The sequence below is a fragment of the Cryptomeria japonica genome, chromosome 2, assembly GCF_030272615.1.
Source record: "Cryptomeria japonica chromosome 2, Sugi_1.0, whole genome shotgun sequence".
NCBI lineage: Eukaryota > Viridiplantae > Streptophyta > Pinopsida > Cupressales > Cupressaceae > Cryptomeria > Cryptomeria japonica.
In genome coordinates, this window is record NC_081406.1 from 352,737,656 (window position 1) to 353,026,013 (window position 288,358).

The window sequence follows — 288,358 nt, forward strand, 5'->3', positions numbered from 1 at the left end:
TGATAAGTCCAAGTCTAGAACTTTGCATATTGTATCTTTCTGCAAAGGTCTCACTCTGATGGGTAATATCACAATTCCTTTAGAGGAACGCTCTTCTTCATCATATTCTTTGATGGTGATCTTTTTTCGGGGATCAACTGCATCTTTTGAATAACCTAGAGCATGGACAAGACTCAATGAGCAAATATTTAAGCCAGAAGTTGGCATTATACACTCAGATGAGAATGGTTGATGTTTTCATTGATGGCAACCAACTGGTAACATGGTTCACAGGTTACACCGGCAACAAACATCATCTACCAGCATCGGCAGGCACTACAAGTCTATTCTCACCGTAATTCAACCTACACTGGCAGAAGATCTTACTAGCACTCCTAGCCGACATGGAAATTATATTGTTTTGTATTGTAATATTATTTGTATAGCCGGCATGATGTATTGTAAAGACTCATATGTGTATGAGATCTTATAGGTCATTTTGATATGTAACTAGGTAATGAATGCAAGCGATATATGAGAGCGAATAACTGTATATGCATTATGATGTAATTATTTTATGAGCGAATAAGAGCAGAGCAGAGTGAACAAAAGGTTTATGGAAGAGGTATCTGACAAAGCTTAAACCGGTACTAAATCTAGTATTGCAGATGCTATTTTAAGTAGTAGATTGTCATTGGATTTAACCATCCAATTGTAGTCAGTGGGACTCCATTTTTGTTGTGAGCAGTGAGCTCTAGGTTGTTGGCCTTCCTGCATGTGCAGGCCCCTATTGTATAAGTAATATTTATTCATATTGGCCAGTGAGTAAATATTGTGGGTCACAAATCCCACCGAGGTTTTTCCTCTACCGGGTTTCCTTGCCAATTATATCTATGTTATGGTGTGCATTGATGGTTATACTTTGTTTTCTCTTTACTGCATTATTATTTGCTTACCGGTATATTAATTTAGGTTATAAAGTTGCAAACAAGTTTAAATATTTTGTTTACCGGTTACACACTGATTCACCCCCTCCCCCTCTCAATGTCTTTGGGACTGATCAAGTATCTAACAATTGGTATCAGAGCATAGTCCTCTATTTGCAGAAGCCTAATAGCTTGAGGAAGATTCTGAAACTGGTACCGATGGAAAGTTTGAGACAACAGTTGGAAGGAGCTCTTGAAGATTTTGATGCAGAAAAATTGAAGAATATCAAACTGGAAGATGAACTCAGAATTGCTCGGGAATTCATCAAAGCACTTCAATATAACCTGGTTATAGCAAAGAATAAGAAAAAAGAATTACATGTGCAATTGCAAAATCAAGATGATGAAGAAAAGGAAACTCTCAGAGATATTGCAAAGAAATTGAGACAAGAGAACAGTAACATGAAGAATGAGATACAATATTTAACCATGAGACTATGAAGGGATATTGAAGATAGAAAAAGGAATGAGGAAGATTTGGCCAGAAGACTTAATGAAAGATCAGAATAAATCTCAAAGGCTTAGTTATGAAAATGATATGCTTAAAACTAATTTGATTCACATGCAACATGACAAAGAGGAAATTTTGAGACAAGTTAGCACTTTGGAAAGTGAGTTGGTCACTGCAAATGAGTACAAATACAAATTCAAGAAAAGTTCAAATAATCTTGATGATATGCTGAAAAGTCAGAAACTTGATGGAGAAACAGCTGGACTTGGATTTGATCATGGAGAAAATTTTGGGACTACAAACAATCATGACCACAACAAACCGGTAAGGTAACTTAATGCTTATAAATTTAATGGGAAATGTTTTAATTGCAACAAATCTGGTCATAGAGCAAATTAGTGCAGATTTAGGAATAATCAGAATACAAACTTAACCACCGGTCAATGTTTCACATGCAATAAAAATGGTCATAACTCAAAAAATTGCAGAATGAATGTGAAATTCTATGTTTGTGGTAGATTTAGACATTTATCTAATCAATGTAGAACTCAAACCGGTCAAGGTTATGGAAAGGCTATTCAAAGAAACAATGTAACTTGTTATGCATGTAACAAGATTGGCCATATTGCAAAATTTTGTAGAAGTAAGACTATACTGACGAACAATAAAGGATCTAATAACAAAGGCAAAGAAAAGGTGATTGAAATCAAGCAAGAATTTTCTAAACAATGGATTAGGAAGAGAGATCAGAGAAGTGATGAATTTGTCTCTGCACCGACAGAACAGGGTAATCCTGCACCGACAGGAGATTCTTCATCTAACTAAAGAATAATCCTTAGGGGTAAGGCAACAAATTGAAAATCATGCATTTACCCTCGGTTGGTGGTAAGAAGTTATATTTCTTCTTTACCGGTGGATATGTGAAGTTTTCACTTCACCGGCGAAGCATTTATTGCAGTTGTAAGTTAATTTTTGGTTATAAAGGTTAGGTAACTTCTCATTTCAATTCACCAAGCATACAAGCATTCGAAGAGAGCAAAATTGAGCAAAGGTACTCTAAAGGCGAAGCAGCAAAGGTCTTTCAGAGCATTCAAGGATTTCCCAGTTAAAAGGTATTTATCTTTTGCAATGGCATCTTCATCTTCTGTTCCCAAATTCGTAGCAAACCTGACCATTGTGGAGAACATAAATGACCTAGACCCATTTTTAAGATCATTCCTAAGATAGCAAAATTGGATGACTCTATTGGTGCATTTTCTAGAATCCTGAAGGGAGTCACATTTGTTGAAGACCCTAGGGCATACATACATTGTTACATAGAAAGCTTAGGGTCCAAATATTTGATGAACATGTACATGAATGTAATCACTGACAAGAATGGGGTAGTGAAATTGGAACACAAGGTAGTTGAGGATTTAGGTTTCATTGATATCCTCCATATGCTAGAATTCTCAGATGAAGTCATCTGCTATGTCCTTAGCAAGGTTCACGGTGAATTTATGTGTTTGGACATAGTATTTAAGATTACAAAGGAAGCTATTAGGGTTGTTACTGGTTTTTCCTCCACCGGTTCTAAACCTGACAAGAAGAAGAAAATCCCTAACAAAGAGGTTATGAGATTAACTGGAGCTACATTTGACAACCGGTCACTTAGGGTTAATGATATAAAGGATAAAAATGTTAAATTTTCTAGCATGGTCATTGGCTATAAAGTTGGTCATACTAATAGGTTGAATTTTGTATCTAGTTCTTGCATTCATAGTGCACATGAGATGATATTAAACAATGCTAAAATTGATATTTGTGAATGGTTAAAGGATGAACTGTTAGAGAATTTGCACAAAATCAAAGGTGATAAGAAAGGAACCTTCAAATTTGGAAGTCTGATAGTGTGTTTAATGCTTTACTTTTCAAAAGAGATTCCCGGTATAGGACATAAGGATTTTGCCTATGATACTTCAATTGGAAAATAGATAAAGGAGGCAATTACCAGTATGGGATATGATGGTGATAAGTTGGTGAAAGACTATTTCAAGAATTTCCAAGCCAAAATGAGACAAAGGAAAGGATTCCCCAAAGAATTATGGATAAATATGATAAACAGATATGCTTTGTAGTGAAAAGAGATGAAATCTGGATGGAGGCAGTTAGACCCAAAACTGTCTAGATTACTAAAATGGGATATGAGGTGGATTCTCACACCTTAGATTCATATGCTAAAACACTCCTAGATGCTCCACCGGAACCAATAGAGGAAATATTTGTTAATGCTGAAACCATTGAAAATGGTGTTGCTATGATGAAGCAGAGGAAGAAAAGAGATAAATTTATGAAAGATGCTTCCAAGATGGTAAAGGATATTACAGAAGGATTGATGAATCTTGGTGGTATTGCTGGTAGTGTGAATGTAAGTTAATCAAAGCAGAAACTGATAGATCACATTCCCCTGTGGCTACTTCATCTGATTTTGATAGTGACAGGGCAGCTCAATTCAAGAGAGTGGACAGGAAGAAAAGAAAACCCTCACTGGAACCTACTCCATCTCCCAAGAAGTCAAGGACATAGAGAAAGAAACAACAAGTTGTAAGAGAGCCCACTGGTTTGAAGAAGAAAATGACTCCAAAGAAGAAACCAAAACCTAAGGCACCAGATACTCTTACATCGGAAGAGTTGATCAATGAAATCACCCAAGATGGTAACCTTGGTAATGTAAATAAATTCTATCATTCTTTCAACGATTCGAATAAGGATACTATAGAAGAAAGTATTATTTTATATCTTGATATCTATAAGAAAGTTCTTATTGAAGTTATAGATGATCTACCAAATGATTTATACTTAAGATTAGAGGCTAAGAGAATGTTTGTAATGGAGTTAGACAAGAAATTAAAGGCAGAAGGTCTACTTGTTGTGCATCCTATTAATTCCAAGTAGGAAATTGATGATTTAATATCAAAGGCAAATAGAATGGTTTTTGTGAGTGGGATCTTTGTACATGAGACAGCGAATAAGTGGGATATATTTTTTGTTGAAAGGGAGAAGAAAGAAGAGAAGGATAGATAGAAAATGGACAAGTCATTTACCAAAGTATATCAGAAAGATAAAGGTAAAGGGAAAATTGGAAGTGTACCTAATATCACGGTCAAGGATAACCTTCCTCCACTGGCATAGGACACCCCACCAATAACTACAGAGGCACCGACACAAACTGATAATCAATCAGAAGAAAAGGAAGAGGAAATGACAAAAGATGACACTAATACAGAGCCTGACATTATTTTTACTATGAGTGTGGACACTCAGGACTTTAATATTGTATTGGATAAGGAAACTACAGAGGTAAAGAAAGTTGAAACTACAAATATTGAGATCTCTGAGTCATTGGTCAACATTGTTGACTCTCAACAGAATATCGAGATACCAGCTGAAGTTAAGAAATCAGAATCCATCCCTGATGATACTCAACTTAACACTGAAATACCGGCAGAAGCACAAGCAGAAGAAGTAGCTGAAAAGGGACATGAACATAGTGTAGTTGAACCGACAGTTAGCAAGGCAGTCGGTAAGGATGATAGTAAGGATGAAAACAAAGTTGAAAAACAAAGTGAGCATAAGGAAGAAACAGTGAATAAAGAAGAGGTTAAAGATGGAAACAAGATAGCAGAAGTAGTTAAGGAATCCAGAGATGAGAAGAAACCAACTGCAGAACCTCACACTCTGCCTAGCAATTCCACCATGGATTACAAACCTACTAATGTGATAGATGTAGTTTTAGATTCCATAAAGAAGATCATTGAATGCAACGCCTTAGCATTTAAGGCCATTGACGATACTTTACCTATTTTGAAATTGATTGCACCGGATTGTAAGATAGATCACATTTCTGGATCTTTAGGTAAATTGGACACATTGTCCAAATTCATTGCTTCAAATATTCTAACTATAGATAAAATTAATGAAGATACTGTTAAGGAAAGGGTGAATAAGGAGAAAGGTGAATTGTTTGATAATACTATTAAGGACTATACATAGCATATTGATTCTTTATTACCGGTACTTAATTCCATTATTTTGGAATATAAAGAATTGTATAAGGAAGCATGCAATCCTCACCACCTAACAGAGGATATTGATGTGGAGATAAGGAAAACATAAAAGGAGATTGATGATATAGCAGTTAACATGATAGGTTCTTCGAAACTTACTTCAGTTTTGGATCAAGAAATGGCAGTTTTTGAAGAAAAGATTGAAAAATTAGAAAAGGAAAAAGCAAGGATAAGAATGAAGGCTTGGGAGATGAAAAATAAACTTGGTCCTAGATTGGACAACCATCTAACATAGGGGATTGAGCTGTCTAAAGAAACCATTCAAGGAGAAAGATCATCGGAGAACCATATGCATTATCTGACCGGGATGATCAGACAGACTGAAATCATTATTTCTAATAGTAGTAAATTTATGCAAAGTCTTAATCTAATTTTAGCAGATATCTTTCAGATTGTACATAACCGGTTATAGGCTATGAGGTAGAATTTTGAATTCTTTGATCCTTTTTGACATCCTTTGTCATTGATGTCAAAGGGGGAGTAGTGTGGGAGAAAAATGTATAGAAGGGATCATTTTCCCAAGGAGAGAACTCTTATTCTTGGATCAGTTTTGGACTTCATTTTAGGATATCATCTTTTGGATTTTTCTCATGAGTGTTGCCATCAATGCCAAAGGGGGAGATTTTTGGCATTATACACTTAGATGAGAATAGTTGATGTTGTCATTGATGGCAACCAACTGGTAACATGGTTCACAGGTTACACCAGCAACAAACATCATCTACCGGCACCGGCAAGCACTACAAGGCTATTCTCACCGGCATCCAACCTACACTGACAGAAGATCTTATCGGCACTCCTAGCTGACATGGAAATTATATTGTTTTGTATTGTAATATTATTTATATCTCTAACATGATGTATTGTAAAGACTCATATATGTATGAGATCTTGTAGGTCATTTTGATATGTAATTAGGTAATGAATGCAAGTGGTATATGAGAGCGAATAACTTATATGCATTATGATGTAATTATTTTATGAGTAAATAAGAGAAGAGAAGAGTGAAGCAAGGTTTATGGAAGAGGTATCTGACAGAGCTTAAACCGGTACTGAATCTAGCATTGCAGATGCTATTTTGACTAGTAAATTGTCATTGGATTTAACCATCCAATTGTAGTCAGTGGGACTCCTTTTTTTCTGTTAAGCAGTGAGCTCTAGGTTGTTGGCCTTCCTACATGTGCAGGCCCCTATTGTATAAGTAATATTTATTCATATTGTCGAGTGAGTAAATATTGTGGGTCACAAATCCCACCGAGGTTTTTCCTCTACCTAGTTTCCTTGCCAAAAATATCTATGTTATTGTGTGCATTGATGGTTATACTTTTGTTTCTCTTTACTGCATTATTATTTGCTTACTGATATATTAATTTAGGTTATAAAGTTGCAAACAAGTTTAAATATTTTGTTTACCAGTTAGACACTGATTCACCCCCCCCCCTCTTAATGTCTTCGGGACTGATCAATTATCTAACACCGGCTCCACCATCTATTAGGACACGTTTAACACGTGTCTTGTGAATGAGGAATTCAATATGCAAGGGAGTGTCATGGGGATGTTGCAAGGACATGTCATCTTCATTGGTAAATGATAAGCAGTGAGGGGTTGTGAGGTGTCCCACCATGGTTTTGAATTGATCTATATCAAAATCTTCGGATATTGTTGTATCGACTAATGCTCTTTCTAGAATTTCTTTGTGTGCAGGTGAGAAATTTAAAAGTTTTAAGATGGATATTTGTGCGGGTGTTTTATGTAATTGATCCACTAGACTGTATTGTTTGGTAGTGGATGAGGTGTTTGTTGTAGAACCCGGCAATACCACTTTGCCTTTGCTTCGTGTGATAACATGAGTGTGTTATTGATGTTGTTGCTCTTTAACCACAATCACATTTACCACATTGTCATATGCATGAGCATAGTTTACCTTTTCTTTACCTTTACCATTCTACCATATTGATGATTCACCCTTCTCATAGTTAGGAAGCGGAGTTTTGAAAGTTGTGTGAGATTCATTTGTTGTATGTCCATCCATAGTTATCACTCCATTATCAATCAAATCTTGGATGACATGTTTTAAACGTTGACAAGCACATGTTGCGTGTCCTTTGTTTCGATGGAAATCACAATAATGGTTGTCATTCCACCAAGCAGGTTTTACCTTGGGTTCAAAGTTTCTTTCTTCTAGTAAAGTAATCAATTTGTTTGTGAGAAGCATTTTTAATGTGGATCCAAGGGGTTCACCAATGTTTGTAAATTTCCTTCGAAATAAATTTTTGATAGTTTCTTTTTGGTGATTATTGTTTTGCTGAGCCGCTGTTGAGTGGTTGGATAAATTAAAAACCGGTTGTTTTGGTTTCACATTGTTGTTATCCACTATCCCATCGTTGACGACATTACGATTTCTATTCCAAAACTTTGTCTTATCATTGTTGTTGTTGTTAGTTTTGTTAGGAGGGTGAACTCCTTCTTTGTATATTTTCAACTCACCCTTCTTTATCATGGCTTCCTCCATTTTGATTCCATTATCAATCATCTTTCCAAAACTTTGATGTCCTTGCATTTTTATATGATAACTCATTTGATCATTTAGGTTGTCAATGAATATGTCATTTTTTTCATATTCTGGAACTGTACAAGGATATCGTGAAGCTAACCCTCCATATCTATAAAAATGTTATGAAAGGTTCTCCACTCTTTAGTTTGGAATTACATAGGTCTATCATTGTTACTTCATGTTGTATGTTGTAAGAGTATTGTGAAAAAAACTTATCCACCCGTTCTGAGAATGATCTGATTCCAGGTGGAAGTTTGGAGAACCATTCCATAGCTAGTCCAGTTAAGCTTTTTGGAAATAATCTCATCAAGTAGGTATCCTCATGTCCAAAATCCATAATCATTGTGCAAAATTCTCATAAATGATCTTGGGCGTCAATGCTTCCATCATATTTTTCGTATCTAGGAGTTTCAAAACCAATAGGAAATGGTATCATGTTTAGATTTATGTCGAATGGATAAGAACAGATTTCTTGAAGTGAGTATCTTCTAACATTTCCTCTCTGTATATCTTGAATTTGTGTTTGCAGTGTTTGTATTTGTTTTGTGAGATTTGTGATAGGATTATCAACATGATTTGTTCTTGTATAACAATTATTTTTCATTCTAGGAGGATCTTGATCTCTTCTTGTATCATCTCTACCCCTTCTTGTATCCTCATTGGATTGAACATTATTTAGAATTTCTACGTCATCCCTTTTGGGAATGTAAGTTTCCTCATTGGTTCTGGTGTTGCTAGGAATTGTCATGTCATTAATTTTGAGACAAAAAATATCCTCATATTGTTCGTTATTAAGGGGGGGTCACTTCTCTTTTGTGTCAATTTGTTCACATCAAAATATTGGGGGAGTGTAGCACCATATTTTGCTAACATTAGGAAATATTTTTTTTTTCTCCCTCCAATATTTTCTTCATAAATTTATCGAATTGAGGATCTTTTTTGATGTCTCTGACATGTTGTTCTATTATTTCCTCTTCAACTTGTATTTCATCTTCGTTTTCCATTTTTCTATTATCTTCAGTTATTTCAAACGTTTCTATTTTTGTTTCTGCAATCTTTCATCTCAGATCCTTGGTTAAAACTTGCATACACATGTTTTGAATTTTTTGCGAGAGTTAAATCTTGAATAATGTGTCGCAATAAGTGATCAATTGTTGAGAAAATGATCTTTTCAAGTATTTGTTTGTTTGCAAGTTTTTTGATCTTAGTTTTGGAGTATGAACTTTCTGATTTTTTATATGTCCAAGTTCAATAGGAATGATATATCCTATGATAAAGAATGAGGTTATTATGATCAAGCGTTGTAGTTTCATGATAAAGGATGATAGATCCTGATGATAAAATATGTTTGAACGATCAGTTTATCAAATAAAATGTGATGTGGCACTTTAAGGTGTTAGATCTTTAAAATTGTTTGAGGTGAATACTTGAGAACCTTTAGCGTGTCTAGTCTTGAATTTGTTTTGACAAAAAATAACCTGATTGAATGACCCAAGAAGATGACCTAGTCTCTATGTTTGACTGTCTGAGAAATGGGTTGTTTTTGTTTTCTGGTTTTGGTGTAGTTTACCAGAAACACTGACAAAATGACCAGGACCTCTGCTATACTAACTAGAAACACTGACAAACTTACCAGAAATGCTGCTATACTGACCAGAAACACTGACAAACTTACCAGAAATGTTGTTTTGCAATGTAGTGACTCTAAAGTTCAAAATAAAGATGTATATACTCAGCAAATTAAGTGTTTGAACTTAGGAGATTACAATTTTGACCCAACTTTATGATTTTCAGACTCAGAGAACTGATATTTAGACCTAACAAGTACCAACTAGGAGATCTAATGCTGCAACATGAGCAATTTGGCATTCAACTCAAAAGAGTTGTTGATTAGACCAAGGGAGCTTACCTTTAGACCAAGAGAGCTACTATTTAGACTAAGAACTCTGTTGTTTAGACTAGGAACTCTATTGTTTAGACCAAAAACTCTTTTGTTTAGACCAAAAACTCTGATGTGCTCAACCTTGGAGAGTTAATGTTGAAATATGAGAAAGTTAACATTCATACCAACAGAGCTGACGTTTGGACTGAAAGTGCGACTTTCTGGACAATAGGTGCGACTGTTTGGACTGAAAGAGCTACTATTGGACTGTGAATGCGACTGTTTGGACCAACAGAGTTATTGTTTGGACCGTAAATGCGACTGTTTGGAATATGAATTTGACTGTTTGGACTGTGAATGCGATTGATTAGACTATAGGTGCGACTTTTTGGACCAACAGAGCTAATGTTTGGACTGAAAGAGCTAATTTGTTATGAAACTTGTGAATTTGATAATGTGAAGTTTGAGTTTGCAATTTTTGTTGTTTTTCAATGGATGATATCTTGACTTGACTTACAAACACAAAAATAAGATTGTATTTTTGTCCCAAAGGACACATAAAGTGTATGTTCAAGAATCTTTAAAGAAATCCCAAGTTTTCATGGGTTTTGAACAATTGAAAACACATCAATCAGTTATTGTTTGGACCATAAATGCAACTGTTTGGAATATGAATTTGACTGTTTGGACTGTGAATGCGATTGATTGGACTATAGGTGCGACTTTTTGGACCAACAGAGCTAATGTTTGGACTGAAAGAGCTAATTTGTTATGAAACTTGTGAATTTGATAATGTGAAGTTTGAGTTTGCAATTTTTGTTGTATTTCAATGGATGATATCTTGACTTGACTTACAAACACAAAAATAAGATTGTATTTTTGTCCCAAAGGACACATAAAGTGTATGTTCAAGAATCTTTAAAGAAATCCCAAGTTTTCATGGGTTTTGAACAATTGAAAACACATCAATCAGTCTATCCTAAGGAGATTGGCTTCATTATTAATTCTTAGCCCACAACTTGGTACCCTGTCAGCTCACACATCGTTGTCACTCCCTAAAGGGCACCCATGTATTTGCCTTTGCGAGAGCTAGTGGAGTCCCATTATGAGCCTAGCAATAAGGTCTCAAAAGGGGAGCTCGCACATACACTCAAGAGGGACATATGGTGAGTATCTTAAGGAGAGATTATTTCCCTTCCATGCACTAAGAATTTAATAATGTTCGAAGGTAAACCAGGTAGCTTCTAATTTTAATTGGAACTAGTAAGGGATCTATTTGACGTGTCGGGGTATAAACTCAATTAAGAGGTCTCCCAACCTTGAAAACTAAGGTTTTATATACCCGAAGGTACGGAGGAGAGCTATTCCCGAGCAGAGTCGTTGACTTGATTTTCATCAAATCACATTTATTTTATAGTGGGTTGGAGTACTTGGCATTAGCCATTCCCACTTGGGTCATTCCCCTCTAACCGGCCTTAATGGCTTTGGCCTTATAGGCTCCTCTAGAGGGCAGACCCGCTAAAGATATGCACTATTGAAAGCAGAAGATGAGTCTGGATTTCTAATCACCTAAGAAAGGTGAGAGCATACTCACCTATCATCAAAACACATAAGACATTTCTGTGTTAGATTCAATGACAGTCCCAAAGACATTGAGAGGGGGGGTGAATCAATGTCTAACCGGTTAGCATAATATTTAAACTTATTTATAACTTTGCATCCAAAAACAGTGTACTGGTAAATAAGAATTATTGTAATAAACAAAAATAATAGAGATGGCATAGAAACACACCATAACACAAGATGTTTAATGAGGAAACCCAGTGTGGGAAAAACCTTGGTGGGATTTGTGACCCACAATATTTACTCACTGGCCAATGAATAAATACTACTTACAATAAGGGGCATGCACATGTAGGGAGGCCAATAGCCTAGAGGTCACTACCCAATGAAGAGTCACACTAACTCCAAAATGGATTATCAAATCCAATACAATGTACTACTCAAAAAAGTATCTTTAATGCTAGGTTCAATACTGGTTTAAGCTCAGATAGATACCTTATCCAAAAACCTTTGCTATCACTAAACAGTTATTCTCTACCATACATATTATCTCCTCTCTACTCTTTCATATTAAAATGACCTATAAGATCTCATACATATATGAGTCTTTTACAATATACCATGTCGGATTATAAAAGATAATTAAATTTACAAAATAATTCATATAAACAAAACTTTATCCCATGTCGGCTGGAGTGCCAGTATGCTTTGTTGCCGATGTAGTCTGAATGTCGGTGTAGTGCTTGTCGGTGTCGGTGTCTGCCGGTGTATGAAGTTTTTGATGATGGGCATGTAGAAACCAATTGTCAGTGAGTTTTTAGTTGGTTGCCATCAATGACAACATCAACTATTCTCATAAGAGTGTAGAATGCCAACAATCTCCCCCTTTGGCATTGATGGAAACACTCATGAGAAAAATCAAAAGTGTTATCCAAAACTGAAATCCAAAAAGATGTGCTCCCCCTAAGCAAGTGATCTCCTCTGTACATGCATTTTTCTCACCACTACTCCCCCTTTGACATCAATGACAAAGGATGTCATAAATAATCAAAAGCGTACAAAAATGCTACCTCAAATTTTATAACCAGTTGGTTACTATCTGAAAGATGTCTGCCAAAATCATATTCAAACTCTGCATAAATTTTTTACTATCAGTAAGAGTTGCCTCAGTCTGCTGGGTCATACCAATGAGATAGTACATTTTCTGCTCCGGTGATCGTTCTCCTTGAACTATTGCCTTAGATAATTCAACTCTTTGAGTAATCAAATTATCTAGCCTCGAACCAAGTTTATCCTTTTGTTCTCGGGCATTAGACCTTATTCTTGCCTTCTCTTTCTCAATTTTTTATAACTTCTCCTCAAAAACTAATATAAGTCTAGATGAACCTATTATATTATCCGCAATGTCATCAATCTCTTTTTGTGTCTTTTTTATCTCCTTATCAATGTCCTCAGTCAAATAGTGAGGTTTACATGCTTCCCTATATAACTCCTTATACTCCAAAATTGTAGAATTGAGTACCGATAAAAGTGTATCCACATGATCGGTACATTTCTTTATGGTGTTATCAAAGAATGTGTTTTTCTCTTTTTCAACTCTCTCCTTTATGGTATCCTCGTTTATCTTATCTATGGTTATTACATTATCAGTAATGAATTTGGACAATGTGTCCAATTTCCCTAAAGAACCATTAATGTGATATATCTTACAATTTGGTGCAATCATCTTTAGAATAGGTAATGTGTTATCAATTGCCTTAAATGATAAGGCATTGCAATTAGTAATCCTTTTAATTGAATCCAAAAGTACCTCTATGATATTAGTGGGTATGAATTCACCTGTAGATGTGCTTGGTTCTATTGTGTTTTTCTTCTCAACAGATGTCTAACCAATCACCTTCAATATATCCTCTTTACTTCCATTAGATGCAAACACTTTCCTTTTATTTTTTTCTGGTGGATATGTATGTGTCTGCACCTCTACCTTTAATGGTTTCTCAGTTTTATTAGGCTTCTCTGCAACTGTCAGTGTTACAGACTCAACATGAACCTCTACCTCAGATTGTTTCTCTATCACTACCAGTTTCACAGATTCTGGTGGCCCTGTGCTAGTTGTCTTGTCCTTAGTTTGTTTCTCAATCTCTGGTTGCTCCGTTTGAGCTAATATCTCAGTTTCTTGAGAATCAACTGTTTGTGCCAGTTTTTCTGAAATCTTGTTGTACTCAACACTATCTGTCTTAATCTCTGTAGATTCTTTGTCCACAACAATGTTTATATCTTGAGTATCCACATTCATTGTAAAAAGTATCCCCAACTTAGGGTTAGTATCATCATGTGTTAAACCTTCAGTAGCTATATCTGGTGGATTAGTTGTATGAACCGATGATGAAGGTGCTAATGGAGGGGTGTTTAGGGTTGGTGGAGGGATGTTATTTGTTATCTTTATAGAGGGTACACCACCTACTTTACTTTTTCCCTTGTCCTTTTGATATACCTTGAATGTCTTTTCCATTTTTGGTCTGCTTCTTTCCTCTTGATTTTCCTTCTCTACAAAGAATATGTCCCATTTATCTACAGTTTCATCTGCAATTTCTTTAACCCTTCCACCCATCAGGCTCACTTACCAGTGTCCACTAACAAATACTGACTAGTTAGCTTTAGAAATAATCTCATCTATCTCTTCTTTAGAATCTACCAGATGTACAGCCAAGAGTGCTTCAACTTGCAACTTCTTGTCCAGTTCCATTATAGATAGCCTTTTGGCTTCCAATCTCATGTATAAATCATTTGGTAACTCATCAATTACTTCTATCAATATTTTCTTGTAGATATCTAAATGCAAAACAATGCTTTCTTCAATTGTGTTTTTTTCAGAATCATTGGAATAATTATACCATTTATTTACATTAGACAGATTACCTTCCTCTGTAATCTCATTTAATAAATCATCTAGTGTCGGGGTAACCGGTGTCTATTTCTTCTTAGGTGTAATCTTCTTCTTTGGTTCCCTAACTACCTGTTGTTTCTTCCTTAGTGTTATGGTTTTCTTAGGTGAAGGAGAGGGTATCGGTGAGGGTTTTCTCTTCCTTTCTACTCTTTTAAACCCATCAGCCTTACCACTATCAGTATCGGAGGATGTTACAACCGATGCAACATGTGCTTTAGGTTGTAGTCCTTCAAGCTCACTGGCTGATGTACCACTGATATTCATGACATTTTCTTTGATTGCTTTGACCTTCTTAGAGGCATCTCTGATAAAATTTTCTCTTCTCTTTGTTCTTTTTTGCATAGATACATTGCTCTCTATAGTTTCTACACTACCAAATAATTTCTTAGATGGCTCCCTTGGTGCATCAAGTAGAGCTTTAGCATATATTTCAAAAATAGATAGGTCTACCTCATAATCCATCTCAGTAACCCAAATAGTTCTAGGGCTTACTGCTTCCATCCAAGTTTCATCTCGCTTAATGACAAAATAGATTTCCTTGTCATACTTGTCAATTATGCTCTGTGGTAGTCTCTCTCTTTCTCTCATCTTATATTGAAATGTTTTGAAGTAGTATGTGATGTTCTTAACACTACCAGTGCCCATACCAGTGAAAGCTTCTTGTATCTGTTTTCCTACCGGGATGTCATAACCAACATCTTTGTGACCTATGTCAGGTATCTCCTTGGTAAAGTACAACATTACCTTTCTTGTCTCCCTTAATCTTCTTCAAGTTATCAACTAGTTCGTATTTAAGCCATTCACACACATCAATCTTAGCATTATTGTTCACCATCTCATATGCACTGTGAATACATAGGCTAGAAACAGAATTGAGTCTATTTGCTTGAGTTGATTTGTATCCTAGTACCATACTCACATATCTTATATTTATATCCTTAACATCATTCACTCTAAGTGACCTATTATCAGATGTGGCTCCGGTTAAATCCATAACTCCGCTGTTAGATATCTTCTTGGTTTTATCAGGCCTACTACCAGTTGAAGGTAAACCAGTAAATGCCTTAATTGCATCCTTGGTTATCTTGCAAACTGACTCTAACCACATGAATTCTCCATGGACTCTGCTCAATACAAGTCTGACAACTTCCTTTGTAAATTCGGATATGTTCAGAATCTCTACAAAACATAAATATTCCATAATCTTATGTTTAGGTTTAATCACTCCATTTTCATCAGTAATAACCTCATTGAATATTTTCTTCAAATCCTCAATCCCTAGGTTTTCTATGTTACAATGTATGTAGATTCTAGGGTCTTCTACAAATGCTACACCTTTCGGTATTTTCAAAAGAGCTCCTACAGAATCATCCTATTTTGCAATCTCAAGGATAATCTTAAATACGGGTGTAGGGTGTTTGACGTTTTCCACAATAATAGGTTTTCCAATAAATTCTGGAACAGAAGATGAGGAAGCCATTTCAAAGATAAATACCTCTTAACCGAAATTCCGAATGCCTGAAAATCAGTTTGTAGCTTCGCCTTAAAATGCCCTTGCTCAGTTTCACGCTCTTTGATTGTTTGAATGCTCAGTGAGTTCAAAATGAAGGTTTCCTGGTGCTTTATAGCCAAAAAGGTTCTTTAAAACTACATTAAATGCTCATCGGTTAAGTGAAAACTTAACACATCTACCAATAAAGAATAAATGTATCTTCTCACCATCAACCGAGGGTAGAATGCATGATTTTCAACTTGATGCAATACCCCCTAAGGATTATTCCCCAATTAGATGAAGAATATCCTGCCGGTGGAGGATTACTCTATTCTACCGGTGCAGAGATAGTTTCATCAAATTTTTTATCACTCTTCTTAATCCATTGTTTTGAAAATTCTTTCTTTACTTCATCTACCTTTTCTTTGCCCTTCAAACTAGATCCTTTATTGTTCCCCGGTGCATTCTTGCTTCTATAGAATTTTGCAATATGTCCAATCTTGTTGCATGCATAACAAGTTACATTATTCCTCTGAATAGCTTTACCATATCCTTGACCGGTTTGTGATCTGCATTGATTAGATAAATGCCCAAATCTTTCACAAACATAGAATTTCACATTCATCCTGCAATTTTTCTAAATTATGACCAACTTTGTTGCATTTGGAACATTGACTGGTGGGTGAGTTTATATTCCGATTGTTTCTAAATGTACATTGATTTTCTTTGTGACCATACTTTTTGCAATTGAAAGATATCCCTTTAAATTTATAAGCATTAGGTTCTCTTACTAGTTTGTTCTGATCTTGATTGTTTGCAGTACTGGAACTTTCTGCATGTTCAAATCCAAGTCCATTTGTATCTCCATCAGGTCTATGTCTTTTAAGCATGTCACCGAGTTCTTCTGAACTTTTCTTGAATTTGTCTTTGTGTTTATTTGCAGTAGCCAACTCATTTTCCAAAATTCCAACTTGTCTCACAAGGTCAGCTTTGTCATGTTGCATGTGAATCAAATATGTCTTTAATATATCATTTTCATGACCAAGTCTCAAATTTTCATTTCCAGCATCACTAAGTCTCCTAGTCAAATCTTCTTCATTCTTCTTCCTATCTTCAATATCCTTACATAACCTCATAGTCATATCTTGCATTTCATTCTTCATATTATTGTCTTCTTGTATCAACTTATTTGCAATGTCTCTAAGAGTTCCCTTTTCATCATCATCATTCTGCATCTTCTCATGAAGTTCCTATCTTTTATTTTGTGCTATAACTAGGTTCTCCTGAAGTCCTTTAATGAATTCCTTAGCAGTCCTCAGATCATCTTCAAGTTTGATATTCTTCAATTTTTTTGCATCAAAATCTTCAAGAGCTCCTTCCAACTATTTTCTTAAGTTCTCCATTTGTACCGATGTCAGAATCTTTCTTGAGTTGTTAGGCTTTTGCAAATAGAGGACCAAACTCTGATACCAATTGTTAGATTCAATGACAGTCCCAAAAACACTAAGAGGGGGGGGGGGGGGGGTGGATTAGTGTCTAATTAGTTAGAATAATATCTAAACTTATTTAGAACTTTGCATCCCAAAACAGTGTACCAGTAAATAAGAACTATTGCAATAAACAGAAATAATAGAGACAACATAGAAACACACCATAACACAAGATGTTTAATGAGGAAACCCGGTGTGGGAAAAACCTTGATGGGATTTGTGACCCACAATATTTACTCACTGTCCAATGAATAAATATGACTTACAATAAGGGGCCTGCACATGCAGGGAGGCCAACAGCCTAGAGCTCACTACTCAATGAAGAGTCACACTGACTACAAAATGGATTAGCAAATCCAATACAATGTACTGCTCAAAATAGCATCTCTAATGTTAGTTTCAGTACCAGTTTAAGCTCAGATAGATACATTATCCAAAACCTTCACTGTCACTAAATAGTTATTCTCTACCATACATATTATCTCCTCTCTATTCTTTCATATCAAAATGACCTATAATATCTCATACATATCTGAGTCTTTTACAATATACCATGTCATCTTAGAAAAGATAATTACATTTATAAAATAATTCATATAAACAAAACTTTATCCCATGTTGGCTGTAGTGCCGGTATACTTTGTTGCCGATGTAGTTTGAATGTCGGTGTAGTGCCTGTCGATGTTGATGTCTGCCGGTGTATGAATTTTGTGATGTCGGGCATGTAGAAACCAATTGTCGGTGAGTTTCCAGTTGCTTGCCATCAATGACAACATCAACTATCCTCATAAAAGTGTAGAATGCCAACATTTTGTTCATTTCCACTGTAATTAGTCTATATGCCTAATTTAACAAGAATAAGTGCAAAATCCCGCGGCTGCAAAAAAAGTTAGTAGTTTATATTGCATTCTTTGATGGCAATATATTTTATGACTCCGGTCTTTCATAGCAAAATAAGTACTTGCAAAACCAATAATCTGCAAATTAGGTTCAGGGAAATGACAATCTAGAAGCATAAATAAGGAATGCAACATACAATATTTGCAAATTCAATAAAAATTTGAAAACGCCATCAAATTGACCAAGAACACCATCATCTGTGCCAAGAATGCTACCAAATGGACCCAAAACACTACTCTGCACACCAGAAACGCTACTCTGCGCACCAAAAACATTGTTCTGCATACCAAAAACGTTGTCAAACAGACTGAAAACACTGACAAATGTACCAAAAATGCCACAATAGATACCAAAAATGTTGAAGTACAGACTGAAAGCGCTAAAGGACAGAAAAATGTGAAAAACAGAGTTGAGAAGTCTCCCGAAAACACTATTTGAGGTGTCAAAACACTACAAAAGAGGCCAAGAACGCGATTCGGGAGCCCAAGAGAGCTAATCTACACACCGAAAGAGCTAATCAACTTGTCAATAAAATTTATTGCAAGCAAACTTGTTAAAGATCAAAGGGGCTAGGCCCCACAGTGGGCGCCAATTAATGTGATGCTAAAAATATGGTAAATAGAAAGGCATACACATATAATGAGACAATAAAAACATAATGGAAAGCTTAATTGAAAACTAAGTTTAAGATGCAAACCATAAACCTTCCTTGAAATGTCCCATTTTCTTCTATTCTTGAGGACCTTGAAGGTTTTGAATTGATTGGCTCTCAACGGAGCAATGACCTCCAAAGTGGCAACTCAAGAATTGAGTAGCTACTTGATCATGATTGATTATGCAAATGATATTAAATGCAATGCTATGATTAATCCAAAATGCTAATGAAAATTCTCTATAGTAATGATGCTAAAGCTATGAATGCAAGGGATCCTTATTGCTCCAAAATGGGGGATATTTATAGGAATTCCAAGGCCAAAGTTGAGGTGGCAGGAATCGATGGTCCAGATCTGATCTGAAGATATCAAGGACCAAGATTGAGGAAGTTGGAGAAGAGGTTGGAGGAAGAGACACTTGTCATCTCTGTGGTGACAAGTGTCAAGAAGCCTTGCTCATGAGAGGGCAAGTGTCCAAGGGAGGAGACATGTGGAAAAAGTGCCATGTGTCTCAAGGGGAAAATATCCACACCATGGGAGGTTAGGATAAGGAGGTTAGAGTGTGAAAGATAGAATAGGGTTAGCTAAACCCAGGGTTAGGTGGAATGGGTTAGGTTAGGTGGTTAAACGTTAGGAGCCATGTGCTCATTTGAATTTAGAAATTCAAATAATTGGAAAATGATAATTAATCTCAACAAACTTGAGTTTGTTAATCTTAATTAAGGATTAGAAGAATTGATTTATATGGGGGGACATTAATTAATTTAGAATTAATTAATCCAAGGGGAATATGAAATGAACTATATAAATAAATCATGTAGATTTATTTACTAGTAGATGAATAGAGAAATTAATCAAATTGCTTGTGATTTCAATTAATTGGGAAGGAGAATTAATCAAATAACTGTGTATTTATTAACCATCTTCAAACCATTTTTTAGGTGTATACAATTTGCAATCCCAAAAATAATTTCATTTCACCAACCATAGATATTTCAAACTCATTTTGCATGTCATCGGCAAACTTCTTGCACAAACTATCATCTCCACCAAAAATAATATCATCAACAAATACCTCAACAATTAAAATGTTATCATGATCAATCTTGAAATATAGACTAGTATACCTATATTCTCAAAAAAATATAGGTAAAATAATGTCGAGAGATATCACATAGTTGTCTTGCATGTTTATTAGTTGTCAAGAAGGACATGCAGTTGAATAATATTGCACTCTATCACTCTCATTAAAGATGTAATGGTTTCATATACTTACAGACAAGTGGTAATGATTCTATTTTATTCAAAATAATAAAATAATACTTATAGAGAAACTAAAACAAGCATGCATTTACCTGTCATATACACGTCAAATTTATTCAAAACTAATTTTTTGTTTACAAATATTTGTATGTCATTTTAGATGTCTCTCGGCATAATTACTGTAGACATATAAAAATGCCCATATTCCTAAATGAATATTTAATGTTCATTTTATTCTCATTCCTCTATTTAATTAAGTAAATTATTCAATTTATTTAGTTAAATTCACTTAAGCCCTTTATGTCATTTAATTGAATAAATCATTTTATTTAATTAGAACCCTTCTCTCTACTTTTACTTTTAATTAAATTCACATTTAATTAAATAGTTTACCCCAATTAAATAAATCTAATTTATTTAAATCTCCAACTTGAAACCAAATTGAAATAAAGCAATTTATTTTAATTAATTCTATTTTCCCTCACCCACTTGCATTTTCCTACATCTCTCACTTGCCTCCTAACCCTATTCCTAATTTCTTCTAGAATCCATCTAATCCTAATAAATTAACCCCAAACCCATCCATTATCCCCTTTCCCTAAATTTGAGGAGGTCACTTCTCAAATTTGGAGTAAAGTCTTCAAAAGGCATTAAAGCCTTTATCCATTCAACAAGCTAACTTGTTGAATGCCCCCAAATTTGGAAGGACTCTTACAAATTTGTCCCCAAAGTCTTCAAACCATTAATGGTTAACTAACCCTTAGTGGCATGGTTAGAGACTTTTTGACTAACTTAACCTCCATCTAACCCAAGGGTCTCATCAAGCATTTATTGCTTTGACCATGGTTATTCCTTTAACCTTTGCACAAGAGTTTACCCCTTGGGTAAAAGCTTTATCCAATGGATAACCCTAACCTAACCTTAACCCTTACCTCCTAGGGTAACCATGAGGTCTTCTCAAGCATTTAATTCTTCTTACATCTCCTCTCAACCATCCTTATGTTGACAATTGTCACCATTTCATTGGTGAAAATTGAAAACATGGATTGACAACTTTCAAACTTGACCCTTGATTAACTCTTTCAATCCTGACCATCCATTGCCCTATTTTCACTATAAATAGAGCTCGTATTCCTCCATTTTAAGGATCCATGCAAGCTTTAGTATCTCATTTATGCTCAATTTTATTAACACATCTAGCTTCTCTTTGTTATAGGAATAAATCTAATAAACATTTTAGACTATTTCCTTTATCATTAGCTTAACTCATAAACTAGTATATCATGTTAGGATAGTATTGCTACTAATCTTGTCATCTTATAATCTAGTTCATTGCATTTGTAGAATCATGCATAGATAGGATGTATTTTCATAACTAAATCAATCATAAGCATCCCTCATTCTTGCATTTGTCATCCCTAAGCCACTTTGCTCAGTGATCTGAGAGCAAAGGCATTGGCTTAAGGGACCTTGTGAGATAGAGAACCATGGAACCATCCTTGGGAAGTTGAGTCATTCTTCATGACTCCATAACTTGCACCAAGAAGTCCTGTGGGTGTGTGGATAAGCCTCTTTGAGCTTTAATTTTCACATTTTAAGTTTCATCATCCCGCTTTTCCCGCATACATTTCTGGCGCCCACCGTGGGGTACTACCCCATTAATCAAATCAATTTTCAAAAATAAACACTTTTGCAAGTACACGGGAAACAGGAATTAGCACGTAGGGAACATCCCTTAGCGCATTTGGTGGATATTTTAGTGCATCCAGTGCACTGTTTAGCATGTGGGGTCTATTCTCTAGCGTGTGCGGTCTTTACCTTAGCACATCGTCCCCACTAATACTTTCTTGTAGGTCTCAGCGCGGGAGAAAAACAAAGTAGTGCAACTGAAACACATTTTAGCGTGTCGGGCCTTTTCGATAGCACATCCGGATTACCTTGTAGCATGTAAAGTTTGTTCTATAGCGCATCACAGACACAGGCAAAACAACTATAACCAAATTTTTTTAAAAAAAAATTAGACTTGTTGAAGTCCACAGGTTTTCTAACAATTTTACTTGGTATTTTGCAGGGTTCTAACAAATTTCTTGCAGATAGGAGCTTAATTTTAGGATCATTAAATAGTTTAAATTTTTACTAACCTATTTCAGTTAGTTAAGATATAAAATTCCTTTTTGATTCTTGTTAAAATTGAACTCACTTTTGTTTGGACTTTAAAAGAACCACAAAACAAAATTTTCCTTGCTTTCCTAAGAGAGAAAATTTTCAAATTGGATTTTAAAAAGAACAAATCAAATTTTTTCAAGTTTTGCAAACAAATGGATTAAAAAGAACTTCACTATCCTTTGGTGTATAAAAGGATCCATTGTAGGTTTTAGCAAGGAAAAGAATCACAAAGTCCCAAAAGTCTTTTGTTTTGCAATTAAAGAGGGAAGATCTTCCCCTTTTGCTCGATTTCTTTTGTTGATGAAACATCGTGTTCATTTTGTTGACCAAGTTCTTCTTTTCAGATTAGAAAATCATTGCCTTGAAAAGTTCAAAAGAACACCATGTTTTCATGGAGCAACATCTCCATCTAGGATTAGCAAATCATTGCTTTGAAGGGCTAAAAAGAACTTGTGTGTTTTGTCTCGAAAGTGGAAGGTATATGCTCTCCTCTTAATTGGGTGATCAAAAAGCCAAACCACTCTTAAAGCTTTCTTTAATTCAAGCAATAAATCCTTTAGTAGGTCTACCTTCCCGAGGGGTTGAAAAACTCTTAAAGCCATTTTTGGCCGATGTGAAGGGAACGACCTAAGTGGGAAACAACTTTGAAGCCAAGTGTTCCAACCCACTATAATCAAAAGTGAGAAGTGACGAAAGTCCTTTTCAATGGTTGCGCACAGCGATTAGCCTTCCCCCAGTATCCTTGAAATACGTAAAGCCTTTATTCTAAAGGTTGGGAAGCCTCCTAAGGGAGTTTATCACTGACGACCGAACAGGAAGCTTGATTATGAACCTTAGCATAGAAACTTTGAGCCGAGTCAGTAAACAGACATTTGCAATATCATAGTGCAAGGGTGGGGAAGAATCCACCCCCAAGATTGCTCACCATATATCTCCCAAGATAACTACTCAATTGTGAAGCAATTCACTTTGGGTTAATTTCTGGCAAAAGGCAAAAAAATGGGTGCCCCCTAGGGGGTGACACGGTTGTTTGAGTTGACAGAATATCGAGACTAGTGGGCTATGATATTGCTTATGACCCTTGAATAAAGTGTCTAGTTGAAATGCATGTTGTATCTAAACCTGTTGAAACATTGGGGATTTGAACACATCCTTGCAAAACATACACTTATTCTTTAGATTAAGAAAAATGGTTGTCTCTTTGTTGTTGTGCTTTCATTCGTTATTTCAGAAAATCATCTATCAGCACTAAAAACTCAAGGCAAAGTTCCAAAATTGCAGAAAAACAACCAAGTCAATATATTTCAGGGCAATTTAGCGCATAAGAGCAACTTCTTAGTGCATAGGAACCATATTTTAGCGCATTAAACCTTCTCTTTAGCATGTTAGGTCTTAACAGTAGTGCTTCACCTGGATCTAAAAACAAGTAGTGATCGTTAGCGCATCTTGAAAATAGTTTAGCCCATTGAAGCACCAGTTTAGCACGTAGAAATCAAACTTTAGCACGTAGGGTTTAACTGTTATCACATAGGAGGCCCATATTAGCGCATGGCCTTTTAAACCAAAGTTGAACCAAAGCTGAGCAAAATTAACCAGTTAGCGCGTATCATGGGGCAACGTAGTGCATAGAGTCTTTTCTCTAGTGCATAGAGAAGTTTTCATAGTGCATTGCATCTTTGTTTCAACGCGTAGTCAAAAACAAAAAAATAGGGGGCAAAACAGAGGTCAATTTGGAAAATTTTGACAACAATTTCGGAAGCTTCCCTTCATCAGCCTAAACTTCATCAATCAAAAAACCAAAAACAGAGTATCAAAAGCTATTTCTAAAAGCAAGTTTCCATCAAGCAAAGTTGCCTAAAATCTGAAACTAGTCGCAAGATAAACATATCTATCCTATCAAAATCAGGAAACATCATCACAAGTAGCAATCAGATCCTTTAAATCAAACGGATTTTTATCCCAAAACACACTTGTTTAAAAAACTCTGAGTTGTCAAATCGAGTTTCCATATCGGGAAAGCTTGTATTCCATATCATTTGATGCACTTTGTCGTGAGGGGGCATCTAAACCTTCACTTTGATAAAGTAAAACTTGAGTTTCCAAAACAAGCTAAACTAAATCCAAAACAAATCAAAGGAAACCATTGATCGCTTGTGCATGACTAATCCTCATATTCTGAGAAGAAGGAATATTTATCATAACACTAAGTTGAAGAAACAACAACCAAGTTCTTTGAAACTTGCCAAAAGAAATAAATTTTTATACATCAATCGTCAACTCTTCAAATCTCATCGCACATTCCTTCGTCATATACAATTGTATCTTCAAAACAAAACAAACTAATTTGACAAGGAACCCTTGAGGAGTAGGGCATTCTGTCAAAAATCAGCATTCAGTCAACACATAAATCAAGGAGGGAAGATCAATTCGACCTTCTTTCCCGAAGAGTGCATCACTTATAACATACCCCGATTTGAACCACCAACACCTAAGCAAAACATTGAAGAATAGTTCATTCCCTTTGTCACAGAGAGCTTCTACTAGATGCTCGTCGTTACTCGCCGTCAACGAAACAAACAAAGTGAAATACAACCAGAAACCAACATGAATCAATGATTATCAAATCTTTTCAAGCATCCAAATCTAGAGGACACCAAAATTTCTGAAGAACTTCTTCAAGAATGTCAAGAGAGCGCTTCGTTTCAAAAACTTGTGGAATGACTCATGGAGAATGACAAGGGAAAATACCTACTCATGCTCACAAGAAAAGGGGTTAAACTTCCTGAAGACTTTGACATGGACATTTTTAAAACAAGATCTTAACATTACGAATATCAAGAATGACAACGAGAGGAAGAGGCACGTGACCCTGAGAAAGATATTCCTGAACAAAATCTACCAGAGCAAAATATACCTGAGAAAAACATCCCCGAGCAAAACATACCGTTCCATACACCATTTTAGCCTAGAGTTAATGCAAGGAATAATTCTTCCCTCGGAAAAATAATGCACCTTTGATTGCTCTTACTCAACAAATGCAAATGTTACAAAGACAAATGCAAGACATGCAACAAGGTACAACAGTACGGTACTCCTTAATTGAAATTTGTCCTTATTTGTTTGACAGAAGATTGAACATGGTACCTTTTCCTCCAAACTCAGATGTTCCCAAATTTGACAAATATGATGGGAAAAGTGATCCCCATGATCATGTTCAAGAATTTTGCACAATGAGTCTTGAATTCGCTCATGATGATACCTGTTTGATGAGGTTATTCCCAAGAAGCTTGGGAGGACAAACAATGGAATGGTTATCCAAAATCACACCTCCCATCAGATCATTCGATGAACTAGTCAACAAATTCATAACTCAATATTCCTATAACATTCAACATGCTATCACCATGTTAGACGTCTGTAAAACCAAACAGAAAAACAATGAAACATTCATGGTCTTCCTTCAACGATGGCGGCGTATGGTTTCGAGATATCCACGTGATGTACCTGAAAAAGAAAAGATGGAAATTTTCATCGACAACTTGAATAGTGAGATGAGTTACAGACTCAAACTCCAATGCATACCATCTTTTGCTAAATTGATTGATAATGGCATCCAAGTAGAAGAAGCATGTGTCAAAAAGGGAACGTTGAAATTTTTCAAAGAAGGAACAAGTTCATCCAATTACAACAACCAAAACAACAACAACTTAGACAAATCCATATTCTGGACTAGAAACAAAAACAATGGAAATGAAGGAGGAACTGAATCAAATGATCCAAAATCAAAGCAACTCGTGCTCACATTATCAGGTAATCCTCAAGTTACAAAGAATCCCAAAAGTGCTAACCCAAGCACTAACGCTTATGCACCAAATACCAATCAAGTTCAACTCAACACAAACAACACCAACAATACCCAAAACAATAACACCAATAGCGGACCTAATCCAAACTCATAGGGTAACACAAACAACTTTCCGAAATGCATTTATACACCACTAGGGCAATCACTGGAGTCGGCATTCAGAGAACTCCTGGCAAACAAAATTATCTCTTTACCCGCAATCAGAAACTTTGAACCACAAATCAAACCACCCTGGTAGAATGACTCACACTTTTGTGATTTTCATTGCAACAAAGGTCATCAAACAAATGATTGCATGAGGCTGAAAAACATTGTTCAAGACATGATCGATAGAGGTGATTTAACGGTCGATGGTCTCAAAATAAATGGTGACCACGGAGCTTTCAAAAATCCTCTTCCAAACTACAACAAGGATTGAGCTTCAACCTCAAACGATACACATGGAGCTCGTATCAATCACATATACAATAACACCATCAATCACATATCAGCTGAGGACAATCAAGTCAATGTAATCACAATCAAAGACAGGCGTGAACATGAATCCATCAATGTAACAACCAGAGCTCAAAAATATGTCTTGAAGGGACATATGTCAACAACAAACACCATACCCAAAATTTAATATGATCTAGTTAGTCAACTACCCAAAAATCCTGCTCAAATATCTATACTTGAGTTGTTGAAACTTTTGCCAAAACACAAAGACATATTGGAACAAGCCTTACTCGAAACAAATGTACCTCAAGATCTGGATGCTGACAAATTCCAAGCCATGGTGGCTCATATGACAGGACCTCATAACCTCACTTTTTCTGAGCATGATAATATCTCGTTGAGCCATCCACATAATACTCCACTCCATATTGAAGTCATGGTCTATAAACACCAAGTTAAATGAGTATTAATAGATGGAGGAGCTGGACTTAATATTTGTACCTTAAAACTTATCCATGCATTAGGCTTCTCGGAGGAGTCTATTGATCCACACAAAAAGATCACTATAAAGGCATATGATGATGAAGAAAGATTATCTAAAGGAACGGTGGTGTTGCCAATTCAGGTAGGACCAATATGAAAGGATACTATGTGTCAAGTCTTAGACATAGACCTCACATACAATATCCTATTGGGTCGACCTTGGATACATGAAATGCAAGCGCTACCTTCCACATATCACCAATGTGTTAAATTCCCTTACAATGGGTAGGAGGTTTCTATATCAGCTGATCATAATCCATTTCAGCATTGTAATGCTATGGGGGCAGCCCAAGACAGCTTGGTTCCACATAATAGAGAGAAACAAAATTCATTAGCACAATATCTTCAACAAGAAAAGACTAAATCATTACCTAGAGATTTCAAGCAGAAAATGAAGATCAAAAAACAAGGCATGGGAGAATACTCTTTGGAACCCATGTGTTTGGCCAACTTACCAACATCACCTAGATCTCATGGATTACCTACAGCATCAATACATCAAGCAACTCAACCCATCACCAAGTTTGATGGCACATTCATTCAACTCGGCACTCTAGCACATGAATCCGAGGAAAAGGATATCCTTAGTTGGCTATACAAAGATGAGGAAGAAGACAGAGCAGCTACTATGGAAGTAGCTATACCCACACACCTATATGGAAAAGGCTACTTAATCATGCAGCAAATGGGATACAATGGCAAAGGACCTATTGGTAAGTGTCAAGAAGGCGTCACAGAACCATTGGATCCGCCTTCACAATTTAGTAAAGACAAAAAAGGATTGGGCTTTGAACTCACTCTACTACCAAAGAGGACACCACGCAAATATCAAAAACCCCAGTGGAAAGCAAAGAAGAAATACACAGAAGACTCCTGGCAGGAGGCACTGTTTGAGTCAGCTAAGACAATACATAAAGAACGTGAACATCAAGAATGAGAGCAATGTCAAAAGCAGCCTATCAATCAAAAGAAGGAAGCATCTACTGTAGAAGCACATCATATTCAAGAACCAATATCCAACAAAGAAGAATCACCTCCGGATTACATCATTCCTCCTCGAGGAGAGACAGTATATGAACAAATGCAAAGAGTGGAAGCAGGATCTGACACAGAATCAGAGAAAACTATCAAACTTGTCTAAATTATCAAAGACCTATTCTCACCCTACAACATACCAGTTCACAGCACTACTAGAATCTGGGATAATACCTCTGAGACTGATTCCAATGAATATGAATGGGGTAGTTGTTCTAATATTACTAAAGATATTTGTGCAAATAACAATAATACACCCATCTCTCAAGAAGAATGCGGCACAAAATCTAGACCACTTGAATTTGGTCCACAAAATACCTATAACGCCAAGGAAAATGAGCAGCAACATTATGCGCAATTCTATACGGAAGATGGTACCATCGAAGACCTCGACGAAATCCTTAACTTCTTTAACACCCCGGCCAATCATGATGATACTTCCATCCTGACACTTACAGCAATCGAACTTGATCCACCTAACAACTCCTTACCACTTGTCTTTCTTGACCTCATAGACTGGGACGAACCTGAAACTCATGATATACCAATTTTCCCAAATGAAAAATCCATTATCCATTACTTATGTACCGTTAACCTGGAGACAGACTCTACCAGTGAACAAAGTAATGATTTCTGCAATCAGGGGAGTGCCAAGTCTCCCAGTCACAAAAATGAACAAATTAAAAGATCTACTGCTGAAAACCAGTCAATGGCAGCAATAGATCACACAAAAGTAAAAATAAAGGATGCATCTGAGGGTGAAAACCTTTTTAAGGCACCTAAGGATGGGAGACTTGACACTCTTCCTGAGCATTATCCCGAGTGGTCACCCATATTGATTGAGCCCACTCAATTAATCAGCATTGGTACTACAGAAGCAGCCAAGACTATGCACCTTGTAGAATCTCTAACGGAGGCAGAAAGATCACAATTTATCAAAAAATTTAAAGAAAAGCAAATCAACTTTGCTTGGTCATATGCAGATATGCCCAGGATTGATCCACAATTAATCATGCATCACTTGTCCATTGCTCCAAGAGCTAAGCCAGCCAAGAAAAAACTAAGAAATATGAATCCACATGTCGCACTCATGGTTAAAGCTGAATTGAAGAAACTATTAGACATTGGATTTATTCGACCTATCGACTATGCTGAATGGATTTCCAACATTGTACCAGTATCAAAACCAAATTGCAGTATCAGAATCTGCACTGATTTCAGAGATGTCAACAAAGCCTGTCCAAAGGATGACTTTCCTTTGCCCAATATCGACATAATTGTAGACCCCACAGCAGGCCATGCAATGCTATCACTAATGGATAGTTTTTCAGGCTATAATCAAATCAAGATAGCCCCAGAGGATGAAGATAGAATAGCATTTACCTTTCCATGGGGAACGTACTATTGGAATGTCATGCCTTTTGTCTTAAAGAATGCAGGAGCAACTTATCAATGAGCAATGACAACAATCTTTCATGACATGATGCATGCCTTCATGGAAGACTATGTAAATGATTTACTAGCTAAATCCTTCGCCAGAGCAGAACATCTAAGCATCTTAGAAAATATTTTTGATAGATTGGAAAAATTCCAAGTCAGGCTCAACCCTAAGAAGTGTGTCTTTGGGGTTACATCAGGCAAATTACTAGGCTACATAGTTTCAGCTAAAGGAATTGAAGTGGATCCAGCAAAGGTATAGGCCATTATGGAGATGCCACCACCAAAGAACATCAGCCAACTTAGATCTCTACAAGGATGACTCCAATCAATCAGGCGATTCATCACTCAACTAGCAGATAAAAGTCTCCCGTTCAATCATTTGCTACATAAAAATGTACCATTTAGATGGGAAGCCAAATGTGCAGAATCCTTCTATCAAATCAAGCAGTATCTAATGAACCCATGAGTTCTAGTACCGCCAATAGCAGGGAAGCCACTCATTCTCTACATTTCAACAACAGACATATCACTGGGGACATTGTTAGCACAAGAAGATCAACAGGGCAAAGAGCGAGCTATCTATTATATCAAAAGGACATTAAATGGATATGAACTCAACTATACATTCATTGAGACAGTTTGTCTAACAGTAGTATTTGCCTCTCAAAAAATTTGACACTACATGCTAGCTCACACAATTAAGATGGTTGCAAAAATTGATCCCCTCAAATATTTACTCAGTAAAGCAGCTCTTATAGGCATATTGGCTAAGCGGGTCATGATCCTCAGTGAATTTAATATCCACTTCACAGAACGACGAGCTATCAAAGGACAAGCAATTGCAGATCAACTAGCAAAAGCACCACTACCTGGAAAACAAACTATGGAGATCGAATTTCCAGACAGAGACGTTCTTGCTATCTCCACCAAACAATGGACCTTATATTTTGATGGATCCTACATGCAACATGGCTCAGGTGTTGGCATTTTGTTCATCACTCCTGAAGGACACACTATACCAAGATCATATAGGCTTATGTCTCCATGCACCAATAACATTGCTGAATATGAGGCATTGGTTATAGGCATCAAAATGGTCATAGAATGGAGGATCACAAAATTAAAAGTCTATGAAGATTCACAACTAGTCATCAATCAAATCAACAATGACTTTCAAACAAAGGACGACAAGCTGCTACCCTACAAGCGAATGGTGGATAATTTTAAACAATATTTTGTACACATCACCTTCGAGCAAATACCAAGATTGGATAATAGAGTAGTTGATGCCATGGCTACTATCGCTTCACTACTGCAAATTCTAGAGCAACAAAATAGTTATGAGTTTTTGGTAGAGCAAATGTTCTCCCCAGCCTATGACCATTCGGAATCCCATGTTAGCTATACCTTGACTGGTTCCGACTCTCCATTATATGGACCCATCTATGACTATCTTAAGAACAATATCCTACCCATTGACCTGTCCCAAAACCAAAAACACAACTTTATCTGGCAAGCCACCTGTTATACTCTTACTACTGATACTTTGTACCGGTGAGGTCTAGATGGTACTCTTCTTCGTTGTCTTGATCATAATGAATTTGACTCCGCTTTACATGAGCTTCACGAAGGTATCTATGGCACACATTCAAGTGGTACTACTCTTGCTAAAAAGCTTCTACGAATGGGATATTACTGGCCAACAATGGAAAAAGACTCATATCACTTTGTAAAGAAGTATCCTAAATGCCAAATCCATGGTAATCTTATACATGTACCAACACAGGAACTGCAGCCATTCACAACATCCTGGCCCTTCTGTCAGTGGGGACTAGATTTGGTCAGCACAATTCATCCATCATAGTCAAATGGACACAAGTTCATTATAACTACAACGGAATACTTTACCAAATGGATAGAAGCAGTCCCCATGACCACAGTGACTGGGAAACAAATTGCCTCTTTTATCCTTAATTATCTGATCTGCCAATATGGCATTCCAAGCTCCATCATCACAGATAATGGACAACCTTTCAAAAACCAAGATGTGTGAGAACAATGTGAAAAATTCAAAATCCAACATCATTTTTCTACACCTTACTACCCACAGGGGAATGGTCAGGCAGAAGCATCCAACAAAACAATATTGAAAATCCTAAAGAAAATAGTAAATGATGCAGGCAAAGATTGGCATATACAACTCAATCCAGCACTTTGGGCCTATAGAACTAGCATCTGCACACCTAAAAAAGCTACACCATATTCATTGGTATATGGATCAGAAGCAATTTTACCCTTGGAGGTAGAAATTCCATCTCTCAGAGTCTCTTTGAAAGGCTTAATCCCAGATGAAGAGTATCGAGTTAACCGACTGCAAGAGCTCGAGTTTCTAGATGAAAGACGTCAACGTGCCTACACTCATCTCAAAGCATATCAGCAACGTGTGTGCAAGAGCTACAACCATAAGGTCATTCCCAAAAATTTTAAAATTGGTGACCTAGTACTCAAGGAAAATCCTAGGAATCAGCAGGATCAGGAAAAGAAAGGGAAATTTGAACCTAATTGGTTAGGTCCCTATGTCATCATATCAGCCTATGGATCAGGCACCTATCAGCTAACAACTTCAAAAAGAGATGTACTCGATGAACCACCTAACAACATTCATCTGAAGAAATACTACACTTAAGTAATCTAATGCACGGAAAAGTCAAAAAAATCAAAAAAACAAAATCAAGAAAAAGGTAAATAAAAAGGTACAATAAAAGCAACTAGTGAAAACTTGGCAACAGGCACTATTGTGAGAGGACAACTCCTCTATCTATATCCATACCATTATATCCGCAACAACATTTTTATCACAATATCCATCCAGGCCATACTTAGCGTAGACACTATCCTGGTTTATTTGCATATCCTTTCACTGCATCTAACCATGGTTTGGTAATCACTATACATATCCACATTAAGAAGTACACTTGACTAGGGGTAGTAATCAAAGCTTGCAACATGTTCGAAACGTCAAAACTTGTCGCAAACTCAGAACTTCATAGCCAGCAAACAAACACTCGCACAATCGCAAAGCAAAACATTGATCGCTTAATAGGATTCACAAATATGATGGATGATTTTCTGAAATATCAAATGTTGCATCTTGCATAAAGTTTTGACTATTTTTGCACTCAAACTTTTTGAATTGTTGGATCCTCTAAAATTTTCTCAACAATGCTTCAAAGCTAGAGAACATCATGGGGGACTCCAATATTTTCTTTGTTTTTTTGTCTGTGAGGCGATCATCTGTACTATGTCAATACTTGTCTTGAGACATGATTCACAGCATATCACTGAAGACATGATTCCACTTTATGCATCCTGGTTTAATTATACCTTGACGCTTGTGCTATCTTGCAAAATAAAAAATCATATAAATTTTTCTCAGGTCATTATGGTTCAATTATACAATTATGCTTGTATAAATTTTCAACATATCCCAAAATTAATCAATGCTCAATGATGATACATACAAAGAAAGCAAACAAGATGTGGCTATACAGGGATGACGAATGCAGAATGAGGATGCTCAAAATCAAGTAGTTGCATATCATTTTACAAGTAGTTTCATATCATTTTACAATTCGTTGCATATCATTTTCCAAGTAGTTGCATATCATTTTACAATTAGTTGCATATCATTTTACAATTAGTTGCATATCATTATCATACATCTCATTTTCAGGATACATCTCACAGCATATAATCATCATATATCTCATTTTCAAGATACATCTCACAACATATCATTATCATACATCTCATTTTCAGGATACATCTCACAGCATATAATCATCATATATCTCATTTTCAAGATACATCTCACAACATATCATTATCATACATCTCATTTTCAAGATACATCTCACAGCATATCTTTATCACACATCTCATTTTCAAGATACATCTCACAACATCCTGCATTATCACATCATATTCATCACATATTACATCACATAAATCTATCTAAGCATTGCATCATCGTAGAATAGTCAAAATCATATAGAAAGCATAATCCATAACACATCACATGAGGATCAAAGAAAATGGTGTCATATATATATATCAAAGAATGATCAATACACAAAATATGTCATGTATGTGCCAATACAACAAAATGATCAAAATACAATGGAGACAACGTCTCTAAGGTATGAATATCTCCTGAAGGTGACGGTATCACTACAAATGTCCCAACACCTGGATCTCCAGGTGGATCCTATCTAGGAGGCCTTGTCATGCCTCTTCTCTCCGTCCTCGACCCAGTCTCTCTGGATCGACTAGATATCGACTGTGTAAAACTTTGCACTCGACGCTCCCTGGGCACCGCATCCTCATAATGTCTCCTATAGTACTCCGCCTCCTTGGCTCTCAAAGCCAGCTCTCTCAAGGTGTCTCTCATCGGACCACCTATTGCAGCTCTCTGCAAACTCGCTGCGAGCTCCTCTGCTTGACCCCGCCGCTCTATCTTAGTATCACACTCTATGGTCAGCTGAGTAATCTGATGTTGATGCGCTAGCAACTATGTCTGCAAGTGCTACACTGACAACTGCAATGATCTAATCTACGCATCCCCCACATGTATCGGAATCTGCATCTGCAAGGGTACCTGTGAAGGGGTACCCCCTATCCCTCTACCTGTCCTTAGTGCAAGTGGAGGTAAAACATCTGACCTCCTCCTCTAGGCTGGTCATCGCACATCATCATACCCTCCCACTGTCGCTATCACCTCCCCAACCCTCTCCTCACCCCCAGCTCTGATAGCCAAACCTCCTCTCCCTTTATCCATCATAGCTCGCCGCGCAGCTCTCTCCGCCCATATCCCCCTATCACCACCATCTCCTCCCCTGTCTCCTCTCCTCCCCTGATCCCATCTCGCTCTATCTCCTCGCCGACCTTGGCCACCTCCTCTGCCATCTCCGCCATCATCTCCTCCTCCATCACCACCCCTCTCATCTACCTCCTCATCATCATTAAAATTTGGAATCATCTTAGCTGGATCCGATATCCTGGCCACCGCACGCACTGCAAAGAGTGCTGCAAACTCGTCAGTCATCCCTGCATCCACTATCTCAGGGGCATAATCCCAAATCTAACCAGTTGCATGAAAGAACTCCTCCACTGTCGTCGTGCTATCAATCGTATGTCCCCAATCGGGAATATCCTATCTCCATCAAGCATAAAAACATGCTCCATGTGGAATCCCCTGTTGTCGATCATACTGCCGCAGCACCCAGCTATGCAGAAACCTCTCAATAACAAAGGGCGTTCGCCCTATCAAATATCTGGTCATGTAAACATAGGGTATCTCTGTCCCATACCTCACAACATGTATATGGTCGTTAGATGACCATATTGATATCATCCAGCACTCTCCTCCAATGCTCTAGTTTGCCTAGCTTACGCTGGACAACTATCCCTTTGTATCGATATGCATATGCACACCCAACAGGCCTATCTCTGTCTGCCAATGGCCTAGCTGCGGGAATATGCTTCCACACCCATACCTGTAGCAATGTCACTCCAGCTCATAAACTGCCATAACCTAGGTATACCACCTGATGTAAATCCCTGTATAAGTGAGCCAGCATAGCCAACCCCCATGCAAATCGGTGACCCTACATCACCATATCCTCCAGAACCAATCCCCACCCCACTTCTAGTCCCTTCAACCTATGGTCAGGACATAAGAAACCACCTATGAATCCTGCCAGAACTGATGGTAGAGGCACGTAATCCAAATTTAAAAACTCTTGCCAGGGGATCTCATACCCGCAAATAGTATCATCCTGAAAGATCTGGTGAAGTGCCTCAGTCCCACCCTCCTCGGTCTGCTCATAGGGAAGCAATGCACCTACCACAGGAATCTGTAGAATCTGGTAACAATCCTCAGGCGTCACTGTAATCTCGCCTGTCACCAAATGGAAGGTGTTCATGTCACTGTGCCACCTCTCCGCCAATGCAGTCAATAAACCCCAGTTCACAATAAACCGAGGCATATCTAACAATGAGGTCAGGCCACACCTCTCAATAATGTCTCTATCTGCCTATGTCAATCATGGTATCAAGGACCATGGTCTCGGAAATCGCTCACGCGACTGAACCACTCCAAGACGCTCCTGTCAAAAGGAGAAACAAGTCCAATATCAGTTTCCTCCTCACAACATAGATACCAAAATCAAATTCATATCAAAACTTGAAACTTTGAAAATGTAATCAAGTTCCACATCATATCAATCCATTTTCATATCTAATCATATCAGCTTGAAACACAACTCAAGTTTCACATCCATATCAACTTGTAAAACAACTCAAGTTCCACAATCAAATCAACTTGTAACACAACTCAAGTTTCACATCCATATCAGCTTGTAAAACAACTCAAGTTCCACAATCAATACAGCTTGTAAAACAACTCAAGCTCCACATTCATATCCAAAACCACATCATATCAAATTTGCATCAAATTTATATCAACTTGAAAAATCGCAAACCAAATCAAGTTTTATCAGAACTCATATTGGACAAACTTATCAAAACAATGACAGCAGACACGCAGACTGACAATTTGCACCTATCCCAGCAAAACTGGCAAAAACTTACCTATCTTTCTTCATCCAAAATCCTACTTTACCCAAAAATTTCCGCTTATGCGCTAAACTGCTTATCATGTGCTACCCTGTCCTTGCCAAGCGCTACCCAATCTACCCTATGCGCTAGCCGAAACCTATGCACTACCCTTTTCTTCCAAAGTGCCACCTAACCTACCCCAAGCACTAAAACTACCCTATGCGCTATTCTATCCTACTCTTGCACTGCATATTTATCCCTATGTGCTAGGTCATACCTATGCGCTATCTAGACCTACCCATGCAACCCTAGAAACCCTATGCGCTAGGTATCTCCTATGTGCTACCCATTTTACCCTCTGCGCTACCCTGTGACCCCGGTGCGCTAAACTAATCATGCGCACTATCTTAACCTAGCGATGCGCTACCCTACACCTTTCGAACGCTACCCTAATTCTTTAAAACCTACATGCTACGAAATTTATCGTATGCGCTACGCTTTGACCCCGACGTGCTAAAACGTAAAATCCGTGTGACAAAATCAAAAACATGATCAAAAATGACAAAATAAAAAATCCAAAAGGGGTCAAAAGGGTTGACTTACTGGTGCTCCATACGCCGCAGGCCTCCGATACCTCTGAATGCGCTCGAATCGATGAGAAGAATATGAAATTGGCATGTTGACTTCTCTCCAAAAATCACTTTCTCCAAAGTCAACAAGCACAAATGAGACAAAAGAAATCACTTTTTCCCTTTATATAGGGTAAATCAAAATTAAGGTTACATAGAGGGATGCGTAAAATTGCTCGCAGTATCTCCTACAACGCTACCAAATGGCAATATCGGGAGATGAATCAAATTACCACATTCAACATAGACGAAATTGTACAATGCAATGAAATTAATCAAATTTATCTAAATCAAATAAAATTTTCAAAAAATTTGATTCATCTCCCGAGGGCGCATTATCAACATCATTATCAACATCGTTTATCAAATCTGGGGCATGACATGAACATCTCAACAAGACATCACACTGATCACAACCAAATCATGACGACGCATCATTTTCTTTGAATCAACATGTGCACACACGTCACTTCAAAGAGGGGCAAAATGTAGAAGTATAAAAATGACCATATTCCTAAATGAATATTTAATGTTCATTTTATTCTCATTCCTCTATTTAATTAAGTAAATTATTTAGTTTATTTAGTTAAATTCACTTAAGCCCTTTATGTCATTTAATTGAATAAATCATTTTATTTAATTAGAACCCTTCTCTCTACTTTTAATTAAATTCACATTTAATTAAATAGTTTACCCCAATTAAATAAATCTAATTTATTTAAATCTCCAACTTGCAACCAAATTGAAATAAAGCAGTTTATTTTAATTAATTCTATTTTCCCTCACCCACTTGCATTTTCCTACATCTCCCACTTGCCTCCTAACCCTATTCCTAATTTCTTCTAGAATCCATCTAATCCTAATCAATTAACCCCAAACCCATCCATTATCCCCTTTCCCTAAATTTGACGAGGTCACTTCTCAAATTTGGAGTAAAGTCTTCAAAAGGCATTAAAGCCTTTATCCATTCAACAAGCTAACTTGTTGAATGCCCCCAAATTTGGAAGGACTCTTACAAATTTGTCCCCAAAGTCTTCAAACCATTAATGGTTAACTAACCCTTAGTGGCATGGTTAGAGACTTTTTGACTAACTTAACCTCCATCTAACCCAAGGGTCTCATCAAGCATTTATTGCTTTGACCATGGTTATTCCTTTAACCTTTGCACAAGAGTTTACCCCTTGGGTAAAAGCTTTATCCAATGGATAACCCTAACCTAACCTTAACCCTTACCTCCTAGGGTAACCATGAGGTCTTCTCAAGCATTTAATGCTTCTTACATCTCCTCTCAACCATCCTTATGTTGACAATTGTCACCATTTCATTGGTGAAAATTGAAAACATGGATTGACAACTTTCAAACTTGACCCTTGATTAACTCTTTCAATCCTGACCATCCATTGCCCTATTTTCACTATAAATAGAGCTCTCATTCCTCCATTTTAAGGATCCATGCAAGCTTTAGTATCTCATTTATGCTCAATTTTATTAACACATCTAGCTTCTCTTGGTTATAGGAATAAATCTAATAAACATTTTAGACTATTTCCTTTATCATTAGCTTAACTCATAAACTAGTATTTCATGTTAGGATAGCATTGCTACTAATCTTGTCATCTTATAATCTAGTTCATTGCATTTGTAGAATCATGCATAGATAGGATGTATTTTCATAACTAAATCAATCATAAGCATCCCTCGTTCTTGCATTTGTCATCACTAAGACACTTTGCTCAGTGATCTGAGAGCAAAGGCATTGGCTTGAGAGACCTTGTGAGATAGAGAACCATGGAACCATCCTTGGGAATTTGAGTCATTCTTCATGACTCCATAACTTGCACCAAGAAGTCTTATGGGTGTGTGTACAAGCCTCTTTGAGCTTTAATTTTCACATTTTAAGTTTCATCGTCCCGCTTTTCCCACATACAATTACTATTAGCAGTATCTTTATTGAGTTCAAGCTCCATCAAATACCTATCCAATCTAGCATGCCATGCTCTTGAGGATTTCTTGAGTCCATACAGTGCTTTCTTCAATCTACAAACCATATCTTCGTGATCTTTCAACTGAAATCCATCTGGTTGCTCAATATAGACTTCTTCTTCCAAATCACCATTAAGTAAGGCTGACTTGACATCCATCTGATAAACTTTGAAATCTTTGTAAGAAACATAAGTATGAAATAATCTAACAACTTCAATTCTTGCCACCGAAGCAAAAGTCTCCTCAAAGTCAGTTCCTTCCATCTAAGAGTATCCCTTACAAACAATTCTATCTTTATTCCTAACCAATTCACCTTCCTCATTCAATTTGTTCCAAATGACCCATTTAGTTCCAATCACATTCTTATCCTTAGGTCTGGGAACAAGAATCCATGTATTATTTTTTTTAATCTAGTCCAATTCTTCTTCCATTGCTTTAACCCAATTTTTATCTTTATATGCTTCATCAACATCCTTAGGTTCAGTCTTAGAAATCAACCAATACTCTTCAACAATTCTTTGTCTAGTCATCACACCTTTATTATTATCACCTATGATTTGATTTTTTGAATGATTCAATCTTACATACCTGGGAGTCTTGGAATTTTCTTGATTTTCAAACTCTTGAGCTCTTACTTCTGCATTAGCACTTGTACCTTCTCCTTCATTCTCAGGCTTTTTTGGAACAATCTGAATTTGATTTTGGGTTTGCACTTGCTTTCCTTTATCTAAACTGACATCCTGATCATCTAAATCATATCCACAAAATCTAATCTAGCTCACATTGCTTTCATCAACTTTCACATTAGCACTCTCAACTATCTTTCTCAATATCTTATTATAACATTGGTAGGCCTTGCTCTTAGTAGAATAACCAAGAAAGATTCTTTCATCACATCTAGCATCAAACTTCCCTAAATCTTCATCTCTTTTGATATAGAATTTACTTCCAAAAATTCTAAACTATCTAACTATAGGAACATGACCAAACCATAGCTCATAAGGAGTCTTACCAGTATCACCTTTGATATACACCTGGTTAAGAGTATATACAGCAATACTCACAACTTCTCTCCAATAGATATGCATAACTTTTCCTTCAATCATTATGGTTCGGGTAGCTTCCTGAATTGTCATGTTCTTCCTCTCCACAACACCATTTTGCTGAGGGGTTCTAGGCGCAGATTAATTGTCTCTTCACTCCATGCTCTTCAAAAAATGCATTGAACTCACTAGAAGTGAATTCACCACCTCTGTCAGATATCAAAATCTTCATCTTCAATCTAGTCTCAGTCTCAACCATAGCTTTGAAAATCTTGAACTTCTCCAATGCTTCAGATTTCTCCCTTAAGAAAGTAACCCACATTATCCTTGAATAGTCATTAATCAAAAACATGAAATACCTATGTCCCTGCAAGCTTCTAACTCTAGAAGGACCACACAAATTAGTATGCACAAGATCCAATAATCCATTAGAATAATATTATTTTCTTTTGAAAGTAACTCTTGTCTGCTTCATTGATTGAAATTCCTTACATACTAGATTAGTAGGCCTTACCAACATAGGGAGATCCCTTACTAATTGATTAGAACTGATCTTAACCGTACAATCAAAATTCACATGGCACAACCTTCTATGTCTGTTAACCCAGTTTTTGAACTTGGAAATTTTAAAAAAAAAAAAAAAATTCACTTCCCCAAGTCGTAGCTTTGTTATTGAAAAATCTCATGACTTTAGTCTTTATGTTCTCTTAAGTCTGTAATTTTGAACCTTATGATTGAACCCCACAGTTCAAGGTTCAAGGTTCAAAGGTTCAACACGCACGAGAATGTAAAGGCAAAGTGATTAATAAAGCATATTGTGGGTGAAGTCTGTAATTTTGAAACTTCTAGTTGAACCCCACAGTTCAAGGCTCAACGGTTCATTCTGCAACAGTCAAATTCTACATACATATCTGTCAGTCCAAAAATGCATCCAAAAAAATTAAGAATTTTAAAATCTAAAGACAACCCACCTGATATATTGGTCTTAAGTATTCCCAGATTTAATTTATGACCATAAGAGCCCATATGATATATTATTTTCTCAATGAAGCAATTTAAAACATTTTTTAAAATGTTTTAAATCAGTTGAAGCATCAATTCCACGGGAAGGTGAAAGGTTAAAAAGAAATATTTTTGTAATCAATAATGTTTTCCAAGAATCGGTTATGTTAACTAAAAGTCTCCTTGAAAAAGAAGGAGCGTATATATGTAATGAAAATAAAAAGCTAAGTGGGGCTCTTTCCTTTTTTTTTGCTGGAAACTTACGTCACAACAAGGAGAGATTTCTAATTTTCTATTGTAAAAGGGGAAAAGAAGAATGTATTTTTTTGTTTTTGGGCATAATCATGTACAGGAATAAGATGATCTTTGAGTCATTCTATTTGCATTCTGAGAACGAAGAAATATATTTCAGATCTGTGTGTTTGTGTGTATTTCTTTTGACTATAATTTGTCATGTGAGTCATTCCAGTTATCTTTATAATGCTTTCTTCTGCGTTCCAATTATGAATATGTTTCTTGCAGAGACTTTGATTTCTCATTCATTCATACGTCTGAAAGCAAATTATTTAATCCTTTCCCTCTTTATTGTGGGTATCTGGGCAACGATCTTTGTGTCTTTTACTCCAGTGGCCTCTGGTTTATAAATATGTTGTTCACATTTGTGTCATGGCTATGAGCAGATGTTAGTTGCCTTTATTGCTTTCTGGTTAAAAGCATATTCAAAAAACATACATTTTATCCAATGAAGGTAGTTGTACCTTCATATCAAAATTTAGAGAGCACTTGCGATTGCCATTATAGGTGACTCAAATGTTGGTTCTTTTTGTCTTTCAATTTGGGCATTTGTGAGTCATTTTTGAAAGATATTTAAGAAGGACAAATCTGTTAACCAACAAATTTTTGGCGACTCTATTGGGGAAATCGAAATCAAAACATCAATCCTTTCTTTCCTCAAGTTTTAAAGACATCTCTATGTGCAAGGAGATTGGTGACTCTATTGAATCATTATGCAAAATCAAAAAGTTAGAAGAAATGGGAGAATACCCAACCCTACTATCACACAAATTCTTGAAATGGATGATAAGGTGTTGCATGACTTTTAGGATCGCTGCAAAGAAAGTATTATTGAAGCTGTAAAAAAAATAAAAGTATGGAAGATAACCATGTATCTGCACTCTTATGGATGAGCCTATGCGCTAGGTTTCACAAGCTGAAAGAGCTGGAAGAAAGAACATGTTTGTTGCACACACATGAAGAGAGAATATCCCATCTTAAAGAGGAATTAAGACTTGATGATGAGGATGCTCCAGCTATTTAATTTTCTTTTCATTCTTGCAACTTTCCAATCTTGAGTGAGCAAGAAGTCCAAGGAATGGAGATTCATCCTCATAAAGATCTAACACCATTAAGCAAGAATGATGTGAGCCTGGATGATAAAGATTCATTGAAATCTTTCTCTTCTCCAAGAACAGAAAGTTTCAGCTTTGAAATCATTAGAAGGAAACTTGTCCCAGAAAATTTTAGAGATAAAAGTTTTTCAGATTAACACACAACCAGAATATGAAGCTTTCAATTTTATGGGAGAAAGTGGTAAAAATGATTCTTCGTAAGTTTTTAATGAATGTATTCTGGATTCATTTTATTTTGAAGATGCAATAACATTGTTTGAAGGTTGTTTATCTAATGGGACTTGTTTAGAAATAAAACAAAATCTTGCTCTATTGAAGATTTTTTTGAAAATGTGAGAGAAATAGAAGATTTTGAAATGAATATAGAGAAAGAAAGCAGTCAAGATGTTAAAGCATTGCAATTTCCAGAATTCCCGGAGGTTTTGGAAGACATTTATTTTTTTGAAGAGGAAATCATATCTCAGTTCTTGTCATCCATTGAAGGAGAAGACTCTTCTATAGTAAGTTCAGGTATTGATGCATTTCATGGTTTCATTTTGGATAAAGAGTTTTCAGAGCTGATTGTAGTAAAGAAAGATGATTTTCCTTTGATTAACAAAGATCCTATGCTTGATGAAGTTATCATATATCGCAATCTTGATATGGACGCTGAGAATTCTTTTAGAGGTGATGGTTTTAACGAGAGAAATGTTAAAAATAATGTAGTCGTCCCTTCAAAAATCTCTAAATGTTATTATTTGCAATCAAAAATAGAAAAATGCTTGAATAGTACCATGCAAGGAGTTCAAGGAAATTCAAAAATTTATGATGAAAGGTGGCTTTTTGAAGATGAGCACATATACGGGTTTTTCTTGCACACCATTAATTTGAAATTCAATAGTGAAGCAGTCACTAGGTGGTCATGGTTCTTGATTATCTGTCATGGCTACAATTCATTATTCTGAAAAGGCACATATTTCTCCCAGCCTGTTAATGGGTTCGCATGACCAGTTTCTAGTAGGCTTGAAGTATGGTCTTATTCATGTGTACATACTCAAGAAAATTTGGTTGTGGTTAGTTTAGTCTCTTTTTCAGCTTGGTTAGTTTTGGCTTGTTAGTTTTCAGTTCTCGCCCTGTTCCCCTCCACCCCTCTACAAAGCAATGCCCTTTATTTCTGCGATTTCTTTGACTTTATTTCCCAATGGATAAGGCATTAGTCTCACCCAGAGATGTTCAGGACTCTCTTCATCCTTGCAGTCCTCATCCCCCTTCAGAGCTTGTTATTAACTCGGTTTTTGAACTTGGAAATTTATAATTAAAAAAAAAAAAAAAAGTTTTCAATTTCCCAAGTCGTAGCTTTGTTATTGAAAAATCTCATGACTTTAGTCTTTATGTTCTTCTAAGTCTATAATTTTGAACCTTCTAATTGAACCCTGCAGTTCAAGGTTCAAGGTTAAAAGGTTCAACGTGCACGAGAATGTAAAGGCAAAGTGATTAATAAAGCATACTGTAAGCAAAGTTTGTAATTTTTAAACTTCTGATTGAACCCCATTGTTCAAGGTTCAACGATTCATTTTGCAACAGTCAAAGTCTGCATACATATTTGTCAGTCCGAAAATGCATCTGAAAAAGTTATGAATTTTTAAAATCTAAAGACAACCCACCTGATATTTTGGTCTTAAGTATTCCCAGATTTAATTTTATGACCATAAGATCCCATATGATATTATTTTCTCAATGCAACAATTTAAAACATCAATTGGAAAGCAGCAATTCCACAAGAAGGTGAAAGGTTAAAAAGAAATATTTTTGTAATCAATAATCTTTTCCAAGACTCAGTTATGTTAACTGAAAGTCTCCTCGAAAAAGGAGGATATATATGTAATGAAAAGAAAAAGCTAAGTGGGGCTCTTTCCTTTTTTTTGCTAGAAACTTACGTTTCAGCAATGAGAGATTTCTTATTTTCTATTGTAAAAGGGGAAAAGAAGAATGTATTTTTTTGTTTTTGGGCATAATCGTTGTACATGAATAAGATGATCTTTGAGTCATTCTATTTGTATTCTGAGAAAGAAATATATTTCAAACATGTGTGTTTGTGTGTATTTCTTTTGACTATAATTTGGCCTATAAGTCATTCGAGTTATTCTAATAATGATTTCTTGTGCATTCCAATTATGTGTATGTTTGTTGCAGAGACTTTGATTTCTCATTCATTCATACGTTTGAAAGCAAATTATTTAATCTTTTCCCTCTTTGTTGTGGGTATCTGGGCAAGGATCTTTGTGTCTTTTACTCCAGTAGACTCTTGTTTATAAATTTGTTGTTCACATTTGTGTCATGGCTATGAGCAGATGTCAGTTGCCTTTATTGCTTTCCAATTAAAATCATATTCAGAAACCATACGTTTTATCCAACAAAGGGAGTTGTACCTTCATATAAAAATTTAGAGGGCACTTGCAATTTCCATTACAAGTGACTCAATTGTTGGTTCTTTTTGTCTTTCAATTTGGGTATTTGTGAGTCATTTTTCAAAGATATTTAAGAAGGACAAATCTGTTAACCAATAATGACATAACCAACTTTCATCAATCTGAGCAATCAAACAACTTTTACCACCAGGGTCCAACATTCAAGTGAAATATATTACCTTTAGTCTTTGTCCCTAATGCAATCTCAATTTTGAAACCACCTAAGACTTTACACTTTCCATTCTTGAATTGTAAATCATATCTCTTGTCATTCATCTGTGCAACACTCAAAAGATTATGCTTTAGACCTTATACATATTGTTGGGAAAATGGTGTTTTACACCTTGCATAATAATGTTTCATTGTTATATTATTTTATTATTGTGTGAGGTGGACATGGAATTATATTGTAATATCATATTGTATTGTTGCACCTAGGACGTGCAACATGTAGAGATTCCCTTGGAATATTCTTGTAGCCATTTGATGAGTTGTATTGACACATTGGTATTATTATATTGTATTTATTTAATATTGGGGAATGTGATTGTGATGAAGTACCCAATATTAAATGTGGGTCAAGGGTAGGTAGGAAAAATATTATATTTTATTGTCGCATGGTTTTGGGCACATGGTTTTGATGTAATACCACTTGGTGGTTTTGTGGGAGCTTGTGTTTATAAAAGTACCACAAGAGTAGTTGTTTGGGTTGGTCAGTTAGCCAGGTTAGCATTTGTGAAGGAGGAAGCATGGCATGGGATGTGTGGATTCATGCTTGTTCACATGGAGTTCTTGTTGATGGCTTGTTATGGTTGGGTTTTAGAAGCTTTCCATAGTTGTATTGTAATGGATGCATTGTTGATAATACATGGTGGATGATTCTTTTGGAGGTTGGGTTTTTACCTCATGAGGGTTTTTCCAGGGTATATCTTGTGTCACATTTTCATGGGTATGTTGTCTATTGTTTGCATGTGGATTCTATGTGTTGATTTGATTTAAATCTAAAATGGGTTATGTGTAAATTGTCATAAAGTTGGTTGTAAGTTTCCTTACACATACAAGACATCATCAATATTGTGCTTACTATCAAGGGAAATGGAACCTCTACCATGACTTATACCATCTTTATCATAACCAAATCTTACTACACCACCATCATACTTTTCCATACTCACAAACTTACTCTTATCACCTATCATATGATGAGAGCAGCCACTGTCAATGGCTCATTCATCTTTCTCTTCAACTTTAGCAGCCAAAGCTTTCTCCTCATTAATGCAGCTAGTAGAATCAGTAGGCACTTGATCATCTTCGTTGATAGCAATAAATGCCCATTCATCTCCTGAATTTCCTTTATCAGATCAACTTTTTTCACACCATCATCAGTAGCATAATAATTGTTTTTCTTATATTTAGGCTTGTATTGCTTGAATGGCCTCTTAGGAACTCTTTTCAGACACCTTGAAGAAAAATGTCCTATCTTATTACATGAAAAACATTTCAGTAATTTTCCTTCATACTTATTGGCACCTTTAGGAGATCTTTTGGGAATAAGGGCTTCAAGCTCCACAAGTTATTTTTCTTCTTCTACAAGTTCTCTCATCTCCTTCTCATATCTGGACACCCTTGTAGAACTTTCTCCCAGATCATATTTTTGTTTCCCGAAAATAGTAGCTTTGAATAAAAATTCTAACTTAGGAAGAGATTCACCAAATTTACTCAACTCAAAGGCAACAAGATTGCCAATTAGCATGTCTCTAGTCACATTAGTCGTCGTTTGAATCTCCTCAATAGCAGAACCTTTATGTTTGTAAGTAGGAGGCAAGGATCTTAGCACTTTAGCTACAATCTCTAATTCTTCCAATACTCCACTGACACATCTGATATTACAAAATCTCATTCACTTTCTGCATAAAAGAGTTAATATTCTCATCTTTTCCCATTCTCAACATCTCATACTTTCCCTTTAGGCTCTGCAACTTAGCAACTTTCACATGGTTGGCACCTTCATACAAAGTCTCTAGCTTCTTCCAAATCTCATGAGTAATTTACAAATCCATAACATTAGTCATCTCAGAATCAGTCAAGGCACTCAACAATTCTTCCTTAGCTCTAATATTGTATTCAGCTTCCTTTATCTCATCCAGAGTTGTAGGACCATTTGGAGGAACATTTTACACATTCTTAGTAGTCCTCCAATAATCTTCACCGATGCATCTCAAGTGATACTCCATCTGATTTTTCCAAACAGATTAGTTTGTTCCATCAAATCTCGAACTATCCTTCTTGGAAGCATAGGTTTCCATCCCAGATCACCTCAAGTTGTCAAGCTTCTTTCAGAGGATCTATCTCTAATACCAATTGTTGGCAACAAGGCAGAAAACTAAGAGGGGGATGAATCAATTTTCTCAAAAACTATACTTAACTCAAATAAAATTTCAGATCTGATAATTAACAGTGAAAGTATAAATCAAAACCACATCAATAGCACACATAACACCAAGATTTTTGATGTGGAAAACCCAGTTAAGGGAAAAACTATGGTGGGAACCTACCCACAATATGATGATACCCTATTAGAAGTATATGAAATATTACAATAGGGAATGCACATGCATTTAGACACGCTGTCTAGAGCTCATTGCTCAAAAACAACAATGTAATAAGGGTTGCAACCCTGGGGAAGACTCGCTATCTTAAAAAAACATTTTGATTACATCTGGAAGATCATGAACTGGTAGAATAGCATCTCCTCATGCCTGGTTACAGTTCCACTTAGGCACATATACTACTCTTTCACACTTCTTCACACTTCTTCACACTACTTCACTTCTTCTAAAAGATCCAAACAATATTCACACACATAGACACCTCTCTCACATGATTATTATATTTATTACATATCATGAACCTATATTTCAAGGTTGGCTCAACACACATCACAAATTATAAAGATATAACCATACATGCTATGATGTTACATGCAGACCAAAACAATGTTGGCTAAGACATATCATGGACCTAAATCAACACCTTAAACCTGAAACACCTCCAATAATTATGCCTCGAACATCCACAACACGCTACAATCATCATGTCAACCAAGAACATGAAGAACACCACCGAATCATGTAAAATCATCAATAACGTGCACAACAATCAATGCGTACCACCAACACAAATAGGACATGATCTACAAACATCCACAAGCATCATGAATCACCATAAAAACAACCGCAACATCACCACTTACTAGAATCTCCATCACCATTATACCGAACTTCAAGAACACTAACTGAACTGACTGACAAACTGAAAGATACACTTGCAAACCTCTAAATCATAAACCATCTAAATTGAGGACATAATAGAACATCCCAAACGCTGCCTGTTGTTCATAAAAAATGATTAACCCAAGTTCACCTGCAATCCTTCTATGAAATGGCCAATTTCAGTCTATGAAACACATCAGGGCTTGGACAACATAACATAGGACCCTAATTGATCCTCCTGCACTTCAAGTTCTGCTAGACCTAGGGGGACACCCTTTTGATGTACTGAATCAAACTCATTTACCCACATATGACAGCATCAATAAAGCAGATAGATCTCACAAGCTCAACAAATTAGAAACACATTCAGATTGGCTAGATCTTGTACAAATAATGGATGAAACGGAGCTTGGAAAGAATAGAACACAAACCCCTAAACATAAAGGGAAATAGATTTATCTTTAAATTTGAATCTGAAACTATCCCCAAATTTGCAAGACCAGTGCCTTGTTCATTGGGCAACAGAGTCACACACAGAACTGAAAATGTGCATCCTAGTCACAAATTGGTTCTCCTTAAACAATATTCCTGCATTAATACCCTATACTAATGCATTACTCAATTTATTCACAAAATTATCAGATCTGGGACACATTCCATTATTCATGACTGATTACAGAGTTTAAAACCTTCATTGAAGGATACCTATAAAGAATCACACAATCTCCTTGAAATTGACAAATTTCATCCTCCTCAAGGATTCAATTCATAATAATGAAATACATACACAGAGATAATATTGTGGGAAATTTACTCATGCTCGACACAAGTAAGATTTGCAACTAGAAAAACAATCTGTCATCCTGCATTGTAACCTCTATACCCTGAAAAGATCCATAGAATTTTACAAGTTTGGGTCAAGAAATTCAGAAATGGAAGCCATGAAAACTGGCGCACTTCCTCCAAAATTCTGGAACCCTTACAATTGAGAAGAATTGAGAATAAGGAGAGGGAAAAATATCAGAAGTCATCAAAATTTGCCAAGTGTCCCTTCTTCCCTAACTAAAAAATATTTCCTTTCTCCTTCCCATGAAAACTGCTCTCAAAATATCCCAAATTTGTTAAAATTAGTTGCATTATTCGATTCCTTATTTCGAGAGCTTTCCGGCAGTATATAATACTTGATATTTCGGGCAAACATTAGCCTCTGAGTGAATTAATCCACTTTATGCAGGCCATCATTTAAACTTTTGATTTTTTTTATATAGTTGAAACTATATATTTAACTTTGATTTTTCACTCTTTTTTGGTCTGATGCCCTACCACGTGGTAGCTTGTGATTCGTTGATGGGATCCATTAGGAATCACTTGGGATGATACCTCATCCTTCTGCCACGTGTCCGCCTCATCACCGCCATTGGACTGCTTGCTTGTATGCCACCTCATCACCACCTCAGCGACACATCAGTGGGACTCGCGAGCTAGACCTCCCACCTATACGCCATGTCATCTTTCACCATTTTGCAATGGCTAACAGACGTGCATCTTCGGGTGACGAAATCGCGCCAGCCATTGGATCCTGCTGAACCTGCATGCTCTTTAACTCTTCGCCATTTTGCGAAACTTAATCGGCGAGCATCTTTGCTTCACGAAATCGCGTGCACCGTCGATCTTCATGGAACATCCTTGATCTTTAGTCTTTTTTCTGTTTCACGATACTTAACTCTCGCACATTTTTACCCCATGAAACAATGCGCGTTGTCGGATCTCCTACAACTTGCTCACTGGTCAAGTTGCCCTTTCTCTGCAAAACTCACCTCGAGAACCGTGCCTGCATGGGGTCCACTTGGTCATCTCGGGAAGCGCATTTGCGCGTGTGGAGTCCGCTTGGTTTCCCAACCAACACCATCCATCAAAATCCTTTAAGCTTTGACATTATACTTGTGTGGAGTGTTTGTTTTAAATACAAAAAAATCCGTCGCCCAGCGAATGTGGGATAATGTGTTTTCCTGGGATTGCAATTTCTGAGCTTTGCCCCTGGGTTTTAATGGATGCCGACAACTGCCAATGACATTTTCTTCAAGATTTCAATACCTTTCTTGCCAAACCTTATGTGAAGGAGGGATCGTGGAGCTGGTTCAACCTGCCATAAGCATTTGGCTGAAGTTTTAAAACATTTCCCACTTGTATTAGAAAATTTCTTTGCTCTTTTCAATCTCCTCCAGCATGCCATATGTGGACCTACCAGTTGCAATTTGTTTAAATTTTAACACCTTGCTTTATACCAAATGCAGAGGAGGGAGGACTGGCATTTTTCCTACGAACTGCATTTGATTGGAACTTCTATTTGATCCTTGCCATTCCACGCAGGAGGGAAAGAAATTGTTATGGCTGAAAGTTTCTTGTGGTTCCTAAACTCCACTCCACGTGAAGGGAGGATGCTAGCAAGGGAGATCCATGCCACATTCACCACACAGAGGAAAACAGTGGTAATTGCATTTGCAGGTTTCTTTTAACCTTGCCCTTCCACATGTCACACAGGGAGGAGCTGCTAATGCATTGCTTAGAAGTTTTAATGTGGCTTCTTCAACTCCATGTTCCACGCAGGAGGAGTTTAGTGCATGTTTATCATGGCCAATTGCATTTAGTTTTACACCTCCCCACTCTCCATGCAAGGGCTTCATGCCAGCCAATGTGCATTTGCTTGAAAGTCTCCTTGACATTTGACTCACCTGTCATTGCATTTGATTTGGTTTATTAAATGTTGCCCTCCAAACTCCACGCAGGGGTTGAAATTCTGTTAATTTCATTTGCTTGAGAGTTTCTAATTTAACCCTCCCCACTCTCCACTCATGGGCAGAGGAAGAGGCACGCAAGGGAGGCTGCATTCACCATTTACATTTGTTTGAAATTTTAGTGGCCTCCAGCAGCATCTTTGACCATGTAGACCAACACCACTCCACGCAGGTTATGCACCTGCTAATTGCATTGCTTGGAAGTTTCCAATTGTCTGTTGGTAACATGTGGGGCTTGGAATGACTGGCATTTCACCTTGCTTTGAAATTTAATGTCCCCACAACCATCACGTAGGGAGGAGGATGTTGGAGATTAATGGATAACATCGTTTGTATTTGGTTTGAAAGCTTCTGCTGCCTTCCAAACACCACTTCAAATGCTTAAAATCAGATTATGTTGCCCACACCTCAAGGGATATATCTCATTAAACTCCATCAAATGGATCCATTAATGATGGTGTGACAACAATTGTGTATGCTCCATCTCCACAGTACTGTAGCCATGAAGGTGTGCATTGTTCTTGATAAGATAATATGAATGCCTTTAATAGCCTTTATGATTGATATGCATGCCAATACCATGCAAAAGAACTATAGATTCCATCAATTCAATATCATTCTCATTTATTGATAACCCTGCCGAACTAAAGCAATCTTGACCATCTTTCTTGCATCTTTGTAAGCCTTCCAGAAGCTCCTTGATGTTAAAATCCTCTAATTTGCCACATTCAAATTTGCATTTGGTGTTGGAGTCTCTCTACTCTCTCACTGTCCAACTGGCGAACTGCAATCGAGCTAGCAATTGACATATATATTGTCGTGAAATTAAGACCATTTCGCCATAAAATTAATGCACAGGCACGAGCCAAGTCGGGCCCCAAAGTGGGTCTGGCTAAAAAAATATTTATTTTCATGCAACTGACCTTCGAAATGCTTCAAGAACCTTAAACATACCTCTGGAATCAATCGGCACCATTTTTGGATCATCAAACTAAGTTTTGCAACTTTCAAGCACTTGCGCCACATTTTCGTATTTAATCACAAAGACATAATTTTCCAACTAGTCAAAACACCTTTCTAGACCTCGCCATTTGACAGGCGTGTACTCTGATATATAAACATGAACTCTACCAAACGGTTTTTCAAGATGAATCCCGAGTGAAGAGATATTAATTGTCAAAAATGACCAACTGGCTTTGTCGGCACTGCGGACCTGATGAAGTCAATGCGTAGGCCATGATGCCTTTCTTAAAAATATCAAACGACCTTCGTAGACCCTCAAATTTGAGGCATAGGTACCTTGAAGTACATATCAAATCTTTGAATACTCATTTTGACCAAATGTCTAACTGAGTGCAAATGGTGCGCTCATGAAAATAGCTACTTTAATTGATGTGGCAATGAAAGTATGGATCACTAAAAAAGATGGTTCAAGAAACCCTTTTGAAAACCGATCAAACGGATTAGCAGGAGCTTGAAATTTGAAACATAGCTTGTCATTTATACCAGTAATAGCCCAGAACAAACATTCTATCATGACATTCACTGAGGCAACTTTTACACTTATGCAAAACAGGGCTCTGACTAGGTCCTGAAACAGGGACTTGTCAAACCATACAAACTGCAAACAGATCGAGCTTGGTAAACTGAGCAAATGCATTCATGAAGAATTGAAATTTTGCAAAGAGGCACACTTTTATGCATAAAATTCAATCCATTTTGAATTTCACCATGACTATCAACAGGCCAAAAGATATAATCACTCAAAGTAGGCTACTTGGTAAAATCTGCATTTGCACCTAAAATGCACTTTCAGCTCACCCCTTGAAACGGGTACCTAATAAATTGATCCAAACTGAAATCTTAAAGTTGCACATCACTGCATAGGCCAAATGAAAGGTGTAGGACATGCTTCCCAAGCCTTACCCCTTGAAAATCAACTGGCTCCATTTTACCCTCTCTCTAACTAAGCCACCTGAATGAGATTAGGTGCCTTTCTAAAAATGCAATATCAAAATTTTGAAATGGGGCTCAAAACTTGACTCAAATTTAATGAGTCCCAACACTGCCAAATCCACAAACCAATATATTGCAACACGGAGCAATGCAGGCAAAATCCAGAACACTCGTCAACACCAAACAACTGAAAAACCAACCGCAATATCGGACTTCATAACTCGATCAAATCACCATGCGAACCTCTATAACTTCAACTAAATCAACTAGAGATACTTATCTCACAACCCTTTAATCCACAACAATTACTCTGCAACACACTGGCCAAACCAACTTACTTTATCTGACTGCAATACCAGAACACACAAAGGAATATGTTGACAACAATGACAACACGTCACTCAAACACATAGTTGCACATTATCCCAATAGGGGTAACTTCATCATGGAAGATCCTCCTTACAAGGCCATCCACAACCCCCTAGAGAAAAATAGGTACAAGGATCCCTACACACAAATCTTGTTTGTAAAACCCCCCTCAAGTGCAAATACAAATGGAACACAACCACAATCACAAGGAAGAGCACCCAAATCCACCCACCAACCACTTCAAACAACCACCCCAATACGATCACCAAAACTCTTGAGCAGCAATACACATTGACAATGCCCTCCAATGCACCTAACATACTCAACTTACTCTACATACCAACCACAACCCTACCCCTCACCATATTTGAACATCCACGTGAGAAAGAATCAAGCAATGAGGCTAGGGCCTCTTGCCCCTAGTCTGCACAATACACAAAACCTACTACATCTCCATTCCCTCCATCAAATTAATTTGCATTCATTAACAGAGGCTTTTATTGGTATTATTAGATAGTATTTGATTCGATTTATTTTTATTTTATCAACTTTTTTTATTTCCTCGTTCATCAATTCCCTCACTTTCAAATTTAATGAAAAAAGACTAGATAATAAATCATGCACTAGAATTTAGAGCTAGTGATCTACTTCAACAAATCATGGAAATTTTATTTGTAATAAACATTACGCATTTTGCAATGATATCACTCAATAAGAAAATAATAGAAAAACAAAAAATTAATTGAAAAACAAAAATTAAAAAAGTGATAGAAATAAGTATTTAAATTTTTGTTTGAAATTATTTGTTGAATTCACATATAAAATATCACAACCCATTAGTTTGCACCATCCTTATATTCTTGATTGCTTTCTCCCTATCATTGAAACAAATTGAAAAATGTTAAAAAATATTTTGAGTGTCACAATTTGGCCAAAAGGTTGCACACACTATTATGGAATCACCTTGGAGGATACTTTTTGTATACACCTAAAAATGGTCTGAAGATAGTTAATTAAATAAGCAGTTATTTGATTAATCCCCCTTCCCAATTAATTGAATTCACAAGAAATTTGATTAATTTCTCTATTAATCTACTAGTAAATAAATCTACATGATTTATTTACATAGTTCATTTCATATCCCCCTTTGATTAATTAATTCTAAATTAATGAATTCCCCACATTTTAGTCAATTCTTCTAATCCCTAATTATAATTAAGAAACTCAAGTTTGTTGAGATTAATTACCATTTTCCAATTATTTGAATTTCTAAATTAAAATGAGCACATGGCTCCTAACTTTTAACCACATAACCTAACCATCCCCTAACCTAACCCATTATATCTAATCCTAGGGTCTAACTAACCCTATCCTATCTTGCACATCCTAACCTCTGTATCCTAACCTCTTATGGTGTGGATATTCTTCCCTTGATACACATGGCACTTTTGCCACATGTCTCCTCCCTTGGACACTTGCCCTCTCATGAGCAAGGCTGCTTGACACTTATCACCACAGAGATGACAAGTGTCCCTTCCTCCAACCTCTTCTCCAAATTCCTCAATCTTGACCATTGATATCTTCAGATCAAATTTGGACTGTCGATTCCTGCCACCTCATCTTTGGCCTTGGAATTCCTATAAATATCCCCTATTTTGGAGCAATAAGGATCCCTTGCATTCACAATTTTAGCATCATTACTATAGGCATTTTCATTTCAATCATCTAGTAATTAGCATTTTGGATTAATCGTAGCATGTTAATCTAGTTTCTTAGATCATGCATTTCATATCATTTGCATAATCAATCATGATCAAGTAGCTACTCAACTTTTGAGTTGCCACTTTGGAGGCCATTGCTCCACTAAGAGAATCAATCCAACACCTTCAAGGTCCTCAAGAATAGATGAAAATGGGACATTTCAAGGGAGGCTTATGATTTGCATCTTTAATTTAGTTTTCAATTAAGCTTTCCATTATGTTTTATTGTCTCATTATATGTGTATGCTTGCTTCTATTTACCACATTTTTAGCATCACACTTTCCATTAAGAGAATACACTTATGTCACATCACCACATTCACTAGAATGGCAGAGGATGAGTATGGAACAAAAGAAATAAAATAAAGCCCGAGTCATGGCATTTACACCAACAATCTAGCAAGGATACAAATCTTAACAATGAGGAATGGTGCAAGTTAAAGAAAGACAAAGACATCACATCTAGTGAAGTATGGAACCCTTGTCATTTCCCTTTCATATTCACTTGAAGGCATGGGTGTACCTCCTCTTGGGTTTCTAATTCATAGGTCAAAGACAAGTACATTACATAGGATGACATGTGAATAGAGACCTCCATAAAACATGATTTTGGTAAAACATAATGGGAGAGGGCATCAAGGTGTAAAGAAGAGAAGAGGAAAGAAAAACTATGAAAGGGAAGGAGGAAAGAGAAAGCTCAAAGGGGGGAAAAAGAAGGAGACATGTGGGAGAAGGAAGTAGAATCTATGTGGGAGAGGGAAGAGCTATTCCCTGTATGGAAGTGATAGCCAAGGATAAGTGTGGGAAGAAAATGGCATAATAAGGAGGATGAAAACATGACTTGGCGTAAAAGTACAAATCTAGACAATCTAAAAAACCATTTTCTACCTCAGGACATGAGTAGTAGAGCTTGATAGGAGGACCAAATAATTTAGAAAGACTATAGAATGAGAGAAAGGAATGAACATTCATAAAAGCATAGATAAGAGAGGAATTTCGTAATTCAAGGTTATCACTCATGTTCATTTTGGGTTCCCTATTGCTATTATATAAATATACAAAATCATTGGAGAACTCTAAATCAATTTTTACTTCCTTGTGGATAGCTTTTATATGTTCAACAAACTCCTCTACCTCCACACTTCTCTTATCCTATGATTTGTCATTCCTTAAGTTTGGTTATTCCTCTAAGATGTAATCTAGTGATGATCTCAAATGGTGTCTTTTTGCTACTCCATTTCACTAAGTAGTTGAATGCAAACTCTTCTTATGGCAAGATTGTGTCCTAACTCCTAGTTTTGTCTCCTACCAAGCATCTAAACAAATTCTCCAAGCTTATGTTCACTACCTTTATCTATCCATTGATTTGTGGTTGAAATTTCAAACTAAATTTCAAGTTTGGCTACATCTTCTTTCATAGTGTCCTTCAAACGTATCCAATAAACTTGGTATCCTGATCTAAAACAATGTTTTTTGGTACTTCATGCATGCTCACCACTTCTTAGAAGAATGGGTCCACAGTATGAACTACATCACGAGTCTTCTTGCAATTAATGAAATGTGTCATCTTAGAGAATTAATCCATCTCTACAAATATGGTATCATGTCCTTTTTGGGGTTCTCAATAATTGCAATATAAAGTCCATGTTGATATCCTCCCAAGGTCTTTCCATCATCAAAAGAGGTTGATACAATTCGTTATTTTGGCTAGCCCCTTAAGCTACATGTCAAGTCCTACAATCTTGAACATACCTCCAAAAATCCTTATATATTTGTGGCCAAAATAAACCTTCGCTCACCAAGGCTATGGTTTTGTTAATACAAAAATGTCCTACCAATCCTTCTGAGTGTTTCTCTTTGATCAAGTTATCCCTCATTAAGCTCCTAAGAATACACAACTAGTTTCCTTTGAACAACTTGTCATCCTAGATGAAGTAATCCAACCATTTTCTCTTGTCCATCACTACTAGCTCTCTACTTATTGTCCACGCTTCTACAAAAATCTAGATTAATTACACACAAATGTTTCATCTCATCAAATCCCTTTATATCCACCCTCATTTACATCATCAAATTTCTCCTTCTACAAAACATATACACAACCTAAATTGGTTTCCCACTTTGATGCTTGAGGATAAATCTATAACTCTACATGAACTCCAGATTTCCACTAAAGTAGGCAATTGGTATTCTTTCTTGGATCAAGACTAATCCAATAGCACTGTCACTGGCATCACTATCCACTTGAAAGACTTTGTTAAAATTTTGGTAAGGTTAATACCAGTTGCTCCATCATTTTTTGTTTTAATAGTTCAAATTTTATGCACTCTAGACATCCACTTGAACTCCTTTTAGTCTCCCCTCATTGCCTCCATAATGGGTGCACAAATGGTGCTAAATTTTTTTAAGAATTTCTTGTAGAAACTTGCCAAACCATGAAAATATCTTACCTCTGCAATGTTTGTCAACACAGGCCATTCCACAGTTTCCCTCACCTTCTCCAAATCTATCTTCAACCCTTCCACAGAGACCACAAATCCTAAATAAATGAGTCATGCCTTCATGAAATTACATCTCTTCATGTTGATCAACAACTTCTCTTCCCTCAAATGTTGAAACACTTGTCTAATATGTCGCATGTGCTCTTTCCTTGTCTTTCTAAAAATTAGGATTTCATCTAAATAAACAATGAGAAACTTACCTAAGAACTCCTTCAATACTTCATTCATCAATGCTCGGTACATTAGTAAGTCCAAAAGACATGATTGACCACTAATACAATCCTTTATTGATCTTGCATGCAGTCTTCCACTTATCACCCTCCCAAATTTCAATCTGATGGCATCCTCTTTTGAGATAAATTTTGGTGTAGAATATTGCATCGCTTAAACAGTCTATTATGTCACCAATCCTTGGAAAATGAAACCAATACTTAATTGTGATCTTGTTCATGGCTCTTGAGTTAGTACACATCCTCCATTCTCCATCCTTCTTTGGTTCTAAGACAATAGGTACTGCTCATGGGCTCAAGCTCTCCCAAATCAATCTCTTCTCCAATAACTTGTGTACTTATCTACTTAGCACTACATTCTATGCTAGTGTCATTTGGTACATTTCTTTGTTAGGAAAACTCATTCCCAATACAAGTTCTATGTGATGGCTAATACTTCAGACTAGTGGCAGACCTTCCAAAACATTTTTTGACTTGGTAATATTTTAGTAGCTCCACAACCTCTCTCTATGGTACCTCCACTCCCCGCATGCTAGTTCTTATAGTATCCTTATTGTTGTATTTCTTAGGAATGAGCGCAAAACAAGTTTTATCATGCTTCAATCCATCCAAGAACTTCCTCTCATCCACCAAGAAGATCCTCACAATGTTGCATACTACCTCATATTATTCTTCTAGAGGAATCAAGATATGCTTCTTCCCCTTTATGGTTATCATGTAAGTATTCTTCCTTCCTTCATGTATGGCCATTCTATATACTGCTAAGGTCTCCCCATAAACAAATGATAACCATCCATTGACATGATATCACACAATACTTTGTCCTTGTATGAACCAATGTGAAAACTGACCAAGCATTTTTCACTTACCAATATTTTATGGTCATCTTTTATTAGGTAAATCTAGTATAGGTTTGGGTGCTTAATCCTCTCCAAGTGCAACTTCTTCACCATCTCTTTGGAGACCAAATTGTCTATACTTTCTCTATCAATGATAACCTTACAACAATTACCCATCAATGTGCACTTGGACTAAAATAGTCTCTTCCTCTGTGCCAGTTCATCTCTGACTTCCTTCTATAATAGTGGTCTCCTCATGATAAAAAATCCACCCTTTTTTCAGATATCTTGCAGACCTAAATGATCTGTCTAGTTCTTCCTAGCATAGGCATTCCTAGCTCTGGAATCTCTCAACTTCCTTCTTCTTTCTTGGCGGCATTTAAAGGAATGATACCCCATTTCTCTACACTTATAATAGGTTCCCTATAATGGCCCTCAATCAGATCTTTTGTCGTTCCTCTCATACCCTCGTAACATTGATAGTTTTCTCTTTCCCTCTAGTCGCAATATGAATATTCCCTAGGTCCTTTTTTCTCCCTCCAGAAAGGACTCATTCCTCTACTTTTCTCAATGCAAGGTATCCTCTTTATGTGTCATGTCCATCTTTTTGGATCTCTTTGATTCTTATTCCCTAGCATCCACTCTACCCTTATGGATAGCTTTTTTTTAACCTTTAGTTCAAATTGGTAGGCTTCCTCCATGGTAGTCATCTAGACAAGGCTTAGTTCCTCTTGAATCTTGGCTTTGAGACCATTGATGTATCACACCATATTACCTCTTTTGGATTCACAACATCCAATCCCAATGATCATCTTGTGGAACTCCTCAATGTAATCTTTCATTGTTTTCTCTCTTTTCTGCAAGTTTTAGAGCTTCCTCAATAGTTATAGCTCATAAGTTGGGGATTAATTTCCCCTTTAGTTTCATCACCATCCTGTCACATTTCATGGTCCACTCCTCCCTCCAGTTTGTATTTAACTACACTTCCTTCCACCAGATGGCATCATGTCCCTTCAACTTTGTTTTGGTGAACCTCACTTGCTATGGATCTTCAATTTTCTCAAACTCGAAGTACTCTTCCATCTCATTGATCAAATCAATCAACTCCTTTGGATTTACACTTCCAACATAACCAGGGATATTTATCCTTGACTTCTGCCAAATCCTAGCAATCACCTTCATCATTTTGATTTGGTCTAACTCCTCTTCTTCTTGGCTTTCCTCGTCCTACTCTTATGCCCTCGGCTCCCCATCATCACTCTCCTCTTCAAATCTCAATTTTATTCCTTTCCTCCAATCTTCTTCAATAAATCTAGTTGATTCTTCATGATGCTCACAATTTCCATCATTTTGTCTACTCTTGTGACATTTTCCATTATCGATGTCCTTCTTGGCAACATCTCTCCCTCTGAACTAGGTGTGACCACATCAATTTGGTGATCTGGCTCAAGGTTGCAATGCCTCACTTCAAGGATCAATTGGCAACACTTGTAGCCTACCTTCAATCAATGAATTGTCCACACTAAATATCTTGTGGAACGTACACCTCCATAGGAATCAAATATCATGCAAATACCACTTGATGCAATCAAGGTTGGAGGATCCAGAATGGACTGTCCATCCCTGTAGCGAAACACACAAGAAATTGAATGCAAATGAAATAGAAGCTTTCATTGATGAATGCAAAAATATTACATACATGCAAGCCTTAACATGATCACTACATTTGGCCAATTGGCCCCACATGTTGGCACATAGGCCACCATGAACTTATTATAGATAAAATACTAAACATTAGTCTTCCAGATGTACCTTATCCTAACTACTTCCTAGCTACTGTTAATGATTTCTCATGAATCTTGAAGTGATTAAATATATGATCCCAACTCTAGAAGTCTTTCATGTTAGCCTCCCAATTCCAATTGTTTATGTAACATGTGCAATGTCTCTAAGAGCTTGAAGAGGATCTAAACATTAATGTTGATAGGTGCGGACCTATCTAAATGGTGTTTGGCTCCATTTTTGCACCATGACACACTCCACATGCTCCACAAAGATTGGATAGATCCCACACACTTCTGGCATTAGGTCTGGTTTGAGATCCTCTAAAACACTCCTCTGTCATCTAGTGCAATTATTTCTATTTGAAAATTAGATCTACCCTCTTATATTTCTATATGAACTCTTATAGGTTCCATCTCTAGTTATTTGTCTTATTTTGGAGTAATATTTCCTTAAAAATTATACAATGATTGAATTATATTTTTGTGCTTCTAGTTCCACAACTAATACCTTTTAATTCTAATATTATATCTCATAACTATACATTCTATTGATTCATATTCTAGCTCGGTCTTTCCTTTTCTGGGGAATATGCATATAAATATGACAACTAGAAACTCTTAAATTTTAAAGTGGGTGTTTCTTATCATTGCTTGTTGCATGTGGAGTTTTATCAAACACTACTAAGGTGAGTGGCCTATCAATAAGATACTAAACAATCTTTATTTATTTTTCCAATATTTTTATATCCAAGCCTACAAAACTAAGCATGTTTGAAGGTTTATCCATCAAAGTTATATTCATTATTTAACAACTCCATTTTTCTATGGTGTATAGGGAACACTATTTTTCCTTTTTGTTCCACAATGCTTGCATAACTACTTGAATGTACATTATTACTTTTCAAAACAAAAAATCTTTTATATCCAATTTATTGATCTTTTTAAATTGTTTTATTAAAATATACTCAAGATTTTCTTAAGAACCCATCTTTAAAGGTGATATACTATATATTTTATTATAAATAGAACTTTTTCTAGTCCAAAAACATCACTATACACTAAATATGAAATTTCATCTAATCTATAACACTACTAGGAAAATTTATAGAATTTTGCTATCCAAATACACGCTATTCATAAAATCCAAATTGGAAATGTTAATAAAAAATTTATTTAGCTTAATCTTTGGTTTTATAATCTCAAAGAACTTTCTCTCTAATACGTTCCATCTGTTGACTCCACAAAATTGTCTTTTTTGGAGGAAATGTAGGAGCCTAATATATAATGTTATTTATTTTAGGAAAATTAGAGGTTTTACATCCACTACTTATAGTGCTTATATCAATTTTCAATAATATTTTTAAATATCTATTCCTTTTGCTAATATCATACCATAAATCATTTTTTCAACCATCTTTATTGAATAGAACGTGTACACCTACATCATTCATTTTACTTATTGAAATTGGATTTATTTTCAAAACTTGGAATGTGTGAAACAAAGGAAGGTTTATAATTATTTCATATTTTAGCCTTAACTTCACTTTTATTGACCTATAATCTTATATCTCAAATCATATCTTCATAATATTTTATCTCCATTAATTTTTCATATTGACTAAACCACTATTTATGATGCCATATGAAAAGAGACACATAGATTCATCAACGATTCATCATGGAATTAATATTGAAGTGGCCAAAAATATATCCCTAAATATTTAGTCAAGTTATTCAGTTCCATAGATAAATAATATTTATATATCTTACCCTTGTCAACCTTTTCCAATTATAATCCCTCTTATAGTGCCTTTCTTTACTATAATTATAACACTTTATTTGTTTTTTTTTCAATATTAGATTCACCTCTAGATTTCAATATATTATCACCTAACCTTTTATCTCCTAAATTATATATATTTATTTAATAGGAATGACCTCTTCCAACAAATCAATCTTTCAATTAATAATCCTCTATGTATTTTCTTTTCATTTCTTCTAATAACTAGGATGGTACTACAACCTTACACTTTAATCTCGAAATATTAGTGATCTTTATTACTAAATTATTTCAATAGTCTAAAGAAAAAATACACTTATATTCAACATCATTTTTATGCAAGAGCATCTAGGTGATATGCAATCCTGAATCACTAAAAAAAAATTAGGTAATTTCAATAATCTATTTTAAATAACGATTTACAACCAACAACCATCTTTTGTGAGTAATTTAACCAGTTCCTAAGTCTAATTTTTACCTCAAGATTCCATTTCATCCTTCATGGACTCCTCCCAAGACTTTTTAAATTTGATCTAAGAAATTTCTCAATAGTTTTAGGATCTTCATTAGTAATAGATAAATATTATAAAGTAGATGGACAATGAAAATCATGATCTTTATACTTTTTTAAGTTTTCTTCTCACTTGACCTAATGTCCTCAATGATTAATATTTCAATTTTGTATCTACCAAATATATATCCTTTGCTTTTTCATTTGTTGGTTCCACATTATCCAAAACCTACTCATTCTATAATTCATGCTATGCAGTTATTTATATTTCAAACTTAGATCTACTCTCTTCTATTTATATATGGACTCTTTTAGGTTCTATCTCTAGCTATTTTTCTTATTTTGGACCCATCTTTCCTTATCGAAAAAAAAAATTGATGATTGTTGTGCTTCTAATTAAGCAACTTAAATCCTTTATCTAATATTATATCCCATAAATATATATTTTATTGATTTATAATCTAATTAGTTCTTTCTTTCTTTGGGAATATACATATAAATATCACAACATAAACCTTTAAATTTTAAAGTTAGTGTTTCTTACCATTCCTTGCTTCATGTAGAGTTTTATCAAACACTACTAAGGTGAGTGACCTATCCATAAGATACTAAACAATTTTTATTACTCTTTTTTCAAAAATTGATATCCAAGACTACAAAATTAAGCATGTTTCAAGCTTTATCCATCAAAGTTATATTCATTATTTTACCAAATCTATTTTGCTATGGTGTATAGGGAGCGCTATTTTTCCTTTTTATTCCACATTACTTGAATCACTACTTGAATGCATTTAAAAAGTATTTTCCATCATTATTACTTCTCAAAAACAAAAAATCTTTTATTTTCTATTTAATTTATTAATCGTTTTAATTTATTTTAGAAAAATATTTAGGTTTTGCTTGAGAAGACATCTTTAAAGGTAATATACTACATACTCTTTCTTAGAGAAAAATCTTTTCTAATCCAAAAATATCATTATGCACTTAATATAAAATTCCATCTAATCTTGAGCACTCCTAGAAAAATTCATAGGATTTTACTTTCCAAATACACCATGCTCATATAAACCAAATTTTAAATGTTAATAAAAAAAATTCTTTAACTATACCTTTGGTTTTTAAATCTCAAAGAGTTTTTTCTCCAATACGTTTCATTGTTGATTCCCCAACATTGTCTTTTATGCAGGAAGTGTAGAAACCCAATATACAATGTTATTACTTATGCATGTCACCTAATATACATTGTGATTACTTATGTATGTCCAAAGACTCAAATATGTATATTGTCAATGGGCCCTTAGTCAACTGGTGAAGTTCAATGGCTACAAATGAGTCCACCAGGGATTAAGTCTTGTTGAGTGCAAGGCTCTAACATCATAAGGGATGAGGTTTGGATCGTGCCCCGGGCGAATTTGGCAGAATGGATATCCCTCAGTCCTTGGCTCTTAGCCAAAGAGGTTCAGCCTATTGGCTCGTGCCCCTGTATCAGGTGGCAAAAAATACTTTGTGAAGGCCCTTGCTAGGCTGGCAGCTCGCAAGCTTCATGCCCTTGCTGGGCTATCATGCTCGCAGGTCTAGACCTCCATCAAATATATATATTATATTTTTTTTACTTTTTGCATGCTTACCTTCATATTTCCTTTAATGCACTTCAATGTACAACACATGCTTCAAAAAAAAAAAAGGTCCAAGGAAAAATAACAAGTCAATATGTATTTCCAATATAGTTTATAAGAAGCCAACTAGTCTTATCCATTTTTTATTTTATTTTTATTTTTTTGCTTTCACAATAATAGTTTTACAATTAAAAGTATCCAATGTTAGCATTAGAGGATTGTCCATTAAGAATTCATATAAATGAGGATCTTTACTTATATTTAAATAGATTGACTCTCATAAAACATTAAAAATTGCAATAAATTATATTATTTGTTATGTGGTTTATTTTGGATGCTAGCTTGGTTCATAACAATATAAACAAGTGTTGCAATGTAGCGTAGTTCCTATCATATTTGACAAGATAGTTTTGTTGGGATGTTCTTCTAGGTAATAAACTTTTTTGAGGCAATGCAAATTGTATGTAGATTTATGTAAATAATTGAATGAAAACAATCTAAATGAATTGTGCAATAACAAAGAATAATATTTATATGTATAGTGTTACATAATATATATATATTAAAACAAAATATAAAAATTCGTCAATGTACAAAATTAAAATATTAATGTGTAGCAATAACACCTAACTATGATTAAAACACTCATTATTCAAGGGTTTCAAGGATGGTGGAGCGAAAAGGAGCGAGAATCCCAAATTTCAAATTGGGGAATGGCGGATTTCCTGGGGAAGGCGGATTTCTTGGGGAAGGCGGTCTCTCTGGTATCGGAACTAGCAAACAAGTAGGAGGACAGGCATCTCAAGGGTCAAAAGAGGACAAGGAAACAGTCAAACCTCGGGAGGATAAAGATTCGAAATCTGGGGACCCACACGACAAAGGTAAAGGTAAAAAATGGTCTTCGCTCTTTGGAGTGAAACTGCTGGCTAAATCTAAGCTCCCAGAAGTTACAAATATCTCAGATCCACTGGTTGCTATCTCTGTTCCGGATAAAGTGGTAGATATGACTGTAGCAGGTTTATCCATGACATTAGTGAGACGATTTTCTGGCTTTAGGCCTAACATCGATGATCTTAGGAATTTCATAAGGAGAAAATGGCTTGTTAAAGGTCAAGTGGATGTGGCAGCGCTGCCTAGGGGGTTTTTTCCCTTCGCTTTTAACTCTGAAGAAGACATGAATAAGGCTCTCTGTGAAGGCCCATGGATGCTTGGCAAGTCATCCTTGGCTCTTCAAAAATGGGCCTCGAACCTCGCCCTTGATGAGTCCTTCTTCGTTTCCGTGCCAGTTTGGACACGCCTCCTGGGTCTCCCGCTAGAATATTGGAACGAGGAAGTATTCAAGGGTATTGCGAAATCCTTTGGAGAACTTATGTCGATTGATCCGATGACGGCGGCTAAATCAAGGTTAGTCTTTGCTTGCATCTGTATAAATGTTAATCAAATGATGGATATGCCTCAATCAGTAGAAATCATATCTAAACTTGGAAAATGGACCCAAGCTATTGAATATGAATCACTTTCGTTTGCCTGTTTTCATTGCAAAAAATCGTGGCAAGGCAAAATCATGTCCGCTTAAGAAGAGCAAGGAAAGCAAGACTGATAGCAATATTAAGAACAAAAAGATTTGGCAAACGATTGATAAAAAAGGAGACCCATCAGCTAAGTGTGACCAAAATAAGGATGTTACAGAATTAGTTAATGAAGTCAAGAAGGCTGGGAATAGCAATAATGAAAAACAAGATTGTGTCTGCTCTAATAACCAACCAGAGAATTCTATAGAAGTAGAGCAAGGAACCGAGTTGAAAAATAAAAATAACCCAGAGGACCAGGAGGATCTATCAATCAGGAAAAGGAAGAATCTGTTCTAGCCTCTTCATTCTCAAAATCGGCCAAGGAAAACTTCAATGAAGCTCAAGACCCTTCTGACATCGATTCCTTATTGCTTTTAACCAATGGAAGCCCAAAGCCTCATCTTTGTAAAACCCCTTCTCAAAGTGTGGTAATGGATATTCTGGAAGGGAATCTCCAGATTCTTGGTCCGAGAGAAGGAAAAATGAACAAGGAGGAAGTCAATGGAGGGATCTCAACTAGAAGCAGGAATAAGAAAAAGGCAGATTTTGGAAGTCAGAACAAAATGCAAGGAAGGCCATCCCTAAAACATCAAAGGGAAGAGGAAAGCTGGAAGAACCGTGCTGATGGAACACAGTGTTCCATTGAGTCAACCCTATCCCCGGTTAAAGTATGAAGATAATATCTTGGAATATCAGAGGGCTGAACGCCCCTCATAAGCAGGATGTGTTACGAAACATCATTAGAGATCATAAACCGGATGTGGTCCTCGTTCAGGAAACCAAGATGTCTAAGGAAAAAGTTGAAAAGATTAGAATTTTCGAGGAAAATGGTGTCATAGGTTCTAACTCGGAGGGAGCTTCTGGAGGAACTGCGATTTTTTGGAACCAAAAAACTATAAAAGGTAGGGAAATCATCTCTGCTTTTAATAGGAACTCAGTTCAGTTTGAGCATATTAAGGACAACTTTGTTTGGGTGTTATCTAATGTCTACACGCCTAACACCAAAACCAGGAGAGTTAAATATTGGAGAAGCCTTGCAGACGACAGACTCAAGTTTGCTGATCAAAACTGGATTATTATGGGAGATTTCAATACTCTGCTCAAAGAGGAAGAGAAAATGGGAGGTCTCCCTTTACAACTTGATGGGAAACAAGACCTTATGGATTTCATAAATGATCAAGCTCTCATTGATGTGGATCTCTAGGGCATTAATTACACCTGGACCAATAGAAGAACCGGAGCTGACCTGATTCAAGTAAAGTTAGATAGAACTTTAATTTCTCCTAATTGGTTAACCAAGTTTAGTTGTTCCCTTGCTTCTGTTATCAAAATTGGGTCAGACCATTACCCCATCTCCTTTACTGCCAACTCTCTTTCGGCCAAGAGAAACTTCCCTTTCAAATTTGAAAAAGCGTGGCTTTCCCATCCTTCTCTAGAAGCTCGTATTGCTGAATGGTGGAATTCTGAAGTGGAGGGTAAGGCTCTTTTTAGAATAGCCAAAAAGCTCAATATCCTAAAGGCCAAAATTAAAATCTGGAACAAAGAGATTTTTGGGGATATATTCAAGAGCAACATTCAAGTCAAAATTGAAATAAAGGATGTTCAGGATAGAATCCAAGAGGATGGGCTGTGTGAAGATCTTAGGATGGCCGAAAATGTTCTTTTGTCTAAATACCACACCATTATCTCCAATGAAGAGACGTTTTGGAGACAAAGATCCAAAGCCTTGTTCTTGAAGGAAGGTGATAAAAATACTCGGTTTTTTCACTTAACCACTCTCAAGCATAGGGCGGCTAATAGAATATCCAGACTATCCTGCAATAAAAACATCCTAACAGAGGATAATGATATAAGGAAGGAATCTCTTGAGCATTTTAGCACCCTGCTGGGAGAAGTGGATAAATTGGATATTAGCAATCAAAACACCCTATTACAAGCTATTCCTTCTATCCTGACTGAAGTTGATAACAACCTTTTATCTTGTATTCCCTCTAATCAGGAAATCAAAGAGGCAGTGTTCTCTTTTCAAGGTGATAAATCCCTTGGACCGAACGGTTTTCCAATGGTTTTCTTCCAAAAATTTTGGCACATCGTGGAGGCTGACATCTGCAATGGTGTTAAAGAATTCTTTGGCTCTAAAAGGCTCCTTAAGGAACTGTATGCTACCTTCATTGTCCTTATCCCGAAAATCCCAGGTGCTGATTCTCTCAACAAGTTTAGACCCATTAGCCTGTGTAACTCTGTGTACAAGATTTTATCCAAGGTTCTGACTTCCAGGTTGTTGGATTTTCTTCCAAAAATAATCTTTGTCCAGTAGAATGGCTTTGTCCCAGGTAGACAGATTCTGGATTCCATTATATCAGTTCATGAAAATATCCACTCCCTGAAAGTGGCGAATAACCAGGGATTCTTCCTGAAGTTAGACATGGCTAAAGCTTTTGATAGAGTGAACTGGCAGTTTCTTCTTAGAATTATGAAAATGTTTGGTTTTGGTGGCAAAGTTATTCAGCTCTGTTCTCAACTTATGGAAACTTCCTCATCTGCTGTTATAGTCAATGGTTCCCCATCTAGTTTCTTGAAAAGCTCTAGAGGTCTTAGACAGGGGGACCCCATATCCCCTATCCTGTTTACTATTCTAGTAGAATGCTTGGGTAGAAAACGTGGAAGATGGCAATCTTAGGGGTCTGAAACCTTCTTCTTCCAATGTTGTTTGTTCTCATGAACAATTTGTTGATGATTCTATTACCATGGGGGAAGCTACCATCTTGGAAGCTAAAAATATGAAGAATATCCTGAATACTTATGAATCTGCCTCTGGTCAAAAAATCAACTGGGATAAAAGTTCTCTGCTCTTCATCAATACCCCGGTCCAAAGGCAACTAAGGATTGGAAGAATTCTTGGCTGCACAATTTCTGAGCTTCCCTCTACTTATCTGGGGCTTCCTCTGTGTCTCAAGCCCGAGGATTTCGTTTGGAATAAGCTGATAGACAGACTTAACTCGAAACTTGTTGGTTGGAAAGGGGCTGTCCTTAGTCAAGCGGGCAAAATTACTCTGCTTAAAGCCACTCTCCAAAATCTTCATGTTTATGCTCTCAGCTTGTTCAAAATCCCCACAAAGTTTGCGGAAGCCATTGAAAGAATCCAAAAACAGTTTCTTTGGTTGGGAGTGGAAGTCAAAAATAGAATTCCCCTTATTGCCTGGAATAAAATTTGTTCCCCTAAGGCCTCTGGTGGGTTGGGCTTAAGGAATATCGGTACTATGAATAAAGCATTATGAGCCAAACAAATATGGAGATTGAAAGGAGAGGAAAGAGAATACAACTCAATTTGGAAAAACAAATATCTCTATATGCAACCTTCTGAGGAAGAATTCCTCGATAACTCTTTCATTGTTGAAGGTTTGGCTATATGAAATGTTGTTCAATCTGCTAAAAGTTGGGCTGCTGCTGGTCAAACTTGGAACCTTGGGGATGGGAGGAGAATAAGATTTTGGGAAGATAGATGGATTTTGGACAAACCCCTGGAGGAAGTTCCAATCCTTAAAGATTGGAAAGACTGGTTCAAAAGCAGGTTTGGTGAGCTGGTCAGAGATTACTGGAGAAATGGGAACTGGATTGATTTCAGCGAGCAGTGTCTGGGGCTCAAGTTCCTTCAGATTGTTCTTTCTGCTAAAATCCCTATTGACAACAAAGATGACAGATTGATATGGAGGGAAACCCCGGATGGGAAATATTCTGTTTCCTCAGCCATGGCTATTCATAATGATTCTATGGAAGAAATTCCTATCTGGGCTAAAGTTTGGAACAAGAAGTTAGTTCCTTAGGTTAATATCTTCTTTTGGATTTTCATCCAAAATAAGGTTTTAACCCTGGATAACCTTCAAAAGAGAGGTTTTGTTTTTCCTAATAGGTGTTCTCTTTGTTGCAGGGAAGAAGAGACGGCTTGCCATATTCTCAATCAGTGCACTTTTAGTTAGGATATCTGGAAAATCATCTTAAGCAGGTGGAACCTGAGTTGGGTTTTTCCAAACTCCCTAGGGGATTCCTGGCAGCAATGGCACTGCCCTAATTCTAATCCTAAAATTGTGGAGACTTGGAGACTCACTCTATCGATTGTTATCTAGAATATCTAGAAAGAGCGTAACAATAAGATTTTCAGGGATAAAAGGGCTATTCCTGAAGTGGTGGCAGATAAAATTTATAGGAGTATATTTGAATGCCTCTATGACACTTATTATGGACCAGCTGCTAAAGATGACTTCAAAGACAGGTGGAACCTCTCCACCACTACTACTAGCAAGGAGAAAGGAAGAGAAGGTCTCGTTTGGTGTTTTCCTCCTTAGGGGTGGATTAAGGCTAACTTTGATGGGGCCTCAAAGGGGAATCCGAGTAAAGTCGGATACGGGGGCATTGTCAGGAATTTTGCTGGAAGTTGTTTAAAGGCGGTGGCTGGTCCTTAGGGGAATCAAACTAGTCGTTTTTCCGAAGCCTCAGCTACCCTGAACACCTTAATTATAGCCAAAAGTCTTAATTATGATAAATTATGGCTCGAGAGAGATTCACTTAATATTATTAAGTGTCTCAAGAGGGAGTTGGAGCTATCTTAGCCAATTGAAAATATTATCATGAAAGCTAGGGAGATCATTGCAAGTTTTAAAGAAATTATTATTCAACATGCCTTTAAAGAGCAAAATAGTGTGGCAAACTGTCTAGCGAATATAGGAGTTTATTCTGACTCCCAATCAATTTGGCACAGGGAAGATCTCAATTTAAACATGAAAGAGCTCCTTAGAAAGGACCGTCATATGGGGAGAGAAGGACAGTATAATCATGACAGGGAATATGAATAATTTATGCCTTGATGGAAAGGTCATCATTACTTGGCAAAGCAGCAGATCCCCAACAATCTTTAATAACTTGTCACACGCTTTGTGGGTTTCCCGGTTCAAAATCTTGAGGAACTTTGGGAAAGAAGGGCTTAGTTTGCAGAGAAATAGAGTAGATAGTCTGAATCCGAAGATGGGAGGAGACATAAGGAGGGAGGAACCAGACAATACGTTGACTTGGAAAGCGATGCCGAAAGTGTGGGCGAAACTGGAAAAGGGTTCTCTCACAAGCTTCATGGAGAAGCTCGTGGACTATGATAAAGGTAGGGTAAACCTCGCTGTTTCCAAGATTTCCGAAAATTGGTCTAATGGCTCCTTTAAAATCTATGGAGTTAAGTTCAAGTTGGACGCTGGGCTCATAGCTACAGTGACTGGTATGCCCCACACTAGGCTTGATTTCTTTCGAGACCTTAATGTCTCCAACAATGCGGTCAATATGTTCCTGCGGAAAGAGAAAGAGAGGGGTTAGAATCGGCAAAGCCACTGGGGGCTACTACAAAGCTGCTAATATTAAGAAAATATGGGGATGGGTTCTGAATGCAATTATGGAATACATCACGGTTGAGGGTCGATTCTCCAAGGCCCACACCTACCACTTCGTTCTCTTAAACCATTTCAAACATGGAAAAAAGGTATCTCTGCCCTACTACCTTTTTAGGTCCCTTTCCAGGTCCCTCAATAAACACAGTAAAAATTCTTCTAGCTCGATTTTCCATTGTGGGCTTTTGCTACTCATCTATGAGCATTGTAAAACCCTCGCCCTGTTGGAAAACAAGAGGATATCCGCCTCTCCGGGTAAGAGAAAGATGGAGGGAGGAGACTCCAGCAAGGAGAAGGCGTCCTCTAGCAAAAAAAGAAAAAGTGCCCCTGGGATGGAAACAGAGGAAATTGATAAGGAATGCAACGAAATGGGGACTGATGACTCCAATGGCGAAGACAGCTGGAACGATGAGGAGCTGGGTAATGAGGAAGAAAGTGGTGATAATGAGCCTGGTAATGAAAGCCCTATCCTCAGTGATCGCCCTGGTAAAGACAACAGCCATCCTATGGAAGATGTGGATTTCAAGGATAATGAGGAAACTGATGTGAATTCCGAAAGGGAAATGAACAAAGATTCTGAGAAGGACCTGACTAAGGACAAGGTTAGTGAGGATAAAGAAAGTACGGATAAAGGGTTACTCTTGGATAACCTCAAGAAACTCATTGAGGCGAGAATGGATTATGACAGATGGACTTACGAGCTCCTGAAGAACCTGGAAAAAAAGGGGAAAAACATGGATGAGAAGAGGAAGGATGATAACAGAGACTAGATAAATTGGAAGCAGAATATGGAGGATAAGATTAAATCACTGGAAGAAGAGAGAGAGGCAATGAAAAATATGATGGGCGTTATCCCGAGTATCCTATCTACTGTCACTAAAAACTTGGAGGATATTGCTAAGGTCTTTGATCATACCAGCTCTCCTAAACCGATAGTGGAACTTGACTTGGATGAAGAGACTATCCAGACTGGTAGTGGTGAAGTTACTCTGGTTGGTGCCGCTGCGAAGAGAACCGGGGCTAGTGTCAAGAAAGTTGTGGCTGCTTCTACAAAGGATCTCCCTAATCTAAGGGATAACATCAAAGAGTTGCATGAAATTAGCAACACCCTGACGAATGCCCTGGAAAAAATCAACTAGTTTCTCTCTTGAAGTTCAACTGGTTTGCTGGCTTTGTGGGGTTTTTTCTGGTTTTCTTTAGTTTTCTGCTGGCTTACTAATGGTCTGTTCCTTTTTGTATCTCTTTGCTTTTGTTGTTTAAGTTCTGATTGTAAAGGGTTTCAGGGCCCCTTCAAAACCTGCTTTTACCTTAATCAAAAACACCTAACTATGATTTTTTTTTAACTCTCAAACTAAGTATTGTAACAAAAAAATTCCATTTAAAAAATAATTGTAAACCCTACATTCTCGACTACATCAAATAAGGTTGATGAGCTACGAATCAAATCCATCACTAGACATGCCATGCAAGGCATTCACATAAGAGATAATCCCAAGCTACAAAGAACACCAAACTCCTAGGGTTTCGAACTTGGGTCCTCCAATGGATATCGTTTTTTCTTTATGTAGTAAAAGGAATATCTCCATTGTAAATTTCCAACTTCTAACTTTCGAGCAAATTTTAATCCTCAACCATCAAAATGCCAAATAACAAAAATAAAAGAGAGTTTTTGATTCACGGATTTTATTCACTACTTACAATTAGCCTCCTTTATAATATTATTAGATTAATCCTTTAATATTTTTATAATTGATTGCCCAGGTTGCACAGCTTCTATTGCACTGATGATCCACGAATGTACCAAAGATGATGGTTAATAAATAATAAAAAATATTATAAAACTGTTTTACGAATACTAGTTCTGTAAAGTTGCAGACGTCATTAATTTTCTACCTCATTAATTTTCTACCTGAAAATTTATGTGTTCTCTTGTCTTGATTTTGGAAATATATGTGAGTCTACAAAGCCAATAATAGATGGACAAAATATCTTGCACTAAAATATTAGATAAAAAATGTGCAACTTTCTCATAGCACATAGTGAAATAAAAATTTATGTAGCAAATTTTGGCAATTTGATTGGTTTAAGTGTTTTCTTCAACTATATTTATATAGGTTAATTCTCCTAAAACATTAGAAACTGCAATATATACAATTAAATAAGTGTTTTCTTCAACTATATTCTCCTAAAACATTAGAAACTGCAATATATACAATTTGTTAGTTATGATTTATTTTGCATGCTCCTTGTTTATTTGCTATTTTGTAAACATATGTTTCAAACAAGATTATAAACAGCTATCAACTCGTCTTGACTTTTGGAGCATTCCAATCATTATTTGTCCTCTCAAATGAATGGGGTGATGGTAAAATTGTAAACCTTCAATAATTATGCTAAGGATACGTAAAACTAACAAGTGATTTTGATAATCGCATAAGAATTTATGAGGTTGAGGTGGTTGATTCACAAATGAATTATCTTCCCCAAGATTGGAAACATTAAATTAATAAGATCTTGATTAATAATAATAATAATATATGCCCAAAAGGACAATCACTTCCATGTCACTATTGCAACACGAATTTCCTTGAGATCTTAAAATAAGAATAAAATATATTATCTTTCCATTTTGTCATCATCATCTTTATACCAACATTTGGGAAAACACTTGGCTTCTTTTTGTCACATATTTCAATTTCCAAAAACAAATTGGAAACTGCTAGCACAAGCATCTATATATTGGGCTTCATAGATGCAATTACACCACCAAAATATAGGTGTTACAATGCTCCACTTTTATTCAATTAATCATTCAGAAGCAATCAAAGAAGTTTTAGATCTCCAGTTACTTCATCAACAATGTCACAGGGCCCTGCAAGCACACATTCAAACTTGTTACAAAAGCTCTAGTTCCTCAAAACACATTTCCTTATATGCCATAACAATAGAGAACTATAATCAGCATATAAAAAATTGAACGCCTTTAAAAAATCGCCAACATAAATATAACTACTTAATCAAAGCTTTATGAAATTTTATTATAGTCATTTCAGCCAAAATTTGTTCCATTAAATGATCTATGAGGGAATGAAACACGGATGCCAAGTGGCCCAACATGTTCCATTAAATGATCTATGAGGGAATGAAACACGGATGCCAAGTGGCCCAACATATATACTTAAAATAAATAGACCAATATAAGATATCAAATGCAATCAAAATCATATAAATCATCTTTCACCTATGAATTTGTGAATGTTTTCTCATCAATAATTGAGAAACAAGTTACCTTCTACATAAAATAATAATGAACTCACAAATATATTTGGCCTAAAATTCCGAAGGAGAAGGTATATTGTGAACAAATTTGATTTTTTTTTTTAAAACTTGCCCGCATTCGTCGAAATTCCAACGATAATTCAATATATGTTTTCGGCAGAGAAGGAATTGGCAACGACATTTGTGTTTTTTACAAAAAGTGCCCGCATTTGTCAAAATTCCGACGACAACGGGCATTACTTTAAAAAAATTAAAAAAATAAAAACCAAGACATTTCAAATTGTTGTCGCACACAAAGTTCCACGAGTGTGATCTTTTTCAAATCCTAATATTATTTCTATCCCGTCACCCTCTAGAGGATCCACCTGACCTGGCCCCACCCAAACCAAGTTCCATTCTTCGCACTTTTCAAGAATGTATTTCTATTCACTATCTTGCAGTTTCCCTCGTGAATTTTCAATTATAGTGCAGAGTTCTTCACGAAGGACACCACCACATCGTCTAGAGTCTATGCTTCAATTTTTTTCTTTGATCCCATGGAGGCCAATAGTCCTTTGTCTGAGGAAGTACTTCCTGAATAGTCATGGGGGGGAGAGGTAATGCTTGAAATCGCCCTTCTATTGGGAGATTGTGTACATAACCACTTGGTCTTCTGAAAGCTGAAAATTACTTCGAGTCCGCCAACTCTGGTTCTACACTACAGAAATTTTCGGATATTGCCTTCCAAATATCCTTCGATGCAAAAGCATCATTCTCATAATAGAAAAAGGTGCTCCTTGCATGAACACATTGATTTCCTCCAAGTGTGGCACAATAGGTTTCGCAGGAACTCCAAAACCAGTTAGTCCCTCTGGACATAAATTAGAGACGTCACATCACACACTCCAAACATTGTTTGTTTGTATTGCATACTCTCTATGTATTTATCACCCTTTAACACTTTCCTTTGCTTTTCTCCAATTGCTCTCTTCTAGGCAGTTGATGAGCTTGTTTCCATGTCATTCAAGATAATGCATGCTTGCTTTCTTTTACGAAATTTACTTGCACATGAGTCTTCAGCTTGTATGTTCTGCTTCCGTACAGATATAAATTTTAATTCGCGCTCAGATGATAATTAAATAAAATAAGCATTTGTAAAGAAAATATTTAGTCATTCGATGTTACATATTATCTGACGGAAAGATCCTCGACAATTCTTGGAGAAAGGAAACATCATTGATAATCCTTTTTTTCAAATAACACTGAATCAAATAAATAATAAATGTTTTATGCAATTTTTAAAAGTAGAACTCGTTCAATGCTTATATGCACCGATGGCAAAGCCGTCCAACCCACATCATCTCTCACCGTCGGAATTCCGACAACTAAAGAAACATCCGACAAGGATGTTGTATATCCGACGTCACTTCCATGTCGGACAGTCGTCGAGGAGCAAACATAGCATTCGTCGGAATTCCAACGGTAATCCGCCGAAAGTTGTGGTCAGGGGAGCAAATATAGCCGTCGTCGGAGGAGTTCATAACGTCGTCGGACGTCCAACGCAAATGGCATCGTTGAGAAGACCGACGATGAGTTTTCGACGGTAAAATTGGTCGGAAGTCCGACGTGGTGTCGTCAGAATTCCGACAATTAGCCGTCGGAAATTAGGCCCAAATGTACTAGTGACTATTGCACTCTAAATAAAACTTAATAACAAACAACCAATCCATTCTAAAACGAAAATTAGCAACGATCAAGATAAGATATTGTATGCACCCAAACTCTTATCAGTCCAATTTCACCTATTAATTTCTGAATGTTTATTCATCAAAACTAAAAAATGGGTTCACTTCTACACTATGAATGATGAACAACTATTCCATTTTAAATAAAACTAAATAATTCTACAAGATCTAAGAATTTGCCATGTGAGTATAATAATAAAGGTCAATTCAAATTTCCAAGGTTTGAGGACTTGGTGAGTGCTTAGCAAGACTCGCCCAACTCACAAGTCTTCACAACGGCTGAAATGAGTTAACAAGGACTCCCAAACCAAGTCTGGCCAAGTACTCGGCTGCATAGTTTTAGGACTCGAACTCAGACTTAACTTAGCAGTCCAAAATTTTGACTCAAACTCAAGACTCGGCACAGACTCGGCACAGACTCGGCCAAAATAAACCATTGTAATTACACCAAAAAAGAAAAAAATAATGCATATTACAACATTTTACATCCTACTCTTCCTTGGTCTAGTGAAAACTTGAGGAGAAGTTCTAATAATCACATTTGAATCTTTAATATTGATAGTATGAAACTTCATCATTGCTCAATGATATATTGATAGTGATAAAATTAGTTGTCTAAGTTCTTGACTTTGGTCTCAACTCCCAGACCCTCTCATTGTAATCAAATTTCTTATATGACAAGAGATTCCTATAACTAGTGGGGTTTTGGGAATAGCAACCCTAAAGGGTTTGACAGGCAACAATGATAAGCAAAAATGAAAAAAAAAAAAAAGGCATTTTTAGGGCAAAATTATGACTTTTTACTAATTTCCCACTTTTTTGACCCAACACCCTTTTATTTGTGTGCCCGAGTTCTCTTGAGTTAAAAAATGAAAAAAAAAAAATTGAAGTTTTTTCAATTAAAACTCGACCTAGGCACATCTGACAACAAATTGAGAGTCTGAGCTCAAGACTCATGAGTCTAAGCCTGAGACTCGGCCAGTTTTTGCCCAAGACTAGGCTGAGTACTCGGCCAAACTCGCTAGGACTCGACTCGCAAATCCTAGGCAACTCAGCAAGTCGACTCAACCAGCCTCAAGACTCATGAGTCCTACCAAGTACTCGTCAAGTCCTCGATCTATTCTCAGTCAAGCCCTGCTCCAAGACTCCCAAATCTTAGGCTTGGACTCCCAATTCCTAAGCCTAAACTCTTTTGGCCCCTAAACACAACAGACATAGCAACTAAAAATTACAAATTTTAAGAGTTTGAGGGTCATATGAGAGATGGAATGTTTGAATCATGACAAATTGATAGTCAAATTAGACTTTATGCTCTCTAATGCATTGATTTCTTCTTTTGTGTATTTATGAGGTTTTTTTTTTCACAGAGTCTGTGCCAAGTCTCGAGTCCGAGTCAAAATTTTGGGCTTGCCCAAGTCTGACTTCTCAACCTTTGATAATACTATTTTCCATAGTTGAAAAAATGTGCAAAATCTTGTCAAACTAGCAAATGGACAAGGCCTGTGTCTAACAAAAAAAAATCAATAGATAGAATAAAAGAATCTATCCCCCAAAAATTATCGTTTTCATCATTTTTTGCATCAATGTTCTCAAGCATTTGAGTTGTTCAACATATTGGAGCATTGAACATTGTTTGTAGACATTTGAAAAAGATTAAATGTCATCAAGTTGAAAAAGTCTTGAGTTTGGTCGTATCATTTGAAAAAGATTAAATGTCATCAAGTGTAAAGGTTAATAAGGTGTTTGGTTTATATTCAAGGTCATAAATCATGTTATTCCTCTTCTAAAAGGGAGCCTCAACATATAAATAAAGCTCTAAAATGCTATAGTCTTGTCAAAAAGGGTCCTTTGAAGACAATTAAAAATATATAAAATGCAGAGAAAAAGCAGTTTTAGGCCTCATAGGTGTCATTTTGACATGTGAAAATGTCCTTTGTAGATATGGATACATTCAAGGAGCCGTTTGGAGCTATAACGACATAGTTTGAAGTAGTTTTGGGGGTCTTTAACGGCCTATTTCAGTTCAATCCGACCCCAACACTTTTTCAACTTCAAAACAAACAAAACACATGCCCTATTACCATGGAAGGAGGTTGCAACGGTCAAGGAGAGAATCTAGGACAGTTTGAAGACTTTTCCAAGTGGCTGAGAGCATCTAATCTAGGAGGAGGTTGAAGATTTCTTCAAACAGTTGAGAAAAATTAGGGGGCAGTTTGAGACTTTTTCCAAGGCATTTCCAAGCATCTAGGAGCTGATTAAAGAGCCTAATCAATACGAAAACAGTTGGGAAGAACTTTTCTTCATTACAACCACTTTTTGGAGCTGATTTGAAGGCTAAAAATAGCAACAAACTATTAGACACAATATGCCACTGAGAGGGGGCGTGAATCAATGGTTTCCAATTTCTTCCATTTTGATACTAAGAATGATTACCGGTTAACACTCTAAATCTAAGTTAACCTACCGATAAGATAAAGAGAGATTACACAATGTAATCACACATAAAGGCACATCTCATAACACTAGTATATACGAGGAAAACCCAAGATGGGAAAAACCTCGGTGAGAAATGTTGTTGGAGTCTACTGCTCCAATCCAGCCTCACAATGAGAATTTGATTACAATGTTTAGGGCACTAACCCAAGGAGCACCAACATCTAGGAGCTGATTAAAGAGCCTAATCAATAGGAAAACAGTTGGGAAGGACTTTTCTTCATTAAAACCGCATTTTGGAGCTGATTTGAAGGCTAAAAAATAGCAACAAACTATTAGACACAATATGCCACTGAGGGGGGGTGAATCAGTGGTTTCCAATTTCTTCCATTTTGACACTAAGAATGATTACCGGTTAACACTCTAAATCTAAGTTAACCTATAGGTAAAATAAAGAGAGATTACACAATGCAATCACACACAAGGGCAAATCTCATAACACCAGTATATACGAGGAAAACCCAAGATGGGAAAAACCTCAGTGAGAAATGTTGTTGGAGTCTACTGCTCCAATCCAGCCTCACAATGAGAATTTGATTACAATGTTTAGGGCACTAACCCAAGGAGCACCAACCCCTGATTTAGGGCACCAACCCAAGGAGCACCGAGCTCCCACTCAATGATCTTCAATGAACATAATCAATTACAAAAGTAATAGCCTTGTTACAAATGTACTTTGTAACTCTTCTGCAAATCTCTTCATCGGATCCTCTATCCAATTCATTGTCGGTTCTCTGCTCACCTTCTTACTGCGGCAACCTAATCTCTTGCTGCAACCCACTCTCTGTTGCACCTTGCTTTCTGCTACACCCTTGTCGGTTCTCCCTCTTCTCCTTCTCTATCGGTTCTTTGTTCTCACTGTCACACTGCTGCTTTCCACCACTGGTCTTAATGAATTAGTCAAATGTCTACCATCTGATTCCAGTCAGTTCTCAACTTGCCTTCTCTGCAATCTTCTATGACTCTTCTCTGCCAGTTTTGTCACCACCAGTATACTCCTCTCTCAAACTCAATCGCAGACTCCCAGTTGCCTCACTGTTGTCAGTTGAACTCTTCAACCCTGTTCTCTCTTACACTTAGTCTCTTCTACTTCTTCTCGTTGAGCACTTGACTAATTTCACTTCTTCAGCAGCAACTTCATTGATTTAGACTTGCTTATTTATAAATAAGTCTTCCCGCCAAAAACCAATTCAAACTTCAGGCGATTAGGGTTTCTTCTTCAACCTCGAGGCAAACTAAATCCAATCAGATCTCATCAGATCCGATCGCCTTGATTGATGAACTGCAACACATTAATCAACCCCGCCACTGTCGTGCCTTCCAGAACACGCCATCCATATTTAGCAATCTGCTTTTAACCTGTCAGCTGATCTCTTGGTCAATCACCAAGAATGGTTTCGTGGTTTCCCTCACCTACCTCGATCTGGTCAATCAGTTTGTCCTGAATCTCTGTTGTCCATTTGACCTCGAGCCACAAACCTCGGCTACACATCCCATGAATCACGCAATCGACATAAATGTCGACCTACCACCATCTACCTTGCCGACAGACACTTCACCAACTCACCACGCCGACCAGTGCATGCATGCTTACCACTTCAACTCCATGTGGCATTGCTATCGGCATCCACCTCGGTAAAGACATCTATGTCGGCTAGACTTGGTCACCTGCAATCAACACACAACCGGTCCTTCATTTCTGTCGGTTCTCTAACCCTGCCAGTATCTCTCACTTTGTTGATTAACCATCATGTCACATGCCTATCCATAGCATGCCTAACTTCATCAGACTAGAGCTCTTCACTTGTCACTTCGTCAGCTTTATCGGTGACCATACTTACCGGTTAACCACCTTGATGACACCATGTCATCAACCTTCAACTGTTTCCATCTGAGGCATCTGCATACCGGTTGCACTCACTATCTGCAACTGCTCAACCTTGCCATCTTCTTCATTTGAATGGTTCATCTCTTAACCGGTTTGTCAAGGTAACAAACTCATTTGTCTAAGTGGCAAACCCCTCACTCTTCAACTGTCCCAGTACCTCATTATGCTTTCTATGTCGGTCCAGTGCATATCTTTGATTTCATGCACTTGAGGTATCTTTATGATTCACTGGTAGATTCGGTGTGAGCCTTCAATCACCTGTCGGTGGGAGTGGATCCTTGTCATCTACATCCTGTATTACACCAATGTGGCTTCCCTGTTTGAGCAGCATATCTTCAAATAACCCCATATAATCCTGTTGAGCACACTCTTTGTCAGCCTTCTCTTATTTCTGTGATATCTTCTTCTTCCAGTGACTGCATCTTTATCCGGTGGGAGTCTTGCTAATTGACATCCACACAACATACCGGTGGCCTGCACATACTTCTCTTTCGGTGTTGATGTGATTTAGATAACATTCCCCCTCTTCATCACAATCAACCGACCAACATCTTTCTCTCTTACAGATGTCAACATTTACCGATTGTTATATCATACTGGTCTCTTGTCCATATCTTCAACACAAGTCAAACACTAACTTGTGTACCGGTGACTCCAATGGCCATTATGCTAGTTGCCATTCTCTCCTTTACCGGTGACCTGCTAAGCTAGGTGACAACAAAGACATCTCATCCGGTAGGCATCAATGACAGTACTGCACATACATCTCTCATACCGGTTGCCATCCTATACCGGTTGACATCAAGGCATTTGATCAACTGGTTATGCTCCACAATTGCACCATTCTTGAATAACTTGTACTCATTCCTTACTTTACTAAGTTCTTCGAGTGCACTTACAAGTTCTCCTTCAAGATCAACTTCTGCTACATCTTCTTCACCTTCACTATCACTGCCCAACACATTTTGTCGATAAGAGCGATCTGCATGATCATTCTCAGATGTGTGCCTCTCATCTTTTGATTCTTTAGCCATGAAAAGGTGAGTTTCTTCTTCATCATTGTTGTGGCTGCAAACAGATCCGCCTTCATCATCTGCAGATGCATGAGTTGCATTTCTCATTTTTTCTTCACAAATTGGTTCTACAATGGTAGGCTCATTTCCATAGAGCTTCTTCAATCCGTCCCATAGGATTTTTGTCGATCTGCATTTGTCCACTTGTGAGGAGACATCATCTAATAGCCCATAGAGTATAGCCTTCATTGCTACAACATTACACCGGTTTCTTCTTTCTGCATCTGAATCAATGGGAGCACTGACTTTACTAGAGCAGCCATTTACAACAGACATCCAGACATCATACCCTAAAGAGGATAAGTAGACTTCCATTCTACACCTCCAAATGGAATAGTTTGAACCATCAAATACCTGAGTTGGGATTGACACTAAACAGACCATTGTGTCCTTAAGACAGAATCTACCCAAGCTGGAGAAAGCTTATCAATCGGGAACCTATGCTCTGATACCAATTGTTAGACACTATATGCCACTGAGAGGGGGGATGAATCAGTGGTTTCCAATTTCTTCCCTTTAAACACTAAGAATCATTACCGGTTAACACTTTAAAGCTAAATTAACCTACCGGTAAGATAAAGAGAGATTACACAATGCAATCACACACAAGGGCACATCTCATAACACCAGTATATACGAGGAAAACTCAAGATGGGAAAAACCTTTGTGAGAAATGTTGTTGGAGTCTACTGCTCCAATCCAACCTCACAATGAGAATCTGATTACAATGTTTAGGGCACCAACCCCTGCACCGAGCTCCAACTCAGTGATCTTCAATGAACATAATCAATTACAAAAGTAATAGCCATGTTACAAATGAACTTTGTAACTCTTCTGCAAATCTCTTCACCCAATCCTCTATCCAATTCACTGTCGATTCTCTACTCATCTTCTTACTGCATCAACCTTATCTCCTGTTGTAACCCACTCTCTGCTGCACCTTGCTTTTTGCTACACCCTTGACGTTTCTCCCCCTTCTCCTTCTCTGTCGGTTCTCTATTCTCACTATCATACTGCTGCTTTCCACCACCGGTCTTGATGACTTAGTCAGATGTCTACCATCTGATTCCTGCCGGTTCTCAGCTTGCCTTCTCTGCAATCTTCTACGACTCTTCTCTGCCAATTCTGTCACCACCAGTATACTCCTCTCTCAGACTCAATGGTAGACTACCGGCTGACTCACTATTGCCGGTTGAACTCTTCAACCATGTTCTCACTTACACTCAGTCTCTTCTACTTCTTTTCGTTGAGCACTTGACTAATTTCACTTCTTCAGCAACAACACCACTCTCTCATTTAGCAGCAGCACTTTCAACGATTTAGACTTGCATATTTATAAACAAGTCTTCCCGCCAAAAAACAATTCAAACTTCAAGCGGTTAGGGTTTTTTCATCGACCTCGAGGAAAACTAAATCCAATCAGATCTCATCAGATCCGATCGCCTTGATTGATGAACTGCAACACATTAGTCACCCCACCACTGTCGTGCCTTCCAGAACACGCCATCCATATTTAGCAATCTACTTTTAACCTATCAGCTGATCTCTTGGTCAATCACCAAGAATGGTTTCGCGGTTTTCCTCACCTACCTTGATCTGGTCAATCAGTCTGTCCTGAATCTCTGTTGTCCATTTGACCTCGAGCCACAAACCTCCGCTACACATCCCATGAATCACGCAATCGACATAAATATCGGCCTGCCACCATCTACCTTGCCGATAGACACTTCACCAACTCACCACACCGACCAGTGCATGCATGCTTACCACTTCAACTCCATGTGGCATTGCTATCGGTATCCACCTCAGCAAAGACATCTATGTCGGCTAGACTTGGTCACCTACAATCAACACACAATAGGTCCTTCGTTTCTGTCGGTTCTCTAACCCTGCCGGTATCTCTCACTTTGCCAGTTAACCATCATGTCTGCACTTTGCTGCTCTGTCGGTGGAACACCTTAGCCGGTCACCAGACATGCCTATCTACAACATGCCTAACTTCATCAGACAAGAGCTCTTCACTTGTCACTTCGTCAGCTTTACCGGTGAACATACTTACCGGTTAACCACCTTGATGACACCATGTCATCAACCTTCAACTGTTTCCATCTGAGGCATCTGCATACCGGTTGCACTCACTATCTGCAACTACTCAACCTTGCCATCTTCTTCATTTGACCGATTCATCTCTTAACCAGTTTGTCAAGGTGACAGACTCATTTGTCTAAGTGACAAACCCCTCACTCTTCAACTGTCCCAGTACCTCATTATGCCTTCTTTGTCGGTCCAGTGCATATCTTTGATTTCATGCACTTGAGGTATCTTTGTGATTCACTGGTAGATCCGATGTGAGCCTTCAATGACCTACCGGTGGGAGTGGATCCTTGCCATCTGCATCCTGCGTTACACCAATGTGGCTTCCTTGTTTGAGCAGCATATCTTCAAATAACCACATATAATCTTGTTGAGCACACTCTCTATCAACCTTCTCTTCTTTATGTGATATCTTCTTCTTACAATGACTGCATCTTTATCCGGTGAGAGTCCTACTGATTGACATCCACACAACATACCAGTGGCCTGCACATACTTCTCTTCCGGTGTTGATGTGATTTAGATAACATTCCCCCTCTTCATCACAATCAACCAACCAGCATCTTGCTCTCTTACAGATGTCATCATTTACCGGTTGTTATATCATAACAATCTCCTGTCCATATCTTCAACACAAGTCAAACACTAACTTGTGTACTGGTGACTCCAATGGCCATTATGCTAACTGACATTCTCTCGTTTACCGGTAACCTGCTAAGCTAGGTGACAACAAAGACATCTCATCCAGTATGCATCAATGACAATACTGCACATACATCTCTCATACCAGTTGCCATCCTATATCGGTTGACATCAATGACAACAGAGTGCCAACACAAACAACTTGGACGCCCAAGGGGGATTGACCAATCAAAATCAATGCAGCACATGTCCTTGTTGTCATTTATTTCTCAGCATATGTTCTTTTGTTGTAGTAAGTTGTTGCAACTATAAAGCTCAGCCTTAGGCTTCATTTTTAAGTTAGTTGTTGCTGCTCTAGGCTTGTATTGTAACCTGAAACAGGTTCTTTCTTGCCTATTTTGTATTGTAACTCATATTCATATATGTATAGCTGTTGTTAGCACCTTTTTGATTAATAAAGCAAGTGATTACCTTCTCTAATCTGTATTTCGTGTGCAACATGGATGAATGATGTTTTTCTAGTGATTCATATGTCAATCCTTGAATGTCTTTCTTCCTGTAGTACCTTCTTGTAGAAATAACATGTTTTATACAGGTTATAGTTTGTGTTATGGCTTTCATCATTTCTTAGTTGTGAAAACTCCCTCTTTTCCTTCTATGAAGTTCGAAATATTAACCTTGCTATGAAACGATGATGTATAAACATGTGGAGCTTGAGTTGTGTGAGATAAATCTTGTTTTTGAGATAGATTGTGTGTTAAAACAGCAAGTATAGAGTTTGAAAACTAATTTGGTGCAACACCACTAGTCGTAGGTTTCATTTTATGCAATTTCTCTTCCCTTTTCCCTGCAATCAAGTAGTTTAGGTGATAGTTCCAAGAAGAACCAGCTTTCTTTGCAGATTCACTCCAAGTTTTGGGCAACCCACAAGCCCAGGAGTGTTTCCATGTTTCAATAGATTGCTGAACTCTAAGTTTAGCAAGGTGCAAATCTCATTGACAACACTAATATAAATGAAAAATGAGACACTAGTAAAGAGGTTGTCCAGCTTATCCATAACAACATACACGACAAACTATTCAATAAACATTAACAAATTGAACAAGAGACAAAGAAGCCTTTTATGCCTAAAGTGATTGAGTAGGGGAAATGATAACACAACACACTTAAAGCATCCTTCTAAAGTAATCTACTTATCAAATAGAAACTCACATTGTCCCAAGGAGTAGGCAAAGACTCCCAAAGGTAACATGTCAAATATCTAACTAATTTTTCCTTCCCACAAAGGAAAGCCTTTATATCCTCCTTTTTCTTTGATTTGATCGCTTTATGAGTTTTCAAACCTTTTGTAGATAACCTCGTGCCCACTACAATGCCTTCTTCAAAGACCTCAAAGCTGATGCCTCTTACTGTGACCTTCCTAACCTTCCAAGACATTGCAAATTCCCTTAAAAGCAAAAAGTCAAATCCATTTATGCATTCCATGAGAGAGGCAAGGCCACCCCTATGAATGATATGCCAAATTGTAGCCTACTTCTCAACCTCCTCACAAGAGGAAGGTTCAAGTTGTAGTCATTCCCCACACATAATAGCAACCCACTTCTCTATCACTACACTAATCTCCCTATTCTCAAGCTTCCACACAGCCAAGAAAAGAAAATTAAGTCTCCAAAAGAGGCTCAAGAAAATGTAATTCTTGATCAACACATTGGAGGAAATAATCATACTAAAAAAATTACGGCATGTAAAAGGGATTGATCAAATCCACAACGGAGTCACTGTTAAATCACTTACTGAATTTTCACCAAATTTTGCACTTTTCCATATTGGACAATTTGAAAAACAGTTGGCATGAACAGGGAATGAAAGGGTTTGCATATTTATGTGTGGCTGATTGTACAAGTTTCAGATAACATTCATAATGCTTTGATATACATTCTTGTAAAAGAAAAGATGCAATAGTTTGATTGACAAACAACAACTAAACTAAAATTAATATGCAGCTGTTATAACTGTGATATTTTCTCTTCCATAAATCTGTTACACAAAAGAACAAGTTGACCTTGTCTGCAGATTGATATTCAGAGCAGTAAGACATAAAACAACAGTTAAAAAACCAACCTCAAACTGCTAGCACAAGTTTTGTTTGTTATCACTTGATACCGGAGGTCTGAAACATGAGAGAACAGCAATGAAATGGTTCACAGGTCTGCACCAGGCTTGAAAACTCAGCTTCCAGCTACTATAAGTGCTCAAAAATCCTCACGTTTCCCAGTTGAAAGCCTCACTCTGCCCTCTAACTCCAAAAGCCACCTCTGTCACTGTTTTGATGGATCAAAATGTTCACAACCTGCTCTTTTCTCACACCAACACCTTCAACGGTTTCAGAACCAGCAAATAGACATTGCTACACCCGATAAATAGTGTCTCCACCTCTGCCAACCCCACACCAAACCTTAGAAATCAACCCAGCACCTTACAAGGCCCACGCAAAGCTATTGCATGCATTTGGCAGCCATATTGAAGACAATCGCCCAGATATGTTTATCCATCGCCTAGTTTTGAGTAACATTGGCATCCAAAATAATTTGTCCAATTGCCCACACAAGACACTAACTCAATCACCCAAATTGGCATAGCTAGTTCCAACGCCCAACAACAAACGATATTGATCTTTTCATGGCATCCACAATCTTCTTTGCTATCTTCCAAACCTTCAAACCTCAGGAATTTGCCCTAATACAAGACTTCACATATTTCAGTAACCTTCAATCATTGAATCCAAGTGTGCAACCTGCATCATCCCACCTGCAACCAACTAGGGTGGATCTTCCACCACCAAAACTGATTTCCCTTAGGGCCTTCATTCTAGGGTTTTGCAGCTTTTGCTCCACAAGAAGCTCCAAAATCCACAGGGGAGAAAATAAAAACCAAACATGTAGAAATGAGCTTCCAAACTCCTTTTTATATATTCCCTCCAAACATTCCCTAAGGACTTTTCAAATTCCCACTATAAGATACTTCATTAAAGTGCATTAATTAATTGACTTTTAATATTTCTTTTAATTTTCAATTAAGTCAATTTTTAAATTGATTAAAATAAAGTTATCCCTAAAATGTCACTTTATTGGACAACTTCAAAAAATTAATTTGATTTAATTTATTCCCTTATATTCCAACATTATCCTTCAGGAATGAAATAAGCTAAACAGTCACCTTGGAAGGGGACATTACAGTCGCAAGAAAAATCAATCCCTTGTATCTAAAACTATCCCTAGGAAATATAATTATCCGTACGAGCCAAATAAGACTACCAAAAGCCTAGAAATGTCTACAATCCATAATAAACGTAAAAATCATAATGAAGCTTCAATTCTGATACCATCAACAACATCTAAGGGTAGTCTCCACATTTCTTCAATGCCTCAGCCCATCTAAACCAGCACCTATATTGGCCATCTAGTCTGCAATATTATTTCCTTCTTTAAAGATATGTTGAATTCTAACCCCAAATAAAGATTACAAAAGTTCAATGCAGTCCTTGATGATATTACTAATATTCCAAGAAGAAGACGAATGAGCCTTGAGATGATTGGTGTCACTGAGAGAATTGCCTTTAATGATCAAATGAAAGACATTAAGATCTTCGACAAGTTGAATACCCCAAAATGTAATCAGGGCCTCCTCCACATGATTGGATTGGATATCCAAGCTCCCCATAAAGGCCACTATCAAACTCCAATTGTTATCCTTGATAAAAGGAATTGGATTTTTTTTTCCCAGATCCATCATAGTTCAGTTTACCCAATTAACTTCAGGCCACCCATTTAGTAGATTTCATCCTAATGAGCTTGAGATCAACATGAGTATGAGTGTAGAAAGCAATCCCCCAATTACCAACAAACCTTAATTATACAAAGGGGGACTAACAGATTTCTTAATTTTGGTCATAAAAGATTTACCCAAATAGTGTAAAAAATCCTCACACTCACCACCTCTCCACTCCTCTTTATTTCTTTGAAAATTCTAACATTCCTTTCCAATTATAAACCCCTTAAAAATGAAGTAAGGTCAAATACCAAATCTAATGGCAAGGTCTAGGATAAAATTAAAGAAAAATGCAATTGAGTTCGAACTTTCTAAGGAAATTAGAAAGATCAAAGCAAAAAAGGTGATAAACCAATTTCGAATTGGCTTCACACAAAAACACCCATGAGAGATCATAAAATCTAATAAAATCTATTTTAGCCAGATTGTCCCCCAAAAGGATTTTGTTTTGGTACACAACCAATGTTCCATAGGTACACATTCCCCCACCCCAAATTCCCCACGTTTTCGAGACAGGTTCGTCCCTAGGGCATAGGGACTTGGAGGGAATGCCCCCCTGTCGTCCCACCACCACCACTAAGGTTCTGGGGATGATTCTAAGACATCCCCCTCTTAAGAGGTATATTTCCAAGATGTACCCTTTTTGGGGTACCTCGAGCATTAGGATGTCCACAAGATGTCTAGAGGACTCCAAAGATCCCTCGAATTTCCCACAGATTCTCAAGCATCCCCTATGATGCACGACATGAAAAGTTTTTTTTTAATCAAAGATGAGAAGTTTGTGCCCCAAGCCCTAACCCTAACGAAATATGGGCCCCACTCAAACCCAAACACACACACAAAAAATTACAAATAGGCATCTAAGCCTCATTCCAACTCACCCCAAACTTTCAATAGCAAAATTGGAGGTTGCAACAGCAAGTTGTAACAATGAAGTGAAGGCATTAAAATTGAGGAAGAGCAAGAGAAAGTGCCAGAGGAAGAGTGACGCCAATTCACCATTGAATCAAAGGATTCAAAGCATTATTCAAGCCTCCAAGTAGGTTTCCATCCTTCCTTCATGACTTTTTTGTCATTGTTCAATTTAAATTTTAGTTGACAAATTTAGCAATTAACTTAGAGGTTTACATTGTGTAAATTTCAATTTTAAATTTTAAATTCATTATTTTAGTTTTGAAAAAGAATAATGATCAAATTTTAAATTTTCTAGTTTTATAGCAGCAAGTTGAAATATTTTTTTTATTTTTAAATGTTCAAGTTTCTCATTTTGTCAAATAAGAATTATAACTTTTGTGCATCTTCTGCTTCTATGCTTCATCCAACGTAAAGGAAAAAAAAAGTGAAATCTTTGTGTGACAAAAGTCAAGAGCAAGGATTCCTATTTGTATATCCTCTACTTCTCTTCGTGCAACCCGAAGTAAGAAAGAAAGAAAAAATCCTTTAGCTTTAATCCTTTGCATTAGGCATAGTCTGAATTTTAATTTCAAAAAGATAAACTCATGAATTTTATATCATTTATTCTAGTGTCACTATGAGTATGAGCTCTCACAACGTGAGTGAGGATGAGGTTGAGCCTCACGAGGCTCAAGCAGTTGAAATCAAATCCAATTACACACTTGATCAAAGTATAGAAGCCGAGAGAGGTGAAGCCACTAGTTCCATTGGGAGTGCAACTGTTACTTGCCCTTCCAAAATATTGCTAAGTGTCCTTTTGATCTTAAATCCCCACTAAAACAATTTGCAACGAAATTAAAAACAAACCTTAGGGCATCTGGGGGTACTAGGTTATGGAAGTGCCACTTTTGTAAACTTGAATTTCTAGGCAACATTTCTAGAGTTAATGCCCACCTCCTTCATATCTAAGGCAAATATGTAGTAGTATCTAAGAAGTTAGCACAAAAACTCACATATAGGGCTGAGATAAATTAGTTAATGGAATGGTGGTGAAGAAAATACACCTACATCTACTTCTTTCCCACTAAGGGTGAGGATTCATCAATAACAGGGTTCTAGTTCTACTACTTTGCAAAGGCCAGTTGCACATATTCCAGTTTCTTCTAGTTTAGGGGTAGCAGAGGCTAAAGGGAAACACAAGGTGACAAGATGCTCCAAACCCACAAGCAAACTTATTTAATGTGGATTGAAAGATGAGGTAAATGATGCCATTGACAAAATTTTCCTTGCCAATGGCATTGCATTACATATGGCTCACTCTCCTTATTATAAAAGGATGTGGCAAAAATGGCAAGGGCTGGCCCATCATATATGCCACTAGGAGAAACTGAATTGAGGAACACAACCTTGGACAAAAACTATTCCAAGATTAATATGTTAATGGAGAAAATGAAGGAAGCCTATGTCACAAATGGATGCAGCATAGTAATGGATAGGTGGACGGACATTAGGCATCATCTACTCATCAATATCATGGTTACATGTACAAAGGATCCTTATTTTCTTAGGGTTGTTGATTCTTCAGGCACTTTTAACTCATTTAAGTATGGTGTGGTTAATTTCAAGAGTAATTGAGTAATAGTTTATTAAATGGAAGATTGGTTTCGGATTTAATTCTGATATATTGCTGTTTCAGTTTTGATATTATTGTAAGAACTAAAATGTGTGTTGTGATTTGAATGATTTCCTTTGTTATGTTATTAAATTTAGCATTTCCTCTATTCTCATTCATTTATTCTTCAACTTTCCTTAAATAATCCCTAGTAAATTTATGTTTTCATTTAGATTTAGGAAGGATTTGCAATCTTCTATATACTTTACAAGAACACCTGGTCAAACGCCAACGTTCTGGGATTTTAAACAGTATTGAGTGTGCCAAAGAGTGCAGTAGCAGAAGGTGAGGGCAAACAGAAGAAGAGACTCATGCAAGCAAGAGAAATGGCAGCTTAGGCACATAGGAACAACCATCAAGCTACGCAGAGTGGTAATCTAAAGCAGAAGGGTTAGAAATTAAGTTGTAATTATAATATATCAACACTAGTGTCTTGATATTCATGTAAATTCTCTAACAGTTTGTAATTAGAAACCCTATACTTCATGTTTATATTCTCTTCAAGACATGTAATTGACTAAGGAAAAATTTATAAGAGTCTGAAAACAGGTGGAAATTTAATGGAGAGGCCCTGGGAAATAGGATAGAGGCCCAAGAAGGATTTTCTGCTTTCCATGTTCATAAATACAAAATAGAAATACAGATTCATGCCCAACAGAACTATCTTCATTCTTACATAAAAGGCTTGGTCATGAACAAACCCCTCACTGAAACAACAATACACAGAGATGAGAGCAGTCATGAAAGAACTAACTGCCACAATACAAGTAACGAGTTCAGTCATAACTGAAACCATACTTAACACAACAAAAAATCAAGCAAATCATACACATTTAAAGTTGGGTTGATTGGCATTCCAACTCTTGAGTTGTTTTACACTTAAGAGGCTTCTGTGTTGATTTTTTATTTCTTTTCAATAAGTAAGAATCTATCTAGAGTTGAATTCTTACCTGCAACCACTAGAAGGTGTAATAGCAGAGACCAAGAGACAACTGAATGCAAGACAAAGAAGATTGGTGCTTGTTTCACTTTCAATCAATCAGCATGTGAACTTGTAACCTTGTGTTTCTCAGTGATAAAGGATTGGATGCACAACCTCACCAGAGTTATTTCATTATTTTCCCTATTCATGTTCAGTTCTCCCTTTCCTTCATGAATTCTTTCAATATGGACAGTTCTATGAATGTATGTGCATGAGACATGGCACTAAACTTCGCCAAATAATATAAATTAGTCAAACACTAAGTAAAATTTGTGCTCTGGATTAAACATCAACACAATGAGGCTAACCGAAGATCATTCATGTGTAGGAGCTGATTTTAACAGAATACAATACAAATGTCCCCATGTTAGAGGTGCATACACTGCATCTAGAAAGGGATGGGTGAGGTTATTTGTTGCAATACTATTTACTGGGGAATGATAAAGAGCTCTTGGGTCACCCATGAGCCATCATCTAGAGTAGAGAAAATGAAACAAAATAAAAAACACTCATTCTTAGAAACTCTTACCTTCTGCAGAATGAAGTAGCTCCTTCAACATGGTGGAGCAAAATAGGATACAATCACCATAGTGCAAGAGAACCTAATTGCATGATGGAGGATGTATGCTTAGTGGGTCTAAGACTCTAAAGCATAGCCAATTTAACATTGTCCTATTTCCATAGATTGCTAGTTCTTTTATTACTTAGAGGAACGATATCACTTAAATTGTAATAACAACCCTCAAATTTTAAACCAGATTTTTGCAACTTTCACAAGTTATGAAACACAACAATTCATCAAACAGTTTGCATGTAGTCTTATTTTGACACAATATCATCTCAGTTATAACAGAAAATAATTCTTTGATTCTCAACTACTTTTCTTGACCTGCTTGAGGTGTTTGACCTACTTGACATGCTTGAGGTGCTTTGAGTGCCTGACCTGCTTGACATGTTTGAAATGCTTGCTAATCGGCTGTCAACTAGTCGAACATTCACTCTAGAGGTACAATCAACAATATATTCCAAAACACTAATCAGCAACAATTCAAAGACTTCAAATTTTTGTTTGACTCCTCCATCAGCAAGTACGGCTCCCCAAGGTGAAGTTTGGCAGCATTATGTAAGTGGCAGTCCTTTTTGAAAGCAATCAATCTTCAAAACAGCAACAAAAACACCGAAATATCCTACCTGAGTGGTACGGTACTCTTTGTTGATTTATAGTAGCAAAAACATTTTCAAGAGCCACGCCATCCTTAAATCTGCTTTGTTCCTCTTTGATGACCCACGTTTCTTCCAAGCCAGAAGTAGCCTGTAAAGGGTTGCGCTACCTTATTAGGCTCCTTAATTTCTAAATACTGGGTGAGGAGGCTGCTTTCATTTATAGCAGCACAAACATTTTAAAGAGCCACGCCATCCTTAAATCTGCTTTGTTCCTCTTTGATGACCCACGTTTCTTCCAAGCCAGAAGTAACCTTTAAAGGGTTGCGGTACCTTATTAGGCTCCTTAATTTCTCAAGACTGGGTGAGCAGCCTTTTCCAATCCTAAATGAATCAGGAGGCTGCTTTCATTTAACCCGATAGCTCCGAATTGGCGATGCTTCTTGCTTTTGAGTTTATTCACTCCTTTATAATATCTGCAATCTTTTCTTTTCCTTTTCCATGGACTGGCAGCTGAATAGAATCCTAACCACATAGAATCTTTTTCCAAAATATTAAGGAGCCTGGTTAAGCAAAACAAATGATTTCAAACACAGCCTATGGGTTGAGAGAACATTTGAAGGCCTTGGAACACTTTTGTTAGGAGGTCGGCATGCAAGTGAACACTACCAAAACCAAGTCATGATTTTTTAATTAAATAGAAACGAGACACAAATTACCTTTCCTTTTTAAGGCATCCTGTTGAGACTAATAAAAGAATACAAATATCTTGGGATTGACTTCCACTTAAGCTCAACTAGGAGACTTGTAGAACGAAAAGGATACATGAGGATGGAAAGGCTCCTACTTAATTCAAAATAGGTACAAAAAAGCTGAACTTTGGGTCTAGAAAACCAAGAAAACCCTTTTTGGTTTGTTGGTCACGCCGGTTGCCCTTTACGGTTGTGAAGTGTGGGGAAGAATTATATCAAACTACAGTTTGAGATAGTTAGAAAGCATCCAGAAGCATCTAATCAAAAGCAATGTCAAAGTCAAAACCACAGTTCCTTATGAAATTCTTTTGGCTCAAGTAGCAACTTTTCTATTGGAGACTTCAACAATTACTTGGTTGCTAAGTTATTTAAAGAAGGTTCAAAATATAGATAACCATCATTGGCCCAAAATTGTTGTGGAGGTACTAGATCGTAGGAAGAAAATTCGGATGAAGCAGAACAATAATTGGCCGAGCAAGTGGGACATCAATTTGCATGAATACCCTAACACCAAAGAAGATATTGGAGAAATAAAATAATGTGGTAGAAAAATTTAGGACTGCCATGTGGACAAAACAGATTGAACAGAAAAAGGCATACTACATCAAAAAGTTTAACCCAACTTTAGACCATGGTGAAAAAGAATATTTAGGGCGGGATCGCATCATCTTAGATGTGAGATCGGTAGGTGGAACATACCCAAGAAAGCCTAGGAAGAGAGAACTTGCATATTCTGCAATACGAGAGCAGCGAGACAGAAAGGCACTGTTGGACATTGTTGCTACTAGGATATGTTGTTGTTATTGATGTCAACATATTCCTGTGATTTATTGCTCCGGTGGTTGCAGATTGGTTTATTGGGATCACGGTTCGATATATGGAGTATTTCTAGAATCATTATATCTTTTTGTATTAGTTTCAGTGATCCGGAAGCTTAATTGATCATAACAAGTGATTCGGTTTGCAGTTTGGTTTTTCTTATTAGTGCTTTGCAGAGTTCAGTATTTCCTCCGATATATTCCGGTGTGATCAGATCTTGAGTTGAGTTTTTGGAAGATTGTTTGGGATGTTTTTGTGTATCTTCATTTCAGATGGATCGTGATTTGGTGCTCTGCAAGTTATCTTTCCTTGTGACAATTGTTGTTGTTTCAGTGTTCTTGAGTTTCAAATGTTGATCGATGAAGATTTGATAAGTGGTGTTGGTGCAGTTGTTATAGATGATTCTAACGTACTTGTTGGTGTTTCCTAATTATGTCTTATTTGTTTTCATGGTCCCCATTGATCCTTGAGCGCGATTTTGATGATTTTGCTAAACCGGTGATATTCTTCGTGTTATGCGGTATTCTTGGTGGTGTAGCATGTTGCGGTTGACCTTGGCATGATTTGTGGTGGTGTTGCGTATTCGAGCATTTGATTTAGGTCCATGTTATATCATGTATATCATTATATTGGTCTAATGGTCGATCTTTGTATCATGTGATGTAATTGTGAGTTGACGGTTTGGCCAACCTTGTAGTCAAGGTTGATGAATTGTATAAATAGGTGGTATAGTCATGTCAGTTTGTGATCGGTGGTGTGTTTGCATTATCAAAGAGTAGTGTATGTGCAAACAAAAGAATTCATCTTTCAGTGTGGTGTATTGAGCAGAGATTGGTGTAGAGTAGACAAATGTGCTTAACCGAAACTGTCATCAGGCATTAGCAGATGCTATTCTTGCAATTCATTCCTTTCGGATTGTAGTCCAAATCTTGTTGTAGGTTAGTGAGACTTCCCTGAGGGTTGTAGCCTTCCGGGTTATTGTATCTTGAGCAGTGAGCTCTAGGCAGTGACCCTGAATGCAGGTGCATTCCCCATTGTAATTATTTTACATACTATTGCAGAGTATCATCTTATTGTGGGTAGGTTCCCAACATGGTTTTTCCCTTAACCGGGTTTTCCATGTCAAAAACTTGGTGTTGCGTGTTATGCTATCAATTTGCTTATCTTTGTTGTTACTGAAGTTAATCAGATTTTCTTTTGAGGTTAAGTTTGTTGTTCCGGTGAAAACTGACAACAATTGGTATCAGAGCCAGATCCTCTGAACGTAGCTTGACTGCTTGAGGGGATTCGGGATGCCAACTAGAGGTGTTATCTTTAAGGAGAGTCCAAGATTCGATGGAAATAACTATGCTATATGGAAGAACCAGATGGAGGTGCACTTGAGATGTCTTCGAGAAAATTACTATAAGATTACAAAGGATGCCTATTTTGTTCCTCAGAATGGACCGATTACTGTTGTTGAGATCAAGGATGCTGAAAATAACATTATAGCTAAGGAAGCATTGTTGTGTGCCCTGACTGATTCTGAGATGACTAATGTAATGGGACTTCAAACTACACATGAGATCTGGGAGAAGCTTGAGACCCTATATAAAGGAGATAAACAAGTCAAAGTTGCTAAGTTGCAGAGTTTGAAAGGGAAGTATGAGATGTTGAAGATGGGAGAAGATGAGAACATAAACTCCTTTATGGCTAAGGTGAATGAAATTTTCCTAGGTATCAGATGTGTCGGTGGAACCCTTGAAGAAGATGAAATTGTTGCTAAGGTGTTGAGATCATTGCCTCCTACTTACAAACATAAGGTAGCCGCTATTGATGAGATCCGGAGTGTGACTACCGTGACAAGAGATATGTTGGTTGGAAAGATTGTTGTATTTGAACTGAGCGAATTTGGTGAATCACATGGAAAGTCTGAGACTACATTTAGAGCATCTGTATCCGGAAAGCAGAAGTATGATCTTGATGAATGCAAAGTATCCAGATATGAGAGAGAGAGAGAGACGAGAGATAGAAGAGCAAGAAAGAGAATTGGATGAGCTTGAAGCATTGATTGCCCGAAGATTGCCTAAGGGCGCTAGTAAGTATGATGGAAAATTGCCTCTGAAATGTTTCTCTTACAATAAGATAGGACATTTTGCTTCTAGATGCCCGGAGAGAATGTCTAAGTATGATAGGCATGACAAATATGATAAGCATGATAGGAATGATAGATATGAGAAGCATGAGAAGTATGATAAACCTTACCAGTCTAACCGGAAGTATAAGCACCAGAAGAATTGTTATTATGTTGTTGATGAAGGTGTTACAGATGAAGAATCAAAAGGAGATGAAATTGTGTTTATTGTTATTAAAGAAGATGGACCGGTGCCTGTTGATTCCACAAGCTGCACTATTGAAGAGAAAGCTTTAGATGCTAAAGTTGAAGAGAAAGATGAATGGGTGATTGACAATGGTTGTTCACATCATATGACCGGTGATAAAAGCAAATTTGTGAATATGGAGAGGTATGATGGTGGAATAGTAAGATTTGGAGATGACAAACCTTGTGTAATCCGTGGTAGAGGTTCTATTTCCTTTAATGGTAAGCATAACACTGATGATGTCTTGTATGTTGAAGGTTTGAAGCATAATCTCATAAGTGTTGGACAGATGGTTGACAAAGGTTATGATTTGCAATTCAAGAATGGAAAATGCAAGATCCTAAATGACTCCGGTATAGAGATTGCATCTGGAACTAAGACTGAAGGTAATATCTTTCATTTGAATGCTGGTGAGAAAAGTTGTTTGATTGCTCAGATTGATGAAAGTTGGTTGTGGCATAGGAGAATGTGTTATGTTAATTTTGATTCAATGATTAAGATTAGTTCCACTCAAGCTGTTAGAGATTTGCCTAAGATTGTTAAGCTTGCTAATCTGGTATGTAAAGAATGTCAAATGGGAAAACAAACAAGAATTTCTTTCAAAAGTAAGCAATATACATCTAATGGATTGCTAGATCTTGTGCACACTGACCTATGTGGACCTACAAGTATAAGAAGTGCGCAGGGTGACAAATATTTCATGTTCTTGATTGATGATTATTCCAGGATGATGTGGGTTGCCTTTTTGAGGGAAAAATCAGAAGCATTGGACAAATTCAAGATATTCAAAGCAAAGGTTGAGACTTGTTGGTGTCTGTTTTATCATATACCAAACATTAGAATAGGATACCCGAAGGCATTCTACCCTCTCCTGAAAAATCACTACTGATTCCAAGGTCTATATGTGCGAACAAGCGATTTTCGTGGAATAGCTTCTTGGGTAGTGTATGCTGAAATTTCAAGGGGGACTCACGTTGACAAGTATCTTGAACTGTTGAACTTAGATGGGTTTAGCAATTTTAGGCTCTTCTTCTTTTTTGGGGGATTTTCTGGGATCTAGACTTTCAAAAGAAAGGGAAAAAGAGATAGGGTTGAGAAGGCTAATTTAAACCTACGAACTCTGGAGACGGTATCAACTGGGTGCTCTCGAGAAACCAAACCTTGCTTCGGCACACTAGGGACAACTACACAAGGCCGGTGCAATCTTCAATGGGTTGTGCTTATGATCGAGATGTTGGGATGCACAGGGGATGGACTCAGACTAACTTTGCACGGTGAGATGGAAATCATCCGTACACCAAAAGTATGAGCAGAGATACACCATCAATTGACACTTATCAAATCCTTCATTCAAATTAACAACAATGAAAGCAAATCTAAGTTAATTTTAACTAAGTGTTGAGGCAATTGAAACCATGCAAATCATTCAAATAATAGAGATTACAAAGCAGCGCACATGCAATATATTATCTGGAAATGACCTTAAGCAACAATACATCAAAAAAACCCCACACTCTCCAAATGAGGGGAGGCAACCTTATATAGTTCTCAAAAAATAAATGAATGGCAGAGATCAAACAACGATTAAGGGCCAAGATTGAAATTCCTAAACCCTAATTAGGGTTTCTCGAAATATCACTAGTTCAAACAAATGGAAGAGTGACAAGTGGCGCAGCTGCTAATTTCACTGAGGTGAGTGGCCACTTTCCTCTTTCAAAGATTCAACGTATCTGGACACAATGAGCTTGACCTCCTCCATGGTGACACTTGGCAAACCGCCAATCTGGAAGTCGATGAGGTACACATCATCGGCACATGTGGCAAGGATGCCTTCCCACTCCACTGCTTGGGTGAGGAAGTTGTCATCGATGGAGAGGAAGTTTGCAATCTTTGAAAGATCGCCTTTGTCAATCATCCCTGAATCTTGGAAGAAGCTCGCCTGAATCCTGGCTCTCAGGTTCTCTGCTTGTAAATGCTTCTCCCTTAGGCTTTCCTTCTTCCAGATCTCTGACACCACACAGAGTACCTTGCCCAGGATCTCTCTAACACTTGCCTCTGTCTCAAAACACTTGGTCTCGGATTTCTTCAGAACCTCAATCCGAGTGACCAGAGTATAGTACCACGTGCCGAAGTCGTACCTGTCTCCTGTTTGTATGATGCCTACATCCACTAAGCTCCTCTTTGACATGCCTCGGATAACCTTCAGATGAAGGAGTATTTCATTCTGAATTTCATCCACCTCCTCCCAATTGGATGCTAGATCCTGGATACGATCAATCAACAGAGAAGTTGCCTCATGTGCCGATACTAAGTTTTCCACCAGGGTGTCAGCACGCACTGAAGTGTCTGAAATCCATTCCTTTTCTTGAGTGTACGAGCCCTTCATATCATCATAGTCCTTCATTGATCCCTGCTAAAGAGGCTGTGGTGGAGTAGCCGGGACTTCGCAGTTGAGCGGGCTGGTAAGATGGAGAACATACTTCTTCCACTGTTGGTTCTCTTCTTCCACTTTCTTCCTCTTTTCCTTTTCATGAGCCAGCCTCGTCTTTAGAACATTGCGATGACATTGTCCCTAGTCTTCCCTTCTTTGGGCACCGCTATCTGGACTGTCCTGAATCCGACACTGTCTCTCTGAATCAGGGAAAACTTCCTAGCGGGTTTGGGCGGTTTAGCTATAGCGGGTTCATTCACCTTCTCCAGGAATGTTGCAATGACCTCGGTTGAGTGGGCCTCCTTGGGAACCTTGGCCTTTATCCTTGCTCTCAGCCAATCCGGAATGGTTGATTGTTCTACAATGTTCCGATCGAACTCATCATCTACCTCTCCTGGGTTCGCTGGTATGCCATCCAAGAAGATTGTAGGTGCTTCAATTTGCTCCCTATCTGGACTTCGGAAGACCTTTTCCACTACTTCCTCAACTGGCTAGGAAAGCACTCTTACTTCATCATCAATCACACAGATGTTCATCTCTTGCTCCCCAGTTGCACTTTGATCAGGCGCAATGGAAGCAGCACTTAGGATGGAGTGACTTTCGCTGGATTCTCTTCTCACCTACAGCCCTTTTCCCTGTGACCTTTGTGGAGCTTCCACCCAACTCCTTCCTCTTTCGAGACCCAACACTTTCTGGATTTCGAGCATCACCAGCAGAGGTACAAGGATTGACGGACAGAGTATCATCTACTCCCATTAATTCATAAGTCAAAGTCACACCTTTGGCCTTCAACTATTTTGTCTTTTCAGACGCCCACCACCTTGAGTACTCAACCACCGACCTCATGAGGTCTGCTAGATCTGATTTCTCTCCCTCTGTCCAATCTATTAAGACTAAGGGTTCATTCTTCATCTTTTCAAAGCCTGGTTGCTGAAGTTCTAGGCTTTCTTCTACCTGATCGGCAACTCTGAATACTTCTGTTGCTCTCACCATACTCAAAGGAATTCTTGACCAGAATCTCTTCCTGATCTAGAAGCTATCGGCTGCATTAGCCCAGTAGTCTTCTAGATCCAGTCTGTGCTCAAACGTTGTCCCTTCGATCTTCTTTATCCTATGGAATGGATCGAAATCTTTTCTTGCCTTGTACTGATAGAAGGGATACCAGGTCAGCTCCTTCTCCGCGGTTGCAGCAGCTTGTGATGATGGACATGTTTCCAGCCCATTACCAATTGTGAGTGAGGACGTTCCTGCCTTCTTCTGCTTATCCCTTTGAATCGCTATATACTCCTCCAATTGTCTTACAACCTCGAGCAACACCACTCGGTTGGTAGGGTAAGCTGGAAGCTTGTATGGAGGCCCGGAGAATCCCTGAATTCGGAGGTAAGTGAATTTTGGATATTGTATGTACCAACACCCGAACCGACCAATGAAGTCCATAGACTCCTGAGAGAGCCTCTGGTGCAAGCCACCTTGAAGTGTTTGGGTGATGTGCATCAGGAAGGTATTGTTCACTCTTTTAAAATGGAATTTCTCCTCCATGTGGAGTTGGGGATAGCAATCGTACACTGGAAACTGGTTCTCCTTGTTCCCAACTTCTCCTCTGCAAGTGAGACCTTTGTACCTATAGGTCCTAGCCAGGGAATAAAACAAGTAAGAACTCATGAAGAAAGTCCTATTCGTCTCCAGGTTCCTTAGCTGGCTGTCTAGGTTGTTGCTGATCATCCGGGCCCAGTCTATCATTTTTACTCCATTGATTATTTCATTAATGAAATAATACATCCAGGGTTCGAATGGAGCTCCCTGAGGATTCCCTATTATTCTATTGAGCAGGACAATCATGTCCCCAATGTCCTCCTTGAAGTATGCTCGTACTAGGCTCTTTCTCTGGAGTTTGGAGGCGCCCTTCCTCGGCTTGTCTAGCCAGGAGTGGTTAACTATGGCATCATATTCTTCTAGGTGGTCGTGGTATAGACTGTCAACTTCGTCCTTCGTCATATATACTGTGTTGTGGTACTCGGGGATCCTGAAGGCCTCTCTGATGGCCTCATCACTAACATTCGCTAACACTCTTCCATCAGGTGCAACAATATCCTTACTGATGGGGTTGTAGTGTTTGGCACATTCGACCACTAGTTCATTGCACTGCATGGTGGGGAGGAAGCGAGCAACGTGCACGATACCACTCTTCATCATTTTTCGCGCAATGGTGGTAGGCACAAGGTTGTCTAGACCAAACATTCGCTTCTTAAACTCCCTCAGATTGATGTGTCCGAGGTTGGTGTCACTGATGTTCTTCCACTTGGAAGTCATCCTCGACTCTGGAGGAGCATCTTTGTCTACTTGGAATTTCATAATGTCTAGGGCCTGCAGGCAAACAATGGAAATTTTAAAGTTAGAAAATGATTTGCAAAGTTTTGAAAATAACGGGGCTGCGAAATGGCTAAATGTTGGAAAATTTTCCATTTTTTATTCTCGTACTTAGCCATAAAAATCGAATTTTCACCTTAAAACCCTCAGTCTTAAGGCTGGTTTTGGTTACCACCAAGTGTCAAAACTTTCAAAAAACTTCAAACTTAGCCAAAAAAAAATGATTTTCTTCCTCCAAAATTTTCAAAAAAATCATTTATTAAATTCTGGAAAATATTCAGAAAATTCACAATTTTAATTTCACTTCTGACTTGGATAGAAGTAAGGCTAGAATTTTCTCCAAAATATTCAGAAAATTCAGAAAAGTTCGGATGATTCTTCCTCGTACTAGTTGCCTTTCTCCAGAAATCTGTGAACCTTCTACCAAAAAATATTATCCCACTTCCAGCAATATCTAGAATTTTCTCCAGATGATCTTCAAACTGACATACTTTACTAAGCTCTCCTTAGTAACTTTAAACTTCTTGGTGTAATAATGAAGTTGATAATGAAGTATTTGTAGACAAGGTTAAATCTTCAAGCAAAACCCCTAAAATCTTCCAACTCATACTTCTAATTCTTAAAAAAAACTTTCCATTTTGATTTAAGTATGAAGATATTCATCAATTCTCCAATATTCACTTTCAAAAAAAACTTTCCATTTTGAATTAATATCTCAATAATTTTCCAATATTCTCTTTTTCCAAAAAAACCTTTCCATTTTGGATTTATTTTGAGGATTTTTAGATATTTCTTCATTTTGGAGTTAATTTTGAAATCCCAGTGGATTTTGTGACATCACTAGCATCTTCGTTTGACTTTTCAATGTGTAGGTGGATTTTTGAATTTTATCTCCATCTTCTTCAAATTTTGGCAGGCTTTGGATACCTCTCCAAGGTATGGTGGACTTTGGTGGTATCTCCTACATGGCCTCTCTAGCCTTGGCGGACTTTGGCCTTTGCTCCTACATGGCCTCCTTCTTGGTGAAAATTTGGCTAAGGCAGAGGGCGGACTTTGGTGGTATCTCCTACATGGCCTCTCTAGCCTTGGCGGACTTTGGCCTTTGCTCCTACATGGCCTCCTTCTTGGTGAAAATTTGGCTAAGGCATGGGGCGGACTTTGGAGAGTGCTCCACCTTGGCCTAGGCGGACTTCAAGCAACATCCTTCTTGGGCGGACTTTGGAGTGAGGACCTTCATGGCCTCCTTTACCTTTGGCAGACTTGGGACTTGGCACTCATGTGATCTCCCAAAGGCATGGCGGACTTCAGGCAAGGCTCCTTCATGACCCTTCTAACCTTGGCGGACTTTGGCCTTTGCTCCTACATGGCCTCCTTCTTGGTGAAAATTTGGCTAAGGCATGGGGCGGACTTTGGAGAGTGCTCCACCTTGGGCGGACTTTGGTGTTAGCTCCTTCATGGCCTCCTAAGGTGTGGCGGACTTTAAGGGTAGCTCCTCCATCACTTGGGCGAACTTTAGGCATCCCTCCTCTTGCTTGGGCAAACTTTGGTGGTGTCCCCTACATGGCTCCCTAACCTATGGCGGACTTTGGTGGAGGCTCCTTCATCTTGACCCTCCTAACCTTGGCGGACTTCAGACTTGGCTCTTCTATCTCTCTACATGCTTGGGCGGACTTTGAAGGTGTCTCCCACATGACCTACAAGACAGTGGCGGACTTTGGAGAGTACTCCCACATGGCCTCCCAATCTTGGGCGGACTTTGGTGGTTGCTCCATGCAAGGCGGTCTTCAACACATCCCCTCACGGGCGGACTTTAGAGTGCTCGCCATCATGGTCTCTTCATTTGTACCTGCAAAACCCTTCGTTACCCAGACTTAGAAGAATTTTTAGAGAAATTTCAAAATTTCACAGTTTAATCTAATTTAACCAGATTAACTTGAAATTTGAAATCCATGCTTAGGTGGATCATCTGAAGCAGCAAAAAACCTAAAATCTAGGGATTTAGCTTTTTTAGGTCGAAACTTGGAATTTTCGAGTTCCGGTCGAAGCTAGTCAGTGGTGCAAGTGTAAACCCTAGGTTTGCATCCCGAAAAAGCAAAAAGCCTAAAATCTAGGGATTTAGCTTTTTTAGGTCAAAACTTGGAATTTTCGAGTTCCAGTCGACGCTGGTCAGTGGTGCAAGTGTAAACCCTAGGTTTGCATCCCGAAAAAGCAAAAAGCAGGCATCCCTAAAAAATAGGGAAAACTTCCTAAAAATAGCCATACCGGGGATTGGGCTGAAAATACCAAAAACAAAACTTCCTAAAAAATAGGAAAAAGCAAAAAAGCAAACTTTCTAAAAATAGAAAGTTGTCCAAATTCGTCCAAATCGATTGCAATCTTCGTCCTTTGGCCTTTCTAAGCACTCTGGTGGTGTTCACACTTCGGAATCACATAACTTGCAAAAACTAACTTTCAATCGTCAGGGCCTGAAATGCTCTGAACTGGACAAGGCTTGGTGAAACTGCAACAAAAGGTCACAAGACACTAACAAAACCCTAGAAAGCAGGAAAATCAGAGGGTCCCCATTTGCAATGGGGCGATGTGTGGAAAAGGTCACAACAAGACTGAGACAGAATTGAAGGTGAAATGTCTGAGATCTAACAGAGGAGGAGAATTTTGTTAATTTTGTTCTGGTAAGTTTGACTCATTCTGTGAGAAGCAAGGGATTAGAAGACAATTATCTGCTCCTAGAACCCCACAGTAGAATGGAGTTGTTGAAAGGAAGAACAAAACAATCTCGGATGCTGCAAGGACTATGTTGATTGAAGGGAATGTTTCAAAGATCTACTGGAGAGAAGTTGTTAGCACTATTGTTTACACATTCAACTGAGTACATATAAAAGGTGATACCGGTAAGACTACTTATGAGCTATGGTTTGGTCATGTTCCTACTGTGAGATATTTCAAAATTTTTGGAAGCAAGTGTTATATCAAGAGAGATGAAGATATAGGAAAGTTTGATGCAAGAAGTGATGAAGGAGTCTTCTTGGGATATTCAACAAAGGGCAAAGCCTACCGGTGCTACAATAAGATACTAAGAAAGATGGTGGAAAGTGCAAATGTGAAGGTTGATGAGAACTGTGGAAAAGAAATCAGAGCATGCGGATATGATGATGATCAGAATGTTGTTTTAACACAAATTCAGGCTAAGGAATTGAAGCAGAATGATCCGGTAGAGACTACTAACCCGGATATTGTTGTTGCTGGTGGAGAGGTGCAGGAACCTGAAAATCAAAATAATCAGAAGACTTTGAGGTACGTAAGATTGAATCATTTTGAAAATCAAATCATTGGTGATAAAAATAAAGGTGTAATGACTAGAAGAAGGCTATCTGTTGAAGAGGTATGTTTGATTTCTAAAATTGAACCTAAAGATGTGGTTGAGGGTTGCAAAAATGAAAATTGGTTGAAGGCCATGGAAGAAGAATTGAATCAGATTGAAGAGAATATCACATGGGAACTTGTGCCTAGACCTAAAGACAAGAATGTGATTGGTACTAAATGGATATTCAAGAACAAATTGAATGAAGCCGGTGAAGTTGTCAAAAATAAAGCAAGACTGGTATGCAAAGGATATTCACAAAAGGAAGGGATTGATTATGAGGAGACTTTTGCTCCGGTAGTCAGACTTGAAGTTGTTAGACTATTGCTTGCATATGCTGCGTATAAGGATTTCAAGGTATATCAAATGGATGTCAAGTCAGCCTTTTTGATTGGTGATCTTGAAGAAGAAGTCTACATTGAGCAATCTGGTGGATTTTCATTATCAAATGATGGAGACATGGTATGCAAACTGAAGAAAGCTCTTTATGGATTGAAACAAGCCCCTAGAGCTTGGTATGCTAGATCGGATAAGTATTTGTTGAAATTAGGATTTAATAAAAGTACTGTTGACAGCAATCTATATTTCAAGATTGAGAATGATAACATCTTAATTGTTGAAGTTTTTGTTTATGACATTATTTTTAAAGGAGATGATAACTTGAATATGAAGTTTGTCGGTGATATGCAGAAAGAATTTGAGATGTCTATGATAAGAGAGATGAAATTTTTCTTAGGTTTGCAGATTGCATAGACTAGAATAGGTATTTTTATATCTCAAGCTAAATATGTAAAGGAATTGTTGAAGAAGCTTGGGTTAGAAGATTCTAAACCTGTTGGAACTCCTATGGTGACTGGTTGCAAATTATCTAAAAATGATGAATCTCCGAAAGCTAATCAGACCTTATACAGATCTATGGTTGGTGGACTGCTATACTTGACTCAGACTAGACCTAACATTATGCATGATGTGTGCATGGCTGCCAAATATCAAGCTGATCCAAAAGAGAGTCATGTCACTATTGTAAAGAGGATATTCAGATACCTAAGAGGAACTATGGATTATGGTTTGTGTTATCCAAGGAATGATGATTTCATGATGTGTACTTACATTGATGCTGATTGGGTTGGTGATGTCGATGACCGAAAGAGTACCTCCGATGGTGCATTCTTTTTGGGTAAGAAATTGGTTTCATGGGCAAGTAAGAAACAAGATTCAGTTTCCTTATCTACTGTTGAAGCTGAATACATTGTTGCTGCTAGTAACTGCACTCAGGTAGTTTGGATGAAACAAATGTTGAAGGATATCAAAGTTATCTATGATGAGCCTATTGTCATATATTGTGATAATTCCAGTGCTATTAATATGTCAAAGAACTCGGTGCAACATTCAAAGACTAAACATGTATCAATCAAGTAACATTTTTTGAGAGAAAAAGTCAGTGAAGAGGAAGTAAAGCTAGAGTATGTGTCTACAAAGGAACAAATTGCTGATATTTTCACTAAGTCTTTGCCTGCAGATACATTTGTCTATTTGAGAGACAAGTTAGGGGTATCTACCCCTCCTGATGGGAACTAGATGCATTGAGTTGCATCAATCTCGTGGACCTCATAGTCTTATCTTCTTGTCCGGATTGATGAGTTTATGTTGCTCCTCTGGTGGAATAGTCTGTTTGTGCTTCAGTTGTGCTGATTTGTTTATCTAAGGGGGAGAGTAAGTTTGGTTTTCTATTTTGAGAACTTTTGTCATTGATGTCCAAGGGGGAGAGAAAGCATTTGAAAAATTGTTTTATCTGCTTGATCTTAGGGGGAGTTTGTTGGAGATGTTTTCTTTCTTTGCATTGATTGTTTTTCACATCCATATGTTGCCATCAATGCCAAGGGGGAGATTGTTGGACATTGTTGCTGCTAGGATATGTTGTTGTCATTGATGTCAACATATTCATGTGATTTATTGCTTCGGTGGTTGCAAATTGGTTTATTGAAATCATGGTTCGGTATATGGAGTATTTCTAGTATCATTATATCTTTAGGTATTGGTTTCAGTGATCCGGAAGCTTAATTGATCATATCATGTGATCCGGTTTGTAGTTTGGTTTTTCTGATCACTGCTTTGTAGAGTTCGGTATTTCCTCCAGTATATTCCGGTGTGATCAGATCTTGAGTTGAGTTTTTGCAAGATTGTTTGGGATGTTCTTGTGTATCTTCAGTTCAGATAGATCGTGATTTGGTGCTCAGCAAGTTATCTTTCCTTGTGACAATTGTTGTTCTTTGAGTGTTCTTGAGTTTCAGATGTTGATCAATGAAGATTTGATTAGTGGTGTTGGTGCAGCTGTTACAGATGATTCTAACATGCTTGCTGGTGTTTCCTAATTGTGTCCTATTTGTTTTGATGGTCCGCATTGATCCTTGTGCGCGATTTTGATGATTTTGCTAAACCGGTGATATTCTTCGTGTTATGTAGTATTCTTGGTGGTGTAGCGTGTTGTGGTTGACCTTGGCATGATTTACGGTGGTGTTGCGTGTTCGAGCATTTGATTTAGGTCCATGTTATATCATGTATATCATTATATTGGTCCGGTGGTTGATCTTTGTATCGTGTGATGTAATTGTGAGTTGAGAGTTTGGCCGACCTTGTAGTCAAGGTTGATGAATTGTATAAATAGGTGGATAGACATGTAAATTTGTGATCAGTGGTGTGTCTGCATTATTAGAGAGTGGTGTATGTGCGAACAAAGGAATTCATCTTTCGGTGTGGTGTATTGAGCAGAGATTGGTGTAAAGCAAACATATGTGCTTAACCGGAACTGTCATCAGGCATTAGCAAATGCTATTCTTGCAATTCATTCCTTCCGGATTGTAGTCTGAATCTTGTTGTAAGTCAGTGAGACTTCCCTGAGGGTTGTAGCCTTTTGGGTTATTGTATCTTGAGCAATGAGCTCTAAGCAGTGAGCTTGAATGCAAATGCATTCCCCATTATAATTATTTTCACATACTATTGCAGAGTATCATCTTATTGTGGGTAGGTTCCCACCGTGGTTTTTCCCTTAACCAGGTTTTCCACGTCAAAATCTTGGTGTTGTGTGTTATGCTATCAATTTTCTTATCTTTGTTGTTATTGCAGTTAATCAGACTTGCTTTTGAGGTTAAGTTTGTTGTTCCCGTAAAAACTGATTCACCCCCCCCCCCCTCAGTTTTCCTTCATTGTTGTTGCCAACAGGCACTTCATCATGGATTGCACATCTTATCAAGATATATACTCAGTATGAAAACAGTTTGAGGGTTGGCAACATGCACCATTTATTCAATGAAGCTAGGGTTAACCAAACTGCTAGCTTCCTAGTCAAGATACATAGTGGGAGGTCCAACATCGAAAGGAGTTTGAAGATAACTAAAGGTTGTAATTCTCAATCCCTTAGATTGTTCGCTCTCGTGGATGCAATTAAATCATTCACTCATTCTTAATGAATTCACATGCCTACCAAACTTGATACGGCAACCTTATGGAGTAGCCGCCAGACAAATAGCATATGGAACCCATGATTGAAGTGCTTCATTCCATCTCAACAGATATAAAATAATTGAGTTCACAAAATATAATATTTGAAACTCAAACCTTATTAAATTTACCTTGCAACAATGAATTTCAAATCTAGAAATATTTGATATTTCTTTTCACACAAAATATTAATAAACCTTTGCAAATATGTTACAAAAATAAAACCAACAAAACCTTCATCACAAATGTGAAATTTGGATGATTCCAACTACAAATCAACTAGGGTAGATCTTTCACTACCGAAACCAATCTTAGCCATAGGGGTTTCCATCCCAAGGCTGGAAAGTTGAACAACAGCTCAAACTCCCATTAAGGGTTTCACCAAAGATGAATAATCTAGAATGAATGAAAATAAGCCTCTTCAACCCTTTTATAACTTTTCTAGAGAACTTTCCAACAATTCAATTTTAAAATCACTTTTAAATAAATAAACATTTTTTGCTCCATAAAAACTGACTTTATTTAATTATTTGCTTTTATGGCACTAAAGTCACTTTTAAATTCACCTTACAAATAATTAATTTAAGTTGTCTTTTAATTTATGCTTTTTTGAAAACTTAACAATTACTTATTTAACCATTAAATTATTTCCCGTACACGCCACTGAAGATACGGAAAATACAAAGAAGGTCCAGAAGTGAAATCTGAAGGATCCAACTTGCTAAAAAATAGATACTTTCCAAAAATAAAATTTTCCTCAAAAAATTGGAGTGCACCAAAAATGACAAAACCACTCTTGAAAAGCATCAATGGACTCAACATGATCCCTAGAACTCAATGTCGATAATTGAAATCCAATCTAATAAGGATGTCACTCTTCAAGAAAGTTGGAGTTCGCTAAGAATTCTGGAAAGGCCAAAAAGGGAACATTACATAAATCTTCATCTATTGTACTCACTAGAAACACATGACAATGAGAGATTAAACAAGATAATTTCCTTGCATGGTGACCTTTATTCTTATGCTCAATATACTTTAGAGTACACACAAGAACCAATAACATTTGGTATGGGCTTGAATGATGCTAAATACTGCAATGAAAATTAATACAGACATGGAGGCAAGCATGGTTGAGCTGCTGAGGTGCATCTTTGATGGTACTAAATACAATGACAGAGACAACAGAATTCATACTTATGAAGCCCAAGCACCACTGTATAACATACAGGAAAGGATCAAGAATGAATTATTTGATCTTGGTTATCAACATAATTATTTTTGCATCACTGAGTCTACCATAAATTAGTGATAGCATGGTGCTGATGAATCACTATCTTTTGATTCTGTGTTTAGATAAGAATAGCAATGACTGATGTGTTTCTGCATCTTTTAGTTTCATGTTTATGTGTTTATGAGAAAAAACTATTCAATACATGAATGTTAGTTCATAAAATGTTTACATGATAAATTTTAATTAGGTTCCCCTTGTGTTACATGTTATGTATTTACTTCCCTCAATGTCTCCTCTTGTTGCTAGCCATACCCATATACTCACACCATTATGGTCCCCTTTGCCCTATCCTTCATTCCACCCACAAGAATTCGGGGATATTCCTATGTACCACCAAGTCACATTTTGGGGGATGGAGTAACACAGAAATGCAAAAAGAGGAAATCTCGAGGTACCCCATTAACCCTAAAAATGATATTTCAATAGCCAAATAGGACAGAGATCAGAAAGGTTGGAAGAGGAATCAATGAGAGGACTAAGGGGTGCGGATGTATCCCCAAGAAACATAGGGCTATTGTCTTGATTTGCCAAAAAAATCTTCCTATTCTCGAGCATGCTTGGTTAATGGAGCCTCTTTGCATATCTCCAGCCTAGATGAATTTAGAAACTTAATAACAGAACATACAAACTTCTCAAACATGCAAAAGAGCTCTTTAGCATAGGCATAAAAGTTGTCTTGTTTCAAAATATAGTGGTTGCTGTTTCCACTCCCCAATTTCATGCATAGAACGTTGCAAATGGAAAATAATACAGAGAAAATGTTATCCATTCAACACATAAACTGAGAATGCTACCTATTCAACACATAAACTGAGAATGCTACCTATTCAACATATAAATCATGTGAATCGGATAAATGACCAATATACTTTTATATATCAATAACTGTGCACCAATATTCCATATTTCCACAAGAAAATCTCAGCGAATGAACATAAGTGAGAGAAGGATTAAGGATAAACATAAGCTCAAATAAAGAGGCGATAAGCAACTTATTAGAAATGTTTGGAATGAGAACCTATGAGATAATACTAGGCTTATGCAACAAAAGTTGAAACCTTACCAAGAATCGCCATTACAGTTCTTGAATCTGTAAGAAAAAGCAAATGAAAATTTTATTGGAACTTATAATATCTAGTTATCAACAATCAAAATTAATTATTTCGCACCTCATATAGATAAGCATGAAATATTTGCAATAGACCAAATGAGAAACATTCAAATACAATACACCAAAAACAACCAACAAATATGTGTTCACAAGCCTATTTCAGTTACTTATTTCCATGGACCTAACACCCTCATTGTGATAACCAATTCCTAATTTCAATTCATTCATGTGTTATTTCATAAAAAAATACCACTTGCCAGGAACATTATAATAGTATACAAATGTAGGTATTAAAGTAACATACTGGGAGCGATTTGTGTTTTGCCGGCATCAATTGTAATATGTGTAGGTAACTTCAATGTCTTTGCTCGATTCTGTTTCAAATCACAGGCCACATATTTCTCATGAATAAAATGCATGAAGCATAACACCACTAGAAGCATAAAAATTGTTTTGAATGGAACAATGAAACGTCGTGTTACCGAAAAACAGTGGCAATTGCCATGTTTCATTCATCCTTTCTTTAATCTATTTAACTAAATGGATTTTCCCAAGCCATGGAGAGCACTAAAATAGTTTTCTGGCCCTTCTAGCCTTTCATTACAGAAGATGCCAAAGCATGTATCCATTCATAATTGTTGATCTGCTTAGCCATTACATAGCTACCATTAAATACGTCAGTGTATAATAGTTAATGAATTTCTAAATAATCACACTTATACAATTTAGAGGTCTTCTGTCCATTTGCATGAGATAGAGTTAAAACACATCAAATGAATTTTGTCACCATCTACTTATCTATGTTATCAGATGCATACTCCTCCATCTTGTATATGTACATCCAATCTTAATATGGATGTGATACTCTCTATAGAGGTGTATCCTTATCTAGATGTGGCTCAAGTGCAATCCTAAGAAATATTGAATGTGGCCAATATCAAATTCTATAGACATCCAACTGATATTTTTAAAAGACCGAAAGAGAATTACAAGAAAGACAAATGAAAAGTAAAACACTTACAAGCAAAGGCATAACATCTTTATTTTTCACATATATCACTCATGTTTGTATTCATATTCGGAGGATGTCTTGATATAAATTTCTTTCTTTTTTTATATTTTAATAAAAATTCTACTAATATACATGACTCACACACACTCAAAAAGGACTAAAACAAGAACATAATGCTAGCTCCATCAAGCAAATATATCAAAAACCAACCAAATACAAAAATTAACTGAAAAAGGACTAATACAAGAACATAATGTTAGCTCCACCAAGCAAATATATCAAAAACCAACCAAATATAAAAAGCACACTACTCCTATGAAGAGTTGTCATCCCTGATGGAACAAAGGAGTTAATGACTAATCATATACAGAACTTTATATAAGACTATCAAATCCCCATCCATTTAAATCTGAATAGCAAAGCCACCATCTCCATTGGCAAGACCAACTTCCTCATCAACAAGTCCAGGTCCCCGAATGAGTCACCTCTGCCATTGAAGGTTCCTCCCTCTTGAATTAAAGCATCTCAAGTCCCCTAATATAAGAATCTGCTTTGTCAAGACCAAAATCATTATTTTCCTTAGCCTGCCTGTTATATTCTCTAGCATAAAAGGCATTAATCACCCCAAGTAACTAAAGTAATCATGCTTGCAATAAGGACTTGAAGGAGTTTCTGAACATCTGCCAAGGAGGAGTTGGAAGAGAAAGAAACATTCATTTTAGAATCAACAACTTCACCTTCCACCCAACTGGAGTTAGAGGAAAGATTATCAATCCAAACTTGCACATTCTTCCTCTCTTAATCCTATTTGCTCATGCCATAACAATAAAACGGAATCTGCCTATAGCACCTCAAAAATATAAGGATAGGGAACCACACTCTGCTGCCAAGTAAAATATTCATTTCAATGGGCATTCCAATCATTTTCATCAAACTTGGCAGGATCATTATCTTCATACAACTAGGTCCAATCCAGGATAGGTGAAACCTTGGGGAAAATTACCATTATTGACCAAATAGTTGTGCTGAATCACCAAGGAACCTGAATAGAGGATTTACCTAAGCTCCTTTTCAGGAACTTTCAAGTAAAGCTAAACCTGCACACAAACAATCTTAAGTATGACTTCACTGATAAATAAAGTAAGCACTCTCTTCTTTCCCTAAAAGATATCAAAACTTATATTTCCATTGAAACCAAACCACTTCAGTGGACATGATAAATTACAACTTTCTGAAGAAGTTAAAACATGGCTATCACAACTAATAATGCCAAACAAAATATTAAGCTGTAATATAATATCCTTCTTTGCATACTTTGCCCAAGCTATGGATTTCCAAGCTGCTTTTGCATATAGACAATTATAGTGCCCACTTTTACCCAAGTGAACATAACACAATTCTAACACAAACCCAATTTTTTTTTTGTACTTCAAACACCAATAACATATTATTTCAATATAAGTGACATTTACCGATTAAATTATGGCTATCTTATTTGTGCATCTAACAGCACTTAAAAGGTGTCATTAAGCACACTGCTCAGTAGGCAAAAAGAAGTGTCTTCAAGCTATGCAGGTTTAAGGTGTTCCAATTCTCTAACGGTGATGGATAAGCTTACAAAATTACGTAACATTAAGTCGCCCTTAAGGGAATAAATTTTCAAACTTTAATTTACAAGGTCAAACTATATGAGGTGAATTTCTATCACCAATATGAGATCATTTAATGTGATAAAATAAGCACATTATGAATAATACTAAATCATGCAATAATCTCGTTCCCAGAATCACTCCAATCAAATTAACCCCCATTAGTTAGCCATGCTACACTAGTTCAACTATATTTTATTTAAATAATTCAAGATATATGACTTCCCTAACATTTAATAACATAACAAATTACTAAGAAAACATGATATTTATTAAATATTAAATTTTCTATTAAAAAAACAAATGCCAAGAACTTTATTTGATTATCATTAGCATATAAATGCTTATTACTTAATTATTTAAATAGTATTACTTAATTAAATTTTGCATCTAAGTAGATCTAAATAACATTTGTTAATGACTTATCGGCCAAGTTTAATTTATTTAAATAGAAAATAAAATAAAATAAAGTCCACTAGAGTAGCAATCCCACTTATTTCATTTAACTAGTAATAGATGCCATTTATTATTATATCATCTATTAATCACCACTTTATTCATTATTTTTTTTTTCTTTTTTGCAAACTGCTACCTAGGGTTAGCTACCTTTCATTAATTCAGAAAAAGATTACATTCAATCATAGATTGAGTGGAGCAAAACTCTGATGGCCTCTACCACCTCATTCGCTCTCTCAATCTGTGCAGGATCAAACATATGTCCATTTACAGTCATCATGTATTTATAGGTCTCCATGTTGTTTGCCAGTATCCCCTCCCTCATTACCTTGACAGTGTCTACCATGTCTCCCTTTTTCAGTACCTCCTTCACAACGAAAGCATCTACAACCAACCCCTCACGAGCCATTGGGTCCAGATCATACAAAGCTTTGACTGCACTTTCTACCATAGCCAGCACCACCATCTTGTGAATCACTTTCTCCATGGCGTCATGTTGTGACCTTTTCAAACATCGCCCCATTGCTAACAGGGACCCTGTTGATGTGTGTTTTATGCACATAACATTTCAGAATAAAATACCAAGATAATTTACCCTCTCTTGAACAAAATCACCTCAAATGCTAAGGACAAGATCAACTAAAATGATTCCAAGGTTTCTACATGTCAAGTCTTGACGAGTGGGTAACTCAATGGTCGATGTGAATTGCTGTGTTCACTTGGGGACTTACGCAAATGTTAGGAATATCTTCTTCGATTATGAAGATGTGGAATAGGTGTAATGACAACTTAGGATTTATCAATGACGCTCCGGACTTAATTCTTACTAAAAAATGGGCAAAAGGAATAGGGTTTAGGAAATCTATTCTAGGCCTAGGAATGTAGGAAATGATAAACAAATATAGTGGAATCAAACTAGGCAAGGTCTCACTAACAGGTATTGACACAAGCTTAGTGCAATCGTCTAAGGTATACTTAAAGATTTTCAGACTATTACCATCAAACATTGACACCATCCAAGTTGATGCGTGTCAAAGGACACATAATAGTTGAAGTTAAGCTTACTCAAATTTCCAGTTGACCACACAAGGTGCACTTACCAGCAGCAAGAGGCTAGTGGTATGGATTAAGGATTCCACACAAATATATTCAACAAATCTTTCACTCAATCTAATAAACATGAAAATAAATTCTAATCTAACTTGGAGGAATTGAGAACCATGAATGCAAAGACACCATTTGAAGAGCAAAATCACCAACAATTGAACAATGATTATGATTCAAATAGTTGCAGCATATACCAACAATTCTACCAAAACTCTCTCTTACAAATGAGAGACAAGGAGGTATATATAGAGTCTCTTACAAAATGGATGGCCAAGATTGATACAAGATCATGCCAACAAAACCCTAGAATTGCCCTAATTAGGGTTTACATAAAAAATGGTGCCACCAACATATGGCCCAATAAAAAGATACCTAGTCATCAAATAGGGAATCTTCTAGAAGATTCCTCCATCCATCTCTCTCTCTCCTAGCATACTCCAAGAATCTAGCCAATACTGAATCCAACTCCATGGTATCTTGCTGCAAATCAATCACGTCCAGTGAACCCGAGCAGGCATCCAAAGTGTTCTAACAATCTGGCATGAGCTTCTGCGAACTATGAACATGAATCAACAAAGAGACCAAGTCGTCTATCTGACTCTTCTTAAAAGAGTCCAACTGGCAAAAATACATAAATTTCATCTTGTCTCTTAATTCGACTAAGTGTAAACCACTAGCATCACTAACATCAACACCCAATAACTCCTCAATTGAGGCAAGGATCTTCATCTGAATGTCCTGATTCAATCCCTCCATTTCCATACAACTCAACTGGGCATTCTCATAAGTTGATCTCTTCACGGCCAATGAACAATACCAGCCATGGAAATCGTATATGTCTCCACTGTGCACAATGTTCTCGCTAACCAAGGTGGAATTAGGAATCTTCTTCAAAGCCTTGAGCCATGGAATAGTCTTCTCTTGAATAGGCCGGAATTCTTCCCAAACTCCCTCCAAATACTGGATTCTAAACACGAGCCCTGTTGTCCTATCATATGCCTGGACAAACTGAGTAAGGAAATCATATGTCTGCTTTCTTGCGCTCTCAATCCACTTTTCCACCTCCAAGAGTGTATCTCTTATTGCCTCATAGTGTGAATGTATTCCATGGTCAACTGCAATAGGGGAAATAAGGCTAGGATTCTCACGCCTTATCCTTGCAATATACTCTCTAAGTCTGATATTCTCTTCTCTGTACTTTTCTTTCTCTGCAATTTCTCTGTCTAACCTTGCATCGATCGCCTTGAGGTTAACACCAACCTCCTGAAACTCTTGCTCTCTTGATGTACGACCGAGGGCAACTGAAGTGATCTGGAAATCCATAGGAGTAGCAATGTCCGTTGTCACGCCTGCAATAGGAACAGCAACCTGCACAATCCACATCCCTGTCTCATCTCTAACTATGTGCGACAAAATCTCAGCTCTCTTGAGTTCTTTTTCCTTAGCACTCCTAACTAGGTAATCATCAATGTTATCAATAGGCTTTACCTCTATCATTCTCCTAATTTTCTCCATACTTCTCATTAGCCAATCAGAAATGGCGGCCATCTCCATAACATCATCGAGACACATTTCTCGATCAAGTCCTCTCAATGCTGAGATAACATCATCATCAGTATTATTCCTGGTCAAATCGTATATCTCAATTCTTAAACTTACTTCCAAAAGGACAGTAGGGGATCCCGGTTGATCATCATTCTCATTTGGAGGTGCAGATGTCGCTGTGGCATGTAACTCTTGAATATTTTCTGGTAGTATCACTGTGTTGGAACATTGTTGGGTTTCCTTATTCTGCTCTGTTATTTCAATCACCTTAATTGATGAGACATTGAGAGGTGGTGAAGGAATGATAGGTGGAGGAATGATAGTCTTTTGTTTCTTCTTCTTCACCTCCTCAATCTTGTTTCCTCTGGCCTTGACTCCTCCTGGCGTGTTCTTCCTTCTCTTGGGAGCTTGACTCTTTTTGTCTGCATGAATCCTGACATCACTGATAGTCCTCTGATCATCTTTGGAAGCAGACTCTTCCAGCTTCATCTTTTCATAAGTGAAGGGAACACCCATATCAACTAACTTATTCATCTGAATATCTACCCATGCACGGGAGAAACTCAAGACCTCTCCCGTCAATACATTCAAATCAATCTCTTCTAATTCTGACCAATTTGGCAATAAGATTGCCTTCTTCATTTCATTCTCATATTGTGGATGCGTATGATCCCTGTCATCTAACACTTGATCAGGAATGAGGAAAAGTCCACACTTCCTCATGAAATCCACTGACATTCTGGACCATATTCATCTCTTCACTGCCTGCTCGTCCATCAGGTCGGCCCAATAATCTTCTGTCTACCTTGTAGATGAACTTCTCTCCCCTGATCCTTCCAACTTTCTTATCTGGATCAAATCTTTCTCTTTTCTTGAAGGTTGCAAATCGATAGAATGGAAGCTCTTCACTCGCAATGCTGGCGGCTAAGGCAGACTGGCAAACCTGTGATGTCTTTTTGCACTTTGGCTTGGCCCTTACATCATTGTTGTAAAGGGAGGAGAGAACACATACTTTTTGCAGAATCTTGATGGGGAAATTCAGGACTTTCCAATCCATGGACAATATTTGAAACATTTCTTGTCTTGAGGAAATGACAGGGAGTATTTGTTTTGTAAAATATTAGTGTAGATTGTTTTTTGTTGTATTTATTTTCTTTGTTTTTGATAAATTGGTCTGCTCCCCAGAGATAACTAGGATCTCGCTATGTCCATAAAGAAACATACGTCCCCAAAAAGAGCCACTGTTAGCATATAATTTTTCAAATTAATTATGCTCTTAAAATGTTGTTCTCCTCTATTTCTTGGCTTTATACTGTAAATGTATTGTAATTTCCAATTTAATGGACAAGTTATATGCAGGATGGTGTATTTAAATTTGATATTATGCCAATGACACTAATATTGTTATCTTTCTTTTACTGCAGGTAAGGAGAATGAACATGTATCGATTTCAATGTCATCTCCTTTGATTGGAATGATGTATAAATAGTAGGGTGGCCACGATCAAGTGGCACCTTGATCGGACATGTCTTTTAGACATGTCCGACCAAGATGTCACTTGGTTGTGACCCCTACTAACAACAACCAATCCATAACTAATCGGTGCTTCAATCATACCCGATAATGAATCAGTATCTTTAATGATAACAACGTTTATAACATGCCCGATAATGAATCGGTATCATTGCTGATGATAATAGTGCTTAATCATATCCGATCGATATGTTAATGATAATAGTGCTTAAACATATCCGATAGATATCATATGTCATTTGTTAATTGTTACAGATATAAAACATACCCAATTATGAATCGGTATCAAAGCATATGGATTAATATAACATAAACAATAACAATAGTTGTTAGCATTATATGCTATCGGGTTAATACCCCGATAGCATATTAATGCCGATATGAATCGACATTAATATGCTATCGGGTTAATAGCCCGATAGCATTATAGATTGACGCTTAACATAGTTAAGCAGGTCGTCAATCTAATCCAATATCAATATCATAATTGTGACCAATGTTATAGTCTGATAAACATAAAGCATGAAATGAGTAAACAGAATATAGGAGATTACTGAGTTAGGAGAGTCTTATCTTGCAGAGGCTACTAATGCATTAACACTCCCTCTTAGCTTTTGGAAGATAAGGTAACCTGCATCACATTTCTTTTTCAAAATGTCAGTCGCCAAGAATATATATCATCTATACATATAATATGAAGTACCATCAGAACATAGGATACAAACATAAAACATTACCCTAAGTATGTGACATAGGGTACCACCAATCTATGTGATATAATAGATTCATCATTTTATTATGACAAGATATCACCTAAACACGTGATATCAGTATTGCCTAAACACGCAATACTGAGGATAAACATATGAGGATGGTTAAATTCTCATCTCATCTAGGTTGTGATATGTGCACAAACATTTCATTCAAATGTTTTATCACAACAACATCATGGCACATCCATGACATACCAGAGATCCAACATGATAACTGGTTTGAGAATCATAAGATCGTCACCTTATGATGTCTGCATACAAGTGTTCATAATCTGAGAGATCGTCACCTCTTAGATATGAGCACAGGGGGTAAAACCCAGAATGTCTCAACATGACAAAAGAAGTTTACATTTTCAACATCTTATTTACAAAGAAGATTACCTTTCTATCATACCTAAACCCTTTCTGAAGTGATCAACCTTCACTCTGGAAAGTGGTTTGGTCAGAATATCTGCAGTCTGATCTCCTGTACTAACATATTCTAATTTGATCACATTTTTGTCTACCATGTCTCGTACATAATGGTATGGGATCTCAATATGTTTGGATCTATCATGGAACACTGGATTCACTGAAAGTTTTATGCAACTTTGATTGTCGCAATGGATGATAGTAGGTTTCATCGGATTGCCAAACAATCCCACAAGCAACTTTCTAAGCCACACTGCTTCTCGGGCAGCCATGGAGGCTGCAATGTATTCGGCCTCGGTGGAACTTTGCACTACAGAAGACTGCTTTCTGCTGATCCAGGATATCATGGCTGATCCCAAACTGAAGCAGCACCCAGAGGTGCTTTTCCGATCAGTCACACTTCCAACCCAATCTGAATCTGAGAATCCGTGTAGATTAAGATCAATTTTCTTATACTTGAGACCAAGGTTTAAGGTGCCTTGTAAATATCTCATAATGTGTTTTACTGCTACCAGGTTTATCTCTTTTGGCTCACACATAAACTGACTCAAGGTATTTACTGCATAGCAGATATTTGGTCTTGTATTTACTAGATACATAAGAGACCCAATCATTTGCCTGTATAGAGTGGGGTCAGTAGAAGGTGATTCTGCTGCTGCTTCTTTAAGTTTATGAAGATTGGTTTCCATTGGAGCGGTCATAGGTCTACAGTTGAGCATTCCAAATCTCTTCAGGATATCTAATGTATACTTGCCTTAGTTTAGAACAATATTGTCAAGATTCTGCCATACTTCCAACCCTAGGAAATAATGAAGGAATCCCAAGTCCTTCATATCAAATTCTTTGGATAGCTCTTTCTTGCATTGATCTATAAGATGATCCTCTCCTGTGATTAATAAATCATCAACATATAAAATCATTATTATCATATCACCTTTATTCTGTTTGTAGTAGAGATTAGGATCTGCTTCATTTTTAGAGAAGCCTAGTGTTGATAGATATGTGTCAATTCTTTCATACCAGGCCCTGGGAGCCTGTTTGAGCCCATATAGAGCTTTCTTGAATCTGCACACATGAGATTCTGCATGATGGATCTCAAACCCTTCAGGTTGCTCTAGGTATACTTCTTCAGATATCTCTCCATTAAGAAAAGTTGTCTTTACATCCATTTGATGTACCTTCCATCCCTTTGCTGCTGCAATGGCTAGTACAGCCCTTACTGAGGTATATCTGGCTACAAGAGCAAATGTTTCTTCATAGTCTGTCCCTTCCTTTTGAGAAAAACCTCTGGCTACAAATCTTGCCTTATATTTTTCAATGCTGCCATCTGCTGCATGTTTGATCTTGAAGAGCCATTTAGAAGAAACAACAGACTTCTTAGTTGGCCTAGGGACAATTTCCCATACATCATTTTTCATTATGGATTGATACTCTTCAGACATAGCATCCTTCCATACTTGATGTTTAAGGGCATCTGTTACATTGTCAGGTTCGTTTTTAGATAGGTCATTCATAAGAGCAACATAGCTAGTAAATTTATTAGGTCTTTTGCTTTCTCTAAAGGTTCCAGAAGGAGCAACAAACCTCTGAGCTTCTTCTACTGTTTTGGTGGCCCATAGTGGTCTTTTCTTGAGATTTCTAGGTGTGTTTTCATTTTCATTTTCAGTTTCATCTAGATTCTCCCTCTGAAACTCAGGGGCAGGATTTTCATCTAAGTTAGAGGTAGGTACATAGATTTCAGGTTCTATGAAGTTCTGAGCTCTTTTGAAAGCCAGGTCTTCTTCAAATATTACATCCCTACTTAGTTCAATATTTCTTTGACCAGGTACATAGATTTTGTAAGCTTTGGAGGTTTCACTATATCCTACAAGCAATCCTTTTTTTCCAGAAGGTTCTAGTTTTAGTCTCTTTTCTTTAGGTATATGGATATAGACAGGACATCCAAATATCCTAAGGTGGCTAATATCAGGCTTAATCTTAGTGAATACTTCCTCAGGAGTTTTGTCCTCAAGATGGGAATGAGGGCACCTGTTCTGTATATATACAGCAGTGCTGGAAGCTTCAGCCCAGAGATTAGTGTTAAGGTTTTGATCTAGGATAATGGCTTTGGCAGCTTCAACTATAATCCTATTTTTCCTTTCTGCTACCCCATTTTGTTGGCGGTTATAAAGTATGGTAAGCTCCCTCTTAATCCCATTATCTCTACAAAATTCTTTAAATGAATCTGATGAGTATTCTCCCCCATTGTCGGTTCTTAGGGTTTTAACTTTGTTTCCTGAGTGGTTTTCAGTTAGTGATTTAAATTCTTTAAACCTAGAGAGGATCTCTTTTGATTCTTTACTTTTCAAAAAGTAGATCCAAGTCTTCCTAGAGTAGTCATCAACAAATATTGCATAATACAAGAATCCCCCTAAAGAGGATACGGACATAGGTCCACATACATCAGAATGAACTAATTCTAGAATTTTGCTAGTTTTCCTAGTACTATTTTGGAATGCACCTTTGGCATTCTTACCTAGGGCACATCCTTTGCATGCCCCTGAATGATCTTGCTTTAACTTGGGTAGGCCTGTGACAAGGTTTCCCATTGAAGATAAAGCCCTAAAATTCAGATGGCCTAATCTTCTACGCCAAACTTCATTTGCATTAGTGGCTTCATGGATTAGGGCTAGATTGGTTTCCGTGCACAGCTCATACAAATAGCCCTATCTCTGTCCAATGGTCTTTGCCTTCTTGATGGAGGAGTTCCTTGGCCAGGCCAATACTTTGTTGTCCATGAATGTCACTCTGTATCCTTTATCTTCCAGTGCAGATATAGAAACTAGATTTATGTTGATGCCGGAGACATATAGTACTCCTTCAAGCTGTAAGGTTATGCCTGTCTTCAATTTGATGGTGCAAGTTCCTACTCCTCTGACTGGATATGTGGAGTCATCTCCGATGGTTACGTCCTAATCACTCTCCTCTGTCATGGAATCAAGTACTTCTCTAAACCCAGTGATGTGCCTGGATGAACCACTGTCAATCACCCATGAGTTGATTTTGTTAGAAGCTTGACTTGTGAGTGCTGAGTAGAATACGTATTTCCCAAAGTCATCTTCCCCTTTAGTCTTCCCTGCTTTGACAAATGTAGCATGTTTCTTGGTTCTTTCTGGGCATTTTGCAACGAAGTGTCCGAACTGATCACATCTGTAACATTGAATGTGAGATAAGTCCTTCTTTGAAGTGTTCTTGCCTTGACGACCTTTTCTCTTTCTAAACTGCCTTTTCTTGTTTTGCTTGGTGGAGTTGGTGTTTAGAACCTGCAGGTCTTCATCTATATTCTTGTGTTTCATTCCTATTTTGTTCAATCTTGATTCCTCTTGGAGACAGTCATCCCTTAATCTTTCAAATTTGGGATATTTGGACCTTGCACTGATGCCTTGGACGAATGTGCTCCATCCACTAGGCAACCCATCTAAAGCAATGAGTGTTAGCTCTTTGCTTTGGATCTCGTAGTCCAGAGTTGCAAGTTCATCTTTTAGAACTGATATCCGCATAAAGTAGGCGTTGATTGTCTCCCCTTTGTTCATGGTGATATGATTTATTTCTCGTTTTAGTGCTAGAGTTCGACTTGCATTTGATATCTCAAATGTGCTTTCAAGAGCTTTGAACATTTTATAGGCTGTCTGATGTTTTCTTATGATGGGCATTATGTTGTTTCTCACCCCATCAACTATTATTTTTATTGCCTTTTCATTTCACTCAATCCATGTTGTTTTGTCAAGTTCATTTTCGGGTTGATCATTTTTAGTTTGAACAAACGAATCCACTTTGTTCTCCTTTAAGATCATTTGAATTCTGAATTTCCAGGCTGAAAAATCATCGCCACCTCCAAGTTTGTATTCGAATCTGATAGCACTGGCCATTTGAAGAAATGTGATGTAGTATATAACCTTGTTCTTAAATTTGTTTCACGAAATTAAATAGCCTCAAGTTTGATCAACTTGGCTCTGATACCATGTAAATGTATTGTAATTTCCAATTTAATGGACAACTTATAAGCAGGATGGTGTATTTAAATTTGATATTATGCCAATGACACTAATATTGTTATCTTTCTTTTACTGCAAGTAAGGAGAATGAACATGTATCGATTTCAATGTCATCTCCTTTGATTGGAATGATGTATAAATAGTAGGGTGGCCACGATCGAGTGGCACCTTGATCGGACATGTCTTTTAGACATGTCCGACCAAGATGTCACTTGGTCGTGACCCCTACTAACAACAACCAATCCATAACTAATCGGTGCTTCAATCATACCCGATAATGAATCGGTATCTTTAATGATAACAGCATTTATAACATGCCCGATAATAAATCGGTATCATTGCTGATGATAATAGTGCTTAATCATATCCGATCGATATGTTAATGATAATAGTGCTTAAACATATCCGATCGATATCATATGTCATTTGTTAATTGTTACAGATATAAAACATACCCGATTATGAATCGGTATCAAAGCATATGGATTAATATAACATAAACAATAACAATAGTTGTTAGCATTATATGCTATCGGGTTAATACCCCGATAGCATATTAATGCCGATATGAATCGACATTAATATGCTATCGGGTTAATAGCCCGATAGCATTATAGATTGACGCTTAACATAGTTAAGCAGGTCGTCAATCTAATCCAATATCAATATCATAATTGTGACCAATGTTATAGTCTGATAAACATAAAGCATGAAATGAGTAAATAGAATATAGGAGATTACTGAGTTAGGAGAGTCTTATCTTGCAGAGGCTACTAATGCATTAACTTATACATCGAAAACTTTTTTATCATGAGAATGGTTACTGCTGGATTTTTTGTGCGGGATGGTCTCACAACATTAGTCCTCTTCTATTTATGATCCATCTCCTGAGATTCAACCATCAGTTAGGCATATTGGGGGTGGCATTGAGATAGGATAAGGCAATATGAGATCCTTGTAGTCATGAGTCTTGCCAAGGTGTATGTTTCTATAGCATCTCAAGAAGCATAATGAGAGAAGGCATAGCCCTTATGAATGGTAGAAGTTCCTGTTTGATTATTAATCTTTTGTATCCTTAAGAGGAAGTGAAAAATTAGAAATAGTTGAAAGTTGCACTATCGGGCTAAGTTACCCCGATAAAAACACTTAGGCAACAAATACTAGCTTTTGATCGGTGTATCATATACCGATAAGCAAGCATGGAAATCCAAGGTCAGACCTATCGGCATCACTCTTGCCAATTATAGCATGGAGTCAACTGCGGCTATATCGGAGAAGCATATACCGATAAGGCTCATCGGCATAGTGAACATAAGCGGCAAAAGCAGAAAATTGTCTTGCCGATAGCCGATGAGGCTATCGGTAAGACTCATACGGATACTGATAAGTGCAATAATGAAAATGTCCATCGGTGAAGGTTGTAGCGAAAAGAAAGTCATCGGGGAAACAATGCTTATCGCTATGATGCCAAATCAGTTAACCCGATAGCCGGTGAAAGTATCGGGGCAACCTACGTCGATGCATTAGAAAATAAAGTCGATGCATTAGAAAATGAAGTTGTCGGCTTAGGATATCCCAATGAAGAAGAATTAGTTACCGAGATAAAAGAAAGGTTTTGCAGAGGGAAATACACATCGGGAAGACATATCTCGATGAACCGTTGTCTCACCAGAATTCAAAACTGAAACAGAGGTTTACTATTTAATGCTTGCAGCAAGTATATCTATGGCTCACATGAGGCAAATTTTATTGCAATTCAGTATGTAGGTGTATCCGACAAATGAGTTAAGATTGTTTAAACCGTATTGCACACTAGTAAAGGATAATTCACAAAGAGCATACATTAAGTTTCCAGAGAACAGAGCAGAGAGTTGTGATCACAGAGATGGACACATAGAGTTCAACCGGGAAGAAAAGGGCGGCAAAGAGTTCGGAGCCCAAGGTGAAAAAGACTAAGACAGAAGATGCAACTCCTGTGAGAAGATTGAATCAAGATATGATTCAGCAAATGCAAGTACCCGGCCCGAAGTCTAGAAGGTCGAAGCACCACCTACCTGGGAGAGACCAATTGGAAGATAAATACAGAGAGGTCGGGGATGTTTGGACAAAGGTGAGGGGGTATGAATTGTTTCTTTTTCATTACCTAAGGAGAAGCAAGGAGATTCCACTCTGTAATCCATGGATGACGAATTTGGGTAAGTTAACTATCCCAAATGTTTTTGTAAACATAAGGTTGCTGGAGATTATGGTTAGGAACTATAATTCCGCAAAGAGATATATTCAATTCCCGAATGGTGATGCTTTCATTAGGTTTTCCGTTGATACTGTAAATGAGGTTTTTAATTTAGATCCAAACCCTGACAAACCCTTGTCTTTTGGGGAATTAGAAGAAGAATATCTTAGGATGGACACCACATACACTGGTTGGAAACTTGCCATTCATAAAACACAGCTAGGGAAGTTAACTGAGGAAAATGGGCCTCCTTTCAGCATTGATTTATTTAGGCATTACTTGCAGTATACATACATGTCATGCGGACAAGTAGGAGGAGTTGAGGTGCCTGATTTGGCCAGTATTGGGCCACTGGTTTTAGCCTCAGACATACAAATGTATGAACCCAGGCCCTTTAATTATGCTGCATACCTGGTAGAAAAATTGCATGAAGGTTTTTTAAACCTAAGGGATAATCAGAACCCTACTTTCAAATTTTACTCATTGCTAATGCATTTGATTATGTTCTATGGACATACAAGTGGTTTATGGCCAGAAGACCTCAAATTAAATACAACGAACAAGGAAGGTGAGGAACAACCTGTGCAAATGTGGACATCTCTTTGGGATTCTCGATATATGAGATCCAATTACATTAAGTTTGAAGAGCTCATAGTAAAACCATTATACAAAATGTATGGAGTTCCTTGTGAAGGATCCATTTCTGAGGAAATTAAGAGATTCTTAAGGCCTAAGGACTTTGATAACAGGAAAATTGTTGACCACAATTGGGGAGACTGATTTGTAATTAAAGATTTCACATGCTTCAGAATATTTGGATTTGAAGGAAGCCCTTATATGCTGCCTAAATTAGTCCCAGACAGGATAGCCTATTTAGAGATTGTACGGCAGCTAAGTGTATCAAATGCTAAGCATTTTGCTGATCAGCGCAAACAAGCTTTCATGCCTGGAACATTAAGTTTTGGTGATTTTACAATTGTGTCCACAAAAGCTTATGAAATCATCGACAGAAAATTAATGGAAGAATATAACCTGTTTGAGCACTATGCTAGAAAAAATTATGATCCTAAAGGTTATATACACTCTTGCAAGAAGAGGCAAAACCTGGGAGATTATCTGCACTCAAGTCTGGAGGCAGAAGATATTTTCAAAAATATGGAAGATACAGAAGCCCAAGAAGTGATTGATAAACTAAATAAGAAATTGGCAGAAAAGAAACAAAAATTACAAGAAATTGGAGCTGAGGAGGAAGAAGCAGAGAGTGAACCTAATGAGAGTGGAGCCATCTCTAGGTACCAAATACCAGGGAAAGAAGAGGAACCCAATGTGTAGGAACAAATTGTGACAAGAGTACAGATTCATGATGATTCTAGGTTGGAAGAATATTTTGCCTTTGTTGCAGATAATGTTTTTATTAAATCAAAAGAATTCAAATCATTTTTATACAATTTCAAGGGAAAGAAACTGAGGGATTCCATTCCCAACATCACACCAAAAAATGAAGCCGAATTGTCGAGAAGGTTGAAAGAGGAAATAGATGTTGAATTGGTCACAATGACCCCTCAAAAGGGAAAACAATTGCTTACAGAGGCTAGAGTGATTTTGTTCCCTGGATGGGATCTTAGTGCATCTTTTATTTTTGATAGTTTGCTACATTTAGAGAATAAGGAATTTAAATTAGATGTACAGGGTGTTAATGATGTATTTATTGGGTCACGGTTTGATCAAGATGAAGAAGCTCTACAGTTATGGGCTTTGCACCCCCCTAATAAAAGGCCTAAAATCATTGATGTTGATAAAGCTTTTGGCCATATGATGAATCTTAAGGTTGGGGAGATTGACCCTATTGTTTCTACAAATATTGGAGTTCATGTTTCAAAATTCAACAAGGCGCAAATGATCAGGATAGTAAGAGAAAGAGACCAATATAAAGGACTCTATGAAGAAACACTAAGAAGTGGTGGACAACCAGTACCAGTGGTTCTTTCTCCCGATAACTCACAGTGGAAGAAGAAGTGCGAAGAGCTGCAACAAAAAAAATAAAAAAGTTACTTAGACAAATGCAGATTGTAAGAGAGGATAATGCCTCTGTATTTCTAACCAAAAGATCCGAGACCCTACAAGGTATTCTGGGAGAATTTTGGATGGTTTTTCAGAAGAATGTGGATAATGCAATTTCGCATAACAGGATCCAAAATAGGTTGGGAACTAAATTGCATGATAGGACAATGGCCAAAGCAAAATCCAAGGAAATTGAAAAGATAGAAAGATTGTTGGGAAACCACAATGAATTTGATGAACAGTTACAATATGAATACGATGAATGTAAACAGATAGTGCAACATGGTTTCCCAGTATTGATTGATCAGAATGGAGAGATTAAAGACAGGGATAAATGGATCTCAAAGTGTCGAAGTCTTCTCAATGCTGCCCTCAATATTGCCCAGATTGATGGTGTTGAATTAAAGGGGACTATGGAACAGATGGAAAGGTTCATCACATGGTAGATGGTTGTTAGGAGCCTGATCCAAGATGCAGACACCTACAAGTCAGCGGAATACTTGGAGCATATTCGGAAATGTGGCAAAGTCCTTGAAGATTAAAATTATTCCCAAATATTTCAAACTGTTGTTTTTGAGTGCTTTTATGTAATGAGTCCAATAGTCAAGTTAGTTTTAGTCAGTTAGCTTTTTAGTTTTTAGTTAGGTTAAGTTAGTTGGATTCCAAATGAAAGGGTATGCCTTTTTATTATGGAACTGAATCCTCGTTTATATATAGGGGATCTTTCTGGAAAGGAAAAAGACAACGTTCATTTTCTATTACTTTTTCAAGACAATATTTTATGTAGTACTTATGCAAGTTGTTTCTGGAAATACTAAGTTGGAGGAAGACAATATGTGTTGAGACCAACTGATTTCATCTTTCATTCTCAATATAAAAAATCAAGTATCTCTTTATCTCTGATGGTATCTACATTTTCAATTGGTTGATCAATTCCCTGTGATAAATCTATTTAACTAGATTAATTTGATGTGCTATCTTATGTACTTGTGATTCAATTTATCTTTCATTTTAATTATCAGTTTGAAGGGTTGATTGGCAAACTTCAGACTGTCTTATTGGTCTTTCAGAGAGAAGTTAAATTCAATAAGACTAAAATGCATATTATATTCTGATTACAACTCATACAGATGCCTTTGAAGTGATGGTCTTGTTATAAGAACAAGTTAACAAAACTGTCTCCAGAGTTATACGTAGGATTTCTCAATTGAAGTGGTGTGAAATTAATTAGGGATGAAGGCACTGGTCTTTTGTTGATTTGATGTGATCAAATCTGGTGTTTTCAGAGCAATCTTCATTAAAGGAAGCATACTTTAAATTCATATAAGAATACCTTTTACAATCTTTCATTTATGAATAAGCATTTTTCAGTCTTCAATAAGCAAGCATTATAATCAAGTATAAGTTAAGAAAGATTGCCTTCTTAAAATTACTGGTTCTTTTAAATCCGCTATATAAAAACCTTTAACCTACAGATTTAGGTTTCAGGTATAGGTTCACCCGCCTTGGTTTAATCTGTGGTTTTGGGAACCAACACACTGGATTGACCAAAAGCTTCACACAGCTTTGGTTATCACAATGAATGGTAGTAGGCTCAAACAATTGTCCAAACAATCCTATAAGGAGTTTCCGAAGCCACACTACTTCGCGAGTTGCCACACATATTGCAATGTATTATGCCTCTACGGTGCTCAGTGTCACTGAAGACGGCTTCCTAATACACCAGGAAATCATAGCAGATCCCAAACTGAAGCAACAACCAGAGGTGTTCTCTTGATCAGTAACACTCCCTGCCCAATCACAATTAGAATAGCCATCTAAATTCAGGTCCACACTGGAAGAATATTTCAAGCCATATCCAACTGTGCCACGCAAGTATCTCAAGATATGCTTGGCTGCAACTAGATGTATTTGTCTCGGTTTACACATGAACTAACTAAGTGCACTCACTGCATAGCAAATATCCGGTCTAGTGTTAACTAGATACATCAAGGATCCAATCAACTGTGTGTACATAGTAGGATCCACAAGATCTGAACTAGCTGCAGCTTCCCTCAATTTCTTCAAGTTAGTTTCCATCGACGTGGACATAGACTTGCAATCTAACATTCCAAATCTCTTCAAGATGTCAATGGTGTATTTTCCTTGTCTCGAGATAATCTCATTAGGCCTTTGCCATACTTCCAAACCTAGTAAGAAATGCATGAGTCCTAGCTCCTTCATCTCAAATTTTGAAGTCCACTCCTTCTTGCATCTAAGGATGAGATGATCTTCCCCGATAATAAATAGGTCATCAATATATAGTACCAAAATTAACATCACACCATTGAATACCTTGAAGTAAAGATTTGAATCAGCATCATTCTTGCAAAAATCCAAACCCATTAAGTATCTGTCAATTCTTTCATACCATGCACGAGGAGACTTCTTAAGACCATATAAGGCTTTCTTCAATTCGCATACATGAGACTCTTTCCCATGAATCACGAAACCCTCAGGTTGCTCAATGTAGACCTCTTCCTCAATCACACCATTGAGATAAGATGTCTTCACATCCATCTGATGTAACTTCCATCCCTTAGCTACTGCAATGACAATGATGGTTCTGATGGAAGTATAGCGAGCAAGAAAAGCAAAAGTTTCTTCATAGTCTATTCCTTCTAAAAGAAACCACCACGAACCACAAATCTAGCCTTGTGCTTCTCAATGCTTCCATTAGCTGCATGCTTAATCTTGTACAGCCACTTGGAAGATACAACAAACTTCCCCTTAGGTCTAGGAACAATATCCCACACATCATTCTTGATAATGGATTGATACTCTTTATCCATTGCATCTTTCCATACTTGTTGTTTTGAGGCTTCCTCAACACTGGAAGGTTCAGTCTCAATAAGATTACACATCAATGCAACATAGCTAGAGAATCTCTGTGGTCTTTTACTTTCTTTGAATGTGCCTCTAGGAGTTGCAAACTGTTCTGCCTCCTGCATAGTGTTTCTTGCCCAAAGAGGTCTCTTTCGGCTCACAATAATATCTCTAGGCCCATCAGTAGGATCCAAAGGTTCAATTGGATCATCATCTGCTACAGGTTCAGTGGACTCCAATCTCAGGAGTACGATCAATGTCCATGTCTTGAGTCTCATGATTTTCATCATCTATCTCCATGCAAGACCCCTTTGATTTTCTGAATGCAACATCTTCCTCAAATGTGACATCTCTACTCACTTCTATTTGCTTCTGACCCAGAATGTAAATTCGGTAGGCTTTGGAGGTTTCACTGTAGCCCACAAATATTTATCTCTCTCCAAAAGGTTCCAATTTGGTCCTCTTGTCCTTGGGAATATGAACATACACTGGACAACCAAAGATTCTCAGGTGACTAACATTAGGCTTAATCCCTGAAAAAGGCTTATTCTGAAGTCATATTCTGCAATATCCGGTGAGGACATCTGTTTTGAACATACACTATTGTTCTAGAAGCTTCTGCCCAAAGAAAGGTTTGAAGGTCTTGATCATGGATCATGGCTTTTGCAGCTTCAACAATGGATTTGTTCTTTATTTCTACAACCCCATTTTGTTGAGGGTTGTAAGGGACACAGAACTCCCTCTTGATCCATGCCTCAATACAGAGATCACAAAAGCTACCAGAGGTGTACTCACCTCCATTATCAGACCTTAAAACTTTAATTCTCTTTCCAAATAAATTTTCTACTTGAGCCTTAAACTCTTCAAATCTACCTAGGACTTCATCAAACTCTTTAGACCTTAAGAAACAAATCCAAGTCTTCCTAGAGTAGTCATCTATGAAAGTTACATAATACAAAAATCCACTTAGGGATGGAATTGACATTGGACCACATAAATTTGAATGTACAAGATCTAGAATTTCTTTAGACCTACTTTCACTCCTATGAAATGGACTCTTAATATTTTTACCCATAGCACAACCTTTATAAGTACCATCATGTGCATGATTAAGTTTAGGAATACCTTTAACCATCTTCTCCAGTGATGGAAGAGCCCTAAAATGAAGATGCTCAATTCTTTTATGCCATAGTTTGCTGGAATTGGAAGAGTCATGAAGAAGAGCTTGAACTAGATGAGTGGAGAGCTTATACAAACTCTCATGTCAATTCCCGATCACACGAGCAGTCTTTATGCTGGAATTCTTTAGCCATGCAAGGACTCTCCCTTCTAAAAATGCAATTTGATAGCCCTTATCCTCCAAGGCTGAAATAGACACAAGATTTCTCTTAATTCCCGGCACGAATAAGACATCACTTAGATGAAGAGAGACTCCAAATTTTAGCTTGAGTAATGTAGCACCAAACCCCCTTATTGAATAGCGTGCATCATCTCCAATGATCACTTGGAGATTAGACGACTCCACCAAATTTGAAAGATGCTCCCGATAGCCAGTGATGTGTCTAGAGGCTCCACTATCAATTAGCCAGGTATCACTATCCGTAGGAACATTGCTTGATAATGCTGATATGAAGAGGAATCCATTGAAGTTATTTTCAGCTTCCTTCTAAGTTGAGACTTCATTAATGTTTGCCCCTTGTTGCTTAGGCCTCGTCAAACAATCCCTTGCATAGTGACCAAATTTGTCACACCTAAAGCACTGAATGTGAGAGAGATATTTCTTCTTCTTCTTTGAATCAGGTGCAGAATCTAATCTTTGATCTCTATTCCTTTTGAAGTTGCCCTTCTTCCAATTCCTTCCTTTCTTGGTAGATTGGGTGGCAAGAACATGAGTGTCTTCATTTTGAGAACCTTTGACAATTCCCCTAGCCGCCAACCTTGATTCTTCTTGAGTGCAATCCGCTCGAAGACGATCAAACTTAGGCAATTTGGATCTCCCACTTATACTCTAAATAAATGGCTCCCATGAATGAGGAAGGCCATTCAATGCCAACATGACAAGGTCTTTATCAATCACTAGGTCACCAATAGCGCTTAGTTGATCCCTCAGCTCTGAAATCTTCATGAAGAAAGACATAATTGATTCTCCTTTCGCCATCTTTACTTTATGAAGTTTTTGCCTCAATGCAAGAGCCCTACTTGTGTTGTTAATCTCATATAGACCTTCCAAGGTCTTGAACATGTCTCTCGCAGTTGTCATCTTGGAGATGAGAGGCACTAAGTGATCCCTCACGTCGATCAATATCTTCTTCGCTTTTATGGCATTCTTCTTGAATTGAAGTTTCTCTTCTTGATCTTCTGGCTCGAGTAAATCCTTTCCTCCACAAACTGAAGATCATTTTCTTCAAGTGCAATAAGCACTCTAAACTTCCATGAGGTGAAGTTTGATGCGCCTTCAAGCCTACCCTCAACTTTAAGACCGTTCACCATTTTCGAGGCTTGAAGTTTCTTGTTTGAAGGTGAGAGATGGGAGAAAACTTCGCTGATGTAGGAAATCTGATCATGATCTTATTTCATCGTGGCTCTGATACCATGTTAAATTTAGTGATCAAATTAGAAGGATAGAAAATTCAAACAAAATGCACAGAGCATACCCTGGGAAAACCTTCCTCTTGAAGGTGAAAAACCCAACAATGAAGTATATTTTATTATTTCAAGTATGACAAGTAATTTTACAATGATTCACTTCACTCTTTGAAGCAATTGATTCACCCTTGACTGCTGTAAGCAATCCGATCTGTTGTAGAAGTGAGGACTGCTTAATAATGATCAATCCTTATTCGATCTGCTGTAGAAGTGAGGACAGCTTAATGATGATCAATCCTTATTCGATCTGACTTCTAGATGGATGATTCGCCTAAAAGATGAGAGCACACCACTAATGAATGAAGTCGATCTGCTTGTGGAAGAACACGAACTTCTGATTATTGCACTGCTGAAGGATAATATATGTTCGATCTGCTTGTGATGATGATTCGATTGCTGAAGATGATTGAACAAATAGATCTATATACCCACCACGACTCGATCAACCAACACGACTTATATCAAAAGTCGGCTTCTTATTTAATCAACACGACCTTTTGTTATAGATTAATTACATCATAATAAACCCGTCTTATTCAAGGGTGGTGGGATTTATATGTTACACATAATCGGCACATTAATAAATAGAAGCAAATCGGTATAACTAAATTGTCTACGGCCGATAGGCCAATTAGATAAATTAGTTGTCTATGTCGGCCCTGAAGGATACCGACCAATGCTATTACATTAACACTTTCATTTGAGAATGGTGAATTTGGAGATTTATAGGGAGTTGTATCACTATGCACAAGAGCTATTATTGGCTATGTGGAAGTATTGGAGGAGTATTCTCAAGTTCAAGTCTATTTTGTTATAAACTATATTTTGTAAGTGTTTTAATAAATGATGCTTTATGGGTTTTTTTACCCGAAAGGGTTTTCCCCATGTATATCTTGTGTAATGTGTACATTTATGCATGTATGATTCTCATTTCATTTATTTTATACAAAGTTGCATGGACACAGACACAAATACAAAACGGATACAATATCGGATATGGATACGGCCATTTTTTAAGAACCCCAATATGGATATGGCTGGATGCGACATTCATATAAAACACATACACATATATTTAGCACAAATTTCTAATTTATAAGACGATATGTTCATTACTTCAACAGCAATATAGATACATAATTACTAAATAAATAATTATAAGTTGATTTGTAGTGGAAGATAACCCAAAAAATGGGTCACTGATATAGAAAAACATTTCATTTGTCTTTCTCATTTGGTGTAGGTTTTGTTTATACCAAAAATTTTGTTTTGAAAATGCATGAATGAAGATTTTTTAAATTAAATTTAGGAAAGATTTATGTCAAATTTTTAAAAAAATCAAATTAAATAGTATTCGGCATCGTTGGAAAATCAAGGTTTTTTGGGCACGTGTGTGTAGAGTATCAGATACATATCCAGGTCGTATCGGATATGTATCCATTTTGGATATGGGGATACACACGCCCAGGGAGGGACAAAGAAGTTTCCGGCTACTCTGATTTTATATTTTGTTTATAATGATTAGTATCCTAAGATCCTAATTTCTAACAAAAACCCAGAAGGAAAAATCCTTGCTGAAATCTTTGAAACTGGTGCCATTGCCCTTTGAAATAGTGATAAAATTGTAGCAAAAACCAGAGCCTTCTTCCTTGGAATGGCCCAAAAGAGGCAACAAGCAACAAATTTTAATACATAAGTGTACTCATAGCTTTAAATAAAATGAAACAAAACCCTAGCAGAAGCCCTAACCAATGGGAATCCTATGCTTTTTCATTTTAGATAGATGTCAAAACCCTAACACTGAAAATTGATCAATACAAATTTATGGGTAATTTTGAAATGATTTATTGTTTTGAGTTCACCAAATTTAAAATTTTTACAAAGAAATTTGGAGAACCGTGTGGCATAGCTTAAAAAAAGTGAACAAGAATTGGACTTCAGGACATCTTCCAACTCTTGCTGTATGTCAGATATCAGATACATCATACAACAGCAAATTCAATTTTTCACAGACAATAAGTATAAGAATTGACTTAAATATTTTTGCTTAACTAAAAAGGGAGAAAAATCACAATGGAAATGGTAGAAAATTAGCAAGCCTGAAAGAAGAACAGCCGTTTTATCTTCAAATTCAGAAATATTACCTGCAGAAGGAGTAATTCCTCCTCACTATCAACTCTTGTTACTACTTTAACTTGACCGCACATCTCCCACCTGTATAGACAACAGCGATCACCAATCATTGCACTTGGCTTTGCCATACTTACTTGGATTATGATGATAATGTGATTTCCGATAGCAGATATTAAACTTGATGAAACAATATCTGAGCTATAGGAAATAGCTCAAATGTAAAACTTAATTTGCAATTAGACCAATTCAAAAGGTGTTGAAGAGCATACTTCCAGTTTCAATAACTACAAAGGTTTTACTGCCTGCTGCATTTATTCATCTTGTGCCAGACAAAATGTTATGTTGGAAAAATGTCAATGCTAAGAAAACTCTAATGGGAGCATTCAAGTAGATTTTCAAAAAAAGATTCAAACACATAAGACTCAGATTCTAAGAATATGTGTCTCCTAGTGATGTTTATATTAATAAGTTAATATTATTCATATGAATATCACTGATAACTTGATATAATTAGCAGCTTCAAATACACCACCAATGATACCACCAAACTTTAGCAGAAATTTCAAGACATTTATACAAAAGAAGCTGCAAACTGTAAGAAGGATTGCAGCAGATATTCAAAAATAAGTTTTATATTTTCAAAGAAATATTACAAATTTTAAATGGGAAATATATATCAAAATTATAGTATAAGGATAAAATAATATTTATAATTAATTATTAGCCCTAATATGAGTGTGGGATATTTATTTAAAGCAAAAATAAGGAATTTCTAGAAAGAGGCGTTACAGCATCATTCTATAAGCATTAACTCTTATTTCTGTATTTCTGCTTAACTTGGCTTCACATACATATCTAGGTTCTAGCAATTAAGAGTGTGGTCCACTAGATATCCCTTGGTATCCAAACAAAAGATACAAATGTTAAAGGACAACTGACTATATCTTACCTGCTACTACTAAAAATTAATGTAGATGAGAAGAACTCAATGATAGCACAGATGCTTAGTAAGGTCTTATAATTATCATACAGACAACTAAGATCTGCTTTCTTTAAGTTCTATGACGCGCCTACCAGGTTGCAAGATGTAAAATGGATTATATTATCTAGAATTTACAAGCTTTATAGAATATTCTGTAATTCCATGGTTTTGTGTTACAATTGTCAGCATCTGCCTGCTCCTATTTATCATACTGTCCTTAATCTAGTAAACCATTCTACATCTCCTCGTGCAGAAAAGAATGAATCTAATAAAATCCACTCTTTTGATTAAAAAGTGTGTAAATATTGTCTTAGTAGCAAAAAGATTGAATTTGGCTTTTCGACACAACATTTTATGCCTAACTTAAAAAATCCTGAAGACGTGCCTGAAATAAGCTATGTTTGGGATTCTTCATGTCCAGCTTTTGCCTTTCATAAATCCAATATTACCAAGCCAAGCTGGCTTTTGGCATGTATATGGATGTTCAGAGAGCTTTCAACCAGTTTCATGATAGCAATGATTGTTATGAAATAAATTGTATGCGGTGCTTGAATAGCAGGCATACATAACAGAATATACTGTCATACAAGGCAGTTACTATCAACAGGAATATGTTTGGCAATATAAGCATGCTATAATTGATGTTTGGGTTAACGAATGGAGCATTAGTTCATTATTCTTATACATAGTGCTATTGTTTTTAATAAGCTAGACACAAATGTATAATCGGGCAACCATTATTGCAGAGAAAATGTATTTGCAAATGACCAATATCTGAACTAGTTATGAATTCTAGTATTATTTTCTTCTCAACTACTTGTTTATTTCTTAAAAGTTTAATAAATTACAAGAGTTGTGGATCCAACATAAATCTACAGTGTCCATCAATGAGGCCTACAAATTGTTGCTGTAGAAGTTCATCAGAAAGGAGTATAATTTATTTGCTGAGAGATATTTTCTGAAAGTTAATGCATTGATATTCTAAACTATGCTGAATTTTTCCAATAAGGCAATGAAGAAAATGTATCATCAGGACCATAAAAAGTTTGTCAGTTGGTACATGTAGAGGCCACACTTTTACCTCAAAGTATTTTATTTGGCACTCAGTACAAACGCTTTGCATGATTTGTGGACAATAGGACAATTACACTTGATTTTTCAATCAGAGTTTCAGTTAATTGGTTAGTCAGCGATGGTAGCATGCACAATTGATGAATAGGGTAGTGATGGACAAATCTACAGGATTCCTTCAAAGGAAGCTAGCAGAACATGTAAATGATGTTCAATTTTCAATTCAATATGCAAGATGTATTCTAATTTATATTCTCTCTATCTATGTATTATCTATATATCTTATAAATCTGATTATCTTCTTTTGTGTGGCAGGTGAGAGGAGCATTTATGGATTTCAATCTCCTTCTCACAAATATCGATTGGTATATATATGCAAGAGGGGAGGATCAAGCAATACCATCAAGACATTACTTGATCGCACCCTTTGATTACCAATCGGTGTTTATTCTAATCACCAACCCGATACTAATCAGGGTCTACATTATTTACGTGGCATGATAACCGATGTCAATCGGTATTTACTTGGCATGATAACCAATGTCAATCGGTATTTACGTGACATGTTAACCGATGTCAATCGGTGCCTAAGTGACTTGTTAACTGATACCAATCACTTAACTAATAGTTAGATATCAAGCGGTGTATGCTTTCCCACCCGATAACAATCCGATAATCATCATTTGTTTACTGTTGAGGATTCAACCGATATAAATCGGGATACATGGTTAACCCGTTAATAATCGGTGATCACATTTATAATGCAAACCGATATTAATCGGTATACTATGCTATGATATGATTATCGATAGTTTGAACATTGATCGACTAAGTAGATTGGACATATACAAATGAAGAATTATCATCAAATGAAATAGCTTGAAGTTTTCCTGATAGTTTATCGATAGGATAAATGATTGAATGAGAGACTTCATTTATCTCTCATTCAATCATTTATCTTACCGAAGCTATCATGCATTAACACTCCCTCTTAGCTAGGTAAGATAAATGATAACAATATATCAAGCATCACAATTCAAATGATGGTTAGTATTCTTTACACAATCTAACTTTCTAGGAAATCATATCACCTAATCACATGATATGAAGTATCACCTAAACACGTGATACAAATGTTCACCGCGTCAATCTTGTGATGACAGGATATCACCTAAGCATGTGATATCAGTATTGCCTAAACACGCAATACTTAAGGATAATCATATGAGAAAAGATTAAATTCTCATCTTATCCAAGTTGTAGTATGTGCACTAACATCTTATACAAATGTTTTACCACAACACAATCATGGCACATCCATGACACACCAGAGATCCAACATGATAACTGATTTGGACATCATAAGATCGTCACCTTATAATGTCTACATACAAGTGTTCATTATCTTGAGAGATCGTCACCTCTTAGATATGAACCTAGGGGATAAAATCCAAAATGTCCTATCATGACAAAGAAGTTTACACATTAAACATCTTATTGATATGTAAATACAAATTACAAAGCAAATTACCTTTCTATCATACCTAAACCTTTTTCTGAAGTGATCAACCTTCACTCTGGAAAGAGGTTTGGTCAGAATATTTGCCGTTTGATCTCCTGTACAAACATATTCTAATTGGATCACATTCTTGTCTACCATATCTCGCACAAAGTGGTATGGAATCTCAATATGCTTGGATCCGTCATGGAACACTGGATTTACTGAAAGTTTTATGCAGCTTTGATTGTCACAATGTATAACAGTGGGTTTCATAAGTTCTCCAAACAACCCCACAAGCAACTTCCTAAGCCATACTGCTTCTCGAGCAGCCATAGAAGCTGCAATGTATTCTGCCTCAGTGGAGCTTTGGGCTACAAAGGATTGCTTCCTATTGATCCAAGATATCATAGCTGAACCTAGAATGAAGCAACACCCTGAAGTGCTTTTTCTGTCAGTCACACTTCCAGCCCAATCTGAATCTGTAAATCCATGTAGGTCTATATCAACTTTCTCATATTTGAGACCAAGGTTTAGGGTACCTTGTAGGTAGCTCATGATGTGTTTTACTACAACCAGGTGTATCTCCTTAGATTCAAACATAAACTGACTAAAAGCATTAACTGCATAACAGATATCTGGCCTTGTATTTACCAGGTACATCAGGGACCCAATCATCTGTCTATATTGAGTAGGGTCAGTGGATTGTGACTCTACTGCTGCTTCCTTAAGTTTATGTAAATTGGTTTCCATAGGAAAGGTCATGGGCCTACAGTTTAGCATTCCGAATCTTTTCAAAATATCCAAGGTATACTTTCCTTGGTTTAGTATAATGTTGTCAGAATTCTGCCATACTTCCAATCCTAGGAAGTAATGAAGGAGTCCCAAGTCCTTCATATCAAATTCTTTGGATGGATCTTTCTTGCATTGATCTATAAGGTGATCATTTCCTGTGATTAATAAGTCATCAACATATAAAATCAATATTAGCATATCACCTTTATTTCTTTTGTAGTAGAGATTAGGATCTGCATCATTCTTAGAAAAACCTAGTCCTAAGAGATAGGTGTCAATTCTTTCATACCAGGCCCTGGGAGCCTGTTTAAGCCCATAGAGAGCTTTCTTGAGTCTACACACATGAGACTCTGCATCATGAATTTCAAACCCTTCAGGTTGCTCTAGGTAGACTTCTTCTGAGATCTCACCATTTCGAAATGTTGTCTTAACATCCATCTGGTGTACCTTCCACTCCTTTGTTGCTGCAATGGCTAATACAGCTCTTACCGATGTATACCTGGCAACAGGTGCAAAAGTTTCTTCATAATCTATTCCTTCCCTTTGTAAGAACCCTCTAGCTACAAATCTGGCCTTGTGTTTTTCGATACTGTCGTCTGCAGCATGTTTGATCTTGAAAAGCCATTTAGATGAAACAACAGATTTCTTAATTGGCCTAGGAACAATCTCCCAAACATCATTTTTCATAATGGACTGATACTTTTTAGACATGGCATCCTTCCATACTTGATGTTCAAGTGCATCTGATACATTGTTTGGTTCGGCTTTAGAGAGATCATTCATAAGGGCAACATTGCTAGTGAATTTATTTGGCCTTTTGCTTTCCCTGAAGGTCTCTAGGGGAGCAACAAACTTCTGAGCTTCTGCTACAGTCTTGGTGGCCCATAGTGGTTTTTTCTTGAGGTTTTCTCTAGGTGGACTTTGAGTTTCACTTATAGTTTCCTCAGGATTCTCCCTCTGAAGCTCAAAAGTAGGATCTTTATCTATGCTAGGGGTAGGGATATTGACTTCAAGGTCTAGAGAGCTTTGGGCTCTTTTGAAAGCTAAGTCTTCTTCAAAGATCACATCCCTACTTAGTTCAATATTCTTCTGACCAGGTATATAGATCCTGTAGGCTTTGGAGGTTTCACTATATCCTACAAGGATTCCCCTTTTTCCAGAAGGCTCTAATTTTAATCTTTTCTCCTTAGGTACATGAATATAGACAGGGCATCCAAATATCCTAGGGTGGTTAATATCTGGTTTTGATTTAGTAAAGACTTTCTTAGGGGTCTTATCTTCAAGATGGGAGTGAGGACATCTGTTTTGAATATATACAGCAGTGCTAGTTGCTTTTGCCCGAAGATTGACATTTAGATTCTAATCAAGAATCGTAGCTTTGGCAGCTTCAACGATTGTCCTATTTTTCCTCTCAGCTACCCCATTTTGTTGAGGGTTATAAGGTATAGTTAACTCCCTCTTAATCCCTGAATTTTTACAAAACTCTTTAAATAATTCTGATGTGTATTCCCCCCCATTATCAGTTATTAGGGTTTTAACTTTATTTCCTGAGTAGTTCTTTGTTAATGATTTGAATTCTTTAAACCTATTAAGGATCTCTCCTGATTCTTTACATTTCAGAAAGTAGATCCAAGTTTTCCTAGAGTAGTCATCAACAAATATTACATAATACAAAAATCCCCCCAAAGAAGGTATGGACATGGGTCCACATACATCAGAATGAACTAACTCTAAAATTTTACTTGTTTTCCTAGTACTATTTTGAAAAGAACCCTTAGTATTTTTACCTAGGGCGCATCCTTTGCATGCCCCTGAATGATATTGCTTTAAGTTAGGTAGACCTGTGACAAGGTCTCCCATTAATGATAAAGCTCTAAAATTTAGGTGGCCTAGTCTTCTATGCCAGACTTCATTAGCATTTGTAGTTTCATGGATTAGGACTAAGTTGGGCTCTGTGCATAGCTCATACAAGTAGCCTTGTCTTAGACCAATCATTTTAGCTTTCTTGATGGATGAATTATTTGGCCAAGCCAATACTCTGTTGTCCATGAAGGTCACTCTGTATCCATTATCCTCCAGTGCTGATATTGAGACTAGATTTCTCTTGATGCCTGGAACATATAGTACTCCTTTAAGTTGTAATGATACACCTGACTTTAGTTTGATGGTGCAGGTTCCAACTCCTTTGACTGGATGTGTAGAGTCATCTTCGATAGTTACTTCCTCATCATTCTCCTCTTTCATGGAGTCTAGCACTTCTCTGAATCCTGTAATATGTCTGGATGAGCCACTGTCGATCACCCAGGAGTGAACTTTGTTTGATGCTTCGTTTGTGAGTGCTGAATAGAGTACATACTTCTCGGGGTCCTCTTCCCTTTTAGATTTTCCTGTTTTGGCAAATGTGGCTTGTTGCTTAGCTCTTTCTGAACATTTGGCAACATAGTGCCCAAATTTGTCACATCTGTAACATTGAATCTGAGAAAGGTCCTTCTTAAAGGTGTTCTTGCCGTGACGACCCTTTCTCTTTCTGAATTGTTTCTATTTGCTTTTCTTGTTTGAGTTCGTATTTAGAACTTGGAGATCTTCATCTATATTCTTTTGCTTGATCCCTTTCTTATTTTGCTTTGATTCCTCTTGGAGACAGTCAGCCTTTAGCCTATCGAATTTTGGAAATTGATCCCTTGCACTGATGCCTTGGATGAATGTTTCCCATATGCTACGCAACCCATCTAGAGCAATGAGTGTTAATTCTTTGCTTTGGATCTCATATCCAAGGGTTACCAGTTCATCCCTTAAGGCAGATATTCACATGAAGTAGGCATTGACTGATTCTCCTTTTATCATGAATATGTGATTTATTTCTCTTTTTAAAGCCAAGGTTCTACTGGCATTAGATATCTCAAATGCATCTTCAAGTGCTTTGAACATGTTGTAGGCTGTCTCATGTTTCCTTATGATGGGCATAATATTATTTCTCACCCCATCAACTATGATTTTGATGGCCTTTTCATTTCCCTCTCTCCAAGTTGTTTTGTCAAGTTCAATGTCAAGTTCTGTAGTTTCAGTTTTTACAAATGATTCGACTTTATTTTCTTTTAGAATCATTTGAATTCTAAACTTCCATGCTGAGAAGTCATCACCTCCTCTGAGTCTATCTTCAAATCTGATAGCGCTAGCCATTGAAAGAATTGTGATGTTGAATATATGCTTGTTTTGAATTTTCCGCAAAATTGAACAGCCTCAGGTTCGATTTAACCTGGCTCTGATACCATGTAAATGATGTTCAATTTTCAATTCAATATGCAAGATGTATTCTAATTTATATTCTCTCTATCTATGTATTATCTATTTATCTTATAAATCTGATTATCTTCTTTTGTGTGGCAGGTGAGAGGAGCATTTATGGATTTCAATGTCCTTTTCACAAATATCGATTGGTATATATATGCAAGAGGGGAGGATCAAGCAATGCCTTGACCGGTCATGTCTTATGGACATGACCGATCAAGACATTACTTGATCGCACCCTTTGATTACCAATCGGTGTTTATTCTAATCAACAGTCCGATACTAATCAGGGTTTACGTAACTTAGTATCCAATGCCAATCGGTATTTACGTGGCATGATAACCGATGTCAATCGGTATTTACGTGACATGTTAACCGATGTCAATAGGTGTCTAAGTGACTTGTTAACCGATACCAATCACTTAACTAATAGTTAGATATCAAGCGGTGTATGCTTTGCCACCCGATAACAATCCGATAATCATCATTTGTTTACTGTTGAGGATTCAACTGATATAAATCGGGATACATGGTTAACCCGATAATAATCGGTGATCACATTTATAATGCAAACCGATATTAATCAGAATACTATGCTATGATATGATTATCGATAGTTTGAACATTGATCGACTAAGTAGATTGGACATATACAAATGAAGAATTATCATCAAATGAAATAGCTTGAAGTTTCCCTAATAGTTTATCGATAGGATAAATGATTGAATGAGAGACTTATTTATCTCTCATTCAATCATTTATCTTACCGAAGCTATCATGCATTAACAGAACAAGCCAAGATAGTGCCACAAAGAAAAATGTCAAGAGACTCAAAACAACCAAGTAGGAGTATAGAGGCAGCTCTTGTTACAAGAGATCCAGTTGTTAGGAAGATCAGAAGAAAAAGATGAAAGCTTTAAGAGAAGCCAAGCAAAATTCAAGACTTGAAAAGTTGAAACTAGTTGCTAAGAAGAAGGTGACATCTCCTTCACTCATTCATATAAATAGTTCTATTACTGAAGCAGCAGCAGTTATGCTTCTAGCTCCAATTCCTATTCAGCAAAGATGGTTCCTGAAGTCCCCAATTCTCCTACTCCGGTTGTTCATCCTAGCAAAGAAATCCCAGTCATGAAGGTAGAGATTCTAGGACCAAGTACATGTAATACAGAATGGATCTATGAAAATTTGAACAAAAAGAGAACAGTGGTGGTTGCACAACCACTTAAATTAAGTGCAATATCCAACCTAATCATAGATTAAAGCACAAAGAAAATCAAATGACAAACAAGTTTGGAAAAGAATGAAGAAGGGTACATTATTGCTGAAACTGCCATTCCTCTCACAAATAAAAATATTCAATATGCACGGATTGCTGATTTTCATTTTTAAGAGGCCGACCTAGGACTAGTAAGACAGCAAAGAAAAAATGATTTGTCGCACCTTGCCATAGAAAATGCCAGAGAAATGTTAGAAAATGATGTTAAAGTGAAAACCAGTTTGAAGGAAGAAAATAGAGAACTGAGAACATACATTGCTCATCTTATAAATCCAGTATCAAAGGTTTCTAATCCACTGCTGGATTGTCCTTCCATGTGACACCATTCATCAAGTTTTTGCTTTTGGGGTCTGTTGTGACCATTTCACACATCACCCCATCAAAGATGGGGACCCCACTTTTTCGCTTCCAGCAGCTTTAACTGATTGATTGAATATCCAGTAGTCTTAGTCAGACTCCAAATTGAAGGTTTCCCTTGCCTTGTGATGTTTTGAATCTTGATGACAATTCAAGGGGTCTTTTAGGGTTGCGAAAATGTAGAAAGCCAAAGTTGAAATGGTCTAAGTCAGAGTAAGAAATAGAGTCATCATGATTGCTTTCAGGGACGATAGATGATGTAATCTCATAGTATAGGCCGAATTGGGTTTTGAGATGAAAATTTTGCTAAAATTGATCTTGATGAATGTTTCTTTAACACTTTCAAGTTTGCACAAATGATAGCTTTAAAATCCAGATTGTATTAAGGTACGAATGAAACAAGAAATCAACCTGGTGCAAATGAAGGTGAAATTTTTGCCCTTGAAGTTGGAAGTTTCAATTTGAAAGAGGTGCGAATGAAATGTAAAATGAATTTGGTACAAATGGATGTCAAAATGCCGCCTCACTCAAGTTTGAAACTGTTGACGTGTCTAAAATCGCATCGTTGCAAACTCCATACGGCCAACGCAGAATAGAATAAACTCACTGAGTATCCTATCTCTCTTGAAATAAGGGAATCCCTAATGCTATTTTCTACGCTTTGATCAAAGGGGATAACCTCAAGGTTTCTTTTGTCAAGTCTTGACTACGGGATTTCTCAGTGGCTTGATGTGTTTTTGCTGGAAACACAAGGGGGACTTACGTTTAACTGGCAATTTTATGGATAAGTTCCCTGGAACTTTTACGATCTTTCCATCGGATGATATTGGTTAATTTGATGCTGTTTTGGTAGGACTACAGATTTTCTGAATAAAAAGGGGAAAAAGAAGGGAGGATAGAGAGGGAGAGAGAGACATGAACTGTAAATTCTAACTAAGGCAGCAAATTCAGTCAAGCAGACAGACACCTCCAGGAAACTAGATTAAACATCATCAGCTATTTAGACACAATGTTTGCATAAATCCAGTGCAATCTTCAAAGGAGAAACTAGATTTTCATATTATTAAGTACGATATTAGAACTTCTACATTCATAGGATGTATTTGATAACCGAACTGAGCATGAAAGGGTCCAGATTAACCATGCGGAAAGAAAAGCAATCAGCTGTTCTCTAATGGTATGGACTGTAAAGATTCTATCAGATGCTTGATTAAAAAACTGCTATGTAAAATAAATAGACATAACTGTCAGCTTTCTAAATTAAGTGAAGAAGGAGACCATGCACTCACAAGGAAACTTGAAAATAGTCTTAATTCATTGCATTAATTCCTGCAAATTTCTTCAGAGCTTTCGCAACAATCCAAGAACTTCTTTCAAAAAGAGGGAAAATTTGTCCCTTAAATAGGCTTCAAAAAGGATGAATGGCCTAGATTTAATCTAAACAAGTGGCCCAGATTCATCCATAAAGCATTGCTGCCCATACCCATAAATGGGAGGCAAATATCAACAACTACCCCAAAATGGGCAAGAACTACCCAAAAAGGGATAATTACAACAATTTGGAACAATCCAAAAAGGTGCATAAAAAAGTTTTACATTTGTTGACCAAAAGTCAACTGTCACCTTTTTGGGCAAAAGTGTATTTTTAAGATTTGGAGGGAAAAAAGCACTTTTGAGAAATTACTTTCTCTATTTCGGTCTCACACTCTTTCTCCAGAAACTAATCCTCGCCATGCAGGTATTCCTACCATAAATCACGACCTGTTGCTCGTTCCTCGCGAACATATTCCTGGAATTTGATACACAACTGGAAGAGCAGACTAAATGGAGGCATGGAAGGGTGGCGAATTTTGTACTGCATGCCCTCTAGATACTGGTCCACGTGCTTTAAATCGTCCTTCCAGCTGGAGCGATTACGCTCGAAGCATAATATGTCCGAATGGAAGTGACCAGCAAAACTCAAGTCCCTAGCGGAATAGGAAACCTTATCTGTCCCCAACCTTTCTTCCCAGTCCGGCTAGATTACACTGTCGGACAGGTCATTTATCCATCCTGAAACCATTGATCGGAGGATGGTCTTACCTAGTTCTTGCATGTTCCCCAGAATTACCTCACATGCGTCACTTTCTTTGTCAATAATTTCCTTGGCATCGTTCTTCATGGTGATGGTCCAGTACCACTCTTTGAGAACACTGATGCTATGAGGATCTAGGATGGCAGACAATGTGGGAATTTGCACGTGTCCAAAAAAGAGCTCTCATGAGGGGAAGGGTAGAGGCTGCCACTTCGTGCATGTGAAGGGATTCCTTCTTTACCTCCAACAGCTTGACTAGAGTGAGCTCTCGATGAAGGGCCATTTCTTTCACCTCCTTAAGGATCTGTTCTCCCCTTTTCTTGATGTCTTGCATCCACTCCTTGACGGCCTTTGCGGTATCCTGAATTCCTTCAAATTCAGTCGTGGTCCTTTGTGCCAATGCCGTCGGGGGAATATGGGATTCGGAGGGATTGTGCAATGGCCTTAGGAGCTGATTGATGTATCCCTCGGCTTGCTCAGCACGGGCCCGATACATATCCTTTTCCGCTGTGATCTCTTCAAGCTGCCTGAGTATGTTCTGCACTGAATCCTTAAATTCTTCTTTTTCTTGCTCTTTGGTAGCTCGTCCGATGGGGACAGTTGTGATGCTATAATCTGCCAGTGTTATCTAATCTGATGGCTTGTCTACGGGCGGGGTGGCAATATGAAGAGTGCGGTTCCTTTGCTCGTCCTTGGTTACTCTAGAATATGCCCTTGGTTTCTTCTTCCCTTTGGCTTTTGCTTGATCCATACGTGAGAAGATATCCTCTAGATCGATGGGTGCTTTGGTGGCGGCCCTGCGCTGAGCTCTGGCAATCAGCCACTCTTGAGGCACTGTCCGGGTTGATGATAGGGTCAAGTCGGCATTCTGTTCTCTAACATTCTCAACCGACTGACCACAGATTCGCAGCTGCCCTGCCACCGGAGGAGTGAAAGAGGTGTGAAGCTCTTTGCTTGCAGCTGAATTCTCCCCTATTTCGCTGAACAATTGCCCGACATCCTCATGCGAAGGTTGCTCTTTAGTTCTCTCGGGCTCATGAGTTTCGTCTATCCTTTGTTCTCCCTCGACGATGGAGTCGTCTTTGGCTGTATTGAGGAGTAGCAACTCGTGACGGCTCTGTTGGGTAGGTTCATGCACTTTGACCCCCTGGGTGGATGGGATTTCTCCTTCTTCTATTTGGTTACCTAGTTCAGTCAACTCGAGGGCTCTTAGCTCAGTGTCTGTCACATCAGGTGCAGGAGGATCATTGGCCTCAAATGCATCGATGTCACTCTGGGAGGGCGGAGCAGGTACGCAATCTAATTCTATAACATCGTCGGAATAACTGGGATCTTTTGAAGATGAAGTGACCTCTGGCCTCTTTATAGGAATCTTCTCCCTTCTTGTTCTTTTGGACGTTCGAGTTCCTCTGCAAGCCTTAGCCTTCTTTCTTTTCTCTAGTTTCTCAATTCTTTCTCAGGGTGCACTAGATGTTCCTTCGTCTTCTGAAGACTAAGAATCGAGACTGCCCATCAAATGGTAAGTGAACTGGACTCCCTCATGGACTAGCCTCTCGATCTGCTGATGTAACCACTGATCTGTGTACCTTGCTGCGGCTACCATAACTGCTTCGAAATTTGTGATTGGGTCCTAGGACCAATCAACACCTAGCAAGAGATGTCTTACTGCTTCAAATTCTCGGACCTGGAGGCAATTTCCTGAGTCTGTGAGCTGATCTAGGACCCGACGGTATTCAAAGAGTCGCATCTGCTGCACACTCAACCTAGAATATTCCCGTCGCCTGACCTCGTAGTCATCAAAGCAATTCTTCCAATAGTCTTCAACTGACTCCTTTGCTCTGTATCTTCGACCATAGGCCCTTCTTGCCAGATTATCATGATCGAAGTGTTTTCTTGGGAAATGATCCTGTAGGCCATAAGAGACGAACTCTGCAAGGGACTCCTCTGCTAGGGTAGGGGTCTTCAAATGGACATCATGGCTGCCTATGATCATAGGGAACGCGAATCCAGCCTGCTTGCTTTCTCGAAGTAAGATGCCGGCGGGGCGTGACTGCCTTGCCACCTCCATAAGGATTACTTTGTCGGTTGGATACCGTGGAAGTCGGAGGGGGGCACCATCGAAGCCAGCTATTCGGATGTAGGAAAACCTTGGGAACTGAATGAACCAGGCTCCATACCTCTGCACTAAAGTAGTAGCTTGCTCCAAGAGCCTTATGTGTAACCCTCCCTGCATTAGCCTAACCAGGCGCATTGTGAAGGCGTCATTGACGCGTTCATACTGACCAACCGCGTAAGTCGGGCTGTTCTTTTCCCTCTGAGCTATATCCTGGTAGTGCAGCTGTGGGTAACAATCATAGACTTTCACCTGACCGGGCCCATTCTCGATTTCACCTTTCATTATCAATCCTGGCAGTGGTTGGTTCTTGGCGAACATACAGACCAAATAAGAGGTCATGGTGAAGTACTTCTTCGTTTCGAGCTCAATCAGCTGAGTGTGGATGTTATCGCTTATGATCTGGGCCCAATCAAACTTAGACTTTCCGGTGAAGACCTGCTCTATAAAATAGAACATCCATTCTTCAAAGTAGCTGGACTTAGGAAGTCCCATGACTCGGCTGAGTAAGGTGACCATATCCCCATGTTCATTATGAAAATCACTCTTGGGGGTCTTTTTTACAATCCTGGTGCTTGAAGGCCTTTTCTCTTTGAACCATTCTTCGTTGATCAATGCTTTGCATCGAGCCAGATTCATATCATATGCCCCTTGTGCTTCGTCTATGGTCGTAGCTGTGGGATTATTTGGAAAGGGGATGTCAAATGCATCACCAATAGCCTCAGGGGAGAAGTCGGCGATAGTCATATTCTCCAGAAGCACTAGTCTGGACTTTGGTTCATAATGCCGAGCAGCCTCCACTACTAATTCATAGTTCTGTATCGCTGGAGGGAAACCTGCCACTTGGGCGATGCCACTTTCCACCATCTGCCTAGGCCTGCCATATGCGTTGGGTGAGAAGACCCGATTCCTGAAGTCCTGAATATCGATATGGCCAAGGTCAGTATCACCAATGTTGTCCCAGATGCTCTGAACTTTTGACTCCCACAATCCTCCCCTCTGATACTAATACTTCATCTTTTCAACCTTACGCGGGATATCTGATTTGGAGGCTCGTGAGGTTTCGGCTGCTACGGGAGTCTTTGATGATTCTACTGCTGATTTAGGCATTTATCCTGCACAGCCGAACGCGGATTACGAGATGATACAAGAAAGGTAATGCGGGTTAGATAACAACAAAAAAAATGCTCCAGCATGCCGAGATTAATTTAAAGTTTAGTTTGGACATGGAGCAATATTTCTAGCTAACAGCTTGATCAATTTTAACCACAGCATATTCATGAAGATTTTCGACTACTCATTTATACTTATCACTTCTGGATTTTGGATTTACTTTCAACAGAGACAGCATGAAAATTTTCCTAAGTTTGAAAAGAGATGCAATTTCTAGCGAAGCCTTAAGAGTGGATTTCTAAATTTCAAGCTTTTTGAACCATGTTTATGAGCAAAAGAGATGCAAATTTCAAGAATTCAAGCAATGCGATCAAATTTTACACATTCGCCCATTCGATTTAAGCATTTTTTAAATGATCATACACAACAAAGCGTACTTACCTGACGGGAGCGGATGGCGAGAGATTACCCAACCTCGTCGCGTGAAATGAACGGACGATCCTTCTTGTTTTCGGACCTCGGAGGATTTTCAAATTTTGAACTAAGTTTTCCTCCTTGCAAGTCTTGCAAATTTCGCGTCTTCTACTTCGCGATTTGCACACCTCTGGCGAATTTCGAAGGTCTGACCCTCTTTTGGTGAATTTCGGACCTTTCACTTCCTCTTTTGCAAACTTGGAAACTTTGCGATCTCCACCTGCTGGGGCTTTGGGCGTTTGGCAGTTTTCAGAGCACCGACACTGTTTGCAGGTAAAACCTCGGACTTAAAAGACGATCTTGCAAATTTCGGAACTTTTAATGCCCTTGAACTCCCTTTCGCGATTTACAGATAAACTTCGGGATTCAACGCGCTTCTAACACTTCGGAGCTATTGGGCCTGAGGTATACTTTGCAATTTTAACCTTCTGCAGCTTCTGGCGCCTTGGAGTGTATTTCGCGATGACTTCAGGGCTCGAATGGAGAACTTCGGATTCCAAGCACTACGTTGCTTTGGGCGTTCGAAGTGTATTTTGCAAATAAACTTCGAAGCACTCGACCTTTGTATTCGTCGCAATTTCGGAGCTAAGGAACGCGTTTTGCAAAGTCGAGGCTCTTTGGAATTTCGGAGCAAAGGTCCGAATTTGGGGCTTTCTAGCGAACTGAAGTTTTCGGACTTTTACGCCCTTCTCGCAACTTATAACACTCCTTCCTAATTCTTGCACCCAGGTCCGAAACTGATGACTTTGTGATTTCAAACGCTTTTCGGACCTGGAAGCATTTGCACGATTTTGAGAATCACGACGCCTCTATTCGTAAATAAAACTTCGGAGCTGGAGGCGTTCTCGTGATTTTCAGACCAAACGTGCTTCTCACAAATATTTCACGTTTTCTTCATTTGCTTTCTAGGATCCGAATTTGAGTGTTTAGAGTTTTCGGAGCTGGGAGGGCGCTTTGGTGAATTTCAGACCAAGCGCGTCCCTTTTGAATATTTCGCACATTTTCTCTATTTTTAAAACTCACTCCAAGGTCCGAAAATGATATCGCTTTAAGGGTTTTCGGACTTGGGGGCACTTTCGCATTTTTTGGACCAAGTGCGTCCCTTGCAAAAAAAATTAAACGCTTTTACTCTCTCCATGCTCATTCCCTGGGTCCGAAAATATAAGTCGTTCGAAAATATAAGTCGAAGGCAAATTTCGGAAGTCTGAGTACTTTTGGAGATGTTACGATTTCACCTTTCTTTCATTTTCGCGCTAAGGTCCGAAGATAGGAACTTAAGTGATTTTTGGGGCTTTAAAGAGTCCTTGGAAACATTTCGCATTTTATCTCTGTTTTTTAAAATTCACTCCAAGGTCCGAAAATGATATCGCTTTAAGGGTTTTCGGACTTTGACATGTTTAGCGAGCTCTAAAAGAAACCTCGGACCTAGGGGACGATCTTGCAAATTCGATACACTATCCCATTCACCCCCAGGGTCCGAAAATGGACACTCAAGGCAAATTTCGGACCTAAACGTGCTTCTTACAGACTCCAGTTTCCGCCCAAAGGTCCGAATTTGAGCGTTTTTAAATGATTTTCAGACCTAGAGCTACCTTTTGCAACGCTTAAAAGCACTTTGCATCATTTTCGGACCACCTGGAAAGCATCAGATTTCGAAATTCTCGCCCCAGGGTCCGAAATTAGGCCCCCTAGGCGATTTTGGCAATTTTAACTTAGTGAAATTTTAACCCTTTTTGGCCTCTGGGTCCGAAATTCCCTCCCCTAGGCAATTTTGAAAACTAGCACGAAACGTCAGACCTCCTACTAGCCTTTTGCCAGATTCCACAAATTTGGATTTAGGAGGCCTCAGAATTCTAAGGCACTCGGCTAGGCAATTCGATCGTTCATCAGCAGGCGAAAATCATCTCTCGTTCAAATCTTATAAACATCGGGGTGACAAACCTTATGCAATCTGCTTCATAGCTGTTGTGCGACAAATGGCGACTTTGGTCTTTGTGCGACCTTTAGGCGCATTGCTCTTGCTTGGCGGGCTCCGTCAATTCCTGCTACCTTACGCCTACCTAAGGCGATTCTCAAAACTTCGAACAAAACTCTTGGCGTTCACGCCCGAGAGTTAGACTAGTCAGGAGGATTCATCAGCTCATTACTTCAACGTTAATTAGTTTACGGATCGGTCGCGAACTCGCTCGAAGAGACGCGAGAAACTCTGCTCGGAACCTAGCAGGACAACGACAAAAAGCTCAAAACAGGAAGGGGGACCCTGTCGGCGATAGGGAGCGTGTGCAACACACAACAGAAACCAATGAAGAAAGGAGGTTCAAACAAGGTTCGAAGTAGAAATGGTGCAAATGAAATATAAGGCACCTAAGTACAAATGGAACTCCAAATCACCGATTTGGGAAGGAGATTTTTATCAAGTTGCCTAGGTGCAAATGAACCTTAAAGTCCTGCCATGATGTCTAGGTGCAAACGAAGGACAAAATACCACCTAAGCTACAAGGTGCAAATGAAGGATCTAAAGCCGATTTAAAAAAGGAGTTTCGATCAAGGTGCAAATGAACTTTAAAATGCCGCTCAAATTAGGAGGTGCAAATGAAGGTAAAAATCCCGCCCTATCAAGCTTGACTTAGGCAAGACAAAAGCGGTGCAAACAAAATATCAAATGAACAAGGTGCAAACAAAGCAAAGAATGCTGCCCAACTCTAGTGGAAATTTGCATAAGTTAAGGAGGTGCAAACAAAATGTCAAACGAACAAGGTGCAAACGAAGCAAAGAATGTCGCCCAACTCTTGTGGAAATTCGACTAAGTTAAGGAGATGCAAACAAAATGTCAAATGAACAAGGTGCAAACGAAGCAAAGAATGCCGCCCAACTCTAGTTGAAATTTGACTAAGTTTAGTGGTGCAAACAAAGTGCGAAATGAACAAGGTGCAAATAAAGATACAAAAGCCGCTAACATGAAGAGGTACAAATGAAAGATGAAAAGTCGCCAATGTCATTGGGTGCAAACGAAGAGGTACAAATGAGAGCTAGAAAGCCGAAAAATGATATGCAAAGGAAAGAGATCGGCCTTCAAGGATATGCGCTCACCAATTTTAAATGAATTAAAACATTCTTTTTTTAGAAATACAAAGTCGGCTTAACAAAGATATGAAATGAAAGGTGGCAACTTTTGATCTCTAGCGCCTATAAGAGATGGCATTTGGAATTCATTTTATCACACATCTAAAACATCAATCAAACCAAATTCGATCTGCACTCCAGGACATCAGCAGTTTTAACGCAATAATTTTGGAAAGTGATCTTCATCTCCAAGTCACCAATTGGGCTAAGAAGATCAACGATTTAAGACACAGCATTTCGATCATTTCATTGATCAAAATAAGCCTTTGAAAAAAGCGATTTGGAGGTAAGGAATTTTAAAATTCAATCTGGAAATTTTCAGACCAGCAATTTTAGCAGCAAATTTATTGATCATTTCATTGATCAACCCCACTTCAAAGAAGGCGATTTTTAAGAGAGATTTTGAATTCGATTTAGAAGTATTTTCAGTCTAAATTGAAAGCAGCCTGAGCAACATTCAGCGAAATTCTATATATCATCAGACCTGCAGCAGTATAGAGAAGTGAAATAAAACCTAAGCAGGTCTTGACATTTGGCGAATTGTTATTTGTAAGACCACACTTCAATACAAATTACTTTTACAAACCCTAAGGTTTTGACAATTTGCCATAAAGGTTTGAAAATCTGAGTTTATTTTCTCATTTCCAGGTCTGATTTTTGAGCTGTAGCTTTCAATTTTCTTAAAGAAAGAATTTTGTTTGCCTTAGCTGAGGTATGATAAGTTCGTGATCAAGTTGAATGTTACTAGCATTCTTATCTATCATATCTCATTCTTTAAAACTTCAAAATCCACTTCTACTTTGTGACAAAATCATTTTGTTTGTAGGCTAATGTCTGACAAGAAGACACGAGGAAATCGAAGGCAAGCACTAATGAAGAACGAATTCAAAGACATGCTCTTTGATACAAAGCTCACATCCAAATGGCGGAAGATTAGCAACACCAACTTTGGACACAGATATGGATGACTTCCGAGATCGAGTGTTTGGAAGAGGCAAGTACAATACCTCCAAGATGGCAAAGAAGCTCACAAGGAACAGCATATCTCATATAGCTTGCTTTCCAATGTAGCGAGCTGGTTCTCGAATGTGCTAAACATTACCGCCTGGAGCAGAGGCATATTGTAGCACCAGATGGAAGAAAGATAGCCTATATCACAGAACTATTAGTAGCTGAATTGTTCAATGTTCCTACATATGACAAGATGATCTACAAAAGCAAAGACGATGCCTTAGCTTTGTACCAAAGTAAACCAGAAGCTTGTGATGACATCCTTAATAGGAAATGGATCCTAAAGCCTAGAACAAGTCATAAGAGAGTACCGAAGAAAACACTCCTCAAATCAGATTTTAAGGGAGGATTAGCAGAATTGATCATGATGCTGAACAGAGTCACGGAATCACCTTAAGCTTCATAATATGAACCATGGATGTGGTACTACATTAAGGAAGTAACCAAAGGAGCAAATATCATCAGCTGAGCAAAACTTGTAAGTGATAATTTACATGAGCAATTGATGAATGTGGAACGAACTAAAACATTTTACATGAGCTCATACTTGATGTACATCCTAGCTAGATATGGTAAATACAAGGGATTGAATTGTAGAGCACTAGTAGGACCAGCTGAGGGTCAAATGTTGTCATATGATGCATATCCACAATTGCATTTGAAAAATAGTGTTGCTCACTATAGGAGGGTGAATGATGCCTTCACCATGCACATTGTAAGAACATTGCAAGGAAGCACCCATATTAGGCTATCTGAAGAATCTAAGAAGTTGGTGAAAAAATATGGTTTTTGGTACATTCAGTTTCCAAAATTCACCTACTTGAGAATACAAGGATGCTCTTCCTATGCTTACCGTCTTCCTAGATATCCTACAAACAAAATGGTACTATTGGAAGTATCTAGGCAGTTGTTAGAATATGATGCACTTGAGAGAAGAAAGAAGAAAGCTAAGACTACCTTCCCAATCAAAATAGGTAAGTCTCTTGAAACATGCCCAACTATTTCAGCAGCACAAGGATCAAAGGAAGAGCTACAGCACTACAACCTCAAGACTCACACATCAAGAAGCGACTTTGATCCCTACCACAACATTGGGACAATAAACAAGGAGGTATTTCATCATTTCATGCATATTGAAGACCATTGGGCAGATGCAGCTAATGATTTTGAGATAAGAGAGAAAGCATATTTAAGACTATCTCTCAAGTTGATCAAGCTCACAAAGGTGTTATGAGTCCCAAATCAAATTGAAGGAGATGAAGATATGGTGTTGCCACACTATAAGAAAGAAAAAGATAAGCCCCTCTCTGCAATAGATTGGTATGCTCTTGAAGTTACCGAACCAGAAATAATAAATCAATTAGTGTTAGACAACACTAAGAAATGGATACTATACTAGGCAGACAAGCTAAGAGAAAAATGCATCACTCCAACATATGATCGAATGGATAATGAGGAGTTATAATCCTATCAGTATGAGAATTCAGAAGAGTCCAAAGATGAAAGTACAAGAAATGAAGTAAACACACAAGGGGAGAGTAGTCAACAAGACATTCCTGAAAGTTCACAAGCCCAAGCAAGGAAGAGAAAAGGAATAGATGATGATTCAACTCAGCGAAAGAAACAAAGGACAACAAGTACTCCATCTACTACTAGTACTCCTTTTGACAGAGAGGTAAACATTTTTGTGGACATGAATGCAGCCTCAAAAGGGAAGAACATCTCACAAGAAGATGAGAAAGTCATTTAGAACATACAAGATAGAAGTGTCAATGAATCCAGTGATACCAATCAGCGAGACAATGAAGAAGTTAATTCACCACCTCATGATGAAGAACCTATTAGAATATTTAATTATTATTTAATTAGTATTTTAGTGGTCATTAGTGTAATTTTTGCTTTATTTAGTTTTCTATTTTTGGCTTCTATTTTTAGAAGCAGTTGTTTCTTTTTAAAAACATCACCGCTTGTAATCACCTATTTAAACGGCTCTTCAATTGAATAAAGAACACATCGATTATTGGAGCAATTAATTTTTCATGGTATCAAAGCGGGTGACGAGCCATAAAAAAAATTTGTGCCCCTACCTAGATTTAATTTCCAGAAATTTTTTATGAGTTCTTTTTATGAAAAAATTTTGAATGAAAGTTTTTTTTTTTGAGATTTTTTCAAAGTCTCTTTTTCTGGGCAAATTTTGTTTTTTAGAGATTTTTTTTTTTTTAAATTGCAGGTCTTTTCTGAAATTTTTGCAGGGATTCTAGGGCACGATCAGCAGTTTTATTTTTTTTGCAGATCTGGGCGCGGATTTTTTCTTGCTGTTTTCATGCTAGGGTTTTGGCAGGTCTGGGCGCGACTTTTTCCTGACAGTTTGTTCTTTCTCCACGAATTTATCGCGTTTTTTTTGTGGCTCTCCCCTGACGCGTTTTTCCGCGTTTATTTTCCACGCGATTTTACACAGACAACAGCAATTTATTTTTCAGATCTGTGTTTGTGGTGGCAGCGGGATTTTGTGTCTTTCCGCATTTTTTTCTGATGATTTTCGCGTTTCTTTTGGTCGCGATTTTTTGGGCATGATCTGCGATTCCGTGCCGTCATCTTTACGATTTATTCGCAATTTTCAAGCTTGGGCTTCATTTTCGGCGGCGATTTTTTCTGTATTTCGGATTTTGGGTGATGCATTTTTCTAAAAAATCCCGATTCTTTTCCGAATGCAATTTTGTTGTTTTACATTTTTTTTTGGGTCGCGATTTACAGCAAATCCGAACCTTTTTTTTTTTTTGCAGATTTTTATCAGAAAAAAAAATCAGCTTTTTTTTGTTCTGCAGATTGTTTTGGGTTCTCAACATAATTTTCTGGGCATTCATAAAAAAATTTTGGGTCTTTCGGATTTCACGCTTTGAGTTTTGTGTCAACAATTTTGAACCTCGGGAACTGTGCCAGTCTCATTTGCTGATTATTTTTCTGCGGTCTAGAGTTTGCAAAAAAAAAATTATGGGTCTTCAGCAAATTTTGACATTTGCATTGGGATTTGTGGCTCGAATTCCGTGTCAGTTTCCAGAATGGCATCTTTGACCAATATCATGTTGGAGAGCAGTTAGAAGTTCAACAGCCAAAACTATAATACCTTGAAGCAGAGAATGCTCTCAAATTTTTAGCATCGTTGCCTTGATCAGATTGTTTTGGGCAAGGCTCCTCGTCCTATAGCAGCAAGTGAAGACCAAGACAAACATGATGGGAAAAATCGAGAGGCTGTCATGCTTATCAAGTTATCCGTCATAGATGATCAACTCACTTAGGTGCCTTCAAGTAAAACAGCTAAAGAGATCTGGGATCTCTTGAAGGATCTTCATGAAATGTCCCACAAGGGCTGAGCTTTCTTTCTAAAGAATATGTTGTTTTCTATCATGATGGATGAAAAGACATCTATCCAGGCACATCTTATGAAGATCAAGGAGATCCGTGACCAGTTGGAAGCTATTGGTCGAACCATGGTGGAAGAGGATATGGTAGTGATCACGCTAAAAAGTCTTCCCCACTCTTACGAGCATTTCATTGACACGCTTAATATCTCTTCTACTAGTGTTGATCTAAAGTTTCCTAATCTTTGCACCAAGCTTCTACAACAAGATAGATGGAAGCAGTAGTTTGGTAGTAACAGTGTCAGTGCAAAACAAGCGTTTACTGCCAAGGACAAGGGCAAAGGCGAGTACACTCAGCAAAAAGGGCAGCGCAACTTTGAGGAGGGGTTCACGCAGAGATTCACATGTCACTATTGTGGTGGACCTGGGCATATCCAGAAGTTCTGCAGAAAGAGGTTGGCTGATCAGAAGTCCAACCAGGGAGGGTCTCAGGAGCAAGTGCAGGCTCATGTTGCAGAGCGTTCTAAAGAGGAGTCAGCCTTCTATGCTTTTTGATTTTGTCATTGGATGGGTTTTCTAATTTTTCTCCACAAAAATCATGGGAGGGTTTTGCTTGATTTTTTCCTCAAAAATCAGGGAGTGTTGTTTTACCACGTGATGTCTGCTATTTCGTCGCATGAGGTTTGTTGTTTTACCACGTGATGTCTGTTGTCTTGCCATGTGATATCTAATGTTATGCCATGTGATGTCTGGTGACTTGTTGCATGATGACTAGTGTTTTACCACGTGATGTTTGGGGTTTTACCACGCGACGTTTTAGGGTTTTTACCATTTTTTTCCACAAAAATGATGATTTGTATCTTCAGTTTTGGAGGGTTTGCCGATTTTCCTCAAAATCGTGGTTTCACGTTTCAGTTTGGTTACCCAACATTAGGTTGGATGGTGTCTGGTATTCTTGGTCATTAACACTTTGAAGATCCAAGGAGGGTCTCCGCCGCAGCAGAGTGTTCTTTTCGTTTGTGATCAAAGGACCTGCAATGTCTTATGTAGGGTAGTTAGTAGATAGAATGACCATTAAGGGAGGGTATTAGAATATTTAATTATTATTTAATTAGTATTTTAATGGTCATTAGTGTAATTTTTGCTTTATTTAGTTTTTTATTTTTGGCTTCTATTTTTAGAAGCAGTTGTTTCTTTTTAGAAACATCACTGCTTGTAATCGCCTATTTAAAAGGCTCTTTGATTGAATAAAGAACACATCGATTATTGGAGCAATTAACTTTTCAGAACCTATTTATGATTAACAAACCAATCCAATGGGAGAAACACAATGCATGAATGTTGATGATCAAAACCAAGAACATTATGAAGAGGCATTCATAGCTCCTGAAGGTAATCAACAACAATCTGAATTAGAAGTGGATGATCAAGCACTTGAGTGGTTGAAAGAGGATGAAAAGGAAAACAGTGAAAATAGTTGATGAGGTGAGAGATTTAGACACTTTGCTTGCAAGAGTAGAGCAGAAAAACAAAAAGAAGCCTAAGAAGTATTCCAAGAATGTGAATGATGCATCTGGTCCTCGAAAGGTACAAGTGGCTATTCCTAAATTTGATAAGCCAAGGGATCAAATTACAGTGGAAGATTATGACATAAGAGAGATAGGCATTGGTCCTATCACTCGCACTCAAGTAGTTTAAGAATTTAGAGGATCCGCCTCTAACATGGAAGAGCAACTAGAGATTGAGGTGAGGAAAACAAGCAATTGATAAACTACATTCACCATATGTCATCCCGACAAGAAGAAGACACTCCATGTCCACCACAGATACTCTCTAAAGAAGCAGTTGAAGGAGTGGAAGAGACAAAGATGATAGCCCAAGTCACTAAAACATGGATTGAAAATGCTTTTCAACAAGCTAGTACCTTCACTCATGAATTCATGCAATCATACGACAGAGTCACCACATTCTTGTGCAGGATCCAGAACATCATGGAGATATGGGAAGAGTTTCAATTTCTCTTAGATAAGACCATCCCACGTTTACAAACATTGAAATAAATTCCCAAGCAGGTACTAATTGATGGTGGAGTGATGGAAACTAAAGCAGCCTATGATTTCAACAGGTGGTATTGTATTCTGATGACAAGGAAGGAAACTCTTGATAAAACAAGAGATGATTGTATCAAGATGGAGGAAACACTTAAAGGTATTCAAGAACGATTTATCACCTCAATCAAGGAAGTGTTTGTCCAGGATATGCTTGATGAAGATGGTTTCAATGTCAATGAATTGTACAACAAAATAAAGTCCATCTTCTTTCCAAACATAGGCTTCTCAGATATGGTTTTGAATGAAATATGTTCATTCATGGTCTTCATGGGGATGTTCCAAAAACAAGAAATGGAATGGCAAAAAGTCTTTGCCAATTATACTAACACATTGGAAGTGAATGTAGATAATTTGCCTAGCCTGTCCATGGAGGAGCTCAACGCAGTAGTGTCCAGATTCATTGCATTTGCCATCAAAGAGAAAGATCAAGGAAATGAACTTCTAGAAGAAAGTTTGTTATGATCCTCATGTGATGTTTATTTTCTTATTGGAGGAAATTTCCTCAAATTTCGTGCCAGAAACATGCTTGATTTCTATTGGTTGATTATGAAATTAGTTAGTTGGCTATAGTTAACCCTAATTAGGGTTTTGATCTTAGCCATTCATTTCAAGGCAAACTTGGCCCTCTATTTCATTTTGGAGCTCTATATAAGCTACCATCTTTCATTTTGTAATGTATGAGAAAGACTTGAACAATTGTTGCTACTTTGCTGCTGGATTAATAAAGACATTGAAGTGTGGTAATTTCTATTTAATCTTCGGAGCATTTGCATGGTTATTCATCTTCTCAATCTAAGCTTTAAAATTTTGTTTAAGTGTTATAATTGAATGATAATGATAGAATATTGTGTATGATTCATGGTGAAACTCCTAATCCATACCACTAGCAATTTGTTGATTGCAAATTTGCCTTGTGTAGTCAACTGGAATTCCTAAATGTACTTAAGTTCAATTGTTATTCAATCATTGATATGCATTCAATTAATGGTGTCTTTGCTTGGTAGTAATTGGAAATTTGTTTGATCTCCTTAGGAGATTGCATTAGCCTTAGTAGAGTTGTTCTTGTATGGCAAAACTAAGACTAGTAGAGTTTCACTAGAAATCGTCTTTCATTCTTGCATTCCTAGGCATAGTTTAGTATCCCTCAACCCTCATCTTTTTCAATTTTTTGATAAGCATCTGGTAGTAGTAGTAAGTGAGCCTCATTGTATATCATTTGGAATCCATTCCTTGAAAGTTAAGCATTCATCTCCTAAGAGATACGTAAGGCCCCTTGAAGAAACAGCAATCACAACAACCAACTATGCTTATCCACAAGTTGTGACCCAACATTAGGAACCTTGAAGTTGTCTCATTTGATCCCGAAGCATAGCATTTGAGAGACTTTATTCAAAAGAGGATAAGATACCTTGGTATTTTATTCTGTGTTTGCATGTGCATAAAAAACACATCAACAGGGTCCCTCATCAAGTCTCGATGGCAAACGTTTTCCTAGCTTTGTGAGGATGGTTTGAAAATAATTGATATTATTCATTTTGCTAAGGGAGAACTGAGATACCATTTGGCAGTCCACTGAGTTGGAGTGTTTCATGATTGCCAGTATTTCAACGTGTATGTAATGTCCCCACTTTGAAATAGAATTTAATAATAAATAATAATAATAAAATTTAAATATTAAAAATTAGATTAAAATATAAAATAATATAATTAATTAAAAATTTATTAAGTTAATGAATGGTCAAAAGACATGGAAGGAAGAGTTGTGACTCCCTCCACAATAAGATATAAAAGGGAGAAGAGAACCTTATTTGAGAGGGGGGGGGAATTGGAAAATCAGAAGTGCAGATCTGAATTAAATAAGAAGTGCAGATCTGATTGTGAAAGGTTGTGTCCCTTTCAAAGGGCTGAAATAATGAAGAGTTACACTCTTTCAAAAGGTGCTAATGGTGAAAGGGTGTGTCTCTTGCCAAAGGGAATGCATGATGAAGAGGTGTGACCTCTCCCTCACATTGAGAGATACAAAGGAAAGGAATCAAAGCATCCAACAACATCACCATCGATCAGTTCAGATCAGAATTATTATTAAGTTACAGGCAGTAACATAGCTGATCATCTGATAAATGATCACAGTTATACAGTAAATATAAAGGATACTACAATCTGATACATGAGCATAATCAGATATAATAAGAATATAAATGTGACGGGAAACAGAAAATCAAATCTACCAGCAAGGATAGAGGAATATATAGAGACAGCCAGCAAGGATAAAGAAAAAGAGGAAGGCGGCCAGTGACAGGTACATGTGTATAGGATTTCTGATTTAATAATGGAGTATAACAGCCAGTATTATATATATAAAAATCTTATATGATCTTAATTAAATTAGTGGCATTAATATGATATTAAGTTCAGAAGCAAATAATGTATAATTATTAAAACAGCATTAAAATGGTTATACATGACAACACTATTAGACATAAGACACACACACACACACACACACACACACACACATATATATCTGTTAATGAATCCAGAAGAAATAAGGCAATCAAATTTAGTTTGTATAAATTGCTATAATACCGTACAGTGCAAATAGTATAAGATGCAGCAAAGACAATTGATGAATAATTCTGATTTAAAGTAATACTAACAAAAAGAACTGTTGACAATCTGATATAAGACACTAAGGCAATATAATATAATGGAAGTATAATAACTATGTCAAGAACAATTGATTATCATAATTAGTTGAACTGAATAATAAATATGACTTCATTAGAATATGACAATTGGTTCATTGCATATGAGGGACTCTCTCTTAAGTACGCCACTCCATGATGGATGCCTAACACCTGCCACATGGAGCCAAGAGGGGTGTAGCATCTGCTCTTGGGCTTAAGAGGGAAGGTGGTTGTGATGAGGGGGAACGGCGATAGGATACCTCACTGGGTACGTGTTGACGTGTATTTTGTACACTATCAAACACAGAATAAAATACCCAAGGGTACCTTATCCTCTCTTGAATAAAGCCTCTGATTGCTGAAGATGTCGCGAAAAAGGATCAATCAGGATGACTCCAAGGTTCTTCGATGTAGGGTCTCTACGTGTGGATAAGCACCAGTGGTCATTGTGGATGTTGTTTCATCAAGGGGCCTTACGTATCCGAATTGCAGGAACAGAAATTTCCTAAAACTAACAAGTTCTCAAAAAGATCAAAAGATAGGGTTTGCAAGAGATGAATTCTAACCTAATCCTATGAATGACTCAATGTAGGCTAGACTTGGTAAGATTCTACCAATTTCAGTATTGCCAAGGGATTACAACTTTACTGGAATTGATGCGATCTTCTAAGGTGATTAATGATTTTCAAATCATCAAGAATTATAGACACTACCATGAAGGTACATATCAATAGTTCAATAATGATTGAAGGTTTAAGCAATCCAAATCTTTCCAGTTGACCACACAAGGCGTTCTTACAATCAGTAAGAAGCTAGTGGTTTGGAATGTGAATCTCACCAAAGATCAAACCCAACACTTAGTCCTTCAAATTTAAATACTACTTCGACTGAGAATGATTCAAGAAAGTAAACAACCATGACAGTAGCCACAAGAATTGCAATAAAACACCATAACTTCAATATTTTATTGATCTCAAAGCCAAAATAGACAACAATTGCTTGAAATTCCTTCTTCAATGCTCAATCTTGCTACAAAATAACTTTCTTCTCTCTAAAATCTGATTTCTAATCTCTCATCTAATATCTAATGACAAAATGAAAATGAGTGAGGGTATATATAGCATCCTCAATTACAATGAACGGCCCAAATCAAAAGAAGATCAACGGCTGAGATTCTGACACCTAAACCCTAATTAGGGTTTGTTACAAAAAGTTCCCCTTTTATTGAACAATATTAAATGCATAGCCAAATATTTAATTGGCACAAAAATCTAGGAAACATAGACCAATGATAATTAAGGCGCCACATCATCTACAACAACCTCTCTTCTAGAACCTTATTCCCTTTCCAATGTTCTTTCTTAGCATATGCAATGAATCTGGACACAATTCCTTCAATCTCAGCTATAGGAATCTCGGGAAGATTCCTCATTCGTTCCTCCAAGTGGATAACCTGATCAAAGGCCCTGAGAAGAGTCGCATCCCATCCATGTTCAAGTTCTTTGATCTTCTCAATCAAGAGCATAGTAGCAAACATTTGATCCCGTTGTTCATCTGTGATAACATTCTCATCTTTGCAAAAGATGACCTTGACCCTTTCTTCCAACTCTTGAAGGTCCACATCTGTCTCAACTTCGATCCTCCTGCCAAGAATGGTACATAACACCTCAAACACCTTGTCCTGAATTGGATGGATGACGCCTTCAGCTTGATTGCATTTGGTGCTGATGTCTTCGAAAAGAACCTCCTTCATCTAGAGTAGAGTTGACCACTGGAGTAAATTATGAGCTCCTCCATCCATTATATTTTCTTGTGCTAGGATCTTCCTTGGTGTTTGTCTGATTACTTGTAGAACAGGAATGATGACATCTCTAGTGTGAGCGAAAGCGGCTACCGTTATCATTAGGTTGTGGATGATCTCAAGGACCTGGATAGCTCGGTGGATTGTCTGCATCATTCTTGTTGCAAATTCAACGGCAACTGTGTGGGATTTGTCAATCCAAGAGCTCATAAGCTGAACCAAGCTCTTGACTCTCTCTGCCTCACCAACTGATTCAAGGGGAAGTGCTTGCACAAGAGACACTGCTGGATCCTGACGTCCCAAGGGCTGATTGAGATGGCTAAAGTAGCCTCTCCAAGCACCGACCTCTCTTTCAAGGTTTCTATTCTTTTCCATTTCTTCCTTAAGCTTGTCTTTAAGTGCCTCAAATGAATCGGTTGCCTCATCCAGTACCTGCTCAGCAGTCAGTGGACCAAGTTCAAATGTTTCTACATCATACTCTTCTGCAAGGATTTCACCTTCATACTTGTCCACTGCTGGTGTAGCTATCTGTAACTTCCTGGACCCTGTCTCATCTCTGATCATCTTGGACATCTTGGTGGCCTTCTTCTTCTCCGTTACTTCCTGAGAATTTCCTACAAGGCTCTCTAAGTCAATCACATTATCTTCATCCTCGATCACAATCACCCTTGTCAGTCTCTCCTTCAACCAATCTGGAATGGCGGATCTCGTCTCTCTAACTTGTATTTCTTTAGGCAATGGTTCTTCTTCTCGGAGAGGAGATGTCACTTCATCATCATTCTTGTCTTCATGTAGCTCATTGACTTGGGGAGATCGACTTGATGAATGTTGAGGTGCCTTCCCTCTTTCAGGTCTATCATTTTGTACTATTGACTCCATAGATTCATCCACCTCAGGCATCATCATCTCTTGTCCTTCAACTTGACTTGTCCTTTTCTCATGTCGAGATGATGTACCTGATGAGCGATCTCGATTAGCCTCTTGCTTCTTCTTGGATGGTTCCCTTTTCTCAGGTCTTTCCTTCCTCTTCGCGCCTCTAGGATGAGAATTGTCTTCACTTGCACTTGCTCCTTCTTCTGGTCTTTCCTCCAAAGTATAAGTCATTGGTATGTTCTGTTCTCTTAACTTTTGATGTTGTACATCCACCCATCTGCGAGTACATGACAAAACTGGAGCCATCAAAGCTCTCAAGTCTGTAATCTCAGCTCATTCCAATCTATCTTCACTGCCTTGTCTTCTCTATCATAGGATGACTGGAGATGTCTGCCACTGTCCTGAGCTTGATCGGCTACTCTGTAAACTTTGCATTTCTTGATGAAATCTAAAGGTAATCTGGAATGCATCTTTCTTTTCACTTCTAAATCACTTGAGAGATTCATCCAAAAGTCTTCTACTTGAAATTCGTGCTTGTACTTCCTACCATATGTTTCCTCTATATACCCATAAGGGTCAAAATTCTCCCTCAAGGCAAAGAACATGAATGAATATGAGGCCAACTCCCTCTCTGCATCATCCAAGGCTAGAGCATTAGGACATACCTCAACTGAATTCCCCAATATGATGGGCACGGGAGCTCCATTTCTATGCCTGTGTCTGAATGTCTTCGCATAGTCTGCCAACTGCCTAGCCACCTCAAGTAGCACTATCTTGTCTATCGGATACCTCGGCAACATGTAGGGGGGTGAAGGACATCCATGGACTCTGATATATGTAAACTTTTGAAACTGGATGAACCAAGCACCGTACCTCTTTATAAGTTCTTGTGCATCTTGAGATAGTCGATTGTGAATCCCGCCTTGCAATATCCTAGTGATGTTCATTGTGAAGGTATCATTGACTAACTTGTAGTCACTTCCTGGTGGATGATGCAAATGAACATAAGAGTCACAAACTCTCACCTCTCCGGGTCCTCTTCCAATCACTCCTCTGTGAGGTAGTCCCGCATATTCGAAACTCCTGATCAAGGCATATATGACGTATGAGCTCATGTGGAATGACTTGGTAGCCTTTAGTCTTCTCAACTGCACGTCCAAGCAATGGCTAATAATTCTAGCCCAATGAATCATTCTTTTTCCTTGAACTATCACTTGGATGAAGTAGAACATCCACTTCTCAAAATAGAAGGCTTGAGGTGCCCCTATAACTCGATTGAGCAAAGTTATCAAATCTCTGTACTCCTCCTGGAAGTCGATCCTATGTGGTGTGTTGGGAATCTTGCTCAGGCGAGGATGACTTTTGAGTAACCAACTCTTATTGATGATGCTCAAGCAAGAATCTGGATCATCTTCATACATGGACCTGGCTCCTTCTAAGCTTTTGTAAATCATATCTTTATGCTCTGGAAGATGGAGAGCCTCACTTATAGCCTCCTCTAAAAGGTAAGCCAAAGTGTTCCCTTCCTTGGATACGATCGATCTTGATTGTGGGTCATAATGGCGAGCACACTCGATCATCAGCTCATGGCACTGTACTGCTGGAGGGAAACCGGCCGCCTTGATGATACCACTTTCAATTATTCTCTTTGCGACAGGTGATGGCTTTCCAATGTAAGGGACCTCTCGAAACTTCTTGACACTGAAGTTTCCCAAGTTGGTATCTCCAATGTTGCTCCACTTTGACACAATCTTGGTCTCCAATTCTTCATTCCTCTGATCTTCCTTCATGAGAGCTGGACGACTAGTGGATGCTCCTGCCTTTGGGGTCGCCATCTTGACACCTACACAACATTTCATAATGAGTAACATATTTTGCAACGTAGAAATATAGAGTAGAAAGGAAGATTTAAGATTTTAATTAGGAAACTTCATGATAAATCTTGAGTTATCATTTCCTAATTAACTACGCAATTTTCAAAAACTTGAAGTTCAAAATTCAAAATCTCAACATTGGGACTAGGATGATCTCGCCATACCTCCACTTGAGAATTAATTCTAAAAAATGATGCAAAAATGAGGTGAATTTTGGCTAGGCAAAATGTAAATTGAAGTCCTCCTTTAGCAAAATGCGCCTCCTTTAGTCTTCTCAAGCATCAATTCCACCACCTTTAGTCTTCAACACTTAAGATAATTCACTCCAACTAAACCAGATTTCGCACCTCCTTCCTTGCTCCTCAAATCGCACTTGGAATAATGAATGAAAGATGATTAAAATTGCTCAAAATACCCCCATTATATAGGGCGCTCACCATTTCATCTTCCCATAGGCCGACTTGGCAAAATAGGCCAAAAAATAAATAAATTTGCAAAAACAAGAGGCCGACCTAATAAAATGGATAAAAATAATACTTCAAGCGCTCCTTTTTCAATTTTAATTTAATAAAAATTAATTTTAAATGCCTTTATAATTAAAATTTCAATTTTCTAAGGCTCAAAATTAATTTATTAAATGCCATGCGCCTTTATTAAATGCCAATTTAATTTAAATTTTTCAAATATTTCGAAGTTGATGATTTTGGCATTTCATGCGATTTGGAGGATGTCAACGTTGGGATATGGCAAAAAATAAAGAATGCCAATAATTTCGCTCTGGTCCCTTGGAGAGGGACAGGAGCACTTTTTCACTTTTGGGCTAGGATTCTCAATTTTTTGAAGTCAAACCTTTGTTCACCATTCTTTAGAGGATCCTTACCATCTCACACAACTTTGCCTTAGCATAATCTCGGAGGGAATTTGTTGATTTCATAAAAAGCGCTCTGGTCCTTCAATGAGGGACGGGAGCACTTTTGAGTCCATTGCATGAATTCTTGATCACATTAATCTTCAATTTACCCTAAAGGCGTAGAATATCACATTTCACTCCATCTTGAGCCTTGGTAATAAAAATATCCTTTCAAAATGCAAGGTAAATGGTCATATTTGGAAATTGCGCCCTGGTCCCTTGGTGAGGGACGGGAGCACTTTTGCCAGTTGTCGTCAAAATTTGCAACTCTCGCATCTCAATTCCACTTCAAGGCATTTTAAACACTTTTTCAAACTTGCGCCTTGGCCTCAATTTGTCCAAAATTGGCGAGAAAGGAAAAATAACATGTTAAGTGCTCTGGTCCTTCAGTGAGGGACGGGAGCACTTTTGCAATTTCAAGCCTATCCGTCCTTTGCTAGCTTTCCAAATTATCTTCAATGGGCTAATCATGTCCTCTTCCATTCATTTCAATCACAAACTTGCCTTGGCCTTGCAGGAAATTTACACTTTTTGGAAAATCGCTCTGGTCCCTTGGAGAGGGACAGGAGCACTTTTTGGAAAATCGCTCTGGTCCCTTGGAGAGGGACGGGAGCACTTTTTGCATCTTGGCATACTTCTTTGTTCTTTAAACCTCTCAATTGCGTCCAAGGCATAAAACATCATTCGTCCTTCCTATCCAAGTCAAGTTTTGCCATAAAATATCAAACAAAGAAGAGAAACTTGAAAAAGTGGCATGGTCCTTCAGTGAGGGATGGGAGCACTTTTCGTCATTTGGGTTGATTTACTCCTTTGTGAACCGCTTAAATTATGCCTCCCTTAACCTCTTCAAATCATAAAATCACCTTAACCTTGCAAAGATAGTGCAAATTTGAAATTCGGTGCTCCGGTCCTTCAGTGAGGGACGGGAGCACTTTTTGCTCTCTAAGCCAAATTGTCTCACTTTTCATCTCGAAATTCCTTTGTTAGGGAAGATTTCATCTTACTTCATGCTATGAATAGAAGTTAATGTCCAAAAGAGGTCTAAAATTGTGCATATAAAGAAAAGTGCTCTGGTCCTTCAGTGAGGGACAGGAGCACTTTTTACCTTCTAGGCAAAAACTTCATCATTTCATTGTTTTCAATCAAGTCTGGATGCTTTATCATGTTCATTTCGTCCTCCACCATGCCTTTGATGTCTCAATTTAACCAAACAAGGTCAGGAATGGCTCCAATAAGTATTTTCGCCTTTGTCCTTCAGTGAGGGACGGGAGCACTTTGCCTTGGTCCCTTGGAGAGGGACGGGACCACTTTTTCCTTCAACCTTCAAAATTCACCATTTTTGTGCCTTCAAAATCTTCAAAAGTATCAAGTCATGTCCAATTATCATTCCGGAAGACCCTGCACAAAACAAAATAGAAAAGTCAGTGACAAATATGCATAAAATAACATTTGTGCTCTGGTCCCTTGGAGAGGGACAGGAGCGCTTTTGTCCTTTCTAGCTAAAAATATTCAAAATTTAGGTCTCCAATCATTTCACAAGGCAGAGTTAGGTCATCTTCAAGGCCCGGAATCAGTTAGCAAGCTCTCGCAAAATCAGAAATTGCACTTAGAATGAAATTCGCCCTAGGCCTCCAGTGAAGGACAGGAGCACTTTCTCTATTTCAAGCATCAGCTTGCCTCCAAAATTTGATCAAAATTTACCTAGGCAAGAGTATACAATTTCATCATCAAAATACTAACACTTAGACAAAATTTGAATTTTCCCTCAAAAAAAACCCTAACTAGACCTAACCTGAGACATATCTGACTTCCTGACAGACTCATCTTATTGAGTCAAACTCAATCCTCAGGAGGACACTTAATAACTTTCAAAATTTGACTGGACTCAGCTTGAAAAATATCCAAAAGGAACCCCTAAGGTTTAGCCTTAGGCCAGACAACTCACTCACTCACTCAAAACCCTAAAAACAGAGAGAAGAATAGGTAAAACAAAAGCAAAAAGAGGGGGTCCCCATTTTAATGGGGCGATGTGTGAAATGGTCACAACAGTACGCCACTCCATGATGGATGCTTAACACCTGCCATATGAAACCAAGAGGGATACGGCATCTGCTCTTGGGCCTAGGAGGGAGGATCTCTTGGACACCCTATCCAACTAGCCTACCCTAGTGCACTAAGAAATTGGATAATAAAGAATGGCGACTAACTTACAATCTGATTTTATCTAACAAATATAATACTAATGGTAATTAATCGATATCATTCAATACAATTCATTAGCATATGTTCCAGTTTATGAGTATTACTTCATATCTGTTCTCTAATTTTGTGTTGCAAGAAAACAGTATACAAAGGTACTCCCATAAAACTTAATTACCTATTTTAGATTTGGGCAAATTTAAGTTAATTTAGAGTATAACTAATTAGGGGGCATTACAGTGTAGCAGCATTTTGAACAGCCTAGAGCCAATGATTTTTTGGGGAGTGGATGAGTTAGTGAGATTAAAAGTGATAGCTAACGCTGAATATCATCATGTTCATAAATAAATAACTGATTGTCAATCGCTCGTCAGGATGAAAGATCCAGCTATAAAAGTTGTCAAGGAAAATACAGAGAAACTGGAAATTGTTAAAAAATATATTTATATATCTGCACTACTCTTCTATTCATATTGACAGAAGAGATCAGGGATGTAGTGAAGAATAATTTTGTGCGCTGGTTATGACACAGTTGGGAGGTTCTTCCTTCAACATCAGCAACATGAAAGATTTGATAAGAATTTCAATTAGAATTATAGTATAAAAACTCAAACTGCCCAAGTACCAGATATTCTTTATAAGGAGCAGAAGCTTTTTACAATGGCGATTGGGGAAAGAAGAGCAAGCACAAAAAGTAAATTGAGGAAATCAAGGAGTTTATGGATTGAGTTCAGCTTGCAAGGGAAAAAAAATGGTACATTGTATCCTAGATTGCCAGATCATTTAGATATGTCAAATTCACATGCAAAATTAGATATTGATGATTCAGAATATTTATTTGCAGCTATTTTTCATTTTTGTCCTATATATATTTTTTAGCAAAGATTAAAGCCTATTCGAGACTAACTATTTAAGAATTATAATTTTATTTACTCTTTTCTATAGATAGGGATAGGATTACTTTAAAGCGGTATTTTTATGGGAATATTTGATTATTATTTCATCCTTAAAAGCTACCTCTTGAGAGTTTATAAATAAGTACTTGGATAACATAATTTGTAATGAGAGTTGATACCAGATTTATGCTGTAGAAATTCTCATTCAAACTTTCAACTAGAATCATTGTGTTGTGTATATGAGAATCTAATAAATTAATAATAAGAGCCTATAGGGTTTGTGTTTAACTTTGTGTAGCACTTATCTTTACTCTTTCAAGCAGGGTCCAAAACTCAGATTTGGCAATTACTTGATTAACCCAAAAGAATTTGAATGTCGGGACTTGGTAAAAACTAGGGAAGAAAACTTCTCCTAGGTCCAAGGACTTAGAAGACAACATTTCTTGGACAATTGTTCAAAGGCAGAAAAAAGGTGTTCCAAATCTGTCTCCCAATTGCAGACCAGAGTTATGGGTGTGAGGTTGAATAGGTTAGGCTCTACAATTGTTTAAGATGGACCCTTGGGTACTATTTTGTGCTTGGCAACTTGGTTACAATTGTGTTAGATATTGCTTGGCAGCTTGGCTGTAGTTGTTTTGTTTTTATCTCATCTAGGAACTTGTTGTCTGGGATTTAAGTCTTTCTATCTGATGTACAGGTTTATGGTCCCTTCAAAACCCATTTATCTTAATCAAAAACAAAATTACGAATCATAAATTTCTTCTATGACGAAAGTTTTTTAAAAGTATGTTATCGTTATCATTTGCACAGGCTATAAATAGCTCTAGCTAAAAATAGCAAATCCCTAAATATGCTCTTCTCTTTAAAAATATTGACGGCAAAAATAGCACATCGTCAGGTAGCTCTGATTGACTTTGATGATTCTATATCTTTTTCTTTAATATTGGCTAACACTCTGAAATTCTTTAAAACCTACTCATTCATCCCTCCTTTGTAAAGGCATGTCATTCTTCTATCAACCATGCCTAAATGTGAGCTAACAAAAACAACTTTCTTTGTATCGCATGCACCTAAGCTTATTTATGTGCCTGCACAGTAGCAAAATGACAACAAAATTTCTGCCTTTCTATTGGTATGTGCCATTGTCCAGGCATGTGCTTGTACACTAGCCTATTCAATTCTTTAAAAATTACCATCCTTTGTATTGGCAGTCTTTTGCCTTAGACACGCATCATTTTTAATTTTAAAACTTTCCTTGCATCCACATGTCCCACCTAATAGGCATACACTACTACATGAGGAAGAAAATTTGTTTTCTTTAAAAAATAAAAGGTCTTTGTAGTGGCATGTCCTGCAATCTAGGCATGCGGCACTACTCTGCAACTGATTTTTTTAGCTTTTTGATCTTTGGTTAGATGTGTGCCTAGTGACTCATAAGCCCATGCATATGAACAATTTGTTTTAAATCATGTGCCAACGCATATATATTAAGAGGCACCTGCTAGTGGTCATTAAAAAGGAAAAAAAAAATCTTTTAGATGCCTTTACATAGGTGCACCCAAGCTTTTTCCATTTGCATTTTCAAGGTTCTTTGTTGGTGCACCTTGACACTTCTATGCACACAAATAAACTAGAAAGTTTATAGTTGCAAAGTGTATTCCTTATCCCTCTTTGGCACATCCATACTTCACACACCCTTGTCAAGGTGCATTTTTGAGTTCACATGAACGCTATTGAATTACTTTGTAATCACATATCTTGCCTATTCATCACATGCCAATACTCATGCCCATTAATTTTTGGAAGATTCCATCCTTTGTTAAGGTACACACCAATACTCATGGTGAATTTCTTTTAAAACAAAAACTCCTTTGTTTGAGCACATTCTTTTTCTTCATGATGCCTTTACACATGATAAGAAATTTGAATTTTCAAAGCTTCTTTGCATTGGTGAACGCACATTTACACAAGACAAGAAATCTCAACAATAATCTGTTTTGCATTGGCATGCATGATTGGTTTAGTGTGCACCAATGCAATGGTAATCACAATTTTTTAATTGTTCTACTTTGGAATGGCACACTTGCAATCTCTTCTAGAGGCCAATAATTAACTTTGATCATCCTTTCCATTGGTACATATCCTTCATTGTGCAAAGGTTTTCCATTCTTTTACAAACCTCATGTCGACATGTCCTCTTCTTTATCCAAACTCATTTTCTGCATTTTCACAGATTTGTTGAGTATAGGCACATAACAATTGCTAGGCATGCATCAATATTCATGACAGAACACATTAACACTTTATATTAGCACTTGCCAATACACTAGAGAAATTTTTTGAGAATCTTTTGCTTCTTTGTTGAGGAATTTGTCAAATTCACTACACAAGCCGATACACTCACTTCAACAATACATCCTTGAAACTCTCCCACACAACCTTTTGCTTTGTTTAGGCGCATTTTTCTGCTTGGTGCATCTTGTAGCATCTTTCATTCCTTTTTGCAATGATTTGTTGATTTCTCCAAGTGCTTGAATTTATGATCCTACATGGTTAGCAAAAAAGAACCAATAAGACTATGCATAGAAGATAAGATTTTGAAACATATCAAGGGCCGATAAATGAGGATTCCCAATTAAGATAAAAAAATTATATGGGCACAACATACGAGAACAGTAGGCATGTGACATCTCTCCTCTTGATACGATTAATTTGCTTATCCTTGTGCTCAAAGCACTCCAATTGAATGCCAGCTCAACAATTTTGAAAGGCTGCAGTGACAAGTGGAGCTAACCTTAACCCAGGGTGAATGGTCAAGCAAATGAGTGTGGAAGATCAATTTTGGCTTGGATACTTGTCTCAAGTCAAGCACTATCGTTATGTATTATTTTCTCTGGTGATGCTTCACATTTCTTAATCCTGTCTTCACCATTTCTAGTTGCAAAAGAGTCTGAGGTCAGACAAGGAACTCAATATTGAGGTCCTACCTTTCATCTTGTCTTGACAGATTAGGTAAAATAGGGGTTTTTGCATACTCAGTGATGAAGCTGGCACTCGCTGTATTATTTAAAAAAAGTGTTTTGTAAGCAATTATAGTTGACAAGGTTGATGAGATAGTCCATTCTCAAATGCATACAAACGAAGAGTATCTTCCATTTCTCTATAAGAATTGTATGCGAAGTGTTCATCTTTGCCTCTGCTGCAAATTATGAAATTCTTTGATTGTAAAGATTCATCAAGTATCTTTGGTGCATTTAAAATCTTCTTAAGTACTTGTGGCCAAAATTAAGGATTAGTTTTCATTCTAAACTCACTCAAGCATGGAAATAAATCTTCCCTACCATCTCCATTTGTTCATGCTTTATACTTTGTTCTTGTCTAGTATAATTAGTATAAGTCTGAACAAATAGAAGGTCCTTCTCAGATATAGCCTATCTCATTATAAATGAAGGCTAATCTCTGCTCGGTGCTAGCTGAATTAGTACATCCCATGGCCTCACAATCTATTTTCCTCCTCAAAGTAGACACTATCTTCTCAGAAAGACTCTTTGTGGAGTCTCTTTTAGCAGTTGATCTCAGTCCTTTGGAAAGAAATTAATATGAGGAACAACAATGATAACATTAAAGGGATGTGAAATCTGATTTAAAGCATTTAGGCGTGTATTAGAGTATGTATACATTGCAAATGAAATGAAAGATGTAGATTGATATCAAAACACAATCAACATGTTTTCAATATGTGGAAAGTTAGATCACAATCTTCATCAGACCAGAACCTCCCAAGGAACTGAGGAGTTAATTCTTCTGTCTAAGTTTAACTTGTGTAAATATTACCTTATAATGACACTCGATGCTTATAATATTGATCTCAGATGGGTCACTTTGGATTCAGTGAGTTCTTATTCTGAAAACTTATTGACCCCTTATCATCTATCTGCTACATGTGCTTTGAGAAGAAAGTCTTTTCAACACGAGAATGTTTTACATATCTAATCAACCCAACTTATTCAAAACAAGATGGCATGCTGCGGATCTAACCAACTCAAATTATATAACAAAAATGACACGATATGGATCTAATCAGCTTACTCTATTATTATTGTCAACCTTGTAGAGAAACATCTCTATACTGAGTGTCCCTTGCATGCTATTCATATTTGTTGCCTGTTTAGCTATTTCTTACCTACCTGAAAAATTATGTTCTTTTCTATTTCCAATATGTGAATGCTTGCATATTTTGTTTCATATACCTGGTTGGTATATAAGCTCAAACATTAGATGCCAATTCAAACAGATACACGGTGAAAATACATATCTGTTGATGAAATGTAACCATCATAAGTGTCTTTCTATCTATTCTTTCATAGTCCATATGTTTTGCAAGTGAATTTTAAATATCTTCATGTTTAACTCTCACCCATCTATTTTGTGTTTGATACGGATATAAAAAAATATTTACTACAAGAAATAGACTGTGTGTGGGGTTAATAAACTTGTATTAACATAAAAGCATCTTGAACTTCCTTTGATATGCAATACAAAGATTTTAAACATTCTGTTTATCCCATGGCAACATCAACAAATTCAATTGCAAATATTAAATATTTGTATTTCTTAGATTTTACAATGTCAATTGGCAAGTGAAGTCCTCTAATCTCTGATGTTAAGAACTGTGAATCTTCAACACCACAAGTATAAAAATACTAGCCTTCCTGTTTGAAAGGACGATTGTGAAGTCTGTACAAGCACAAAAATGAATTGAAAAAAGCCACTGAAGAGAGAAAAAGTCACCTTTGTAAAGCTTTTGGAGCCCTATAAAACAGTTTCTTATACAAACCTAAAGTTGCATGACTGCAAAACAACATACAAAAACAATGTTGAAATTGATTAATTTGCAGATATCTGCTCACTTCCTTTACAGGATTAGTATAACTTATTCAATCTTGCTACAACATGGCATTATCATAAAAATACTACAGGATCAAAAAAAAAATTGATATGCTCCAACCTGGAAATCCCATACAGACAATCAGTTCAGGTTGAAACCAGACAAGACAAAGTGAAAAGAAGAGAAATTGAAATAATTAACCAGCTAACAGATATTAGTGTAACCATGCAGGTGCCATGAAACTTCAGATCACAAAATCATTAAACATCACATGCATATTGCAAAGATAACCTGTATAAATAATGAAGATATCTACAATCAGTACAATGATAGTATATAAAATGTAACCATAGGTGAAAATAAATTTGAATTTTCACAGCAGGCATCCAATCAAAAGTTGAAGTATAATTGTAATGGTACAGGAAAAAATCTCCTTTCTTGGAGACTTGAAGAATTGAGAATTTTTTCAGTTAATGCCTAATGGCTAAGTTACTGGAAACACAGAATACTTTTGAAATATCAATTTTCAACATCTTTAGCGAATGCCAAAATTTTATTATGAACTATAAATAGGATGATTGGCAGATTTATAGTTTACACAAAAAAAGTTACAATAATTTTTGTATGATAAGGGAAACAGAAACTAAAAAATAGACTGCAAAACAAAGCACTTGGTGTGGCAAAAAAAATTCTGATCTCCTACGAAGAAATTAAAAAAATGAAGACACATACAGCTTGCATTGGAGACCAGACAAGATAAATCACTTTCTTGTTATTGCCTTGCTTCTGAATTGGTTGTGGTGCAACAAAATTTATTGTCTACATTCAAATTGTCCTCATCTCCATCTCTTTTTCTTAACCAAGATCACGATAAAATTTTTTGAGTTTTCTTTCGTCTATTTTTTTGGGTGCAATTTAGGATGCAACTTCCAACAATTCATGTCAGTATGTCCATCGCCCTCATAATAACCACAATAAACTTTAGATCTTGTTGATTGTCATTGGGGAATATGTTGTAAGTGAACATGAGAAGCTACAAAAATGTGTTAAGGCATGGAGAGTCACACAAGATGATCTATATAGAAGTCCAAGGTACACTCAAACCACAAGGATTTCAAAGAGAAAGATCTAGAGAGTGCACAAAAGAACAAGAGTTGTGCAAACATCTCCGCAATTAAAGAAAGGTTAGCACAAAAGGTTGAAATTTCCAAAGAAACAAGAACCCAACCAAGAAGTTGAAAGGAAAGATTCATGCAACAAATAATCCATGTCAATACCTGCACAGGGTGTGCCTTGATAATGTAGCCCAACCAACTAGGATGGTAATCTGTATATGACCCCTTGCTATTAGACCTAAGGATGATTCTTCAGCCTGAATTTAGAAAGGGTAGAATGTATATAAAAAGGAACCTCGACCAAGTGCCTAAAGAGATGGATCAAAGGTGGCCAAGATTTTGGTGAAGTAGCTAGTGAGAGGCTAGTGGGTAATCTATGAATTAAGCGATTGACTATTGGCAATGGCAGATATGCATGAGCTCTTGGGTGTTCAATGTAAGCTCTTGGATAACTTAATATGTGTTTTGAGTATGTAGTGTAGACTGTAGATGATACTTCTATGATGTGATTCATTCTTGATAGAGAACTGTAACTTGTAATGTAATGACTTGAATATGAATATATATGAATGAGCTTAGCAATAATGATCATAGTTCTCAACCTCATTCAGTTATATCCAAACTTGTGAGAACTCACATTTTTTAGCAAACAAGTAACTTGTCTACAACGCACAAGACAATTCTTCCAAAAAAAAAAAATTGTCAATTTCTAGTAACTCAGCAAAAAAAATTGAGAAACTTGGCTAACGAAAAAGAGCCTAAACCCTTGTTAAAATCATGATTCGGCAAGTTTTTGTTATAGATCTCCTAGAACTTGGTTGACTCAGCAAGTTTTTGTTCATATCTCTTGAAGATCAATACACTTGGCAACTTTTTATTTAGATCTCCTTATTAAAAAAGTTTAGTGGATACCAGTGGGCTTCAAAGCCACTAATGATTAAAAGATAAAGGACCCAATTTTGAATGAAAAGGTTGCAGATATAAACAATGTGAGATATAGCAAAAGAAAGATTGTGCCACCATATTTGATGATTGGATGGATAGGCGAAATACTACACTGTTGAATTTCCTTCTTTCTTTCTTAGGTGCTATAGTTTTCCTCAAATCCATTAGTCTACTGAAGATGAAAAATGCAAATTTCCTTTGTGATATTTCAGAGGAAGTCATGGCTAAGGTGGGTGAGGCTAACGTTGTGCAAATCATTACAAGCAATGCAACAAATCATGATGTTGCAGTTAGGCTACTCATGAAGAAGCACCCATTTACTTTTTGGACTCCTTGTTGCACTCATTGCCTTAACCTTATATTGGAGGATCTTGGCAAACTTTCATAGATCAAACCAGTTGTAGATCATGGTCAAAATATTTGCACATTCATATATAAATTTAGAATCACACTTGTGTGTTGGATATTTTGTCATTGATGTCAAAGGATGATGATTCAAGGTCATAAATCTCAGAGGATTTCTCAAAGTAATAGATTGAGCTGCCTGGTTGTCTGCTTGAGGTGCTTGAGTTGCTTGAGCTGCTTGGTTGTGTGTTTCAGCTGCTTGCTTGCTTGGTTGAGGTGCTCGGGTACTTGGTTGAGTTGTTTGCCTGTTTGGTTGATCTACTTACCTGCTTGGTTGGGCTACTTGGTTGTCTGGTTGAGCAACTTACCTGCTTGCTTGAGCTGCCTGCTTGGTTGAGGAGCTTGGTTTCCTGCTTGAGCTACCTGGGTGTGCGGTTGAGCTGGGTGAGTGTCTACTTCAGCTGGTCGTGTGTCTACGTAATCTTGCTGTGAGCTTACTTGTCAATTTGTCAACTACTATATCAGATTTCTTGCCATGTCACCGGTTGATTGACTACTTTTGAATTTTATATATGGTGGTTAAGGACTTTACTCTTTTTTAATGAGTCTATAGCATAAGGAGAAGTATAAAGATACGATTTATTGAAGGAATGATTAAATTTTCGGGCCTTATAGCTATTTGTGAAGGAAATTACAAAGGCTGCAGTTGTAAGGAGTACAACGGCAAATATGGACGGTTTTCAGAATTAATGTTTGATCATTTTTTGGGAACAGATTCTTTTATTTCATGTATCCTATTTTAAGTTCGGCGGCTTCAGTTCTTCTTGTAATGTCTTTATCAAAATCAGGCATGAATTAAAGCAGCGTATGATGTGGTATGTGACAGCTGCCGTGTAACTTATGGTGAGTGATAATTATTCTAGTATTGGTTGGGAAGCATTATTTTTGAGTCAAGCTGCAATTTTGATTGGAGACATTAAGGAATCATTTTTATTTCTGCAGACTTAGTAACGCCTTGAATTCAGAAAAAGGTGAACACCGAACATTGTTATTATTGAGTCATGGTGATTTATTTTTGCTCTGAGCAGTTTGGTGATGACTGGAAGGATTTTATTCATGACAGCTCGATTTTGTCATAGTGGGATGAACATCAAGTAACCACAAGAATTTAATTACTGTTGCAAATATTAATAACATAGCAAAGTCGTTTTTCTAAAATCATCATGGGTGTATCTGCTGGTAACAAGTTGTGAAGCGATTAAAAATATAGTGAGCTTTGAGTGCTGAAGAAGTGTGTCGGACAGGTATGGGAAGAGGATATTGAGCTGCATAAAAAGAGACAGACTATCGTGGGCAGTATATAGCCCAGAATAGGCATGTGATTTTAAAAATCAAAGAAAGTCTATCCTACAGGGGGTTAATGGGAAATACGCAATGGTTGAATATTTTTGTGAAGTGTGCTAGTTGTTTCAATTCCTCCTATAGTGTATTACTTCTGTTATTGGCATGAGATATGGGTGTTTGTTTGGCAGCAAATCCTAATGTAATTTGATCATGCTTGGTGATTTGTATGAAAGGATAGTCAACATTGAACAAGCTACAGCAGCGTATGTGCTGATATGCATACCATGTATGAGATTTGGAGAAGGTGGAAGGAGATGTGTGTTATTGGTTTCTAAGCTGCTATTTCATCTTTGAACTGATAAAGGTGTTTTCTGAGCATTTAATACATTGCTTCTGAATATCTTTATGTCGGGGGATCTTTTATATTTCTTGCTGGTGATAGAAGTGTTGTATGTATTCAGAAAAGTTTTATTGAACCTTGCATTTGAGTTTGTACACAGTCTGAAGTTGGTGCTTCAGCAGAACTAAGAGTCGGTGCTCTTTGTGACTAGGTGCTCACTTTTGTAATCAGGGTTGTGTTGACGTGTATTTTATACACCATCATACACAGAATAAAATACCAATAGGCATCTTATCCTCTCTTGAGAAAATACTCTCTAACTGCTGAAGATTCACATAAAGGATTAGTTAGGAAGACTCCAAGGTTCTGTTAGTAGGGTCTCTACGTGTGGACAAGCTTCCAGCGGTATGATGTGATTTGCTGTTTCCTTCAAGGGGTCTTACGCATTCTGAAAGTTCAAGATTTTACTAAACTAAAGAAACTTTTCAAAAAATAATAAAAGAGTAGGGTTTTCAAGAAGTCTAATCTAATCTAACCCTAGGAATGACTTTGTATGGACAAGACTTGGCAAGATTCAACCAACTTCAATTTTGCCATAAGATAACAACTCAATTGAAATTAGTGCAATCTTCTATGGTAATAAAATGATATTCAATACATCAAAGGTCAAGGACACTACCATGAAGGTACATATCTAAGATACAATAATGATTGAAGATTAAGGGACTCAAAGTATTCTCCAGTCGACCACGCAAGGCGTTCCTACAATCAGCAAGAAGCTAGTGGTTTGGATTACGAATCCTACCAAAGATCAAGTCTCACACAATGTCCTTCAAATTAACACTCTACTTTGATTGAGCATGATTCAAGTAGATTAAACAACCATGAAGATAACCAAGAAAGTTGCAACAAAACACCATAACTTCAATATTTCATTGATTTCCAAGTCATCATGTACAACAATTGCTTGAATTCCTCTCTTCAAAACTCAATCTTACTACAAAATAAAATTGCTTCTAGCTCTAATCTTTCTAATACAATAAACTCTCTGATATCTAACTATTGACTACTACTAAATGAAATGAAAAATGGGGGTATAAATAGCATCCCCAGCTACAATGAAAGGTCCAGATCGAAAGTAGATCAACGATCAAGATCATGACACCTAAACCCTAATTAGGGTTTGTTACAAATGGCCTCCTTTTTACTGAACAATATTAAATACATAGCCAAATATTAAATTTGGCACAAAAATCTAGGAGACATAAACCAATGACAAATAAGATGCCATGTCATCTATAACAACCTTTCATCTAGAACCTTATTCCCTTTCCAATGTTCTTTTTTGGCATATGCAATGAATCTTGTCACGATTCCTTCGATTTCTGCAATTGGAATCTCGGGAAGATTCTTCATACTCTCTTCCAAGTGGATGACCTGATCGAATGCATCTAGAAGAGCTGCGTCCCAAGTAGATTCAAGTTCCTTGGTTCTTTCAATCAGGAGCATGGTGGCAAACATTTGATCATATTGCTCATCTGTAACATTTGCGTCCTTGCAAAAGATAACCTTGATTCTATCCTCTAATTCCTGCATATCCACATCTGTCTCGACCTCGATCCTTCTGCCAAGAATGGTACGAAGTACATCAAATACTCTGTCCTGGATCGGATTGATCACCTCCTCAACTTGGCCACATCTAACACTGATGTCCTCGAAGAAAACACTCTTCATATGGAGTAAGGTTGACCACTGAAACAAACTGTGAGATTCCCCATCCAAGATCTTCTCTTGCGCTAAAACTTTCCTTGATGTGTGTCTAATTACCTTCAAGACAGGAATGATAACATCCTTGGTATGGGCGAATGCAGCTACTGTTATCATCAAATTGTGGATTATCTCAAGAACTTGGATAGCTTGATGAATAATCTTCATCATCCTTGTTACAAATTCTATGGCCACTGTATGAGATCTATCCATCCAATTACTTGTACGTTGAACCATGTTCCTGAATCTTTCTGCCTCATTGATTGACTGAAGTGGAAGTGCTTGCACTGGTGATCTAGCTGGATCCTGACGTCCCAAAGGTTCATTGATGTGACTGAAATATGTCCTCCATGCACCGACCTCTCTCTCAAGCTTTCTATTCTTCTCCATTTCTTCTCTAAGCTTGCCCTTCAATGCCTCAAATGAATCGGTGGCATCATCTAAAGTCTGCTCTGCTGTAGATGGTCCTAACTCAAATGTCTGTATATCATATTCCTCTGCTAGGATCTCACCTTCATATTTGTCTGTTGCCGGTGTAGCTATCTGCAATTTCCTGGATCCAGTCTCATCTCGAATCATCTTGGACATCTTGGTAGCCTTTCTCTTCTCTGTCACTTCCTGGGAATGTCCAACAAGGCTCTCTAAATCAATCGCACTGTCCTCGTCCTCTACTATGATCACCTTGGTTAATCTTTCCTTCAACCAATCTGGGATAATCGATCTTGTTTCCTGAACTTGAATCTCTTTATGTACTACTTCTTCTTGTCTGGGAGGAGATGTCATTTCGTTATCTTCTTTGTCTTCATTTAACGCATAATCCTGGAGAGATCCATCTGGTGAACCATGTTGTGCCTGTCCTTCTTCCTGCCTATCGTTCTGTACCATCGACTCCATAGATTCTTCCACTTGAAGTGTCCTCTTCTCTAGTCTAGAAGATGTACCGGATGATCGATCTCTGTTGGCCTCTTGTTTCCTCTTGGAAGACTCTTTCTTTTCTGACCTTTCTTTTCTCTTTGAACCCCTTGGATGGAGATTGCCCTCACTGGCACATCGAAGGTTACCTTCTCCTGAATTTCTAGGATTAAGATTGCCTTCACTCACACTAGCTCCACCTTCGGCTGGTTTCTCTTCCAAAGTGAAAGTCATAGCTATGCCTTGTTCTCTCAACTTCTGATGCTGTACGTCAACCCATCTGCGAGTACAAGACAAGACTGGTGCCATCAAAGTATCTAAATCCACAACCTCAGGCTCATTCCAATCCAACCTTATTGTTTTGCTTTCTCGATCATACGAAGACTGGATATGCCTGCCACTGTCCTGAGCTTGGTCGGCCACTCTATAAATCCTGCATTTCCTGATGAAATCCAAAGGCAATCTAGAATGCATTTTTTGTTTCACTTCAAGATCATCTAAGAGATTCATCATAAAATCTTCTATTTGGTACTCATGCCTAAACTTTCTGCCGACTGTCTCCTCTAAATGTCCATGTGGATCAAAGCTTTCTCTCAAAGCAAAAGATGAAAAAGCATACAAGGCTAACTCCTTCTCTGCGTCATCCATGGCTAAAGCATTAGGACATACCTCAACTGAATTGCCCAAAATGATAGGTACTGGAACTCCATTCTGCTGTCTGTGTCTGAATGCCTTCACATATGCTGCCAACTGTCTCGTTACTTCAAGTAACACAATTCTGTCTGTCGGATATCTCGGCAACATGTATGGAGGTAAAGGACATCCATGTACTCTAATATAAGTGAACTTGGGAAACTGAATGAACCAAGCACCGTACCTCTTTATGAATTCCTGTGCATCCTAAGATAATCTATTGTGAATCCCACCTTGCAACGTCCTTGTGATGTTCATCGTGAAGGTATCATTAACTAACTTGTAGTTACTTCCTGGCGGATGATGCAAGTAGGCATAGGAATCACAAGCTCTGACCTCGCCGGGTCCTCTTCCAATCACTCCTCTGTGAGGTAGTCCTGCGTACTCAACACTCCTAATCAAGGCATAGATGACATATGAACTCATGTAGAAAGACTTAGTGGCCTTGAGTCTTCTCAACTATACGTCCAAGCAATGGCTAATCATCCTAGCCCAATGTATCGTACCTTTCCCTTGAACGATCACCTGGATGAAGTAAAACATCCACTTCTCAAAATAGAAGGCATGAGGGGCTCCTGTAACTCGGTTGAGCATGGTAATCAAATCTCTGTACTCCTCCTGGAAATCAATCCTGTGCGGTGTGTTCGGGATCTTGCTCAGACGGGGACGACTCTTAAGTAGCCAGTTCTTATTGATAATGCTTAGACAAGCATCTGGATCATCTTCGTACATTGATCTGGCTCCTTCTATGCTCTTGTATATCATGTCCCTGTGCTCTGGAAGATGGAAAGCTTCACTTATAGCTTCCTCTGAAAGGTACGCCAAAGTGTTTCCCTCATTGGACACGATCGTCCTGGACTGTGGATCATAGTGACGAGCACACTCGATCATCAACTCATGGCACTGAATAGCTGGTGGAAAGCCGGCCGCCTTAATGATGCCACTTTCAATTATCCTCCAGGCGACAGGTGATGGCTTGCCAATGTAAGGGACATCTCGAAACTTCTTCGTGCTGAAGTTGCCTAAGTTTGTATCTCCAATGTTGCTCCACTTCGACACGATCTTGGTCTCCACTTCTTCGGTCTTCTGATCTTCTTTCATGAGAGCTGAACGACTGGTGGATGCTCCCGCCTTCGGGGTTGCCATACCTACACAACATTTCATAATGAGAAGCTAGATTTTGCAATAAATAACATAGATTAGAGAGTATTTTAGGAAACTTCATGATAAGTCTTTGAGTTATCATTTCCTAAAATAAAACGATTGAGCTAGGAATTCAAAATTCAAAATTCAAAATCTAGGCAATGACGATCAACTAATAAAACAATAAAGCAAATATCGCCATACCTCAATAGAGAGCTAACTCTAGAATGCAAAATGAATAAAATCGCTTAGGCAAAATTGATATTTCAACGTGAGATAGCTTTGATGTGATCTTCAAATCAACGTCCCTCTTATCAACTTCGCCACCCTTCAAGTATTTGACGTGATCTCTAATGCATTTGACAAATTCGCCACCTTTGGTATGTCCTTGACGTGATCTCCTCTAAATGATCGATCCTTTGTCAATTCGCCCAAGTGAAAAACTAAGTTCGCACTCCTCAAACACAATTCGCACTTTTTCCTTCAAGATCGCATGTAAGAGATGATAAATGATGATGTGAAAATGACGATCTTCATCTCCCCTTTATAGGCGCATTTCACCATAATTACCTTAGGCCGACTTGTGTAAAAATAAGGCAATTTAAATGATTTTAAATAAATAATAAAGGCCGACCTCTAAAATACCAAGCGCTCCTTTTGATTTTTTATTAATTTAATTAATTAATTATTAAATGCCATCGTTATTATTTAATAAACTTCGATTTTTTTATAAGGCAAAATAATTAATTAATACCAAGCGCAATATTTAAATGCCATTTAGTTGAATTTTCAAAACATATCGAATTTTAGCATTTAAAATAAATTCAAAAATACTTGCTTTGGGCGCCAAAACTTGAAAATGAAAAATACTAACCTTATCGCCCTGGTCCCTGACTGAGGGACAGGAGCGATCCATCACTTTTGTCTTGATTCTTGCAATTTTTACGTCCAAGGTCTTCATTTCCATGTTGAATTTACCATTTTCGCTAGGTCCTTCAAACTAGATCGACTTGCATGTGTGCATGAGTGCCTTTGGATGTATTATCGCCCTGGTCCCTTGGAGAGGGACAGGAGCGATCCAAATATTTTCACTTGAAATTCTCCATTTTTGATATCAACTCCTCCTTCATCACCTTTTAGAAGACGTTTCAAACCTTGTGCAACTTTATTTTGCCGTGATCTTTAAAGGATAACATGTGTTTTGGCAAATATCGCCCTGGTCCCTTGGAGAGGGACAGGAGCGATCTTAATAATTTCTCCTTGACCTGGCATCTTTAATCTCTAATCTTCATTGTAGGGCGAATAATAACATTGTTTGTTCATTCCATGCTGGTTCCTCTTGATTTTTACATGGCATTTAGACTTTAGAAAGATTATCGCCCTTGTCCCTTGGAGAGGGACAGGAGCGACCTGGAAGCTCTAGCCAAAATGTGTGATCTTTCAACCTTGATTCTTCGTTCATTGCCTCTTGAAGGACGTCCTTGATCTTACGTGCACTTGCCTTGACATGCATTTAAAGGATCATGAGTGTTTTAATGAAATCGCCTTGGTCCTTGTCCAAAGGACAGGAGCGATATGAGTTCCTTGCACAAATTGGTAACACTTTGACGTTCAAAACTCTTGCATATCATCTTCAAAAGACACCTTATACCTTGTGTGATCTCGAAAAACCTTGACTTGGCATGAATTTGAAGGAAAATGAAGGATCCCATACAAATCGCCCTGGTCCCTTGGAGAGGGACAGGAGCGATATAGCTTCCTTGTTCAATTTGAGGATCTTTTAACGTTTGAAGTCTTTGTATATCACCTTCTAATCATGTCTTGGACCCCTTACGACCTTGCAAAACCTTGACCTTACGTGATTTTTGAGAGATTTGGCCAATATAATAGACATCGCTCTGGTCCCTTGGAGAGGGACAGGAGCGAACTTCAAGGTTTTGGACTTGTCTTTGCTTTTTTCAACTTGCAATTGTCTTCATCGGGTAAAACGTGATCCCTTGATCTTCCTTAATCACTTGGTGCTTGTTAATCTTTCGAAATCTATGCCTTTATGCAAATTTCGCTCTGGTCCCTTCCTGAGGGACAGGAGCTAATTAAGTGTCTTGATGCAAATTCTTTAACTTGGCGACCTTCGTAACTTTGTGCTTGATGGAGATGTCTTAAAATGTCCACACCACCTTGTTCTTCGCCTTGGAGTGTCCTGAACTTGGAGGAATGGCAATATAACCATTATATCGCCCTGGTCCCTTGAAGAGGGACAGGAGCGATCTTGCTCTTGTAGGCTCCACATCACATTGCTAACCTCTAAAATTATCTTCAACGGATTCGTAACATTCCATTCCATTCATCCATGCCTTGGGTTTCATTGTAACTTAGCAAGAAATTTGTCTTAGACAAAAATCGCTCTGGTCCCTTGGAGAGGGACAGGAGCGAACTTAGGCATTTAGGTCTTTTGTTGACATTTGGTAATCTTCAATTTATCTTCAATGAGTTCATTTCACCCTGTTTCTTGCCTTCAAACTTATAACTTGCTTGATTTTCGTCCAGAACATGCCCTATGAAGAATATCGCTCTGGTCCCTGGGAGAGGGACGGGAGCTACAATGTACTTCGCCCTGGTCCCTTCCCAAGGGACAGGAGCGATTTTGGCATTCTGGACCACTCTCCTTCATGTCGACACTTCAAGTTATATTCATTTGATAAAACATATCTCCTCAGACATCTTCAAATTGTTAAGTCGTCAAAATCCTGCAAGGACAAAGCAATATTTGATTTGTAGCTCCGGTCCTTCACTGAGGGACAGGAGCGATTTTGCTTCCTGGAGGTACTTCCGTGTTCGTGAAATTCTTCAATTTATATTCAACGGAAAGATCACGCCATTCTTTATCACTTGCAATTCGAAATTCATCTTGACTCTGCAGGGGCGGTAAGATATTTGAAAACGAGCTCCGGTCCTTCACTGAGGGACAGGAGCGATTTTGCTCCTACAGGCCAAAATATCATGATTTTGCACATTTAATCTCTTCGCAAGGCGAAAACAAAACATTCCCCATGCCCGGGATCAAAATCAAAAAACTCAAAATTTGGTCAAAATTACTCAATTGGACAAAAATTCATATTTCATCATCAACACTTAGACAAGTTTAAGCTCTGCATTCAAAAATTCCAATTGAAAATAGACCACTTTGGCGAATTCATTGCATTCAAAATCTGCATTCTACAAAAGGAAGCTCAAAAAGCTCTCAAAACTAACTGGATTCTGGCCTGAAAGACGGCAATTAAAACCCTAAGGCTTGACCCTAAATCCAGACAACTGACTGACTAACAAAACCCTAAAAAGCAAAGCGAAAGGCGAGCGAAAAACGAGCAAAAAGAGGGGGTCCCCATTTGCAATGGGGCGATGTGTGAAATGGTCACAACAGGTTGGTGCCCATTTAAATTAATGAAAGTTATTTGATGCCGTGGTTTATTACCCGAAAAGGTTTTCCACGAGAAATCCTTGTGTTTGTGTTTGTATGGTTGTTCTCTTTATGCTTCATGTGGTTTCATGCATTTATAATTTTATAGTTTTAAAAAGTTCTGAAATACTGATTCACACCACCCACCCTCAGTATTTACTGTGTGCTTCTCATTGTGTTCTTGACTTAATGAGGAAATACAAATAAAAAGAGTTTGATTGTTTTAGTATAACTCACATTGCAACATATTTTGTAACATAATCTTTGTTTCAATCAAAAACTACTCTAATATGCATTCTTATTAGTGAGAACTGAGAAGTGGTTTCAATCTTCATAATTGAGGGCCACTACCATAGTTGAGATTGTTGCCTAGGTCTTTAATGAGTAACACTTTTAGATTTCGATGAATGAGATTGTAAATGTTAGTTCTTGTTTCAATTCTCTTTTGCAAATTTTAATAATGTTACGGTGTTTTTATTTGTTTAAAACTTCTGGTCATTTATGTTATTATTTAACAGTTCATAAAGCCTTTAGTAAACCTCCTCCATATTGTTAATGGCGAGAAGCTTGCATTAAGCTATGTGTGTGATGCAAGGGCATCATGGCATGCATATGGTCATTTTTGGTTTTTAGGTTGTTTTGGATGTGTGTGGGTTCAATAAGGTCATTTGAGACCATTTGAAGTCCTTTTGATCTATTTTGGAATGTTTCATGACAAGTTGTCAAAAAGATGTAAATGTTGCAAAAAGTTGTCATGTCAAAATTGTCAAAACTTGCATTTGTGGTTATGGGTAGTTGATGGTCGGTTAGACAGCAGGGACTGGTTGCAAATTTATAAATATGCAATCCAAACTCAAATGGAGAGGTTAGATAAGGATTGAATGAGGAGAAACATCATTTTGGCACGTTTTTACCTTGTTTTTCTGTGTAAACAGTCTGTATTTTGTTTGCTACGGCCTAGTACGGAATGGTACGGGTCTGAAACTTATATGGATGGAAAGATAATTTTATTGCAGATTTTTTCGTTCTTACCAGTCCTAAAGAAAAGATTGTTTGATTGGTCTAATAAGTCAATCTTTCTAACAGCCCTGTTCAGAAACTAGGGTTTCCAGCAAGTGCAAATAATTCATAACTTGACTTTCCACTGTTGGAAATCCATGAAAATTGGTGGAAAGTTCTGTTTTAATGTCATCTTCAATCCCTCCAAAGGGGAGTTCCTAAGCCTTTTATTTGTGCAAGTTATTTAGGACTGTTGGTCCCATTTTGCAATGCAATTGTTACAAAGCCCTAGTTGGAGGGTTTAACAAAATAATGCATTGTTTGAGTTGTTTGATGTAATGATGATTTGTATGCCATCAAAATTCATGGTGAGAGGCCATAATCAGGCCAAGAATGTATGGTTTGGATTGGGTTTGAACCACACGTACTCACCAAGGCCTAAAAGCAATATGCCTAGGATGAACTAGGATGCACCTAGTTATTGAATGTAACAAAGCATCATATGAAATGTGTCAAGGTACAATAAGTCCTTCCTCTGCATCAGTGTGTGAGGGCATGGATAGAGCCAAGGAGGCCATTGGAATCATGTATGGTGAGGTTGAAGACAAACATTGTTCCATATGGAAACTCCCCAATCAGTAACAGCATCATCTGCTTCATAAGTCTTTGCACGCAATTGGTTATTTCTTGAATCCAATGTCCCAATTCTACTCAAATTTCAATATTGATGAGGCTTTGGGTGGGCTCTACATGGTCATGAAGATTACGGAAGCAGATTCTTAGCTTAAAGCAACAATTGTCTCCAAGATTGAGATCTTTAGACTTGCACACAATGACCTCTTTGTGTGAGATATATGTAAGGCAACTTGGAAATTTTTTTAGCAAGGTCAAAGCTGATCAAGATCATTCTTTCAAAAGTTTACATTTCTTAAGTTAATGTCAAACAACAAATTGAGTTCCTTTTCATTTTGTTTTTGTTTATGTTATAGCGTTGGTTGGTATCCTTTAGGACCGACATAGATAACTAAATTGTCTAATTGGCCTATTGGCCTTAGACAATTTCATATACCGATTGAATATTAAAATTGTCAAGTAAGCAAATACGATATTCCATTATGTGCCGACCTTGTATTTTAATTATCATATAATCCCGCCACCCTTTAGACGTGTTAATGATAAAATAATTAATCCCTAATGAAGAGACATGATTGTTTAACAAGAAGCCGACTTTTTGGAAGAGACGTGTTGATTGGCATCACCCTTGCATGGGTATATAAATTCATTCTCCTTCACTCCACAACCATCGAATCATCTTGCTTCTGCAGTTCGTGTCTTCCTTCAGCAGTTCGTGTTCTCCTTCAGCAGATCGAATTATCATTCTTCAGCAGTGTGATCTTATCTCCAAGGCAAAACTAATTGATACTGAAGTCTGATTGATCAAGATAGATCATCATACAGCAGTCAACATTCCTACAGTGGTTCGGATTGCATACAGCAGTCTAGGGTGAAATTGTGTCACCATATAGCTTCAAAGTGTGAAGCGAGTTCTTGTAAAGATACTTGTCATATTTGAGATAATAGAGATATTCTTTGTTGCTGGGTTTTTCACCTTCAAAAGGAAGGTTTTCCCAGGGTACATTCTGTGCAATTGTATTTGAATTACTGTCTATCTAATCTGATCACAAAATTTAACAGTTTTCTCATTTCAAGTGCAAGCTATGAGAGGTTTGGTTCTAATATGCCAAATCTTCTAGGGATTGTCATGCATGTCTGGAGCCAACCATGCAGCACTTCAAGATGCCAGCACAATTGGATTATGTTTGAGCACATACATGCAATAGATTGTTGGTCCAAAGGTTGAATTATTTTGTCTTTGTTCATTACAACCTTCCCCTTCATCACAAGCAAGCCTTGGCTCTATTAATCTCCCATTATATTGGAGAAAGTTGATCTCTTATCAAATTGGATCACTGAGCCTAAGGAACTTGCCTTTAGAACAATAACCATGCGTTAGTTGATCAGGTTGATCTTGAGGCAAAGACAATAGCCATGATTACAAAGGAAAGAGCACCAGCAAATCCCTTGATGTTGACAAACATGAAACTTTCACGGCTGCGGCAACATCGAGGACCTATCTATGACACAAGCACATGACCCACTATAAAGCTATTGACATTGGACCAAGTGATTGGACTCCTCTCTACCATGGTTTAGGTTTTGTTTTTGATCCCATGGATATCACAATCCATGAGTTTTGTAAACCAATTTCCTTCAATTTAAAACAATTTTTGCACTCATTTACTTATGTATACTTGTATATGTGATCAAAGTAGCTCATAATTGATTAGTTTTTATCTTTTTTTAAATTGATATAGAGGAGTGTATAGAAAAACCTCTAATTCGTCTATAAATCTCTATATTTCATGGTTTTCTCAATGTGTTGAGTCTGTACCAAGACTGGGATTCCAATTCAAGTCCAAACTCAGCATGTACCTACCTATGACACAAGCACATGACCCACTATAAAGCTATTGACATTGGACCAAGTGATTGGACTCCTCTCTACCAAGGTTTAGGTTTTGTTTTTGATCCCATGGATATCACAATCCATGAGTTTTGTAAACCAATTTCCTTCAATTTAAAACAAATTTTGCACTCATTTACTTGATGTATACTTGTATATGTGATCAAAGTAGCTCATAATTGATTAGTTTTTATCTTTTTTTAAATTGATATAGAGGAGTGTATAGAAAAACCTCTAATTCGTCAATAAATCTCTATATTTCATGGTTTTTTCAATGTGTTGAGTCTGTACCAAGACTGGGATTCCAATTCAAGTCCAAATTCAGCATGTACCTACCTATGACACAAGCACATGACCCACTATAAAGCTATTGACATTGGACCAAGTGATTGGACTCCTCTCTACCATAGTTTAGGTTTTGTTTTTGATCCCATGGCTATCACAATCCATGAGTTTTGTAAACCAATTTCCTTCAATTTAAAACAATTTTTGCACTCATTTATTTGATGTATACTTGTATATGTGATCAAAGCAACTCATAATTGATTAGTTTTTATCTTTTTTTAAATTGATATAGAGGAGTGTATAGAAAAACCTCTAATTCGTCAATAAATCTCTATATTTCATGGTTTTTTCAATGTGTTGAGTCTGTACCAAGACTGGGATTCCAATTCAAGCCCAAACTCAGCATGTTGAGTATGTGCCATGTCTAAGATAAGACTTTGAAACTTTGAATCCAAAATTAGCATTTTCAGTCTATGTGAAGTCTAGAATCCGAGCTTGAGTCGAAAATCAGCAGTTTGCTAACCATCATGCGGAAGGACTAAGGTTGGGTTCATCCTAATGATTCTAGTGAGTTTGTAATAGATTTCAACATTGTCATGATGGCCAGCTTATCTTTTACCTTTTTTATATGACTAATTTATTGGAAAAAAATAAATTTTGAATGAAAGATTCCCATAGATGGCATCACATTTTCATGTGTAGATACTAGATAGAGATGGAAATATGAAATTATATTCATGTCTACAAATCAACAAAATTGGTCAATGGGATTCAAAATTACATCAAGTAAAATAAAAGAATTTTATGGCAAAAAGAGACCTAGGATCTGAAAAAGAAACTTAACACTAACCAAAACAAACATTACTATAGAGAGGTAAAACCCCCTAACATAGATAAATCCATATATTTTAATTAGAAACGAGCAGATAATAACCCTTAAACTTTTCCAGATTAATACCTAAGATGATAACCCTGAAACGTTTCATTGAGTGATACCAAACATTGTGATAAATCTAAGATTATCAATTCCTATGAGGCCCAACTGTTGAGCCACTTGGACATGTTTATACAAAATGTGAATGTATTGTAGGTTGTGTTACACAGGGACACCTCCCCACCCCTCAAACCCTCTGTCCCTGTCCCCCAAAACATTTCAGGGTTGGTGGGACAGCACAGGACATCCGCGGGCCATCCCACCCAACAAGCAAATTCTGGATGTCTCAGAAATGCATCCCCATTTTGGAGGATGGCAGGAAAAAGTTAGGAGATGCCTGGCCATCCCTGAGGCAGCTGGGAACATCTCAGATGTCTCTCGACCATCCTAGGGGCAGCCAGGCATCCCCTACAGCAAAGCAATTTTTTATAATGTTTAAAAAATATATATTCATAACATTAAAAAAGGCTAACAAATATATCATGACAGCATTATAACAGCAGCATGGCATGACAGCATTATAACAGCGGCAATAGATTTATCATGACAGTATATCAGCAATTAAATTAATCATGAAATAAGAAACAACTGTAGCATAACAGAAATGAATATATGATGATTCAGATTCATAGTAAATGACATAAGTCAAACACCAGTTAACACTGACAGCAACAATTTGGATTTCTCATTTCATTGATTAAAAAGGTCTGAAACTTCAAAATTCTTGATCATGACAGCAGTATAACAGCATTAAATTAGTCTTGATAGAAGTGAGAGAAACAACTGTAGTATAACAGCAATAAATATAACATGATTCAGATTCGTAGTTAATGATATAAGTCCTATAACAGTTAACAGTGACAGAAACAGTTTGGATTACTGATTTCATTGTTCAAAAAGGTCTCAAACTTCAAAATTCTTGATACAGGACTAGAGTCAGTTATAAGAGAGTTTAAAGGTGCACTGGCCATTGTCTGGTACAGTGTGATATTGTGTAAGAAGCACAAACAAAGAACTTATTGGAATGTGATTGGCGTGCAGGCTTCTGCAGACACCATTTTAACAGTGGCATGTTATAGATATATAGATATATTGCCTTCCCCCAGCCATTCCCAAAATAATGGCCCTTGGACTGCCATACCCAAAACGCATCCCCTGCCTTCCCCAAAACACATCCCCTGTCATGCCTGTCCTGGAAACACTATGGAACATGCATGTCAAGGAATTTCAGCCTAGGTGATTAATTTCTTAACTAGGCCATGGTACTTGGCCAATGATTATGAAACTTATAAATCTATAAGGTACATCTAAATTTGTAAAGTTGCATACCTAATATGTATAATAATAATAAATGTCCATAAGAGACCAAATGCGTGTAAATAGACTTAAAACTACATTCAACTAAAATCGAATAATGTTAGGGTGAAAACTAAAACAGATCAAATTGTGAAAAATCATTAAACACGATGCATCATGGAAATGTAAACATAACAAGAGGGATAAACCCAAAGGTAGTAAAATCTTGAGCCATTAGAGCTAATTACAAATATAAATAGCCATGTGAGCAGAAAATCCCCTACAAGAATACTTGATAGCCATAATAGTAATAAGAAATTACTGAAATATGGAAGATGTCATGCACTTGAGCCATCAAGAAAGAAATAAAGAAACGATATCGCTTTCCACATGTGGCCAATAGCACTCAAAAAGTGCATTCAATTAACATAGAGATACTAGGACAGAAGACCCCAGCTTATAAATACTATCTAAAAAGTAACTGAAATAAAAACATAATAAGAGGGCTAAACCCAAAGTGATCAAATTAAAAGATGAGAACCATTACAAACCATAGTAACTAAATATGACTTGCCAAGTAATCAACAGGTTGATTTTTTACTCAACACTAGGTCTCAACAAAAACTCAAACAATTTCTTTAAAAACATAGTTTATAAGAATTGGTCTATCTTTTTTCCAGACAAAATAGACTTGCAAAACAATCACCAAGACTGCTTATAATTATTCTAAAAACAGCCATGTGAGGAGAGGACCCCCAATTGAAGCATGGAGTTGATGAAGATAAAAGCAAGAGATTGGAATTGAAGAAAAACAAAGTTGTATGTTTTCATGAAGGCTCAAGCTAGAAGAACCATCATAATAACCTAATTACTGTGAACAGGCCAATGCAAGTAATGCTCATTAAAAAAATATCCAGACTACGAGGGTTAAGTTGTACAATCCTAGCAGGAAGTTGGGTAAATTCCCCAGAAAAATTCATAACATCCAAGGCTAACGAGCCCATGGCTCTAGAAATATAGTAATGTGTGAGTGCCTCAATGACCTCGGTTGGGGACAAAGGCAAGACCCTTGATGCCAAAACAAAGCAGATCCACTCCACTTAGATGGAGACTCAAGGCATCAGAAGCTCTAGTACTAATATTCTCAGAGCGGGAGTATCTCACCAATCTAACACAATCTTTCTGTTACTCATCTTTATCCAATGGGTGTTTACCACCTAGAATACTTCTTGTTGAATAAAAGAAAGAAGTAATCATCCGAAATAATCTATTAGTCCGTTATTCTGAGAATAAGTCTCCCAAAGAGAAATTGCCAAAAGCGCCTCTGATCAATTTTTCATAACAAAGCTGATATAGAACCTCATGTCTTTTTACTGACAAAGTTATCTCCCCTGAACTTCATAGTGGTTGGGAGACCTGAAAATAAACTGACCCTTAGTCTACATTTCGTGGAGGGAGAAAAGATAATAGAAATGAAAATTTTAGTTCACAACTTATGCCAGTCCATCGCACCTTCTACTGGTGTGAACATGCCTTCAACTGACAAAGAAGAATCATCAAGACTCGTGACCAATGATATTAGAGATAATCCAGTTAATTGATGATACCATCTACAATTCTGTAAGAAATGTTCAACATAAAAATACGACTTGGAACTAAGTGGTTGTGAACAATACATCCAAGTGGTCTCAATATATCAATAGTATGTATCCTCCAATAGCCTTGTTGATCACTTCCTTCAAGGAAAGGAGGGCATCTAAGCAGTACCTGTTTGGAAGACATTGACCAACAGAGATACCAATAGATTTAAGGAGCACATTGGTCTATGATAGCAACAATGTTGATGCCCAGTGGGACCCAAAGAAGCAATCATATTAGAAAAACAAGTGGCCAAATAATGGGTACTCTCCTAAAACAACAATAAACAAATTTTGCATCTCAATTTTACAACAGATTTTTAGGAATCATACATAAGCACCAATAAACACAAATTTTCAGAAACAGCAAGTAACAGAGTTACATAACATAGCAAGTAGATGCAGAAATTTTACAGTCATTGGAAATTAAAAATGTGTCAAATGGCAAAGAAACTAAATAGTTGCAGTTAATCATTCATAAAAACACCAAATCTACTAAGAAAGGTATATTGAAAATTTGGTTACCTCCAACTGTTGTCCAATAGTTTTGTCCCACAACCAAAATCTCCTCTAGTCCCAGTGGTTCCCCTTTTTAGGAGGAAGGGGAAATGAAAAATGTGAAAATGTGAAAAGAATTCTCCTAATTGTTCCCAAAATCCTAGGAACAGTATGTGAACGAAGAAATAGTATGAGCAAGGGGACTGGGACAATGGACCAAGAGGTGGTGATGCATCCTTGTGTACTAAAGCTCAGAGCTCATAACATGGAAAAGACCAAAAAGACACATATTTGTAACAACCATGATGTCCAAAATTGAAATTAAAATGGCTCCCTTTTCCTTAGCAAAAGTTGCCTCCATCCTGTTGAAGGCAATCTATCTCTCAGCCTAGAGCCAGCTACCAACAGATTGGCCACTGTAAAGTAACTTGTTTCCGACCTCATAGTTTCTTCCTTAGTTCCACAAGAATTCCCAACCTAGAACCTTACAGACATGGGATGCATGCTAGGTTGTTGAAGGTTTTTGCTTGAACCTCAAGAATCAAGGAAGATGCTAACAAGGAGAATTTCATCTTTTATATTCAATGGACATGTTGGCTAGTTGCATAAAAACCAATGGCACACATGCAAGAGGCTTGTTTGCATAAAGGACACATGGCAACATTCTCCTCAAGTTGTTCAAAGAGCCTAATACCAAAATTGATCAAACTAAAACAAACATCTGCTAACCAACTAAAAGTCTAAAACAAATAATAGCCACACAATCTGAAACTCAATTGAACTAGCTAAAAGCAATCCAACTTCCATAAGACCTTAAGATACAAAATAAATAACCATTTACTCTCACCATAGGAGGAAAATTGGACAAAAGAACTATGAGCAGTGGAGTAACGAATCATTATGACATGCTGCAATCCAACCCCATTAGAAACATCGGAAGACAAATAAACCAAACCCAAAATGGGACCTACCCTCACAAGATGCTTTCAACAAGAAACCCTCCACAAAACAAAACAATATAAAACCCATAACCCAGAAAAAGAGAAATGAAAGACCAAGAAGACCACAAAGAACTTATTATCAAGGAATAGAACATAAAACATCTAAACATAAACATAAAATTAAAGAGTCATATCACAAGTAGGAATCATCAAACTCATAACTAGAACTAATTCCATTTGAATTCCCTTGTACCTAAGAGACCAATGTAAAAACAATACCCGCAAAATAGTACCTGCATTGAGCAGCAATCTTGCCCTTGCCCATTTTCAGGTCATTTCTTACAACTAACACCTGCAGAGAAACAAATTCAATATAACAATTAAACCGTAGGCAATAAAAAACAATTTCATTTTATTAAAGAACTAATATACTAGTTCAAGAGAGCCATTCATAGTCTAAAACATGGCCATATCAAAAGTTAAAACAGATGAAAAATATAACGACATGGATTACATTCCAGAGAAAAATGTTAGTGATGAATTTATTAAAAATCCCCTTTATCATATGTACCATGGATTTAAAACTCATCAAGTACTTGATATTCTGCCCTAAGTAACTCAACCTCAAACTCACCGATCTACAAGGCTGAGTTTCAGCAAGTTTTTTGCCAGTTCTCGATAATTTAGAAGCCAGAAGTCACAAGTCAATGGGAAAAACTCACCAAAATTGCATAATGATAGTCATTTTCACTAATTTTTCGTTCAGCTCACTCTTAACACTGTAAAAATCATCAATAACTCACTAGTCTGTAAGGTCCATGTGTTCTTGAAGGCCTTAATTAGAGATTGGTAGTGAGAGCTCCACCCCTCAGCCCTGCTGTACATCATGACAGGGAACATGAAAGGGGTGCTACTTGCAAACCCTACTAGGGGCTTTGCCCCTTGGCTCCACTAAGGGGAAAGCCCCTAGACCCCCATGAGGGGCACAGCCCCTCAAGCCCCTGCTTTGGTTTTAAAAAGGAAAATATAAAATTTGTTTTGGGCCCTTCTTTTACACAAATGAACTAGTAAAAATATAATACAAATTTGTAAATGATAATTATGACACTATGATGAGCATCAAACTCATTTTTTGATCTATAAATGAAAGAAAAATCGCTTATAACTTCTGTAAATTTAGATGTATGTGTGTTTTTGAGGATTATCTTACAAATTTGTGTATTTTATTGTTCAGAAATTTTGCTGAATATTTTGAAGTCCCCAAGTCCAAGTCAAAATTGGGTCTATGAAGTTTTTTTGAGTTTTTGAAATATGATGTGTACAATTAAGAAATAAAAAATTAATAGCATTACGAATGTTTGATATTTTTTCCTAATCAAAATTTTCATTGATGAGAAGTCTATGTCAAAAGCTTCATCCATGCCTTTATCACTTACACCACTTTCTCTTCACTTACCGTATCTGTTTTAAGTTTATATAGATCCTTTGCATTGTATCAATAATAAACATTTGCTATGACACAACTTACTAATATAATAAGATATTTTTCTTATAGAGACAGTTATTTTTATTGTGTTTAGCTTATTTACTTTGGGTGATGACCCCAATAGAACCCTCAATTGACATTTGGTACAAACAAGCCTAGCCTAACCAACACACTCTATCATTACCTAATTCACAACATTCAAATTCGAATTCAAGTTCGGCAACCATAAAATTCGGATTAATGTTCGGCAAGAGTAAAAATTCAGAAGAAAAAAAATTGAAATTTTATTTGGCTAATATAATTTTTATTTTTTTAAATATAAGTAATGTATCCAATATATTATCAAAATAGTTTAATATTGCTAAATAGATTTGAAATCAATATAAAAAGATGACACATTTATAAAATATAAACCATAAGAAACATGTGAAATCACGATCGTGAAAATGTTTTTTTGTCAAAAAGGTACAATCAAAAGTGAAGACTTCAAAACTTCAAACAAGCTCTAAGTCATCAAGAGCACTTGGCTCAAATGGTGTAGAACCATCATCAGATCACTACCCAATTCATCATCAAAAAACTCAAGCTCCTCTACAACTAGCATTGTTATGTCTTCTAAAATTCGTTGTTGCGAAGAAAATGTGGAGTCATTTGCTGATTTGTTCATGAACAATTTTAGATTGCTACGAATGTAGACAAGATCTCCCAAATTTCCAGACAATAGCTTGTTCCTCTTTTCGCAATTGATGTGGTCAAAGCATCTCCAATTCCTCTCACAAGCTAATGAACTTGCTCCCTGACTCAAAATTTGAATGGCATTAGTTGTAGTTTAGGAGTTTGAGATCTATAGCTCATCCACAATTTGTAGCCAGGTACCTCATGTCGTGTGCTATCATATTTGGTTGCTGCTATTCCAAACATCCCTTCTGCTTTCATGTATTTCCAACATCGGTCTCCAATTAAAGCTACAATTGTTGGATCTAGTACAAACCTGCTAATGGCTTCATATAGCTTTGTCATAGTTTCACAATCACCTTGTCTATCAATATTAAATAGCTAAGGATCCAAATAGCAAGTTGCTACATATAAAGGTGTATGCATCATTTTCCATCTGGAATCAACTATCTCCCATATCACCATGCACTCTGCTTCTACATTATTTAGTGCTCTCTAAATAGCTTCCTTAAAACAGTCCATGCTCTCATAAAGCACGCTAAGCCAAGGAGAGTCACCATTAACCATACAAAGCACATCAACAATTGGCCCACATATACTCAAAACCTTTGCTCCACTTCACAAAAGTTGCTATTTAAAACAATTTGTTCTATGTTCTTCCCCCTGGCACTTTTAGAAAGCGCTAAATTTTCCCACTAATTGGAACAACTAACATATCTCAAAGTTGCTTTCTCTTCAACCACTCTTTTCAAAGTGATATAGTATGAAGAAAACCTTGTCACAAGGCCAACTCCCTAGATGCATGATGTCTGTAAAGACTCGATGTGAGACAATAATTTCTTATGAAATTTGCAATTGGACTCCCTTTATGAGTTGCTTCATGTATCCATGGGAATTTTGCCAAGTCATGAAGTAACGAATCCAAACTACGCATTGCACATGGGCTCCAATATATTTGTGGGTACTTCTCTACAATCATCTTTCCAACTCCCACACACTGGAACAACTAACATATCTCAAAGTTGCTTTCTCTTCAACCACTCATTTCAAAGTGATATAATATGAAGAAAACCTTGTGTCATGTTGGTGTACGTTTTATCATATACCGAACATTAGAATAAAGTACCCAAAGATAATTTATCCTCTCTTGAAAAATCACCGAGTATGCTAAGATTGCTATAAGATTATATGGTGATTCCAAGGTTTCTTTTGTTAAATCTTGACGTGTGGATAAGCTCAATGGGCATTGTGATATGCTGGTAATACACAAAGGGACTTACACTTGAATTGTTCACAACTTTGGGATTTAGATGGGTTTATCAATTGGTGCTCTTCTCTTTTTTTTTTTTGAATTTTCAGATTTAGACTTTGAAAATAAAGGATAAAAGGATAAGGGTTTAAAAGTCTACTCTGCTCCTATGAACTTAAGAGAGGGTATTGATTTGGTGAACTCAATAAAACACACTTTGCTTCGCCTCACTTAAGACAACGACACAAAGCGGATGCAATCTTCAAGGAATGTGCTTATGATCGGAAGTTTAAGCATACACAAAATGAAAAGCTCAGACTAACTTTGCACAATGAATAAAAATCATCTATTCATCAAAAGTATGAGTGGAGATACACCACGAATCAATACTTATCAAATCTTTCATTCAATCCTAACAACATGAAACAAAATTTAACTGAAGTGTTGAAGAAATTAAAAACCTTGCTAATCACTCAAATAATAGAGATTACAAAGCCTTAAGAAAAAGCACACAAGTAATATATTATCTGAAAATAACCTTCTTGCAACAATATTTCAAAAACCTCACACTCTCCAAATGAGAGGAGGCAACCTTATATAGGAGTCCAAAAAATTTTGAATGGTCGAGATAGAACAGTGATCGAGGGCCCAGATTAAAAGATCAAAAGCCTAATTAGGGTTTTCCAAAACTCTAATAGTTTGAACAAAAGAGGAGACAAGTGGCACAGCTGCTAATTTCACTGAGGTGGGCATCCAGTTTCCTTTTCAGTAGATGCAATGTATCTGGACACTAATGGTCAAACCTCCTCCATGGTGACACTTGGCAAACTGCCAATTTGGTAATCAACCACATCCACATCATCAGTACATGTGGCGAGAGTGTTTTCCCATTCAACCGCCTGTGCTAAGAAATTCTCATCAATGAGTAAGAATCTCGAAATCCTGGTGAGATCATCCTTGAGAATCAGTCCTGAAACTTTGAAGAAGTTTCCTTGAATTTTGGCCCTCAGATTCTTTGCACGTAAATGTTTCTCTCGCACTTCATCTTGCTGCAATATCTCAGCTGCTACGAGGAAAACATTGTCCTGAATACATCTGACAATCTTTTCAATTTCTAAACACTTAGCTTCGGATTTCCTCAAAGATTCAACCCTAGTTGTCAAAGCAAACTAAGCGCTGAAATCATATCTATCCCCTGACTGAATAACTTCTCCATCTACCAAGTCCTGCTGAAAAAGGCCCTCTGATGGTCTTCAAGTGTGGGATTATTCTGTTTTGAATCTCCTCAATATCTTCCCAAGTTTCAGCTATGTCCTGGATTCTGCTCAACAAGGAAGAGGTGGAGTCATATGTTGACACTAGGTTTGCAACAAGTATGTCAGCACGCTCTGAGGCATCAGAAGTCCATCCTTTGGCCTCTCTAAATGTAGTTTTTATATCATCATAATCCTTCATTGACTCTAGTGGAAGAGGTGCGGGAGGAGCAACTGGTACTTATCGATCGAGTGGTTTTGTTAAGTGTTGAACATACTTCTTCCATTGTTCGTTCTCAGCAAGGATGTAAAACTCTGCGCGTCAAAGTAAAACTCGCAAGTACTCGCGAGCCCTACTCAGGCACGAGTCACTCGCACATATACTCGGCGCCGAGTTTCAGAAAAAATCGCTGCGAGTTACACGGGAAAAAGTCGCCAAAAATTGCCAAAACGCGTGCAAAAAAATGGCGCAAAAAACAACATTAGAATTTTTAAGTCAAAAAAAAACCTGAACGCTATCATATTTTTCATTGCAAGCCATGACAGGAGGGGAAAAAAACGATGCGACCAGGGCACGAATCGCAAGCAAAACATCGCGCGACTAGGGCACAAATCGCACGATTGCAGGTGAAAATCCAAGCGACAGGAGCAAGATTGTTGCAGGTTTTTATAAATTTTCTGCTGATTAAAACAATCATTTAATTTTTTTTGTTTCCTACAATTCTGTTATTTTTAAATTTTAATGTTTTAACAATATTATTGATAGTTTTTTTTTTAAAGATGATCAATTTTAGAGGGAGAAAAACTTAATATATTAAATTTTAATATATTAAGTTGTTAACACTTAACACTCTTATTAAAAAATAACAATTAATAACTTATTATATTAAGTTTATTACCAATGTTTTTAAAAATAAAAATGTTAATAAACTTAATGTATTAAAGTTTAATATATTAAGTTATCAACAGTAACACTACTATTTTTAAATAGCAATGTTAATAATTTAATATATTAAATTTCAATTGTTATTAATCATGATGTGCTCATGATGATGTTGATCATGATTTGGATCCATTCCTTACTGATGAGCAGCTAAGTGAGTTGGAGAGGGCAAGAGAGGAATATGGTGTATATGTGTGTTTTTTAATAATATTTAAAAAATATGTATTTTCAAATGTTCGATAAAGTTGCCGAGTTATTGCCGAGTTTTTCCCGAGTTTTTGTGAGTCCCGAGTTTTTTAAAAAAATTGGGCTTGCCGAGTCCAAGTTTTTCAACTATGGTTCTCAACTTGCAATCTTTTTCTCTTTTCAACCTCTTTGTTTAGCCTCTCCTCCATGGATTTGCAGGTATCATCAAATTCCTGGACTTCCTGAATCTTGGTGTCCTTTCCCAAACTTATAGTAATGATTTCATAGTCCTCAGGAGTAACGTTGTCCTGAGTTTTTCCTACCTTTGGTACTGCTACCTGTACTGGCCTGAAACCTGCACTATCTCTCTGAATCAAAGAGAACTTCTTAGCTGGTTTAGGTGGTCTTATTTCAGCTGGTTTATTTAATTCAGCCAAGAATGTTGTTGTGTTATCTACCTGATGAACCTCCTCAGGAACCTTGGCTTTCATTCTTTCCCTCAACCAATCCGAGATTGTTGATTGTTCCATGCCACTCTCATCAAAATTATCTTCAACTTCCTTTGGTGCAGTAACTACGCCATCGAGGAACTCTCTCTGAGATTCTGGGTTCTCAACTTCTAGAAGTCTGGTGAGAATAGGGGGCTGACTTGGTTCTTGAACCATTACCTCTATGATTTCCTCAATTACAAGAGGAGTATCTTCTATCTCATTAGCTCCCATTTTAGTATCTTGTTCTTGTTCATCAATTTCAATTCTTATTGGAGCAGTAGATGTAGCATTTATAGTCGAATGACCTTCGCCAAACCTGTGCATTCTACTCACATCTGCATCTCCAGTGATTTTCTTTCCTTTAGCCCTTATGGAATTCTCAGTGGGCTCTTTTCTCTTACTTGACCCAACACTCTCTGGATTCTTTGGGTTACTCAATGTACTCCTATGATTTAAATACATGGACTCATCAGTCCCCATGAGATCATAGGTGAAGACAATGTTCCTTGCTTTGAGCTCCTTTGTTCTCTGAGCTGCCCACCATTTGGAGTATTCAATCACAAGTCTCATAAGATCACCCAAATCAGATCTTTCAGATTTTGTCCAATCAACTAGAGCAAGAGGTTCATTCTTCAGGGTGGCATCATGTGGCTACTCATACTCATTGTCTTCCTCAATTTGGTTTGTCACTCGGAATACCTCGGATGCCCTGATCAAGCTCAATGGGATCCTAGACCAAAATCTCTTTCTGATCTCGAAGTTATCAGCTGCGTTAGCCCAAAAATCTTCGAGGTCTGGTCTATGCTCAAACCTATCTCCATCAACTTGTTTTATCCGATGGAAAAGGATTGAAATGGCTTCTTGCTTGATATTGAAAGAATGGGTACCATTGAATCTCCTTGTCGGCATGTGTAGCAGCTTGGGCTGATGGACATGTCTCCAATCCATTTCCGATAATGAGAGAAGATGCACCTGCCTTTTGTTTCCTTCTTTCATAAAGTTTTCCAACTGTCTTACTACTTCAAGTAGTACCATTCTATTTGTAGGAAACATGGGTAGTCTATACGGCTGTCCAGAGAATCCCTGGATCCTTAAGTAGGTGAACCTGGGATATTGGGTATACCAATATCTAAACCTGCTGATAAAATCTTTTGACTCTTGAGAAAGCCGTTGATGAAGACCTCCTTGAAGGGTTCTCGTGATATGCATTAGGAATGCATCACTAACTCTTTTCAAATGAAATTTCTCCTCCAAGTGCAGTTGTGGATAACAATCATAGGCAATGAACCGATTTTCCTTATTTCCAACAGCTCCTCTACACACAAGGCCTCTATATCTGTATGTCTTGGCTAAAGAATTGATCAAATAAAAACTCATAAAATGTTCTATTCTTCTCCAAATTTCTCAACTGATCATCCAGATTATTACTGATGATTCTAGCCCAATTTATCATCTTAAAGCCAGCAGTTACCTCATGGATAAAATAGTACATCCATGGCTCGAAAGGAGCACCCTGTTGGTTGCCCATGACTCTGTTCAGTAAAACGATGAGGTCTCTGTAATCTTCTTTGAAATATGCCCTCACAAGAAGCTTAGGTATCTTGGAAACACCTTTCCTAGGTTTCTCCAACCATGAATGGTTGATATTAGCCTCATATTCTTCTACATTGCCATTGTATAGCTAGGTTGCTTCATCCTTGGTCATGTAGACCGTATTGTGGTATCCAGGGATACTGAAGGCCTCTCTAATTGCTACTTCTCCAATATTTGCGAGAATCCTTCCATCAGGTGCCACTATCTCTCTATTCTTCGGGTTATAATGCTTGGAACACTCTACTATCAATTCAGTACATTGCATTGCTGGAAGGAAACCAGCAGCCTGCACTATACCATTCCGCATCATTCTCCTTGCTATCGTTGTAGGTAATTGAGTGTCTGTACCGTGCATCCGCTTCTTGAACTCCCTAAGGTTTATGTGTCCTAGGTTTGTATCACCCACTTGTTTCCACTTGGGGTTCATTTTCGATTTTTTTTTTAATTTCTTTCCAACACTTAGCTTTAAAAAATGAGGTTTTTCAACATTTTAATATTCTGAAAAGCTTAAGAAAACCCTTGAAAATCGCCAAACCTAAGAAGTTCAAGGTCTGATTCCAATCAAAAATCAGAACCTGAGAGCAAACTATCTCCAAGAAAAATCGATTTAGCAGAAAATGAGAAAGAGAAGAAAGAAAATTCATTGTATTTGTTCTTTCTCTTTGAAAACTTTGAAAAGAATCAGGTAAGAAACCCAATATTCTGTTCATAAGACCCATTTTTCACCTTCAGAAATGAGAAAGAAGAGAAAAGATGCTGCTTAAGATAGAAAATCAGAGGTCTGTCTCAGAAAATCTGTGAATTTGTTCTTCAAAACAGTCAAGAATCTTCCTCATTTTGTGTATGAACATGTGAAAAATGTTGAAAATCTAAAAAATCTCCTTTGAAATCACCTCAACCTGCAGAAAATTCTTCAAAAGCTCTCCACTTCTTCAAAACTTCTCTCAAAATGCTCTCTCAACTTGCTCTTGAAGTTCGAACTTCATATGATGAAATGAAAGAATGAAAGGCATTTGTATGAAGTTCGAATTTCCTAATTAGAAACACAGAAGATCTTCTAAAATGTGTTTCTAATTTGTCTTTCATACATCGAACTTGGACATTTAGTCTTTCGAATTTGCAAAGCAAATTTCTAAATTGGACCTCAGTGAACTGTCATCTCTTTGGCAAGTTTGAACTCTCCATTTCAGTTCAAAATGAAAGTTTCTAAATTGGTTTTCAGTTGCAATTCGAACTCATTCTTCAATATTCTCTTTTAAAAAACTTTCTGAATCAGCCATAGTTCGAACTTTTGAAGATAAATCTTGATGGCATCACTCTCTTTCTTTCCAAATTAGCAAATATCTTATGAGGGCGGACTTTATTGATTTCATTCCCCACATAGGAAGGCGGACTTTGTAATGTTTGTGCACCACATATCATGCTAGGGCGGACTTCCATCATCTTATGCACTCAACCTCTTCATAGGGCGGACTTAGCAAAACATATGCACCTTTATGTTGGTTAAGGGCGGACTTTGTTGAGTTCATGCCACTCCTATCTAGCTTCAAGGCAGACTTCATCACATTTATGACTCTAAGGAAGGCGGACTCCATCAACTTTATGCCACATTGCTTGTTTGCTAGGCGGACTTGCTTTGACTTAGGAACCTTCCTCATGCCACTTCCAAATCCCTTGGATGGACTTGATTGATTTCATGCACCTTGTACAAAGGCAGACTTGAGGATATTCATGCACCAAGGTGAGGGCGGCCCGACAAAGTTCATTAACTTCATGCACCTTACACTCAACCAAAGGCGGATTTCATTCATTTTAGGCACCAAAACTTCAAATCTTCATAACTTGTGCTATTCTTCTCAGATTTTCTTGAAATTTGAAAATCACACATCATTCATCCATTGAATTCCTCTGGATCCCTAAAATTTAGGAAATTGGCTTTTTCAAATAAAACTTGAATTTATGAGGAATTTGACGATCATTTTCAATGAATCTCAGAGCCAATAATGCAAACCCTAGATCCCCTTTCCAAAAATAGAAAAAGCAAGCATCCCTAAAAAATAGGAAAAACTTTCTAAAAATAGCCATTTTAGGGATCGCACTTAAAATGCCAAAAAGGAAACTTCCTAAAAAATAGGAAAAAGCAAAAAGCAAAACTTTCCATAAATAGAAAGTTGTCCAAATCTACTCAAATCAATTGCAATCTTCGTCCTTTGGCCTTTCTAGGCACTTTGACGGTGTCTAGACTTTGTTCTGAACATGGCTTGCACAAATTGACTCACGACTTCAAAACTCAGACCACTCAAAACTGACATAATTTGGCAATACCGATGCCGGAAGGTCACAAGGCTCTAACAAAAACCCTAGAAAGCGGGAAAAAAAGGGAGGGTTTCCATTCTCAATGGGGTGATGTGTGAAAAGGTCACAACATGTCACAAGGCCAACTCCCTAAATGCATGATGTCTGTAAAGACTCGATGTGAGGCAATAATTGCTTATGAAATTTGCAATTGCTCTCCCTTTATGAATTGCTCCATGTATCCATGAGAATTTTGCCAAGTCATGAAGTAACAAATCCAAACTATGTGTTGCACATGGGCTCCAATATATTTGTGGGTACATCATTACAATCAACTTTCCAACTCCCACACAATTCGTTGCACTATTAGTTACTACTTGAACCACATTTTCCACCCCTACTTCAAAAATGGCTTCCTCTAATATTTGAAATATATATTATAAAGTTTTCTTTTGGTTCATGGTGTCAATCACCTTCGAAAACACAACACCTTCAGGTGAAGCCACCAAAACATTAATCAATGGCCTCTGACATATATCTGGCCATCCATCATCAATATAGTGCAACCTGTTACCTTCCAAGAGGCTTTGACCTCAGCTAATTTCTCAATCACTCTATCTTTTGACCCTTGCAAAAGAGTTGTCTTGAAAGCCTCAGAAGAAGGTGTGTACCCTTTACCAAACTCTGCGACTTTCTGAATTGCATTACAAAAATGCAGATTTCTAGCTACATTGAATGGAATAGCACTTGTATAAAACAAATCAGCTAGTGCATCATCCACCTATCATTTCTCTATTGGCTTCCAAAAACTGCCCAATGTTCCACTCTCTTTCGATACCCCTATGGCCTTGGGTAGACTGGAAGAGGAAGACATAATAGATGTGAATCAATACACATCCTCTTCAATTCTCTGCATTTTTGTGCCTTCTTTATCTTTCTTGCAATCGAAGAGGAATGTTCTTTCTCTAAAATAGCTTTAATCTCAAGGGTCACACCTGGACATTCAGTAACACCTCCACCTACACCCCCTATAATATCAAGCAAGTGGTCCATTACCCTTGTTAAACTTTCAGTAAAAACTTTTGGCACTTGTTACAGCTGACTTCAACACCATTGCAATTAATAAATTTATTCGTTTATATATTATATTATATATTTATCATACATCATATACACCTTATAAGTTAATTACAGTTTATAACTTTATTAGTTCATAGATTATATTATTATGATATTGTTAAATATTATATTTTAATTTTTTATCAAAAAAAAATTATATTTTAATTATAAATTATACTATTAAAATAGTATATAATATATTTATTATAAAATACATTACTATTAAATTGTTTATTAATATATGTTTAATATTTAATAATTAAATTTTCAATTGCTATTGAAACCTAAAAAACTTTTTAAAAAAAAACTAAGAAAACTTAAGAAAACAAGGAGAAAAAAATTAAACGAAACGAAGCCAAGAGGAAAAATAAAAACAAAGCAAGGAAAAGTGATCACCTACCTGGATGCACTTGTTGAGTGCAAACCCTTGAAATGTTTTGCGGAGGCCTGGCAAATTTTGCTGGAGTCAGATTTAAAATGATTTGCGGAGGCCCGGCGGATTTGCTCAAACTTTGCCTTGAAATGCAGAGCCGAAGCTTTTTCTAAACAAGCGTGATGAACAACTGCCTTCCACAAGTGATGAACAAGCATTATTTGAGTGCAATAAGTTTGTGAGGGATGGCTTTTTCGAAATGCAAAGATTATTGATTGTTATTGTGTGTCTAAATCGATGACGAGCAGCATTTCATAGAAAAAAATTGTCGAAAATGCTAAAAGTTCATTTCGGGAACTCTAAAACTGATTTTGGAAAGTATTTTTTCATGAAAACAATCCACTATTTTTCCATATGGACATGATGCAGAATTTCAACGAATTTTATATTAAAGTTTGAAGTTCTTTAAAATTTGAATGCATGGTTGAAAGAACGATGTGACTTAAGACTAAGCATGGATGTATGGTGCTCACCATAGGTAAGATAATTGGATTGATGAGAATTTGGTACTCTAGCAAAAAAGTGTTAACATGAACAATAACTAAGTCAAATATGTGGACTCCGGATTATCTACAAAATATATCACTATCGAGGTGGATGTAGGCAAAGAAAGAACAAAAGGTCTAAATATGCCCTCATGACATCCAAAGATGATGCAACTCCATTGGAGCTAACATCAGAGAAAATATCCTTGATGGTTTCGTCCAATTTTACTAGATGAGAATTACAAAGCGACTCTGAAATGTCTATCAAGTACTCATTGCAAGTAGCTGTATCTAGAATACAATGTATGTCTTGCTACACTAAGTCACTAGAAGCCCTATCCATAACAACACTAAACTCAAAAGAAGCAAGAGAAGATGGAAATGAGATACCAATGCCTGTCATTTGACTAAACTACTCATCCCCAAATGATGTGTCCACACAAGAGGACTGAGTATGAAAACCAAATGTATATGCAATGCTGAAGTAGTAGAATTCAGCAAACTCATGTGATTTTCCTAAAGAAGCTGCTGCAGCTCATCAATCTACTTTAGAAAACAACCATTTTCATCCTGATTTTTCTTCCCACAATAACCACATCTAATCTTACATGATTTAGAAATGTAGAAAATTGAGATGGAAAGGAGAGAGAGTGAGAGAAATGACTATTCCCCCCAATATAACTCAATCATGAAACCAGCAAAAGCAAATGCAAAATCATAGGATAACCCCCCAAGATAACACAATCATGAGACATCCAGCAAATTATGATAATGGTACTTTATACTAGAGTGATAAAAGTTGCCATTTGCCAAATCAGCTAAGTGGTCTTGATCTCAATATATTACAAATGCCAAACTAGGCCACAAAGTTAAAAGTGAAATTTCGACATAAAATGGAATCTATGTTACCCGCATTTCAGGGACAGGGTAGATCAGGGAGAGAGCCATTTTTTAGGGGATGGCAAGGGATGGCTGTTAAAAAAATAGGAAAATTTTTAAAATATAGAAAATTTCAAATATTCATATGATAGCATTAAGAAGGCAATCAGCATATACATCATTGAACCTTAGCACATAATATTGGAGTTCATTTGATATTTTCATTTCATAGAAAGCAACAAACAAATTAAGTTTTAACAAAATTTAATTGCATTCGTTGACAAAATACATAGCATATTATATAAAAATTACATTAAAATGCCCAATGCCCAAAGGCTGCAAATTTCAACTACAAAAAGACAAATATGAAATATATAGAAATATTGATATGCAGCTGTCCCTGATCAGCCTCTTCTAATGCTGCATCAAAATAGGAATCTACATCACTGCCACTCTGAGAGGTTGTCTCATGCAGTTGTGCTCTTCTTCCTTCACTTGTTCACAATTTGCATATTGACACAAATGAGGTTTTATGTTTTTGTTTTAGTTTTTAGGGATTTTGCAAAGGGGTGTAGGGACCCTTGTGGGCCCCCTCACCCCTTTATTTTTGAATTTTATTTTTGAATTTTTCTTTTTGAGAAACAACTTGTAGGGACCCTTGTGGGACCCCCACCCCTTTATTTTTGATTTTTTTTTTTGAATTTTTCTTTTTTAAAAACAACTTAAAGTGGCATGTTTGTAAGGGACAGCTAGTCATCCTCGGCCAATTCCACCTTTTTTGCCTGAGTACCGGAAATGTCTTCAAATTTTTCCTGATTTTAGAAGCTGGAAGGAGACGTTTTCAAGGCATCACTGTGTCCCCCGATCATTTCCAAGGCATCCCCACATCTCCCGGACATTTTAAAATGGGATAGATCAACTACACCAATAAGAAATACACAAAAAATTATGCACTTTCATAAACAATTGCACCCAAAAATATTACCATATGAACCCAAGCAAAACCCTAGAACTTCCCAAAATGAGAACTGCCTAGCATCACCTATGAGAATCTACAATTTCTGAATCTCCAAACAACAGAATCAAAAAGCATCTACACCACTACAAAGCACTCAAAAATTAATATCAAAAGACAAAAAAAAAATCCTTGAAAAACGAAGCCAATACAACATAGAACGAAGCCTCTAAAGTTTGAGTGCGAAAATCAAAATTGCATTGAAAAGTGGGGCAAGTGAGAGGTGAAGAAACCTTCTTACATTATCATGATGTCGTCACCAAAAAAATTCAAAAATGACAAAAAATATTCCAAAATTTCTATATCACTGACCGTTGGGCACGAAACCACCTCCATACCAACCACTCGAACTTTTGAATCAAATTGCCTTTCAGTAGCAAAGAATTGCTTTTGATTGTCAAAGTTTTGGATGACCACAGGGCCAAATCAATGTTGCACTACTATTATGAAGGTAAGCAAGGTGGAAAGGGTCGTTATGTAGGTTGAAGTGGGGCCAAAGGCCACCACTATTGGTGGCACAGCCAATGGTTGCCAATTGGCCAATACCCTGTAAGTATTATCCAAGTGTCAACCTATGCAACACTGTGTAGAAATTTTATTTTTCTTTACAGCACAATACGTACAACTAAAGAGAAAAAATATGTACCTAATGGTTGTAAGTAAAATATTCTAATTTCAACAATGTAATAGTTGTTCTATGTGTTCTTGGGCCTTTTAAATGCAATAGTGAGTCAGATTTTACACGAAATGCTTTAAAAGATTAGGTGCCTGCCACATTTGACATGCACCTCCCAACTTCAAACCCTTGCAGCTCTGGTCAAAACAGACACAATAAAAGACAAAACTGAATTTCTTGAACAGTTGAACTCAATGGTGAGCTCACATTTGTTCTGAAATCAAATCACCCAAAACAGCCCACAAAATAAAGCCACAAACAGGAGCCTCCCAAAATCTAGTATTTATTTCAAGTTTTTCTAATTGTCCAGGTCATTATTTAATGCAAAAGAAGAGCATACTCAACTTTCCAAGAGCAACCATGGTCTCTAATCCTAGATCTTTTAAAAACTAGCCATAGGCACTCTCTTGCTCTAATGATAACACGTTAGATTTAGCTATGTAGATAGCCACCCGAGATCAAGGGAGCTAAAAACAAACACAAAAAGTCAAAAGACCAATATGAAAGAATAAGTGTTATTCTATTTAAAGATTCATGATGCATGTCCAAAAGAGATTGACTACAAAGTACAAAGAAGCCTATGCTTATGTAGAGCAAGGCAATGCATGAATGGCAGGAACTAAATGTAGACATCCATGATAGATGGAGATAATTCGATGAACTAGCATGATAAAAGAAATGTAATTCAACAAAGACTAGATAAGTGTCAATCAAGTGCATAAGAAAATGATTGATTGACACAACTACCTAAGTTAGCTTAACCTAACTAGGCTCATCTAATGCAATATAGTAATAAATTAAATGCAAAAAAACTAAAATGTACGAACAAGATAGAGTTGGAAATAATTTAAATATTGAATGCTCTCATAGAGAAGAACCTAATAATGAATGTCTTTACAGGAAGTTGCAAAAAAGTTAAAATTATTAGCAAATAGCTTAGAACAGCGTACCTAGATTACTTAGTAGCCCTCTGCTTAAAGAAAATTTTGGTTAAACACACAGATTATAATATAAGTTAATAAATTCATCTTTAGAACTGCTCGGATTTAATTTGACAATATGTGACAGAAAGTATAGATCATACTCTTATCAGGTGCTTTTAAGAATCCAACAATTTTCTATCTCGATCAAAATCCAAACATATTAATGAACCCAGTCTCCTTATTTCTTCATTGACAAGGTTATACTAGCTATTCAAACTTTATTTCTGAACCTATGAACAACGATAGGGGAAACCAGCCATTCCTCTTCATTCAAAAATACAGCAAATGGTGAATTTGCTGGAGTTCAGAAGAAGTATAGCTCTGCTGTTTTGATTCACAAAATGAATTTCAAGAATCCCTTCTTTACTCACAAACTGGCTTAAAGTTTGATAGCCTCATTGAGCAATGCAGAATCACAAATGCAACCTAAGTCACATCATTTTGCAAATTTCAATCATGGAATTCAAATCTTACCGAACTTCAAGCTTTATACAGGATTCATTGAAATTTGGCATCATGTCCATACGGAAAAATTGTGGACTGTTTTCATGAAAAAAATACTTTCCAATATCAGTTTTAGAGTTTCTGAAATGAACTTTTACTATTTTCGACAATTTTCTTTCTATAAAATGTTGCTCACCATTGATCTAGACACTCAGCAGCAGTCAGTAAGCATTGTGCTGGATTCATAGCCATCCCTCATGAACTTATTGCACTCAAAAAACGCTTGTTCATGACCTGCAGAGGGCAGTTACTCATCAAGCTTGTTCAGAAAAAAGCTTCCGCTCTGCATTTCGAGGCAAAGTCTAAGCGGATCCATTGGGCCTTTGCAAATCATTTCAAATCTGACTCTAGCAAATCCATTGAGCATCCACAAAACATTTCAAGGGTTTGCATTGTGCAGGTGCATCCAGGAAAGTGATCGCTTTTCATTGCTCTATTTTTGTCTTTCCTCTTGGTTTCATTTCGTTTTATTTCATTTTCCTTGTTTTTTTAAGGTTTTTTTAGGTTTTTTTTAAGCTTTTTAGGTTTTAATAGAAATTTAAAATTTTATTATCAAATATTAAACATATATTAACAAACAATATAAATTTTAATGTAATTTATAATAAATTATATTATATAATATAATTTATAATAAAAATATAATATTATTAATATTATAATATTATAATTTATGAACTAATTAACTTATAAACTGCAGTAAACTTATAAAGTGTATATGATGTACAATAAATATATAATATTATATATAAATGAACAGATTTATAAACTATAGTAACTTTATAGAGTGTAGTAAATATATTAAATATATATGATGTATTTAAAATAAATACATTTAAATATTTAAATGTTTCCAACTTATTTATATTGATATATTTTGTTTTTTACAATTAAAAATAAAAATTTACTATATTTTGTTTAAACTTTTTAAAATGAAATTTACTTGGTGTTTTAAATATTAAATATTATTTTTCCTTTGAAATATGCAGATTGCATTTAATGGCTCCAAACAAATCAACTTTTGAGGCATTGAAATATGCGACCTGCAATGGTCTTGAAATTAGTTATAACAAGTGCCTGGCTTGGTATTATAGGGGGTGCAAGTGTAGGTGTTAATGCATGTCTAGGTGTGACCCCTAAGATTAAAGCTGTTTTACAGAAAGAACAATCCACTTCAATTGCAGGCAAGATGAAGAAGGCACAAAAGAAATAGAGAATTGAAGAGGATGTGTATAGATTCACATCTATTATGTCTTCCTCTTCCAATCTACACAAGGCCACAAGGGTATCGAAAGAGAGTGGAACATTGAGCAAATTTTGGAAAGCAATAGAGAAACACCAGGTGGATGATGCACTAGCTGATTTGTTTTATACAAGTGCTATTCCATTCAATGTGGCTAGAAATCCACATTTCCGTAATGCAATTCAAAAAGTTGCAGAGTTTGGCAAATGGTACACACCTTCTTTTGAGATTTTCAGGACAACTCTTTAGCAAAGGTCAAAAGATAGAGTGACTGAGAAATTAGCAAAGGTCAAAGCATCTTGGAAGGTAACAGGTTGCACTATATTGAGTGATGTATGATCAAATATATGTCAGAGGCTATTGATTAATGTTTTAGTGGCTTGTCCTAAAGTTGTTGTGTTTTTTAAGGTGATTGACACTATGAATCAAAAGAAAACTTCTAGAATATATATTTCAACTATTAGAGGAAGGCATGCTTGAAGTAGGGGTGGAAAATGTGGTTCAAATGGTAACTAATAGTGCAGAAAACTGTGTGGCAGCTGGAAAGCTGATTGTAGAGAAGTACCCACAAATATATTGGAGTCCATGTGCAGCCCATTGTTTGGATTTGTTACTTCATGACTTAGCTAAAAACCCATGGATACCTGAAGCAATTCATAGAGAGAGAGAGAAATTGCAAATTTTATAAGAAATCATCGTCTCACATTGAGTCTTTACAGGCAACATGCATCTAGGGAGTTGTTGAGGCCTTGTGACACAAAGTTTGCTTTATTTTATATCACTTTGAAAAGATTGGTTGAAGAAAGCAGCTCTGAGATATGTTATTTGTTCCAATGAGTGGGAAAATTCAGCGCTTTCTAAAAGTGCTAAGGGAAAGAACATAGAGCAAAGCTGATTGTAGAGAAGTACCCACAAATATATTGGAGTCCATGTGCAGCCCATTGTTTGGATTTGTTACTTCATGACTTAGCTAAAAACCCATGGATACCTGAAGCAATTCATAGAGAGAGAGAGAGAAATTGCAAATTTTATAAGAAATCATCGTCTCACATTGAGTCTTTATAGGCAACATGCATCTAGGGAGTTGTTGAGGCCTTGTGACACAAAGTTTGCTTTATTTTATCACTTTGAAAAGATTGGTTGAAGAAAGCAGCTCTGAGATATGTTATTTGTTCCAATGAGTGGGAAAATTCAGCGCTTTCTAAAAGTGCTAAGGGGAAGAACATAGAGCAAATTGTTTTAAACAGCAGCTTTTGGAAAAAAGGAGCAAAGGTTTTGAGTATATGTGGACCAATTGTTGATGTGCTTCATATGGTTGATTAGGACACTCCTTGGCTTGGCATGCTTTATGAAAGCATGGACCATTGTAAAGAATCTATTCAAATAGCACTAAATAATGTAGAACCAAAGCACATGGAGCTATGGGAGACAGTTGATTCTACATGGAAAATGATGCACATATCTTTACATGCAACAACTTGCTATTTAGAGCCTAAGCTATTTCATATTGATAGACAAGGTGATTGTGAAATTATGGCAGGTCTTTATGAGACCATTAGCAGGTTTGAACTAGATCCAATAGTTGCAACTCTAATCAAAGACCAATGTTGGAAATACAAGAAAGTAGAAGGGATGTTTGGAATAGCAGCAACCAAATATGATATCACACAAGACGAGGTACCTAGCTATAGATGGTGGATGAGCAATGGATCAAAAGCTCCTAAACTACAACTCTTTCCCATTCAAATATTGAGTTAGAGAGCAAATTCATCAGCTTGTGAGAGAAACTGGAGTTGCTTTGACCACATCCATTCCAAAAAGAGGAACAAGTTGTTGTCTGGAAAGTTGGGAAATCTTGTCTAAATTCACAACAATCTAAATTGTTCATGAACAAATCAGCAAATGATTCCACATCTTCTTCACAACAATGAATGTCAGAAGATGTAGCAATGCAATTGCAAAGGAGCCTAAGTTTTTTGATGATGAATCGGGTAGTGATACTGATGATGATGCTACACCATTTGAACCAAGCGCTCTTGATGACTTAGTTTGAAGTTTTGAAGTCTTCACTTTTAAATATTTTCGCAATCATGATTTCACATGTTTCTTATGGTTTATATTTTATAAAATGTGTCATCTTTTTATAATGATTTTGAATCTATTTAGCAATGTTAAACTATTTTGATAATTTATTGGATATATTACTTATATTTTAAAATAAAAAAATTATATAAGGTGAATTTAATGTAAAAAAAATTCCGAATTTTTACCCTTGCCGAACTTCATCCAGATTTTATGGTTGCCAATCTCAAATTCGAATTCAAACGTTGTGACTTGGAATGCAACTATCATAATGTATGTGCTTGTCAAGATGTTTTGCTAGGATAACATTTGTCAAAAAAATAAACCATACATGCTTCAACATTAAGTTATGTAACAGGGATAGCAGCAACAAAATGATATAAGCCATGAATATATGAATTTTAGACATCCACCAGATTGATGGCTCCTGAAAGGTTTTGACAAGCAAATTATCTATGCACATATAATAGAGAATAACAGCGCAGAAAATGCTTAAACATCAAATGTCTCCAGAGCTTTACTTATAAGAGTCTATTTTCCACATCAGTGCAGCACAAAAGGAGAATGGGGCTGGAACCAAACAACTGCCTGATATGAAATCCCCCATCTTCCATCCCACTGTATATGCTACATACACTTATTCCAAAAATGGATGCATTCACCTCTATAATACTTGGTAGTTGGACCTATGTCATCTCAGAACGAGTCTCCACATGCATCTTAAACAAGCCTGATCTAAAATGTTCGTTCAGCTTATTAAGTTTATGATAAGTCATCTATTTTGCTCATTTTTATCAGAGATAATCAAGTGATGTCATGCCGTACTGAGAACATTACATTACAGAACCAATCACAGCATTAATAACTTAAATCTAGGCATAAAAATATGAAAATAATAGTCTTCCACGTGAGAGACCGACCCAGGATAAAAGAAACAAATTATCTGCAAAACGGGAGACCAGCCAAGTATGATTATAGCCATTCAATGTGGAAGGCCAGCCCAGATACAAAGAATAAAGGGTTTAATTATTAACATTCTATTAAAAGGGAGGAGCCAACCAGTTAAGGATTTATAATTATTAAAAAAGGGGCCGACTAGTCATTAGAGCAGCGCTTAGTGGGAAAAAGGTGTAGAAAAAGTCACAAACTTCAGGAAAAGATGGAACCTTTCCCCTCCATCAATGAAGATATATAGGAAGAACAAATTCAGTTAAAAATGGGGAAAATAAGGAGTTCTGAAAAATTACACAAGACAATTATAACTGCAAAAGAAGGAATGATCTGAGTATACAGTTTGGAAATCAGAAAGGAAGCAAAATATGAGACAAATCTGATGAAATAAGATCAGACTTTGATATAGATATATATATATATGTTGCTCAGAAAATTGTCTTACTAATAAGACTTCAGAATTTTCTATAATCAAGGAATCGAATCAGACAGAGAAGTCAATTGATCCTAACTAGATATTTGGTTTCAGAATTGATCAAAGGATAGTCAGCAAATTTGTTATCTGGTCTTCCACTTGATAGTATGTAGGAATGATAAGCAGTTAACATATTGTTGAAAATATATATTATATGTTGCTATTCTTGTCATTATGATATCTATGCATAATAGATTATATATATATATGACTCTTTAATACTTTAACCAGCAAACCATCTCATTATGGAGAGTAGAATGGAATACATCATAAGGGATGCATGTAGCACATAAGTTCCATTCAAGTATGCAACCCTGGGTTGGGCTAGCAGGCTGAATGGCGGGTGTCATTCCGTATTCTTGGGCTTGATGGAAAGGAATAAGCTCGAGGCGCCTTATATGATTTCCCAAGGAACTCCATAATGGGGATAGGTTGTTAGGTTAGGGAAAGTATTATTGAATCCCACATACACATTATGTAATTTACAATGATGATTAGGATTCTCTTTATAATATTGTTGATTATATGTGTTGGTGTAAATTATGTCTCATAATTATACTTTACTTAAGTTGACTTAGGGTAATGCATTTCATCATAGTTTGCATTTGAGACACTTAGGGAAGTATGCACATAGGGAAGTTGCTTGTAGGAGAAATTCCACCTTTTGTGGTCTTATCTTGTTGTTACATTCCACCTTCGATGGGTGATCCACCTCTTGTGGAATATTTTATTATTTCTCCTACCTACTATTGAAATTAAATAGCTAGTTCGAATTATTTGATGGCAAATATATATATTGTAGTAACTTAAGTGATTACAATACTTGTAAGTTGTAATAAAAAGGGCAGGCCCTATTTGAGCAATTGATTTAACTTGTAAATTGTATATGGGTCCTGACCCATATGTAGCTTGTAAATTCAAAATTATATCTTGGCGCCAAAATATGCAAGGCCGACCAAGGTTTATTGTTGACATGAATTCATATATAACTAAGATGATTTGAGGATCACAAATTATCAATTACAAGCGAATATATATCTCTCTACCTTATGTGATCTGCTTCCAACTGCAATCATCACCATCAGCAAAAGGATATTCATCAAGGGTGAGCGAACTTCAGCAAATTGGTTTCTTGTTGAAGCGAATCTGATCTAGGAGTGCAAATTTGTCCTAGGGCATCCAAACCTCATATACTCTGCCGAATTTCTGTTCTTGTGGCTGGGCGAATTAGTATAGAATCTGAGCTGTGAATCTACCTTATATCTGGGCGAACTATTGATCATTCTAAGCTCCATTCCAGACCCGAATCTGATCACCATTGTGGAGCAGACTTGTGCCAATTATGGGCGACTATGCTGGGCGATATTGAGTTGTCTAACTCACTAATTTAAGAGCAGCGATCATCCTCTTCTGTGGTGCCGAAACCCTACTTGTGGGATCAGCAAATTAGGGCCTGCACATCAGTGATTTAGATTGGGCAAAGCTCTGCCCTAGGTTGATGACTTAATCAGATAAGTGATCTGATCTTCATTGTACTTGTAATTTTCTCATGATTAAAGGATTTTGATCTGGACTTGATGTTGGGTTTTTCCTCCAAGAGGGAGGTTTTCCCAGGGTATTCTCGGTGTCTTGTCTCTTTTGTGTGATTGCTTTGTGTTATTTCTAAGTTATATCTAAATCTGATCAGTAAAATCAACACCTACTCCTACCTACCCTTGTATCTCATTGAGCCACATGTCATGATTGTGTGCTCTCATGCCTTGCCTTTATAAACAGGCTCATTTACATTGTATGTAACAATTCATTCTATTAATCAACTCAGATAGTTGGGTAATTTGCATCTTGATAGGAATATGGTTTATTCTTGTCACATATTTTCTTCTCTTTTGTTTGTGCTATCAATTGGACTCTAGATCTTGGCAAATTCTCACATGGTATCAGAGCCATTAGAGTGCCATTGGTTTGCCAATTGAGAGATATTTGATGCTATTTGGGGTTTTGCATTTTGGAGCTTTCTATTGTAGGTTATTTTTCGAGCTTGTTGGGTCAAATTTGAGGTCACCATTGGATTGAGGAGGTTCGAGTAGTCAGAATCGCCTTTTGTTTCGTTCAAATCCGATACCGAAGGCCAAATCTAGAGTCGTTTGAAGGTGGAGGGCGGTTAACTGTCCCAGTAGCGATCTGCAATTTTAGAGCATTTTTGGCAAAATCCATCATCGCCATTGTGTTCAAAACGCCCAAAAACCCCAAGATTGCATGTTCATTTGTGAAAATCAGCCTCCGTGACCCCGAGTTTGAAAAAAACCCTCCTTGGTCTACCGTATGGATTTCTTTGTCTACAGGTACAATTTTTTTATTTTAAATAAAAATTCAATTTTGTAAATCGTTTTGTTCTTTTTTTTAAAAAAACATTACAAAAATTTAAATCCAATTTTTATTAAATTTGTGGGGGTTGATGAAAGTATTCTCATTGATGTCAAAATATTGTCAGGTTTATATAGTTGGTGCTCCTACAGTATCTCATTCAGCAAGCAAACAGAATTCATAGACAGATTGGTTTACAGATAGAAAGAGTGGTCAAAGAATATAGTATTGCACATTATAGTATCGGCAAGCATGAAGCGACAAAGATAGCGGTGGCTCACGACATGTATTAAGCTTAAAAATATAGTAATAATAAATTACTATAGCATCTCTATTTTAAAGTGGCGAGATTAAAAACTAAGCAGATCTCTCTATTATCAATATATTAAAGTGAAGCGGTGATATATTGGCAGCAATAAAGTTTTTAGAAAAATATCGAACAAAGCAATTGATAAATCAAATTCATCGTGGTCAAAGTTAACTAAAGCGGACAAAGTATTTTGATAGCGGATTTATTAACCAAAAGTTTTTGACGGCACCTTATTTATGAGTTTCTTTTTATATCGAACAAGTCAATGTTATTTGAAGCGGAGTATAAAAATTTAATTTTACCGATATACAAATATAATTGTGGATGTATTATTGTATTCTATTGGTGGCTTACGATTTGAAAAGATATATTATCGCAAATACATCATTGCCAAGTTTTATCAGTGGATACATATTGATACAAAACTATTATCGCACAGCCCACGGCAAGATATATATTCAGCGGAATAACTTTATTTTACGGCAAGTATATAAACACTTATCATAGCATGCTTAAATAGATGGAGCGGAGTTTTAAATCAGCGGCAGCTTTATGATTAACACTCTAAATAAAACCTTAACTATAATCAAAACCGTGAAAAATAAAACTAAGCCAAAGTTATGAAGCGGTATTATGTTGTTATTATTTTTGAAACTCAACCAAATATCCGCTAAAAATAAAAAACAACTACTTAGTATAGAGTCATGTTGTTTTGTTGGAGACATGAAAAAGAAGTATGATGTTTCAATTTATATAATATTACGGTGAAGACATTTGAATTATAAGTTTTTTTTGTGTGTGGAATATAATGCTTGTGTAAAAAGGGATAAAGTATACCTGGCATGAAAGGTTAAGACTATAATAGAATCTACAGCAACACCTATCTACACAGATTGTTGTGACATAAAATCAGTAAGGATGTTTTTGAAGAATGATACAAGCTCTTAAGACTATTCATATTCAGACTTATTTGCAGATATAAAGAGGGTTGGAAGATATAACCTGAAGATAGAATAGATGCATATATATGAGCAGATTTGAAAGATAAATACAGATTTAAGGAAGAGGCAGATTCTTTGTCATTTGCTGATTTGAGAAAGGATTAGTGAAGAAGATAATGTCCATCATCAGTTGGTACAGCAACATGTCTAAGATGGGAAATTAAATTGATGAGAAGTGGGTTGGTGCTCACTATTTCAGCAGAGGGAGTTGGTGCTTCCAGTGGGTTGGTGCTCACGAAACAAAGTTAGGGGGTTGGTGCTCACTATTTCAGCAGAGGGAGTTGGTGCTTCCAGTGGGTTGGTGCTCACGAAATAGAGTTAGGGGGTTGGTGCTTCCGGTGGGTTGGTGCTCACAAAACAGAGTTAGGAGGTTGGTGCTTCCAGTGGGTTGGTGCTCACGAAACAGAGTTAGGAGGTTGGTGCTTCCAGTGGGTTGGTGCTCACAAACATTGTAAAAGAAATATATATATAACATCCATTTTAGTGGTTTTCTCCCGCATTGGGTTTCCACCTAAAATTATTGTGTTCATGTGCATAATTATTTTTAGTGATTGATTCTATCATATAAAATATTGAATTAGCAAAAGTTTCGTTATACTGATTCACCCCCTCCTCTCAGTATAACTGTGTGCTCATCAGGGGTGTTATTTAGTTTGTTCTATTTTTTTTTTAAATAATAATTTTCTGCAATACCTGTGGTACCATAGGGTACTGACAGTACCTTCTAGCCCACAGGTCCGCAGGGCGGTGGGGTGGATGGCCCCGCCTGTCACGGCTACGGCCGTGGCAAGGGGACCACTCCTCCCCTCCCCATTTTTTTAAAAAACATGTTTTTATATCTTTTTTTATTTAGTTTTTTTATTTTTAAATTTTAATAAACTTTAAAATTGTATTTTTTTAAAAGTTATTTTTAAATATTCTTTTTTTTAAATTTAAAAAAAAAATTAATAATGTTTTTTTAATTTGTTTTGTTTTTTATTTTTTTATTTTTTTTCAATTAAAAAAAATTGTTTTTATTTATTTATATTTTAATTTAAAAAAATTTAAAAATTTAAAATTAAAAAAAAAAAATAAGTTCTCTTTATTAATTTTTTTTAATGCTTTTTAATAAATGTTTTTATTAACTTTTAATTAAGTTTTTGAAAACAAAATTTTCATGTAATAAGCAAAATTGGGAACATATTTTTTTTGTCCACCTTCACACCTGTATGCAATGCTTCCAACCGGCAGTCAAGAGGGGGGGGGCAGTTTGCTCCTTTATATCTCTTGGCACTATCCCAATCAAAGGCATCTTCATCTGCAGTATTCTACAGAGCTTCTTTGGTGGCATCATCTTCATGTTTCCAGCTTTGCACTATGTCTCTTGCATGAGCAATGTTGTACTCGCACTATTATAAAGTGCCACACCTCTTTGTACTTTTTCATTGATGACCTATTTGATGTAATCCTTCTATACTTAGATTAGGAATATTCATGTGAGACTTTTATTCTCTAGTTGAGAAGGTATTTGGATCGAGTACATCTTCCATCGGTGCTCATCCCTCTATCTCCATGGTTGATCTTTATCATGTTGCAACGAGTGATTCATCGTCATCGACATTGGTACCTGGTTTTGTCACACTTTGACATTATTGGTGCAGCATTGGCTCTCTTTCTTCCTATTGGGGAGGTATTTTGGTCAACATCATTGGACCATCTTTGCCGGAGATTCTACATTGAGGGGGGGCTTCATGGTCTCTCTCATTCTTCTTTGTGTGTTTCTCTCTTTTGGGGGGGAGTTTTGTCCCACTGGGTTTTCTCCTTTTCCCCGCTTTGTGAGAGTTTGCATTTCATTTGTACATGGGTACCTAACAAGACCTAGAAGCCGGGACCCATCTTGCATTGTTGACTTGAGTCTACATTCCTCTAAGTTGCACTTAAGGGCGGGTGTTGGTGTAAATTATGTCTCATAATTACACTTTACTTAAGTTGACTTAGGGTAATGCATTTCACCGTAGTTTGCATATGAGACACTAAGGGAAGTGTGCACATAGGGAAGTCGCTTGTAGGAGAATTCCACCTCTTGTGGTCTTATCTTGTTGTTCATTCCACCTTCGGAGGGTGATCCACCTCTTGTGGAATATTTTATTATTTCTCCTACCTACACTCACCTACCTTTGTATCTCATTGAGTCACATGTCATGATTGTGTGCTCTCATGCCTTGCCTTTATAAGCAGGCTCATTTACATTGTATGTAGCAATTCATTCTATGAATCAACTCAATTAGTTGGGTAATTTGCATCTTGATAGGAATACAGTTTATTCTTGTCACATATTTTCGTCTCTCTTGTATGTGCTATCAATTGGACTCTAGATCTTGGCAAATTCTCACAATATGTGTCCTCACCTTTCATAATGATAACTAACCTGGTTGTAGGGTCTAAATCAAGACTTTAAAGTGGCAAGTTGCACTTCCTTAATATAAGTCATACCTCATTTGGTGTTTCTAGGGCAAAATATAGGAATATCCTAGTAGGGGACATTACAAGTGACAAATTCAAAGGGATCCAATCAAAATCAACAAAAATTGAATTTTGCTGATCAATTGAGAATTGTTAAGTACCGATCCATGCTTTCAACTTTGAAGCATAAGCACTTAGAATTATCAACAAAGAAAGCTTAAATCTTCAAACACAAAGCATTTCAAAGAGCAAATGTCAAAATTTCCTTATCAAGATGCTTTGGAATAAAGCTACAGTTATCTAGCTGCAGCTAAAGAAGACAGATCTGACCATACTTTCAACTGTTAAATAATCAGGAAAATTATTGACAATTTCACCCAGGAACTTTTCATGTTACGTTTAGCTGATGAACTTTATTGAATTTTGTGGTCACCACACTTCAAGCCAAACTATAACTGGTGAATTTACCTTATAGGGTTCCATTTAAATTTTGTATCCATCTTGGCAAATAACCTTTGTCCATATGGAGTACCAAATTTAATCCTCTGAGAAGTCAGCAGTAACAATTACACAATTGAATGCTAAAGGCTCCACTTATTGTCAGATTTTCTTGTCTGTCAAGGTATAGTTCTAATTCTAAACATATTTTCCATAAAATTGGAACTGGAATATGGCATCTGCTATCAGACTCATAGTAAACACGTTTGAAAATTTTGATTCATTCAAGACGTCAAAAAAATTGTAAATCTTGATTTTTTTTTAAATTCAATAGACATTAAAAAATCCGGACCAAATCACAAGTCTGAAAAATCCAGAGTGAATCAGATCTGGTAACTATGGTCACACTCTGAATTAAGAGCACATAAGCAGACCCTAATCACTATAAGGAGCTTCAGATGTGTAATGTTTCCTTTTGTAAATGCCCTATTTTCTGCCCTAAAATCACAATCCCAAGTAAAAAGAAATGAAATAGAGATATCATTTACCAATTAGATCCTGATTGAGACCCCTCAATCATGTTAGCTATAAAAATCAATCTTTCCTACTAGGGTTAGGAACATTATCTTAATCATCATTGTACATTACATGATGTGCATGTGGCATTCAATAATACTTTCCCTAACAACCTATCCATTATGGAGTCCTCTGCAATATCACATTAGGCGCCTCGAGCCCATCCATCAAGCCCAAGAGCACGGAAAGGCACCTGCCATTCGGCCTTTCAGCACCACTTGGGGTTGCTCTACTTGAATGGAAGCTTGTACTGCTTGCATCCCTTATATGTATTCTATATTCAAGTATTGACCAACAACCCATCCACATTATGGAGCCACTTGGAAGATCATACAAGGTGCCTCAAGCCATTCCATCAAGCCCAAGAGCACAGAATGACAACTACCATTCGGCCTCCCAGCCCCACTTGGGGTGTCTCTACCTGAATGGATCCCTAGCTACTTGCATCCCTCATATGTACTCTCTCCCCTCCATAATGGGATAGTTCGTTGTTTTAATTATTAAAGAAATTTACATATACTCTATTATGCATAGACATCATAATGGCAAGAATAGCAACATATAACTATATATCAGTAATATATTAACTACTTAACATTCCTACTTCCTATCAAGTGGAAGACAAGATAACATATTGTGATGAACCCTTGCTGGTTCAACTCTTCAACCTGCTGTAATTTGTAGATCTTCTTTGTAATTTTGATTATTAAGATGGTCTTTCAGAAATAGACAGAAGTTGCAGAAGGGGGTTTCTTTAATTTGCAACACATATTGAAATAATTCATGAATTTAATCAACTGAAGCAATAAACTGGAGAATTTAGAAGCATACCCGTAGGTCCTGTTGATGTGTTTTTTATGCACATGCGAACACAGAATAAAATACCAAGGTATCTTATCCTCTCTTGAACAAAGTCTCTCATATGCTATGCTTTGCGATCAAATGAGACAACTCTAAGGTTACGAAATGTCAGGTCTTGACGTGTGGATAAGTTCAATGGTTTGATGTGATAATGCTGGAATCACAAGGGGACTTACGTTGTACATGAATGCTCAATCTTATCATGGATCAGGATAAGTATGCCGATAACTTAGGATTTATCAATATGGCTCTGGATTTACTTCTTACTAAAAAAGGGGGAAAAGAATAGGGTTCAGGAAATCTATTCTAAAACCAGGAATGTAGGAAATGGTGAATGGATTTAGTGGAATCAAACCAGGTAAGGTCTCACAATCAGGTATTGACACAAGCTTAGTGCAATCATCTAAGGTATACTTAATGATTTTCAAACTATTACCATCAAATGTAGACACCATCCAAGTTGATGCTTGTCAACGAACGCATAATAGTTGAAGTTATGCTTACTCAAATTCCAGTTGACCACACAAGGTGCACTTACCAGCGGCAAGAGGCTAGTGGTATGGATTAAGGATTCCACACAAATAAATTCAACAAATCTTCCACTCAATCTAACATACATGAAAATAAATTCTAATCTAACTTGGAGGAATTGAGAACCATGAATGCAAATACAACATTTGAAGAGCAAAATCACCAACAATTGAACAATGATTAGGATTCAAATAGCTGTAGCATATACCAACAATTCTACAAAAACTCTCTTACAAATGAGAGACAAAGGGGCATATATAGAGTCTCTAAGAAAATGGATGGCCCAGATTGATCTAAGATCAACGGCCAAGATTACAAGATAAAACCCTAATTAGGGTCTGTACAACCACCATTACATTGGCCAATAAGAAACGAGGGTAGGTAAGATAAATAATATTTGATGTAGTGCCATGTGTCACCTATTCCCTCCTTGAATGAATGTTGACTTGGCACCCTTTGATTGAACGGATGGTGACTAGGATGCCACCTCAGCTTACGTTGCACACTTAATCAATTTGCCTTGTACATTCTTCATCTTCACAATGTTTGGAATCCTTTATGATACTTTGCATTCCATCCTTATGTTAAGGAATTCCATGAATTGTTCCCTCCTTATGTTTGGGAAATTTCCCAATCTTGGAATCCTAAAATCCTTCCTTGACGCACCTTGACATTGGAATTCCGGATTTCTTGATATGAAATCCCTTGTGCTCATGTCTCGAACTCGCCTTCATTCATTTATTCATCATCAAGGTGAAGTCTTCTTCATGATTGATCTAGTCCTCATCTTCACCTTCTGGAATCTCTATCCGGAAATCCCCATCCAATCTTTGAAGTATTGATCTTCCTTATCCGCATTGCGTGCATCCTCCTTCACTTCAAGCCTTGATCATGCTTCCTTTCCTCGTAACAGTCCTGCAAAACAAATAAGTATTGAATCAAACACTATATGATAAACTTAACTTCAACCTTGGTGGGAAATTCATCCGCATATGGATTGATCATTCCTCAAAACCATCCGCATTATCCTTGTCCATATCTGGACAACTTCCTTCCTTTGTAATTCCGCCCTGCAATGGAAATCCGATCCTCATCCAAACTCACTGTCCTTGAAAATCTTGTGTTGACTGGATCACCATTCCATGGAGTGGAAATCCAGACACCATCAGGACTTTGTTCCTGACATTTTGTCCCAACATGTTAGGTAATCTTAGAAAATTGTAACACCAATTCTGGAAAATATGAAGGTCCGGATTAAAGTCTAGAAGATTTTCCTTAAGAAAAACCGATTTTCAGACTTAGGATAAGTCTGATCATAATTGCTAAATCTGAAGACACCTATGTAAACTCAGAAAAGCAAGTATTTGGAGCCCAAAAATGAACGTCCAGGTCTGGAAATATCACTTGGAGGTCTGAAAACACTCAGAAAGTGACTGATTTTCGATATAAAAGTTATAATAAAAGTCTGATTTTCTGAGGACAAAGTCTGAATCCGCCCTCCAATGTCTGAAAATACTCAAAAAATGGTGTATTGAAGTCTGATTTTCTGATTCTTAAGTCTGAATACACCCTGTGAAAGTCTGAAAATGGCTCCAAAAAGTCTGAAGACACTCTGAAAATGATGAATATCAATGGTTGGAAGTGGTCACAGCCATGTCACATGCTTGCATTTGAATTATTTTGACCTTCAAAACTCAGAAATGGTCACATTTGGACACAACTATATGGCTGGAAATGAAGTTTCAGTCTGAAGACAACCTAGTATACTCAGAAAAATGTCAAAAATGGTGCCCGGAAGTATACCACAATTCTGAAAATGCTTGGAAAAGGGTGTGAAAAAGTCTGATTTTTAGTTCATAAAGTCTGAAAACACCCTTCCAAGGTCCAACAATGGCTGCCCAATGTCTGAAGACAACCTACAACTTCAATAAATCAGTCATTTAAACTTGTCGCAGTCCTAGGAAACACCTGTATTTGATGAATTTCACCTTCCCGAAGTGAAGTTTGTCAAATCTGGGCACAAACAAAGGGCTGGTAAAAAATATCTAAGTCTGATGACAAATCTGAAAATGGAGTTTCAGACTTAGATCAGCAATGGAAGCTCCACCAAATGCCCAAAAAACTAATAAGAAATGACGCCCAAGTTAAATTTCCCAAGTTGGCAAGTGGCTGGAAATGAAAATCAGTCTAAAGACAACCTGCAGCTATGGAGTTTCAGACTGTAACAACAATGGCAGCCCTTGAAAATGCACTAAAAACTCCTCCAAACAGCCCTTAACCAAAATCGCCTTAGTGTGGATGAGCTGGGCAATGAAGAATAATTTTGAAAATGTGTTCCCAACCAACAATGGAGGTCATATCACTCCCAGCAATGGCGCCCAGCAAGGTCTGAAAATAATGGCAGCCACCAAGCATGAAGAAAATCACCCCAAACAACGACACAAAGCACTCCCAAATAAAAATCGAAATTTTCCCAACTATGGCGCCATTCCAAAATTCTAAAAATGTCTTCAATAGCAACTCGGATCTGCAACAATGGAGGTTGGAACAGCCAAGCTGGAAAAAATGGAGGAGGAAAGAATCCTCAACCCAACACTTCACTTCAACACTTTGCCAAAATTTGCCAATAAGGGAGAAAAATCACCTTTCATGGAGACACCTGGCAAATTTAATAATAAAATAATGTTGGAAACTCCTCTCATATACTTGCTTTCATCTTTCACTTTCACCACACAAGCAATGTGGGATAAAACACTTGTATAAATACTTGCTTGGTGAAACCCTAACTTGCTTCTAGAAGGTTCAAACATTTAATAATTATTGCAAGTTATTAAATTTGCTTTTAAATTTTAAATAATCATTAATAATTATTTAAAAGCAATTAAATGGGGCTTATTTTTTAAAATATTACAATTTAAATCCAAAATAAAGCCTCCAGGGGAAAATCGCTATAGGTTGGGATTGAAAAATCCCTTCAAAATCACTTAAGTGTCAAAATTTACCCCATAAGGGAAATTCGACCCATGCTTGGACAAAAATCCATGCTCAATTTCATCAAAATGCACATAAAAACCCTCCCAGGGGAAATTCGATGTGAGTTTGGACAAAAATGCACTCATTTTGCAAAAATCACCCCCCAGGGGAAATTCAATGTGTGTCTGGACAAAAATCCACACTCAAAACTCACTTAACTTGAAAAAATACCTCCCTGGTGGAAATTCAACCTCAGTCTGGATGAAAATCCGGACAAAAAACTCTTCATAATGTTCCCAGTGGAAAATCGATCCCTGTTTGGATAAAAATCCGGACAAAAATCCTTACAAAAATGCTCAAGGGAAAATCGACCTCTGCCTGGATAAAAATCCGGACAAAAATCCTCACTTAGTTGTCACAAAAATCCTGGTGGAAAATCGACCCAGGCATGGAATTATCCTTGCATTCTAGTCCATACTTCCAATCCGCACTCTTGGTGGAAAATCGATGGCAGTCTGGATAAATCCTGACACTTAGCCAAAATTTAGCACTTCCAGGGGAAATTCGATGGCAGTATGGATAAATAGTGGGGGAAATTAGTGGCCAGTATGGATTCCAGGGTAAACCCATGTGTAGTATGGATTTTGAGTGGGGGAATGGGTTGGGTAGTCTGGAATGTGAGGGGAAAAACACCTCTAGCATGGATTTTGACCCTTTAACCCTTGGAATATGAATTTCCCTTAGGATTTTATCATTTTAACCACTCAAAATCACTCAACGACTTTAAATTTAACTGGACTTAGACTAATTTTCCAAAAATATGAGCGAAACGCTAGGAAAATATTGGAATAAAGTGCGAAACCAACTTAAATATTACCTTAGGAGCGAGAAAACAACTCCAAAAGGTCTGTGAATATCTTGGCACTTTAAAATCATTTGATGCGCGTGTTTAAAAATACATTAACGTTCAAATGGTCAAACACTTAGCAAAACTTAGGATCATTAAAAATATCATCTTTTGCAACTTGATCCTAACACTTTAAAAACCCTAGACGTCGCTAGGCAAACACTAGGAAACTAGGCAAAACTCCGAGACTCGGGCACGGGAAACGCAAAATTGCCCACTCTAAAAAGCGAAAAGTGGGGGTCCCCATTTGCAATGGGGCGATGTGTGAAGACGTCACAACAGGTCCTTAGCCAATTTATTGAATTAAAAGAATTCAATCAGCAACTTACAAAGTTCTGATTTTTATTCTGAAACAATTCAGATCTGCTCTTATTTAATACTAAGACACCCAAACAGTGGAAGATGGCGCCAATAAATGAGCAAGCTGTGTGTTTGGGAAGAGAAGCCTCCAAACCACAGAAGAATTAACAACAAAACAATAAATAGGAAACCTACAACAAATCTGCCTTGTAAGAAGCCAAATCTGCCCCAGTTCAATCCAATTTGACTTCTGAATGAAGCCAACCAAGCTGCAACAATTCAATTGATCTTTCACAATCTCAAAGCTACTGAATTCTGAAGAATGCACGCTCTCCAAAACAGGTCCAAACCCTAGCTGCCATAGCCAAGTGCTCAGAAGAAATGTCAAATGCTCAATATCAATGAATGAGGTTTAATTTCCATCTTGGCTGCCTAAATACCCAAAAAGTACGATTTTTGGCAATTAGGGATTTAAAAATCATAACTTGCTTTTAGGGTTCCCAACTTAACCCTAAAAGCAACGCCTAGCTTAGGAGATAATTATTTTTCACTTAAATAAATTTAAGTGATGCACTTTGTGATTTTATATTAATATTTCATTAAAATATTAATTGCCTATGGAACCACTTAAAAATTCATATCTCTCTCATTATTGTTCGGAAACTGAATCTGTCAAAAGCTAGGGCCACAGTTCGCCACGCCAATGAAAATAGGACCATGTCTATTTTTAGCAGTTTTTCCCTAAAAATTAGGAAATCCTCATATAATATCAGAAACTGATGAAACGAAGACCAGAACTGAACTCAACACCGAACTAGAACAAATAGACAGACCACTCCTCAAGATACTGCATTACTGACCCCCTTATCCATACCCTGCTAGCCTACAAGGGTCCAAAAATAGGCTAACTCCTCAAACCAATGTCCCTGACTAGTATGGGGACATTACACATATCAGCCAGATCAAAATGCCATGCATTATACATTATACCAAATACTTGAACAGCATGTAAGTCTGCTGTCTAGTTTAATTAATTGTGAACTGCAAATCTATTGCTGGATCGAATGCCTCATGTTCTCTCCTTCCATACCCTTGCTGTCTTCTTCCCATCGTGATTTTATATCCTATCATTTCCCTCAAGGTGTGTGACTTTTGGAGTGGTTGTCCTTCATGAGGGGTCGGGTCTCCTCATTGGTGCCCCATCGTTATCATTAGCCATCATAATTAGTTTGCAATTGCACCTCTTGATGGATTGCATGTTCTTAACCAAATACTTAGTGCTTTCCTTAACTTAAGATCGCTGCATAGTTAAGATCACTTCGTTGCTATATTCTAAATGCTGTTCATCCTTGTTCCAAATGCTCTTTTTATCAATCCATGCGCTGTCTATTAATAATATTTAGTCATAAGCATGATCTGACATCCTAACAGATCCAGATATAAAAATGATCTTACAAAGTAAGACTTCACCATTTTTATACATCATAATAATCTGAAGGCAGCAAACCCAATGGATTTGAATATAAATTTGTCTGGCTTCATAAATCGTGATAATTTGAATGAGACTGGCAAAGGGATGGAAGAACATTAAGTGCATAAGATTCGCTCCTGAATAACAGCAATCAGTCAAGTGTAAAAAATGTGTTAAGGACAGATTACCAAGAGCAATTCATTAAGGCAATGAATTAATTATCAAGTCGGTTCATTAAGGAAATGAATTAATCAAGAAAAAGGCAGCAGTAAGAGATGCCGCCATTCAAAGAAAGATGTCCACAAAATGACACAAGCCCCAGCCCAAGAGAACAGTATAAGAATAGAGGACGGGATGTTGGAAGGATCATCATGGAAGCATCAATAAATAATAATTTCACAGCAGCAGCAATATCAAATCAGACAATAGCATCAGATCGAACCAGAGCAAAGTTGCAAAACAGCACTGGTAAACAGCCCTTGGAAGGAAGAGACTTCAGACTGAACTAGATTGCAACAGTCCTCTAACTCCAACAGATTATCATTATCTCCCTATATTCTTCGGTATAAATAATGTTTATATATATTTGTCAATTAATTACATATATATCTGTTATACATGTTGTTTTGCTTAATCAGTAATGTTTAAGTATATATTCCTATGAAAGAATATAGGTTAGATATACTTGTCTGAAATCCCTCTTGTGAGAGAAGGCCTGAGGAGTAAGAGATGGGTGACGAGCGGGCTCGTAAGTAAGCCGTCCTAGGATGACCTTAGTGACCTCTAGGACAAGAGGGCACTTACAGAGTCAAGGAACTCCCTTACAACCTCCCCCCAATCCTGCAAGAAGGCATGTGTCTTCAGGAAAATGAGAATAGCTATACATACTGTCTGAAATCCACCTTGCGAGAGAGAGCTTGAGGTGTAAGAGGAGAGTGGCAAGAGGGCTCATAAGTAGGCCGTCCTAGAGGGGCCATTGCAGCCTAGGACAAAGAGGACATGTACAGAGTTTGTTCATGAAATGCAATGATTTTATTAAAAGAATGAAAGTGTACATATAGTATTCATGAAGACGATGTGTCTATTAAGAAACAATTGTAAACGGAAGAAGAATAGAAACTAAATAATATGTACATTATGTTACATTATTGACCATTAATAATAAATAATAGAGATATTATTCTAATAGAGTCAAGTGACACCCCAACTCCACAAGATGGCAACTGTTCATAGGGAGACGAGACATGGTTGGGGAAAACAGGTACAAGCCACTAAGCAAGCAAGACAGCTATGGCAGACATCCCCCTTACAACCTCCCCCCAACTCCACAAGATGGCAACTGTTCATAGGGAGATGAGACATGGTTGGGGAAAGCAGGTACAAACCACTAAGCAAGCAAGAGAGCTCTGGCAGACATCCACTCTTGGGTTTAGTGTAGAAATGGTTTCGGGCGGACCCATCATGTCTCTTCCTCCAAACCCTAATATGCTTGTATAATATTGCTAATAGTATATGAATATGATGTGGTTTGTCTAACCCTAATGATTGAACATATATATATATATATATATATATATATATATATATATATAAAATATTGCTGATAGTATATGATTGAACATATAAATATAATCATTAGGGTTAGACAAACCACGTCATATTTATATACTATCAGCATATCAGGGTTTGGAGGAAGAGAATGAATTAGACAAACCACATCATATTCATATACTATCGGCAATATTATATAAGCATATTAGGGTTTGGAGGAAGAGACGTGATGGGTCCGCCCGAAACCATTTCTACACTAAACCCAAGAGTGGATGTCTGCCAGAGCTCTCTTGCTTGCTTAGTGGCTTGTACCTGCTTTCCCCAACCATGTCTCGTCTCCCTATAAACAGTTGCCATCTTGTGGGGTTGGAGGGAGGTTGTAAGGGGGGGTCAATAGAACAGGGAGACGAGACATGGTTGGGGAAAGCAGGTACAAGCCACTAAGCAAGCAAGAGAGCTCTGGCAAACATCCACTCTTGGGTTTAGTGTAGAAATGGTTTCGGGCGGACCCATCATGTCTCTTCCTCCAAACCGTAATATGCTTATATAATATTGCTGATAGTATATGAATATGATGTGGTTTGTCTAACCCTAATGATATATATATATATATGTGTGTGTGTGTGTGTGTGTGTGTCTTGTCTCAAGACTTCACGATTTTTCTAGGGTATTGCTCTACCTTCATGGTGGGGCATGACAAGATGTATGTGGTAACCATCTAAACCATGACACAAACACCATCAACACTAGGAGCTGTTTCAAGCCAGGAAGACATATTTCAGACACCCCAATCCTAATGATTGAAGAATCCATGTGACGGCAAAAAATAATCTATCAGATCCCCAGCTTCCTTCATCTCTTATTCAAAACCACAAAAATCAAATGAGCTAATGATTGACATAAGCTTCACACTCATAGGGCTGAAAACTAACAGTAAACTGTAAAGTTAAGGGTCGTGGTCCAATGGTAAGATGAAGCACTCACTGCTTCAAAGAGCTAGGTTCAAAACATGGCTAAAGTGCCCCAATGTTTAATACAGCCTCCATGTTAGTGTGGCTTGGTGTTAAAATGATCTCCCTACGAAATGATATTTGGCAAATGTAAGATGAGGTGTTGGCTCGCATCTGAGCTAATGTGAGAATATTGTAACATTATGAATATTGTAAGGTATGGTTGAAGGGTCGCCTGCTCCCACATTATAAATGGATTGTTTAATGAATATAATAAACCCAATGTTTGCTGGATTTTCAGTCGCAATATCACCCAAATCCCATAAAACAAAGTGTACCCCTAATTTTAGATAAAGCTATCACAAACAGAAATTATAAAGAATGAAAAGATGAACAATTTTAATGCGGTCTAGTGGATGTAAGATGAGGTATCAACTCACATCTAACCTGATGTGAAAATAGTGTACCATTACGAATATTGTAGGATATGGTTGAAGGGTTGTACGCTTCCCCATCATTAATGGATTGTTTTATGTACATAAAAAGACGCAATATTTGCCAAATTTTCAGTTGCAATTTCATCCGAATCCCATAAAATGAAGCGTAACCCTAATTTGGACAAAGCTAACATGGCCAGAGAATATATAGAATGAAAAGGTGAACAATTTAATGTAGTTTGGTGGATGTAAGATGAGGTGTTGGCTCGCATCTGAACTAATATGAAAATTTCAAAATAGTGTACCATTATGAATATTATAAGATATGGTTGAAGGGTCACCCACTCCCCTATCATCAACAGATTGTTTTATGTATACAAAGACCCAATATTTGCTAAATTTGCAGTTGCAGTTTCATCCCAATCCCATAAACCTAAACATTCCCTAATGTTAGAAAAAGCTCTCAAAAACAGGAACCATAAAGAATAAAAATGTGAAGAATTTTATATCTTTGTAGTTCTCCTTTTTAATCTTTATATTTCCTGTTTTGAACAAAATGGTATAAACTTATTTTCCAATGAAGACAGTATCATGCCCTTAAAAGCCATCCAAACAAAGAGCATCTAAGCAGCATTGCGAGCAACATGATCAACGGGATGAGCTCGAGTGATATATGTATTTCGCTTTCCAAAGACAGAGCCTGAGGCTGAAATTCCCAAGGGACACGATAACGAGTCCGAATTGAGTAAAATGCATCACCCAATGATGTAGCATACAACTTGCTAGGAGGTCAAGTGCAAGGGGAATTTTCCAAATAAATATAAAAAATAAAAAATGCCGGCAACATAGCCTTTTTCTTAAGCAATTGCATCTCACAAGTAGAATTGAACTGTTTTCTTTTCTATATTAGCATTTTGAAGGAAATGCTATTAAAAAGTTTGCAAATGGTAGCTATTGAAAATCTTGACGGCATCCAAACACGGAAGAAGAGAGAGAGAAGAGTAGATGAGTTACCATTTTAAAATCTTCCATAAACTCTGCTACCTGCTCGATCTCGTGAAGATCGGTTTTGCCATCATATGAAGGAGGTGAGGCATTGAGAGTAGACTTACGAGTAACGCCTCTCTTTATGATCGCTCTAAAATTCAAAGGCTTGCGACCCAGAATATAACCTATTCCCACGCATCCACCACCGATTAACAATATTCTCAACCACGAATAGTCCATTTCACTACTTTCCCAAATCTTATGCATTTTTCTCCTCTGCCTGAAATATTTTGGATTTCCGTGTTGTGGTGAATTTTGGTTACAACTCTGTGCAAGCTGCGAAACGGATGCAACCCCCTATGAATTCCTTCCTCCAAATAATCTTTCACTTTTGGAAATTTTTTAGAGACTCGGCGATCACCTTTCTTGGGTTATCTGCATAAATTAATTTTCCATTGCTCGTGTTTTTTGGGGTGAGATCGGCTAATATTTTGTAAAGTTCGTTGCTTCACCATTATAGAAGAAATGCGTGCATCATCATAGTTAAATTGTGTAGAGTGAGATCTTAAGGAGTAAGGTTGTGCAATGATACATAAGAGATAAGAGTGAAATGAAAGTAGTACCAAGCGCAAAACAATGGAATCTTATAAGTAAGCCAAGATGCATCGAATTAGTCAATACAACGAGAGGGGGTTTTTACTACGTCAAATAGTGTTATGCAAGCATTCATAAGGTGTTCGCAATATCAAAATTGCATAAATAGCATTCATAAGGTGTTTCCAATATCAAAATTGCATAAATGAAATGAAACAATAATGAAACAATATATGTGTAAATTAAGCTTGTGCATGATAAAATATCACATAATAGAGCACGCACACTAGATAGGATTGCACATGGAAAATTACACAATACATATCTTTGGTGATGTGAGATTGAGCCAACCCAAGGATATTTATCCATTAGACACCTCCTTAATGAAAATATTGTGAATCATGAGCTCATAATTTAGGATTACATGGACAACTAATTTCTTTACTTAAGTTGGCTCACATCAGCTTCAAAAATCCATAATTCCTCCTCAACCGTTTACCCTTCTAATGAATAAATGTTCCTTATACTCATTCAATTAGGTCTTCTTCCCAATGCATGTGTCTTATATTTGTGCAATTCCTTTTATTACTACTTTTCTAGTATCTCCTTTCTATAATTAGGTTATTCTATTGATTATGTGTCTTTTGAATCCTCACATGCATGGTAGGAAGAGAGATCAAATACATTAATATTGACAAGATATCCGACCCTTCAAAAAAACTTGATCTCATGTATGTTCTTAGAAAATCTAAACATTATGTGACGTAGACCAATCTTTTCAGGATTTAGCTTGTTGTATGTTTATATTGAGTACCACTCCTTTCACAAATGCACCATAAGTAACTCACTAGCTCTGAGTAAGTCTTCTTCAATAATGCTTATTTGTGCACATCATGTACTTTAAGTTGCTCCCCTCTAGCTACTTCTTGACTTATCCATGACCATGTGTTAAGAAAATTATTCAATCTCTATGCCTACCATCTTCTAGTCTAATACATTTGTGAAATCTTATAAAGATGTCTCATACACCACTTAGAATGGCATCTTCCCAAATGATTTATTTACTAATTTGTTGTATGCAAACTCTTCTTGCACCAATAAAGCCCTACTATGTAGGCTTTTTACCTATCAAACATTTGACTAGACTGCAAGGACTTTGATTGACACCTCTTACATATACATTTATTAATGGATGATGTGTACTAAGTTGTGTGCTTAATGTTCTCCACAAGTTTTGCTAGAAATTGGTAAGGAACTTTTTATCTTGATTTGATGTAATCCTCTATAGTAATCAATGCAACCACGGTATCTCATTGAAGAACAAATCAACTATCTTGGATGTATCATTCAACTTCTAATGAGAAATGAAATGTGCCATTTTAGAGAACTTATCCACCAATATGAAGATAGATGTTTAAGATCTGGTTATTGAGATAGCCTCCCAAGATTAGGAAATCCTAGAAGAAAGACATAAAGAGCTTATAAGAGAAAAAAAAAAATAATTAAATAAATTATATATTCTAATCAAAATGATGTAATTTGCACATACATGTACAAGACATAATAGACCAAGAGACAAGTATATATAAGATGCACCACCAAGATATGTGAATGTACAACCAATGTGGGATGAAGGAGATGTAGTCACATATGTCATACATCTCCACCAAATAAAGAAAGTATAGGTCACATGTATAACCCACTCAAGTGGATGCCTAACTAGATAAATGTATCTTATTCTAGTTGCATGATAAGTAATAAAGTAAAAACAAATGAAACAAAAGAATACACAAAACACTAAGCATAAGTGTAGCTTACGTGGGTATGAATAGGATCATAGAAAATATGTGGTCATGTTAGATACCCATGCACAAAATGATCCATTTGATAAGAAGAGGGGGATAAAAATCCTTCATGTGAGAAGGAAAAAAAATCCCCTTAAAGAGTGAGAAGAGAGAAAGGGTAGGTGACCTTGCTTGAATAAAATTCCACCTATTATCAAGAAATAACCATTTTAAAAAATATAGAAGATATTCCCATTTCAATAAGGAATATGAGGGAAGAAAGTTTAGAATACAAAAATTTAGATGTTGCTTATTTACCCTTGTTTCTAAGCTAAAATATATCATAATAAAATCAAGGGTCCCATGCCTAACAAAAGAAGGTGACCATCTAGAACCATGCGTAAATTGTGGACCAAGTGCATCTACAAAAACTACTCAGGACTTTTGAACCATTACTATGTTTTGATAAATTCTACCAAGAGAAATTATAACAGTGACACTCTTTTCAAACATGATACATAGTGTAATATTGTTTGGTCCTTATGCCTATGAAGGGGACATTACACCAAATATAAATAAGTGCAATGATCAAAGTTGTTGCTCTACAACAAACGATATGAGATTTTATAATTTCTTGTTGGAAAAACCTTCATACACCAACACTAGAACTTTTAGTACCAAACCAAAGTATAGAAATATTCAAAAAAAAAAAAAAAAAAAAAATAACTAAATTGAAAATATTTCTACAACTTTCACTATATTTGTGACTTTTGAATAGAATTACCATAAAGGATCGTAGAGATTTCATCCTGAAATGGCAAAAGAACCATGAATTTTTTCATCCTTAAGTAAAAAGATAAATAGACATTAGATCTTAGAATAAAGGGGTTTGATTTCATAAATGGGTATCTTATTTTGTGTGCAACTCATCCTTGTGTAATCCTCTTTTCATTTAAAAATTATTTTCTTGCATTTTCAACTGTCTAGAAAGACCCTTTTTAATATAACATTGCATTGGCCTCACATTCTAGAAACACTTTTTTAATTTATAAAGCCTCTTTTAATGATAAAAACACAAGTCGCATTTTATTAATACAAAAAAAAAGTTACTAGGACAACTTAAGTTATATTATTAAAGTATTTCTCTCAATTTTTTTTTATCGGTAAGGGGTTGAAGCCATAAACGTTTTTTACTAGAGTTATGAACCAGTGAGGCCACATTTTTGAGGGACCTCATCCTCAGAACTGTTCGGTATTAACACCCTTATATCTCTTTTTTTCCATCCTCTTCTCTTTGTATCTCCTTCTTCCTTATCTCTCCACTCTCTTCTCCTTATCTTTCCATTTTGCTCCAAACTGCATCCACAAAGCTCGACCGAGTGGGATTCGAACATGAATCACAACATTAATGCTACTTGCAACTTAATCGTTTTAACCACAGGATCAACCTAACTATTTCTCTCATCTTTTCCCTTTAGCATATGGGTGTAGTGTCCCTCCTTGACTTATCTTTTGATTTATGCCTCGATAGACTTGATTGGATTCTTATGTGATGTTTTGATTTATATTTACGTCTCTATCTATATTTTAGATGCTTATGGATGATGCTAGACATTTATATGGACAATTGATACATTATGACTTATGTGGACGATTGATATATTATATACTATTATGATGATGGACTTAAATTGATGATCTATATTGTCTTTATTATTATTATTGGAGGGTTCGTATTGTTATGAGCTTATGGTGACTTCTTGATTATGCTAACCCTACTCCATGATTATGATGATTAAGTTGTTTCCTGATTATTTATGATAGGTATATGTTATTGCATATGTTGTTTCATGGTTATTGGTGGTTGCAGGATTTGCAGGTACTAGACATCGACTCCACCTAGTCTCACAGGTCTGAGCATGTCTCTATCCCAATGGCAAGTTGTTGGAGATGATATAAGGTTCTTTCCTTATACTCTATGTCTTAGTTGGTATCCTAGTCAGTCTAGAGTCTCAATTGAGTTGTCTTGTGGCGTCTTGCAATGTGTTGCTAGACCCTTGTGTATGGTTGCCTTGTGGCATTGTGAGCATTTGATTATATAATTAATTAATAATTGATTAATATAGTTAAATAATGTTAAAATTAATTTATTATATAGTTTGGTTGTTTAATTATTATTTGTTTAATTTATTATTGAGATTTAATATTTATTTGTATTGTTTGATTACAGTTTTATGAGCCTTGGTTATTTATTTGTTTTATATGGTTTGTGATTTTATATTTAATTGTGGTATTTATTTTATATTGACGTTGGTTTATTTGATTATTAGGCTTCTGTATTTTATTTTGCCCATGAGTTTATTTTATTTAATGTTTTTGAATTATTATTTCTCTTGTTACTATTTGGTTAATTGATATAATATATTTACTACCTACCCTTTTATTCTATAGGTTGATTTTGTGGGGGTAAGTAAATAATACTATTTTATATTATTTACCTCGAAACTATTCATGGTAGGTATATAATATCATTTTTGGGAATTTTCTGATTGGTGTAGATTTTTCTATAGTTTGGCTTCAATTTTTATTTATTGTTTTTCTTTGTGCATTGTCGAGGTTGGCTTCTCTTAGAATTTCAAATATTGTTGGAGATTTTGGTTTTGATGGGGAGCTTGGTTGGATTGGATTGTTGAAGCTTGAGGATTTTGGTTTTGCTCTTCATTGAATTTCTCTTGCCATCACTCTATTTTCTAGGTTGGTTCTGTGATTACACTAGTGTATTTTCATTTGGAAAGCTTGTTTGCCTTTGTGTGTTGCATAAATATTGATTGCAGGGAAGGGAAAGTAATGTTTATAGTTTTATTGCAAAATTGGGGGTTGAAATATATATTTATGTATACATGTGTGTTTTATTTGCATGAGTGATTTTTGTAGCATTGTCGTGAAATGCATATATGAAGTCTTGAGTGTTGTATTTTTCATTGTCTACCCTGTAAATTGTTTGCTTCTTGTCATTCATATCATTTGTAAAAGTATTCCTATTCCATTTTATCATTTGACCGAGTTGTGAGTGTTCTGGGCAGCATATTGTATGTATGTGCATATGAGGTGTTGGGAAATGATGTTAGAAAGCTCTTGTATGGCCTCAATGTTTTATTTGTGTTTTTTTTCTCCCTATTTTGGCCTTCCGCACCTTCTAGGAGTGTTTATAAGTACTTATGTGAGTCTATGATCAATTCTAGGTGGTTTCGTCACTTTATTCTTCTATTTTTCATGATTTTTGGCCTTGGGAGTAAATGTGCTACAGAATGGCATGGATGTGCTACAAAATGGCTTGGATGCACCATTGTGCACCATGGATGTGCTAAATTTCTCCCTGGATGTGTCAGACTGCCCTATTTTGCCAGTTTGTTAGTTCTTGCTTTTCGGTGATCGATTTTTGGATTTTGGTTTATACCAGAGGCATTTATGTGATTTTCTTGAGTTTCTCTAAGATTTTTATGGTTTGATTATGATCATTCTATTTTTTTTTTGGCTCCAGTAAGATGGATAATGCCTTTTTGTTAAGGGTTGTGCATAGATGTAGTTATAGCTCCAGCAAGAGGAAGAATGTCTTACTGTTGAGGTTGATTTTACGTGAGCTCCAATGGGATGATTGTGCCTCACTCTTGAGGATTGTATATGTATATTGTTGAGTAGATGATTGTATGCCCTACTCTTGCTTATTGTTGTGCTTTTGGTGGTTAAGGCTCCTAAGTTGCATGTTGGCTTTATGTTCCTTGTTATGCTTCAGATTTGTATCAGTATGATGTTGTTATTGGTGATTTATATGTATGAGCCTCCTTGTGATGTTTTTATTGTTATGTTTCACCCTAAGGTATTGGTCCATGGTTAGGGAGAGTGGGCTCTTGCATGTGTAGGACCGGGGTCATGGGCAATAGGCCTCTAAGAGGTTCCTTGTGAGGATGCTTAGGGTCTATACCCATCATGAAATCTAAATGGAGAGTTTTCCTTTAATTTACAAGTGATAACCATAATAAGTAATTAGTAGGATGGGTAATTAGGATTCACCTAATCAAGATAATGAAATTGATTTGTGGCCCCACCTCATGGTGTTTGAGTAGAGACTCGGGATGAGCTTAGGAAGATCGTAGAGATGATAAGCCAAACTCCCTTGATTGCTCATAAGTTGAGATGGCTCCACATGTCTATCATGGTGTGGCTTGGCCCCTTCTTTGTGAGGATAGAATGTGATGACACTCTTTCCCTACATGTGTCCATGATCCTTATGCCTTGATTGTTGGTACATCTCTAAGAGTTTGTTGCTTTTGATTTAGCCTCGTAATGTGATTTGGTTTACTGTTATTTGGTTGTCTTTCTTTTGTGGGTGTTGGGTTGAAACTCTTGGTTGTTAGGTGTCAACCTAGGTCTAGAGTGTTAGTTGTAACATTGTGTCATATCCTAGCATGGGGAGTGGTTCCTTATGGTTCCACATGGTCGGGTGGTTTGATGCCTTCTTCCATTGGGATGTTCTTTGTTGTATGCTAGTGTGCATGGATGTGGACTTATATCTTCTCTTAATGTGGATGGATCTTTGGAGTATGATCTACACAATTGAGATTGATAATATGTGTTTTATATCATAAGAAAAATGTAATTGTAAAGAAAGATCATGTAACTAGTATCTTGTGACCATTTGTAATAGGACTTGTAGTAGGTTGAGAATATTATGAGTTGTAATAGATTATGATTGTTTTAATTGGATATTTCTTATGTATGTAATTCCATATTGGAAAGGAAATAAACGGTTAAGTAATGTGATTGGATTATCTTGTGTGTATCTAGTGAGAATGTTTAATGATTCATGTTTGTCTATAAGTGAAAGTACTAAATTAAAATGAAGTTATTCCTTAATGTTGGTTATCTTTAGAATATGAATATGAATGAGTAGCTTTTAGGTTATATGGTACTCTTAAAGGAAATAAATCAAATCTGCATTAAGTGATACTTATGTGGAAGGAAGGTGTTATCATGCTAGATGGTTTTAAAGAGGGAATTAGGAACATTTGATTTGGTGTCTTAAAATGAATCCAAGAGTTAATGGGGATATGTAGGATTTGAATTCTCATTTTAGGAAGAAAGTAATTGATTAAGAACTAAATGAGATGGATGTTAATGGTATCATGATTATAGATGTTCTTATGTGTTATTACTAGTTAAGTAATGGCATTGAGATACCCTAGGGATGGATAGTTGTTGTATTGTTATTTCGCTTGCGTACTATGTTTAAGTTGTTTTCATTTGATGATATGATTAATGCATATGAGTACTTATAGCGTAATATGTTGCATTGGTTGATGATTTTTAAAAAAAAATTCTATTTGTTAGTTACATTAGTTTTTTCTCTAGGGTATTTTGGTGGGAATTACAATGGGAAATAAAGTATTAAGCCAGGGGATTCCAAATTACTTATTTCTAAAATGGAGACATGACATGTTGGTTTTAAGTGTCATGTTATGTGTACTACTTGGATTGCATACCATGTTTACCAAAAGATAAGTTTCATTCATCTCGATATTACTTTATAATTTTTTAGGTCGTCTTTCTAAAATAGTGAAAGAGGCTTCCTTGGATAGGGGATTAGAGAATACCATTCAACTTAACCCTACAAAGGTTCATGCATTAGGTGACACTATCATTTATAGCAATTATCAATTGATAGATTTTTAGAAGAAAATGATAACGTAGATTATTGCTCATAATAAGAGCTTCAATTTCTTCAAGGTCTTTTCATCTATATTGAGTGCAAATAACTCAATCAAACTTCCATCAAAGATAACTTTTGCATACCAAAGTTTGATGATCTACTAGATAATCTTCATGGGGCTAAGCATTTTTTTAAGATTGAGCTTATATCCTTTCAAATTTATGAGGGGTATTATCAATTTTGAATAGTGCCTTTTGGCCATGTAGTGTTCTTGGAACACTCTAGGAATGAATAAGATTCATATGTTGTTGAGATAAAAGTATGTTTTTGTCTTTTCCAAGTATGTTCTTGTCTTTTCCAATGATATTCTTGGTGTATGATATGTAATTGGCATCCCATTTAGAGCATTTTTATATTGCACTTTAAACATTTTAGCCAAGGAGAAGATGCATGTTGAAGAATCCATGTAATTTGTATCTTTAAAGTACTTAAGTTACAATGTTTTAAGAAATGGTATATGTAAATAAATGCAAGGCTTGAATAGCCTCCTAACAAAGTACCCTAAAAAAATACTCTCTAGTTCTTAGGCTAGCATGATTTTGTTGTAGGAAAGTAAGAAAATTTTACATTGTTTGACCTCTAATTGATCCTACCAAGAAGAATGTGTTTATCAATTCAATAAGGCGTGTAATGTCTTATAATAAAAAACATACTCTTATTTACATACTCTTGTTCTAAATTTGGTACAATATCTTCATAAATAACTATCCTCGTTTCTTTTAAAACAAGAAGCTTGATGTCATGGATCTATGTGTGTGTTGGATACAATAAAGAGATGATGGCAATTGTACATTCAATGGTTAAATGACATTAATTTCTCTTAGGAAGCAATATTTTCTTTTAAGATCGTCCATCTTAACTCCAAAGCACCTTTTTCTTTGTGGGACAATTAGAAAATAGTCACCAATATGGATTGTTTGCCTCAAGGGATATGAATTTGAAATCATATATTCACTTACATTTTATATACCTTGATGCATTACAATAAAGGTGACAATAATAAACTTTTGCCACCTTGGGATGGTGGGAGTGATGAATTGACTATAATTTTGGTGTAAGAACTAATTTTAGTACAAGAATAATGTCCATCACGAACATATCCTATATGATATTAGCTCCAACCTCTAATTAACAAGATTTTAGTAGTGGGTTGAATAAATCCTCACATTGGTTGATGTCTAGGGGAATTTCTTTATCATGTGTTTTATCCATCATCCTACTATTTTTTAGAAACCCAAATGTTGGGTGCATGCCTTTTGACTATGGGACCTATTAAACAATATCCCTTATGTTTCTTGGTATGATAAGGGGAAAGAGAATACAATGGAAGATGTTGCCAAGGCAATCCATTATCCAACCAACCTTCTTGGAGTAACTTCTTGAACTATTGTGGCAAACTATTAGCCAACCTTAACTCTTAGAGTAATTTTTTTAGGACTAATTAGAAGACTCTATTACACTTTATCTTAGAGACTATATTATAGATGAAAGGATGGAAGAGATTTTATCTACTTCAAAATTGTTTCCTCTTTCATCCAAAAGGTTCTTGAACATGGTATGTATCTCTTTTGACAAGAGATATATATTTTGAGAAGACCTAACAAGAATGAACCTCAAACTATTTTAAGAAGAATATAAAGTTTAACATTAGGATGTTTGTAGCTTGATGTAATATTTTCAATGTAGTAAAGTTAAATTGTTCAATCTACAATACTTCTTTAATTGAATCTGATTTTCAATTAAAAGTGGAAAATGATATTCATAAAATTCATCTCAATTCTACTATAGTTAAAAGGTTAATATAATAGTTTTTTCTTTTTATGAAGATAAGTTAACTACTTGTATGTTTATTTTGTCCCTATGAAAAAATCAAAGTTTTAACACTTATTTGAGTTGCATTGAAACTCAAAGTGCACTTTTTGAATTAAATATTGTGATTTTGAAAGTAATTTTTGGAAAGATCTACTTAAGCTAACAAGTTGATTTTAAATCTAAGTATTTCTTACCATCCTTAAGAAAAGGGGGTAAATAAAGTAGTAAATAAAATAATTTACGGTGTTACATATGAATCATAAGAAATAGTGTCCATGTACATAATTAATTAAAATAATTAAATTTATTATGACATTTTTCTTGTGAATTTCAAGATTAAGGTCCCTTAGTATCAAGATGTTTCCCATCATATAGCTTTATGTCAAAGTTCCTTTTTCCATATGCTATAAATTTATATGTTTGAGATTTCTTTTGTGATTAGTAAACTTTTAAAAATATTTTAAATTTATTTATGTGCTTATTTAAGATATTAATATGCTCATTCATGTTTATTTTGTTTGATTATTAAGGATGTCTTTGCCTCTTCATTTTGCAACTTCATTGCTAAGACTAATTTTGGTTTCTATAAATTTACTTTCTAAAGAAACACATGAATTTTATGTTGTAAAATTTATTCTCATCAATCTTTAAAGGAAACACATGAATTTTATGTTGTGAAATTTATTCTCATCAATCTTTTGATGAATAGGTCTGAATTTTATGGCATAATTGGTCCTTAGTTGGATCCAACTAGAGAAAGGATAGTTAAATCCAAAGTTCAAGATATAGACTAGACATCATCTCATTATTAATAGTCAATGATAAGGCATTTGTGGTGCCTTATTTTACTTTTAGTCACTTTTGAGGGAGGAAGGTGAATCAGGGATGATCAGTTGCAAATTCAAATAATATATAATACTCATTATGTCATAGATTCTAAAGTGTAGAATCTTAATTTTCCTAATAATTTGTCTCTTGGAATGACCATACAGATTCTTCTTCATAGAAATCATGTTTTGTTCAACAATGATATATTGATTTATTTGAAAATTTTCAAAAAAATTAGGCAATTTTTTTTTATCAAGAAATCCCTTCCACCAAGATTCTAATGAATGGGTTTGGATTCTATAATATAACTAGTGCATGGTTAGATCCAGATCATTTGTTTAAAAAAATTGAAGGTATGGACTGGAGATCATTGTTGTTGGCCCCTGTAAAATTCTCCATAACAATCATGAAAATGTCAACTATATGTTGTCTATTGCTCTCATTGTTTGTTGACCACTTGTGTCATATGTACACATTATGGGAAAGGAAAACATATCCAACAAAGTATCTTTATTTGGATGATTATCATGGTGGCTAAAATAGGTTCTTATGAGTGGTCAATTATTTTCTAATTGATAAGAATTGATGGTTTGGGCTAACTTATTGAACATAAAATAAAGGAAAAATACATATAAAAAAATTCGTACATATCTCTTCATTAAAAAAACTCACCATTGTTTAAGAGCATTTATTATTGCCTCATTCTAAGGTAGGTAGTGGAAATAGAGGATTGAATAATATATGGTAGTTAGACAAAGGCATCTCTAGCAATTTGCAAGGCTTCATTGTGACATCGACAATCAAATGAGGTGCCAAATAATCTATATAAAATTACTTTTTGTGTCAAGGCATGCATGAAAGGGTGTCTAGGTTTGTGCTTTATAAATTCCAAGTGGGATACACTAGAAATGAATGCCCACCAATCCTTTAGGGGTAGAACAAACAAAGATAGTTTCTTGGACTATACCTTAAGTGGATACAAAGAGATTAGAGAAATGTTCCTAGAGGTTTGTGGGGATTTATAAGTGATAAGGTGGAATCCAATAAGTGCTTTCATGTATTTCAAACAATAAAACAAAGAGGAAGGAATGCTTGGAAGATGAAAAATAAAGTCTTAATTGGAAAAGGCAATGAAATTGCATCCTTGGGTGATTTGAGAGATGTTAATAGATGTCTCAAAGGTGCATCAAACAAAATTCCTTGAAGCCTTTTAGTGGAAACTTTAGGAGAATCACACACCTAAGATGGTGTTGCCACTAGTTGAGTGAAAAAAATGGCATAATCAAGGGCTTATTATTTGTTTAGTGTGACAATGAAGGTTAGGGTGCCTATATATGTATAAGGTGAGTTGCATTATGAAAGGGTGTAACATCAACCAAACTTGTAACTCACAATAACATAATAATATATTGTAATGATCATTTACTAAAGCAAGAATAGTACATGATGCCAAATTTATTGTCCTTAAGAGTATGTACTTGCATCTCTTAAAATAAAATAGATTGACAAAATATGACACAATCTAACCATAATATACATGCTTTCCCATAATAAATTTTGAGCTATAGTATTGAAATGAGATGAGTAAGTAGTAAATAAGAGTCATATACTCTTATAATTAATAAATCACTATATAAATAAATATTTTAACATTTTCTTGTAGAACCTCTTCTTTTTTCTTTCCTTTCTCTATGACTTGAAGCGAAAGAGATATAATGTCATTGGATTGAATTCCTCCTTGCCATGAGGCCACATGATTCCCTATGCTACTCCATGAGAGGAGCTTGAGTTATCATGAAGAGTCTAGCAATTCATGGCTAATATATGTGAAATCTATGCAATCATGAAATAACTAACACATGCAACCTATTTAATTTTCCCTTGCACAAATATCCATGCACATGCCCTTTTACCTATGAAGTGACTCAAATTGATTCAAACAATCATCTCTAAGTCATTTCAATTAATTACTATGGCCAAAGCACTATTTTTATTTCTTATTTATTCTCCTAGGTTTAACTTGGAAGCCACGAAACCTTGGAAGCCATGTAGTACCTTTTAACACATGCATTTTTTTATAGAATATAGGCAACCAAAACTATTATTATGTAGGACCATTTGGCTTAGCCAATTAGACTAGGGGATTTAAAATTCTTCTCATCACTACTACTTAGATTCTTATGTTTAATGATTAATGGTTTAACCAATTTATCATTCTTATTTAAGTAATAATGATAATTTCATTAGCCAATAACGGAGAAGTTATGCGTATATGTAATTGATCCCTCTTTTACTTATTTATAGGTAACTACCAATAATCTATATAAACAAATGCATGATGCATAAATTCATCTCATAAATTATAGATTCTAAAGGTTGATCATGATTACAATAATAAAAAAGAGATATAGATTTCAACGCTTGGTCAAAATTTCATTAAGTACAAGTTCCAATGTTGGTCATTATTTTATAAGATGCATGTTCTAATTTTTGTCACGATTGCATAAAATTGAGGTTACAATTTTGGTTGTGAACTCACTTATGACTTTACTCTGTAACACTATTGTTAGTCATTGAAGGTTCATGACCACTAATATTGTTTATATATTGGTATTATGAAGAAATTAAGTGTAATCTGGACTTTTTATTCTTTTAAAATACATCAAAATATATTTTACTAGTTTCTTTACATATAATATTCCATTAAATATCATACTTATATCTTATCAAATTAATCAAAAGTTATAAACTAGACTCACATACCTTTGAAAATGAAATGTTATATAAATTTTCTTTCCTCCTACCAAAAACAACTCCTTCCTCTATTTTTCTATTGTTTATTGTTGCTTATTATGTTTTTCTCTCTTCTATTTCCTTCTTGTTATAAAATTAACAACTATAATTTAATTATTTTCCTTCTTACATTTGACGATTGACAATCTTGACTAAGGTTCTTAAAAAAATGACAAATATTTTCTTATGGCATTCCTTGGCTCTTTCCCCTTTTTAATTATAGTTCACTTTATTCCTTTTTAAAACAACTTCATTCCCTCTTTTTTTAAAATAAAGATTCTTAGCATGCTTTTTATATATTATTTAAAATTGACATTAATATTTTTTGTTTTGTTTTTTGATCGATAATAGGCCGAAGCCGATAAGATGTACATACCCTACCCCTTGTGGGATTTGAACTTGTGACCTCTCTTTCAAGAGCACAAGTTCTCCACCACTAGGCCAACTCAGGCTGTACTAAATTGACATTAATATTAATGTTCTTTTATCTTGTTTAATTAATTTAATTCCCTTTTTAACAAAAGTAATAATATTAAATTTATAAAATTGTTTAAAAATAATATTAACTTTATTTCTTCATTTTGATGATATAAACATTAATAAATTTATTTTTTAATATAAATATAATTAAATATTTTTAAAATATTATTGTTATGCTCCCTTCTTAATGTAATGTATCAACTTAAATGATAACTATTTTACAGTTAGATGCAATGGCACTATGTGCTTATGTATGTGAAGTTTGTCACTCATTTCACTCTAAGCCCTTTTTTAATATAACTCTCTCTTCGGCGAAACTTGCAAAATTTGTCTTATCACACCCCAATAAAAAAAAAGTTGTTCCATTGTTAAATAAAATATTAACTAGATTAATATTTCACAATATTAAAATTAGAACAAAATAATTAACCACATAAGCTATATAAGTGCGTAAAGAGATACAAATTATCACAACAACAGTTGATCACATTTCCTCAAATTGTTATGGCACTTAATTTGTACAACCAAATAAAGCATTTATATAAAAATGTCATCATAGAAATTTAGGGTCAACCATTATGGAAATTAAATTTTCACAATAAGGTGAAACATATAAACAATCTAATGTCATAAAAATTAGGGCTATGACATCCCTCTCCACTAAAAATTGCATGCACAAATATAATAAAATAAGTGAGAAAATAAACTTTCCATTTCTATAACATCCTCCCATGTAGCACTCTACTCTAAATATTGGTACTATTGGACCTTACACTTGACCATTTCTTTCTTGCACAACTAGATTTTGTGTTCATAAAGAATTTGCAGAGGTCCACCAAAAGTGACCCTAGATCCTAAACCTACAAGGCCCACCAGTCAAGAATATGAGAAGCATCCAAATGACAAGGTTTAAGATAATAAAAATGAAAAATATTATGAATTTTAGACAGAGTTGGAGGCAAATAAAATTCATAAGAAACATGGTTTATAACTTTCAAGATGTGAAAAGGTCCCACATATCTAGGAGAAAGCTAGGCCAACTTACTAAATGAGATAGATTCTTTTGAAGTTTTACCCTCGAGAATAGTTTATCTACTTTGAAATTTTTCTTAAAGGTTTAATTTTTATCTATGTAGCTTATATGTCTATCAGAATATTCCATTAGTATTCTCTTAATGACCCTTGTTTGCTCCTCCATATCCCTAACCATAGCAGGGGCAACAATCATTGTCTTTGAATTTGTGTTAGCTAATAGGAAGGAGTATGCCAACTGCTACCATAAAGAGCCTAGAAAGGTGTCATACGTAGAGAAGATTGAAAGGAATTATTACAAGCAATGTCAATTGACTGCAAATACTCCTCCCATTTGTATTGTTGATCCACATAATACATTCTAAGAAAGTCTTCAATGATTTAATCTATTCACTCTATTTGACATTTAATCTAAGGATGATGTAATTCCTCCCGTGTTTGTGTTCTAACATGTATATTTTGAAACAAGATCTGTACAACTATACTTGTATATTTGATTATGGATTCATCATATAACCATTCTTTTTATATTGGCATCAGTATTGGATGCACTTTACGAGATAGTTGTGATATTATTATAGTATATTTATTATGTTGTTATTTTAGTTGATTATACACATATATGCTTGTGCGATTGTTTTCATGATTATGAGTTCATACGATATCAGGAGATTGTATGTGCTTCTGTTATTATATATGCATATTTGCACTTGACCTTCATTAAGTGGTTACATGTACTAGGAATTTTTCCACCTAGCTTCACAAGTCCGAGCTATTCCCTGATGGTGGTTATGACAAGACATAACATTGGCCATATCCATTCTATCTACACATTGTATTCAGTTCAAGTATAATTTATTGTTATTATGTTCAATGAGATACTTTAGATATCATGATTCACTAGTGTTCTAAAAACCCTAATCTCTAAGTGGTTGAGCAGTGATGAGTGTTTGGATGTTTATATTAATTTATATTTTTGCATAAAATTAAAATGTGAAAATGAGCTTTGTGGTTTTAAATCATAATTGAATGACTAAAGTTGAAATGTGGTTTATGAATATTGTTAATTATGTGTTTTTATGGAATTGAGGGTAAATTGTATGCATTTAGGAATTAAAAGAAATAATTTATTAATGTTCTATTTTTTATTTTTTTAAAAGTGAAAGTGGGTTTTTGGTAACTCGGAAAAAAGTTATTCATTTTGGCATTATATTGCATTTTGCTAGAATAAAATGGGAAGAGGAAAAACCCACATGTTGAAAATATTTGTTTTGTTGATTATGGGAGCTAGGGAGAATGAAATTGAATGAAATCTGTAGATCAGGAAATTGAGAAACATCAAAGCAAATAGACATTAGCTAACCACAAAGCTAAATTAATGAAATAAATCCTAATTACAATCAATAGAAGAATTGAAAACAAGACACTCAAAATAAATGAAAATCCATCACCAATGTCTCTTTCAATTGACCTCCATTGTACTTCTTTCTCCTTCAAATTATTTTGTTTGTGGATCTCACCTACAAGTGCAAAATGCAAGTATGAAAGCAAGCAAGATTGACAAGATGAAAATTGTAGCATAAGGATACTAGAAGCGTGGTTGATCCTTTGATTGAATAAATTCATCCAATTTATAGACAAATTGGAGAGAGGACAAGATTAGCATGAAATTGATATTAGAGGCAATTGATTTAAAAAATGGCAAAATTGAATTGAAGGAAGAAGGTTATGACACCTTCTATGTCATGAATTATGACATATTGCCAATGCAAAGGTTAGAAGACTAAAAGCCTATGACATCTTGCTATGCCAATGGTATGACGCATGAGAAATTCATGCTTCCACCGAAGCACAAAAATAGGGAGAGACTAGAGAGAAATAGATTAGGTGGAAATTGAATTTAGCAAATTAGAAATTGAGATGGAAATTAGAAAATTAGGTTAATTAATTAATAATTTTTCATTCATTAATTAATTCACAAAAAGAGGGGGAATTAATTAGCCAATTAAATAAATATTTAATTGTGACCAGAAGACTTAGGATAAATAGATAAATTATTTAACCTAGAGGGGAAATGACAAACAAGATTAAATGAATAAATCATAAAACCCTAGAAGATGAATTAGAGATGCAAGGATGACAATTAGGTCTTGACAAAAGATAATTGACGTAGGGTCGATTTGATCATGATTCTGACTGACAAAGGACCAGTGTTGATAAATGATTAAAATTGGTTGACAAAAATCAATGACAAATTGACCAAGATTGACAAGGAGACCAATTGATAAGCACCAATTGACGAGGAACAATGACTAATTGATCCAAATTGACATGATTGAAAAAGACAATGATCAATGACGAATCGATCGCAAAATGACAAAATTGGCAAGGACAAGGATCGATGACGAATTGATCGCAAAATGACGAGATTGACAAGGACAAGGATCGATGACGAATCGATCACAAAATGATGAGATTGACAAGGACAAGGATCAATGACGAATCGATTGCAAAATGATGAGATTAACAAGGACAAGGATCGATGACGAATCGATCGCAAAATGACAAGATTGACAAGAGGACAAAACCCTAATTCTATCATCGATTAGGATTGACGATGTCCAAAATGATGATACATGTGCACACACGTTGATGCGACATGATAAGATCGACCAAAATCATGACTGAAGATTGCTATCGACAAGACCTAATTCGAAAGCGAGAAAAATGAAGAATGTAGAAGAAGGACTCAATGCTCACAAATGATAAAGACCAAGTGCGCAACATAGAAGAAATGTTAATGCGACGCAAGAACCCTAAAATAAGGCAATGCGCAAATGTTAATGTATGACTCCGCAAGCGTTGACCATTTTTAGATGTCTACAAAATCAATTGCATTAGGATAGAATTGGGAAGGGGATCACATTGTTGTGTAGAATCAAGCGTTTGTTTGGTGTATGTGAATAAATTTTATTTTAAAATTTTAGCAAAGCTTTGAGGTATGTTGCCCCATATTTGACATACCCAAAACTTGAACTTCAAATTGGTTTCAATGTTGAATGAAGGCCTAAATATGTGTTTATACACAAGCAATGAGCATGTGACTCAAGGTCATTGTCAGTCAGAATATCAAAAATGGATGGAATTTAAAAATTACTAATAATTGAGGGATATCATTATATAGGCATGTCCTAAGCATCATTTTGTGTCATGTGGCCAATTTTTGTCTGAACCTAGTTCACAGTTTGCTATATTTTAAACTTTCAAATTTTGATGTCCCTCACTCGCAAATAATTAAAATCTCTCATCCTAGGTATTGTAATGAGGAATAAATGAGGATGTTGGATTTTTTCCCTACCATCAACATGTGTTTTAAATTTCAGAGCCTAACTCCCTACTGTTTGGAAGATATGGCCATTTTTCCTAAGTTTGAGCATTAAATTTAAAATATTTAAATTATTTTTCAAAAGATAATTTAATATTTTAAATTATTTTAATATTTGAGGTCATTTAAGGAGGTATAAGTTGTCTAAAAATGTCATTTCCATTTCTCCTCTATTTCTCCTCCATGGTCGATGGTTTTTGAGGTCGAGGTCATTGTATTTTTAAGAAATGGTTAAAGATGCTCCATTTTCGAGCATTTTTAACCCATTTTCATAACCTCAAGAGGACAAAAATAAAAAGGGTTAAGAATGCTCCAGAATGGAGCATTTATAACCTTATTTCCTAACCTTGTGTGGTCCTGCTTTGTCAAGAAGGTTAGAAATGCTCTGTTTTGGAGCATTCTTAACCTCTTCCATAAGAGTTATTAAAAAAATGCTTCAAACAACAGTATGGACATTCATCAAGGCAACACTAGAAGACATAACTGTAGATTATGGAAGCATAGACATGCCGTGAGTTGTGGATATGAATGCAAAAGTGTGAGAAGTGTAGTCAAGGCGCATGAACTGTTTTCACACAGGGGCCTCATAAATGTGAATGATCGTAAGATTTGTAGAAATCGGTTTGATGAAGATAGTTTAAACTTCTTCAACCTCACATCCCTCACACATCATCTTCTCCTTGTCAGATAAATATGAAGGCTTCATAAAGGTTATAGACATTCATCAAAGCATAATGGATTGATGGTTTTTATTTTAAAGTTCTGATTACCACAATCAACATGAATGGAAAATAACGAAGCATATATGAGACACAAGCAAACAGTTTGACAGTCTGCCTCAAAGAAATGATAACACGTCGAAATGCAATGGTTGTAAGTTTGGCGCAAAATGGAATTGTTGAGATCTAAGAGACTTTGGAGCAAGTCAAATTTTTGGGTGTAAAGCCGCATTCCACAACCTTAGCATGCACCCTCTCTGCTCGCCCACCAATATAGAAGCTTTAGAACCGGTTATAGACATGCATCGAAGCATAAAGGATAGATGAACTACATAAAATTACACCAGAGGTTGAAATTAATAAAGCTCAATGCATATGATTACAAAATATAGCAGCGCAGAAGAGGTGTATTTATAACTAAGACCGACAAACAAATGTCACCTCATGGAATTCATGATTTCACGTTATGCACCAAATGGAATGATCGCGGGTTATCTTCAAAATTGGTTTGTTCAAACGTTTTTGACAGCATCATCTCTGTTCGAGCATATTGGTGGTGAGATTTTTGTCAGATATTTTAGTTAGAAATGCCCTCATGGACATTCATGCAAAATGTGGAGTCGTGGACATCGCAATCGAATTGCTCAACAAAATATCTTAAAAAGATGTATCTCATGTAATGCAATCAATAGGTGTAAGGCTGAATTCCACAACTATGCAAGCATCCTTTCAGCCTGTACAAAATGGAAGCTTTAGAACAATGGTATGAACATTCATCAAAGCATAAGAGGATAGAGGAATTTTGTCAGTCGTGGAAGTTGCAACCGCTTTGGTAGTCATGAGTGCAAAACGTGGAGGCATAGACAATACACGTAAAGTGTTTAAAGTGTTGTGCAATGTGGAAGTATAAACAATACATGTCAAGTGTTTGATAGAATGTTTCATGTATGCAGATCGTGGAAAGACAAGGCCCGCAATTTGTTTGATAGTCCACTTCAAAGAGACGGTATCTCATGGAACCCAATGCATGCGAAATGTGAAAGTGTAGAACTGTACGATGACATGCTTAAAATAAATGTCATAGTGAATAGAGTACTCGCAGGAAGACATACACAACCATGTCTTGAAAGAGTTCTAGAAACTTGAAGTAGATGCAATTGGTGAGTGTAAAGCCAAATTTTGTAACCTTTGTTAGCATCCTTCTCGCCTTTTTCCAAAATGTGAACTTGAGGACGGTGAAAAGATGTCATCTAAGTATAACTGTAAAACAATATTTGCCAGATATTATAGTTTGAAATTCTATCGTAGATAAACATGCACTGTGTGGTTGACTCAATGTTGTGAAGAGACAGAGTCTCATTAAACACATGAATTACAAAACATACAGAAAATCAAATTGATTTGTGATAAGATGAGGCTTGTGAAATGGTTGCATAATGGACACATGATAAATTCAGTGAGAAGTTTTTGAAACCTTCAAGAAGAGGATAATTCTTTATCCAACTTGAATGCACTTGATGCGGTTCTAGCAATGGTGACATCAAAAGCTCATAAACGTCATACTGCAGTTGGAATTGATGCATTAAAGGAGTTATTCTTAATGAGTCTGCTACCAATTTTTGAAATATTTGGGATAGCAGCCACTACGTGCTCTTGTGAAGTCAAGAAAGGGAAATTTATATTTTCTCTTTGAGCATGGGAAGAATCTAGAGGATAAAAGATTTGACTTGGTAGGATTCCTCAACGTATTATCTAAAATTTGTTGACCACAAGTCAAAGAAGATCACTTTAATTTTAGAGGATGTTCAGAGCAAAGGATTGATAGGTTGCTACATCACACATACAATGTGCATGTCTAAGTGTAATGAAGTAGCATCATGTTGGTGAAAGGATAATTTATGTCAATGATGGATATAGCTCAAGTTATGGATATTTGCAATACATGATCCTTTTCCATCCTTATGAAGAGGCTCAAAGTTTTATTTTCCTTTCAAATGAATATATATGTTTTGTATCCTTAAGTGACTAGATGACAAGATGATTACAAGTGCGAATGAAGAAAATGATGATGGAGAACTACTTCAGCAAGATCCATAACTTGAAAATTATAATGTTTCAAGTGGTTCTTTTTGTAAATGTGACTTTTGTCACTCATTGTAACTAAAGGTTAGAGAGTGGACCTTATTCATGCAAAAGTGAAGTAGTTTTTGTTTGCATGCAGGTGATCTTTGGGAGCTATAGAGTTGATTTTTCCTCAACTCCAATAGTTTCTAGATAAGCTCTTTTTGCTTAAAACTGAGTTAGTTATTAACCTATCCAAATTTAGTTACTAAGGTAGTTATCCTACAGGCCTATAAATACAAGGCTTTTGCATTGTAAAGGGAACTTCTGACAGAAGGGGAAAACTTTGCAGAATTTTGTAGAGGAACTAAATGAGAACTTTTAATGTTCATACCTTTGTACTAGGGGGTTTTTGAACTTGTATATTTTCAAAAAGAATAATGAATAATGCATTGAGATCGTGTGTCTTGAATGTATTCATGAGTTATCATTACTAATTTCTCGTATGTTGAATTAGTAATCCCTTTATGTATTGGCAAAATTGGTTGATGGAACACATCATTTCATGGTATCTTGACTGGCATGTGCTAGTGCAACCTATCTCTTCGTGTGTCGAGGTTTATTTTACTTCTTTCATCATTGTTGTATGACTAACCTATTTGGTGGTAACCCCTTTTGTAATTGTTATCATTTATGGAATCCTACTTGGTATTTGTATGTCTTCTAGTAGGGTTTCTGTTATTAATCTTGTTTAAGTTCTATGTTTCCTCCTTTATGTACTTTCAGGTTAAAAGTACACAAAAATCCTAAATACCCCTATCATATGAGGGAGCTACCCCTCTCAAACGTAGAAGAAGATTGTGGTTTTACTCCAATCTCTCCAACTATTGGAACATTTGTCACTGCTCATCGGGTAAACAGGGTCAGTTTCAGATAAACGACCACAATGACAAATCTGTTTACCAACAAGGTAAAACCTTCATTCCTCTTTTGTTTCTTGTTGTTCTTGTTTCTAAATGGATAAAAAATGTTTAAGGGGATAACATTTCTTATTTTGTCTAAAAAAAATGGTGTTTCTGCAGTGCCCTCCCCTTGCTAGGGCTTATACGTTTGAGTTGGGGAGAGGCGTTTCTCCTTAGTTTTGATAGCAGGTATCTGGATTTCTTGAATGGAGGTTAAGGAATTCTCTTGCATCATGGGCTAGAAGGGAAGGAGCAAGATTTTTCTGTTGGAAGGGGTAGAGAATGAATACCTTTGGCAGAGATGATTTGAAGAGGATGGGTGGGTTTTTGGATTGAAGAAAGGCAGTGGAAGAGAGGTTAAATATGGGGAGGCAAGAAAGGGAAGGATGGTTGGAAAGGGGCCAGGCATCCAGATCTCTCGTGGTAATAAATTAGTGTGTGGATTCCAAACAATAGGGGCATCGGGCTCATGGTGACTTTGGACAACCTAATGCCTCATCTTCTTTTGGTCCAAATCTAACAAGTGGTGGAGGTGGGTCTACATGCATTGTACATGTCTGGAAGAGATAGAAAAAGATATTAAAAATACCCAAATACTGAGAGGGGGGGTGAATCATTATTCCCTTATACAATTAAAATTGAACTTTTGAAACTTACCTTATTATCATTTAACCTTATCTCAAAATAAATGCATGCAACATAATTGAAATGTAAGAGATGCACAACCATAAGAGAGACACCAAATTTTTATACATGGAAAACCCAAATGGGAAAAACCACAAAGAGGGCTAACTCTCAAGATATTATAACTAGTTATATGCGATTATAAGGCTCACTATGGAGGGCTCACTGTCCAGATTACAATGGCTTGCCTCTAGAAGGCTCATTGACAAGAGATAGAGACAAAAATGAATTGAGAAAATTGCATTTACATATGCATAGATTCAGTTCCTGATAAGCTCAAATATCTAAACAAATGCTTGCAGCACATCCAATCAAGAATCTCTGCAACTCTAACACAATCTACCTGCACCAATCCACTGTCACACCAATTCTGACTTTCTTCTTCAACACATGAACGAACTCAACAACCACAACACACGAACACTCTTGCATACACTTTCCCTCACACCATACTATATATATATGTAATGTATATATATGTATATATACATACATATGTATATATATATATATATATATGCATATGTATACATACATATGTATATGTATGTATACATACATATGATAGACTTTTAAAGCACTGAGAGGGGGTGGGGTGAATCAGTGACAACAAAATGATACCACTTTAAACACAGACTGGTAAAGACAGTTAACCAATTTTCTTATAACCATGCATGCAATCCAAAGTGATCCACAACAAGTAAAACATCCACCATAACACAAGTGTTTATATGTGGAAAACCCAACTGGGAAAAACCATGGTGAGATGGGACTCACAAGTTAACTATCTGCAGTAATAGGTAACTGACCGGTTAAGGTCTACACAGTGCTTTGATAGGAGCGAATCCTATTAAAGATCCCAAAGCCATGTTAGGAGCTATACCCTGTTAAAGGTAGTACCCTATTAGGAGTAACCTCGATAGAGGATTTCAAACCCAAACTAATGGATCATCTAGTTAGAGGATTTGTACAATGAAGCTTGTTAGAGCTTACCTGGTTAGGGGATTTGACTATTGTAGTGATTAGAAAACAACAACTGGTGTGATCTAGAAGTAGCACATCTTACTTGAATAGATCCTCTTCTTCTCACTCAAAACTGCATCACCAACATACTCTGCAACGCCTTCAGTAAATCACTATAACTCAACACTTCTATCTCGCATCATGAAAATAGTTCATCTGAATGTCATTATATAGACATTAGATTTCATGCCGGCTCAAGAACCTCATCACAATTTCCTAGGTGCAGTGTATCTGGACAATCTAACATAACACATCACAGATTGTCGCCAAATATGTTGGTTAGGGATAACTCATCACGACCGGTGATAACTCATCACACAATCAGTGAAACAAATTGGAACACTGATATCAGTTAAGAGTTAACCTCTTCCAACTCATAGACCGATTGTCCTCCATTTGCTTCCTTGTTGATCTTTGTAGTATCTTCAAGCTGGTGTCATGCCATTCTTGCATATATCGGTTAGACACCTTCAAAACTGATTGGACTTCTCTATACATATAATATCGGTTTTGCAATTCAAAGACTTAGGAGTAGTACCGGTTTGTCTTAACTAAGATGACTAAGACAATGTGAACATATGTGTGTGTATACATGTGCTATCAATGACAACACATGAAGTCATCCATTACAAAAATAATCATCAAGCCAACAACATATATATATATATATATATATATATCTGTGTGTGTGTGTGTATATATATGTGTGTGTGTATATATATATATACATATGTATGTATACATATACATACATATGTATGTATACATATGTATATGTATATGTATATATACATATATATATACACACACACACACATACATACATACATACACACACACACACGTATATATAGATAGATATATGTATATGTGTGTGTGTATACATATATGTATATATATGTATATATATAGATACGCATATATATGTATATATATACATATATGTACGTATATATATGTATATATATACAAATATATGTGTATATATATATATATGTATATGTGTATATATATGTATACACATACATATATATATATACACACATATATATATATACACATATATGTATATATACATATATATGTATATATATGTGTGTATGTGTATATATATACATGTGTGTGTGTGTACATGTATATATATAAATGTACACACACACACACACACACACATATATAATTGTCCTGCCTAATTAAATAAATATTTTTCTTTATTTAATTATTTTAAGTCTAATTCTTCTATTAACTAAATAAATCTTTATTTATTTAATTCATTCATTTATCCTCTTCTAGCCTTATTTCTCATTTAAATAAATAACTTTGCAATCCCCAAAAACACCTTCAGCTAGTATTATTTCATTTTCTCCTCAGCCGAAAATTGAGCCAAAATCTCCTAAACATAAGATGCATGAGGGTTTTGATCCTGTGCGAGTTAAAGATCCTATTTTTATAAATCTTGATGATGATATAGATGAAAATGTTATTCATGATGAAAATGTTACTCCTCTTCATTCTAATAGTGAATATGAATATGTTGATGTTGATAACCATTTATCTAATGCATTTTCTAAAGCACTTATCCTAGCTCCTAGACAAGAACAATGTCGCTTGGAACATGAACATAACCCTTGTTTGGATCTCGTGATAGCTCCATCTATTGTGTTGGATGTTCCTCCTCTAGCATGTTTCCTGCCTTCCCAAAATATTGATCAGCAAGATCGGGGGGTAGATGACGTGCTAGACTAGTTCATTAGCATAACAGACTCTCTCCTCCTCTCTTGATATCATTTGTTACTTCTTCTATGTGTTATTCTCATTCTTCTATTTTTTGTCCTTAGTGTTGTCTACTTGAGGATGATGCAAAGCATTGAGATCTCTTTTGGTCTCTCTCATGTTGACTCAAAAGACACATGTGTTCCCTTCTTCTAGGTGACCTTCCTTGATTAGGAAATGAAGAACAATTATGCATACATACATATGATATACATGAATTATCATATAGCATACTGACCCCGAGGAAAGCGAAGTCACCTTGTGCTTTGTGTTTTGTGTCTATTATCCTTGGGCTTATCTCACACTTGGGGGCTAAATCCTTGTGATAACGTGCTCCTTTCTCATTTCTTATATGTATCACTACCTTAAAGCAATCACCCCCGGTGAGGCGTGTGCGATCGCTTTAACGTAGGGGGGCATACATCCCATTCATATCTTTTCAAGATACTTGAAAATTTCTTGACAAATTTAGCTTTGCCTTGAAAATTTTTGATATCTTTCATGCATGACTCATAGTGAGGGAGCCTTACTACTAACAGTCATGGTTCTCCCTCGTGATCTTCCCTTTTACTTTGTCAATCGAATTTGTAAGATCCTTAGTCCACTGGGGGCTTGGTGTATCTTGCCTCCTTGACGTGGTGAAAGTCTTTCAATGTTGTTTCCTTGTACTTTACCGGAAGTATGAGCATACGCTTATACTCCCGCTAAAGTGGGGGCTAAATGTAGCGTCCTAAAATTGCGACACTTGCAATTTTGACTGCATTTGGGTCTTCACGATGGTGACGCAACGTTGAACCTGAATGGAGACCCCCAAAACCTATTTACAACACCAAAAACTGCATTTTTCTGCACCTCAGCATGATCCCTCCTTGCACCCTGCTGTCCCGGGAGGTGGGACCATGGCGCCCAGTGCCCTGGTCCCTGGCCCTATTTTGGGCCCGGTCTCTTTTGGGCATCGGGTGTTTAAGTTTGCAATTCGAGAAATAATGTTTCCTGGTCGGCCTAAGGTCGGGAAAATCAGTCTCTCAGCCCTAATTGACAAGTATATAAACTACTTTTCCTCTCCTAGAAAGGGAGGAAGAAAATAAGCAAGAGCAAGACGCGGAAGCAATATTCAAACATTCAAACATTCAAGCATTCAAGCATTCCTTCAAGCAATTGAGCATTCTAAGTCTCCATTCAAGGCTAAGTGTTGCATTCAAGACAAGGATTCAACCATTGAAGAGGGGATCACATACAACATACAACATACTACATACATTACACCTTCGCATGTAAGAATACAAACATTCTTACAACAAGGTATCAGTACTTGTTTACATTACAAACATTTACATTTACAACATTCTCATTTCTTGGTTAATTCCAAAACCGGGGTTTGACCTAAAGGCAAACCCCTAATCCCTAACCCCCCAATCGTCCTCTCTTTTCTGTGTGTAGGTTGCAGGTATGCGGCTGTAATTAAAGATCTGGAATCCTTGTGCAGAGACGAATAGGTCCCCCTTCATTTCGCGGATTTTTTGGAGGACCGTGTGCATGTCGGGCGCCATCGTCTCGTCAACTTTCGCTCAAATTTGCAGAACAACATCGTCTCGACATTTTACTGCTAATTCCAGGTCCGCAGCTTCATCCCATATCCCTATCTCTGTTTACAAGCGAATCTTTCTTGCTTCTACATACATTCCTAGTTCAATCATTCTATCTATATTCTTTACAAAAGAGGGTATCCTTGATGTCACAACCCTTGAAACTCATTTAGAATCCAATCCTGCATTGTGTGGGATTGGATCTTGTGGGTTTCAACCCCTCTTTTGAATGTAAAGTCCCTCCTAAGTGAAAACCATCAACCCTAGTGACTCTCCCTTCTCTCCCCTTGGAGTTGGGGGAGGGGAGAACAACTAGGGTTCGATTTTTCCGCTTTACAAATCAATTGTTTGAATAAGAAGTTCTTTCCTTCTTGGACAATAAGCAATGCTATCAAAGTAGACTGGGCGGGAATTTGAAATGTGTTTTTTTTTACACGTGTATAGGGAAGAAAACTCGTGTAGACTGGGCTGCCAACCTGGCTTTTGCCAAGCGGAAGATATTATTACTACTTATGGAGAGAGTGAGCTTGCATGTGATGTGAAATCTCTGCTCAATCTGGACCATATCCAGATGAGGTTACGTGACACCATAAAATATAATTTCTAAATGTCCCCTCCTCTTATTTCAAAGCATGGTTATTATGAAGGTAATAAGTATTTATTCAAGTGTCTTTTCATTATTGTTTGGCACAGATTCTGGGCTTTTTTTCAGGGCATCCACAGAAACTAGAGAAGAAGATTAGGAGCTAAGAGAAGTAAATACAGGGATAGCGAAGGAAAAATGGGAGGAAATAAAATAAGATTTGAACCTACTTCCTGCTTGGATTGGAGGAAAACCAGGGAAGTGTGGGATATCCTTCAGGAGGGGGGTTTGAGTGTGTTTATGGAGAGGCTTAGTGGGAAAGATCCTGCGGTCACCAAACATTTTATCAAGAATTGGAAGAATGGTAAAATCTTAGTCAAGTCCCAGATGATGACTGTAGATGAGGAGATTATTGCTGAAGCTATGGGGATGATTACTGAGGGCATGAAATTTTATAGGGACCGTAGCATCTCGAATAAAGCTACAGACAAATTCCCTGTTACGGATGATGACAGGAAGAAGATGGTAAAAGTCAAAAATTCCTATCAATCCCCAAAAAGGATATGCAGGCCATGGAAGTTTGTTTTATTTGCTACTATCACTTATATCACTTTGGATGGTAGGTTTACCAGAGCCTATGGTCACCATTTTGTTTTTCTCAACCATTTTTGCCATGGGGAAAAGGTGAGCTTGTCATATTACCTAGCCTGCTCCATGGACCACACTATCAAGGAGATTCAGAAAGATCCTAAAGGTGACCATGCCCTTCACTAGGGTCTTATGGCTCTTGTCTATAAAGTGCTTAAAGGGAAGAGTATTGAAAAACCTATAAAAGGCAAATATGCAAGAAATGAAGACACAAAGAGTGAAGCCAGTGGCTTTAACTTTGACTCGGAGACTTAGGGCGATTCAGAGGAGACTAGAAAAAAAGGTAAGAATAAGGCTAAGAGGAAAAGGAATGTGGTGGATTCAGATATTTTGGAGTCTAAGGTTGAATCCTTTGAAGGGAAATTTATTAAAAAAAAGAAAGGGAAAGTTATTGGAAAGCAAAAGCAGAGGAAGAATACCAGCAAGGAAAGCAATAAAGATATCTGCCAAATCCTGATTGATTCCGAAGAAGAGTTAGAGGAGAATAAAAGGGATGAGGGACAAGATAAGGAGGGGGAGGAGAACTAGGTCACAGACAACATTGAGGGTTTGAATGCCCAAGATATGCAGAAAGAGGAGCAAGAAGACAAAAGTGGTAAGCTTAGTGACTGTGTTGGTGAGAATGCGACTATAAAGGGTTTCTGTGAGACTGTTGGTATAATAGTGAAGGATATAGGTAGCTTGAAGAAAGATATGCTGACTATCAAAAGAGCTATGGTTGGTAAGAAACCCTTGATGGAAAATGTCAAAGAGTTGGCAGTTGCAATTAATAACGCGGAAGCCATTGAAAGCATGGTGGGTAAAATTATTGCCATTGAAAAAAAGGTTAAAGAGATGGAAGAAAACAAGGAGGGGAAAGGAATGGACACTTCTATGAACAATCTGGGTAGCAGAATTGATAAGATGGAACTCACTGTTAAGAAGATTGCAGAACAAAAATTCCAGATCCTTAAAGCTTCAGTGGATAACATGAACATCCTAATCAATAGATTTGAGAACAACACTGAGAAGGATGTTTACAAGGAACAACCGGACAAAAAAGGCCATGAGAAGAGGACCAGAGCCAATACTGGGATCAAGGGCGACTTCAAAGGTCATGAGCTGGAGGAGTTAAAGACTTTGGCAGACAACATGAAGCTGATGGTTGTCCAAGCTGAGGATATCATGAAGAGTATATAGCTGTCTTTGTCTCTGTCTTGGCAGTTGTCTTATTTTCTATCTTTTTTTTGTCGTTCTGCTTTTCGGATGCTGTCTTTTCCTGGTTTATAAATGTAATGTTATGTTTTATGGGGTGTGATCCCTTTTTGTTTAGTTGGGATCTGTTTTTGTTTTTGAAGTGATCAGGCACGGTGTTTTCTAGCTCTTTCTAAATATCCTGCTTTGTAAAAGGTTCGGGTTCCTTTCAAAAACTTGCTTTTACTTAATCAAAACATCACTATAGACCTCCTCCATATGAACATGTGTATGATCAATATCATCCATATATGCAGTATGCTCCGCCCCCACCCAGTCGCTCAGGTATGGGATATGGTCCAAGAAGTTGGTCTTCACCTAAGAACAATTTGGAATAGCAAATTAATGTCCCTATCCATTTGACAAAAGCATTCCAATGCCTCCATTTCCTACACACTTTGTGACACTTAAGTTTGATGAGTATAGAGGAAAAGGGGATCCTAAGGCACATATAAGATAGTTTTTCACAACTTGCATTGAGGTAGCAGCAGAAGAGACATATTTGATGAGATTATTCCCACAGAGCTTAGGTGATCAAGCTATGAAATGGTTCTCCCAATTTCCACCTGGAATTAAGTCATGGGGTGACTTAGCAAAGGCATTTATCCAACATTTTTTATACAACATAGAGACAGACATATCAGTCACTACTTTGTGCAACACCAAAAAAAGGGATGGAGAGTCTTTTTCATCATTTTTACAAAGATGGAGGAATCTAGCCAGTAGATGCTCTTGTGAAATTCCACAAAAACAAATGGTAGAGATGTTCACCCAGAATGTTAACAAAGACATTGGTTATGACTTGAGAAAAGATTGTTTGTCCACCTTCAAGGACATCATTGAAAAAGGCTTAGCAATAGAGAAGGTCCTAATTGAGAAAGGCATCGTCAAAATATTCAAAGAAAACAAAGAGGAATTTAAAGGAAAAGACAAGCCAAGATTTTGGAACAAAAACAAGAACACAATTAATGATGGTGTTGTTGATGCCAATACATTACGAGCCAAAATCATTTTTTCTGGATCAAGCTCTACAAACAATCTAGTGAATACTCAAACAACTTCAAAACCATGAAGAAAATACACCCCATTGGGAGAACCACTTGAGTCAACTTTCAAGAAGCTAGTGGCAAACAAAATAATAACAATTCCAGATATGCCTCCATATGAGCCAAAGGTCAAACCAAATTGGTGGAATGACGATGAATACTGCAAATATCACAAGAGCAAGGGACATAAAAATAGGAAATTGTCATCGACTGAAGAACATCATACAAGATCTTATTGATAGAGGTGACATTGAGATCAAGGGACACTCATCCAATCAAGAAAATGAAATGTTTAAAGAACCATTCCCAAAACATGACAAGGGAAAAGCCAAAGCCACAGATGAGCATACCAACTATACCAGAGCATCCTATAACTATGATTCAACTGTTAATCACATTTCGATGGGCAATTATGTCTCTACCATTATCATAAAGGACAAAATGTCTGAAAATTCTACCCAAAGACCCAAGGTTGTCATAAAAGGCATTGGACCTTCTTCTAAACCCACCTCTGAATGTAATGTTACAACTCATCGAGGTAAATTCACTTTGCAAGGTGCTCCCACTAAAAACACCACTTCCTCATCAACCAAACATGAATATGACCTTGTAGAGTAGTTAGGGAAGACACCCGCGCTTATCTCAATCTTTGAGATTTTATGCATATCCCCTACACATAAAGCCATTCTTGACAAAACTTTGAGAAACACTACTGTCCCCACTGATCTGAATGTGGACCAGTCTCAAGTCATGGTGGGATATCTTTCCATTCCACACTCCCTTACATTCACAAAAGCTGACAACCTCTGTAAGCCAACCACATAATGCACCTTTACACATTGAAGCCTTCCTACACAAACATCAAATAAAATGAGTCTTGATAGATGGAGGAGCAGGTTTGAACATATGTACATTGAGCACTATTAAACAATTGGGATATTCAGACAAAGCTGTGAATTCTACAAACAAAATTACCATCAAGGCATATGATGACGAAGAGTGCTCATCCAAAGGCACAGTCACCTTACCTCTCAGAGTAGGGCTAATTACAAAGGATGTGGTTTTTCAGGTCCTTGATCTAGATCTCACATACAACATATTGCTAGGATGTCCATGGATTCATGAGATGAGCGCAGTACCATCTACATATCATCGATGTATCAAGTTTCCACACAATGGAGTTGAAGTGACCATCAAAGCTGCCCAAACCCATTCATATATTACAACAATCTGTGACCTAGATCAGAAATAACAATCCCAGTCAATTGACAAGCTATTCCTTCATCAACATATCCAGATCCAGAATCCTTGAAAGCTTCCACATCAAAGCAAACAGAGATTAAAGAAAAATTAAAGGTTAAAGACATGGGATGTGGTGAGTATATCTGTCATGTTGATCAACTCCCACTATCTCCTAAGGTATTCAATCGACAAGAACAATCTATTAACAATTTGGAAGGAATTGGGTATGAAGAACCTAGTGTTGTGGATACTAAGTCTAAATGCAAATCTCCTCTAGTGGTGCAAGCAACTCTTGATATCAATAGTCCTAAGAGTGGTTCCAGCGAAGAGTCTATTGAGCATATTGCCAGCCCTCTTGAGAACTCACATAGCCTTACTATTTAATCCACTCCTTCCATTTCCACTCCACTTCCAGACTTGGATCAACAAGAATTACAAAAGCCCTTACTCATTGGGGATCAAAAATCACGCTTTGAAAAGAAAAATACAAAAGTCTAAAGAAAAGTCCTTTAGTCCAAATCAAAATCAAAAGCTATTGGACTCTACAAAAATCAAAGTCAAGGATAAAAATCCTATGAAGAAACAAGAGCAAGAGTTTATCTCCCCTAATATCAAAATAACTAGGGGCAAAAGTTCTAAAATTTCAAGTAAAAAAGAATACTTGTTGATCCTAAGTCTCCATCATGCTATGACACTTTCACTTATTTTCGCAATCATAAGCCTTCATTAATCATCCACTTGTTTCACACATCCTTTCCCTTTCGGTGATACATCATGGACCTTTAATGGAGCTTCCTTGAAGGACTTTTTTATCAGGGATGCCCAAACTTCTTTAGGTGACACACATATGGGCCTATGTAGTTCACATGCTAGTAATTCTATCTCAGTTCCTTCATCAAGGGAGAAAATCACTCGAGCTACACATAATTCAGTCAGGAAACAATGCAATTACAAACATAAGGTAAAGCCTCATACATTTGAGGTGGGTGACTTAGTTCTCAAGGAAAATCCTAAAAAATCCGCAAGACAGAGAAAAGAAGGGCAAGTTCGAACCAAATTGGCATGGTCCTTACATCATTACAACAACCTATGGATCTGGTGCATATCAACTTTCAACTCTAGATGGCGAACCTTTGGAGGATCCTATCAATAGCATGCACCTTCACAAGTTTTACACATAACTCTTCAGAGTATCCTATTTCAAAATTACAAAAAAAATTAAAAAAAAATTAAAAAATAAAAAAATAAAAATAAAAATTCAAAAATACAAAAAAATAAAAAAAAAGATTTTGTTTTTTGTTTGAAAAATCGAAAAAAGTAAAAAGAAATAAATCCATCCAATGGTGAAAACCACTTTGGTGGCGCCCTGGGCAGGTACCATGGTGAAAACCAGGTCACCGGCACCATGTGTAGAGACATTGCTCCTCCCTCCTTCAAGATTCCATTTCATCCTTTCACCTTGCACACACTTGCAACCCTTTCCATCCATAATAAATCAGCTCCTATCTATGGCTAAGGAAAATCCTAAGTCTAGTGATGGGTGTGGAACTGAGAGAATCGCATGTTTCGAGGAGTACAATTTCTTCCAACTTTCTCCAGCCTATCTGCGCACAATCCACAATAAAGAAACACTTGCATCGCCAATCCACAATAAATTTTCACCTTCTCTGCAATAAAGTATCAGTTTCATGGATTCAGTCAGTTTCAGATGAGACACAACAGCAACAATGGGCTTCAACAAATCAAATCTTTCAAAAGACTCAGACAACATTATGGTTCAGTGCTATCTATCCTTTTATGAAAGTAAACACTGTGACCACAATCAAATAGACTTATACAAGTGACAAGAGACACTAAACTTGAGGACTACAGTGGATGTTGGTGCCAAGTCTTGGTTTTCTTTTGATTTTATCTTTCTGGTGACATGTCTTTTAGCTTTTCGAGGATGTCTTTGACTAGAGAATTTATCTCCAGGATGTCTTTGACTAGAAAGGCGAGGATGGGGTATTGTCACCTATTTTTTTTGTTGTTTGTGGATTGTCTCTTAGTAATGCCATGACTTGTCCAAGGATATGAAGATATTGTGAGTCTAGTGTGAACTAGGGCATTCCTTGTTTGCGACTGTCTGATCTCCACGCAAACAGGTACAATGGCTTTCTGGGTCAAACATATACCTCGATTGTCATAACCTATTTGCCATAATAAAGCTCAATGATGATAACGCACAAGAAGCTCTTTCACTTCCATATCTTCAATCTTTCATCCCCCTTTATTGATTGACCTCCATTGTCCTTCTTGAGTCTGTGTAGCCTGCTATCACATGACTGAGTATAATGACACACCAAAAATGTTTGCATTTCATGTAGTTGCGCCTGCATTATCACATGTTAGCATTTCATACATACATACATATAGATATCACAATTGCATCACATCCTGCACACAACACATGTTAGCACATTATACAATCTCATCATATTCATCTGCATTTTGCATAAAAATATAAAACATAAAAGAACAAAAATATTGCATTGCATCATGTACATATTTTCATCCATATCATAAGCATCACATAAAAACATACATCACATAGGTACACATGCATATAGCTGCCGCAAGGATGAATCATCTCATATATATATCAAAATCATAAGTGTCATGATACAATGATGTCAAAATCATATGGCTACAATCACCCGAAGGTGTCTACATCATCATACAAAATGGTACAAAACTGATACATAGGGAGCCCTCTAAGGCTATGATGAACTCCTTCCCTGGGAGCCGACTAGCCTCAATGGAGTCTAATCCCTGGAAGGACCCACCCCAGGATCATCTCTCCTACCCCTGCCCCCTCTATCAGGTCGTGGTGGAGGACCCATAACCCCACTACTAGATGTCTGTCTCCTATCTCTCCCTCTAGAGGTCGTCATAGTCTGTGATGGTCTTCGAAAGCTCCTAGCCCACTGATCTAGTAGTACCACTCCATAGTATAGGTATCTCCAGTAGGCTATCTCCTCCCCTACCCACAAAACATAGGCGTATCTGGCCCCTGTGTCCTCTGCTGCGTATCTCCCTACCCTCAGTGTTGTCTCAGCCTCCGTATAGCACTAAATATCCTGATCCCTCTCCTGCTCAATGTCCCTCAGTAGTCTCCTGAATCTAGTTGTGTCCCTCTCCAGATCCTGGATCTCATCTCCCTGTCCCTGGCAGATCTCCCTCAAGGATAGTAACTCATCCTCCTCCTCTCCCCCCTCACCCTATCCCTGTGGCTACTCCTGTCCCTGTCCCCATCCCCGTACCTGTCTGGGAACTTGTGTTGCTAGCACCTGTAACGACAATCCACCTCTACCCCTCACTACATGAGCCTGTTTCTCCTCTCTGCCCTCTCTCCTCGGAGCCACTCTCCTCTCTACCAATGCGCCCTACCTCCTCTATCGGCCTCTACCTCCACCATGTCCACTATCATCTCCATCACCTCCATCGTCTCCATCTATCGCTTCCCCTGGATCCGTCAGTAGTGGAAATGGATGCTCTCCCCAATATGTAGTGTACTCTGCATCCATGCCTGCAACCTCTATATCTGCCCATATATCCCAAGGTAGGGGAACCATCTCTACCATCTGTGTCACAGCCTGATCATAAGAAAGCAATGGCCCCAAATGCACCTGATCCCTCACTATCTGTGCATACATCCTTGACCCCCGTGGCATCCATTGTATCCTGTCGAATTGCGTGTCCACCCTATCTACCAACTGCCTCTCAATAACATACGGTGTCTGACCAATCAGATACCTGCTCCGAAATACATATGGCAACTCCACTGCATCATCCTCCCACTCCTCACAGTCTAAGTAAGGCCTCCATATCACACTGTTTATCTCATTGATAACCCTGCGCTAGTACTCTAGTCTCCCAATCCATGGCTGTGATGTAATCATATCATACAAGTATACATAGCTGCGCCCATGTCCCCTGCCTCTAAAGTGTATCGGACGTGTAACCGACATATGCTCATATGCCCATACCTACAATAATGTATAGATATGTATATATATATATATGTATATGTATATGTATATATGTATATATATATATATACGTATATATATATATATACATATACGTATATGTATACAAGTATACATGTATACGTATATGTATACAAGTATACATGTATACTTGTATACATATACGTATATGTATATATATACATGTATACATATATACGTATATATATCTACATATATACATATGTATATTATGTATATGTGTATATATATACATATACATGCATATATATGTATATGTATATACATATATATGTATGTATATATGTATACATATACATACGTATATATACATATACATATATATGTATATATATGTATATATACGTATATGTATATATACATATGTATATATGTATACATATACATATGTATATACACATACATATGTATATATACATATGTATGTGTATATACATATGTATATGTATACATATATACATACGTATGTATATATACATATACATATACATATGTATACATGTATATATGTATACATATACATATGTATACATGTATATATGTATACATATACATATGTATAATACATATATATATATATATATATAATACATATATATATATATAATACATATATATATATATACATATATACATATATATATGTGTGTGTGTGTGTGTGTGCACACACACACACACACATATATATGTATATATGTGTATATATATACACACACACATATATATATATACATATATATATATATATACACATATATATGTATATATACATATGTATATATAGGAAGATGGCCTGCATGTATACTGCATCTCGATCTGCCTCTGCCTTTCCTGCTATTGTCCAAGAAAGAGAGATAAATTCCTGGCTATGATGGCTTTATGCTACTGCTAACATGGGTGGGAGGGCCCCTACTATTCTATGGTGGAGGGTGATAGTTCAGGCCGACCCCCTTATTCATATTATTCCCACCCTGCATGGTGCAACTATGAATGCTAGTCCACCATTCAATACCGCTTTTCAAGCTTATGTTTGTGCCGACGAAAGGAGATAATATCATTCCCTCCCCAACCTTACGCCCTCATTCTGATGCAATGCAGTAGGAGTAATTATTGAACCTGCACCTGCTGAATGAACCCCGACTGCGGGGATCATTCGTTTGGGTCGCTCTGACTGTGAAAGTGACCAAACTCCCTAGGCTAGATCAAGTTGATCATTCTCATTCCTATAGATAAATAGCTCTAAATTGTGCTAACAGAGGGGGGTAAATCTTTTGGGGGAAAATGGCACTCTTTATTCAACCCTTGGATTACCCCCCATTCTCATTCTCAATACTGCTAGGCGTGTCAGAGGGATCATAGGGTGGTCGGGATTAGGGACAATTGTCACTACCTTAACTACTCACACCGTGAGGCTCTATAAACTCACAACTTAGATAATCTTCTCTACTACGGTCCCCTACTATTTGTTGGGAGTTGGGTCAGTTCACCAGTCATATGAACATCTCTAATGATCGACTCAAGGTAGGGTTAGGAAGGGCCCCGCCCTATTTGGCTGGAGTTGGGTTGCTTTCTCTAACGAAGGAAGACCGATTATGCTTCGTGGGACAAAACCAACAATCCTTCGACCCGCGGGTGGATGGGACTTTTACTTTCCCTCCATCCAGACGAGTTGACAATCGAAGATTGTTGAGAAAAGGTAGATGCTTGCAGATGCTCATAATAGGAGGGCTAGAATCGAGGAATAGTTATTGTGGAGAGATAGGATGATTGGTAGATAGATGAGATGCCAGGGCATTATCAATTGGCTCTGGATCGGTATCTGGGATTGACAGCCACCTTGCAATGAGATCTGTTGCCTTAGCTACTAGGTCAGTGGCTGGTTTTGGACGGATCGAGTGGCATCCTTTGTACATCCGAGCTCCATCGGACCGTATGCATATCCTATTCCATTTGTAGAATAATTACCTCATGCATATCGTATGCTCTTTTATAGAGCATGCCTTCTCTTGTTGGCCCGAGCGTATTCTAGCAGGTTTCTCCATAGACAAAAAATAGTAGGGTCGGTGGAGTTATCACCTTCCGGCATTGACTAGCTTCCTTCGGTTCTCCCTTTCCCTAACCCACTTTCTTTGTCCATAGAATATTAGGGGCCGTCTCCAATGCATGCTGGTGAACCATCCCATACATTTGATTCATTAATATTCATCGCTATGATTCACTCTACTATGATAGGCTTGTGACACATGTATTTCCGGTAACATGCACATCTGGGGGAACTTGAACTAATGACCCAATTAGCACGCATAGAGCTTTCTGAATTCCTATCTATAGTAGGGGGGTAGTGGATTTGTAGAGGGGATAGGTAGAATTGGTTCATGACCACTGACATTTTTGACCACGACCCTAGTTGAATTCTAACTGGATGGCCTAACGAGTTGACAACCGAGAGTTTATTGCCCCCGTGCCTTTCTTTCTTCGAGCATGCAACTAACTATAGTTCTACCAGTGATGCTAATCGGGCAAGGGGCCCACCCACTAATGTTACGTATAGAATCTGGCGGATTATCCTGAACTTCTATTTTGTTTGGCCTTCCGGTTGAACTACTATAATAAGGGAATTCAGTTTCAGGGGGGGAGGGGTTGATGTTCTCTTCCAATTGGTTCAGGCGATAGTAGGGCAACCTCTAGTAGGCTGATGCCATTAAGGCCAGATTCTATATGTAACACGCCCACCCCCCCACTAATGCCATTTGGATGAAAAAAATCCTTTTTTCTAGGGATAGGCAGAGATGCTACCTTTACTACTTTTCTTTTCTATCCTTACTCGAATGCTAGGGGCCTCCATCCTCAAAAGTAAAACAAAATTAGCCACTCCCTATAATTCTCCTCTTCACATCTGTAGCACTGAATCATGACCTGAAACACATGGCGACAAACATGGGTGGGTATTGAGAGATGGATCTCGAGAATTTCAAGCCCCTACGACAGATGCGAGCAGAGACTCCTCTCCGAGAGCTATGATTAATTCTGAATTAATTACCGATTCCTACTATTCGGCTGGGGGGCGGGTAACCTTCCTTTCAACCATCCAATTTGCCAATATGTATATATATACACATGTATATATGTATACATATACATATATACATATATACATATACATATACATATACATATACATATGTATATGTATATATACGTATGTATATATACATATGTATATGTATATGTATACATATGTATATATACATATGTATATATACATATGTGTATATATATGTACATATACATATGTACTATATATACATATATACATATATATACATATGTATACATATATATATATATGTACATATACATATGTACTATATATACATATGTATACATATGTATACATATGTATATATATGTATATATATGTATTACATATATATGTATACATATGTATACATATGTATACATATGTATATATATATATACATATGTATACATATGTATACATATGTATATATATATACATATATATATGCGTGTGTGTGTGTGTGTGTGTGTACATATTGTAGACACCTAAAATTGTCCTATCTAATCAAATAAATATTTTTATTTATTTAATTATTTTAAGCCTAATTCTTCTATTAATTAAATAAATCTTTATTTATTTAATTAATTCATTTATCCTCTTCTAGCCTTATTTCTTATTTAAATAAATACCTTTATTTATTTAAATTGCCCTTTTCATTAATTAAATAATTTTTTTAATTTATTTAATTGATCCCACTTCTTCTATTAATTAAATGAATCTTTATTTATTTAATTAATTCATTAACCTTTTCCACCCATGACACATGTCATTCATCTCTTAATTCCTACATTACCTACCCTCTCATTATTTTCTTATTTCTTTTACCTACCCTCTAATCATAGCCGACCATTTATCTTTTACACCTCTCAATCTTATCCCTCCATTTATTATAGTGTCTTCTATATAAGAGGATGCTTCCTTCATTATCAACCCCCAACTATGCTTTCAAATTTTCATATGCGATCAAACCTACTTGCAACCACATTTTCGTTCTTTGTTGAGCTCTTGTGCACGCATAAAATCTGAGAGCAAATATATCAAGCAAGATCAATGAAGATAGGAAGAATGGAGATCGAAACCCTATTGGACATGTGATGGTATAATCTTTGTGATTTTATTTGATTTGCATTGTCTTAGGTAATCTTCATATGTTATGGTGGATCTTTGTTGTTGTTAGGCTAGGGTTTTGTGGTTGAATTCATTTAGTCTTTCAATATTGATGTTTCCATTTTTACCATAAACACGTACACACACACACACACACACACACACACACACACACACACACATATATATATATGCACCAAGTCGGCCTCAAGAACACTTTCCTCAAGAATACTTTTTCATTAGTCTTCTACATGATTTCTTTCAAGAATCTTCCAATGGTCAAATCACATGTTACATTCACCACGGCAAAAACAAAAACAAGAAAAAAATATTCAAGGTCGGCAAGACCCGGAATGATCATATCCTCGAACTTCCACAAGCACATTTCCAAAGCAAAAAAAGACAATCCAACTTAAAATAAAGAAATTAAGTTCTTGAACAACATATTGCCAAAAGATCATCATCAAAAACCAAAATATATAGGAATGTAGAGCACTACAAACACTTTCAACAGCATCAACGTTGAATACAATTCTGGATCACCAAAATTAATTGCCACAACCGAATCCAAAACTTGGTCAACATGAAAACATATCCACATACTGTTTTGATTAAGTAAAAACAGATTTTTGAAAGGAACCCGAACCTTGTACATAACAAGAGAAAGAAGAAGCTTCAAAGTAGAAAAGATTCGTGCCTGATCACCCCAACAAAAAATTAGATCCCATCCAAACCAAAAAGGGATCTCAAAACACATATGGCCACACTAAGACAACATAACATCAAAAGACAACAAAAAGATAGCAAAAGGACAACACAAAGACAAAGACAGAGACTGAGACAACTAGATATTTTTCATAATATTAACATACTGTTAACATACATTTTTGGAGCAACATCCTTTCGAGAAACACATCTGCAACAACTCTAACACAAGCTTCATGACATAACAACAACGTTCTTCATCTTCATACATACATACCTTTCTTACATTGTTTTGCATTACCTTCATACATACACTGATTTACTATATCCGGACCAATCTGGATCATCGGGTTTTACATTAATTTCAACCAAACATATTTTCTAACAAAAGAATAGGATTAAGGAGGAAATAGTAGCGCATCATTTGGAGAGGTGTGTTGGGGAAGGTTGGATTGGTGGTGAAAATAGAGATATGTGTAATGTTGTTAGTCCTTTGGTTTATTTAGGAGAGGCTATAATGAAGGAAGTAGTAGATAAGGAGAAATTTAATTTTGCCTCTCTAGGGTTGATTAGATGCGTAAAAGGTTTTTGACTAAGTTTAAGGGAACTATACAAGTGGATTAGGGAGTTTTGGAGCCCTGTTTTGGAAGGGGATGAGGAGATTTACCCTGCTACCAAAGGGCTTTTTGTAGTGGTTTTTGAAAATGTGTAGGACAAGATTAAAGTCCTTTGCAAGTACCAATGGATCTAGGAGGATAGGTACCTACTCCTATTGAAACCATGGTACCTAGCCTTCAACCCAATCACTAAATCTTTCGACAAGATTTCAACTTGGGTAAGACTCCCAAATCTTTTGTTTCAATCTTGCTTTGAAGCTATTGGAAATTATTTGGGTAAATTCCTAGGTGTAGATGAGGGCTCATTATATTTTCTTCATACCACCTACGCATGTATTTTGGTTGAGATGGATCTTACAAATCCTCTTCTTGCAGATTTATCTTTGCAATTTATAAATGACAATTGATTTCAACTGGTAGATTATGAAGGAATCTCCTTTAGATGTAAAAGTTGCTATCAAAAGGGGCATATTGATGCAAATTACACAAAGTAGAAAGTGTTCAAATAGACAACTTGGTGGAAGGAGGCTTCTTTACAATATTAATCGATGGAAAAGAAGAAAGTGAGTCAAAATGAACCCCCAAAAGACAAAGGAAAGGTAGGAGTGCAGGAACAAAATAAGAGTGATTCCTATACCCTTAAGGACTCAAGGGGTAATACATAGATAGAGATAGTGGAAAGGGGAAAAATGGAGATGGAGAAAGTGGATAGACTTATTGCCTCGGGGTGCATGGAGGAAAGGGCAATACAGTCTTTCTGAGAAAGTACTGAAGTGTGTTAAGAATATTGTTCAAATGGAGAAAATGGAAATTGAGGCTCAGGAGAAGGGATGGACTATTGTGAAGGGGAAGATAGATAAAGGAGTGCAAAAAGAAGGTTCTTGCAACATGCTTCTTTAATCTCATGTATAGGAGAAAGCCAAACTGTAGAAGTAATGATTTGACTAGTTTATGGGTCTTAGTTGTTAGATGATGAGTGCTTTGGAGAGGTGACTCCCAATTTGTAGCCCCAACTGGTTCAAGCTAGGTTCAAAATCCCAATTTAATAATAAAAGCTAAAAAATCTATTACTGATCAAATAAATAAAATGTTTAAGGGAGTGGGAAAGGCATTTCCTTTGTTTATAGAATGGAATTTGGTATTCAATTTAATTGTTATAAGAAATATTATAAAACTTTAAAAAATATATCGTTATGCTACCCAATCCTCTATAGAATGATTGAAATGCACGTTTTATGTTTGTTTTATCAATAATTGTTGATTGTTGAATTTTTTTTATAGGTAATAGACATATGCCAGAATATATCGTTCTCCAAAAAGTAATACATTGTATGTGTTCATGGCTGAGCTATGCTTTAGGCCAAACTATTATACTAATTGGTAATCTGACCATCCACCCTTGACTATGTATCTCCTTTGCTAAATAGAAAATGGAAGAAATCTATATCATACTTACATCTATTTCAGCTCAATTGATTACATACATTATGCTAGATATGCTACCAAAATTTCTAGCAGAGACTAGCCCCCATGAGCACAAGATATAGGAAATCAAAGTACAGAGTTCCACCTAGTTATAACATAACATATATAAAATAGATCTTCCATTTGCGCCATACTTCGACCCAAGACATCTGCAGGATTAAACCTTGCACTTTTTTTTTTTTCTGTCCTAGCAAGCTCTGGTCCATGAACATGCATTCCCCATGTGGAGGTAGACACTTCATAGAGGTCATGGATATCTCTGTTGTTCCATAAACTGACATAGACCCTTGCTACACCTCCTTGGCCAACTGAACCACCTTCCACTTGAAACTGCTCAAGACCACATGCCTCAAATGTGGTAGGCTCATACCCTTCTTCTAGCAAATAATCCTTCCACCAATCTTCACCCCCCAAAGCCTTTTGCCCTAACTATTTTTGTTGTAAGTCTATATTTCTAAGTATAGCAGGCTTCTTGAGCTCAAAATCCCTCTTATCCCTCATGATTAAGATGGGTATCTTAACCACCACCTCATTGTTTCTATGCATATCCCTAGGGCCACTTTTCACATAATAGTCCAACAAATAGGAAATCATTAATTTTTCATCCATATTCCTAACCACTACATTCAAATCCCCAAGAAAATCGATGAAGAATACTGCTTGGCAAAGCTGCAAACCCTAAATTTGGGCTCACCCATAACCAAGAGAATGGACACAAAGACCACAAGTATGTAACAATTTACTCTATAGTGGTGATCTGTCATAATGCATTCTTCTTTGAGTATTGTCTTGACAATGTGAAGAATAAAAACATCACATGGGTTGAGGATTTTGCACCACCTTTTGTGTTTGATCTCTCCTAAGAATGGCATATGACACTTCTTGGAGATGAGGTAGAGAGCAGAATCCATGGCCATAGTAACACTAGCTTAGAATCATTGATGCACTTGAAAACTAAAAGCAAGAAGTGATTGGGACGAGATCAAAATTGAGCGAGCTAGGGTTTAAAACAACTTATGTGAGTCTCTCAAAATGACAACCACAAATTATGACATCGACTCTTAAAAGACATAATAATTACTTAGCAATTTTGGTTGATTGAAACCATCACCGCATCCTTAGGCATGTGTGATATGTCCTTGAACTGAGCTCTCGAGGAGAATAACAAGATTTCATGAGATTAGGATATTCAAGATTTAATTGTCACATACTTTGAAATGACATTTCAAAGTGCCTGCCTTAGATGAATTTGAGATGCCTTATCATTGGACAATATTAGTGACCTATCTGCCAAGTCATACCTCCCAATCACACTTTGCCTTATCCACATAACCTCATAGCTACCACTCGCCAACCCCCAACTCAATTGGGCTAATCACATGACCAAATACCCAAATATTGTCCAATGGTTTAAAATTTTGAATTTGATTAGATGTGGCACCAAAATCCATCCTATGACCCAACTATGTTTTGGAGCCGAAACCTTAGAATTCATTAACACTAAAACCTTCCATTACCAGATTAGCCAACATATCTGCTTCTTTATTAGCTTCTCTATAAACATGATTAATCATGAATGGTTAAAAAACCTTCAAAATTTCTATAGCTCTTTCTAATAGAGCGTTGATCTTCCAATCAGGAGTTTTGCCTTGTCTAATTGCATTCACCACTATGGCAGAATCACCTTCCACTTCAACTTTGTCTAGTTTCAATTCTTTACATAGGAGCAGACCTATAATTAATGTATTCAATTTTGCAAAATTATTGTTGTTAGAGCCAAGAGGAAGTGTCCTCCTCCCCACAACTTCGCCATCCCAATTCTTGATAATACATCTAGCACCCAAGGGACCTGGATTTCCTTGGGAAGCCCCATCAAAGTTCAACTTGTACCAACCTATCTTAGATGGTAACCATTTGGCTTGATCCCTTAAGTTATTTGCAGTCTTTGGGCTTGACCCAACAAAGTTCGGGGTCCTTAACCTTGCTTAACTAAATCTCATCTTGCTATCCCATTCAGTGAATACCCCATTTTTTGGAGACAAGAAGGAGGATCTATGATTGGCAACCTCTATAATAGTCGCTTCCACCTTTTTTTGTAAAGAGTTCAAGGACATTTCCTTATCTTCAAAATTTTTGTGATTATTCTCTTTCCATAATTCTTAAATTAGAAGAGAAGGACGGATCTTCCAAAGACACTTAAAAGAAAACCTGAATTTTCTCTTACTGGCCAACAATGAAACTAGCTTACTATGTCATTTGGGAGGGCAGTGATCCAACCCGATTTGGCACACATCCATTGACAACATTCTTGAGAAAATTGACACCCTATTAAAATGTGATCCACTATTTATTCCTCCCTTTTACATAAGACACAACAAGAGGGACCTTCAAAGCCAAGTTTCTTGAATTTCTCTACTGTCAAAATTTTCTTTTGTAGTGTAGCCCAAGCAAAGGTGCCTGCTCTAGGGACACATTGCTTATCCCACACAGAGATATTGGAATCTTAGTTTTTGGCAAGCCTTTGCGACAAGAGATCCAATGGTAACCATCTTTGACATTGTATTCTCCATTCTTAGAGGCTACCCAAATTAATTTATCATCTCCTTTCTTGAAATTTACTTGTCTTTGAGAAATAATATTAGTCAAGGCCATTATTTCTTGTGTTGGCAAGGGAAGGGAACTCGAATTTTTCCATTCCTATCCAAAAGCCAACTCATGTTGTGGGGACCTAATATAATCTTTAACATTTCTTCCCCAATTCTCTTTGAGAAAAAACTTTGGTAGTCCTAATGTCAATTAAACTGTTTATGCTTGGGAAACCACAACATGAGTCTTACTAGAAGAGATCCTTCTCCCCATTATGTATATCCCATGAAATAAACTTGCAAATGGTGGGTCTATAGTCCATCATAAAGTTCCATACCTTGGATCCCTTAGGAGGATTACTGATCCTAACAACATTCATTTCTTTATCATCATTAAGATATTTTTCTTGAAGAATCCTAACCCACTTCAGTTGTGGAGATCTTATCTTTTTCCAAACTTGCTTGGCCCCTAATACCTTATTCTGGCACAAATGATTCCTCATCCCAACACCCCCATAGTCTTTTGGTTTAAAGATCTTGACCCAGGAAATCAAAGCCATTTTATGTTTGTCAGAGAAGCCTTGCCAAAAAAATCTCCTCATCTTTTGAATGAAAGTATTGTTGGCCCTTGCCATGAGAGAAATGAAGGAAAAAATATAGATGGGTAAAGAGGATATCAATGACCTTAACATCACTATCCTACTAGCCCAAGACAACCATCTCCCCTTCCAAGAGTCTCTGAGTGATTAATAGCCCTCCCATGAACAAAAATGGGGAGACAGGGTCTCCTTGCCTCAAAGCTTTGGATATTTCTAAGAATTCTTCTAGAGACCCATTGAACAATATAGAGATTATTGGGGTGGATATACATTCAAAAAGCTAATTAATAAACTGACTACAAAATCCAAAAGCTTCTAAAGTTTTGCATAGAAATCTCCAGTCCACCCTATCATATGCTTTCCTTATATACAACTTAATTAGCATGTCTGAGAATTTATTGTTTTGCATAAAATGGATAACTTCTTTGGTTATAATGACACCATATATAATGGCTCTACTAGCGAAAAATATAGTTTTCTCCTCTAAGATGATATAGGGGAGAATCTTCTTAATTCTATTAGCTAACACCTTAGATATGATCTTATATAATGTATTGAAAACAGAGATCAGTTTGAAATCCTCCAACTTTGTTGCCTATTCTTTTTTTGGGATGATAGATAAAAATGTATTGTTCACTTCCTTCAACAATCCTCCATAATTCCTTGCTGCTTCAAGGGCATCCACCAATTCCCTGCCGATAAGATGCCAACATTTATTGAAGAAGTTTGCCGGGAACCCATTAGGGCTGGGAGCTTTGTCTAGACGTAATTGACGAAGAGATATTTCTACCTCCTCATAAGATAATTTCTCATTCAACATATTGTTCTGTTCTTGATTGATGAGTTGAGGGATATGGGCCAGAAGTTTAGAATGGTCCATTATATTGGCTCCAACTTCCATGTTCAAGAGATTTTCATAGAATGATGTTGAAGATGGCTAAAACTTCAAGCCTTATGGCTAGTTATACAAATCACATAAACATTCAAAACATTCAAATATGCATAAATAAATTCATTGTACCTAAATTCCTTGCCACTTCCTTCGCCCTTCCTCCACTTGATTTGATTTGGTTTTTTTGGTGGATTGTGGATTTCTCACCACTACACAACAAGAGATTACATGAAAGGATGATTATGGTGGATGGATTTGGCTAAGTGTGGCATTAATTGGGCATAGTATGGATACTTTGATGCATTTTGGCTCTCAAATTATTAGCATAAGATTACTAAAATGGTGGATGATTTGTGAAGGGAGGAGATTCCAATTTATAAATTGGAGGGGGGCAAAATGGAGGGCCAAGATTGATTTGGAATGAAGGGTTGAGATTGAAAGAAAGTGGGAGAGGATTGAGAGGAAAATGTGTGGGATTCAAGAGATTTTCCATAAAGGAATTTCTTGTCTCCACACTCCTCAAGTACATGGGGAAGAGATCCCCAAGTACATTGGAAGAATAAAAAAAATAAAAATTCCTTGGGGAGGACAAAGGAATTAAAAATTCCTAAATAAGAGATTGTTTGGGAAGAATTAAGGGATAAAGGAATTAAAAATTCCTTGGGAAGAGGAGGCATGGGGATGTGCAAATGATTTGAAATCCTTTTTACATGACCAAAGTTGGTGCATTCAAGGTTTGGAGGGTGAGATGGAAAAGACATTTATGACAAAGAGTTGAACCATCCCTAATCAATGTGCAAATGACTAGGAGGAGTGATTAGGGATGTGCAAATGATTAGGAGGAGTGATTAGGTGGGTTAATGAGGGTTAGAGTGCAAGTGGAAAGGTTAGGAGGATGTGACATGATGAGAGATAATGAGTGGAGGAATATAAAATTGGGGGATAATGATAATCATGACTAGAGAATAATTAATTAGGCTAGACGAGGATTAGAAAGAGTGATTTGTAGGAATCACATAGTTAGGTTAATTAATTGGAATTAATTAACTAAGTGGGATTAGAAGAAATAAAATTATGAGGGCGACCTTAGAAGAATGTGATAAATTAATTATAGGGTTTGTAGTGATAAAATTAATCAATTTTAATTCAATTAATTTTAAGAAGAATGTGATTGACATAATTAAATAATTTACTTATGTAGAAAGGCTTAAATTAATTAGATATTAATTTAATTGATTTTATATGTCTACATTTTGCCCCTCTTCTACGCAGTGGCAAAATTGGTAGTGGGTAAAAGATGAAGAAAGATGCCCTAGCATGAAGATGCGGGTGAGGTATGCTCCCTCAAGAATTTAATTTTTTGGGAAAATTCTTGAAAAAGAAGAAAACCATAGGAATAGATGAGAAATACAAAAAAGGGGAGGCGAGAAGAAATATTAAAGGAAAGAGAAAAAGAGGATGGAGAAAAGGCGACATAAGAGCGAAAGAAGGGCCTATATAAGCTACATGAGGCCCAAGGAGGGGTCATTGTCACATACATAGTTCGTTGAGTTCTTGGCGAGCAGAGTGAGAACAAATCATGTCGTGCATTCCATGATAGGAGAACCAAGGCAAGAGGGTCCAGGGGTACCAGTGGCCGCTGAAGTATGTACCCTAGTCCTGACCTAATCCTTTAGTAGGTTAGAATTAATTAGGTATAATTAATGGGGAAAAAGTTTAGCGGGGCGCAAACGTCGATCGTCAAATTTACGTCTGCACCCGGGGATCATCGTATGTGGAGACGATCCTTGCATGTGCATGTGTGGAAACGTTATGCAAACACTGATTGCCAGATTACTGTCTGTGTTGTAGGCAAAGAAGGGGAGGGAGAGAGGATTGTCGAATGTTGTTTTTGTTTTGTGGAACGACGTAGGAGACGTAGTTTCGATGTCTCCCTTTAATGAAACATCGTCTTCTCTTAGAAGGGAGAAGAGGGAAAATTGAAATAATAAATAGGAAGAAGGGGTTTCGATAAGATGTCCCAAGGCTAGAAATAGGCTAGCATGCTAGAAGAATGGGCTAATGAAATGGTTTGGATGGGTGCATGAGGATCCTGCTATTTTGGGATCACGAGAGCATTGGCCTCCTACGATGGCATTGCAGAGTTAGTTGAGTGGAGATGAGTAGACCCTGCTATCATGGTGTCATCTAGGGTTTGTTGCATAGTGGCCTCGGGTTCAATGCCACACAACAATGATGATAGAATTAGTTGAGTGCTAGCAAAATGAGACATGCATATTTCACTTGCCAACAGGTGAGGCTATCATCGCATTACTTGATGTTTGGAAGATCCTAAAGGTGCTTATTCGTAGCATCATTCTAGTGTACAGACTCGAGGGTGCTAACTGGTACATGCAGAGCATTTGTAACTTAGATGACGTGCAGATGGAGTAGACGTAGATGATCCTAGAGCGAGCTATGGAGCGACATCGGGAGATCCTGTGACTTGTTTTGTTCATATGTTGACTCATGAGTGGGATGATGATTCCTGACCTTAGTGGGTATGGTTTTTCGATAGGATGGTCCAGATGCTTATTTTATATGCTTGAGGATAGCATCAACTACACATGAGGTGCTGCCATTTTGGGTCAATTGTATCATGACATGCATATGTGTGTATATTGAGGTTATAAGAATCTCAGGAAAAGTGTCATGATTCTACACATATGGGCATGGGAGCACATAGCAGTCACATGGGCACTAAGAGTGTAGGCTTGCAAGAGGAGATACCCCTACGTGGATTGGTAGAGGGGTTTGTTACATTATACCCAAGTCAAACTATCTAGTTTTTGGACATATATTTGATGAGATGACGGACTTCACTTGGTGTCCATATAGAGATTGCGAACGATGGGGCCGAGACATCTTGATTTCCTAGGTTCAGACTTAGTGTTTTTGTTTGGGTGGAAAATGCACATTATAGATTAGTACCTGCCGCACAAGGTCATGAGGCAGTTTGAAGTATAGCAGGATATTGTGGGGGAGGAGAGGACATATCACTACATTACCAAGGAGTTTGCTACATGGGGATATGTTGTCAGGCCCTTTGAGGTTCGATTGAGTTGGACAAGTGCAAAGACAATTGTCTGGGAGGAGCGACCAAAGATTATGGATCCCAATTGTTTAGGAACCTACACATCGTGGTGGGAGGCACACCGCCAAATTCGATTGACTATACTATGTTCCCTAGAGGCGGATGAGATTTCTCCCTCAGTGGATGAGGTAGTGGGTGGGGAGGCAGATGCAATGGGAGAGGGAGTAGCTAGAGGAGCAAGGGTTAGGTGATAGACTCTATAGAGAGGAGGGAGGGGATAGGGACAGGTACCCATACAAGTACAAATTCAAGATTTGGTAGAGCAGGCAAGATTGACTCTATAGGTTGAGGGACCTCCACCACCAGTTCATCCACAACTAGAGCCGATGTCGGTGCAGGTTGAGGGAGGATAGGTATAGGGACAGATCTCTCAGGCCATTTTGGATCAGGCCATTTTGGAGAGAGATAAAGAGAGAGCTCAAGCACAGAGCTTGTAGGATGAGCTAGCAATAGAGAGGGGTAGAGCCAAGCAGGAGCGGGTTAGGATAGATAGTCTATAGATCGAGGTATATAGATTGAGGACAAAGGGGAGGATATGAGGACAGATCTTGATGCTGCCATAACTAAGAGAGACATTTATATGACAAAGATGGAGACCAACTCGAATATTTTGGAGGCATTTAGAGGGGGAGCCATGACATAAGAGATGCAAAGAATGAACGATAAGTTGCAGACACTGAGGACCTGACTAGGCCGATCAGAGGTAGACACTACTCAGTTCCGAGGGGAGAGGGACATGGCTCGATGAGCCATAAATCTAGAGCATATGATGACTCTTTTTACAATCTATGGAGGTATGAAGTTCCACGGAGAGAGCACTGAGGGAGGCTTAGTATTGTCGAAGCCTATATCAAGATGCAATACCTCTCGATCAACGAGCACCTAGCTTTGCAGGGAGGACACAATCCAGATAGAATCGAACACAGACTCGGGGGAGTCAGTAGGGATGAGGGCATCGAGACCACCGCCAGTAGGTCCTTCTAGTAGATGGGTAGACCCAAGTGTAGGTGACAGGAGAGCATAAGATAGCTCCCGGTTTGTGTGTGACATTGTATCATTTTGACCCTTTGGGGATATTCATTGTTCTATGATTAGACATTTTACTATTATTTTTGACGCACACACTCACACACACACACACACAAACACACACACACACACACACACATGAGATGAGTCATGATTTTGGTGGTGATGCATATCTTGTACTTTATTGATGGAGTGTTTATTATGGACTTTGATGATTGATGGATTATGATGGATGATGCATATGATTATGTTATGATTATGCTTATGATGCAATATTTTTGTGATGTAGGGTGGATGCATGGTTATGTTGTATGATTATGAATTTGTTATTATTGTGGTGATCCTATGTGATATGATTCTAATATGCTTTGGATGCAGGATGGATTCATACGCTATGCTATGATATATATATATATATATATATGTATATGTATATGTATATGTATATGTATATGTATATGTATATGTATATCTCTCTCTCTCTCTCTATATATATATGTA

At 36.9% G+C, this 288,358-nt stretch overlaps 1 protein-coding gene across 1 annotated transcript; it reads right to left on the minus strand.

Moving 5' to 3' along the window:
• Nucleotides 1-73,793: 73,793 nt before the first annotated feature.
• On the minus strand, nt 73,794-237,152 carry LOC131065247 (uncharacterized). Its single transcript, XM_057999715.2, has 7 exons — nt 236,564-237,152; nt 197,715-197,773; nt 176,150-176,209; nt 135,485-135,554; nt 111,320-111,389; nt 110,968-110,994; nt 73,794-74,167 (listed from the first exon to the last, which is right to left on the minus strand). Exons 1-7 carry the CDS (start codon nt 236,801-236,803, stop codon nt 74,118-74,120), a joined length of 576 nt encoding a protein of 191 aa, XP_057855698.1. The 5' UTR covers nt 236,804-237,152; the 3' UTR covers nt 73,794-74,117.
• Between the last annotated feature and the right edge of the window lie 51,206 nt (nt 237,153-288,358).

Coding starts and splice junctions, on each gene's coding strand:
- LOC131065247 (XM_057999715.2), bottom strand. CDS start 236,803: ATGCATAAGATTTGGGAAAGTAGTGAAATGGACTATTCGTGGTTGAGA. Junction 176,210..197,714: donor AAGATTGCTGCTCAATGCAG/GTACTATTTTGC, acceptor GTTGTTTTGCAG/TCATGCAACTTTAGGTTTGT. Junction 135,555..176,149: donor GCTCCAAAAGCTTTACAAAG/GTGACTTTTTCT, acceptor TTGTCTATACAG/GTGGGAGATGTGCGGTCAAG.